The sequence below is a fragment of the Excalfactoria chinensis genome, chromosome 10 (genome assembly GCF_039878825.1).
Source record: "Excalfactoria chinensis isolate bCotChi1 chromosome 10, bCotChi1.hap2, whole genome shotgun sequence".
NCBI classification, from domain to species: Eukaryota; Metazoa; Chordata; class Aves; order Galliformes; family Phasianidae; genus Excalfactoria; species Excalfactoria chinensis.
Genome location: NC_092834.1, coordinates 9,117,287 through 9,387,246, shown reverse-complemented (window position 1 = coordinate 9,387,246; position 269,960 = coordinate 9,117,287). Strand labels below are relative to the sequence as shown.

The 269,960-nt window shown below is 40.3% G+C and overlaps 11 protein-coding genes across 25 annotated transcripts; 8 read left to right on the top strand and 3 right to left on the bottom strand.

Annotated features, from left to right (window-relative positions):
- The first annotated feature begins 61,462 nt into the window (after positions 1-61,462).
- Positions 61,463-67,633, top strand: AFG2B (AFG2 AAA ATPase homolog B). Its single transcript, XM_072345454.1, has 8 exons — positions 61,463-62,584; positions 63,051-63,236; positions 63,894-64,052; positions 64,561-64,770; positions 65,165-65,392; positions 65,857-65,991; positions 66,644-66,769; positions 67,345-67,633. Exons 1-8 carry the CDS (start codon positions 61,520-61,522, stop codon positions 67,495-67,497), a joined length of 2,262 nt encoding a protein of 753 aa, XP_072201555.1. The 5' UTR covers positions 61,463-61,519; the 3' UTR covers positions 67,498-67,633.
- A 505-nt stretch (positions 67,634-68,138) lies between these two features.
- On the top strand, positions 68,139-72,061 carry C10H15orf48 (chromosome 10 C15orf48 homolog). The gene is made up of 5 exons (XM_072345686.1): positions 68,139-68,261; positions 68,337-68,391; positions 68,523-68,611; positions 69,336-69,396; positions 70,018-72,061. Exons 2-5 carry the CDS (start codon positions 68,350-68,352, stop codon positions 70,084-70,086), a joined length of 261 nt encoding a protein of 86 aa, XP_072201787.1. The 5' UTR covers positions 68,139-68,261; positions 68,337-68,349; the 3' UTR covers positions 70,087-72,061.
- An 8,250-nt stretch (positions 72,062-80,311) lies between these two features.
- SLC30A4 (solute carrier family 30 member 4) lies at positions 80,312-94,601 on the bottom strand. Its single transcript, XM_072345956.1, has 7 exons — positions 94,086-94,601; positions 89,630-89,776; positions 85,952-86,105; positions 85,512-85,725; positions 85,123-85,228; positions 83,239-83,373; positions 80,312-82,607 (listed from the first exon to the last, which is right to left on the bottom strand). Exons 1-7 carry the CDS (start codon positions 94,462-94,464, stop codon positions 82,453-82,455), a joined length of 1,290 nt encoding a protein of 429 aa, XP_072202057.1. The 5' UTR covers positions 94,465-94,601; the 3' UTR covers positions 80,312-82,452.
- Positions 94,602-95,523: 922 nt separating this feature from the next.
- On the top strand, positions 95,524-101,664 carry BLOC1S6 (biogenesis of lysosomal organelles complex 1 subunit 6). The gene is made up of 5 exons (XM_072345958.1): positions 95,524-96,256; positions 96,643-96,787; positions 98,237-98,324; positions 99,231-99,317; positions 100,079-101,664. Exons 1-5 carry the CDS (start codon positions 96,211-96,213, stop codon positions 100,196-100,198), a joined length of 486 nt encoding a protein of 161 aa, XP_072202059.1. The 5' UTR covers positions 95,524-96,210; the 3' UTR covers positions 100,199-101,664.
- A 1,795-nt stretch (positions 101,665-103,459) lies between these two features.
- On the top strand, positions 103,460-116,457 carry SQOR (sulfide quinone oxidoreductase). Of its 3 annotated transcripts, XM_072345954.1 has the most exons (11): positions 103,460-103,587; positions 104,792-104,894; positions 108,701-108,956; positions 109,265-109,435; positions 109,911-109,964; positions 111,562-111,756; positions 112,662-112,871; positions 113,375-113,558; positions 114,489-114,556; positions 115,475-115,653; positions 116,002-116,457. In XM_072345954.1, the coding sequence occupies exons 3-11, from the start codon at positions 108,720-108,722 to the stop codon at positions 116,057-116,059; spliced, it is 1,356 nt and encodes a 451-aa protein (XP_072202055.1). In that variant the 5' UTR covers positions 103,460-103,587; positions 104,792-104,894; positions 108,701-108,719; the 3' UTR covers positions 116,060-116,457. The 3 variants fall into 3 exon arrangements, with proteins under 3 accessions (XP_072202055.1, XP_072202054.1, XP_072202053.1); XM_072345953.1 differs by lacking the exon at positions 103,460-103,587 and having other exon boundaries at positions 104,462-104,894; XM_072345952.1 differs by lacking the exons at positions 103,460-103,587; positions 104,792-104,894 and adding an exon at positions 105,101-105,225.
- Positions 116,458-116,910: 453 nt separating this feature from the next.
- Positions 116,911-119,430, bottom strand: LOC140256997 (nicotinamide riboside kinase 2-like). The gene is made up of 8 exons (XM_072345957.1): positions 119,105-119,430; positions 118,859-118,949; positions 118,638-118,683; positions 118,335-118,521; positions 118,081-118,152; positions 117,511-117,617; positions 117,186-117,277; positions 116,911-117,085 (listed from the first exon to the last, which is right to left on the bottom strand). The coding sequence occupies exons 1-8, from the start codon at positions 119,131-119,133 to the stop codon at positions 117,080-117,082; spliced, it is 630 nt and encodes a 209-aa protein (XP_072202058.1). The 5' UTR covers positions 119,134-119,430; the 3' UTR covers positions 116,911-117,079.
- Positions 119,431-119,591: 161 nt separating this feature from the next.
- LOC140256810 (CDC42 small effector protein 2-B-like) lies at positions 119,592-132,296 on the top strand. Of its 4 annotated transcripts, XM_072345621.1 has the most exons (5): positions 119,592-120,367; positions 120,728-121,240; positions 122,657-122,831; positions 123,241-123,360; positions 123,923-132,296. In XM_072345621.1, exons 3-5 carry the CDS (start codon positions 122,778-122,780, stop codon positions 123,995-123,997), a joined length of 249 nt encoding a protein of 82 aa, XP_072201722.1. In that variant the 5' UTR covers positions 119,592-120,367; positions 120,728-121,240; positions 122,657-122,777; the 3' UTR covers positions 123,998-132,296. The 4 variants fall into 4 exon arrangements, with proteins under 4 accessions (XP_072201722.1, XP_072201725.1, XP_072201723.1 ...); XM_072345624.1 differs by lacking the exon at positions 119,592-120,367 and having other exon boundaries at positions 120,378-121,233; positions 123,241-123,342; XM_072345622.1 differs by lacking the exon at positions 119,592-120,367 and having other exon boundaries at positions 120,378-121,233.
- A 940-nt stretch (positions 132,297-133,236) lies between these two features.
- SPPL2A (signal peptide peptidase like 2A) lies at positions 133,237-160,100 on the top strand. Of its 4 annotated transcripts, XM_072345396.1 has the most exons (17): positions 133,237-133,701; positions 136,319-136,438; positions 137,603-137,785; positions 138,461-138,550; positions 141,048-141,181; positions 143,373-143,524; positions 146,704-146,800; positions 147,042-147,143; positions 147,801-147,882; positions 148,197-148,271; positions 148,976-149,032; positions 149,190-149,243; positions 149,654-149,753; positions 150,640-150,717; positions 151,037-151,197; positions 153,231-153,264; positions 157,248-160,100. In XM_072345396.1, the coding sequence occupies exons 1-17, from the start codon at positions 133,252-133,254 to the stop codon at positions 157,277-157,279; spliced, it is 2,001 nt and encodes a 666-aa protein (XP_072201497.1). In that variant the 5' UTR covers positions 133,237-133,251; the 3' UTR covers positions 157,280-160,100. The 4 variants fall into 4 exon arrangements, with proteins under 4 accessions (XP_072201497.1, XP_072201499.1, XP_072201495.1 ...); XM_072345398.1 differs by lacking the exon at positions 149,190-149,243; XM_072345394.1 differs by lacking the exon at positions 153,231-153,264.
- Positions 160,101-169,569: 9,469 nt separating this feature from the next.
- TRPM7 (transient receptor potential cation channel subfamily M member 7) lies at positions 169,570-223,067 on the top strand. The gene is made up of 40 exons (XM_072345313.1): positions 169,570-169,881; positions 189,575-189,654; positions 191,925-191,963; positions 192,487-192,685; positions 194,336-194,549; positions 195,030-195,154; positions 195,716-195,887; positions 196,473-196,647; positions 197,850-197,973; positions 198,814-198,886; positions 199,141-199,241; positions 199,911-200,045; positions 200,176-200,229; positions 200,770-200,910; positions 201,446-201,580; positions 202,152-202,432; positions 202,889-203,117; positions 204,278-204,433; positions 204,574-204,717; positions 205,221-205,349; positions 206,135-206,422; positions 207,803-207,977; positions 208,533-208,665; positions 209,496-209,680; positions 210,414-210,546; positions 211,008-211,723; positions 213,736-213,812; positions 214,664-214,723; positions 215,531-215,612; positions 215,920-215,990; positions 216,525-216,562; positions 217,260-217,285; positions 217,568-217,618; positions 217,708-217,773; positions 218,444-218,727; positions 218,992-219,074; positions 219,394-219,599; positions 220,249-220,300; positions 220,397-220,503; positions 221,546-223,067. The coding sequence occupies exons 1-40, from the start codon at positions 169,879-169,881 to the stop codon at positions 221,674-221,676; spliced, it is 5,673 nt and encodes a 1,890-aa protein (XP_072201414.1). The 5' UTR covers positions 169,570-169,878; the 3' UTR covers positions 221,677-223,067.
- Positions 223,068-225,643: 2,576 nt separating this feature from the next.
- Positions 225,644-249,548, bottom strand: USP8 (ubiquitin specific peptidase 8). Of its 4 annotated transcripts, none has more exons than XM_072345863.1 (20): positions 249,425-249,548; positions 241,740-241,910; positions 241,206-241,350; positions 240,520-240,605; positions 238,746-238,890; positions 238,345-238,402; positions 237,507-237,651; positions 237,032-237,194; positions 236,097-236,241; positions 235,730-235,947; positions 234,057-234,635; positions 233,151-233,240; positions 232,456-232,536; positions 231,814-232,076; positions 231,188-231,400; positions 230,604-230,814; positions 229,793-230,029; positions 229,013-229,155; positions 228,507-228,639; positions 225,644-228,311 (listed from the first exon to the last, which is right to left on the bottom strand). In XM_072345863.1, exons 2-20 carry the CDS (start codon positions 241,841-241,843, stop codon positions 228,126-228,128), a joined length of 3,345 nt encoding a protein of 1,114 aa, XP_072201964.1. In that variant the 5' UTR covers positions 241,844-241,910; positions 249,425-249,548; the 3' UTR covers positions 225,644-228,125. The 4 variants fall into 4 exon arrangements, with proteins under 4 accessions (XP_072201964.1, XP_072201961.1, XP_072201962.1 ...); XM_072345860.1 differs by lacking the exon at positions 249,425-249,548 and adding an exon at positions 246,453-246,692; XM_072345861.1 differs by lacking the exon at positions 249,425-249,548 and adding an exon at positions 246,453-246,586 and having other exon boundaries at positions 237,507-237,648.
- On the top strand, positions 248,969-268,675 carry GABPB1 (GA binding protein transcription factor subunit beta 1). Of its 4 annotated transcripts, none has more exons than XM_072345866.1 (9): positions 248,969-249,096; positions 254,851-254,958; positions 255,855-256,022; positions 256,638-256,832; positions 257,937-258,048; positions 258,419-258,532; positions 260,935-261,120; positions 261,898-262,013; positions 266,875-268,669. In XM_072345866.1, the coding sequence occupies exons 2-9, from the start codon at positions 254,851-254,853 to the stop codon at positions 267,025-267,027; spliced, it is 1,152 nt and encodes a 383-aa protein (XP_072201967.1). In that variant the 5' UTR covers positions 248,969-249,096; the 3' UTR covers positions 267,028-268,669. The 4 variants fall into 4 exon arrangements, with proteins under 4 accessions (XP_072201967.1, XP_072201966.1, XP_072201969.1 ...); XM_072345865.1 differs by lacking the exon at positions 248,969-249,096 and adding an exon at positions 249,205-249,328 and having other exon boundaries at positions 266,875-268,675; XM_072345868.1 differs by lacking the exons at positions 248,969-249,096; positions 266,875-268,669 and adding exons at positions 249,205-249,328; positions 262,771-262,823.
- Positions 268,676-269,960: the final 1,285 nt, after the last annotated feature.

Genomic DNA, 269,960 nt, shown 5'->3' with positions numbered 1-269,960 from the left:
ATAGGCACAGCCTAACAGTGACTTTGCTCGTTATAAAAAGAGAGCACCAAAAAAATATATATTAGAGTAAGAAATAAGATAATCTTGAATCTTTTCAAGTCCATGAAAACTTAACGCAGTAGATTCAAGGAAAGTGGGCAATACACAGTACTGCAGCTCTGCGATCTACGGATAGTCCTATGGAAATGGATGGGATTTCTTAGGATCCTGCAGTATTCTGCTTTCTCTTCATAGAATGGACATTTTCAGTTAAACTTGTGCTTATGTATATTCATGCATGTGAGGTGTCCATTCAGAAAAGACATTTCTTGTTTATCATTCTATGTGTTGGCACTTTTCTTGTGAGCAAGAAACATCATGTAACCAATGCTGTATGAGTTCTGCTGCTATTTTCTAGCACCCTTTTCACTTTCCGGAGTTCTAGTACTGGCTTGTCTGTAGTAATAGAACTGGGAACTTCCAGTGCTGCTGAGTTTGCCAGACCACTTGAACCAATGAACGAAGCCAAATATGCATCTGAGACAAAAATAAGTGCATTAAAAATGTATCACTTATGAAAGAAAAAGCCACTGTTTCAAGTTATCAAGACAACATTGAAGTACACTAATCAAGCATACAATAAACATGGCAGTTTGTTGTTTCATCTAAATAAAAAAAATTACATCCATGTGTTGCTATTCAAATCTAGAATCACATCATGGCAGTTACATATGCTAACGTTACATTTTTTTTGTACCTTCTCTGTGTAAGGTATGAAAATAAATACTCTTAAGATTTAAGAGGCAGTCTAACACAAGGCCCTTGTAAGGCTAAATAGAGCACATATGTGGAATCTGAGGATGACATCCATTATGTTATAACACATAGTTTATTTCAATACTCACTTTTGCTCCAAATCTACAATCTCTATTTTGTTTAGTTCCTCAGTTCCATGGCTCTGCAAATGACAAGCACTGAATTCACACACAATCCATTGTAGGTCCAGGAATTAACATTTTCAGTAATCCAAGAGATTCCACAGCTTGGGTTCAAGTGGTAAAACAGAGCTCTGAAATTTGTTAGTAATTCCTAAAGCTTCTAGCCACAGTATTCATGTATAGCTAGTATGTTTCTGTACTAGCTCTACTAATAAAAAATGGGGCTTAGTTTGAAGGCACAACAGTGCCAGTATTATCAACTAGATTACCCTTATGCTCACTGAATCCATCAAAAACTCTTACTGGGTTTTTGAAAACTGACATTTGCAAAAGCAACGATTCTCTGCCAAACATCCCCACACGCCTGCCAATTCCTTTTCTTTGTTTTTTAAATAGTCCTACACATTTGCCCAGTAAAGTCAAGCTGCATGGTCTGTAGTTCTGTTCATTCCCCTGGAGCCCTTATTAAATCAGCATCGCATTCTAGTTCCTATTCTTCTAAACCTTTTCAACCACCAGATCACATCATCAGTAACAGTTCAGCAATTTCGTATTTGAGTACATGTAGAACATCCGGGCAAATACTGTTCGCTCCTAGCACCTTGTTGCTTGTTCATTTAACAAATTTGATCTACAGTTTATAAAAACCTACCAGTGTAGATGCATACTTGTGTACCAGCAAAGGGGGAACTTAACACTATTAGAAGTACATCTTGAACAGTGCCTAATAGATATTCTTACAACGAGACAGAGACACAGAGAGAAGAAAGGTTGAAATATTTTACCCTATCCTCATCCTTATTCCTCTACCTTATCTTTTAATAATTATCTCAGAAGTTACTTGAGGAAACTGTTCAGCACAGAGGCCCTACACAGATCACCCATGGAGACCATCAAACATATATTACAGAGCACAAAAAGCATTCATAGCAGAAGGCAAACAGAGTTTAAATCTATTGCAAAATAAGGATCGTCTTGAAATAGCTAAGTTATGGCTCAATCAATATCTGAAGGAGCCACTCTCCCTTTGCATACAAAGGGAACAGAAGAGGAGTAATTGTCTAGTTTACTCATCTGCTCAAGTAAGTGTCCTTATTGTTACTGCATCAATAACAACAGGGAAAAAACAACTCTGGAAAATGCATTGCTATTTTCACTTTGTTTTCTGTGTTTTATGAAGCAGCTATGTTCTCCTTCTTCAGTAAAAGTTTTTATCTTGTCAGCAGTGCCATATTTGACCCTGCCTGTCCATAGGCCCACCTAAACCATCACAATTACACAACAGCAGCCGCTCATTTCCCCAGAAACACCACATAGCTCCAGTAACAAACATATTCCACTGACTTAGCAACTAAAGAAAATCAACACGGTTCAGATGAGACAGGGCAAATGAGCAAACTAAATTGCAAAGAGGCAGTTTCATTCAAAACTTAAAATGCATATTGCGTCCATGATAGTTCTTTGTTAGTTTTTTATTATTGTTATTTTTGGTTTGGGTTTTTTTGTTAGTTTGTTTGCACAGAGTTGCTTGTTTATTACTTCTGGCTTTATTTTAAAAGAACTGAAAAAGTTACAGATACTGGCTTGAATCAGTTTCTCTGTAGGACCACATTTCATTCATTACCTCCACACATGGCTGGCTACAGTTCCCAGGAGCCTGGCAATTAGAGAGAGCAAGGATCTTCTGGCCACGCCATTTTTATACCTTCTGCAAGATCCCTCCAAGTGACTGAGAGGCATGAGCCAAAGGAATTTAGTGTACTGGTACACAGAGAACAGCCTTCAGTCATAAGACAACTGTAGGTCTGCTTTGATAAACTGGTGGCTGATAAAGTGATCTTAAACACAAATGTCTGTCCCTGGTGCTTCTAATAGATTCTAAAATGCAGGCAAATACAACAGCAAACTCACAGCATTGGATACAATTACACAAGCAGATTAACTTCATTTACAGCAGTGAAGCTATACGTATTTTATAAAACTTGATGAAACATAGATGCCTCATCTTGCATTTCCATACTAGGCGTATAGGATGGACAGTGAGTCAGAAAACTTAAAACTGCTAAAAAAAAAATTGACTTTGAACACTTGTGAACACTTGAACACTTTGAACACCCTCATTTATGAACTATCATCTCTGATTTTGCTTGGACCCAAAGCATTTATGAGTTTCAATCTCACCCACTAAGCTGGGTCCAGAAAAGAAGAGAGACCCTAAAACAATTGCAGTAGCAAACAGCTCTTACATGAAATAAATATGGCTTGCACAAGGTGGCTCAAAGGTGCTGCTGCTTATGTGGCCTCTGGAACCTCTGGTTTAGCAGCCAGCAGCCTCAGAGCCATTTTGTCTTTCTTTCTTCCTGATGATATAGATCACATGCATCTCCAGAGAAATGGCCTCCCTTCCTTGTGCATCATGGAATGTATTTAGAGAGATTAGCCATCTTTACAAACTCAAGATTTATGCAGGAAGATAAATAAATAAATGTAATCCAAAACAAACAACTAAGTGAATATTAAAACCACAAATCATTATCACCCTGAACATTGCTTTTTTGTTGTTGGATTATTTTAACTTTTTTTGTGCCCTCCATGGTTAACACTGCAGTGTTTTATTCAGAATTCACTATTTTATTGCACATAAATCCTTAGCCTTTTAAAATAATTTCTTTAATGTTTGGGAGAAGAGTATATAAGCACCTTGACTAATAACATTTCTCGTATTTAAATGTTTTCTGTTGGACTCATTAATTCCAGCTATTTGAAAACAGCAGCACTTAACATTACTCTCTACAGCATCCTGCTTTGCTGAAGGAGGCACTTTGGCAGTTCTCTTCTATTTTCTCCCTATCATCTCCTCTCCTTTCAGAGGCCCCTTGTCATGATGACCCATCCATTTGGCTAAGGGCTGCATGCAGCTGCATCTGAAAGAAGCCAACTGTATTCTTGGGTCAGCTGGGGAAATTTGCTCGGTTACAAATGTAGGTACATACCAAGCTTTTACCTCCTGTAACTTCAGTGAGAAAAGGCCTAGGCCTCAACTCAGGTTCCAGCTGAGGCACAAAACAGATCCACTGGCTACATTGCAAATGCTCAGCAGTTTCAGAAAATCCATTGCATAAAAACTGTTTTATTAAAGGATTTTCTCCAGCATATGTGGAACCGTAGACTTTTGTTCACTGAAGTCCTTGAAGTACTACAATGTTTTGTAGTTTATTACAGTGAAGGCAGAATGATTAACTGACATTTCAACACACCAGCTATGCTGTCCTATAGGTATGAGATGTGCAAAGACGGAGCTCGTTCAAGTTGAAGTTCCAACAATTTCTATAGGTCTATTTCCTGCAGCAGGTGCTGGGCCGTATCCCTTCCCCAAATGGCATTTGGCAAAGACATGCCGTAATTGTAAACTTATCAAATGAGCATATGGGTCAAAAACAATAGTTTTGACTCCATTAAAAGAAAACCAAAATAAATAGTTTTCATGTAGTTTGTTTGGGAAGGCAGACTGTATTATTCTTCAGCTCATTAAACTTTACTTTAACAAGCTGTGAAGCCAATACAGAGATGGTTCAACAGTTCAGTATTGCTTTTTATTTTATTTTATTTTATTTTTGCAAAGCTTGAGCATCTCACTTGGCATAAAAATCACATTTTGAAGCTTTTGAGAAAATCTTGTTTTTCTTCCATTAAAAAAATAATCTTCCTCCCAAAACTACCTTAATACTTTTCCCTGGCAAAACAAAGATGTTCTTTGTTTAAATAACATTTCCCTTCTCACTTGTTATGAAACAGCACATTTCTCATTTCCTCAAAGGTGGTTGCTGGGTGAGATCTTAAGTAAAGACCATTCTCTTTTTTATTATTATTTAATATTAAAATATATTGTTGGTTTTACCAGTCAATCATATAGCTATTATTTCTTCTAATTGTTTCTGAAGTTCAAGTGCAGTAGGAACAGTTTACATGCAGAATGGCTACAACTCCTGCAAAGCTACACAAGCTCTGATAGCACGAGACCTCTGCTATGATCTGACAGCATCAGCTCTCACAGGCAGTAGTTTAATCTCACTGCCCACATGTGAGTATCAGTCAATGCCCATTACGCCACGCCTGTAACCAGCAGGAAATGTTTGCAAGTTTACACAGTACAGTGAAGAGCCATGTGCAAGTACTTGAGCAAAGGAATTACTAAAAAGCAGGGTAAAAGAAGTTCAAGTGTTGCTCTGGTACACAGGTACTGCTTGCAGTCCTTATGTTGGCTAGACTCTCTGCACAGCTCCACACCCTGCACACCAGCCATCCAGTCTCCAGAAGCGTCTTATTTTTAAGTTTTCAAAGTCTATACTCTAGACTCTCACCAAACAAGGGTCCAAACCCATAGTACTTCCCTTTCTACACACGTTCTGTGACAGGAGCTCCCTCCAGAGGAACCAGTCAAAGTGTTTTTAGCTGCCAGCAGAAACTGGTTAACCAGCATCACTATTCACACATTTTGAGCTTGGTCTAAAAGCCTTTAGAAATCCTGCTGAAAGATTACGTAGACATTATAGAAGCTGAAATCATTTGTTGCTTCGCAGGATAAAACTTATAGTCTCTTATTTCTTTCCTAAACTGGCCCATAGTTACAGCAATGGCTAAGAATGCATATACATCTGACTAGTTAAACATCCACAGCTTATTTTACTGCAGTGCTGCTGGCTACAAAGTTTTGGATCTCTGCACTGTTGGTTTGTGGGACCCTTAAACCTGTGTTGCCCAGGTAGAAGCAATGTCAAATTCAGCAAACCTGGAAGCAAGTTTGGCTGCTGTACTGAGTTTAGCACTAAAGTATTTTTCATGTCAATGCACTCGAAAATAACACAAGCTACAGATACAGAATAAAAATACTAAAGATACTGGCCTCTGTGGAAATTAATTTAGCTGGAAGAAAAACATTTATAGCAGATAAAAGACAACTGTAGGATTTTTATGGTTTTAAGAAGTTCTCAGAAACAGAAGTGCTTCAGTTTCTGCCATACTTCACAATTCACAGAAAAGTTTGAAAGGGACATCTGGAAGTTATATGGTCCAACTCATCTGCTTAAATAGGGGCACCTGGAGCAAGCTGCCCAGGACCAGGTTCAGGCAGATTTTGAAGGTATCCAGGAAGGGAGACTTCACAGCCTCTCTATGGAATTTGAGTCTCAAATTCTCTCACCAATCCAGCAGAAGAAATACTTAGGACCAATATCAATATATTTCCCAATCAATGCTGAAGTCAAAATCACTATTTTCCTCTTCTTTGTTTTCCAGGGCACTCCCCTGTAGTGTTAATCTAAGAAACTTCATCCACAGTTTCATACAACAGAGTGAGTACCTACAAGGTTTTCATTAGTCACTACACAAGCACTGAAACATACATGCCAATGTGGTGCTCAGATTTTGAGAACACTGGCTGAAAGGTGTACATCAAGGTGTGGATACACAATCATGTACTCAACAGCACACTTAAGACCCACTGACAGACCAACCAGGCAGAAATGTAGCTACAGACTGAGGAAGATCAGACATTTAAATTTGTTTCACAGTGGTAAGACCTGCAAAATGAAATGATTTAGATCCAAGATAAAGCATTACGTCATGTTTCATACTCAAAGCATAAACAGACTGTTGAGCAAGAAAGGACTGTTTACTTTTTAATGTTGTTTTCCTTTCCTACAATGAAATAGAAATATAATAGTTATAGGAAATTTTAACCTAATTAAGTATTTTCCAAAAATGCATTGCTAGAACATTTTAAGATGACAGTTTGTACGAAAGTAAGCCAGAACTGAGCATTTGAAACAACAGCTTGTTCTTCATCTCAGTGTAGGGCAGAGTTTTGCGGATGCATCCATCTGAGTTTCCAAACACATGTTCCCTACAGGGAATCAAGCATGCAAAATGCCTCTAGAAGCATCAGAAAAGTGGCACAATTCTAAGGGACAAAGTGGCTAAAATAGAAGTGCCTTTCCCTTTTCTCTTTTACCAGATTTCAACCTCAATTTTTGAGGATTTCTATGGGCCCCCACAGCATCAGATACAAAATCCTCCTCAGAGAATCATCATTAAAGCTGAGTTTTTCAAATATTTATTTTCCTTTAAATTCAAGCTCACATCAACTGAAACAGTTTACTGCTATAGATAACTCTGCAAGCAATCATGGTGCTCCTGCTTGCACCTGACCCTCCAGCAATAACAGAAACACCAAAGGCAATTTTCAAGTCCAGAGCAGAAGTGCTGTGGCTGGATGACCCTGGCAGCACACATCTGAGCTGAAATACATCACCCCCCAAAAAAACCCACAACTATAAGCAGGTGAAGATAGCGTAGGTATGCTTCAAATTTATTCCCGGAAAAGGTATGTAAAGATCCTCAAAGACTTTAATAATCTCTAGGAAGACTAATAAATAATAGTTAATATTTTACATTTAAGAATAAGAAAGATTTCTTGCTTGTTAATGCAAATGAATGTCCTGCTTCGATTATAAGAATTCTGCACATTGCTTCTTTCAATATTTTCTGGTTTCTATATTTCTTTATGACACCAATAGAAGCCATGGAACTAATTAGCATCCCAGCAATTCAGTTCCAGGATCCAATGAAACACATTTGAATATGTTCTTAATTATCACAAACATTGATGTATTGTTTTCTAATATTAGTCTACAATGCCTCAATTACTGCCTTGTTCTTTATTGTTTTCATGCGTAGTTCCTCATATACTGTCTCAATAGAAAAATACCTGTCATATTACTTCAAGTTGAATAATATCGTACCTTTGGTAGATTTGTGCTGCTCTGAACAAACGTAGAACTATTTTATTAATAACCTTAATCAGCAGAAAAAGGGTTATTTAAGCCAAGCTAAATATAAACTTCCATTTTGTATTCTGAAATTTAAAATATTTTGCTACAAAACATCCTGAAATTCCTCTATGACCATATTTAGTGAACACGTGGCCTTTCTTCTGCTAGTACAAAAACACAAGATGACTTTATTTCAAATAATAAGTTGACTATTAAGCTACATTGCTGAATGAGTTGAAAGTATATTTACTATATTATTTTGAATCATATACATGTATGTATATATATACATGTATATATACAACTGATAGGTTTAGCCACTCAGCAATACCCTTCAAACATCCAGAAAGGCCAAAGATCATGCACTGGCTGATATCTTCAAGAAATACTTACAGGCTTTTCAGATGTCTAAGTCCAAAGACTTAGGTGTGACAAAAGGCAAACTATCACCTAAAGATACTAGCAACACTTGAGTTGAAGCAAATTGGTAGATACTGCATCCTGAGAAGATCTGGTATTAAACAATAACTGAATGATTGTATAGCTGTGGCTTACCCGTGGAAGAGCAGCAACATAAGGAAGCAAGAACCAGCAATCTTCCCAGAACACACCTCAGAAGTACTCAAGTACTTGTTTTTGCAAGTGGAAAAGAGATTAGCTGCAGCTACTTCACACTTCAGGGAGCAACAACACAGCATATTGTTTTGAACCAGTCTTCATCTAATTGCTAACCCAAGTCTCAAAGTTAATCAGGTAAAAGTCTAGGAATTAGTAAATCCTATATATGTGTGTAGAGCACAAATTGAAACTATATGTAACTGTTTTCAGAAAATTCAATTTTTGAGGCATTTATTGCATATAAGATTGAACTGGTCAGTTACTTCAGTGCATTACAGCACATAGGGAGATATTTTACTTAGTTGTTTGTGTTTTTTTTTAATATACATTACAAACTATGTCAACTATGTCAACGTAATCCCATTATAAAGAATGAAGAATTCATTAAAAAAAAAAAAAAGTAGAACAAGAGTTTAGGAGATAAGCTTTGTTATTATCAATACCAACTGCCATGTAACCTTCTTATAAGTCCCAGGGCATACATTAGATTTTTCTTCAGGGATGATTTTGTATTCTAATTAAAAATAAATAAATAAGAACAAATACTGAAGAATAAAGAAGCGCGACACCTCACTTTGTGCAGAGTTGGTACTGAATGGTTCAAGTGAATATAGGAAGCCTTAAAGACAGGTAAGAAAACCAGTTCAGTTCTGATTATTATCAGATTATTTTCTTTCCCAAATACTTCCTTTCTCTGTCTTTAGTAAAGATAATTGCCAATGAAGTTCTGCCTCTCATAAGAAATAGCTCAGTTTTAAGTAACTTTTGAGCAATGCATGCATCTAGAGGCAGATTTAAAAATAACCAGTAAAAGTAAACAGGGTGACTTCTCTGCTGATGTTCTTATGCTAGATACAGATTGGTACTTCTGCAAATTACTTAGATGTCACTTTGTAACTGACTGAATACCAGGGAACTGGAAATGCAAAACTGTTTTGTCTTGAATTAAGCACAGCAAAGTCACAAAGGAATGTGCTCTAATAAGGGCAGTAAAAGACAAAAAGCCTATAATATTGTCTCCCTGGCACTAGGGATAAGATATTCCATGATCTAATAAAAAGGGATGACAAATAGTTGCCCATATAAGTAAAGAATTTTCCTAGATGGTCCAATTCTGTATATGTCCTTTGTTCCTCACTGCTTAAAGCATTAATATCTCAGCCAGAATCATTTAATAATGATAATAATAACAATAATGATAACCTTTCAGATTACCCAGAACTAGAGAGGTTTTCAGCTGGAAACCCCCTCTGTGGAGAGGCAGTATTAGTGCAAATATGATCAAATTAACAAAACAATAATAAGTCAGTCCTAAAATACATGCCAAGACTATAAAAAAATAGAGACTGAGAAGAAATACTTTTCTTCGTTCACAATAAAATAAAACCAGGCATAGAATCCAAGCCATCCTTTGATTGAAGCTGTGTAACTGACACTCATGGCAGCAGAAGGCATTTCCTGCCCCTGCTTCTACATGCAGAATTTGTATACCTCACTGTTGCCAGAAAACTAATTTTGGAATAACAGAATCATTGTCAACCTGGGGATGAAGTGGGGACACCAGGGTCTAGCAAGTGCATATGGGACTACCAAACATTTCTTATAAATAAATAAATAAACTTTCTTGGGCAAATATGGAAAAACAGTTCATTAAAACAGAAACAAATTGAAATATGTCAAACTCCCCAGTGACTTCTCACAACCTTTACCGCATTAGTAGGAGTACAGACCACAGTGTAGCATCTGAACGCTATTAAAGGATGTAGACCACACAAACAGTTCAACAATGCTTCCTTGGGATAAAATATTATTGCTCCCAGTACTAGTCTTTCTGACCATATGTGTTGGGGGTTTAAGGAAATGTTTTTCCCACTTTAGGAAAAGACGAGATCATTTCATTAAGCCAAAAATAAATTAATAAATAAATTTTACTTGGAGACACATTTTGTCATCACTTGCGCAGTGTTTTGTTAAGATACCCGAGTAAGCACTGAGCAGATCAGTGTATCAATATGAATTTCTCTACTCAAGAGAAAACCTAAAGCAGAAAGAATATCAGAGTCTGGCTCCTAGAGCTCACAGGAGATTCATTTTCAGTTCTATTATCATTTTAGGAAGCTTTTATAAAAACTTTAAAACTTGCCCACAAATTGCCTAACAATAATCAAAGCAAACACCCAGTTATTAAAAGAACACTTTGAAACATTCCACATCAGTGACTGTAGGTGGAGGCAGTAAGGAAGGTCCTTTGGATCCTACACAAAATTTAGATATGGACTTGTTCCCGAACTGAAGCAGCCTTCTTTCTCCTCTTTATTACTTTAAGAACAACTTCTTGTGTTAAAGGGAAAAAAAAAAGTATATATTTCTTGAACTAATAGATGTTTCTGCTGTTACTTACTTTGTACAAAAGTTTCCAAGGTCATGAACACTTGAAAAGGTGAGCTGTCTGTATTCTTGCCCGTTTGTATTGCTCTTTTCCATTTCCATTCTATCAATGTTTTTAAAGGTAGTTAAATATGAAAAGCATAATCTTGTTTATGAGGAAAATGTTATTCAACATAATCAAAACCTTGCTATATGATTCATTTTCCATTTCAGACATATTTCAACACAGACAATGACATCTGGAGTTATGCAGTATGCACAGGCCCCAATCCAAAAGCTTTTCAGAACAGACTGTGTTAATTTCAATTGGCCCTGGATTGGATCCCTAATCTATATCATATTGGCTCTTTATTGCATGTATAATTAACATCAGAAGTTTCTTTTTAACGTAAGGTATACGGCGATTCACCAAGGATCTTAAAAAGCTGAATTTTAAGCCTTTCATTCAGTTGGTAAGCAACATGATATATTAGCAATCATGGCTTACCACTGCCTGCTACTTCTCAATGTAAAGCCATACTACCTTTCAGGAGCTTTTTTTTTATTTTTTAAGTATAATTATTCCTGACTAGCTGATTATCTAAATGCCATGTAGACTACAACATATAAAGGAATAATGAATTCCCTTGCACCTTCTATAAAAAGATACAGAAATGGTCATAGAACCATGTAAAATCCTGAGTTGGAAGAACACGTGGGGATTTGAGTCCAGTTCCTGGCTCTACACAGGACCCAAAATCCTAACCATATTTCTGAGAGTTGTCAAAATTCTTCTTGAAATCCAGCAGTCTTGGTGCTATGACTACTGCCCCAGAGAACATGTTCTGGTGCCTCATCATCCTTCTCAGTGAAGAACTGTTTCCTAAGACCCAGCCTAACACAGCTCCCTGTCATTCCCTTGGATCCTATTCCTGGTCACTAGAGAAAATATCTTCCTAGATCATAAGAAAGTGGTTATCATGATTCTTGATTTTTGTTTTGTTTTCCCCTAATGGGAACAGAAGGTAATGTTACTTGAGAAGTTTCTGGAAAAGATGAATTTCTAAAGTATTTTGTGTTTGTTTTTGTTATGACAGACTGATCCTTCAGACAAAGTAGTCATGACTGTTATAAGTTCTTCTGAAATTAGCAGGATTACTTAGGAGCAAATAAAATGGGATTTGACCCTTATTTGGGACTGATGATGCTAACCCCTTGTCTATAAAGTAGCACTGATCACTGAATTGAGTTGATTGTAACAATCATCTTGGTGTTCTTGTTGCACCAAATTTGGCCTAACAACCACCACTCCCACTCCTCAAGATTAAACTAAAAATCCAAAGTCCTTTACTAATGTAAGGATTCCTTACTAGCTGATCTATTAAGCTTTTCCTTACAAACACTTTCTTTGTCAAACAGTAATTCCAATCTGCTAATGTTTTTTTAGCAGGAATGTACTTTGGTTTAATAATACCTGTGGGCAGATATGGATTCAGTCTTAACTCAGTGTGGCAACAGAAGTTAAACCTTGCTCTCTACTACATCCAACATAAACATAACTCAACAAGGCACTCTTAAGAAATATCCTGCATAAAGGCACAGTCACTATATAAGCAATCTCAGTTTTCATGTATTTCAAGGCCACCTTGCAGTTTAACTGCATATCTGGTTCTTTCTCTCTTCCCCAGAATAAGCAGTCAAAGGGTAGAAGAAGGTTACAGCTACTGCAGAGACTATGCAGAATGTAGTCTAATGTTGTCATATTGGGGTTGAAATCCATTTCACTTTTAGAGGCTAAAAAAAATGTTTCAAAAGAAAGCCCCTGTTATAAGCAACAATGTTCTACCTCTCCTGACCACGGCTGAAAGACGCAGTAGTAGCACTGAGTCCTATATCTAGTACTTAAACTATTCAAAATCCTTGCAAGTCTCACATGCAGCTCACCTATTCCACTGCACTTTTGTTCAGCACATACTGATGAATCCATAAACAAGCCTGCAATTTCTTACAGCACAGTTCAGTAGCTCAGCAAATGGGCTGGTTCTCACTAATGTGTTCTTTAAAAAACACGATTTAAAAGTGCAACATTGATTTTACCCTACCAATATTTTTATAAGCCTATTTTAGTCCTATCAACGTCAGTGCTTGTCAGTGCTTGAAACACGTGAGAAACTCTGTTCACATTACCAGTGTAGATACTGAATGACAGGTTTTCATCAAATAGTGAAACTCACTAAGAAAACCTCTGCTTTCATACAATATTTTATTCATGAAAAATGTTTAACTGGTGTTGAAACTCACCTTCATCACCAAAATTCATCTAGTGACAAGATCAGTAGTTCCATAATCTAAATCACCCTTTTGTTCAAAGTGAAAATATTCTTTGTCAGGAGAAATAGCTTTAATAATTTCAAGATGTTATTGGAATAAATGCTACTGGCTTGAATAGCCATTCTACTTGGCAAGTCTGTGCAACCAGTGTTCACCACACCCTGATGAGAAAGAAAAATAAGTAGTTGTCAAAGCTTTCATGTATTATCTTGGAAACATTTCACATGTTCTTCACAGATTCGATGCCTGTTTTGTACATGCTAGTAAATCATATTTGCATATTACTGTAGACATGTGAGTTCGTAAAGCTTTGTTTCACAAGTTAAGGGTTCTGTTTAGAACTAATAGTTTACTGCAATGCACAACCAAAGAAAGTCAACAATTTCGTCAGGAAGCCAGAGACTAAATGAGCTGGGAGGCCAGTCAGGGAACCAGTTACAAAACCACATGGTGCTTATTTTTGAGAATAAGAAATCAACTACTACTTCGACTTTAAAAACACCTCATGACTGTCTGATAAGAATCACATTGTACAATGTGTTTCACAGATTAACTGTACTCTGGTCAATCCCAAAGTCGGAGATATAGATACCTTTAGACTTAAATTCTTTGCAAGTACGTCTGGAGGAAGATCAAGTTTCTTTAACATCCTTTCATATTATTATGAATGCAGACCATTAAAAAAAAAAAAAAAAAAAAAAAAAAGAAAGAAAAAAAAAGAAAAAAAAAAAGAAAAAAACCACCAGGGAGGATTCTAATGCTGTGCTCTGAAAACAAATTATATTGAATTCTGATCTTGAATACCGAGCCCTAAATGATCATTTCTTTTCATTGCATCATGCTATATGGACATTGCAGTTGACAGTTCATCCCATACACAGCCACATGTGTTGGCTTCAACACATACTAAAGGAAGTCATTACACAATAGTCAAGGATGGCAGCACCAGGAGTCAAAGCAAGGTAAAACTGGCATGCTTTTAGTTGGAAGGTTCTTTTCATATAGCTTTCCAGAACAGGACAGAGCAATGTGAAGCATGAAGTATAGGAAGAAAATCTAGCCAGGGCACATGGGGAAGACAAGTAAGCAATATCCAAGCTACTGATTATATATAATACTAGATAAGCTTTGGCAGATACAACCCAAATGAGAACAAAAAGTAAAAGGAATACTTGAGTTTGGAAAGAGATAAATGAAAATTAAGTATTTCAAAATTTTAACAGAAGAACAAACAGAAAGATTTCTTTCCCTTGGAAACAGGCAAAACTGTTCTTTTTTTTTTTTTTTTTTTTTTTTTTTTCATTAAATTAAAATAGTGATGGCAAAGTTCTCATTACTTCTGCAAAGTGTAGAGCTGGAAATTACACAAACTTTGCTATCTTTAATCAACATCCCAAATTCCTGCTTTCAAATAATTCTGACAATCAATTTAGCACAAAGCTCTAGAGATGCAAAGGCAGGGAACAAAAATCAAGGCTCATCAAGAAGAGCATCACTTTGAACTTGTAAGTTTATGAACAGTCTTGATTTCACCACTTATGTCTGTTTAAGACTGTCTCACACTTCAGACTGCATTGTTCTGAAGATAAGAAAAAATTGTAGGACGTGAATTATTTAGGTATTATTTATATTATTTCAATATATTTTCTGGCAGTAGCAAAAAATAAAAATAAATTGGATCTTTATATTACCATTATATAGTGCATGACTTTGTCAGATCACTTCTAAACTTCATCTAAAAATGATAATCATGAGTTTAAGTCTACCCCACCTATTGTAAAATAGTAACACAGGATGAGATCTTTTAAAAATATTGAAAACAAATCTCTAAATTGAATTCACTCTTCTTCTGTATTTGGATTTTGAGTACTCAAAAGTCTTGCTAATAAAGATCTATGGATGCATTTAAGGGCATGTTTGGTATTACTGTTAAAAAATTATGTTACCATGCTTGTAAAAGTCACAACACATAAAGTATTCAAGGATGAAATGGTGTCTGGATAACATTCAAATTTGTGGTTTCATTACTTAACAAAGAAAAGACTCTGCTTTAGGACTCCACAGCACATTGTTAACAATTCAATGACAGACATACAGTGTCTTCAAGGAAAAGGCCATCTTCATTATTATAACACAGGTAACTTTTCCTTTCTTACAGTAACACTGGTATTGTTTGTATTTCCCTTGCACCTAGAGAGATCAAACAGACAGTAAAGTGCATTCTTATGTGCATTCATCGCTCAGTCTGCGATGTGCCTTATCTATGAAAGCATTTGAGAGTATCAGCAGCTACAAGCTTCAGGGAGGCAAAAAATAAATAAATAAAAATCATTTCTCAAGAGTGTAACATAGTTTAAACAGATGATTTTAGGCAGTAAGAGCAGGTGGTCATCCATACAATGCACCACATGTAAATTAAACTAAAGTTAAATAAAGCAGCACTAGGGCCGCTTTCCCATTCCACAGCATATTGACTTCAACTCTGAAACTTCAATAACAAGAAATGCTAATCTTGATTTCATCAGCTACACAATGATTCTCCTTTAATACAGCTCTTCTCAGATAGGAATTCTGACAGGTGCACTGAAATGGGTACCAGCATGCAGAGTTCAGACTCAAAATGAAAAGAAAAACATACTGTTTGAAGATCCTTAATACATGTTTCCAGCACAAAAACCTACTGTGTAAACATAATCTGTAGCAACTATAGCTTCACAAGCAAAACTTGTCCCAGCAACATTATCTGAGCAGTAAAATACCTGCCAAAATAGTCAGCAGACCATACTACTGATTTCTATCTATAACCTTAAAACAGTAGATTGCAGGGAGTGACACTCATATAAGAGAAAACTCAAATGACTGCATCAAAATTGTGTGCACAAAATGTTACAAACTCTAGTGCTCAGATGTCAGAACAAATTACAGAAGCAGAGTCAAAACCTCGTGAGGTAAATGCATAAATCAAGTCAATTAGATAACTAATAGAAGCCTCTCGATCATTAATTATAAAGTACAGATTAAAGCAGTAAGTCTTGAAACAATGCAATGAAGCACCATTCCAATTTATACCAGTAGTTTGGAAATTAAACACTTGATGGAGAACAGCTGCTGGGAAAAGAACATTTATCAAAGGTGTTGGGACATAACATGGGTAAAGTGCTTCCCGAATCTGCAATATCTTAATTATTTTCTATTCTGTGGAACAGCTGATATGTCTATAGTTGACTGTCATCCCACTTACACAGAACATAGACAGTGCACAGAGCTGCTCCCAGCTATTCCAGGAATTCACAGAATAGATTCCATTGCTGAAGTAACCAGTTGATGATTATATGAACTTTACATGAACTAAGAATAAGGGTAAACCTTTCAATTACCTCCAAAAGGAAGCAAATGTTTGAAATGTGTAAGTTCCATCCATGGATACATGCATTTTAAGCACTCTTCTGTAACTTATTCCTCCCAATATTCTATTGCTGGAAAATATTTTCAATTTATTGGTTTTTGTTCAGAGAACAGGAGATAGCTCAAAAAATATTCATTAAATTTTTTCCCCATCTTTGTTTGCCATCACTATGAGGACCATACTAGAAAAAATGTAGAAAAAAACTAAGGAATATATATTTGTTACAGCAACAACATCTAATACTTGACTTGGCTTTTTGTTTGATTTTTTCTGACTTACTTGGGAATTAAGGGAAGAATCCTTGACTACTTTGCAGAGCTGCAATTAGAGAGGTTGGGGCTACTGTTTTCATAGAATAGCTTTGATTGGAAGGAACCTCAAGGATCACCAAGTTTCAACCCCCAGTGCCAAAGACAGCATTGATAACTGCTAGATCAGGTACTAGATCAGATTGCCTGGGACCCCATCCAACCCAGCCTTGAACACCTCCAAGGATGGGGGCATCCATAGTCTCTCTGGGCAGCCTGTGCCAGCACCTCAGCTCTCTCACTGTGAAGAACTTCCCCCTAACATCTAATCTAAATCTCTCCTCCTTTAGTTTAGTTCCTTCTTCATTCAACATTTAGAATAAATCTAAGATCAGGAATGGAGTAAAACTCTCAAACCAAAGAGTAACAGATATAAAACCAAAGTCATGTCATTGGACTAAATATTGTAGCTAAGCGCACTCAGTGCAACACTTGACAGTCCAGATACAGATGGCAGAGTTGCTGGCCAGTTGTCAAGTCTGCAGGACAAGATAGGCAGTCATTCTGGAAATTCCTACAAAACCATACCAAATAAACAAATGCAGGGTGATAATACATCCCCATTTAAGTTAGTGGCAAAATTTGTACTGACTTCACTGAAATGAACTTTTACCCAAAGGGGGAAAAAAAAGAGATTTGGAAAAATTAGTTATTCATAGCACATGTCTTGCCCTGAATCAACATGGATTTCTGTATTAGTAAAAAACTATTTTCCTTTTGTGGGTACCATTTGTTTCATAGTTGCAGACATACAGTTCTTAGATAATACTTTATTTTGGTCCACAGATGAAGAATAAATGTTAAAAACAAATATTTCAAGATAAGTTTATATAAAAATCAGCATTGTTTAGAGCCCTGTGTTAGAACCACTGGATGGAAATCAGAGAGCTTGACACTAGGTTAATTAGACTTGAATTGTCTCACAGGCGGAAAAAAAAGATAGAATGCATAACAGGAAAATACTATTCATCCCTGTAGCCAGATTGATGAAATTTACCAGGGTTGTCATCGAGAGCTTTTGGAGATTGCGTTCATGATTTTGTTTATGGTTCTGTAAAAAGAAACAATATTGACTGCTGACATTATCATGGCTTGCAAGCTTTTCCCCCTTAAGTTCACTGCAGCTGAATACATAAGAACTGATGCAAGTTCATCTCCTTCTGAAAGCAAAACAACAGCTGCTTTTAGTAAGGTAGGAAAATGCATCTCCAAGGCACATCTTAAGTCACGAGGTCCAATGTCCTCCAAAGGCAAACACCACACAATTTTTACCATGAACTAAATTTGTCTTTGGAGATATGTAAGCAGGAAAAGTTTCCTACTGTAGGCCTTCCACAGATACCAATGAAGGTACAAAACTACTGAACAAAATTTTAACGGTATGGAAGATCTTCCTTCATCGCATGTAAATCCATTTTTCATCATTTGATTTCATTTAAAAAAAAAAAAAAAAAAAAAGCCACCAAATGGAAAGAGGAAAAGCTGAGCACTTGCTTCTTTTTGAAAGTACAGAACAAAGTCCTGTTTCACAGCCATAGAGATATGGGAAGGACAGAGTAGCAAATGCAGTGTTGAAAAAGCAAGACAGAATGGCTACAGATCACTGTCATTCATATTACTTACGATTATGTTTACTTAGAGCTACACAAATATATATAGTAACCACAAGACAACTTGATATTTAGGTCATTTGCACACATATGCATCAGCCACTCACTAGCTCTCTAGAGTCTTTACTTAGTTCTACAGCCCAGATGCGATACAATTAAAGAATATATTTTCACCTCACAAATGCCATCAATTCTGATGGCACTGAACTAGCACCAATTTCCTCTGGAGAACTGTGCAAATACCCAGCTGCTGTTAGCTAACTCACAGCTTGTCTTCAAGCTACTACACTGCTTACCAACCTCCCTCTCCTTGTTTTTTTTCATTCTCAGATTTGGAGAGGAAAAGATTATATGATTCAGTTTATTCTGACTATCTCAGTTTGGATAGCCAAACACTAAACTCAGTCATAAAGAATTAACTGCTTACCTCTGCATGGTTTTGTTTTTTAACTACTTCTTTGTGTATCCTCTCAACAAAGAAAAAAGATAATTTTTGTGTTACAAAAAAGAATAATAATTAAAGTTCTAGGGAGAATATTGCACCCTTGGATGTCAGAGGCTGTAATTCTAAGAGCAGTAGCAAATTCTTTTACTCAGTTCACACTGTCCCTCAAAGTAAACATAGCAACTTCAAAGACAGCTTGGAGTGGAACCCATAATCCCAAAGATAATCCTGTCTGCATGTTGTGGGCAGTTCACACTTTCTTTTGCAAACAATCTTATGTTACACTTCTATTTATGTAAGATTATCATAGAAAAATAACAAAAAGTAATATGTTAAAGCTATGACAAACGTAACACATTTATCATGCCATCAATGGAATTTCCCTGGTAATTCCCACAACCAGATCTTCACAGCACACACATACAAAATAAAAGATATAAATAAATACAAAGACTTTTCCCTCTAATTCATAGTCACTTAGTTTTTATCAGGTCCAAGGGCACAGATAGAACTTTATCTTTCAATGGATTTCAATAGATACAAGAATATAGAATCATAGAATCATTTGAGTTGAATGGCAGCTTTAAAGGTCATCCCATCCAATTCCTCTGCAGTGCACAGGGAAACCTATAGCTCATTCTAGTTGGTCAAAGCCCTGTCCATCCTCGCCTTCATTGTTTCCAGGAATGGGGCATCTACAAGCTTTCTGAGCAAAATGTTCCAGTGCTTCATCACTCTTATTGTATAAAAATTGTTTTCTTTAATATAACCTAAATCTCTTGTCACTTAATTTGAGACCATATCCCCTCATCCTACCACAACAGACCATGATAAAAAGTCTGTCTCCTTTCTTGTAGCCCTCCTTTAGGTACTGAAAGTCCACTGTCAGATCTCTCCAGAGCCTTCTCTTCTCCAGGCTGAACAGCCCCAGTTATCTCAACACCTTACAGATTTTGAAACTCCATTCATGTATCAAATCCAGTAAAGTTTTATGTACATAAGTAATCCTTACAGAAATATAATCCCTGGCTGACCTTAGTGGGATTGTTAGCGTGAGAGAAGGTGGCAGGATTGTGCTCTATGTTTTCATAAGTAACATAGAACATCTCCAGATGAACGTTCCGCTGTTAGTTTTTATAGTGTCTTCCACAGCCAGCCCACATGGTCTCACAAACACATTTGTAGCTGCCAAAACAATAACAAAGTTTGTTTTATAAAAAGGCCTTGGCCCAGACACTGAATATACAAGTTCACATGCTGTTTACTCTGAAAAAGGTGTGGAACTGACCGCAATGAGGTGACAACCCCAATTCCACTCACACATGAGGTGGGAAAACCAATAATACAACTGCACAATGGGGAAAGGACACTTTGTTTTTCCTGGCTCATGCGTGAATAAGCTGTGTTGTGTTAATAAAAAAAAATGAGGTCATTTTGTAAAGCAGACTGTAGAACTGCTGCCTCCTCCCCATAGTTGATATCTACATGTAAATATATATTTATATATTTCTATGTAAATATGGGGTTTGATTGAAAAGTAATGCCTCCCATTTTATTATGTTGACCCACAAAGACAGAGGCAGATGTTGGTGGTATGACAATAGAGACTGAATCTTCCTACCAGTAGCGTTTCGTGCTCTTTGTATCCGTCCTGGTTTCCATGGAAGAAACTAGGAGACAATACTTTTGGAGTGACCTACATACATATGCATTTCCATGCTATGTTCCAAATTGTTCAATGCATGAATGACCACACATTTTAATTCATTCTGTTGACAGTTCATTAGTCAAGAAAACAGCCCTGTAGATCCGTGTTCCACAAATCATATGTGTGAACTCATAGCTATCAGGAAGGTTCATGATCTTACCTTATTCTCACCAGAATTTGTAACTGAGCATCTCTAGTTCTTTTTCTTAACAAATTTCATATTTTACATGTCTAGAGGTATGGCAGGTGTAACCTAAATACCAGGTAAAACTTAAATACCAGAGTATCCCATGTGTAGTTCTAAATTCTAAGTATTCTGCTACTTTGCTGATTACAGGATTATGCCTGTGTGTAGTAAATGAATACACTGTCAATTTTAATAATAACACTGCCAGATTAGAAAGAGTTTCATATTTATTCTTCAGAGGCATTGATGGTGCAGGGCTGAAGGAACCAGGTCAATTGTCAGCATTGCCAACTTGTGTAGGAGACAGGTTTTATTTGAATATCAATTCCTGAAAAAGTCTCAGTAAATTGGTGGAGAACTAAGAAAGTCTTACACAAGAAATATGGGCAGCATCTCAATACTGACACATTCAAAGAAGGCTACAGATGGTAAATGTACATATGGAAAAGTTTCCTAAAATATGAAACCTGTTGGGAATTGTTTTTTGTTTGTTTGTTTGTTTGTTTTTAAGACTATATTGAGAAACTCTGACCATTCAAATCTTTAGCATTTCTTCATATTAAAATAATCAGAAAAGATGAATAAAGGCACTTTTATACACGTTGGCTGGCCACCTATGTATAACTGATTTTTATTTTCTGTGAATTTAGGAGGTGCTGGCAAAGGAACTTCTGAGATTTTTATTTGTTTTGGTTGCTCAAATAGAAATTAAAATTCCTTATAGTATAACTTCCTCTATAAATCAAATACCTTACAGGCTTTCTAGAAACTGACGTCACTGTCAGAAAATTACAGTCAGAAGCACCCTACTAAAAAGGCAAATAGGTCAATCTTTATGTGCATCTCTAATGCATTCATGCTGTCTGTATCAAGTATATAAAGTAAGCTATCACAGAATTTGTTCAGAGATTCGCAAATTGGGATTTTTCATTTTCCTGGATAACTGCTTATCTTAATAAGATCTTTTGACAAAAGACAGACAGAATTAATTTGGGGTTCTTACCATTAGACTTTTATCTTTATCCTCACAGTTGTAACGTTATGTTCAAGGTAATCTAGGGATATAAGGTATGAAGTTTGTTGAGTGAGATTATTAGACCACCAGGTATAGCTGAAAAAATGAACACCCAGACATTAACAACCCATGTTTCAGTCTGAAATAGAAGCAGTCAAAGCCCGTGCAAGTGTCCGTGTATTAAAAAACAATCCCAAAGATTAATCCTAATGTGTAGTGATCACTTCCCATTATTCAGTTTTAAAAATTCTTCCATTGTTTCACATACAAGTTCTAACAAACAAAATGCGAGACTGAACCACATGAACATATATACAAATGCTGATGTGAAGTACTGTTTTGCTTTTAAATGCCAATAATTGCTGCTACATTTCTGTCATACAGAAATTGACCTTCAGATAGCATTTGAATTTATATATCATTGAATTTACATTCTGTTAAAAACCAAGACAAAATATTATTGCAATCTCTTTGTATTCATCGTTATATCAGACATAATGTATGTTTTCCTGTCTGTCATCTTCACAGGGTTTGGAAATCACATAGACTGCCATCCAGTTTCTGAGCGTAATATCTCAACGCTAGCACTGAAACAAGCACTGAGCAACTGATGAGGCAATGCAGTAAAAGTCACCCATCCTGTTTAGTGTAGCCAAAATAACACTCTTCAGTGCCCTATTGTTGATCCAGCTATCCTGTAAGTATAAAAATGTTAATAAAAAAGCTTCTTAGTTAATCTGGATCACATCTATTTTTTGACCAACAAACATATGCTACACGGAGAGTGGAAAGAAAGGAGAAAGCAATCAGCTATCCTTTGGAGGAATGAATGCCTTTGAAACAAGGAAGCACGCTGAAAATAATAAAAGAATGAGTACTCCATGAGCATTCTTGATCTGAAAGAGCAACATGAGGATAAAAAGCTTTGTTATAGTACAACATCCAAACACTGAAGATGTCACAGAGTAACTTCTTGAAATGTTAATTTAACACTCTTAATGCATCTTGCCTCTCTAAAAATCTATGACTACACCCACAGTAAAATTAACTTCTTTAGAGAATATTTCTTCCTAAGGATTAACAGAAAAAAACATGGACAATGATTCTGAATAGACATTTTAAGCATTTATCATGACATACAATAGATTACTCAGCCAACAGAAGACAGAACATTACTCAGCTACTTAAAAATAATATTAACTGAAATCAGACTGGTTTGTGGCAGGAATGGGGAACTCTTGACCTACAAAGTATGAGACTTGGTTGTGGTTGGGGTTTTTGTTTTGTTTTGTTTTCTAATTATTACATTGGAAAGTCTGAGAAAAGCCTTGACCAAAGAGAAATGAATAATACATTACTACAACATAACCACATCCTGTGTATTATTGCACAGTCTAACTTCTGAGATGCTGTGCATCTATTTTATGACAGTGAGTTATAGCAAGTTTTTTGTTTATTCTACAAATAACTCAGCCCTCCAAAATATTTTAAGTATACAGATATCATAACAAATGGTAAAGTTAATATTTCCTGTGGGTACTGTGATGATAAAAGTGCATTGAAACCAAAAATATTAACCTGCTTATCCACTATGAATTCACTGGAAATTTTTAATATAAATCAAAATGAAAAAACAGTGCAAAGATTAACTACATTATTCCATACAGTGTGCAAGTGATGTAGATTACATATTTATTTTAAAGGTAATTTACCCTGATTTATAAGTGACTTCTGGGTAAAGCTGTTATTTGGACATCCAGAAGCTGCTAAAGGTATAGCAAGGTTACAGGACTGAGAATGAAAACATTTTAAGAACCTGTACATCCTATCCATGTTTCTACAACTGACATCATCTTTTCCTCATTCTCAGGTTATTTTCTGCACTTCCAGTGATTGACATAAATATCTTACTTTCTGGAAGTAGTAAGCAAACTTTGACACAGTTCATCTTTATTTCATTTTAGCTGGCACCCCAGATTTTATCCCGGTGTATAGATATATCATACAGTTATGCATGTATATCACTACAACTCAAATGTACTTTTTTTGACCTGGTGAGCTAAGTTGCATATAAATCATCACTAAAGGTGTTTCTTGCCTTGAAATACATAAGAACCATCAAACATTTCCATACGAAAAAGCTTTGCTAAAAATCACACTTGCAAGATTGAAACCAAATGTTAACCAGTAAAAATAAGTAAGTAAATAAACCAGTTTTTCCATGGAATCTTAGGACTTGAAAGGATTAACAACTTCCTCTAGACCACCTTCTACCTCAAAATAGTATAAAGTCTACCTAAAAAAATTGCTGACAATGCCAAGAATGACTGTTCCACCATCTGAGAAAACATATTCAGTTCCCTATTATATATTCATTTACCAAGCATCTAATTTGATTCAGCTACAATTTCACACGCCCTATTCACAAATGACAAGAAAAATCAATTTTTGTTTTCAACAGCTTTTTACATATCCAAGAGCTGATATCAAAGTTTAACTTTCAGTGAAGAACATTCAGTTTCACCTCTCTTTCCTTTAAGTCATGCTTTCAAAACATTTTGTTGTTGTTCTCAGTATTCTCTTTTCAATTGAGGGTCTGCATGACCCTCAAATGTAACAAACAAAACTGATCATACTAAAGTTGAAGACACCTGGTCTATTAAGAACAGATAGATTACTTGATATTTGACTGTCTTTTTAAGCACCTTGAATGGTCTCCTTTTCCTTACAACTTCATTCACTTTTAATTCACATTAAAATTCAACTCACTATGGCACTAAGATCTTTTTCTACAGAACTGCGACCTTCTGAACTGTTTTCATCACTGTGTTTAGGCAAGAAATTTCTCCTAGACTCTGACAGCTTGCTGTCATCCCTGTTACACTTACAATACCTCCCCTCCTCCCCAACCCCAGTCAAAGTCCCTCCCAGCCTGCAAAGATGATTTCAATTCTAAACCCATCCAACATTAAAAACCCAGTGTTCTCCAGCACAGAGTGGTTATATTAGATGTATTAATTATATTATCATGAAAGAAAATGCAAAATTACATTATATGAATAAGATTCTGACAATGAGTTGCAAAGCGTAAAGCTGGGGATTTCAAACATTGCCAGAGAAGGTTAAAATTTAGATACTTTTGTAGTTCTCATATTGTAAAGCTCATCTAAATAAAAATATCCCAATTAATCAAGAAAATGGGTTATAGAAGATCAAAAGAATAGATATCATACAGTTAATGATTAATGATCTTTGGAAGAATAGAAGCGAAACTCAGATGTTAAATTTAGAAATACTTCAAGATAGAACAGAAGCACTACGTGCAAATTATTACACAAAGTTTCACTTAATTTCTTTGTGGGACATGTAATAGCAAAAAGCAACTGTTATAATGTAAATAAAGACTCACCTGACCATTTAATGTTTTATTTAAATTTATACTGAAAATTCAGTGTTGTAACAAGAATTGCATCCAAGAGAATGACAAGACAAATATTTATCCTTGACATTGAATCAAAACTCATTCATTTTCAAATGTCACACCTTTATAGGGCACACAAAGTATCACCTACTAAGAATACAAAAGATCAATTTATAAAAGACGAAGTCTTCAGATTTGATTAAAGACACAAGCAGGTCTTTAAATCTTCAAAGCTGAATCAAACCAAAAGTCTGAGAAAAAAAAAAAGAAAAAACAAAGCCAACACATTCATGTACTACATTTACTAAGGTGAGCCAAAACAGCAAAAATATCCATGTGAAGCACACTATTTTCTCTAGTGTTCACCAGAAGCTTTCCAGTACTATGTAATTCTAGAAATTGTAATCAAAGGTTTAATTGCCGCAATTACTGAAAAACATCCCCTTCTACAGACATGGAAAGGTTATTTCCCAAGGCTCAGAACACTAACATATTTTCACAATTATTCATGCTTTCACACAATCCTTGATTCTCTCTTTTCTGGAGCTGTGCCAGCAGCATTAGGAGCTGTTTCCTCTTCTAAAGTTACCACTTTGATATACACTGCAGCTGCAGTGCAGGGCTTTCCCCCAATTCCTCTACCTGGTTGCAGGAGTTATGTGTGGACAAAAAAAGCTTCAAGATATTCAGGGAAGACACCTCTTTGCCTTCCCCCTGCCTGCTACATCAAACCACCTTAGAAGCCAAAGCTATCTACCTCTTTCTCATTTACTTTTCAGCATGAGGAGACAGCAATCAACTTTTAATTCACCAACAGTAAGAAACAGAATACCACTTTTCAGCTGAACAAGAGGTGTGTGTAGAAGAAAGATAGCTGTGAAATCATGATGAATTCAATGACAAGACATAAAGGGCATTAAATGGAAGTAGCAGACAGCATGCATAACAGGGAAAGAAATCTTAAATTGTGAAACTCCTTGCTGCAGGATACTGTAAATATAGGAAGACAAGCCTTTGAAAAGTATTAAAGCACAACCTTTAGTTAAGAAATTCCTTCAGCTGTAAACTTTTGGAAGTGAGGAAAGTAACATGAGAAAGCAACATTACACACTTGCCCTAGCTTTATATTCTCTGTAGCTGTCTGTTGTTGGACACTTGGGACAAGGCTCTTGACAAGACAAGGTAATTTGTCTGGCTTGTATGGCCATTTTTAAGATCTAGTGAAAACTACCAAGCAGGATGTGGAAGATTTTGCCCAAAGAATTTACAGGAGACACAAATGAATCCTGCCTGTACGAAGAAGTTGTTAAGACAAAGATCGGAAAGCTGACTTTTTTCCTATAGAAATTTATTTTTCACTAAGAAATTTGGAAATGAAGAATCTTTAGGCTCATCAATAAGGTTGATGAAAAAGATTAGAGGTCACAGTTCTTTAAGTCGTCATTCTCAAAATATTTGAGGTACTCGATAGACAAAATTCAGGGTTTGTGCACTAAACAGCTCTAAGTATCATCTCCCCCACTAGTGTCCCTTAGCAACACAGTAACTTAAAACATGTTCAGCTTGCAAGGACTCTGCTCTTGGCCCTCTCCACTGCTTCTTAAATCACCAACCGGTTTCCTGAAGAAAAAAGCCCATCTATCAAGCATTACGAAAAGATAAGAAATCTAGATTGTGTCTTTAAAAAAAAAAAAAAAAAAAAAAAAAAAAAAAAAAAGCAGGAAATTCCAAGACAGATTTTGCCTTAGTATAAATGCCTATTGGATGTCCTTTTTGGTGAATATACTTTACTTAGGGGGCAGTCATGTTGTCAGTGCTTATCTACACACACCTTAAAACCACAGAGAGAAGCCCTGGGATTTAGCTTTAAATCAGAACACATGGTGCTCTTTTCCTTATAGGTATAAAGGAGAGGAGTATAAAATGATACTGCAGTGTGTCTCAACTGACTTCAAAAATGAAAAAGATCATTGAGTGTATTAACTAATCAATTTTCTTTTCTTTTTTTTTTTTCAAAGCAAACAAGCTTTAGTGGTTTTACTAAACTTCTCACCTACTCTCAAACATTCAGATTTCAAAGGTAATTTTTATTATGAATTGCAATAGTTTTTTGTTTTTGTTTTGTTTTAAGTAAATATTTTAATATTTAGGTATACTGTGTAAAAATCATTGCTTTCTTTATTTATAAACTTCGAAAATACAAACTAACCTGAGCAGAGGATTCATAAAAGATAAACTAGAAATTCACCGATGGGAACGCATAGATTACATAGAAGGAATAACACAAGTAATAGCACCTTTTTAATAAGAACGCCTGCTGTGAACAAGCTAGGGCTGCTGAAGCATTGAGCAAACAAAGCCATTGGCCAAAACTGCTTCTATTCCCTGCTGTCCACAGATGTCAAATCCTGTGTGCACACCTGAAACCAAAGAGTAAATGTACTTCTACTGAATAGCTGAAAAACAGCTGTCAGCTTATTCAGCTATCACACAGACAGCATCAGACAACAGAGATATTTCCTGACAATGAAAAATGTTATCCTAGACCAAAAGAAACATGAAATGGAAGAGGGATTGGTCTCATTAATGCTGGCTTTCAGTGTTTATACAATCCCTCCAGTATCAGTAGGTTAAAAAACTTCCTGTCCAAGCTAATTATTTTATAGTGGTTATTATATAATTAACAGTTTCTCTTCTTTATCCTTCCACATCCTCTTTAATGTTTCCTTTTCTACTGTTGTTCAGCAGTAGTGAGAGTAGTAACAACAATCAAGAAATCTTAAAATGGGAGCCAGTGACCGGAGGTGAGCTGCTGCTTCTCCCCTTCGCATCCCCACAGTTGGGATAGAGCCGCCACCCAAGGCAGGCTGACTTCTGCTCGCTGATGGCCACCTGGTGGTTGAATTGGCAACTCAAGACAACAGTGCATTCCAGTTCAAAACCATCTGAGCAAAGACACTGTGTAATAGGGGAAGCAAAAACTGACCTCTGCATATGAAGGTGAATGGTTAGATATGTCTTACCACCAAATGCAGCATTAAGGGTGTTAACTGAAGGAGGAAACTACTTGAAAAAATATTCACTTATTTGAACAGGCTTAAGAAAACACTGTCACAGTTCTTTGCATAATTTCACATCCAAGATGTGCATTCATTAATAATAAGTTTGAGATGGATAGTTTTGGGTTAGAACTGCCTTCTGGCAGCCACAAAGCAGTGGAAATAATTACAGAATTATGACCATTATTAAATGGTTCACACAGAACGAGGTGGGGAAGAGAATTAGAAACATTCAAGTCTGAAGTCTCTTGTCCATGAATGTTGAATATTAACATACATTTAAGGAAATTTCTGAATTAATGTCCCAAGTGTAAGCACTTCCACGGTTGGATGCCAAAAAGATTAATTCCCAATGGGATAGACAAAGCCATTCAAATATAATGGCACCTGCTCCTTTACAATAAAGCTTTATCTGACCATTCTGATTTGTAACTGAAAAAGACTAGAAAACTGTTCTTCCATTTGTTATTTTTATTTTTAAATATAATTTCATATCTAATTTCTGTTTTCTAGCCAAGGCTATCATATTCCATCTCCATAAAGCAGTTGACTATCAGAAATGGAAAACCAGAACTCAATTATATATGATTATATGAATATAATATATATGAATATATGATTTGGGGTTAATTTTCAAACTAAAGTGCACTTCAAAGAGGGAATAATTACTGCAACTAGAATCGAAAAGCACAACACAAGTAAAATTCAGCACCACGAATATACACACAAGCAGCTGATAAAACAGCCATTCTGATGAACTTTCATGTATTCTGACATTCATGAAGGTTTTATATATCACATCTTGAATAAGATACACTGCTTTGCCTGAGAATACGGTTCATTTGCCCTAACTGGTCATTGAGTGTTGCAGCTAGAAACTGAGCAGGCATTTCTTTTTTAGAGTAACATAATTTTATGATCCAAATTTATGAAGGAGCTGTGACAAATAGCTACCACGCTGAGAATAAACCACGCAAAACCACTTCAAAACACTAAAAAGTGTTTTGAAAAATGCCTGCATATGCAGTAAACTGGGCAACTGCTACTCTAGAAACTTACCATCTGCTCAGAGGTGCAGAACTGATAACTCATTGCTGTTACAAACTCAAAATGCAAAACATTCAACTGCTATGAATTTGCATAACTTCTTGTTCAGAGTTTCACATGGAAATTTACCTGAAATAATTAAACATAGACAAAAAAGTACTTACAACTAGCATCCAGTATAAACTGAATGCAAAAACCTTTTTTTTTAAAACAAATATTAGAATCTAGAATAGCATTCACCCCCACCAAACACAAAAGAAGCAGTTCTTTATTTATCATAAAAATTGAGTTATGCTAAAATGTATGAAGTGTCATTCTGTGGATATGTATATAATTATTAAAACTATTACAACAGTGATGGTGATGACAGACTTCATTGAAATCAGCCACAGCATGACAGGTGGTTTACACAGCCATGATGAAAAAAACAGCAACACAAATACACAAGTGAGAAGCAGGTAAAGATATATAAGAGCTGGAAGAAACTGCTGGATGTCATGGAGGTTCTGCCAGTATGAGCTACATTAAAACTTCAAATTGCTCATCATTAACACTGGTACTTCTTTCTCTGTTAATCTCACTTTGTGAACTTGCCATCCTGTAACAGAACTGATTTGGCAGTCGTCTTATTTCAGCTGCTAGGGGATCATAAACAGCTGTCAGTCTCTGTGCACAAGAGGAGAGAAACGGAAATAATCTCAACTTTAAGCACCTGAACACACAGATTCTCCAAGCTATAACTCGGTCAGTAGTGGAAAGTCTGCAAATAAGTGAGACTTCTCTGAATCATTTCCTAGAGGACGTTACACTTCCACTGACTTTGGGGGAAAACTTCACAGCTAATCACATCACCTGCCAAACTTGAGTCACGTGAACACCTCCAAAGCTGCTTACACAAGCTGGCTCAGAGAAACAAGACAGCCTATCACACTACAAATAAAAAGCTCTAATTAAATCCTTAGATAATAGGCTAAAACAGAAAACTAGCCAATAAGATCCCTATCTTGCCTTTAAACAAATATTGCACATAGGGAAGAACATGAGTCATTACACTTTAGAGCTAAGTTTCTAGATTCACCTGATAAGAATTGTTTTTCTTCCCCCAGCAAAAACTCAGTCTTAAGCTATCACGACAAACAAACAAACAAACAAAAAAACCTACTCTTAGAGTGAGAATCAAGCGTGCATCGTTAAAGAGTGAAATCATGTTACCTGTCCTTTGAAAAAATCATCCTTTATATTTCCTTTAAAAAAAAAATCACAGTGCACTATCTAGATTTTCAAGAAAACATTTAGGGAGGAGAGAAAAATTTGCATTTCTGGTCTTTTGCTTATGATAAAACTCCTTACTGCTGGCTGTGCCATAAGCTGTGCTGCATCTTCAGTGGCATTATGACAGAACACTCTTTACTTCTGTAAATGCTTTGGTAAAAATAGGAATGATCTTCTGATTAAATACTGCATGCTGCAGATAGAAAACTGTGGCTCAAGACAAGTGCAATGCATTTTTAACCACAAAACACTGCTTGTGTTTATTTAAGGAGTGTACTGGAATGCCAGTGATTCTTTTCAGCTGTCCCACTACTTTCCCCCCCCCCCTCCCCCCCCCCAAATTTTGTTTAGTTTTTTCCATGGGTGTAATTAAGCACTGCTCAAATTTGGAAAAACTAGCAAGCATACAGTACTGTACAGCAGATGACAAGATATTCTAAAGAGATTCCATTAACAGTGCCTTGGATGTCATATGATGCAAGACAAAAAGCAAACACTTGTAGCAGCCAATTAGAATTAATTCTTCTACAGTGACAACAGAGGTTGCAACCTACAGCTTGAAGAAACAGAAAGCTGAGAGTGAAATCAGCGGCCACCCACATATACAGAGGTGATATAAATCAAGCGTCCTAAGCTTGGTCACTGGTTCCAAATTAACAAAGCATCTGTCCTCAGTTCACATACCCTGAAGGTTAAGAGTGAAGCACAACATAAAATGTCAAAACTGAAGTGCACTGGTCAACATAAGATTACCCAACTCTGTAGCTTGCTGCAACATGCAGTAATTATCTGTTATGCGGTCTAAAGCACGTTTGGTTTCATCCAAATACACATTTTGCTTTGATAGAAGGAATGTTCCTTCAAATTATAACTTGTAATAGAAATATCATCTAAGATCCTGTCAGGCTGCAATATATCAGAAAAATGTTTCTCTTCCTTTCAGATTTTTGTTTTCACTTTGAGAAACCCCTCTAGCATGAGCTATATGTTTTGTGTTATACCACTGTGCCGATACTTAGAATAACAAATGTGTAATTCACATGAAATCTAATAAGTAAATATTTAAGAAAAAAATGACTGAGAACTTTTAGCTGGATTATTCGATTTATCTCTTGGAATGAAATCACAAGAACTCACAGAGTCATTTTAGTTGGAAGAGACCATTAAAGGCCATCTGGTTCAACCACCCTGCAGCAAACCACGGGACACCTACGAATCAGGTGCTCAGAGCCCCATGCAGCCTGACCTCAGCTTTCTCCAGGAGAGGGGCACCCACCACCTCTCTGATCCAGAACTGAATTCAGTTTGCTCTTTTCTCCATGACTTCAGGTGGCTCAAGTGAAAACAGCGAAAAAAAAAAGATCAGATCTTATGGCTTCCTGTTTTCATCTTGCACCATTTTGTATTCTCTTACAATTTGGTTTTAGACACATGCATCTTTTACAAGAAAAGATGGACAGGCCTAGAGAATGAGCACAGCTCCAAAAGTGATGCCTCCTATTTTATGTCAGCCCATGATGGCATAGGCAGACATCGGCAATATGGCAGTAGAGGTTGAGCCTTCCTACCAGTGCTCTGTTACACCTTGTTGCCTTCTGAGAGGTGGCAGTAGAGGGGCAGTCTGACAAAATGACTTCTGTCATGGAAGCGTATCTGAAGCAAAAGGATGGAACTGAATTTCTCCAGGCATCTACTGATATTCATAGATGCTTGCTGAATGTTTCTGGAGTCCAAAGAGTGAAATGTGAGCACAGTGAGGTGGTGGGTGGTGCATTTCAGCATTCTGTAGCTGAGAATTTGTCCTGTTCTAACATTGTTATTGTGCCTGTTGTAGTTTCCATGGAAATAAAGAGGAGACAACTTTCAGTAACATTGGTACATTCAAAGCCAGTTCTTAACTTGTATGCTCTAAATAGCCATTTGGAAGAGTCTCTTTTGTTTTTGAACATACAAGTAATCTGTGGAGCAAAAGCAACATATTCCAATGAACTTGTTTTGGCTGTCATATAGGTATTTACCTGTACTGTTCAACCTTGTAAGATATCACAATATTTCTCTTAGATATTACAATTTACAATGGATTATTACAGTAAAAGAAAACCAAAGGCTAAGAAATTGCAGAAGTGTTGGAAAGAAGTGGTTCACTCCTCAGTAATGCTGATTTTGGTTGCCTATTTTGTCACAATATAGAAGAATCTTAATTGTAAGCAACGGTCATTACATGTACAGAAACAAGTTTATCAGTGGCTCATTTTCATACAAGTGTAAAACAAAATGTTAAAATCCTCAATACCTGAAGATTCTATAGTATTATAATACATGTAATGGAGCCTGTTCATAGCTACTTCAAGCTTATTACCATCTAGAACTCCTACATTACAACTCAATTTCTCTTATGTAGAATAAGGCCAACCTAGTTTTTCTTTAACTGTATAATATTCATTTGTAAAATGTTTTTACTAATCCATATACTCGAAGACACTGAGCATTAAAAGCTAAGTCTTTTAAGATAGAAAAGCATAAGATAGAAAAGAACCAGCAATGAACTCTTGCAGGTTAGAGAACCCAACACCAACACAAAGTAGCATTTGTATATTTGCATATGTCATGAAATTGTGAAACACCACAGTGACTGATGATAACGGCCTAGGGATCATAATAGGCTGGTAGATTTGTGACTAAGTCCTTGCTAAACTTACACTTGAATTCAGCTGCCCTATGGTTTCATTTCTTTAAATAGGCTTTATATTTGAAGTCTGATTTCAGCTCTTCATTTCATTAGCCACTTTAAGATAAACATAAATACACTCCTAGTACTTCATGCTATCAAGAAAAGTACTAGAACATGTAAATGTTTCACTAAACAGATTTTATTTTTATCCTTTTTCATTTCCTGATAATCTGTCACAATGACCACAAGATACTGAATGCTTTCTTGTAAAGGACTCCTAAACCTCTTCCTAGTATAGAATTTAGTATTAACAGCCATGAAAAATATGTAAACTTGCCATAAGTTACATAAAACAGATCACAACAGCAGTCAAAAATCAGACTGCAAGGCAAGACTATTAAATGCAAAATGGCATATGTAGTCCTTTCATTCAGAAAAAAAAGACTAAAATATACTCAGCTTCTGATATTTTTAGACTATTCGGAAAAATTTTAATGCCTAAAAAGTTCTAGTAATACACTAAAGAAATGAATGCTGTCTCAATATAAACATTTGTTCCAGTGTTGGAAGTATTTGCATTAGTTTAACAACTGTGTAAGCTTTGCCTAAACTACTCTTTTGTTTAGGAGAGCAAAGAATGAGTTTCATTCAAAGCATCAAACTAATATTTTCACTTTAATAAGCTTTTAAAGGCACTATTACAAAAAGAGCCTCTATTCTACCCAGCATAGCCTCTGTACTTGGTAAGTCCTAAAAACTAAAGTTCAAAAACATACAGGGGCTTAAATTTAACATTCATCCCGCAAAACTCAATTGGTGAAGTCATGCATGAGTTCAGAAATAAATGCTATGTAATGTCTAAACAGAGCATGAAGAAATCCTCTTCCATATACCAAGAAAGGAAATAATTTTCTCTGAAATTCATCCCAGTCAATATCAAGTAATTTTGACAAAAGTATGGTAAGACAAATGTTTCATTCAAGCAACAAGCAACCCCAATTATAAAAGCAATTATAGTCTTTATATCTACTATTATGCATTTGTGATTTAATTTTTTCTAAATTTGACTCATCTGTATGAGAAGTCCATGTATTCATAATAATTGATACTCCAAATGCATAATGAATTATTGTAATGCTTTAAATGAAATATAAATTTCACCTAAGACAAGGTTCTGCCCCTACATCCATGATTGCTTATTAAATAACAATCTCCTGTTTATCAAAATACACAAGGGAATAAAAAGAAATGCAGATTAAATTGCATGCTGAAGCTTAATTGGCTTCTAGTTCATATGGCGTGACTCCAAACAGATTGCTTTAGGAGTGTTACATTCATTTGAATTGACTGAATAGAAATCATCCTTCTCCAGAGGAACCAGCATATCAAACCTTCCTGTGAAGGCTTGTAGAATCTTCTCCCATTGGTACAAGATCTGATAGAGAAAATCTTGTCAGCTTCAGCTCTAGAATTCTCACACTCTTTTCACAGAATCACGGAATCACAGAATCTCTTAGGTTGGAAAAGACTTTAAAAATCATTGAGTCCAACCACAACCTAACCATACTACTCTAACAAACAACCCTCCACTGAGTCACGACCCTGAGCACCACATCTAAATGGTTTTTAAACACATCCAGAGATGGTGAATCAACCACCTTCCTGGGGAACCTATTCCAGTGCTTAACAATCCTTTCTGTAATGAAGTTTTTCCTGATATCCAACCTAAACTTACCCTGGCACAACTTGAGGCCATTTCCCCTCATCCTGTCACCAGTGAGAAGAGACCAACCCCACTATCACTGTAAGCACCTTTCAGATACTGGAAGAGAGCAATAAGGTCTCTCCTCAGCCTCCCTTTCCCCAGACTAAACAACCCCAGTTCCTTCAGTATCTCCTCATAGGACATGTTCTCCAAGCCCTGCACATGCTTTGCTGCCCTTCTTTGGACCTGCTCCAGCTCCTCAGTGTCCTTTCTGTATTGAGGTGCCCAAAACTGAACACAGCACTCAAGGTGAGGCCTCACCAGTGCTGAGTATGGGGGCAAGATGACTTCCCTAGTCCTGCTCACCACACCATTCCTGATACAAGCCAGGATGCCATTGGCTTTCTTGACCACCTGGGCACACTGCTGGCTCATAATCAGCTGACTGTCCATCAGTACATCCAGGTCTCTTTCCATCAGGCAGCTTTCCAGACACTCTTCCCCAAGCCTGTAGGGTTGCCTGTGATTGTTGTGACCAAAATGCAGGACCTGACACTTGGCCCATACAGTTTGCCTTGGCCAATTGATCCAAGTCAATTCTGGTCAGTTCACTGGGCAGAACTCTTCTGTTTCTGAGAAAGGAAAATTAAAATGCAAATCCTTCCTTAGTCAAACTAAGTGATTTCACTGGCACCTTTATCTACCTAGAAACTCACTTGCAATTTCCTGCCCTTTTTCTTGGCAGCTTCCAGAAAAATGTTCTTCATTTGTCCACAACCAATGAGCAGAAGTATTTAGGAGTTATTTAATATTAATATTAAATATTATTAATAGTTATTTAAGAAGTATTTAAGAGTATTTAAGATCATATAAAATTGACTTGTAAATCTCTATTTTTAAATTTCTGTAACCTGGCTCCATCTAGAATAAGACAAAACTCTTCAGGAAGGTGTTGGAGTTACTTAAATAAGTTTTTTATTGTATCGGTAAAATTGAGATATAACCAAGGTTTTCAGGAAACTTAAAATGAATATTTGAAAGAGTCTCCATGGAAACTATCAAACAATGAAAGACCTACCTTTTCCATTTCACTTTTTGGGGAAAATGTGTTGGGAAATGGTAGGAGGGCCTAGAAAATATTTTTCAGGGACAGAGCAGTGTTGCAAAAGCTATAAAGGGAACTAGCAACATTGTTAACTTGGCGCCGATCAGTGAGAATTGTATCATGCCATTTTCTGGCTTTAGATGGTAAAATTCCAAGGTATTCAAGAAATTTAGAGAATATAAATATCCCAAACAACAGGGACTCAGCAATGTGGAAGATAGAGATAAAATGAAAATAGAAATTAAACAGCAGACTTCAAGAAACAATCTTCCTTGAACAATATTTCATATTGCCAGCATTTGCAACAATATTCTATACAGCATTAACTAAAAACAGAGGAAAAAGCTATGCTCATCAATAAATATTACTTTAACAACTCAAAGTAGAGGTCTATTAACATTTTTACCTAAAGGTATATTGGCTTTAAAAATTGCAGCTTTTAGGGGTTTCTAAACATCGAATAGAGCAGCATTTCACATCTTGTTTCCTGAAGCTATTAAGAGTTAATAGAGTGCTTCTCTATGACAGTAATACAGCAATTTTGAGCTACTGGAGTCAATTTCAGACGAAAAACACTTAAGAAAAACAGGTTTATTTGCTTTTAGCTAAGATTCTAACATACTTGTTTTATGGACCGGAAAGCAGTTTAGGTATTTGTGTAACTGTGAAATATGCCCTGCACTATCAATGTGCTAGGTCATCTGGCTTAGACAGTCACAATACTTCTCTTTAATACTGATCCAAGTACATGTTGTTCTGGAAAGAATTCAACAGCAGTATTTTCATCTAAAGCCAGAATGCGCTGGTTTTCCATTTCTATTGTCTTCTGTACTTTATCTTCAGTAGGGAAACATATATTAGTTGCAGCATATTTAACTTGATTTTATTTAGTTTTACAGGTGTGCTAATGCATTTGGATAATCTTTAAAGAACACAGTTGTAGGAAATGTAATTATCTGCAGTATTTCTCCAGATAATTTGTAGAACAAAGCTTAGGTCAAGATACTAGTTGATCAAAATGGAAGTCTTAATCTTTACTAGCAATCTAAATGGAATCTTAGATCCACAGTCCTCAGAATTTTACATCCCCAAACAAATGCTGTGTATCATAGTTCATTCTTACATCTGAATGATGCTGCCTAGACCATCTACTGTTTGTTTGAGAAGTATGAAAACAATAATTAAAGAGTATTAATACCAACAAGAGCTTGACTACTAAGTTGTGTTCAAAACAAAAATCAAGTATAAATAACCCTGTTCCAGCTAGTCAGTATGAAGACACATCGACTGCAAACTGCCTTCCTTAGAAGTAATGCAAGTCCCCATACTACAAAACAGACAACACTCAGAAGGTACCAGTAAGCAGTACTAAAATCCCAACTACTTTCTATCAACATGTAGCTGTGACAGATTTGGATAATTTGGAAGTTTGGTGGCCCTGCCAGGCAGGGGGGTTGGAACTTCATGATCCTTGAGGCCCCTTCCAACCCAGGTCATTCTGTGATTCTGTGTGATTCTGTGTAATTTAAAAGCAAAGTGTCTGAACTGGCATGAACTATTTGTAAACAGTAATATATCTGTTACGTATAAAGCCTTTTATTTGATTTCTGAGAACTGTAGCCTAAGATCTCAAAAAAGGTTTTTAAGGTGTATTTATATAATATTTCCCCCACATTTCTGTCTCAAATCCTATCTCTCATTAGCAAGTGAAAAACGTATTATTTTCCATGAAAAATGCTGAAGTTAGCAGCCCCTCTACCACCCATCATCCTCTACACACAAGCATGTAAAAAGGTCTGCAGTACTCCAGCCACTTTGCTTGTATTGGTTATGGCAGAAGGCCCACTGAACTGTACAGACATATTTTAGGTGACATTTCTCCCATAAGGATGGGAGTTGCAGTGTCACCGTAAGTTAAATTCCATAATAAGATGACCTTCCTGTTTCCTGGTGAGGTGACTATGCAGTTTCTTTGGACATCAACAGACTGCTCACTTTGACTGTGGGAAGAAGCAGCACAAACCTCAGGAGCAATCTAGAAGAACATGAAGTGGTATGAGCTGCTATAAATGGGCCAGTATCATGGGGCAGAAGTGTCTGACACACATCAGGTTTGGTTGAGACTGGACACCATTAGGAATTCAGATTCAAGCAACATCACCCACTCCTGCTAAGCCCCAGGGACCACCACTTTTCCCATGAGTATAGGATGGTTTGCATGGGTAGGCTGGGGGAGGACAAGAGGATTTTACAGTATAGTAACCTTATCTCTGTCTCTCAGATCAGAACAATGAATAGAATCTCATATCGTTTATGAAGAAGCAGCTGAACTCCAGGTACTCCCAGTCATTGTTCAAATACAGTCCTGCTTCTTTCCAAAACCCCTGATGTCAGTCACTAGAGCTATAAAGGATTAGTATGTAAAGGAGCCTGATACTACTTTCATAGAAATTGGAACAATGGCAGTTTATGCTACAGACATCCTAGAAACAGCAATATAAAGCTGAATCACAGTGTAACATTTAACCTCACTTTTCAGCTAGATAGCACATTTAAATACTACCATATGATTGTAACTGAACAGAGTAGCTCCGCTTCTCCCATCATCTCTATCTGATGAAGTCAAAGTAATACATTACCAAACAGTCCTAGAGTCAGTCTGCATGATCTAATGGTAGCAAAAGCAATGATCATTGTTTATGTGGACAGCTGGTACAAGATGTTTAAATTCATTTGTAAAAGACCATAGCAACAGAATAATGATGAACAGAATCACATTCACATATTACACTCCTGATGACAGCATAATATTGTTCTTTTCACTGCAAACCTCATTTTATCTCTATCAGAAAAATTGCTTGGGGCTTATCCATTGTTAAATATCTTAGGTTACAAATAATCCTTTACATGCTGAGTTTTAAGCTGCAATGCCAAAGCCTCTGGAAGTACACATGAAGCAGGACTTCTCTAAAAAGTATTTCACTTTAAATGGTTCTCATTTAAAAAACAAACAAACAAACAAAAAAACTCTAAAGTCAACCTTTCCTTACACAGTAAAGAACAGAGATCAATAGTTATGTGACTAGACAAGTCACCATCAGAAGAGCTATTCAGTTTTATCTAGTAGAGCTCCTCATTTGTATCTGACAAGGTCAAGAGACTGCAAGATATTTGTAGAATGTGAAAAATTAATGACCTTTTTCAAGGAATATAATGCCACATGTGACACAGGAAAAAACAGAACGGTGTTTATGGATTTCTCTAGCTGACAAAGCCAAGTAAAGTTATTAGAAATCTTTTCTTGAAGCAGTGAATTCTTATTTGGAAGTGAACAAGCCTAGCCTTGGGACTTAGCCACATGCAGAATAAGCAGTTGCCTGAACCACTAGTGTGCTCCTTTCCACCTACACACACATGCCTGAAGTCACCTCATTAATATTTTCCTGGAGTTTGGCACAGGTGGGGAGAATTGAAAGGTAGGCACTGAGCAAGCATTCAAACGTTAAAATTCAGGTACCTATAAATCTTTTTATGAAGATGTGGCTTCAGCATATATAGAATTCAAAGCATTAAATCCATTTCATAGCATCTTGTTTTCTCTTTAGAGCATAAGATTTCACAAAACAGTGTCCCTGGAAAGCACTGCATCCATGTTTACTGAAAACAGAGCCAGACCTGGACATAGAGATGAAGTAAACAGAAAATGAGTATTTACGCATGTGAAATCCAAATACTTTGAGTTTTTCCACACAGGAAATTAACAGGCTCTTGAATAAGACCTTCATAGTTCAGTATAAATCATCCATTACTTTTGGTAAGAGACAACACAACAGTGCCAAGTAGAGATACCTTAATTGGCTGCTAATGTGCTGACCCATATTTAGAAGCAGAAAAATTAAATTAAAATAATCCACCCAGGCTAGTTATCCTGTCTGTAGCACCATGCTGTGTACCTATACTGTTCCACAAAGTATTTAGAATTCCTCCTCTTATGGGTTGGCATGAAATATTCACAGCTTCAAAAGCTTATTTGCTCCCCCTGACTGTAAAAACTCTAAGAAAACTGGCTTTCAGTAAGTATTCTTTTAAACTACGTACCTTTAAATCATCAAGAAGTACACACAGAACAGAATAGTTCCTGTTGGCAAGGACTATCTGACTACTTCGAGGCTAGCCCGAAGTAAAAACGTATCAATAAGAGCATTACAAAATCACCTCTTAAACACGGACCGGCATAGGGCACCAACCTCTCTCCAGAATGCCTGTTCCAGTTTCTCACTACTCACTTGGAAAAGAGGTTTTTCCTCACATCTAGTCCAAACAGCCTTGCAACACAACTTGCAACTACTACCTGCCACAATCCCAAAGAGAAAAAAATGTAGGCACCTCCCCCTTCACTTCCCCTCCTAAGACGGAGGTAGAGATCAACAGTCAGGCCTTGACCACCTTCTTTTCTCCAAGTATACAAACACAGCAAACTCTACCTCTTCTTGCAGCTTTGCTGCCCTCCACTGGATGCCCTCAACTGTCTTAACCCTTTTTTGAAACTTTAGAGCCCAGACTGCACACAGTATTCAAGATAAGGACGTGCTAACACTAAATACAGCATGACAGTCACCTCTTCCAGCTGGCTGTCTATCCTGTGGTTAACACACCTCTCACAAGATGGTATGCCCTCTCAGCTGCCACAGCACACTGCTGGCTATCACAGCTTGTCAGCCAGGATCCCTAGATCCACCTCCACAGTGCTGCACTCCAGCCTCTCATCTGGCATTACTCTTACCCAACTGTGCAGTCATGGACACAGGAAATCTAAACAAGCCTTTAAAAGTCAGCTTAAGCACTGGGACCAGTGTCCACTAAAGACTTGTTCACATTAAAAGGAATATACATATATTTTTCTAAACGAGTTTAACAAACATTGTTAACCTTTGGTACCATACTTTGAGTGCTTTACAGTTAGAGTACTGTAATGCCAAGGGGCAGTAACTATATCCAAGAGTTTCTTAACTGTAATCTTACTCCATTTCTAAATGGAGTAGAATCAAAACTGACCATGAGGACTTCTGTCGTCTACTGTACTTGTAAATAACACTTAAAATTTTAACTTCCCCAAGAAACACATGGTAAGTTCCAGTATTTCTAGCTTTTAGCTAGATAGATAGATAGACCACTTCTGTAATTGTTCATCTGTTCATAGCAGCGACCTTCCTGAGATTCTACCAGGAAGTAGCAGTAACCTAAATAAAGTTTCACAAGTGCTCACAAAATGAAAAGTCCCTGTACCTAAACAGTCAGGAAATCATTAGGATGCAAAATGACTTTTTATTCCTTTTATGGTAAAAAAAGAAGGAGGCTTTGTGTACTTTATATGGGTCTATTTTCATTCACATTATGAATATAATTCCTCCTTTTCCTTTGAACAAAACTAATGCAGCAAGAGAACAGGATCCAAATTTTCAGGAGAAAGCACAACTTTCCTAAGAAGAACAACAACAGCCATCTAAGTTTCCAAGGCAGATTCTATTTTCTTTATTTCATTATTAATTCCCCAAAGATATCTAGGGCCCATCAACCTCCTACAAACTATTAAAGTAGGTCCTCTCTTCCAAAAGAAACAGCAAAAGCAGTAGGAGACAATACTAGTGATGTGCTCCGCGCATAATGAAGTTGTTCTTTTCATTCCCCTTATAGCATGATCAGGCAGTCAAAAGCTGTCAGGGAGTTCCAGCCCATGAATGAAAACATAACAGTTAATGTGAAAATGAAAAGTAATTGTTGGTGTCTCATGAGCTAAGAATTTGGATCAAAGAAAACCCAGAAGAATCAAAAGTTGTCTGTCTATCATTAAGATTCCTATGAGCAGATCCTCAGCTGGAGATCTACCCCCTACATTTCACTCTGCGTTCCAAGTAGATACATAGAGTGACTCTGTCTTTCCCAAAAAGATGATCTTTTCAAAGTCAGAGAAAACTAAGGCAATAAATCCTTAATCTATGCAAAAAGTCTCATGCCAAATCACGGTCCTTTCTATAAAAACAACAATCAAAACAAGACTGGTGTTGCAAGGCATTCAGGACCTGGTAACACAAGAGCAAGCATTTAGCATTTTACTTCAGTATTAAGAAGACACAAATACTGAAAAATTTGGATCTTTCAATATGAAACCAGACAAGTCAGGAAAATATTGACATCTGGAATTAGTAAAAGAGAATCTACCCAATGCACACTAAGAGTCAGCTGAAAAACCTGCAAATAGATCTCTTTTTCCATGACACAAAAATGACCAAGACAAATTACAAAATCCCAGTGGAATATAATATTTCAAAATGCAAACTAGGCTTTGCCAGTTCAGTAATCCATTCCAGATTGAATCCTCTCACCTTCCCTCATTTCTCTAATATGCGCTTCACAAGATTTTGCAGCCAGACCACGAGCAGGACATTACTTCAGATTTCCTTTTTTGGGAATAATATCATAGACAGAAGTTCTAGCTACATATTCAGAATATTTGCTTTAAGACAAAATAAACCTAAAATAGCATGCTAGGAGAGCTCTGAGAGATGATTACAGAAATGTTTCCAAAGCTGCCAATCTACTTATCTTTTGGAGAAAAGCTTTCAGAGTGAAATATGTCACAGTTAGAGATAACTTTTTATGTTGTGGTCATAAAAAAAATAAAAAATAAATAAAAAAAATGTAAGTCTAAAAAGAATAAGAAATTAAGCGTAAGTCATCATTACAATGACTGAATACAAGTACTGGGTGCTGTTCAGGAAAAATCCAAAGAAATTGGTGGCATGCATCTCTCACTAGGGGCATCCTTAGCAAAGAGGAAGTCCCTTAAATGAATAACCAGAAGGAAAGAAGTTAAGCCTCACCTCCTCGATAGTTGTAGTCAGTTGGTCTGTGCAACAGCTCTGTACAGAAAGTTTCAGATCTCTACATCGTATCACTTTTGCTGTACATTAAGCCCACTGGTAGCATCACTCTGTGATGTGGACATTTTTCATTGTAAAATAACTAATTTCTCCTGCAGTTTCCAACAGCTTTTAGAACAATAATAAAAATGACAATACTTTTTACAAGACCTGAAACAAATGAAATTAGAGTTCCGGCCTTGTATACGTAGCAACTGTGAATACAGAATTAAGAGAAGTAGTGAGAAATACCCTTGGACTGTTCACAACAGGATAGGTACCTTGTTCCAGGGAGCACAAGATTATTTTACAAAGTAAAGACTGACTCATCAGGTCCTTAACACTTCTGTGTTTGGAAGGAAGAGCTGAGGAGAAATCACCATGGCATCAGGTGTTAATTCAGTCAGAACAGGAAAGGAGAACTGAAAAGCATGACACAACTGAGACTTTACATAATCTGAGTTTGTACACCTACAATATTGCAGGAAAAGCAGCTTTTATTTTTAAATTTGAATAACGGAATAATCCGGCTGTACCAGACAACAGAAATAGAATGAGATAGTACCATCCTTTGTGCTTTGAAAGAATGACTGCAGTTATGAAGGAAACAAGTCATTCTGACTTAAATGCCTGGGCAAATGGATATGCATATGGACATATTCAAACACAGAACTGCTTTGAAGACTGACAGTTACCCACATGGTTTACTATAAAAGGGCAGTGGATCTAAGCTCTGTACTATTAAAATGCCAAACTATTTAATAACAAACTGTTATTAACAAAAAAGTGAATGTGTTATCAGGGTTGTCACATTTGTTAGGATAGATACTTGAGGAACATGAAAAAAAAAGAGTACATCCATGGAGGTTGTCTGTAATTCTGTAATTCCCTTCTCAGCAAGGATCTTGTTTATTCAGATTTCCTTTGTATAATACAAAGTACATAAGCGTAATTGTGACAGCATCCAAAACTTAGGACTGGACTGCTTTTCATTACTGCTCTGTGTGACTTACATGTGTCACTAATAGCAGCATGATTTTAACATGGTGTGCTATGCAAAGATATTTTGAGAGAAGAGTTGAAGAGCTCTTAGCATCTGGTTATTTAAAAAAAATAAAAAAAAATTAAAAAAGAGAAAAGCTGAAGATACCAAAAATCAGGAATTTTTATCTCACTTATTTGGTTATGACTAACTGCAATGATGGATGCTTTGGGGCATGTGGTGTACAAGTGGTGAAAGATTAAGGGCAAGACATCAGAGGGGATAAGAAAAAAAACTTACTGAGCATCATACAGTCCATCTGCGTTGGCCATACAACAGATACTATCAAGTAACCGACTGGCCAACTTTAAGTCTGCTTCAGCAATTGGGTAATCTAAAAAGCAGTTCCAAGTTAATTCACTAACGCACATTTAAGAATCCTGTGAATTGTCTTCAGATACGTTGTCTCACTTAGAACACAGCCACACAAGAGTGAGAGTTCATGGTTAAGCCTTCCTAAATACCACTTTAAGATGGGTTGTTTTATTTTGACACTTATGAAGTTATCTAACGTAAAGAATTTTGCTGACTATGAATCTAACAGTACATATTTAGGCCTGTAATCTTCCTTATTTTCATCTCCTTTATTTAAAATAGATAAATAATTATAGCATATATTGGCATCTAACATCTTATTTACTGGACCTCTTTAGGTCAGCATTAACATTTGTTATTACACATTATTGTCATCCTTTATCAGCTGTCTTTAATTCTTAGTGATATCTGTTACCTCCTTTGAGAAGCCTGCTAAGCAACTTCTGAAAGTTCCACTTCTCAGCACACAGAAATCCCACAGTTTAAGTACCAATATTGTATGGTAATGTTCTGAGATCTATCAGATGACCAAAAGCTCCATAAAAGTAAATTACTAAACATTATTAGAGTTATCTGTGGCATCTTTGCAATAATCACTAATAGTAGGGCTAGAGGCACAACAGTAGGAAAACAAGATATGATGGATTCTAGTGGAATCAACCAAAAAGAGGCGTGACTCCAATTATAAAATATGCAATAGTTTCATTATATAGAAATCAGTAAATATCTACTTGATTTCTTGGTGTTTTCATCTAAAACATGTATTAAGTGATAAAATAGAAGACTGAGAGGAGAATATAAAGCAGAAAAGTTGATGATCTAAAAAGGGTAAAAAAAGAGGCAAGCTGAGAAAAAAAATGATGTAAATTGAATTCCAAGTCAAAGGAAAAAAGATAAAACTCAGTTGCAGTATAGGAATCAAGTTCTTAGCATGGTAAGAGTTCTCAGTGTAGAAAAGATTCCTTCGTCCTAAATAAGAAACACTGATCTATTTAAGGCAGAAAAATACTAATGCAAAAGGAAATAAAATACAAAGTCTAGGAAAAAAAAACATATAGGATAAGCCACAGTAAGTAAAGATCCAGGTGCGTTGCATTTAATTCTTGCTCAAGAAACACAAATAAAACATCTGTCAGAAAATAAGTGATAATCGTGCATAAAGGAAAACAAAAAAAGAAAAAATCAGAATTTCAGGGGAAAAAAAAAAAGTACTTGAAAAAGGAACTAATCAGGAACTGATTATAAAATAGTGATTTTAAGTATCACTTAAGATATTCCAGGTGAGCACTGCAATTTGCTCAGATTTTCAACCAACATATTATAAAGCTAGGCATGGACTTTGAGGTTCCTTATCCAATTATCAGTATATTACCATCACCGCTTCAACTCTACAAAAATAAAACGTGATTTCTTATCTGTGTTTTCCCCACTTTTCAATTATTTTCAGTGTTTATATACCAAATGTAAAACCAGAAGGATAAATGTGTATTCGGAACATCCATCAGTATGACACAAGTTTAGCATTATGAATAGTAGTATTTTGTAGTTATTCCTTAGTACACCTCCATCTGTATATGTAGTGTTGATAAGACAAAAAGATAACCTCAAATGTAGAGTGCAATGAACTTTCATTCCAAACTGCTGTATTTACAATAAAGGCTTCCTGCTTCTCCCAGCAGATGTCACTGCAAGGCAGGTGCATTGAAGGCACAGAGGTTGAAATAACTGTAAAAATGCAGCAACAAGCCAAACAGGTTCACTTGCCCACACAAGAGCACTTCCTAGATCATTTAAATTTAGTGCAACTGCCTGCCTGATAGGAAAATACAACACAGGATAATTTTAGCTAAACTACTAGAAAAGCTGGACATTCTTGTACAGAAGGAAAAAAATCTGAAAATAAAGCTATTTCCTTAATGAAGTGTACATTCTGTATCTTACTATTCTACTACACACTACCCTCACTACTGTGAATTTTCTCTCTATTTGTCCTTTCAAGTTTTTAACAAGACCATAAAAAAAAACCAAAAATGTTAGAAACAAAAATCTGATCACATTCACTCTTCCAATTCTTGCAAAGCTGTGACTGTTACAACATACAAAACACCAGCTAAGTTATTGTCATGAAAAGGAAATGAGACACAGGAGCTCAAGACAAGTTAAGCTTTCTTGGTGAGGCACCCACATACATCTGAGGATAACACGGCATCCTTTGTATTCTTGGCTCAAAAGAAGCAAACAGTGACTCTGAGCTGATACCTAACTATAGTATCCTGTCAACTTTTATTCTGGATGACTTCCCTCTGACAGAATCCTTAGGCCTTAAAACATTTTCCTATTCCACTTTTGTTGCACAAAGGATTTTATGCATGCAAACCCATCACAGCATTTCATTTTCCGTCCCCAAACTGATGCTACACATTACAGGGGGCAGAGGCAGGGGAAGCACAGAAATGTTCCCCCTGGAGCCAGCTGGCAAGAGAAGCGATGGGAGTTCCCAAACAACCACCTCCCTCCAGCATTTTCTCCAGTGCAGCAGGACATAGTGACAATGACAGCTTTCACCATGCCTTTCCCTATTGCTAGAGCACCCTCTCAGGCTCTCTACTGCATGTTCTTGTTTATTACTGTTAACAAAGATTGGAGAATACTTCATTAAAGTGAAAGGTCTGCACATTGTCTGCTTGCTAAACATCATCATGTATATTATTGAGTAATACTTACTGGAAATTTAAATGACTTACTTGAAATATTATTCCAGCAGATTACTAAGGCTAAAAGAAGGGGAAAAAATAAAATAAAATCAGACCAAGTACAAGAAAAAAGGTTTCCTTGCAAGGATAGTGAAACAAACCTGACAGAAGAACACTTTACTACAGCAGCTGATGGAAGTCAGAATATGGGTGAAGGGTACAGCACTTCTACAGCTGCACAGCACCCCCCCTGTGGAGACATTTTTCCAGAAGTCAACTGTAGGTGGCTCTTTTTGTTTTTTAATACTGCCTTCTAATTTCCATTTAAAGTTAATTTTTCTGAAATATGACTTCAGAAAGGTCTGTTTTAAATTAGTCTCAAATAATGCAATGCACCACAGAGGCAGAAGTATGTAAATTACTCTGAAGTGTGTAATTTTATGTAGCACAGATACATTTTTCAGTAAAACGTTGAGAGACACAGGAGAATCTGAACCTGGAAGACTCTGCACCTACCCTGTACCAAACCTGAGTTTTAGTAAGAACAGACACTCTCTGGGTAGGTGTTCTTACAACGTTTGTACCAGTTTGCTAATTACTCTCCCTCTCTCCATTCAGTCACTTCCTTCCATTAACCACATAATTAATGAAGCAGATCCTCAGCTCCTTTTGAAAAGCAAGTACATGGAAACACTTCCATCACTTCATCTCCCTGTTAATAACTCTCTCAAAAGAGTTTCTTCTTTGGAAGGCAGTATCATTTTGGACCAAAAAAAAAATTAAACCAGCCAATAGAGGACAATACATTTAGAGGAATAGAAAAATAAAATCTTGACTGCTAGCTATGTTCGCAAACATCAAGTATTCTAGCTAGACAATCAAACCTCAAAGTCTAGAGCAAACTTTTTACCAGAGCATGTACTTAAAACAGTGCACTTAGTCTGAAAAAATACTTTGATCAGCAGACAACGATTTGAGAACTAAACACAGCCACTTGCGCAGGGACTTCACAAGCCTCATGCAAATATGAGTGGTTATGTACTACTCTGTACAGAGTAGGTGTTGTTCCCGGATTGGCTGTCAGGGTTCTGCCCAGCTTTCACTGAAGTCAGCAAGATTTCCCACACAAATTCTCTAAGAGTTTATCACCAACTGAGCTGCTATTTCTACCATACAAAAAGTTGTAACTAGGCAGTGGAGCAAATAGAATGCCAGAGAGTCTGACCTTACATCTCAACTTCCTGCTGGGTTTGGTAAAGTTGGTATAAACCTTGAACTCAATCAGACAGTCTGATTCTTTGTTTTCTTAAGGGAAAATATGAATAACATAACCTCTAGCAGCTTTGAAAGGCTAAAAAAAGCTTCAAAAGTGAAGAATCAAGTGGATAAAACACATCTTACATATGAGGGAAAAAGTGTTTCTACAGAGATCTTCCCATTTGTAAAAATCGGAAAGAAGTGAAACTACGTTTTTGACTGTTGTCTCAATAGCCGAATCTACTTAGGTCATCCAAACTAAAAGAACTGACCTTCAAGTTCTTTCAACAATCACCTTCAGTACTCTGGATCTATGGGAGAGCATTGTCACTTGTCTCAGAAGTATGAACTCCTGAGTCACAATTTATGCAGGTTGATACACTTTAAGGATACTTTCTAGACATTTTCACTAGAAATGACTTCACAGTAAGCGCACTGAGCTACACGTGTCTTGCTCCACTGGATTACAAAACCAGACTCTGAACTGTAGTGCAGCTAAAAACTAAATGTAACTTGCAAGCTATTTGTCTGAAAAGTTCTGGTTCTGGAGGACTCCCCGCAGAAGAGGCTTCCTTTGAGATGCCATACAGTTTTTCTTTCTTTGAAGTGCACAAACTTTGCCAAGAACTTCCTGAAGTAAAGAACCTGTCTTATTCAAACGAACAGAGAAAGATGGCAATGATAACAAGCTGGTATTAATGTGTCAATAATTTTAGTATCGATGCACCAACAACTTTGTTTGTACTACTTTTAAGGCTACATCTTTATGCAATAAGAACTATACATTTTAACCAATTTATTTCAGAGATCAGTATATTCTTATTTTGCTGTCATATACAAGGACATCTGAAGTCAAATTGGGATCTGCCGTGGCTGGATGCAGCTCCACCAAGTTCAGCAGGTAAATTTCCCTAACATTGCTTCAGAGACCATAGTTCAGCACAATGGTAACAAACAGCTGCTTACCACTAGCAAGACTCTATTTGACAAGTGACTTTATTACTTTTTTAACCATACACTTTAATCTTTCACAAACTTTAAGTACTATATTCAATTACAGTTGAAGCTACTCTCAACAGGAACCTCCTTTGGGAACGATTCTGGAAATAAAACAGTGCCTTCAGGCTAGCAAAGTTCAAGACATTTTTCAAGTTGCCAGAGCAATTTGAGTGATGTAGCAGATTACCCATCAGCTAATGTGGTTAGCTTGATAGATGGGAAAAAAGAAAAAAAAATAAAAGAAAGAAAAAAGAAAAAAAAAATCAGTCCCCATTTCTTTTCTGCTTTTGTTTACTTTGGTATTATGACAAAAATACAGGATGTACATATTTACACTGTTGGTGACTGGTAAAGTAGTCATCCCCAAATGAGTTTGGAAGAATATTCCTACACTTCTGACTTTCCAATTCAAAGTAATTACTCATGACACAAATTAAACGGATGCTTTAAACTTTGAAGGAGAAGTATTTCTCTCTCAAACACTTCCAGCCTCCATAGCTCCTCAAAAGAGATTCTTACTTGAATACATGGTTAAGAAGGGAACCAAATAATTTTTTGCATAGGTTTAGTTAGCTAACTCCCTGAAGCACTTTTAAAGCACCACATAAGATCGCAAAGCAGACCCAGCAGAACGTTGTGCAGTCCCTTCAGTGAAAAGGTTAATTAAGATCAAAGTCAGATTATGACATCTGCAGCACTGCAGTAAGTTTATCTCATACACAGGATGAAGTCAGGATTCAGAAAAAGTTAAAGAACAATATTTCCTACTGGGAAAAAAAAAAAAATCCTCACCATAATTATTTCTAAAAATAAGGTATGTCCACAATACTTGCAAAAGAACAGAGGTCACCTGAATCTGAAAGCTGACATAAATGAGGCACTTGCATTCTTGGTCACTTGCAGTAGTCAAAACCTCTAAGTTATTAGAGCAGGTAATAGCAGGAGAATCACCTCATTTGACTGGCTGGATATACTGGGTTTAACAGTCCCCAAAATATGGCTTGCCCTCTTGCCTGCCAGGAGGCAGTCAGCTCATACCAAACTTGTCAGCCAAGACCTCTTGCTTTTGTGCAGCTAGGCTCACGTATACTAGCTGACATTTGCTAGGTGTTTGAAAAATTCAGCTGTCATTCTCAAGAATTATAAAGGAGGAAAAGCAGACTGTAGCAAGCAACAGATGCTTTCATCAGAACAGCAAAACATTTGTGACAGTACTACAGTCTGAGAACCCAAACATGCCCAGTTTTCATCAAGAGACTGACAATTTAAACCAGCTTTTAGATGTGAGTTTATACACATGACTTATCTTACCTACTTCATCATTTTCCCTGCAATGCCCTGCCCTAGCAAAGCAACAGAAACAGTAACAAAATTTCACAAAATGTTTTCTGAAATATCAGCCAACGAGATATGTTGGACATCCCTACAGTTCTACACTAAACAGTAGGAAAGTTGTAAAACATAATTTTCAATTTTCCATTTAATAACTTGTTGTTTAGATAAATCCCGGCCAAAGATTCAGTCCCTTGGAGCCCATACAAAGGATTTTTAGAACAATAAAAACCAAACAAAGTTAACTATTGAGACCGCTGATTTATTTTTCAATAGAAGGAATTCTGTTACACAAGAAAGTGATGTTATAACTTCATTAGAGTACTCAAATCCCAATTTTGAACACCCAAAGTTGAATTTCTCAAGTGATCTCTTCCTTTGGAAGAAGTTAAAACTAGAAGTGTTGTTTTCAGTTAGTTTGGCCTCAGATTCAAAGTAATTTCTGATGCTTGGACAGAGTAACAGATCTCTGACAGATGGACTACCTGAAAAATCACTGTGATAATGAACCAATACACACAACTTATTAGTTGAGCCAGGAGGATTATTTTGGTAACTGCAATACTCATTGTTCTGAACTTCTTTAACAACTGAACTTTATAACAGGACAGGAATAATACCCATGTGAAACAGTAGGGAAACAGCCGATGCACACATTACACTAATTTCATTAACAGAAACAGATGACATTCAAATTACTGCTACTTGGTATCTGAATTTAAATTAAAGAAAAACTAAACTAGCAACAGATCAAGGAGAATTCCATTATTTACCTGTCTACAGAGCTTAATGAAAGTTCTAAAAGCACAAATAGAAACAAAGCCAAAGATGGTGCAGTATGAGCAGTAACACATCCACATTCCACTCTTGCCCTGTCTACTGGGCTTAACATCCAGAAGCGCAGCAACACAACTTAGTCATTGAATTTGGACGGCCCTTCAACAATGACTTCTGTATAGAAAAAAGTCTCACTTCCATAGTCAGGCCTACCACAAGCTAAGGAAGTAACCCACTGAAATTTCCTACTATGACCTTCTTTCATTACTATTCATTTGAGCACTTGGGATGCATTACTTAACTGCTAGCACTTAAAAGTCAGTATGTTTTAAAAGAGCATTTAATTCTCTGAGAATATTCTGTGCTGTAACATTGTATGGGAGATTGGTAATCACAGCCTGAACCTCTGATTAATCAGCTGAGGCAAGTATGGGGTCAGCTGGGGGAGCACAGGTGAGAGTGATGTAGCTGTGCTCCCGGAAGGGGTGGAGCTTGACTCCATCCCCTCTGAGACCTCATTTAAGGGCTGACTCCCACTGGAGCAGTATCTCTTGGAGATCGCTCACCAGGGAGGACTGCCTCAGCTGCTTCAGTCAAGGCACCACCGTTGGTGAGTTTTCCCTTTACTCATTCACTTATATACCTTCTGTACATTTTGTTTCCATCTGTACATTTAAAACCAATACATTTGGCGAGCCAGGCAGGAGCCTGCAAATATCGGAAAAAAAAAAATGTCTTTCCTATGGAATGTGTTTAGTTGGTTCAAGGGGGAGAAGATCACCCCCTTAGGGAAAATTCTCCCTGGACAAATACCAGGGTTTGAGGCGTCCCCATATTTTCAATTAGCGACGATTATCGAACAATGGGGGCCCTTACGGGTAACGGGCAATATGTCCCCTTACCATCTAACTGAATACTTTCAGGGGTTGCAAAAAGATATTTTGACAACCAAAGAAAGGCAAATGGCTGCATCCATGGCTGCTTGGCCTTTATTGAATGCTTTAAATCAGGCAGAGGTTAAATCAGATAAGATTGAACATGAAAATCAATTATTAAAAGCCCGCATTGAAAAATTGGAGGGCGAAATTAATCTATTAACGGGGAAAAATTCATCATTTTTTTCAAACACCCCCCAAATTAGATATATTACAATGGATGATAGTAAGGATCCTGAAACATCGGATCAAACTAAGGTCACTAAATCTGACCTAGAAGAGCCACTTAAGACGGACTTATTAGAAGTCCGTCCTATGGTAACTCAAAAAACAAAAAAAGTCCAGGAGCGACCAGCAGGGGTGCCTCCTGATCAATGGACCCCTGCTGACTCCTATTTACACGTAACAGCACGTCCATATACACCCACCGAACTTATGGATCTAGTACAGCGCTTCAGGCAAAGACCAAGGGAAAGTGTCCCAGCCTGGCTACTACGATTATGGGACTCGGGAGCAGAAAGTGTAATAGTTAACGGCTCCGAGGTATCTAAGCTAGCAACAATAACAGTCCATCCTGCCCTGAGGCAGAGACTGTACTCAGGGTCCCAGTTCCCTGAAGAGAATCATTCAATCGTAGATTGGATAATGGCTGCCTGCCGTATGGTATGGTCAAATAAAACAGACATGCCAATTCATACAGGAATGTGGTCTTCTATGGAAGACCTACAAAATTATATCCGGGAACTAGGCATGCGAGAGGCTGTCTATGAAGATGTATCTGTTAGTCCGGACATGGTGAAGTTTTCCGCGGGAATGAGGGACCTAATCTTACAACAGGCTCCCTCACATATGTATGGAACATTGGTTTCTATATTGAATCCTTTAGTGGCCGCAGAGGCAGCAGTCCAGCATGCTGCCCAATTGGTAGCGGACCTAGGGGAAACGGAGCGCCTGAGAACCAAGCGCAATATTAGAGTAATTGAAGATTCTGAAGTTTTTCCAATAGCCCGAGCCAGGAGATCGGCTCCACGAACCCCTCGGGCGGGACCCATTAGGGTGTCCCGAAAACAAATGTTTAATGATCTACTCCGAGCAGGTGTTCAATTTGCCAAAATTGATGGGCAGCCCAATCACGTTCTGCTTCAGTTGTGGAAACAGCTGAAGGATGAACAAAAATTTCAAAACCGCCCCAAAAGACCGGGGATAAGGCTTATAGAACGACGACCAACAACAGTTTGGAATCTAGAAGACTTTATCGTGCCAAATAGGAAAAAGAGGCCACCTCAGGTGCCTCGGGTCACAGTACCAGAGGCATCAGAGGTAAAAGACCTGAATCTGGCCCAGTTTATGGCGTGATGAGGGACGTCAGTCACCCTAGGGCCTCTAGACGGGACCGGAGGCCCTATGTGGAATTGACAATATATTGGTCCCGAGAAAATGTGCAGAAGGTTATGGCCCTCGTTGATACTGGGGCGGAAACATCTATAATATATGGAGACCCAACAAAATTCAGAGGGAACAAAGTAATGATTGGAGGCTTTGGGGGACAGACCGTTCCAGTCACCCAAACTTGGGTAAAATTGGGGGTCGGGCGCCTCCCACCACGGGAGTACAAGGTATCTATTGCTCCAATTCCGGAGTACATATTGGGAATTGATATCTTGTGGGGTCTGGCTCTCCACACAACAGTGGGAGAGTTCCGGTTGCGGCAGAGATGCATTAGTATCCGGGCAATTCAGACAATATTGAGAGGCCATGCAAAACATGAGCCTATTTGTCTGCCCAAGCCACGTCGGATTACTAATGTAAAACAGTATAGACTCCCAGGTGGGCAGGATGAAATAACAAAAACAGTGCAGGAATTAGAAAGAGTGGGTATTATAAGACCTGCACATAGCCCGTACAACTCCCCAATATGGCCAGTGCGAAAATCGGATGGAACATGGAGGATGACAGTGGATTACAGGGAATTAAACAAGGTCACGCCGCCCGTTCATGCAGCCGTACCCAATATTGCCTCCCTAATGGACACACTAAGTAGAGAAATTAAAACGTATCACTGTGTCCTAGACTTAGCGAATGCATTCTTCAGTATTCCAATTAGTGAAGAATCACAAGACCAGTTTGCATTCACATGGGAAGGCAGGCAGTGGACTTTTCAGGTTCTGCCGCAGGGGTACGTGCATTCACCTACTTTTTGTCATAATTTGGTGGCGCGTGATCTGGCTAAGTGGCAGAAGCCACATAATGTAAATTTATATCATTATATTGATGACCTCCTGTTAACATCCGATTCATTAGAGGCGGTGAGACAAGCAGCAGATTTATTGATAGCTTATCTGCAAAAGAGAGGGTGGGCTATAAACCCACAGAAGGTGCAAGGTCCGGGGCTATCTGTAAAATTCCTGGGAGTAATTTGGTCCGGAAAAACCAAAGTACTACCCAGTGCAGTAGTGGATAAAGTCCAAGCGTTTCCAGTCCCTACAACATCAAAACAGCTACAAGAGTTCTTAGGTATATTGGGGTATTGGCGCTCCTTTATACCTCACTTAGCTCAGTTGTTGAGGCCATTGTATAAGCTTACCAAGAAGGGTCAATCGTGGAACTGGGGGAAGGTAGAACAAGATGCTTTTCAACAGGCAAAGCTGGCAGTTAAACAAGCCCAGGCATTGGGTATATTTGATCCGACCCTCCCAGCTGAACTAGACGTTCATGTTACCCAGGATGGTTTTGGCTGGGGCCTGTGGCAACGCCAGAGTTCTGTTCGAACCCCCATTGGATTCTGGTCTCAGGTTTGGCACGGAGCAGAAGAAAGATACAGCATGATTGAAAAACAGTTATTGGCTGCCTATTCAGCGTTACAAGCGGTAGAGCCAATAACGCAAACAGCAGAGGTTATAGTTAAAACTACATTACCGATCCAGGGGTGGGTAAGAGATCTAACTCACCTTCCTAAGACAGGGGTGGCCCAAGCACAGACGGTAGCACGATGGGTCGCCTATCTAAGTCAAAGAAGCAGCCTGTCTTCGTCTCCACTCAAGGAGGAATTACAGAAGATCCTAGGCCCAGTGACATATCGCAGTGATACGCCGAAAGAACCAATGGTCGCTCCACCAGAGAAGAGCCCTGTTCAGGAAGGAAGATATCCTATTCCTGAAGATGCCTGGTATACGGATGGGTCCAGCAGAGGCAACCCGAGCAAGTGGCGAGCTATAGCATACCATCCCTCTACTGAGACAATCTGGTTTGATGAGGGGGATGGTCAGAGCAGCCAATGGGCAGAATTACGAGCCGTGTGGATGGTTATAACTAAAGAACCTGGTGATGGCATCCTGAACATCTGTACGGATAGTTGGGCCGTGTACCGGGGGCTTACTCTGTGGATTACGCAGTGGGCTACCCAGGAATGGACTATCCACGCCCGACCGATCTGGGGGAAAGACATGTGGGTAGACATTTGGAATACAGTCAAACACAGGACGGTATGTGTCTACCATGTCTCTGGTCATCAACCCCTGCAGTCACCAGGAAACGATGAAGCGGACACACTGGCCCGAGTTCGATGGATTGGGAATTCACAATCCGAAAATATTGCCCGATGGTTACATCAGAAGCTACGGCATGCTGGACAAAAGATAATGTGGGCAGCTGCTAAAGCATGGGGGCTGCCTGTACAGCTATCTGATATCGTCCAAGCATGTCAGGACTGTGACGCTTGCTCGAAGATGAGACCAAGACCGTTGCCTGAAACAACATCCCACATTGCTAGAGGATATAGTCCTCTTCAGAGATGGCAGGTTGATTACATTGGGCCCCTCCCTCGGTCTGAGGGGGCGAGATATGCCCTGACCTGCGTTGATACTGTAAGTGGACTGCTGCAAGCCTATCCCGTACCAAAGGCAAATCAAGCATATACAATTAAGGCACTCACTAAACTGATGTCTGCATATGGGACACCTCAAGTCATCAAGAGCGACCAAGGGACTCACTTTACTGGAGCGATGATACAGCGCTGGGCAGAAGAGAACAACATTGAATGGCGATTCCATCTGCCATATAATCCAACAGGGGCAGGCCTTATTGAACGCTACAATGGTATTCTTAAGGCTGCCCTGAAGACAGACTCCCAGTCCCTGCAGGGGTGGACAAAAAGATTATACGAAACCCTGCGGGACTTGAACGAAAGACCTCGGGATGGCAGACCCAGTGCTCTGAAAATGTTACACACTATATGGGCCTCCCCTCTTAGGATTCAAATTACAGGTGCTGATAATGAGGTAAAACCGCAGGTTGGTAATGACAATAATCTTCTGCTCCCTGCCCCTGAGAATCTAAAACCAGGAATCCATAAGATAAATTGGCCCTGGAAGGTGCAAGTAGGACCCAAGTGGTGTGGCCTACTTGCACCTTGGGGGAGACTATTGGAGGTGGGAGGTTCAGTTACCCCCTCGGTGATAGGTACATGGCCTACTGACATCGTGGTCAATACTCCGGTCTTTATTGCTAAAGGGACACCCATCATGTCCCTATGGCAGATCAGGACTCCTCCTCTGGTGCCAGATATAGTTATACAGCCACAGATATCTGGCCAGAGGGTATGGTATCGGAGGCCGGGACATAATCCGGTGCGAGCAGAAGTATTGACCCAAGACAAGAATACGGCCTGTATCTTGCCCTGGAGGGCAGACCTTCCTCTCCTGGTACCCTTGAAACATCTGTATTACTCTCCCTAAGATTCTAAGCCTCTAGGACCATCAGAGAACAATTTGTGTGGACTGATGAAACGCAAATGGACCTGCACCTCGAGATGGCTTGTCTCCAGTAACATCTATCAAGCACTGGCCCACGGAAGATCGTGAATACCCATCCAATCATCATTTGAATAACATCAGCATTCGGTGCGACGGGAAATTGTATCAGCGTCGCGTTGGGTCTCTGTGATAGGGGAAAACTCACCTAATCATTGGTTCACGCTGTGAAGGGGTGGAGTGTATGGGAGATTGGTAATCACAGCCTGAACCTCTGATTAATCAGCTGAGGCAAGTATGGGGTCAGCTGGGGGAGCACAGGTGAGAGTGATGTAGCTGTGCTCCCGGAAGGGGTGGAGCTTGACTCCATCCCCTCTGAGACCTCATTTAAGGGCTGACTCCCACTGGAGCAGTATCTCTTGGAGATCGCTCACCAGGGAGGACTGCCTCAGCTGCTTCAGTCAAGGCACCACCGTTGGTGAGTTTTCCCTTTACTCATTCACTTATATACCTTCTGTACATTTTGTTTCCATCTGTACATTTAAAACCAATACAAACATGAAGACATGGAACTCTTCTGGCCATGTCGCAACCATTCCCACTTCCCCTGTAAATCATAACCATCTCACTTCAGTAAGCTCAGTAATCAAAGGTTGGGGTGGTAATTAGCAGGAAACAGCAAGAAGTGAAAACAAGGCACCTTGAAATAGAAAAGCAAGAACACAGACAAGTGACAATTCATACAAGCCGAGAATAATTTATCTAATTTTAAGCAATGATGACAAGGGAAAAAATGTTGATATTTGGGCACGATTGTGTTCCAAGATCTTTGTTTTAGGAAAGAAGAATGCTGAAGGCATAAGACTCCTCCCAAAGGCAGAAGGAAAAACTAATACCGCTAAAAGACAACCACTCCTACCAGCAGTCAGATGGACTGTCTCTCCAAGGATTTTCAGAAGCTTCTCTTGAGCTTAAGTAAAAACTTAGCAGAAACATGAAGAAAATATGTAGCAGTTCTGACATTTCGTACTCCAATAAAATCTGTAGAAGCATTCATACCCCTTCCCATAAGAAACAGATTTCTGTCCAAAAGACTACTAGATTTCTCTTCAGACTGCCTTTCCTATTCTATACTACACTTCATAAAAACTTTGTCCCAGATTTCTGATCTTTCTTTGCTGTCTTGGTCCCTTTCTACTTAGGCTGCTATTTGTTCTTCTTAAGGAACACAGATGACTTCTATTAATACTGTAGTATACTTGATGCCTGAAAGACAATTGGTACAGCAGAAAAACCAAATACATTGTACTTTGTTCACAACACAATAGCCTAACAGAAATCAAGATTCACCACTGTATGTGGTATATCTGTATCAAATTACTGGTAATAAACTGAAGTCAGATTTGCCAACATAACTGGCATTCCCTCAGTAGTGTCAAGCCCTCAGTGGCCTAGGGAAGTTGAAGGTGCTTGTCCATCTCTGACAGTTAGGCTACTTGCATTTGTTTTTATGTTTGTTTTCTATTTCTGTCTGAACAGTATGCTTAATTCTCTTCCTGCAGTGAGCATGTATCCTTATGGAAGTGAGGCTACAATGCCAGCTTTATAAATTTTCATTTCCAACCCTCTCAACAAAAGGCTACTGAGAGCTGGGAATTAACATAACTATCTCCAATCAAGTATACTGAGTATAATTAGTATGATGAATATAAATATATATATAACTAAATCCTACTATTACCTCTCCTAGAGTTCTCATCCTCTTTACAAGAGAAAACAAGGAAAGCATGTGAAGGAATTTGCTTAATCTCATGCAGTTTAGAAGTATTCTAACATTTTAATATGTTTTCATGTGAATCACCAAAACAAGAATGAGGGAAGTAACTTATAACTAACTGAATTTCCAAGCAGTGACAGAATAGTTTTCCCAGCAGTACATTTCTGTGATACAATGATCATTAAACTGAACAAGCTACATTAGCATTTTCAGCCAGCCTATTGTTTTATAAAAGAAACCAGCTTATCCAGTTCATTGCAAATACATAACAGCAATAAAGTTAACTGCCTACCATCCACTTATTTAAACATAAGACAGCATTTGTTTACTCTATGCACAATATACTCATGTGAAAGAACTCAATTTTTTTTTTCCTTTAAGGCATTGATGCATCAGGTTAATCTTCAGAGAAGCAGGCCTGACAACCTCCATAATCAACAAGCAAAGCTCTCTGAAAATGTATTAAGTAACTGATTATAGTGTCACTCTTCTGCATCAGAACTTCAGATGGTGGAATACACTTTTAAAGGCACTTTGGAGATTAGGAGATAGAAATTAAGTTGTCCTATGGCATTTAGAAGCAATTATTTTAATACCATTAATCAGATGTTCTAACCTTGCTAAAGTTTATGACGTTCTCTGATAATTCAAAGAGAAGTAGAAATAAATCTGTAGAATTCCACATGTAATCAGAGTCAAAAGGTAAAGAACAACATTTATACAAGAGCAAGTCCTGTGGTGAAGTTGCAGAAGTTGTAGTGGCTGTACATATAAAGTGCTTCAGCAGAATAAGCTATCCAAATCCCATCTGGGGTTTATTTAAAATAATAATCAATGTAAAACTTCTGATTACACGCTCTGCCTTCGCACGGTGCCCTAGTCTGCAAGTACAGCATGTGATTCTTCATTTCAAATGGCCTCACAATAGCTGTCTGACAGCAGTCAGAGATTTTCCACACCCTTCATTGAAAAATACAGGGCCTAACCTCACATGGCTTGCACGTCCAGAATTCCTGCTAACTGCAAAGGGAATCTCTTCCATATAAAGATACAACACTGGATTCTCAATGGAAAATTAAGTAAACACATTGAGGGTGGCCCTCCCATAAAAACATGCAAACATGAAAGAGCTCATTCCCATCCTTCTTTAGGAATATCTTTACAATTTATCTATGAAGTTTTATTATAATGGATCATGGTGTTTTAAATGTGCAATATCTGGCATAGGTACAATATGGCATTTACATTTTGCCAGAGAAGCTCCACTAGATGCTGTCCTGAAGTATAAAGATGCTATGTACACACTATGAGCATCTTTTAGTTTACAGATACTACTGTGCATTTGCCTTTGAGGAAAAATTAAATACATTGACAGTTTTAGTTCAAAAACAAAGTCTGTTTGACAAAATATAACCAAAGTTACCAAAAGCATATTCAGCTTAATAGCTTATTTTAAAATACAAATAATTATTAAAACAAGCATCCCTTCTCTTTAGAATATCACTGCAGTACTGCAGGCACTCTTTCAAAGAAGTATAGCTGGCCCATGAAGTATGAAAGCAAACAATAAGGGAACATTCCTCCCCATAAATTAGCAGCAAGAAACTGAACATTAAAAAAAAAAAAAAAAAAAAAAAAAAAAAAAAAAAAAAAAAAAGCAGAGAAATGAAGATGAAAATGATCTGAACACTCACTGCGCTGCATTTTCAGTTTGATGTTTGAAACACAGCAAAGACAATGATGGGCAGCATTCAGTTTCTCTAATTGCTGATGACTGCTCCCTTGGATGTGTTGGATCTGCAAGGAGAAACGAGTCATTCTTGAAGATCAGCTGCCATCTAGTGAATATCGTGAAAACTGTGTTGGGTTTGTTTTGCTTTTGGTTTTCTTGTTGATTTTGGGGGTGGTTGACAGTTTAAACTAGACTCTTGGTGGTAGATCTGTTTGTCGGTATTGAATGTGGGGTCTGTAAAAGTTCTGGGCACAATGCCTACTAAAGGTACTCATTCCAACCCAGGGCAGCCACTCAGCAGTGCTTCCCATAAAAATTCTTAAATAAGGTTTTCATCCTACCAAAACAAAACAAGGCGATTTTTCACACTTTCAAAAAGGTGTATTGATGATTTTGGGGGCTCTGCTTCATTGTAACAAGTTCCTATGAAGTATTTAGAACTAGCTGAGCTAACGACATTGATTGCCTCTTTTTGTTCGTACTGGTTACAGTTCTGCGTACAGCCCTTGGCTCCCACAGGACCGTGATAAAGCAGGACACCGTCAGAAGGATTTCCTTATGTTTTTCTGCAGGAGCCTTCGGAACAGCCGCCGGACAGTCCCGGTCCCGCAGGCCATCCCTCCCTGCCCCGTGTGATCCCAGTTCTCCTGTGTGTGGGGTCTCAAATGGAGTCTGTGCGTATTACTTTACTCACAATTAAGCTACTCGCGGGACAGAAATCATGCACACTGCAGATTTCACAGACGATGCTTTTTTCTCGCATCCCAGCAGGTTTGTGCGGTATTGTGAAGGTAACCCCCGGCAGGGCGCTCGGGAAGAAGGCGGCTCACGGCTCCTCCGAGGAGGCGGGGACGTGTGAGGGGAGGCGGAGCCCCACCGCGCTCTCCGCTGTGGCGCATGCGCGGGAAGCGCTGCGGCTGCGCCTTTCGCGGGTGTTGGCGGCGCGTGGCTGAGCGAGGAGCGGCCCGACATGGAGCCGGCCGCCCTCAAGCTGCTCCCTCCGGACCCGAGGGATGAGGGCACGCAGCGGTGCAGGCTGGGCCCTGCCGCCTTCTCCTCCCTAGGGGTCGGGCTGGGCGCTCCGCTGCTGATCTCCCTGCCGTCCGGGTGCTGTCTGTGCACGGCGTGGCCGCGGCCGGACCTGGCGGACGGGTACGTGCAGGCGGACGCGGCCTGTAGCACCGGGCTGACGGCGGCGCCGCCGCGCGGGCTGACGCTGAGCCTGGGCTGCCTGCGGCCGCTGTCCTCCCGCCGCCTGCGGGGCGCGGCCGTGCGCGCGGTGCTGCGGGGCGGTGCTCTCAGGCGGGCTGCGGGGCTGCAGGAGGCGGTCCGGGACCTGCTGACCAACGTCTACGTTTCCCCTCGCTACGTGGTCACCGTCGGCCCTCATGTCCGCGCTCCCGTGGTGCACGTAGAAATCCTGTCCGTAGACCCCGTGACCGAGGAAGCCGGGCTGATAACCCCCCAGACAAGAGTAACGATTAAAGAGGTGATGGCGTTAGAGCGGTACAGGCTCTTAACGGAAGACGCGGCAAAAATTCCTGTGGCGGGGCTGGACGATGTGAGAGAGTCTCTGAAAGAAACGGTGGAGCTGCCGTTCCGTTTCCCAAGGACGTTTAAGAAGTTGGGGCTTTCCGTCCCCAACGGGCTGCTGCTGGTCGGCCCTCCGGGGGTGGGGAAAACGCTCCTGGTGAAGGCAGTGGCAAGAGAGCTGGGTGCGTATCTGCTGAGCGTCAGCGGCCCTGAGCTGTACGGCTCCAGGCCAGGGGAAAGCGAAGAGAATTTGCGATGTGCCTTTGAGAAGGGCAGGGAGATGTCCTGGGAAGGCCCGACCCTTCTCTTTATTGATGAGATCGACGCTTTGTGCCCAAAACGAGGGAGCTCCAACAGCGCTCCTGAGGATCGCCTGGTGGCTCAGTTGCTAACGCTGCTGGACGGTGTCGGTCGTAAGGATAGGATGGTCGTTGTGGCAGCGACAAACAGGCCTGACGCCTTGGATCCTGCACTGAGAAGACCAGGCAGGTTTGACAGAGAAGTAAGCAGACATTGCTATCCATGCTCAGTCCTCGTCCTGTTTAAGGGAGGTGTCACGGGGATGGTTAATAAAGACAAGCCTGCAGTTCACATAGTCTACCTTGAAGGTGCTTTTGCTTTTGGCTTGTGTTTTACATAATGTGTTCAAATAAATAGACCTGTTATCTAACTTAGAGAACAATGAAATTATAACCTTAAAATCTTAAAACAGGATTTGACAGTAACTCATAGTGTCTTATGAACAACTGATTACACAACTACTCGTTAGGAAAGTAGGTGTAAATTAAAGATGCTTTAAATATCGAATCTATTATTAAGTTTCTCCTAAATTCTTTGGTTGTAATGTAAGTATGTGTAAATCTTTAGAAGTTGGTTTAAAGTGGAGCCAAATTTGTGTGGCCAGGTCTGACGAAGTGACAGGAATACACTGAAGTAACTACTTGAAATTTTTATCTTCTTTGGATCAGGTTATTATTGGGACACCGACGCTTACACAGAGGAGATCCATCCTGCAGATGCTCACCTGCAGCATGCCCATTTCTGAGGACATCGATTTGGTTAAACTGGCAGAAATGACAACTGGGTATGTTGGAGCTGACCTTACCGCGCTCTGCAGAGAAGCTGCTATGCAGGCTGTGTTCCACAGCTCCTTGGTATGGTTGCAAATCAATCAAGAGGAAAGTCATGGTTATTATCTAACACCCTTTCTCCATTAGCACATAGTTTTACTTGAAAATCTGAACAAGATGAGGAATTCAGAAGTTAGTGTTATAAATGCAATTGAAAATAATGAAATAATTTGAGCCTGGTATCCTAGTAAGACAGAGATGGGCAAATGAAAATAATCAACAAGTAGATGAGCTGTTTGCCATATGAACTGCAAGCTCCTTGGTAAAGAATATCACAGTACTTCTGTTATTGCATCTGTCATTTAAGATTGGAACTTGCAGTCTGCTTGAGAGTTATAAATGTTAGACCTTTTTGAATAAGAGAATAGAGGAATCTGTGTGTAGTAGCCCTGAATTAGCATCTGTTTGACTTAGTTGGAGCTGTGATTTAGGGAGAAAAGTCGTTTTCTGTAGAATGCTCATGTCTGATAAAGTTGTTCTTTACTTATAAGATCTTGCCACAAAGAGAGTATATTCTACCTTGTTACATCTTTGTGTATGCACTGCTGGAGCTTGTTAGGGTAGGAAGTTAAGTGATTATGGCTGTCTTTGGCCTTTTTGTGAAGTGTTTTATGTGCTAATAAAGCATTATAAATTATGATGTGAAAATATGGCTAATACACTGTGTTTGTTTTCCTTCAGGACTCAGCTGAAGTGCTGATTAACATGTCACATTTCCAAGAAGCTTTTAAAAAAATCCAGCCATCCTCTTTCCGAAGTGCAATTGGACTCAAAGAGTGTAAACCCATCACTTGGGAGCAGATTGGTGGTCTTGAAGATGTGAAGTTGAAGTTAAAACAGGTAAGATGTAAATGCGTTTAGGTCAAGAGAGTTTCTGATGACCTGTTCTCCAAGCTGTTCTGTGTGTTATGTTGCAGAAGTGCTTTATCATGCAAATTACATCGTTCTAGATTTTATTTTGAGTATTATTTTCTGCTACATTAAATAACAAGCACTGTAATAATTTAGCATCGCAAGATAGGAGCAGTAAGCATAACACAATGGAGTAATTATTCTGCTTCCCAGAAGGTGGTAAACTCTTCAGCAGTCCATTTCTGAATGTATAGCTAGAGGTGGCTCTTGCATATCATTCAACAATTGCCTTTTATTCTGTTTGAGACTGAGAGAGAAGCTCCAGAAGGGTGGCTTTGTGTGTTTCCTACCAAGGAAGACCAAATTAGCATTCTCTGTTGCTTTCAAATTAATGTATGCACTAAAGAGTGGAGTATTGTGCTCCGCTGTTTTGTTGGTTGTCTTTGATCTTCAGTTCTGTCACCGAGAATTTCATCCCTTGTTTATGTGTTGACAGAGTGTGGAGTGGCCCATGAAATTTCCTCAGGCATTTGTGAGGATGGGCCTGACTCGTCCAAAGGGTGTTCTTCTCTACGGGCCATCGGGCTGTGCCAAAACCACGCTGGTGAAGGCTGTGGCCACAAGTTGTCACTGTTCCTTTCTCTCTGTAAGTGGTGCTGAACTGTTCTCACCTTATGTTGGAGATTCAGAGAAGATTTTATCTCAGGTACAGTTTCCAATTTGTATAAGGTCTAAAGATTGTTTTTGCTTGATTTTTTTGTAAGTTTGGTCTACATTTTGCTCTTGAAAAAACTCTTATCAAATTAGGATTGATAACTGACTTGTGGTTGCCTGTATGTGTGAACAGGAAGTCAAGCCCTAACATGATGCCTCTCTTCAGCTTTGAAAATATTTCTACCCTCTTGTTTTCACTTCAGAATTTAATTCAGAGGCAGAATTTGCCTATAGTGAATGGAAGCTGGAGTGGCTTTTTGAATGAACGTGTCTTTTTTGAGTGTGAATAAATTTAAGTCTTCATCACTAAACAAGTCTATGTGTAAACAGGTGGATTCACCTTATCTGAAAGAACGTGTGCATGAAAATTTTATTTTAAAAATCAGGTTTTCCGCCAAGCAAGAGCGAATTCTCCAGCAATAATATTCCTGGATGAAATTGATTCTATCCTGGGATCTCGGTCGCACAATAAAACTGGCCATGGTGTCTCAGAGCGGGTGCTGTCTGTTCTTCTCAATGAGTTGGATGGTGTTGGACTGAAAGTCATGGAAAGAAGAGGAAATAAACTACAGCTTGAGGGGAGATGTGAGGAACCAAGTGAAGAGGAAAGACAGGTGTTTATGTTCCCTTTTCTCTATGGTACATATGATACATATGAGAAGCGCAGCCCAGGTGTTCAAAGATAAGAAGATGCTATTCTACTTCATCATCGTTTCTGATTTTTATTAAATACTGTTTGAAGGCTGCTCACTGTTTTTATAAGTCTGTTACTCAGTGAAACTGTTTGAACAAAATACCCACACAGGCTCGTGAACAGAAATAGCTGGTGCACATTTTGTGTCACAAAAATCTTGCTTGACATAAATTATTCTTTTAGACTGCATCATTCTTGCTGTTATGTACATTCGTTTTTCATCTCAAGAAAACAAAGTTCTGATACTGAAAGGAAAATAATTACATACAGAGATGCATTTTCTGTTCTCCCTCCCCCTTTTGTCACTAGTAGTTAACAAATGTCTTAATCCATCTCTATTTTAACTGTGTTGCACTAATGCCTTCATACCATCTTTTTACTCAGCTGGAGTTTCAGGAAACTTTGAGCAGAGATTTCATGGTAGTTGCTGCAACAAATAGACCAGACGTGTTGGATGATGCCTTGCTGCGTCCTGGAAGATTAGACAGAGTGATCTATATTCCACCTCCGGATCTAAAGGTGCTGTATGACAAATCCATACCTGGTGTTAAATGGAGAGGGAAAAACTGCCAACATGCAAAAGGAACAATCTAATAGCGTGTTTTAGGACTGAGGGACAGCTCACTGGAGATGAGTTACCAAACTCAAGGTACTCAAAAAAGGGAATGATTACCTTTGTAGTTTAAGTACCACAAAGATTTGAACTGATTATGTAGATACGCTGCTCATAGAAAACACAACAACCTGAAGTAGTTCTCTATTCATGAAAACAAGCTGTAGGAAGTATCGGGTGAAGTTGGCTGTCCTTTCTTCAGACCCTTATTGTTCCCTGTAAATATTCAGTGGTGTCAGTGCTTGTCCTGAGCTTCCCTCCCCACCCTAAACCATAAGAGATGATCCAAGGCAGACTGCGTATGGAATCATATATCTCAAATAGTTCATTTTTATGAAGTAATGAGTAACTGTGAATACTAGGTGTGAATATGAGCTAACTGTAAGAGTAAATATGATCTCCATTAATAATACTTCATTTATTCTTTTACCAAAAACCTGGTCATTCTGTTTTTGTATTTTTCTGTTTTTCTTCATTCTAACATGAAATTTAGAACTGTTTTGGAGTGGGACTAATTGTTTGCTTTGCTTTTGCTCATTGATACGTGTCACCTCACAGGGAAGGCTTTCCATTCTGAAAGTCTGCACAGAAAAAATTCCATTAGATACTGACGTGTCGCTGCAAGATATAGCAGCCCTAACAGAACTCTTCTCTGGAGCTGATATTGAAAATCTATGCAAGGAGGTAAGAAATATTTGTGGTTATTCTGTGAAATTAAGTATAAATGCAGCCTTTTAGTGGAAAAAAAACCTAATTCATACATATTACTAAGTCATCTGTAGTATGGCTTATTCTGTAGTTGAAAATGGGAAGAGAATGAATAAAACAGAAGGAGTGAGCCAAAATTAATTTGTAAGATAAAAAGTCAAACCAGTATAAAGGCGCTCTCTGATTTCCAGGCCGAAGTAAATTATGCCACTGGTAGAAGTAGTTATGCTGCCTTTTCTATCACATGGCCTTTCTAGTTCAGGCTCAGGTCCAGAGTTGTACTCCATGTAAAAGCATACTCCATGCAAAGCAACAGTGGCATTTTTAGCTGAAAGCAGCACCTGTTATCAAGGAATAGAATCTAAAATGATCAGGGATACACTGTCTAATCCAGACAGCAGAACTGCATGTGGGGCGTACATGGGTCTCACCAGTGATAAATACCAGGAGTCCTACAGTGCTTTGTCTGATTTTGTGTAACACCTTTCGATTACTTCTGTGCAACTTAAAACCAGGAAGCACTTGTTAATATTCCCTTTCTTTTTTTAAAGGCTGCTCTGCTGGCACTGCAGGAGAACGGACTTGAAGTGACTGCTGTAAAACACCAACACTTTGTAAAATCACTACAGACTGTAAAGCCATCTTTAAGCAGGAAAGACTTGGAATTCTATGAACAAATGTATAGTCGGGAATTAACTTGTTGAATCATGAAGGGATTATGTGGCCTGAGTGTTATTAAATAGATCACGGGGACAGCTTTGCAGTCTCTCTTCTGCTTTGTCATGCTGTATTTATTGCCATTTTCAGTTTGTATGAAATACAGTCAAATTTCACTTTTGGAAAGTCTGTGGTGTCAGTGATGAATGAAACTGGTTGCTGGGGTTGGGTCACCAGAGGCTGGGGGAGGTAACTGAGATACAGTAAGTACTACACAACAGCACTGTTTGACTACAGATTCCCTCATTCTGATTACAACTGCTGGCACAACAGCAATGTTTAACTTAAAATGTGAAGTCCAGAATGCACAGTGAGAACTAGAAAGATAGAAAAGCTTTCCCCCCAGGGAGGTGGGGATGGGTTCCCTTGCAGTGCAGGGCCAAGCTGCTTTAGATGGGAGTGCTTACAAGCTGGCTTCCTCAAAAGCACGTTCCAAAATTCAGCACCAGGATGAGGGTGAGGCTTTTTGTCGTTGCAGCTGAGGCTGAGGGTCAGCTCTGCTGCCTGGCCCATAGACGTTCAGTTTCAGGCCGGAGGGGAGCACTGCCGCGGCCCTCTGTGTTTCGCCAGCGTCGCCCGCCAGGGGGCGCCCGCACCGTTGGACCCGCGCCGCCGGCGGGTGCGGGCTGTGGGCTGCGGGGCGCTGTGCGTGTGGGCGGCACCGCGCGTCCCCATCGTATATATAAGGGCGCAAAGCGCGCTGCCCGCACGCTGCCCCGCGGAGTGCTGCCCGGCTTGTCCCATCCGCCAGGTAACGGGGGAACGTGCCCATTCGGGAGCCCGGCGGTGCCGAGGAGCGGTGCTCTAACGGGACCATCTGTTGCAGGTCCGCAGGCAGGATGAGCGCGAGTTTCTTCCAGATGCTGAGAAAGAAGAAAGAGGTAAGTGTGCCCGGCGGCACCGCTCGGGGCTGCTGCTGTGCGTGGCATCGCAGCGCGGGGGCAGCGGGTGTCGCTTCTGCATTCCTGCTAAGCGCCCCGCGCGGCTCACCTCTCCCCTTGGTGTCTTTCAGCTCATCCCCCTGATTGGAGTCTTGTCCAGCGCTGCCGTTGGGGCTGCTGCTTTTTCAGTCTATTCCCTTGTCAGCAAATCCGACGTGATGTAAGCGAACGCTGCTGCCGGAGCAGCCCGGCGCTGCCCCGATCCCTGCTTTGCGGGAAGAGTCAAAAGTCCGAGCCAAGTTCCAGAGCACCGGGAACGATAAAGTTACCTGCACGTTTTAAATGCTGCAGAAGTTGGTTTGTTTAGACTAAAGCAAATGGTTTCTCAGTTTTGAATAGGTTTTTTGTATGCTTTAGGTGTAGTTGGCTTTAGGTGTTCCCAGGGAGGGGCTCAGGGATGCAGGCAGGCTGGTGCACCTGCACAGCATGGGACTGTGTGTCCTTCCTTTAAGTCAGTGCAGCCGATGGCTCGGCCACGCACTGCAGCCAAGCACTGTGCTCTTACAGCTTGTGGGGAAATGGCTGCTTACTTCAAAGTGACACAATCGAACACCTTGAGCCACCAGGATTAAATTAATTAATTAATCCCGTTGTTATTTGAGCCTTTATTCGCTTTTGAATCTCAGCTTTCTTGCCTTAGGATGGCACGTTATACTTGAACCAGATTGGCTGTATTTGGTGCTCTGGAAGCCACAAGGAAAGCAAGCATAATTGATTCCTACCCAACACTGAAAAGAGAAATTCCCAAAGCTGTATAGATGTGTTTCAGGGAACTGCTTACCTACAGGAATAGCTGTGCTGATCATAGATTGTTCATACAGGAAAAACGTATGTAAGCTCACAGCCTAAAACACAGTTCCTCTTTACTTTATCTTCTCTTAAAGCATTAACAAGAGTGGCAATCCTGAGCCATGGGAAACCATTGATCCTACCCGGCCTCAGAAGGTAATTAACACAAATAATAGTGCCAGTGGTGTGTATTTCCAACACAAGGAATGCGCTTAAATAATTGTAGGAACCAGGAAAATATTGATAAGAGTAAAAAAAAGAAGCTGTCACTAATTTAAAAGTGGAGTTAATTGTGTAATGAATCTCATTGCGTTATTTAAAGAGGGGAATTCAGGTATTTCATTCCAGGCCTGCTTGGTGCTGTTGGCACACAGCTGCTTCTTACCCCGTTCCATTGCTAACAGTGGAAATGCTGGTTACACTCACTTGGTTCCTGAATTACAGAATTGACTAAGGATGTTTCTGAGTACTGCAGCCATAAGGAAAAACATCTTAGTTCAGTGGAGCACCTGGGGTGATGAGGAAAATGAGGTCATTTGGGGGTAATAGTTGAGTTATTTGTTTCATATCAGCCTGATTCAGTACAACAAATGATTGATATCACATCCCTCGTTACCTTTGATTGCTTTTAATAGGCTAACGTAAAGCTATTAGAAATCATTCACTGGTAAATTCATCTGTGATATTGCAGGAGGGAAGAATAACATTCTATTGGGAGAGAACTGAATACCGGGGTTTTACTGACTTCTTTCATGTTTCCCTTTTAATTTCTTCCAGCTATTAACAATCCATCAGAAATGGAAACCTATAGAAGAGTTGGAAAGTGTCAAAAAGCTTACAAAGTGATGAGTTTCTGTTGCCCCTAACGGTACTCTATGAATCTAGTGGAATCACTTCTGCACAAACTTGACTACTGAAATCAGTGTGCGGAAATGCTTCTGCTACATTTCTAGGGTCTCCCTCCATTTTTTGGGCTCTGGTTGAGGAGTTTCATGTTTTGGCATACAGCATCCACCTAGTCCAAAAAAACCTGTGTCAAAGCTCCTTTCCAGCAGGCGTTTGCTGCCAGATGTTGAACATTTCAGGTTTTATTGAATATGGAAAAAGTTTTCGTGCTTTTTAAAATAGAATTTTGTAGTTTGTTTCCTCAGAATTAATACTGCGTTTTTATCATAATAAAATCTGTTCAGCATTTTGCAACATTCTTTGTAAATTCCATAAATGGAGACTACCCATAAGCTCTTCTGAATTAGTATTCCTCATTTGCTCCCTCTTTATCCTATACCTTTATGTTGTATGTGTGCTGTATACAGACCAAAGAGTCACTGTAACCAGAAGATGTCTATGTATGGCAGCATATGTTGCCAGAAAATACACTTGCATTTATTTCCTTCATTAGACGCAGCGACAATTTAAATCAAGGTTAAGGTTCTGCTGCTGATATTAGAACTTACATCTGCACTGAGATTAGGCTACCAAGGAGTCTAATAGATGAGTTAAGGCTGTATTTAGGAATGCAGGGTGAAAACATAACTTCAGCACGGCTAAAAAGGAATTAAAAATGAGAAAGTTTGGCCCATTTAAATATTGTTCCTGTTTAAACTTGTAAAAAGTTACTAGAATTGGAAAATTTACGTTACCCGAAACTACTTCAATTTCTTTATCTCCTGCTAGGTAGTTCACATCTGAACTTAATTTTACTGCATAGCTTTTTTAACATTTTAAATGAGGGATAAAGAGAAAATGAAAGAGATTCGAAGTAGGAATGACTCTTTAGAGAGATGCTTCCTCTTTAAACAACTGTTTTCTGATAGATTGGCCAGGGAAATGATGCAACAGGCAGATCCTCACCAAGCTGGTGAGGGCATAGCTGCATCGAATGGTAGGACGATCCTTTCCTGAGTGCTTTCCATAGGCGTTCCATGCTGCACAGGTTCACACGCGTTACAAAGTTTCTTCTACTCTGGATGGTAAGGATGCGTGTTCGGGGCTGAGAGGGAGGAAGAAAACTGAAACAAATTAATCTGAGGAAGTCCCTCCTCAAGTGAGTAATAGTGAACTTCCTGCTGGAGGTTATTCTGCTGCAGCAAATACCTAACGAGTCAGCAGCGCGGCTTCAGGGGATTTATGTTTTCTTGGAGGTGTGTTTGATGCTGAGAATAAAACATTAAAATGTTGTTTATCACACTTGTCCTAAGTTGCAGCATAAAAAATGAACAAGTAAGTATGACTCAGCAGCATTTAGGAGTGATAGGAATTACAGGACTTCAGAGTGCAAGCTTGGCTTTCATTTTAAGGAATGATGCTACGAGATAAATTGGGTGGTATGTAACCACAGAAACCCAGTTCTGTGTACTTCTGTAAAGTACTTCTGTACTTCTGTACTTTAAACAGAAGTATTGTAAACTACTTTCTGTAAGTTAGTGTGTATTTCTGTGTTTTGCTTGTCTGTATCAATCCAAAAACATACTGTGCTGTGCTGTGAGTTGATACGTGAATTAAATCATCCTTCAGTAAATCTGGTATGGGCTCTGACTACCATTGCTTATTTTGACCCAAGTATCTTCACCCACCCTCTCTAATACATTTCCATCTTTCGCATGTTTTACGGAGTTTCATTATAATATTCACTGGCTTGTCAGATTTTTCAGTTTTGTATTAACAGCCATTTGAAATCATGGTAATGTATATGGTTGTGCTTTTCTAGCTGCAGCTGGCTGACAGTTGTTAAAGCCTGTTTGTAAATAGTTCTCTGGAAGAACAGGACGTTGCTTTCTGTAGTTTACATGCAAACTGAATAAATATTCCCACTGAAAGTGTGAGTCCTTTTAAAATCCCTGATTTGTATCTTTCTTACTCTGTCCCAGCCTGTCACAGACATATCTACTTTTTTCTGAGTTAATAAGAGAGTCAGGGCCTGATGAAGATAAAACATATTTGCCAACCTCCTTTTAGCATCTCCCCTTTCTCCAACTTATCTGATGCACCAGTGTACATATATATCCTCAGAGAAGCCATGACATGGAACAGGCTGCATGTCCTGGATGTCAGGACCATCATTTTGTGTATGAACTCTGTAAGTTCACAAGATCTTTAAGCAAAACTTCAAATTCTCTTAAATCGAATTCATTTTTGCTTTCAAAAAGGAAGGTGAAGCTTGTCAATAAAAAGCAATAACTTTATATTCCTTTTGATGTGCACCTTTATTTTAACTACAAGTCTTTGTTATAGTAGTACTTACTCAGTAGTACTGAGATTTGCAGGATGCAAGGACTGTGCTGAGCTCCTTGTTTGGTTTTCTTTGCATGTCATAGCCCATGTCAGCATTGCTCTGCCTGATGCTCTGCCTTTTTTTCTGCCATATTTTACTACCTAGCTACTTCATTCGTACATGTGTCTTCTGTAGTAAGTGGTAGTAACAGAGTGCAATCAGTAAAGGAAATTGTTCATCCTCCTGTTGTCACCTGTCTCAGCACAGAGGGCTGTTGCCCCCAGGACTAGCTGTAGAAAACAGTCAGGAGCAATGGGGACAATTATCTGACTCTGTGCAGTAGCTTTCAGATTAAACAAACATGGCCTCACTACTCGAAGCAGTTTTAATTCGTTGTCCAAAGTCTTCAATGTATTGCACATCTCTATCACACAAGCAGCAGCATGAGATAACAAGATCACATAAAAGCCTAACAGGAATGAAAATCAAAAAGCATTACTGAGGAAATGGACAGAGGGAGTTGCAATTGTGCTCAGCAGTTGTTTACCTTCAGGTGCTGATTTCAATAGAGAGCAGGCAGAATTATTTGCTGAAAGCATTTTCCCCTCATAAACCAGCCATTGCTACCAAATAAACTCTTCAGAGGAAGCCCAATGTGAATAGGCACCAATAGGCCTCACCCGGTTCAAAGATCAGACACCTCTGCAGGGCACTTCATGGAGGCTGTATGAGCCCTACCCACGCTGTACCTTGGCCTAAGGATCAAAGGATTTTAGTTTAATAATCTGTTATTTTCAGATAACGCTATCACATCATCATAAAATGGCTTGGGTTAAAAAGGACTTCAAGATTGCACAGCCCTGGTTTCTGCTGTGGGCTGTGTGTCCCCCAGCTCAGCTGCACAGGGCCCACCCAGCCTGGCCTTGTGCACCTCCAGGGATGGCACCCACAGCTCTGTCAGCACATGCCTGAGCATCACTGCCCTCTCAGTGAAGTATTTCCCCAACAGCTAACTCTAGATCGTGTTGAGGGCAGGATGCACGGCCTCTCTCTGTCCCTGTGCCCTTTGCTCCATGTGTGGCAGAGATCTGTGCTGCTGGAGCTACATCCTGTAACATGGCATGTGTTGCTGTAACCCCTGCCTTGTGTGCCTTGTGTGCGTTGTGTTCTTCGTGCTACCATGCGAGGTGGCCGTGCTGCATGGCAGCCATGTTGCACAGCAGCTGGTGATGGCCTGGCCTGGCTGAAGGCAGCAGCCCGCTTCTTGGAAAGCTTTCTGTGTGGACAGGTTAGACTTTGCAGTGTAAGGTTTTAAGGTAAAGCTGGGCATCTTTGTGACACTCAGAAAGCGTCTGTGCTGGTCTGTTACAGCTCAGATAAATATGTTTCCAGCCTTAGGAGCTGTCAAGCAGCAGAAAAGCAGTCACTTCCACTTCAAAGGTTTAATCCTGTCTGTAGCACAACCTGGTTATACCTGTGTTATTATACCTGTGTTCTGCCCCTCACACACTCCTCTTTTCCTCTCTCCTTCCTTCTTGCTGCATCCCTTTATTGAAGGGAAACCTACTGAAACAAATACATGAGAGCACCTTGGTCTAACCTATTCACATGATTAGTACTATTTACTAATACACCAAAATCTGACTGATCTCACTGTTTCCTGACAAGAAAATGGCAAAGTAATTTGTTGATGTTCTGTGACTCCGAACTTGAAGTGGTCAGGTCTTATTCCCAAAAACTGTGAATCATCTGGATTCCTGCAGCCTTGTAGGACATGGTACTGGCAGTCCAAGCAAGGGCTGTGAAACAGCTTTCTTTCTTCTTGTGTTTTCTTTTCTGTTACTTTATTGAAATAAATTGGGAGGTGTTATTTCTTTACGTTCTAATTCATTCAAACAGACTCTGGGGGGCTTTGCTGACTTCTTCTTCCAAGTGTTGCTGAAGCTGAAGCAGGGGGTCTTAGACCTGAGACTTTGTAACAGCAGTTTCTTCTTTATTTATTTATTAGTTTGCTTATGTTTTAAAAGCGGTGTTCTCTGCTGTAGGGAATGGAAGTTCTGTACAGACACTGATGATACCAGATGGTGTCAGACTGAGCATCTACAGACTCAGAGTGAAATGTCAGTAGCACCGAAGACAGACTGTGGTGAGCAGAGCGTTGCCTAAAGGAACATCTGAGAAGTGATGCGGTCACAAGGCAGTGCTGCCGGCTGCCCCACTTCACAGTTAGAGCTGCAAGCCGCTTCCTGCCATGTCACTGCTTCGTATGGCACTCGGTATGTGCCTTTTCTGGTAGGTTACCAGCAGCTGAGTGCTTGTCTGGTTCCTTGGGCAGAGCTGCACTTTGCCTTCTGAAAGGACCGATGCACGTTGTAAGGTGCAATGAGCACCTGCCTTGTCCCACTGGATTGTTATGTGGATTAACAGCCTGTGGTTCTGATAAGCCGGAGTTCCTTGTATTCCCATTTCAATGTTTTATAACGTATGGGTTTTTAATTGCAGATTTAATGTAGGATCAATACAATGCAGTTTGTTTAAATACATTTATAGCACAGTGTGATGTGTAGCGAGCAAAAAAGGCACCTACAGGTGCAAACAGATTAGCTGAGAGGTCAGAAAACCACACCAGTTCAAAAACCTATTAACTATAAATAATGTGTTTAAGCCTTCATCTTCAGCAGGGCTCTTTCATTCCTGGTTGCTTGGTGGTTTTTTTAATTATTATTATTTTATTCAAAGCGTATTTGCAGTAAGTAAATGCCATCCCAGATCAGACTTGATGCTGCTGCAGCACAGACAAGGAAGTAAGGGCTGAAAAAACATTTCTTGTAATCCCTATTACAGGAAAATAGTGCCGAAAGAGCGAGGAAAAGCAAAGTCATGTTCTTGTTGTGAATCACTGCTCGGCTGCATTAGAACAGCCTTCCTTTTTTCACATTAAAGCTGCTCACATTTCAAGTAGCGATGCATCTCTCTTACTTGTAGGAAGACTTTACAGTTCAGCAAAGCCTGGAATGTTTTTTGTCCTTTTTGAGTCATGTTGCAGATTTTTAGAAGAGTCGTGTAGAACTTGAGTGAGCCCTTAGTTCTGTGCCTGGTGACACACGTTCACTTTATGCTGCCTTTACTGCGCTTGTTTTTCCTCTTGTGAAATGCTTTGAGTGAAACACATTCAGTCAGAATAGGGCATTTGGCTGCCAGACCCACCTTACTCCCAGAAGATGTACTTACCAAAATCCCGGTCATAATGACTTGCAGTTCTGTTCATTGCCTCATTGCCAGGCTCTGAGCCATAGATTGCATGTTACAATATCAGGCCATGTAAAGTAGTTCTAACACAGTTTGAAGTTATGGATGTCAGGGAAGCGTGGAATTATTAGGCCTTGCAGTGGTTGTGTATGTATGAAAGGAAGTGTCTGTTCATTAAATTGCCTTCTTAAAAGAAGCACATTTAAGGATTGGGCGCCTCATGTTCCTTTGGGTTCATTAGTTCAAAGAGGAAGCTTTTGTTGTATGCAAAGCAGGGAGGTGTGTGCATGTTTCTGTTTGAGCTACGTGCTGAGTGTATCACTTCTTGATACACATAAAGAACACGGAGTATACGCCCTTATGGGGCAGCACATCAGAAAAGCAAATTCCCACCTAAGTTATAGATGTACTTATGGAAGAAAAGCTGTGTTTGACTCCTCAGTCCATTCCTCACAGTTGTGTTCTTGGCACTGACACAGTATATGCCCCTCAGTAAGAAATACTGAAGCACAAGGGTATCCTGATACCATCGATAGAGATGAGCATTTTGTTGGAGCAATGTGTAATCACTTACTGAAATCATGAGCCAAGGGAACTTCTTTACCTATTGTGGTGTTTTTTATTCTACACTAAACAGGTGAAAAGATGCATGGAACACAACAGAGAACAGAGACACAGGCAACAGTTCTCTTTATTATTATATTATACTCTCTTTGTTGGTCCATGGTTGGTTCTGCAGTGATGTAAAGGAGTTCAAAGTGTTTGGGCTGCAGTCTGGAGCACCATGCTCTGGTTTTATCTCTTTTGTTTGGCTTTTAGTTGCTGACTCCCTTTTGTACACAAACACACCTGGTATCACCAACAAAGTATGAACTACTTGAAAAAAGACGCTGCTGCAGTATGAGTATCCCTACTGAGCCATGGCAGTCAGTGGGCTGAGCAGTAAGATCTCATCTCTCATCTTGATGTGGGACCCTTGCCCCATGGGCTGCTTCTTTCTAGCCAACTCTGTAAGAGGTAGAGGGACTTCCTTATAGGAGAGGTGCAACCACTCCCCTTCCTCCAGAGAAATCTCAAGTGTAATAAATCTGAGGGGAACACTGACATTCAGGTGTCGCTGCTCATTTACAAAGACAGCTAATTAATCTAATGTAGTAAGGTATATCGTATGGCTACCAACACGTGGGTCTATCTAAAACCTGTCTTCAATTACAGCTTGCTGTACGCACCCTTTAACATTTGATACACAAGGAGCTGCTTGCTTTTATATTTTCTATGCTATGCCTTGACCTTTGCTCCATGGCAAGTCCAAGCAGCAAGGATACCATAAAACCATCAGAATTTGTTCCATCAAAGTTAAACTTAAAGCAAATATCGAAGCACTGAGAAACCACTCTGTGCAACCAGTTGGGCAGTTTCAGTTTCTGACTGATGTTGTGTTCTCTGCAGAAGCTTGGAAAATACAGAATTGCTTAACAGGGTGAAGAAATGAAAGAAGACTTTACAGGAAGGAAGATGTGGTTCCGAGTTGTTCAACCTCTGCATGAAGCTTGCTGGGCTAGATCAAACAACAGTGGCAATTGTAGCAGTGTAAGCACTGCAAGTGGTGCCCCGTATTTATCTCTGTTTCCCCTTATTTGAAGAAAAATTACTACTCTGTGTATGGCTTTGATTCAGAGTGTCATCGGATCACTTATTTTAATAATAAAGATTTAAAACCATAACCATGACCATAGCCATAACCATGGTCCCTTTCCAGTCATAGAACAGTTTTATTGCACACCTGAGGCTGGAGGGAGGCAATGCTTCTCTGTATTCTATGGATATTATTCGTATAGAACTTTAAAGAAGTATCTTAAATCTTTCCCAGTAATCAAACAGCAAGTCGGCACTGTGCTTCTGCTTTCCTTATTACACCCCTGATCAAGTGACATCCCATTGTACAGCTCTCCTGCCCTGCTGGCTGCAGGCAGGGCACCATCTACTGGGCAGATGGGGAAAGGCCTCGAAGACCTGCCTGTGCTGTTTGGTGTTCGATGTGTTCTTATGCAGGGCTTGGAGAGAGGGCCACAAGGAATCTGTGAAAATAATGAGTACCTGTGATCTAGGTTCAAATATTCACCGGTATCTCGGCTGTGAAAATGTTTAATTATGGTATTTTTCCTCAAAAACTCGATTTGAATTTAAAAGGCCATTTACTATAATCAAGTATCTATTTTTTTTTTGCACCTCATCAATTCGCTTGAGGACTTTTTAGCTAAGTCCTGTGTGTGTTGTAGGAAAAGGAAAGGAGCTGGGGTCCTTCCATGCACATGAGACAAAAGAAGTGTTGCTGTGTGCTTGCTCTGGTGCTGCTGCACCCAAATCCCTGCATCTATCAGTACTGCCCGGAGTGTGAAACATCCTCTGGATGGGCAGGCAGCCCCACCTGCCTTCTCATACCCTCGTGTTTTGGCGGCTCACATCCCTGAAACTTATCTTCCCAGCAGCCATCGCAGTGAGGAAGTTAGAAAGCTGATACATGGACCAGAATGTGCTTGTGTTCATGAAGTGGCTCACTGTGTCAACAGAAATGGTTGCTGTAAAAGGTGGGCATGCTTCACAGCTTTGACAAAGCATTTAGCATTGATGGACAGGTACTTGACAGAAGGAAAGGGAACACATCATCCTTCCTGGAGCAGAGTGAAGGGGGTTTCCCAAAGCACAGAGGCATTTAGCATCCAGTATGTCCTCTTCAAAGAGGAAGGAGGAGAAGATGGGAGGTGGGTTTAGGGAGATAGGAGGGATGGGGAGGATCTACTTTGTTTTTGGTGTACAAGGAAATCAAGAGGCTTCAGAGCAACTCTTGTCAGTTTGACAGACCAGGTTCAGGTATGACAACGTAAGTGGTAATTCTGCTGGTACAGAAGGAAACGTGTCGCTATTGAAAGGTTTACACACCAGCACAATTTAGAAAAGAAAATCAGGATTAAGCAAGGAAAACAAATGAGTTTCTGTACATTTTTTTTCTCCGTGTAAGAACATTTCAGGATATAAGAGTGAGATGTGAGGGCTTGCAGCCTGCTGCTTGGCTTTTACGAGTAGCTGTAGAGGAAATGCTAAGTCACAGCTTGAAGCACTGATTGAGCACCTGGTGGGAAGGCAGGGCCAACCCAGTGGGCTCAGGTGCATGTAATGCATTGCAATGCATCTGAGTGATTGGAAGGGCTGCAGCTGGGATCCACCCCTTCCCAAACCTCATTTAAGGGTTATTAGTGGAGGTAAGAAGTTCGTGCTGGACTTTCTTGCCTACCTGAGGATTTCTGGAGGTAAGCAGACTTTTTCCTTTATTTTTTGTGGCTTTTGCAGTTGAGCAAATTCTCACTTGCTGCAGCATGGGGCCTTGCTGCTCTGCTGCCATTGCTGTGCTTTCTATTGTGTTACAGCTGTAATTCAAGCTATACCCATGGTTCAGGATAGGATATGTGAAAAACCACAGCTCAGCATAAATTTCTTCCACATGGATTGCAATAGGTGGCAGAATTCTCACAGCATTTCAGCTGATTGGTCCCCTATAACAATCTGCCATAGCTCTGGAAAGCAGAGGAGCTTGCTCTGGAGATCTCTAATCTTAGGCAACTATTGGTTAGAGACTAATCATAAAGAGTAAATGTGCTCTTATTTCCCAGAGGAGGGTTTCCTGTGGAGGTAGAGAAATACAGAATCATGCAAATAATCTTGTGATGGTCAGCAGAAATAAACTGGGTGTGCTACAGAGCTGGTTGGAAAGGCACCAGACCTGATTCTTATCCCTACTAGTGCTTTGCTTCTCTAAGGTGGTACTCAAAATGACCCTTCAATATCTGTAAAGATAACTTGACTTCTTTCATAGGTGCTTCATGCTTCCCACAGTACAGATGTTAATGCATATTTAACCAAACATTCACTGCAGCTACTTTACTGCAGATATTTCTGTTCCACATAAGTGTACTAATTACTCTTAGTTAGAGTCATAGTTCTGTTGTGTGATCACCAGGAGCATTACAAATTAAGTGTTCCTTTAGGAAGTTGATTGATAGATTCATTGCTGGGTTCTTATGTGAAATACAGCAATTCCAGACAACTTTTGTCTTGACTAATTTATGGAGACCAAGAAAAGAAACTGGAGGTGGAGCGCACAGATGTAAATATCCGTGTGAGTTCAGTTAGGCCTTAAAGTAGGCAGTCCGCATATCAGGATCCCCCCCAGTAGCTGCATTGATTCTTGTCTCCTAGATTCAGACTTCACACCGTTGCTTTTCCTCTGAAGTCCTTCCAGTCAGTCCACAGGCCATGATAACAAGGACCCCCCCAAGTGTGACTGAAGGGCCTCAGTTACGCTTTACCAGCTGCAACGTAACTGCTCCTTCACCTCAATTTATCAGCTCACATTTTCTGAAGTTCTGTTACTTCATGGGAAACAAGACCTGCGCTTTTCTGACTGAAGAGGGAGCTGTAGTTCATTCTAAACGGCATCACCGGGCTGAGCGAAGCTTGTGCGTTCATAGGCACTATGAGAAAGAACTGCCGTAAGACTCACCAAGAAAAGGGCAAGAGACCTCAATACAGATAAACATTTCATAAGACAGAATGCGAAGTTTAATAACTGATTTAATAAAACCCACAATAAAGCAACACATCTCTGCTTTTTCTTCAATTAAACAAAAGTGTAGTAAATATTACAATAAAAAAACTCCAAATACATTACATGTCTACCGTACTCCAACTTCTAATTACATCAACTGTAAATCCCAAGTTAATTAAAACCTGCTTGAGCACAAGTATGTGCAAAATACCTGTTGTGGTGGGAGGTTTTTGCTTGTTTTTAGGGGATTTCTAAGAACGGGATGTATGTTTTTCATGAGCTGTGATATGGCTTAATCGGTGCTAATGTTTGTACTGAAGCGTTAACTTTCAAGTAGGGTGTTCCTTTGTGTCTGAGCTGTGCGTACTCCGGTGCTGTACTCAGCTGTTCCCACTTCTTGCAGAACAAACCCAAACGTAGTCTAGTGTTATTAATACTGTGTTGCGAGTTCTCACCTCTGCAAATTCATCATGAGCTCCCTAACTTAATGAGAAAACAAGCCAAGGCTGTTGCTACAAATTGCAGATCTAAATCGCCCAGATGAATATGTGAAACCCTATCAAGTTTCAAGACAACATCTGAAGTATTCACAGCTGAGTATCACTATATCCGTTACTGGTCCAAAACTTTCCTTTCTGCTCCGCATGCAGAAATACTTTTGATGTCAGCTGAAGCTTTGTGTAAAGATCAAAGCGCAGAATAAGCGAAACGTACTCGAAGCAAAGTTCTGTCTGTCTACTGAACACTGCAGGTCACTCTTGTTGCCCTTGGTTTCAATGCAGTTAACACCGGCAACAGGCATAAACGTCAGCCTAGATGTGTGGAAGGCTGGTGGCAGGTAGAAGCTTGTGTTTTATTATCCTGCATACATTCAAAGTTCAAGGATTAAGCTACGAGGCAGAGCAATTCAGTTTAGTGGACTTTGAAGTGTCAGGATGCGAAAAATCTTCTCAAATTGCTCTGATTCTCAATAAGAAAAGAGCTGTCTGTCTCTGTAGGTTGCTGTGATTGCATTGTCCAGCGTGCGTGAGGTCGCGGAGCTTGCTCGGATTTCGTTTTACTCATAGAGCTCAGTAGTGAGGGACTGCTGTTGTATTGGCTGTCCTGTGAGGATACCGCCTTCCTGCCCTCACAGCAGGGATGAACAGGTCAGAGATCCAAGAGGGAGGGAACACTCCACCTGAACCCTCTGCTCTCCCTTTGCCTTCTAGAACATTTAAGTATTTTGCATGTCTGTAGATTGTATCTGAGAGTACCTTCAGGTCAAGCATAGTTCCTGTCATCTTATTTTTATAACAAAGCAATCATGGAAAATGTTCCTTTATAGTACATGTATTAATTCGAATGCATGCTAATTAACTGGCCTTCTAATGTGAATCAAATGCTGGTTTAGACATTCAAAATTATTATTAATAAATTTCATCTTACAAGTCCAAGAATTGTAAAATAAATAACCTCCTTCTAAAGTATAAACCCTATTCTAAAATACATTACAGCTAACCAGCCACTGAGAACACTCTGGGTCCAGTGCTGGGTCTCCAGTTAAACTCCAGAAGTTTGGGCAAGGATCTTCCTGTCTGGATCTCTGAACATCCAGATTAAAGCTAAGTTTCTGCTCTGGTTACAGTAAATCCTGTGTTTTGCAATGTCTCCAACAAGACAATTTAGAAAAGAATTGAGCTATCACTGCATGCATCGTAATTTAAAACACTGTATGAAAATGACTGCTGTAAAAATACTGTCTGATGAATTTAATGTATGGAACCCTGGCATGATCAATAACAGTACAGATGTTAATTGAAATACTGAGTACTCGATGCTCCATTTGGAGTGCAGGTACTTTGTGGTACACAAAAGACAATCTCAAACTGTAATTTGTGAGGTATCTGCAGAACCATGTTGCAGTTTGTAAACAATCTGAAAACAACTTTGTCTCAAAACCATAGTAAGTTTAATAAACCAGCACAAGGGAGAGAATGAAATGCTCTGTAGGGCAACCACTGCGCTTCTTGCAGCACCAGTTCTCCCTGCTGCGTGTTAAATGGTACAAATCCACATGTTGATTATTTTTATCATTCACTTTGAATTTATTGCTCTCAGTCTTTGACAACAAGATAAAGAATAAGGCAGCAGTTCCCAAAACATGAGATTAGGCACTGGAACTCTGACAACTTGCACAGGTCTTGTTGGATTCCTGTTTGTAACTCTGAAGCTGGACAGAGCACTTGTACATTCCAAACGTGTTCAGCAGCAGTTGTCTGGCCTTGAACTGAACTTCCTCCCATTGAGATGAGCTACCAGGAACTGGAAAAACCAGGAAAAGATTTCAGGATATTCAGTCCTTGATAAAACTGGACAATCCAACTTTCTTTGTGTTTACCACATGATCTCACCAACTCAGATGTCTTTATTCAAACTCCCTTATCAATTTTCTATTGTTCTGTGACTGTCATACACTATATATATATTATTTTACATCTTTATCTTTTATCTAGAACTGTATCTTGGTAAAACTGTCCCCATTAAATAGGGGTGCAGAGAAAGCTTTCCTCTAATACACCTGATGCTGTGTTAGATGTCAATATCAGCATGTTTTATCCATGAATCAGATCCATCCATAAGGGAACTTCTGAAGAGAAGTACTTAACCCCATCAAATAGGAAAGTTCTGTACTGGATCAGTATGGGACCAATATGCCTCAGGACAAATGTGTTTTCTTTCTTTGCCTATCTTTCATTGACGCTTTGTCCTTATGGGTTAATGGTTTCTATATCTCTGTACAAGAGCATAAACAATAGATTATTTTTTTCCCCCAGGATGGTATTTCCTGGATGTGAGTATGAATATAAGGATGAGAGATAAAGTGGTTTGAGTTTTGTCATCTTCTCCACCCCTGGCTGGACTGAACCTAAAATGATGCCATGTAGCAGCTTACCTAATTGCAAGTGGACTATGGCAGCCGTTTTTCCTGCAGTGAGAGACCAAATGTTTAAATCTTCTATAGAATAAACATCTTCAATTTTCATCAAGTCTTCTTTAATACGATCCACATTTAAATGCCTCGGAACTCCTGTGATACCAAATGTAAGATAAAATTAACTGCCTTTTGCAAAGTCTGTAGTCTTCCAAATAAAATGTCACAACAACTTTCAAAACATTAAAGGGGTTCATTGTCTGCACTGTTGGAAGCGTTGAGTAACTTTAAGTTACCATTAGAGAAGAACGTGTAGATTGAGATATTGATTCCAGTATGGATACTGAAATAGAACAGGAATTAAACTGCTGTCTCAAATATAGTGTGTCCATTCCAGAATCCAGCAATGTACTTCTATAGATACAACTATGTTATAGCTCCTATATATAGCTCCTAGTCCCTAATACAACTATATTATAGCTCCTATTATAGCTCCTAGTCCCTAATAACTGCTTAGCTCAAATGCTTCAAGAAAAGTATAAATCATCATGTGCATATTTACTTTTTCAGACTGAAAATCTTTGTTGTGTTACCAGAACTTGACAAAAATAAAAACAGGTTTTCTCCTTCTGAATTGGTTACATTTCTGAATCAGAACTGAAAGACAAATTGTTGAAGGTTTTCACTGAAATAAGCATTTGAATAACCTTCAGATGAGATACATCACAGTTGGTTTTGTTTCTGTGTGTTCTTTTTGCTGCTGCTTTTATAGTCTTCAAGAAGCTGAGATTTTGCTTGTTTACAGTGGGGAAACTGAAATGTTACCTCAGAAAGGATGCATTAAGAATGTTTTATATATTTTTATATATAAATATATATATATTTCTTGCAAGTCCATTCTCTGGAGCTCCTGAGTATTAGTTGGAAGAATTCCCTAACACATGCTAAGACCACCTTTCATCATGTTAATAACATCATTAATTCAGACATCTTCATAACAGCTGGGATACCTGATACCTATGCAAACAGGTACAACTCAAACAACTGGAATTCAGCACACCATTAGTTCACCTTATCTGTTCAGCTAAATATCAGCTGTTGCCTTGGAGCTAAATGAGATTTCTTAAGTGTATTTTACCACTTTTTGCCTTTGCAGTGAAATTCCATTGTCTCTTTTTCTTTCCCTAAATGACAGCATTTGGCATTGAAGGTTTTGAGATCTTTGACTGCAGAAGTCAGCAATGATTCATATGGAGCAGATGAGATGGTGCAGGTAAGAACCGGGATTTTTTTTCTCACCCCTACATGAAAGTACCGGATTAAGCAGTAACATGGGCAGATTAGTTACAGTAATGCAAATAATGTTGCTGATGTTTTCCCCTTTAAGTCACCACAAGAGGACAAATGATAAGCTTATCTATGTTCTACTGCTTCTTTTCTTTGCCTCCTTCCTTTTCAAACTGCTTTTGCTTTCCAGTTTCAGCTGACATGTAGCAATACTATCACACTTGTGGAAAAGGGAAAAACAGGTCAAACATGAACCACGTGTCCAGATGTTTTGCCTGAATTTGTCTTTTCCTCTTACTTGTGTTCACATTAACCTTACGAGTAATCAAACAAAGTGTGTAGCTGAGTCTGGGCTGATACTTATTTTAGCTGAAAGTTTTATAGATTCTATTTCTACCATCTCATGATGTAAAATGTGAGCAGTGCTAAGGCCTGTGTCATGCTGGTAAAGGTCAAAGACTCTTGAAGACTCTTAGATGAGCCAGCAAGAACTGAAATCCTAAAGCAAGATCAACAGAATTCCAGACACAACCCATATTGCTGGAGATGGTGGTTGTGATGTCCAAGTGCCAGTGCTTCATCTGACACGTGAAGCATTGCACGCTGTGCAGATCTTACCTTCCAAAATTATAACTCCTGTATCACACAGAATTCGGACTGTTGTCAAAACCACCAGTATGGAAAATATGTATGTACAAATAGGATCAGCAATCTTGTATTCTGGCTGGAAAGGAAGGTCCAAAGTGTTAAAAGATGCATGAAAGTAAGTTTGTTTATAAAAACATAACTCAGAAATACAGTTACTCGGAGCTACAATTTCTGTGAATATTTCATTGTTTGAATAATTACATACTACAAAATAGTCTCTGCTTATTTTCCATGACAATATGAAGCTTAGAACATAAAGTGTATCACTTCCATTGCTTAGAAAAATAAGTCCATTTTTAATGCATTAACTACAGTCGAAATGAAAAATCACCTTGCCTCCAAGATCAGCCATTGCTTACCTTGAAACGTATGATGTATGCAGCTACAAGCACACCAATGCTTTGTACCAGGTCCCCAAGGGCGTGTACAAATGCTGCTCTCACTGCAAGGCTGCTGTGCCCATGGCCACTGCTGCGGGCTGCACTAGGAGAGTTCGACTGAGGTACGTGGGAATGAGGGTGGGAATGGGAGTGGGAATGAAGGTGTCCAGATTGATTCAGCAAAAAGCCCATTCTGAAATTGGAAAAAGAAAAGTGCTCCAAGAAACAGCTTTGAGAGTTGGGTGGGTGTTTTTTGTGATTTTAATTTCTTTAATTCAGAACATTTCCTGTCTTATTTTACAAGGAGGAAGAGGTCCAGCAAAATGACATCCTGTGAGAAAGTTACAGGCCATTAATGAATTAACAGCTTTTTCAGAAATATATTTGTGAGTGTCAATAGAGAGAAAGGGAGATCTTACATTAAGTTAACTGCAACACCAACAGCTGCTGTGATCAGCATGATATCGCCATTAATTTCATAGTCCATATGGATGGTTCTTTGAACAGCTTCATACAACAGGAATGCCATAAGGATATAGACCAGCAGCACACTGATGATGGCTGACAATACTTCTGCAAACAGAAAGGTAAGAATATCATCAAAGTGATCAACATTTACAAATAAGATTAATCATAAAACCACAGTATTAAGCTAGATTTAAAGATGACACATATCTCCTTTTGTTTACTGTCACTCACCAGATGGATCACTGGGATCTTAACCTTTCTATGTGAATTCAAAGATCAGGGTTGGAATTTATTTGCACTGAATTCTAGCTCTTGATCTCCCCTCTCTGGTCCCAGGCATTTTGCCCTAATACATTCCCCAGGAATCAGCTATTAGTTACCCCATAGCAGAAAGAATATTGATCTAAGAAGGGTCTTTTCCCCTCTGCTTTGAATCTGTCAGTGTGCAGCACAACTCTGAGTACTGAAGGTGTCATGTCTAACACAGAATTGCCTCTGTACTCATCAAATAAAGGCATTATTGCAATATAGAACACACGTTCCACAGCATTGGAATCATTTGATCCATACACTGAATTGGTGACATCATTATGGGAGAAGAAACTCACACCAATGCAGTCAGCTGCTCAGCCATGTGTCAGTGCCTGGATGAGTAGGCAGTAACAAGGCTTTGAAAGGCAACTATCATAATCCCTGATTTCAGAGCAATGTGGAATCCTGGAAACATCCACACAAGTGGAAGCTTTCTTTACAAAGCGGGCAGATTATTCAGGGTAACAGCTGTTACTTATTTATGTATTTTAAGGCATTTCTTCTGTTAGGACAACATTTGGTGGTGGTGGTTGAATTTGCCAAACTGTAGTACGTTGTTATTTACCTGAGTAACAACATACTGTAGTTGAACAATCTAAAAGCATATATTCTGCAGTGGAACACAGTGTGTTCTTTGCAGTAGCTTTTACAGAGTCATTATCACAGTGACATTATAGATTTGTGCAAAGATCTTTCACTTGTGAAATGAAGTGTGCACCGTATCAGTGTTCTGATGGATCTGTCGTTACTGACGCTGTCTCTGCAGCAGTGGAAGGCTGCCAAGATCCATATCTGTGTTTAGATCTGCTCAGTGTCTTTCTGAGAAGGAGCTATCTCCGCTCAGTGAAACAGAACTATTTTTGGCTTAAAGAATATAATTCTTCTCAGAGAAGACTGCAACTCTCATTTTCTTCATCTCCACTTCTCCAGCTCATTCCTGGATCTGTCAGCTTCCCTTTCACCATGGGAAATGGAAGAAACAAAAGATGGAGGGTACGTATTATATATTCCAAGAGAATTCAAAAAGATGAAAAATGGTGCTTTCTGCTGGAATTTGAATAGGCAACCAATAGGTCTGTCTTTACAAAGCGACATTTATGGCTACTAGTAGAACAATTCATGGTTCTGCAAACAGAAGTGAAAATGAGCCCTGGAAACAATGCACTGGAACATTTTAGTGCTTAGTGCATGTATGGATTATCTTAAAATGCAATGCAAAGCAGGTTGGCTATGAGGTAGTTCTTGTACACCAAGAGCTCCCAGCTTTAAGCAAATGCACTTCTTTTTCTGTGACAGATGCTCTATCTCTACCCTATTTTTAACATTCTGTCATGTTTTAACATCTCATGAAATTCAGGCTATTGATGAGTTCACGTTATTTTGCTGACAAGCTTCTTACTGTATACAATATTTAGAAAAACGTATTACAGCAAGGATGTAGCCTGGACTCAGCATCGTTCCATTGCCAGTGTTCACTGAGGTGTGAAACTGTGTGCTCAGGCCACAGCATTCAGAAAGGGTGCATAAAATCAGGCAAGTAAGCTTCACAAAAAAACAGTGAACTGGTGTTCACAGGGCCTAGATCAAGGTTTTGAGGGTTTCTTGCAGGATCCTTATCAACCCCTCCTTCCCCACTGCAGCTACAGAAGCTCTCTTCCTCCTCTCACAGGCTCTAGTCCTTTTCTTCCTACACAGATCACTATGCTGTTGCTGCTAATGCAGAATGAATGAGTAGAAAGGGGTCTCTGGAGATGGCCTTGTCCAGTGCCCAGCCGAAAGCAGGATCAACAAGAGCAGGCTGCTCCGGGCTGTTGGGTTAGAAGTTTTTCCAGCAAGGGAGACTCCATGACCTGTCTGGGCAGCCTCGTCTGCTGTCTGACAACTTCATCTGCTGTCTGACAACCTCCTGACCCTGGGCAGCAGAAAGAGAGGAGGAATTGCTGCAGAGTGAGAAGTCACTCCCTCTGTTCTCCAGGGAGAAAATGATGGGTGATAACAAATATGGCCCACCACTGGAGCAATCTGGTCAGTACTTTCTTTGGCAGTAAAATGAGGTAAAAAGTTGTGGATTTTGTTGCTTGTTTGTTTTTTAAAGTGAGGTGGCAGAAATCCAAAGGGATTCCTGTTTGCAGAGTACTTATGGAGATCCTGAATTGATAAGTAAAAATTCATAAAACTCAGTAATATGTGATAAAACTTTTTCCTGAAGAACCATTTCCATCATAAGGCTACGTCATGATCCTTCTTTGTACTTCTTGGTTTTTGAAGAGTTACAAATACAAAAACAGCTCAAACTGTTTTAAAATGAGGTTAAGGTACGTCTACATGCCAGCAAATATCCTTGTGGAAAGCATGAACAAATGCCAGGGGCATACCTGCAAGGTCAGGTTTCAGTATTAGGGGGAACTCTCATTGCGGAATTAAAACTTCTTGAAAGAAAAGTTTGTAATGGGAAGTGCTGGCACTGTTAGTGCTTTCTTGCTAAAGCCCAAAGATCTTTGCTGGTGTACAGTTCTGCATTCATGCATTAGTGACTACCTGATGACAAATGCTTAGGAGTGATGGAGCTGTTGAATTCCACTGCTGTTCTGGCAGCCATCATAAGAATTTAAAGTAACGGCAGTACAAGAGCTTGAGATTCCATGAAAAAATACATCCTATAGAAGCATAGAGGTAGCAAGACGTAACATCCAGAAGGATCTATTTCATGAGGCATACATTCAAATTTTTGGGAAAATGCCCACAAGTCAGATCTTCATCTGTACCTTGTAAATTATTAATACTCAGTACAGATGGCAAACACATGAAAGCACCCTTTATCATCATTACGCTTCCAAATGTGAAGTAATGAGTCCTGAAATTACACTTCCAACACTCAGTACATATTTCTGCTAATACTTCTTTTTACAAAAACCCAAAATGGGTACAAGTAAAGTAACCTTCTGTACTGGACATGAAGGGACATCTTCATTTCTTCTTTGTGCAAGAACAGTGATTTATGAGACTTCCTGCAGAGCTATCTGATCCTGTGCTATGTAGAGCTTCTTACTTTGGGGAGTTAGCACAGGATTAATCATTAATCACATTTTGTAGGACTTTGTTTCCAGATGTAGCATTTGTACTGTTCTGATCAGAGGGTCGATTCCCCTGTGGCAATACATCCCATATAGTGAATACACAAAAGGCAGACTGTTAAACCTAAAGTTACTTTTAGGTTTATTACTGATTTCCTTCCAGATACCTCTTCTTCTAGAATTACATACTTTTAGCATTATTGTTTAAAATATTGTTACTAGCAAAAGCTGAAATCTACGTACCTAGGCGATGAAATCCGAAAGTGAACCTCTTTGTGGGAGACTTTGCAGACAGCCAGAGAGCAAGTAGGGTCAAAATAATACCACTAAGGTCAGTTAACATGTGCAGTGCATCTGTCATAATTGCTAGGCTGTTAGCAACATATCCACCTGAAAACAAAGTTGGAACAGTCAAGAGAAAAGAGCGATTCTGGATCCTATCCTCTTGGCACAATTTTCAGTTATTTATTTTCAGAACACTGCACTAAGTGCATGAGAGTACCTCTTATCACTGAGCAGGGCTGGTTTTTTGCCATTATTATCAACGTGCCATGCTGTAATTTAAGGCTACCATTATTAGAAGTGCAGTGAGGCGTGCTCTCTGTGACAGCAGCATAGAAAGGAGTTAGTCTCACTGAGACTACTAGTATCTTTTCTGTGTATGTTATTGCACGTGCTTAATTGGCTAATGCTTTTTAACTACAGTTGTTAAATACTTTTGCATTATGGAATAAGGACAGAAATCCAGTGACTCACTGGCAAAGTAATTCACCCCACCCTCTTTTTATTTTTACTGCATCTTCTTTTAACCTTCATCATCTCCTGTCCTGGCAGAGATGTACAAATTCTGCTAATGTATATTGCCGACAATAACTTTCACAGCATTTTCCTTTCTTATTTATTAACATATTTTTTTTTTCATAATTATGAGCTGTACGGAGACAAACAACCTCAGCCTGAAGGTCAATATCTTTGTTCTGATTCAATTGCTAAATGCTACCAGTAGGTAGATGGGTGAGAGACATTTAAACAATGCGCCTCGCTCTCAAGCATCCTTTATCCAGATGGGGAATCAAGGACAGCCAGCATCGTCTTCCATCTGCATGAAGATAAGCCCATTTTCTGAGAAAAGATCACATCTTCAGTGTCAGCTCAGCTATTATTTCATTTCTCATTTTACCTTGAGATCATTCAAACTGTAGATTCTAGCAAGCAGAGCAAGCAGCTGGCGTGACATTTGGCAGGCTTCGAGCTCCAGCCAACGTATCTCTAGTAAAGGTATCTCTGTACACAATTAAAAGCCTCTTAGTGAAGAGGCTGACCACGAGGAAAGAGCAAAGGGGAATTCACAACAGGCTGACTGCTTTCAAGATGGGTGAAAAACAAGCGTGCATCCATCTGTGAGTGCCGACCTGCAGGCAGAGCTACACCCTTCTTCACACACGCACAAGCAGCAGGGCTGACACTGCAGAAGTTGCTTGTTCTGCCCATAACTACTGACTAACCTCTGTTCCACCTGTTCCTGCCTGCCAGCCCCTTTATTTAGATGTCTGTAAGTCTCAGAGTGAAATTCCTTAGCAGTTGGAATTCTCCACAGGCCATCACAGCTCAAAGATAATTTGCTTTCTCACATAATTTCAGAAAATATGTCCTAGGAATGTGCAGCTCGGCCTGTTTTATTGTCAGCACAGAGGAAAACGATTTATGCCTAACGACATTCACTTCAATGCTTTCTGTACATGATCATTTACAGTACATACATTAATCCGTGAGTATTAAGAAGTGCTTCAGCCCAAGAGAAGCCAACTTTATTTCAGCTAGTCTCCCCAGAGACTACATAAACAGAATCTGGATATTGAAAGCAGTCTTAATGTAGCATGTGGATTGAGAAAATATCATTGAGAAGAATGAAATTCTGAATTTGAAGGCCCTGTTTCCAACTCTATTGGTTCCTTGCTTGGTGAAGCACTGCCCAGGGGCTGCTGAAACGCAATCAGCAACTCGATAAAACAGGAAAACAGACATCTACAACCTTTGTGAATAGAAGGCCTGAAGGCTCACCCACTGTTTTCACCATGTGAAGGACAGCAATCCTCTGTGAATGATCAATTAGAGCTCTGTGAACATAACTGAGTGCATCAAAAAGCTGTCAGGAAAGGTGACTGGATTTGCATTGTTTTCCATTTCTTCATGCTAAACGGTTCCCACAAAGTGATCTGACTTCTACAATGACTGTTGATCAAATTAAGCAACCAACACCGATGTGGGCTGGATTAATGAGCTTGGCAGTAATTGGAACAAAACATATGCAGCTGCTGGAACAGTTTTCTTCATCTTGACATCGGTACCAGACAGCAGAAAGTTTTCTACCAAGCAAACTAATTGTCCAACAGGCTCTTCTGCCTTTCCTGCAGAGATTCGAATCTGGCAAAGCTGACAGAGAGAGGTCTGTTAATATCCCACACAGCCAAAGTCTCCCAAACTCTTTGGCGATAGGTTTGTCCAAAAAGTGCCAAAATTTCAAACCAAAGGAGACAGAACTCAACGCTGGGCCAGAATGAAATACATTGAGCATACATACAGTGTGCTGACCCAGGGCTTGCAGGCTTCTTCTTCACTTATTCTGCTGCTGATTGCCTGCCCTATGACAAGGTATTCACATCAAGGCCCACAGAAGTGCACAGATACTCAAGTCCTACTTGTTCTCTATAGAAGTTGGATGCCTGAATATTTTATGGGTCTGGGCCTTAGCACTGTCTGCCGCAGTGCCCAAATACTGCATCACTACTGGAAACCGCATACAGGAACCTGAGAAAGACGAGTCCACGCTACAGTAGCAATGCTTCATAAGGAGAAATCAGTCACTGACCTGAGCCTGCAAAAGTCCTGGTTGTGAGGGAGAAATGGTGGATAAAGTGACAATGATAAGAGTATTTTTCCTCTCAACACCTATAATTCCTGGAGCCAACCACGCATTAGATATGGAGATGTCTACAACAGTGTGAACACACAGACTCTCTGTGACTTCAGCATCAAGCTGCCAACATGCCCTTCGGATGGACTAAATTCAGTATCAGAATGCCAATAAGAGTAGAATCAAATGAATAATAAGTCATGCTTACCACCAATGATGTCCACAGCCAAGATGCAACTCTGCACTAACATTAACCCCTCATCAAATTTACCTGAGCTCACACTGCACCACAATGTCAGCCAGAGAAAAAACAGAGCCAGAGGGCAAATGAAGGCATTCAACCAGATCCCTGCAAGCTGAGTGCTGACCTGTGATGAGCTGATGTATTGTGGCAGTGCTACTAATGACTAACTGCACACTGAAAGCGAGGTCTTGAGAGACAAAGCCACTGTTTTCTCTTAACCCACATTCCCAAACAAAACTATGGTGCAGACACAGTCGGTTATTTGCTCTCTCTGAAAAAAAAAAAGCCCATTTTTCCTATGGCTTTTTATTTTGTTCTATGAATGTGGGACGAATGGAATCATTCTGTGCTACTGTACCCGAGCTGCTAAATTCACTCAATTTTCTATTATCTGGACCTGTATGTTAAATGCAAGCAATTAAAATGAAATTAGTTGTCAGTCATTGTCTGCTGCTAGAAAGAGTTCCAGCATTCTGCAGGTGGCTGAGCAGCCCCAAGCGCTTACACTGAACATCATGGGCACATCCAAAACCAGGCGGTAACGGGGCACCGATATTGCATTGGTAAGTGATCAAAACATAAATGGTACGCCTTGTAGAAACGGTTAGAGAATGGCAAAGGCATAGCATTTAAGGGCTTAGTTACACAGCCAGAGGACTTCCAGCTTTAAATTTTATGTCAAGCCCACACTGCTGAAGCCACTAAATACAGTCGTGCTTTGTACAGACTGCTCTATTATGCACAGGTTCTACTCAACCTTCATAGCAAATGACAGTTTGCCTTTATGAGAGAGTAATAAAAGCTCAACTTGAGCACCAGACTCATTCTTCTAGGTAAAACCAGCAGATCTTTTCCAAGTACTAACAAACAAAAACCACAAAGAACGTGATTTAACCAAGGAACTTGCACTGTGAACTGCTGTACTAGGAAGTGTTCAAAAGCTGCTTGTTTTCATTCTTATATGCTTTCCGTCTGGCTGGAGCATGCACTGGTCCAGTTCCATGACTGGTCCTGGCGGGACGTCAGGAAGTTGTCAAGAAAGCAGTCTGCACTGCACTGCTGGGCAGGTCACCTTCTTGGGTGCAACAACCAGCGTGTACTGCTGGATCTGATGGCTAAAGATAAAGACTTCCCAATATTGGTTTTGTTGTTATGTCAGTGTCACCCTTGGAAACTCTATTTGCCTTCTATCCTTGCAAACACAGCAAGACTGCATGTCAGTAATTAAAAAACACTGGAGATGAAATTACCCATCCTTCTTGTATAACCGCGTGACACCATGCAGACCACCCTTGCCAATCACACCTTAGAAACTTATAGAACAGGAGCAATAAAAAGCTGCGAGCCAACCAGATGCCCACTCCGTGCCACTTTGGGGTGGCGATGAGCCTCAGGTAAGGAAGCCTCAAGTTCCCCTTTCTTTCCTTGCACGGCTGGACTTCGCTCCCGCTCCCCCCGGGGCTCGTCACTAATCGCTCCGATCTCCGACAGCCTCTCAATGCAAACACGGCACGCCGAGGCCAGAGCAGCGCCCGACTCACCTACGAGCTCCCCCGTCATGAAGAGCAGATAGAGGACGGCGGCGGCCGTCAGCCGCTTCTTGACGCGCCGCAGCTTGCACAGCTCCCTCCGGCTGCGGCAGCGGCCGCAGGGCTCGGGCCCGCCGCGCAGCGCGATGTCCCGCTCGGCCGCGGACTCGTCGTCGGACGGCGGCGCGGGGTGCAGCCCGTTGGCCGGAGCCTCGGGAGCCGCCTCCGCCGCGTCGTCCGCCACCACCACCCGCAGCTTGTTGAAGCGGGGGAAGTCCTCGTCCCCCGCCTCGTCCGAGAAGTCGAAGGCACTGGAGTCGTTCAGGAACAGGGGCGGCTCGCTCCTCCGCAGCGCGGACTTGATGCTGCTCCAGAGGCCGGACCCGGCCATAGCGGCGGCGGGCACCCCGCGGCGCGCGGCCGATCGTGGCGCGGCTCCCCGCGTCCCTCAGGGCATGACCCCCAACCCGCGCCGCCGGGCCCTACCGCGGCCGCCCGGCCCAGTCCCACGCGGCGCGGCTCCCCCGGCGCGGCCCGGTCACGGCGCGGCCGGGCAGGCGGCGCCGGGCGCGGGGCCGCCTCCCCGCCGGCGCAGGGGGAGCGCCGCCGCCGCCATGCGCGTCACCTCGCTCAGCGCCGCGCTCCGGGCATCGCGGCCGCGCGGACCGCGACTCGACACCACGAGCCCGGGAAAGCCGCGCGGAGGACGGCGGCGGAGGGACGGGCAGGGACGGACGCCGGCATCGCCCGCCGGTCGCCGCCGCGGCAATGCGCCTGCGCCGACCAGGAGAAGGACGCGGGTTCGAGCCCCGCCGCCGTCCCGCACCGTGGGACGAGGAGGTCGCGCTCAAAAAGCCGCACGGCTCGGGCGCGGTCTGTCGGCACACGGACGGCTGTTGTGTGCGCTGAACGCCCGGACCGTGTCACAGGTTGCAGCCTACAGACTCCTCCTTTCCCCGTAGAAGCCCCGCTCCTCGCACTGCTCCCAGCAGCTGCAGGTGGTGGTGTGTCCCAGGAGGCCGCATCTCTTCACGTTCCTTCAGGGATGTAGGGAGAAACAAGCCTTGAGGCCCAGCACCATCTGAGCCATCCTTATCTGGCTTAAAAGGGATTACAAGGGATGCGAGTTCTGCTTCTATCAATTCTGACAAAACAGTATTTACGTGCTCCCATGGCCCACTGGCTAACTGCCAGCCTACACGTATCCACGGCCAAACGTCACTGCTATGTTCATAACTGATAAACCTTCCTGGAAAAACACAGCACTGTGAGGGAAAGCACACGCTCTATTTTATTGACCTGGCCAAAGAAGTTACCAAGTAATGATGAGAACAAAAGCAGACTTGAAGCTCTGATTAGATAACAGAGGCAATGCTAGTAATGCTTTTTCACAGCTCCTTGACATTAAATATCGAGCAGCAGATGAGCATGCCTCTTAACCAAGCACGATCCTTACTGCAGGTTCCATTTGACTCCCTTTGCAAACACCTCCACCTGTCAGACGAAATCCTCACTCAACCCCCTGCAGGTCCATGAACTCAGCGGTGCCGGAGCAGCCCCATCCCAGCCCCAGACCTCCCACTGCAACAGAGCTCCCTGTGCGGGTGATGCAGGATCGCTGCATGCAGGAAAGGGAGAAAGGCAGACTTCTATTAACCTCATCTTTGGAGCGTCGGGTTCGATACATAGTAAAGTTTTAACCACTGTGGAGAAACAGGCACCTAACGTAAGCTCACATCCAGTCTATTCCTGCAGGGCGTGGGAGGCCCGGAACAGGCAGAGCGCAAATCCGAATCGCCCACGGCTCCAGCAGGGCGATTTCAGAAGGATCATCTCACGTTTCTGCCTGGAACCCCACCTGCGAGCTGCGCACCCGCACTCACAAAGCCTGAAGTTTCCCGCCAGCCCCCTAGGGCGGCCTTTACGTGCAGGCCGAGCCCTGCGGCACTTGAGCCGCTCCCGTCGGCAGCCCCGAGCCCCGCAGCGCTGCGCTCCCACCCACACCGCCCGCGCGTCGCTTCCGCATCCGGAGCGGCGGGCGCGGCCTGCGGAGCCGTACGGTCACGGCCGGCCGGGGCGTCGCGCCGCCGCGCTTCGAGAGGACGGCCGGGACTCCGCGCCTGTGGGAGCGGCGGCCATGAGCGGCGCGGAGGAGGAGGAGAAGACGGCCGGGCGCGTGTTGGGTACGTGAGGGGCGGCCGGGCGCGGGGAGGCCGAGTGGCAGCACTGGGCAGACGGCTGTGTCACGGTTTAGAGAGCTGTCGATACGTCGTCGGATGACTGATGACGTTCTTCTCCCCCCGCTTTGTGTGCTGCGGTACTTGGCGGTGGTTTCACCGGCTGTCGCTGGAATGGCCCGTCTGCCGCCTCCCGTTCTGTCACGGTCCGGCTGTGAGGTAACCGCGCCGAGCGGAGCTCGCAGAGGGTTAAGGGAGGGAAGAAGAGCGGTGTGAAGAGCTGCAAATGCGGTGCTGAAATGGCTTTTATTTGTAAGCAGGAAAGTCCCGCTGCTGTCGGTGAGACAGTGTAAGTGCTGCCCGACCTCGCTCACCTTGCTCCTCTCTCACAGGTGCCAGTGACACCTCCCCGGATGAAGGAGTGGAAGCAGATCTGCCCATTATAGATGACAGAGCAGTGGAGCAGCTGACTGAAGGGCTGATTTCTCACTATTTGCCTGATCTTCAGAGATCCAAATCAGCTCTGCAGGAACTTACGTAAGCAGGTTTTTAAATGCAGCTCCCTTTATGTGCATGCTGTTTTTCCACGTGATGTTCTAGCTTAACTGGAAGGCAGTTTGTTGTAGCATTTCTATATTCTGAATGAACCGTTCTTGCCTGTTGGAATTATGTCTGAAGAGCTCCCAGCATAGAGCATTAAATTCCCATAAGCCAGGCACAGCAGATGGGCAAAATTCGTATGAACTTGTTCCATAATGCAAAGTTTGCTGAAAACATTAAGTGTACTTTGTAGCAGTAACCTTCATGTTCAAAGCTGCCTGTATATTGTAATATAGTGCAGTATATTATTGCTGTGCAGTTTGTAAACTGCGTTGCATTGCTAAGTAGATATAAATTTTTTATATGCTGGTATCTTACTGATAAATGAGAATAGTTTGTTTCAAATGTAGGCTGGGTCTACCATATGAAGTAACTGGAGGGGGCTTTACACTGAGCCACCTCAGCTTTGTAGGCTTTGAGTTTCATTATGCGTAATGTGGTTACACTGCTGCCAAGGACAGCTCGTGTCTGGCAGGAATTTAGCTGATCTGTGTGGGCTGGAAGATTCTTGTTAAGCCCTGTGGATGCATACAAGTTCTATGCAGAAATAACTTAGTGCTGCAACGTGATTCAGAGACAACTGAGTAGAAAGACAAGAAGAAATTGCTTTCCCTTCATTCAACCTGTCCCTGCACAGAGGTGTTTAATTGCTGAAACTTGCCTAGTGCCTCTATTACTGAAGGTTTTCAGGTTGTCATCCTGGTTTTCTTATCATCCTGTATAATACTGGGCAGCAGTAACTGAATTTGTGTGTCTCAGTTGGGATTTTTCAAAAACCATTTACTTGCATCTTTACTGAGATCAGCTAGCAATCCATAAGAAGAACTCAATGCTGGGAAGCACATATTTATGCCATTGTGATCAAAGACAGTATTACAGGGTGTATGGGAAATTGGTAATCACAGCCTGAAGCTCTGATTAATCAGCTGAGGCAAGTGTCAGGTCAGCTGTGGGAGCACAGGTGAGAGTAATTTAGCTGTGCTCCCGGAAGTGGTGGAGCTTGACTCCACCTCCTCTAGACCTCATTTAAGGGCTGACCACCACTGAGGCAGCATCTCTTGGAGATTGCTCCCTGCTGGAGATTGTCTCAGCATTTCCCAGTGAAGGTATCCATATTGGTGAGTTTTTCCTTATAAATAACCTTTTGAATATCTGTTACCATCTTTGTATCATTCCACCTGACACAGGACCAGTTTAAAAAAGAATGCAAAATTTTCTCCCCAAACTTTCTAAGTATAATGTTATAAGAACTTGCCAATAAGGAAGCTCCTGATCTAATGAGTGAGAAATATCTGCTCTGCATTCCTGGCTTTTGCAGTATATCCTTAAACTCCTTCGTGTTGCTTTACTGATGTTTGACGTTTTATGGATCTTTTCTTGTTTCAGACAGAACCAAGTGGTATTACTAGAAACTTTAGAACAAGAAATTACGAAGTTCAAGGAGTGTAACTCCATTCTTGATATCAATGCCTTGGTAAGTACTATTCATGCTTTTATAAATCCCTACAAGCATGGATTCTCCTGCCAAAGTATCAGTAGCAGGATGGTTAGCAACCAGTTAAGATATATGGGACAAATTCCTCCTGGAGAGGATGCAGAACCAGCAGATTTCCTGTAAATAGAAAGGGCACTAGGGGAAAGAACAGACTCTAGTTTTCTAAACCAGTAGCCAAAGCAAATGTATGCATTTGTTGAGCAAGACTAAGGTTCCAAGGTGAGCTCTGTGCACACGTCCACTCTAGCAGGAAAGATGCTTGAAAGATGTGGTGCATCAGTTGGCAATATCTGTATTCCATTTTGGTGAATCTCAACTCAGTAGACTGCTGGGTGTACCTGCTGAGATATGATAGTGTAGCAGAAATATTAAGTTGTGGCCTGAACCAGTGATTGAGCACCTGGTGGGAAGGCAGGGCCAACCCAGTGGAGCTCAGGTGCATGCATTGTAATGCATCTGAGTGACTGGAAGGGGTGCAGCCAGGATCCACTCCTTCCCAGACCTCCTTTAAGGGTTAGCAATGTAGACAAGTGGATCTTGCTGGAGTTCCCTGCCTACCTGAGGCCTTCCAAGGGTAAGCAGATCTTTTTCTTTGGTTCTGTGTCCGTGGCTGCTACACTTGGGCTAATCCTCACCTGCTATAGTGTAGGATTTGCCACCCCACTGTTCACTGCTGTGTCTTCCATCAGACTATAGCATTACAGATAGCTGTCTGTATTTATGTCATATGTAAGCTTTAAACATAAACTTGAATGGGTTAATCTATTATCAAACTGCTCTGGCAATGCTGTGTTTGCACTTACTGTTTTGATGTGTAACTATGGAAAAACTGGGTTTTTATTTTTAAACTTGACAGTCATTGCCTTAATTGTTATGTTTTTAAAGTTTTCAGAAGCTAAACACTATCACAGCAAGTTAGTGAATATTAGGAATGACATGATGATGCTCCATGAGAAGACGTCTAAGTTAAAAGTGAGTTGAGTAACTTTTCTTACTTTCTAACATAGCGATTTAGTTATGTATTACTGTCTTTACTTTTATTTTGGATGTATGCTGAACATTCTGGTGAAAATAGAATCTCTGTTAAATACCATCCATGAATGTTTTTTCCATGTTTAGCAGCATTTAAACACCTGTTTTCGAACTTCTGCTTACTGCTTTGTGTTTAAACAACTGAAGTATCTTAACTATTAGTAAGTCTCAGAGTTGTTGTCATGGTTAAGCAGTGCATTACAAGAGTTGTATTTCATTCTGTCTCTTAATCTGCTCCATTCCAACTAGTTCTCCAGATTGTTTCAGTTTCTGTGCTTCTTACAATGAGAACTAGACTGTCATAAATGTAAGGCTTTCTCCTGTTTAATGTACTGTTAAGTGGCACAGGTTCACTGACTTCGTGCTATGTAAGCAGTTGCTAGTTCTGGCAAAATTAGTCTTTCAGTATGTTCAGTTAAAAGAACATGTTACACAGTACACACCTTGTCTGATACATGAAAACATAAACTGTTTTCCCTTCAACATTGCTAACTATCCTTTACATTGTGTAGGTTAGAGTTTCTGCTTGTAAGAAGAAAGGAAGTAAAAGAGAAGAAGAACACAGAAGTAGTTTACAGAACATCCAGTCGTAACTGCTGTGAATTGGAGAAGAGAGTGTTAAAAGAATGGGAAGGATTTTGTATTAGTTCCAAATCCCACTGCAAAACTTATTGTTTTTTTTTTTTTTCTTTTCTGTTTAGAAAAGAGCTCTTAAACTACAACAAAAGAGGCAGAAAGAAGAACTGGAAAGAGAGCAGCAACGTGAGAAGGAACTAGAGAGAGAGAAGCAGCTAACAGCGAAACCTGCAAGGAGGACATGAAAGCAGAGCATGCAACAACTTGTCCAAATAAATCACTGCATTCTCTGGAATTAAGGCAAAGTTTGATTAAGCCAGACTGTAGTTATTACTAGCAACAGTCTACTCTCATGCTGTAATTTCCAGAACGTTAATAATCAGTGGGTAGCGTTCAAGTTTTTCACTTTGATCATTCAGGTTGCCTTCTTTTGTAATGCTATGCAGTTTGATACTACTACAGTATAAGTTAATTTTTATATATAAATATATATATGTATATTGGAGAACCTAGGCATCATGGGTATTTAAATACCTGTAACTTTTTAGTGTGTTTCTGGTTCTTAGAATTCTGAGAGCTGTTTGGTTATTGGCATATATGTTTTCCAGACAAAATATGGGGTTGTAGTTGTTAAAGTTCAGTTGTGGTCCCTGGACTTCAGAGCCTGTCTGTTATACTGAATCTGCATGGATTCTGGCCATTGTAATTTCTTTTCAGTGCCATGAGTCATAAATATAGATTGATTTTTCTTTGTGTTTTGTTGTTTTTGTTTTTTTTTTTTTTCAACCTTGATTTAGTTGTTATTTTCCTTTTGTTTGACTGAGACGTAATCAGAGCTGAGCAATGTCATCTTCACATGGAATTCAGTTATCTGTAGGAAGTTACTGCATTTTCTTTTTTTCCGTTTATTCATGTGCATTCAGGGACTATGTGAGCTAGTGTTGTAGGCTGTCCTTACTTAAAGTGATTATTATTAATGAATGTAATGATAAATATTGTATGGGTGTTGATATCTGTTTCTCTGAATTGAATTACCTGCAGCACTTGGTGTGAACTCCCATTCAAATGACATGTTGTCTAGACTGGTAAAAGAGCTCTGAGCTGTTTGTACCTACAGTCTAACACATCAGCATGTTGTCCTTATTATTTAAGTCGTATAGGTGGCATGTATTGAAGTAAAATGAAGGGCAAGCTTTGTGAAGCTTTCCATACAACATGTATGGTAAGATATCCAGGGGACACAGTCAACATTGCTTTCACTTTTAGGTGGTTTAAACATCGTACACCTGCCTGGACTCTGCTGTGCTATATCTTTCTGAAGTCCTAATTTCCACTTGTAAGATATATATCTTTTTCTTTGAAAGGTCTGCTGTTATGAGTAGTCATCAGAACACTGTTGCAGTTTACTTTGTGTGTTTGGAGCAAGGAGTGCAAATGACTGGAGTAGCCTAAAATGCCTTTTCTGAAGTAGTAATAGGCTAAAACTGTTGCCTTTTGTTCTGTCTTAATTGCCAGTGGATTGTTGACCTGTGCTGTGGTTTATGTGTATTTCGAAAAGAAATGTTGAAGAATTTCTACAGTCCATTTTTGGAGCAAAATGTACATTACTGAATATTAAGGTTTTTATTTTAAATTTTATTTTATAATGTAACTTCAAAATTAGTTTTTAGGAATTTAAACAGTTCTTATTAAAGCATAACATGAAACCAGATGCCTTGGTGAAGTATCCTAATCAGGATTAATTTCCTTTGATATTTCTTGTTTGATGTTATCTCATCTGGTGTCCAAATCAGTGTTTCATGTTGAGCTCTGTTGTGTGTTGGTTGGTTCTTTGTCTGCTTGTTTTGGGGGGAAGCTTGTGAGTCATTTTGCTTTTTCCTTGTTTCCCCCCCAATGCCATGGTCACTTCTACTGAAAATACAGAATTCTAAGCATAAGAATTGATGCTTTTTGCTAAACTAAGTAACTTTATTCCTGTATACATTTTCTTACTGATCGTACCAACTTGGTTTTGAACCATAAGGTCCTTGCAGTGGAATTAATTGACTCAAATATGCAATACCATCTTGAATTTTGATTTTCTAAGATTATACAAATGTATGGATTATAAGTGCTGACTGAGGAATCTTGGTTTCCTGTACTTTTATCACTAGATTTAACCTGTATGCTTAATCTGGGTACCCACTCCCACCACTGTTCAGGTGCACATTAGCCAATCTTCTAATTCAGTGAAATTTGACCTCTTTGCTGGCAGTGGTAACTTTGCTTTACGAGCATAGTAAATGTTTGTCTTGTATTTTCCTTTTGGAAAGTAATCATAGAATATGCTACCTGGTTTTAGTCTGTGTGCCATGACTTAAGTGACAGTAGGCACAAATAGTACTGTAATGTGCCATGACTTCAGTGACAATAGGCATAAATAACACTGCAGGTTGCTTATGCGGCTGTTCAGTTGGGACTCTTTGGGAGTCCTCTGGCTGATAGATTCCCAGTTATGCTTCAGTAGACGCTTTCTGCCACCTACCGTTTGCTTTGCAACACTGCTGGTTCTTTTAATTCTGTGCTTGGATTTTCAATGCTCTGAACCCAGTGGAGTAATTTATTATTTTTTTTAATCTAAGTGGTTTAATTACTGATTGGCTGATTCTTTTTTTGATTTATTATTTTTATTCCCCCTTGGATTAGTTGTGCAAATGCATGATGTAATGTGGTTTATATAAAGAACATCTGGGCTGACTAGAACTGTTGAGAAGAGCTGTACAGTTGGGACCTAAGTAGTACTTCCATTTCTCGTTGTCTCTGCTCCCATCCATCCATTTCTGTCTATGATGTCAAGTCATGGGGTTTAAGAAAACAAATCAAACATCCTACCTAGCAGATGTGAATGAAAATAGGAGGGGAAAAAATGCTGTAGAACTGTTGCAACAGGCGGATTGCAACTTAATGAAGCAACTCAATTAAAGCTTGATGTAGAATAATTTCCAAATCTACACACTGGAAGGCATTAATCTCTAAAACAGTAACAGTAATTAGTTTGGCACTGTCACTAACACTGATGTGTGAGATTATAGGCTGAGCTACTTTGTCTAATGTACTGTAATAAATATATGCCCCAGAACTGCTGTGAAAACAAGACCGTCTGTTCATATGTCAGTCAGGCAAACACTAGACCTGTAAATTAACAGTCTGGCTTATTGCCTTGATGAACAAGATCTGTGGGGTTTGATTTGTTTTATTTATTTTTTCCTGTCGTCTGGGACTCAGAGAGTCCTGGGTAACGAGTAATTTCCTGTGCTATACAGTCTGCAATAGTAATTACAGGACAGTTACTTGGAACCTGTTGCTGTCCCACCACCTGAAAGCAGCGTTCCAGCCCTTCAGCAGCTCAAGAGAAGCTGATTCTTAAAACTGGGTAGCAGTCATGCAGGTATACTATGTATGAGAATGTATTTTTATTTCTGCTTTGCTTTTACTACTGCTGCTCTTTTTCTGGCCTTACAGATGCTCTGACTTAGAGGTATGCCAGAGGAATATCTCAAAAAGAACATGTCAAAGATGATGTGAAGGGATTACTGCTTTTCTTCTACATCATCTGGAGTTACCAGCGTTCATTTGAGATCCTACTTGCTGTCAGGTAGGCACTTTCCAATGGAAAATAATAACTGCTTTGGAGAGCTCGTTGTTGAAGTCTAGACAAAAAGTATGTAAATTGCAGTTAGAAAAGCAAAAGGAGGTACAGTTCTCTTTGACGAGGAGAGCTGATAAGTAACTTGTTGCTGTAGGCAGATATTGAAACATACTTGGCTGGGCAGATTCAGTACCGTGCTGACTAGATATGGGTTCCATTGCCCACAAAGACAGCAGCTGCCTTAGGCACCTCAGCTGAACTAAAGCAGATGGCTGCTTGTGGAAGGTCATTGCTTTTAGATAAGATTTCACCAAGTTGTCCTGCGGAGCATCAGTATAATGAACAGACCAAGTGATACCTTTAGGCTGCATGCACCAGGCCTCTCAGCTGCCTGCTGAGCAGAGAGCCTTGCCTGTCGCTCCATGGGGTGCAGCAGCCCCAATTGCACAGCCAGGCAGTGTGCATTCCCTCACAAACCTCCTTCATCCTGCTTGGACCTGGCCATTATGGGAGCCAGGCAGGCTCCCCCACAGCCACAGGGTGGCTCTGTGCTCAAGGCACTTACCTCGTGTTTGGTCTGTACATTACAAGTTGTTTAAGGCATATGTTTAGGTTATTTCTTTATTAATATTGCAAAACTCTGTAAGAACTCTGTGGGAAAACATAGTGAAAATATTTAAAAACAATTCTAAAAATATATTCTGTGGGGAAAGAAGTTTCTCAGAGCTGAGCATCAACCTCTTAGAAGATAAATGTGCAAGAGGCCGTGCTTGGAGTACAGCCGTGCTTGGAGTACAGCCAGGCAGCTGCAGTTGGGAAGCAGGGAAGCAGCCTGCAGGTGGCCCATTCCCATCTCCTGGTTCTTGCACGAGGACTGTGGAAAAGCTTCATGGTATTTTCCAGTTTAAGTCCTCAGCACCCTTGCCCTGTTCTTTACAGCTTCCTACAAGTGCTATTATCAGCTCAGCTGTTCCGCCTATGCAGAAAATGTGCCAGGAAGGGAAGGCCGAAGCCCAAGAAGGAAATGTTTGACACATGGTTTGGATCACTGCTTTTTTTTTTTTTTGCTTTTTTTTTTTATTCCTACAATGATTTGGCATAAGCAGTTCTGTCTTTGCACGCTTCTCTCAGCTCTGATCTTTGCATGACTTTTCTTGGCTCAACAAACATGGCTCAGTGGATTAACAACTGTTACTACTTCACCTGTCAGCATGCCATAAATCAAAGGCCCTATAAAGACTTTGGGGAACACGCAGTGAGGCTGAGCTCAGCAGCTTGCAGCGGGCTGGAGGATCCTCCACTCGTGTATTGAGGTGAGTTGCAGCCTAGTTTTGCCCTGAGTCTCCGATGGCTTATTTTCTGATTTTGGTGCGGGGAAAAAGAAGTTATCGCGCAGCAGCAGCCGAAGCGGGTAGATAACGAAATCTATTCAAGAGCTGGTGGTACGAGGCAGGCTTGGAGCCAGCAGCAGCCCGCTGGGTCTCACTGCCTGCTCGGCCTTTGCCCTCCCGCAGCCGGACAGCACCTGGCTGCGCACAGCTCCGCCCCGCCGCGCCCCCGCGGGCAGCACCCGGCGCTCGTCGCGTGAGGGGCGGCGGCGCGGTCCGGCAGCGCTCGGGGCCCCGCCGGCGGAGGAGCAGGCAGGCGAGTGCGGGGCGGAGCGGGGTCGAGCGGAGCTCGTGGGCTGCGGTGTGAAGGGGACGGGGGCTCACCCTTCGGGGGTGGGGGGGTGGGCGGTGTGTGTGGGGTGGACCCGTGCCCTGGCGGCGGTGAGGTGCGCGGCGAGAACCCGCGGGCTGCCATGTTAGCGCGGCGCGCCGAGCGTGGTCGGAGCATTGGAAGCTAACGTTAAACGCCGCCGGCTGCTCGGGGCTGGCTGCGCGGTGTTTACCCGGCTCCGCTCGGCTCCCGGCGTTAGACGGCTCCCGAGCTGACTGCCCGCTGCCACTGGCTGCTCTCCTCGTGCGTTCTGGCTGAGGTTTGGGCTGCTGCAGCCGGGAGAAGGCTCCGGGGAGAGCAGCCTTCCAGTGCCCGAAGGGTGCTTAATAAGCAGGAGAGGGAGTGACTTTTTGCACGGTCTGGTAGTGGTGGGACAAGGGGGACTGGGGTTAGATGTGAGGGAGCAGCTCTTTACTCAGAGAGTGGTGAGGCCAGGGTGTGGGCTGCCAGAGCTGTGGGTGCCCCATCCCTGGAGGTGCACAAGGCCAGCTGAGTGGGCCCTGGGCAGCTGAGCTGAGGGACACACAGCCCTGTAGGGTCCCCTCCAACCCAAGCTGTTCTGTGATAGGACTCTAGGAACTGTTTCTGTTCTTCTGAGTTTGCTGTTTTATTGGGTGAGGGTTGGAACTGGTTAAAATGCATGAAAACGTTGTAATGAGTTGCCTAATAAGCTCATTTTCAGCCAGGTTTTCTTTGAAGCAAAATTTAATAGAAAGTTGGCAGAGATTTCCTCTATTATGCTTTTAGAAGTGTGGTTTGCTTGTTCTTTCAAGGGCGGCTGAACGAGGCTAGTTCTTGGTTTGTTTTCTCAGCCCCTTAATGTCTGTAAGCTCCTAATTCCAGAAAAATGTTTCCGCTATTTGTTTTTGACAGGAAAGTTACTATTCTTATGCTGATATCATCTTCATCTATTTAATGGCATTCGGGCACTAAAGAACACTGAGCTCTCCTGGTCATTTTAGCTGTGGTTTTTAAATGTGTTTTCTTTAGTATTAGGCAGTTATTCTAGAAGTGTGCAGTACACAATCTTAATTGTCGCATCAACACATTTTGTTCCTTTTCTGAACCTCCTTTTCCTACAAATAACCTTACAGTAAAAGAGACAAGAGTTACGGTGGAATCAGAGATAATCTTCAAGCTAAAACTGTTTTTAAAAGGCTTTTAAACGCTGTCCCTCCTCACGGAAACACCATTTTTGGTGAACTTGCTCTGAGTCACATTGTGACCTGATTCTTATGTGGTGCTATAGGAGTTGTGCTGCATTAGCATTACGCAAGCTTCTGTCACTGTAACAAACCACATCCTGAAAGTATTCAGAGTAAGTTTACCTCTCATGGTGACAGAACTAGTATTACGCAGATCTGCACTGAGCAAAGAGGAGCCATCACTGAGTGGAGGAGTGCTACGATAGGCTTTGCCTTTCCAGGCAGTGCTCTGAAGCACATCAACGTGCGAGTTCATGCAACATAAGGGATGTTTTGTTGTGTGTAGTTCAAAGGACGCTTGGTAGGAATGCTGTATGTTACAGTGGTCTTCTGAAAGCTTAAGACTTTAGCTTAATTCAATAGACTAATTAGTGATTTTTCTATTTCTTTCAGTTCTGTCTCTTTCTCTCCAGTGCCCAAATCATTGGACTGCTGTGTTGATGGAGTGCAGCTGTTAGTTTGAGAGTTTAATACTAAGGATTTTCCTGTTTGTTTTTGAACATCTGCCTACAAATGATGTTTCAGATTGTTGTTTGTGCATGCTCTAAACCAGGTTCAAAGCAAAGAAATGCTGCGTTCTGTTCCGTTAGATGGTTGTTAGTTAAGGCACATCTCATGTGTTTATAAGCATGCTTAATTCAGAACTATTCAGTCAGAAAAGATAATTATTCCTTACTTAGCATTACAAAAACAAAGTTCTGTTCCCCTGGTCTGGGCGTGCTGTGCACTTCAGAACAGCTGTTCTTTGTGCTTGTTTCGCTTGCTTAATACAACCCAAACCTCGGGTTCGTGAACTTCCAGAAATAGGCTGCCCTTAAAACTGTCACGGACGGAAGTTGCAGAAATTACTTATCATTAAAATTCTTCTTTCTTAGTTGGAGAGCGCATGAAACATCTGCACTAGGGGCCTAGACCAGCTTCCTCCCCATGGCCGAGCGAGGCTGTTAGCTACAAACAGCAGCCTGCACTGGGTAAACAGAAAGCAGCCTTCTAAAGCGAAACTAACTTACCCAGAGTTGGTGTTCTTTGGTGGAGAAGAGGATGAAAATAATGTCTGTATCTTGGGAACTTCCTTTAAAACAAAGCAGGTAAAATAACTTATACTGAGGATACTTCCCACATTTCCTCTTCTCCTTCCCAAGCTGTTTATGCTTTGGGGATAATAACAGCACTTCTAAGGAAATTGGGATACTCAAGTGAAGGAGTTTTAGACGGCACATGAAGGTGCAGAACGAGTTGCTCAACTACAGCTCCAGTTTTGTAGAGAATTCTTGAAATTGGCCTTTGGAACTTTCTGGAAAATATTTGTATTCTCTGATTTAGTTTTCAAACTCCACTCTGTAAGTGCTGTAAATAAGTTCTACCCTTCTAAAGTGAATAAGCTGGAGTTCCTGCACGATGATTCAAGGAACTAAACAAGAGGATGTGGATAAAAATCCTGTCATAAGTTCCTTTTCAAGTTATAACACCTTATTGACAATGTTGCAATGAGGAAATGAATTGAAATGAGTTTATACCTGTTCTATTGCTGAGAAGCTTCAAAGTGCTATTCATCATGTGCATTTGTAAGAAGGAAAGATTTTGTTCATTGTAGCAGAGGGAGGGAAACATTCATGGAGATCAACTTTGACTGACTTCAGGTAACACAGTTGCCCTACCCAGTGCTACTCTTTACAGTTTTAACTCTTGTTTGTCAAGTGAAAAGTGTAGTTGTAAGCAAGGATAAATACGGATTTCTGACCTTTTGTTTGCAACTGTTTTGCTGTTTGTAATATTTGGGTGTTCTCAAATATCTAAAATCCAGGAAGGTGGAAAGTGTTGTTTCAGCGAACTTTATTTTGCTGTCAAGTCTAGGGCTAAATACCTCTACTGCAAAATTAGACTAGCCCATGTGTCCTTGCTCAAAGCATTGTAAAACTGTCTTGCTTACCATCATGTCTTGTAGCCCAGAGACCCAGGAGAAGGGGTCATTTGCTAGAATTCATTTGTTTGTATGAAATTTTAGTTTTCTGGTGTAGTCCATGACTTTTTTTTTTTTAACCCTCTCCAGATTGCTTGCAATCAGTTTGGAAGTTTAGTGTTTTAGCTGCAATAAAAGTTCAATGTTAGAATTCTTGCCTTGAAGACATATCTGGCCATATAAATACATAAAAACTGCCTTGCATCATTAACTGGTACTTTTCCTTATCTTGCAGCTTCCCCACTTACTGAAAGATGTCACCAGTTGGAGCAGTGTTGTCCTGTTCCTGTCTCCGTCCCGGTGTATGGCTGCTGCTGAAGCCAGGCATACAGAAGAAGAGCTCCCTTGGTTTGCATACAGCTGCCAGGTGTGCTGCCAAGGATTATTATGAAGTACTTGTGCTGGGTGGAGGCTCTGGTGGGATTGCCATGAGTGCTCGGATGAAGAGGAAAGTGGGGGCAGGGAATGTGGCTGTTGTTGAGCCAAGTAAGGTAAGTCTTCCTTATGCTGAAAGAATAAGCATTTGATGTATGTGATCAGTTTGATCTGATTCTTATCCCTTTACAGCCATGCTTACTGTGGAGAGGAAGCCAATTAAGTTGAATTTAGTAAGCTTGGCATGATTTATTTATTTTTTCCTCCCATCACAGAGATGCATCCATCCATCCAACTTTGTTATTTGTATACATTCTTTTGTTAAGAATAGAGCATTAATAGATATTGCCTCCTATTTGGAGTGATGTGCCTTCACAATCAAGTGCAATTAAATTATTCTTAAATGTAAAAACATTTATTACAGACTCATTACTATCAGCCTCTGTGGACCCTGGTTGGTGCTGGTGCAAAGCAGCTGTCAGCTTCTGCACGTCCAACAGAAAGTGTGATGCCTGAAGGTGTTGAGTGGATTAAATCTCGAGTTACAGCATTGGATCCAGATAAGAACTGTGTCAGGCTGGAGAATGATGTCAAGGTAATAATGTTAGTAGAAAGTTATTCTGTGTCACGAGTTGTCTGTTCACCTCTTCAGATCCCTTGGAACTGCCAAAGGAGTAAGGCCTTCCCCAGCATCTGGGAAGTTAGGTAATTTGCTTGGGTCTTATAAGAAGTACTTGATTCTAAAATCTATTTCTAGTAATTTTTGCAGATAACTGTGTGAGAAAGACTACAGCTTAAGACATCACCGTTGTTATAGGTATTTTTCCTCTTCATAGAGAACTGAACAGAAAAGATGGAATACCTTGCTTGAAGCTTGAAATATCTGGTTTTGTGCATAGCAAAGTCTGTGTGTTTAATGTTTTAATAGTAAATTATTACTCAAGCTTGATGCCTACTTTACTAATGCCTGCCCATATGGAACTATTCTGTCAGATGATTTAAATTTGCTTTGATATAATATCTTGTTGTGTTCAATCTTTTTATCTAATTTTTTTCCACTTACTCAACAGATATCTTACAAATACTTGATAATTGCCCTTGGGATTAGTCTGCATTATGAAAAGGTATTTATTTTACAGTAATCGTGTTCTTACTAGTTTTAATGGCATCACATGCCCTCATGATTCACTAAAGTAAATGGTTTTTCAGTGTACTTTCTTATTTCAGGATACTGAACACTAATATGAAATAAAGAACCAGAAAGTAGCCTAATGACTTAAGTATGTCTCTCCATAAACCTATATGCAAAAAAACAAATTACCCTTAGGAAGCTCTTTTAAGATAGCTTTGTGCTGATGGGGCAGCAAGTTAAATCTGGACATAAGCACAGTCTAACAATGAGAGTGAAATATTCTGATAGTAGAGTGAAGCATCTCTAACATAAACAGAAACATACATCAATTAGTAAAATGTGTCTTGCAGAATCAATTTGATCCACTCTCTACCACCTCTCTTAAGGGGTGCACTTTAAAAGGAACAAGAGTTGCATTGGTTCCTAAATGGGCTCTGGGACCCTTTGCCTATCTGTTAGTTTTCCAGTACGTTTTTTTACAATGGCACTTGAAGAAAGATATTAGTGCTGCTGGTGCTAGGATGATTGTAGCATGGCACAGGAAGAGGAAAAATACAAAGGCAGGATGTTTGTGGAGTTTGATTACTGGCTTTAACATAACCAGCATGTGATGTAGTAATATATTTTGAGTTTCTTTTTTAATAGCTCCCACTGCACACACAAAGCAAGACTTAATTAACCAAAGTCATGCCAGATGAAGTTCAGCTGATGATCTCGGCAGAATGAGGGAACTGCATTGTGTTTTAGTAGTTTTTCTTGGTCTCTGTGTAAATCTCTACAGTACAGCTTGGAAAAAATAAACTCAGTATCTGGAAATTCAGAATTTGGCAGTGGAAGCCATGTGATACAATCAGTCACTATTACTGCATAGTGAACTTGGTGAATAAAATTCACAGTAATAGATTAGCATGACATTAAACCCAAAGTGGCCAATTTAAAGAAGTTTATTTATCTTATTTGTGTTCACTAACAGCATAGTTCCTGGTGTAGGCTGCAATGTCTCAAACACATTGCAATGTATGTTACATGACTCAGTTTCCTCTTAGAAGTTCTGCAAAGCATTACTTCAAAACAGAAACAACTGCCTTTCTCAAAAACAGATTGCTCGAGCACAGTGGAAGTAGTGAGAAAATAATTATTGGAGACGGAACCAAAGCAGAATATCTTTAAGAAATACTTCAGATATCTGAAAGTGAGCACTGAAAATCTTTGTTCACCTTACGAATTTTTGTAACACTTTTAATGTGAGGTTTTTACTTGTGCTGATGTGGCACTGACTTTTCCTGTTCTTACTCCAAATTTCCTGCTTAGCTGTATACTGAACACTTACAGTATAGATGTTGCAGAATTGTCATTTTAGTAAATATTGCATCTATTAAGTCATCTACTAAGCTCTGGTAGAGCTTAGAGCTCTAGAAATACCTATTTGATTAGTAAATGTATATTCAAAAATACCAACTAGCATATGGACTGTTCTAACTGTGGGCCTCCTAAGTAGTTTTGAGAGATCTCAAGTCTCCATTTAACACTTAATGATGAAGACAAAATTCCTGCTGTGTATATGTTAAACCTTAATTTTGTTTCCTTAGATCAAAGGCTTGCCTGAGGGTTTTCATCACCCTAAAATAGGTTCCAATTATTCAGTTCATACAGTAGAGAAAACTTGGAAAGCTTTGCAAGATTTCAAGGAAGGAAATGCAATCTTCACTTTTCCAAACACTCCGGTGAAATGTGCAGGGGCTCCTCAGAAAATCATGTATTTATCTGAGGCCTACTGGAGGAAAGTAAGTATTCTGTTCACTCTTACAGTTGTAAGGAAGGTTTGTTCTAAGGGGTTTGTTGTATTTCTTTTATGACAAATAAAAACTGCATGAGATATAAATATGACTCAGAATTATTAAATGAAAATGACTGACTATCTTTTTCTGTTATTAATGTGTACAAAATGAAGCTAACTGAATTGTGCATAAGCATCTCAGAAATTTCTGGAGTAACTTGCAGAATTCAGAATTTATAAGGGATGATCTGCTTAACCTGCCTAGAGAAAGCTACCAACACAAGTGTTCTCAGCCTAATTTACAGCTTCAGGTGGAACACTAAAATCACATTGTCTGGGTTTTTTTCTTGTTGCTCTAAGTAGTTAATATTTGATGCGGATTGTCTTTCTGCTCATCTGAGAAGTGATTATCCTCACTCATCCTGGCACACAGTCTCAGTGACAGGAGAGGTTTTTGCTGGGCTGGGAAAGCAGATTTAGTGGAAACAGAAGACAGCTTCAAGTGAAAGTGTCAGACTTCATGCATGCTTTAAATTTCATGAGCTGTCTACTGAGTAAATATCTGAATAATGCATCGGACTGATGGTTTCAGAGTGCTATGTAGTGGTAAGCTATTATGTGTAACCTTTATACAGCATTGTTGTTCAGCATATTGCAGCCACCTCTTTTCAGCAGCAATCTGTGTGAAGCATCTTCAGTATCTCACTCTGAACGGGTGAGGCATCATAAATGTCAAAGTACAGGGATGTATCTTGTCTAATGTGCTGTGAAATAGCTGTTTCTGATGAGTTCTAGTGTAATACTGCACTAAGCACTGAAATGTGCCAATAGTTCTGTCAGCTCCAGTAGTGTGGCACAATTCTCTTGCTTCTGCTAGCTTATCAGACTTAGTAATTTGATCTTTCCATGCAGACAGGAAAACGACCCAAAGCAAACATAATGTTCAACACTTCACTTGGTGTCATTTTTGGTGTTAAAAAATATGCTGATGCATTGCTTGAAATAATAAAGGAGAGGAATATTACTGTTAACTATAAGTGCAACCTTGTTGAAGTTCGAGCAGACAAGCAGGAAGCTGTGTTTGAAAACCTGGACAAACCTGGACACACTGAAGTTCATCAGGTTAGGAGATTTCAGGTCTCTTTGGTCCTTTCTCTTTGTATACAGTAATGTAACTGGTGCATTATAATAACATAATATCTGTTGCTCCATTGTAAAACTGCCATTTCATCCTTTTAGTAACATCCTCAATTTTCAAAGATTCAGAAACTCAAAGCTAAGGTGGTGAGAAGGGGTGGGGAAAGTTGGGTGGAAGTAACAAACCACACCTGGAGCTCTGTGTTCCTTGTGAATATAACTTGGGAATGTCTCAGGCATAGACAGAGGAAAGCAAATTGCCGTTATGGCAGCTTACATGGTTTATATGTGACAGCTTACAGACTAATGAGGTTCCTGTTAATAAAGAATTTGGAACAGATGCACCTCAAATTTGAGAGCTGATTTTCACTCTATATACTTGTTTTTAAAACCTTTTTTTTTTTTCCATATGTTCTTGTGTCCTAACATCAATATAGGATGTTCTGTTCTTATTAGCTAGCTATTTAGTACTTTTTCTTTCTGTCTAGTATGAAATGCTTCATGTCACACCCCCAATGGGGCCACCTGATGTACTTATCAACAGCCCTGTCTCTGATGAAATCGGCTGGGTAGATGTAAATAAGGAAACTCTACAACATAAAAAGTATCCTAATGTTTTTGGTATTGGAGATTGCACCAACCTTCCAACATCAAGAACTGCTGCGGCTGTAGGTAAAGGTGTATGTGTGTCTGTTCATGTAGTGAAAAGTGTAGCAGTGCCAGTAAGCTTCTAAACCAGACATTGTTTAATTTGTTGCTCTTAAGGCCTTAACTCCATTTTATTTCCCATCTTTCAAAAAGGCTTCAGTCCCTTGGACTAACTGGCTAGTGATTATCCTGATGCCATCAGTTCTCCATTTTCTTATTCCACATATTTCAGTTGGACTAGTTCTATTCTCTGTGTTTTCAGAATGGTGTAAAATGCAGTTGTTACTGAATTCTGGAAGAATGCAAGAGTAGCGAGTCTTTCTGCTCTATCTTAGAAGCTCACATGTATGTGTCAGCTGATAAGTTACAGCTGAAGACTCATGTTTCTGTACTTGTAGCCACAGGGTACAATATGGAAACACCTTAGGTATATGATGTCATAACTAAAAATAAAAAAGATAAATCCGAGGGTGAAAAAAAGGCTATATAGTGTATTATTAGTCTAACAAGAAAAATGATATAGGCAACTATTGTAGCATTAGTCTGGAACTTCCCTTGCAGCATTAAAAATGAAAGAGAGCAAGCAGAGCTTATGTGCTGCAGTCTTAGGTTTGGGAAGACCAAATAAGTGTAATTTAGCATAGGAGAGTAGACATAGGCTAAAAACATATATTTCAAGTTTTGTAAGCCTTTGCATGTTGGAAGCAATGAGGCCAAAGCATTATTTCAAATATGATTTCCCTCCCCAGTCTTAGACTTGAAAGTTGAAAGGCTGATTTGACACGAGTTGAGTTACAGCTGAATTATCCAACATACACTGTTACTACTGTTTACTCCAGTAATGACAGTAATTGCTGTCTAAAGCAAAGTCTTACTATATTTAGATATATATTTATAGATGTATTTTAAAAATATTAAGTATTTTTATATGTTTTTCTATGTATTCTTGTGTAGCTGCCCAATCTGGAGTGCTTGATAAAACTATTTCCCTGGTAATGAAGAACCAGTCACCAACTAAAAAGGTACCTACAGATCATGTCTTAGAGACAGTGTTATACACAGGAAGTGATGCCAAGACAAGCAGTTAAACTACGTGAACTGAAGATAGACAGGGCTTCGTGTCAGCAATGGAGGTGCTAAATAGCTTCTTACTGTGTATCATCATCATAATAGTACAATTACTTATTAAGTAGTAATTAAAATAGCATAATTATCCACAATTTCTTCAAAAACTTCCATTTAAATCTTTCTGAGTTAAAAGATGTTGAAAGGCTAATTAGGTTAGGTTCTTCAAGATGGATTTAGCGTATGCTACTGTAACCCCCGCTCCAAGAAAACCCTCACAAACTTTACATGTCTATGCTAGGTGCAGCTTTTCTCTCCTGTACAGAAAGCTACCTTCTAAGAAGGAGTTAATTTAAGTTTTAGTACTACAGAAGCTCTTTAGCCTGTAACTTTGTTCAAACTTCTTTTTGAGACCTAGCTCTCATTTTATGCATGTCTTCTCAATTAATATTCCTGGAGTACTCACCTGAATATCAGTCTGTGCTGCTGTGATCCCCTGCGAGTTCTTACATTTGTAGTTGAGATAGTTTATCTTCTGTCTGTTAACAGACAGCACTAGCTCTCATTCTCTGCTGTTGCCACCTGTTCTGTTGGTTATGATAATAGCCAGCAATTAATGATACAAAGCCCTTTAGGCAGTTGTTTAGGTTGACTCTAATTCAAGGTCTCTTACAATGCCAATCTACTATCCCCAACTGAAAGATTAGTTATGATCACTGACCCAAACTGGCACCTTTTAAGCTTAATATCATTAGCACTATAAATTCAGAAACCTAGAAACTTATTTTGAAATAAAAATGTTAATCACATAGCTTGCAATGCTTGAACATTAGCCCTTAATCAGATTAATGAGAAGGGTGTATTCTTTGTTGTAGTATGATGGATATACCTCCTGCCCACTAGTAACAAGCTATAACAAGGTGATTCTAGCAGAATTTGACTACAATGCTCAGCCTTTGGAGACCTTTCCCATTGACCAAAGTAAGCAGAGGACAACAATGTACCATATGAAAGCTGACATGATGCCATTTCTCTATTGGAATTTGTTACTCAAGTAAGTATTTTAAGTCAGGGCAGGCAGAGCTGCTGTGATTTTGTTTGTTTTTCAGGGCAAAGCCAGGTATCTGTTCTGGCTTACAATTCCTTGTAAGAACAGAAGTTGTTAAACTTATCCTGAAATCTAGCAACTGAAGTGTATGCTTAGTCATCACTAAGACCTCAGCTTGTTGAGCAGTCTGGGCACTTTGCTACTAATGGTTTTGTGCAAGAATATTTCACTTCATACCTCTAGCGCTCATCTTAGTAAATAAAAGTATCATATGAAAGAAAAAACCTTCCTCACGTTGTGAGAACATGTACTGATAAATGTATTTGACATGTTGAAACAACTCTTCCTTTCCAGGGGATACTGGGGAGGACCAGCTCCTATCAGAAAGCTGATGCATCTAGGCTTGAAGTAAATGCTGGTTCTCAGCTGAAGTTCTTGAAGAAATAAGACTGGCCTTGTGCTGGATGAGTATGTATACTTCCTTTTGGACATCTCTTCAATTGATAGACTTCTTTAATCATCAAGTTTTTGTCCTAGACTTTAACTTTCTACCTCCTAGGGATTAAGCCTTACTACTTTCTTGTATGTGATCCAAGGCCTTAAATTAATTCTGTATGCTAATAGCAGTTTCAACTCAAGTGGCAGCTTGCCCTCAGCTGCAAGCCACTACTGAAACTTCCTACAGTAATCAATGTCCTGAAATCAGTTTTGTATGTAAGGGATTTTCTGTGACTGTAGCCTGACTTCCTTGCTTCCACAATCTAAATGTGCACTTAATAAAATAATGCTAGTAAAACATTCTGACCACCTCTTGTTTTCTGATTTTTGAAAAGCCTACTCCCCTTATTTCTTTAGGGGGGAAAAAAAAGCATGTAGATAGATTATAGACATCAGAACAGGTTAGTAAGGGGCAACAGCTGGCAGCTTTGCCATAGCTATCAATGTCAGCTGAAGCTCTAACGTTTTCTGTCAGACATGACTTGAAAGCAGCATTTGCATTATTCAGCTTTTCTCACACCTGTATTTTTCATAAAAAACAGACAAGGCTTTTAAGTGTAAAGTTGTTTGATGTATAGTCATAGTGAACCATGATGTAGTGTATGCGTATTAGCAGAGCTGTGCCACCTACCATCAGTTCTGTTATGGTACTTTACTATTATAATTTAAGTGCATGCAAATAGAATTTACAGTAGACTAGATGGTAACAAGACTTAAGTCACACGAGGCCAGCTACTAGGCTCAAGCACAAATTAAGATGACAGCTGAGGGGAAAATGCTTTTTAATGACCATATGTAACTCAGTTTTAGGAGAAAACTCAATGAAGCCGAATTCAGGAGTTGAGTCTTCACAGAAGCTGGAACTTCAGTGGCAGTCAGGTAGACAGTGCAGAGCAAACAGGAGTCATCTTCAGCCACAAGAATCAGTGGAAGCTTATTTCTAAACAGAAAGACATAAATACTTTTCAAGTTACAGCTTCATGCTTTTTCAACGTAGCTTTTAAAAGGGTTGCCCTGGAGTTAGAAGCATGAAAACATACCTGCGTGTTAAGTAACTCTTCGATCTTATTTTGGATTTGTCCATATACCTCATTAAACAGTTCTTCCTTGGATTTTGTTCCATTCAAGTGCACTTAAAATAAGAATACATAACGAGAGCTATAAAAGAATTATGCTTCTCTAACCCTGTCAGATTCTAATTTGAAGAGCATGCATTTGCCTTACTTGGAAAAAACAAACTCCACCCAACAGTTTAGATTTTATATATATATATATATATATATATATATATATATATGTATTTTCCCAGGCTTAAAGAAAGAGCTTTTTAACAGCCTTAAAGTGCTTCTGTTATTAAAGACTTACCCACATCAACACCAAGATCTTCCATTATCTTCCTGTGCTTTACATACATAGGCCAAACGTGGCCATCGAACAACCCAGGTGGATCGGGTACAGTGTAATTCCTTGAACTATAAATTAACACAGTGTTATTCAAGAGCAGTCTAATTACAGCTCAGGCAAATTACATCATGTGCACTCAGTTTTTCTGCACCCTATTTTGAATGCATTTCAGCATAGTTTTAACCTTAACAACAGTGCTACCACCAGCAAGCACAGAGGTGTTAAAAGAAGTTGAAATGTGAAGGTTTGAAGTGTGCAAGATGCAGAAATGATTCCTAGCTGATTGATGTTGGTGTTCATGAATAGCCTCCTCCTAAAGCTGCAGAAGTTTGGGTGAAATAGTTGTCTGTCCACAATAGCCTGATTAAAAACCCATGGGGTTTGGTTGCTGGGAGGAAATATGGTTTTTCAACATAGTAACTACATTTAACTGTCTACCCTGTCAAAGAAAAAAAAGCTTTAAGGAGAAATCAAGTCTTGAGCTGCTGAAGATGTTACTGGGCTACCAGAGGAATTTACAAAGAAACTCACCTTCTTCTCCTTTTACACTCTTCATACGGGATGGAAAGAAAGTACCGATGGTGGAATACATCAATCAGGGGCCTGAAAGAGATGTGTGCTGGGTTATGGCTTGTCTGTACCAATGAACAGAAAGGGAAAACTACACCTGTCTCTTCTGTCTGGTGCATGCTTCAGGCCTGTGACACCTGAACTCACATCAGTCCATACTGGCACCTTTGATAAAGTCATAGGAATCAAAATACACGAAGTCATACTGTGTGTACCTGTAGGTGTAAAGCAAGAAGCCCTCGATAATAAGGATGTGGATCGCTTCATCTCCTCCCTGTCTGTCTGGTGAGATCTGGGCATCCAGTGTGTTGTTGATCCCATGGGAGCGTTCGAACTTGACCGGGTTCTTTATCCAAGCGCTTATGGTACTCATCATCGCCTCCATATCTAATGCACTGATCACTGAGACAAAACACTACTGTTAGAGCACCAGCTCTGTCGGTCAGCACCAAGACCAAGAAGGATCAAAGTATTAAAGCGGAGTTACACTGTTCAATAATGCTGGAGAGAGGCCTTACCATCGTACTGCTTAAAGCCATCTTCAACTTCTATTTCATCTTGAGGCTGAAACAGCGGTAAGAAAAAGCCGTTTGGTTGGGGCAGCGGCTGGGATGGGCACGGTCACACAGCGGGATTTGGAGCGCGCCCCAGCCCTGCTGCGGTCTCTCCGCGCAGATAACGGGCGCTGGGAACGAGGAGCGATAACGCAGCCGCCGCTCCCGGCCGCGCACACACTCACCTTGAAGAAGTCGTCCTGGTGCACCACGCTGCAGTTGGGCAGGGCCTGCATCAGCCTGCGGGTCAGGGTGGTCTTGCCCCCGTTGGTGACCCTGGGAAGGAGCGCGGGCCGTCACTGCCGGGCAGCGCCCCTCGGGCCACGTGCGCGCGGCCGCCCGCATTGCCAGGCGGCGCCTTCCCCCCCCCCCCCCCCCGCGCCGCACCCCGCGCACTGCGGCACGAGGAGCGCCCCGCCCGCCGCGCTCACCCGCCGATGCCGATGATGATGATGTTCATGGCGCGGCCGACAGCCGCCCGGCCCGACTCCTACAGCCTGTTCCGGGGGGGGGGGAGGGGAAAGGAAGGGAGGACGGGGTCGGGGACTCGGGGTCGCCGGTAGCGGCCGCCTACGTGCCTGAGCCGGGACCCGGGGAAGAGAGGGAAGGGAGAGAGAGAGAGGAGATGGAAGGGGAGAAGCCCAACGTCAACTGCCGGGCAGCGCCATGGCAGAGGAGCAGGAGCTGCAGGGCCGGTGCGCGCCGCGCCGGAGCGCTCCGCAAAGGGAGGCCGGCACCCGCTGCATGGGGCTTCCCTGAGCTGCTGCGCCCCTATTGGGCGGCTGCCGCCCGGCCGCGACCAATGGTGAGCCCGAGACGCCGTGCGCCTGGCGCCCATTGGGTAGGGCGGGCTCGCCTCGCTCCCGATAGGGCTGCAGCTCGGCCGCTGGGTGGCGCTTATTGGCCGTCTCGCTGAGGGCGGGTGTCGCCACAGCGGCGGCGCTACGAGCCGGGGAGGCCGCGGGGGGGACGCGCAGTGGTGCGGGCGCGCGCTCCCCTCGGGCTGCGGTGGTTCCGTCCCGCCGCGCTAACGGCCGGGGCTCGGACAACGAGCGGCCGTGCGGCATCGCTGTAGGCCTCGGCGGGACGGGGCGGGGGGCAAAGCACGGCAGACCGGAGCTGCGCCGTGAGGCCGCTGCCATGCGGGCCCCGCTGTCCTCCGCGGGAGCCGCGCCGCCGCCGTCAAGGTCACGGCCCGCCCTCGGGGCCCGAGCTGAGCTTCGGCGGGAGCGTGTCGGAGCGCCGGGCCGGGCCGGGTGGCGGTACCGGTACCGGTGCTGGTTCGGTGATACAGTTGGTTTCCGCTTTGCCACGAGCTGAGGGCCTCGGCCCGGCGGTACCGGCGGCGCTGCGGGAGCCTCGGGCGGAGTCTGTGCCCGCTCTGTGGGCGTTGGTTGCGGAAGGCCCGTGTGGCAGCAGGCCGGGCGGCGCTGTCACGTAGTCGGGCACTGATCTCAAACCACGTCTGAAATCCACGTCTGTTGGGCTCTGAGGTTCTTCCACTACGTAGTTTCTTGCTGTTACCTTGTTCTAAATCTTCCTTTCACCAAGCAGAATAATTTTGCTGCGTTCTTCAAGTTTCACATTGTGTCCAAAAGCCCGTTTTTTGTATAGAAGCACAAGGAGCGCTGCCTCTTGCCATACCTCTCCACTCAGACACCGAGCACGCAGCCATTGGGGGACGATAACGCCTTGTGAGTAATAACTGAGCACTAATTGCAGAGCAACGATAGGGCAATCCCAATGTTACGCTCAGTAAAGGGTATGTAGAATTCAGGCACTGTGGGCTCAGCACAGCCATGCCCTGCCCCTCGCATTCAGCATCTGTGTCTGCGCGTGCTAGCCGTTCCCCCGGCCCTTTGTCTCTCTCTTCTTGACGATACTGCTGCTGTGGGGAAAAATAGAGAGAAAGAACAACAGGATATTGTCCGCTTCTGGTCCCTGTGCCAGCGGTGACAAAATGTTGTTTTCTCTTTGGTTTCGGGATTCTGGCTGGCTTTTATCACTCATGGCTGCGCCTGAACGCGTGGACATTTGTTTTTAAATTCTTGCAGTTATTGTGGAAACCTTGAGTCCCTGGGAGGAAAGTGGTGCCCCGTGTCTGCACACGGCCGTTCCTGCTCTGGAGGATGACACCCTGACCCGTGCAGAGGAAAAGAGGAGCTCAGCTGTCAGGCACAACAGGAAGGCGTGCGGTGCTGCGGTTCACTGGGGTGACACCTGCAGAGCTGCCGCAGGCGTGGAAGTGAGCCACGGGCTGTACAGTAGTGCTGCCGAGGGAGCTGCGCTGCTGCACGAATCTTGTGCCAAACCACAGTACTGTTCTGGCTCCCATTCTCCTTTTCTGACACCTGTAGTGAGGCTGAAGCACGCTGCAACACAGACTTCTGCGGCAAGTTCTGAAGTGAAGAGGGCATGGACCTGCACTGAATAAGCCCTTTTAACCGTCAGCATTGCAGGCCAGGGACACGAGCTGCAAATGTGCCAGGGCTGCCAAGCTGGGAGCTGGCTGAACACCAGCACTTGAAGGACGAGCAGTGGGACGCCTGTGGAGGCACAGGTACACGGTGAGCACTGATGGCAGGGGTATGCTGCAACTGCAGGGGGGGCTGGGGAGGTGTCCCTATATGATTTGATGCTGATAAGCTCTCAGTAAGCTTGCTTTCATAGTAGGTTATTGGTGTACAAACATGCTGTATGATTTTTAAGAAGACTGTAAATTTGATGGCCTCCTTAACATGAAATAAACCCAAACAGCCTGTGACTAATGTGAAGTGTAGGCACCAGCTTTGATTTCTGCATGTTCCTGTGGGGCTACAGTGCCTTTACGGTGCTCACACGGCAGTGATAATGGTCTGAGTAAGAGGACGAAGTGACTGGAAAATGGTAATTTAGTCAGAGAATGAGTTGTATTAAAACCATCTAGTATTAAATAGAAGCTTTGCATTCTGCAATAATGCATCATACTGGGCACCTACAGCTGAGAGGCAAATGGAACAAAAGCTCTGACAGATAAATTGCAGAAATTTAAAAGATCTGCTTGAAGTGTGAGAAGTGTGGAGGTGAGGGGAAGCTCCAGGGGTGGAAGAAATAGAAGTGCAAATCACACCACTGCGGGGCTGTACAAGAGATACCTGCAAAGGGGGAGTTCACACCCTGTGAGGAGACTTCAGTGCTAATTCAGAATGTCTGCATTTATAATGTTGCAAATTCTGTTAAGCTGTAAGCCTTTTAAAAAGCTTTTAAATAGATTAACCTGTTAGTATCTTGCTTTAATAATCTGGGATATGAAGAGGTTGTTATGAGAGGCTCCTCCAGAGCTCTGAATTTTATTTGAAGGAGCTTATGAATCCCTAAACCTGGAAAGCTGGGTTTTATCACAGCTTTAGGGTGCTGCAGCCAGGGAGATTTCCTGTTTGTGCCTCTGGCTTAGGACTGCTGTGTTAACAGTTCTGCGTTCTGGGAAGCTCTAGGCTTTGTCTGATTAACAGCTTCTGTTGCTGATATAAATTTTTTTTGTGGTCTAAGGGCTTTTTGTGTTTGTAGAGTTCTCTTTATTACAGAAGATGAAAGAAGACTTTCTCTTGCAACTGTTTATAAAGCTTAAGCATTCCGTCTGTTGTCTCTTCAAGCTATTATCTCTGGAAACACTAAAAGAGTTGAGAAGCTTTGGCAAGCTCTACCTGCAGCAGGGCTATCTACTGTTAAAGAGGGCTTAATGTAATTCCTGTGTTGCTGTAATTTCACTTCTGTAAAGAAACCAGAATATATTCTACTGTCTGTCTGGGAATAAACGTGCACCTCCGAGGGCTGATTTCTGATAGGAACACACTGATCTTTAAATTGACCCCACTCTTCTGTGCGGATATGTTTAAACCAGTTATTTTATGCTCTTGCTTTAGTCTTGTTGCAATGCCTGTGGCTCAATAACTGCTACAAAACTTCTGCATTTTCATATAAATTAAACAATAAACTTTTTCCAGGTGTACCTGTCAGATACCGTCTGTGATCTTTACCTGTGAATCTACAGAAGCGATTCCTTCCTAAACTCACTTCAGAGAAATAATTCAATAAGGAGACCTTACGACCTACTGAAAAGATACAATGACTGAGTTCCTGGTTTGCTTTAACTGGTGCAATGGTGAGCAGCCCCAGCCGGTAGGTGGATGCACAGCTGTCATCTCTTTTCTGATTTCCTGATTCATAATGTTGTCTTTTGTTTATATGGAAAACGCCGTCATTGTCATGTTCTCTTGATTAAATGAGATAATGTGTTTGAACTGCATGTATTTTAGCCAGAAGCTTTGTCTGTGTGACTGCTTGTAGTCTCAGCCCCTGCTTGAAGGGGAATGACTTTCCCAACCTTTTGCTGAATATCAAATAGCAGTAATAAAGGTGAGTTTGAGCCTCCCCTACTGTGAGCAGCCAGAAACTTCAGCTGTGTTGCCATTAGTCACTTAAGGGTGGCAGCACTGACTTTGTTGTTTTTTAACTGGCTGCTTGTTTCTGCCTGAAAGCTAACTCCTAATTTTCTGAGTAGAAACATGAGAGATCTTCTTTCTCGTAGAAGAGGCGTCAGCGATTGGACCGGAACATGATAGGAGAACCGATGAACTTTGTTCACAATGCACATGTGGGGATAAGAGAGATGAGTGGTGACTTCTCATCAGTAAGTGCGCATTCTTGGGTAAGCAGAGATCTCACTTCAGCAGCCTGTAGAGCTGGTAGATCTTAAAATAGTAGATAAAAGTATGAGAGGAAAAAACAGAATTGTCCCTTGGTTTGTACACGTTCAGCAAGAGAATCTGTATTCCCCAGTGTCATTGTATCCGATAGGAACCTGCTGGGATAATGATTCTGTGGAAGCTCTTGACAGGTCCAGATTTCATATCACCAGTTAAAGCTGTGCCAGAGCGAGGGATGTGAGAGTAGTTGAATTTGGGACTGTGAGACCCATTTCGTGCACTGACTTAAAATATTTAAAAGTTCTGAGTTTAGTTGCTACTTTTCCCCATTACTGTTGGAACCCAGCACTGTAAACAAATGGCTCATCTTCTTCGTTACCATAGAGTGGCCTGGGTTGAAAAGGACCATAATGATCCATGGGCAGGGTTGCCAACCACTAGACCAGGCTGCCCAGAGTAAAATTAATTAAATAAATCAATACTTGTAAAGCCTGGTTGTCAGAGCAGTTTTTAAAAGATGAATGTTTTAATTCTAAACGTTCTTTTCTTTTTCTTTTTTCTTAGTCTGTATCAATTCAGGACCACATGAAATCTAAAGGTGGCTACACAAATGGCACTTCTACAGCTGCTGAGCTATAGGACATTGAAAGAAGGCTGACATCTGCTCTGTCTTACAGAAATCTCCTGGACTGTGCTTTCAGATTCACTAAAACCTCTTTATCGTGGAGTATAGAGAGTACTTAAATTCTAATAGGTCAGTGCAAGCTTTTGCATTCTTTGCACAATAGCTTCTGAAGGAGTTACTGGAAATTACCCTGAAAGTGGTCTTGGCAGTGCTGTAGTAGCAATTGTAGTTGGTCACTGTAGTTGGCTTCCTAGGTGTGTCCCAAAAACCTCACAGTTGTCTTGTAGGATGGGATAGGAAGGCAGTTTGAATTGCCTGGGGTTTTGGTTTGTCTTCTCTTCAAAAATGCAGAGATTGATTTTATTTGAAAGACAATATGTTTGCACTTCTTACATGGGATAGATTGAGTTTCTAGGTAGTATCTCAGTCTACAATACAAATTTTGACCTAATTCTTGGACGGCTTACAACCTGAGACATAATTCTACTGAGCAGTGATTTGGGGTTTTTTCTTGTTTGATTGTGTTATTTCTCCAAGGCTTTGATAGTGAACAAACTCTAGTTTAGTCTGCAAGAACCAGTGGAACTTCTGCCTTCTGTGATAAAGATTTTGTAGCGAAAAATGCAAGCTTTGCAGACCAACCCACTCAGGAAAACAAGCATTTCTCTCAACTACTCCCCTCCTCAAAGTGTAACTGATGGGTGTTAATGCAACATTGCTAATAACAATATGCTCCCCACTGTATGCTAATTTTGCACAACTGCTATTGTATTTTAAACAAAACCTACCTTAATATCACTCAATTATAACCTATCTATAGCAATAGCTTTACAGAATTTGAAGGGATATCTCCAGATTCTGCCTTCTTAATTTCAACACTCTTCTCTCAGATAAAGTTTTTCTTATATGTGGCTTTTACTTGAAGTATGGTTTGAGTGACAGAGACAGGTGAGTAGTAAACGGAAACTGCCTATTATAGACTTTCAGTACTTCATAGATACAGATATTTAGGCATACCCACACTACAGGTTTTCACTTAATTCTAATTCATATTTCTTTTAAGTGATATGCTAAAACTAGTGAAATAGAGCTAGATTTCTCTCTTATCCAATCATTGACAACTGCTCTCTGACAAAATGATGGGTATTGGTGTAGAGACTTTGGAAATTTGCTTGCTGTCATAGGATTGACTAAATACAAGTGTTTAAATCACTGCAAAATCTGTACCAGTTATATTGTAAGTTACTGGAGCTCTTCCCTTCTTGCTCTAGGCATAAGGTCAGCCATCAACCTTTTTTCATTAAAAAGAAGATATTTGCCAGCTAGGTTTTCTTGTGAGGGAGATTTTTAACTAATGTGATTCTGTTTATGGCTTATGAGGCTTATGATACTTCTTCAATCTGAACGCTTGGCTTTGCTGAAGTTTTGTGCTGCAAAGCATGTAATACAGTGTATTAGGGAGGTCAGAACATGAAAGGTAGTTCTGTGTTTCTGTGTGTGTTCCCAAAAGAAACTTTTTCCCCATGCTTCCTTCCCATATTTCATCTTTAAGGACTAAAGAGGAAGAGAATGTTACTTTCCTTAATAGTCAACAGATGATGGTCACATTCAGCAACCACATCAAATAGAATTTTAATACCCGTGTCTTGCTACATCCTTACTTTTGAACTAGAATACATGTGATATTTTAATACCATTTAAAATCTGCATGTTAACCATGAATGTAGCTTTTTAAACACTTTCATATTTCTGTCTTCTAACCTCAGACTTATTCCAACAACCTACTTAGGATGCAGAGTTCAAAGAAGCTAAATTCTATATACTGTTGAGAAAGCTCAAGTTATCATTAAAGATAAATTCTAACTAATCTGCTATTAAATTGAATTTGTGTGTTCTTTAGTCTGTACTTACCCGGAAAGAGCAGTGAGAGAAGAGCTGTGATGAAGAAAATGGGTTGTATTTTCTTAATGTTATAAGAAAACAAGCCGGAGAAGAATTAGTACATCCTGAAGACCCATTCTGCGTATTTTTAAGATAAGGGTGTGGTGTATGCATAACTAGAAGTAAGTAAGTTGGGGATCATGTCAGTTCTCATGGCTAAAAATACACAGACAGATAATCTTGTTATCAAACTTGTAGGAGAATCCCGGTCTTCATTCTATAAACCAGGCAGTGCTACCTGGTACAAAACTCACCTTCATCACACTGTACGGTATTAACAAGGACCACATATAAGCAAACTTAGTAGTCCTGTTATTAAAGGAAATGTTTTGCTGTTGCATTAAAGGTGCCATTATTTTTTAAATGTAAACAAGCATAAAAGCATGTCTCAGGCATTTTCTTTGTTGTATAATTAGAAGCCTTATTTAGCTGTAGTCTCTCATGTAACGCAGTATAAACCAAACTAGGTCATAATAAATCTGTTGACAGAGGCGCTGCACTCTGTTCATACAGTGAAATTCTTGGGTTTTTTTTTCTGCACTGAAAATCTGCTGGTCAGGTAGATGAATTAGCTTGGCTTGCAACTTTACTGCGCAGAATCACATTTCTCCACTAGAGAGCACAGTTTGCCATCGAGTCTGTTCTGTCACTGCTCTATACAAGTTGTTACGCCAGCACGGAGTGTTCTCTTGTTGTTTATTTTATTTCAGCCAAGTTAAAATGAAAAAGAAAAAAGAGCAAATGACACCAAAGGATCAAACTTGTCGATCTGTCTTGTAGGCTGTGATTAAGTTACACCAACAATGCAGAGTGGCTCTGAAAAGTTGCTGCTGTGACTGAATGGCATTTTTATCATTTCTTTTTCATACTCAGAAATAAAGTAACTTCTGAGCAGAGCAGGATTAAATCTTTCATATGGAGTCTGTCAGAGTCTCAGTGCTGTCTCTGCATATCATCTGAGTGGAGGAGAACAGCTGTGATTTCAAATACGTGACGTCCCTGCTGGACTTTACTGACAATTCCATGCTGTTGACTAAGCTTGCAGTCAACTTTTAGAAAAGGTATTTTGCTTTTCCACAACCTCACATGTCCTCTCATCTCTTGCTGTGACCTTATAGAAATTGCATGGCATTACTCTACATTTCAGGTTATCCCGTAATATGGTAGCTTGTAACCCATGCAGTAGGGCTATTGCTTTGTATGGCTTTGCCATATTGGACTGCCAGGTGGTCTGGTAGCTTCCAGTCTGCATAGACAAGAATTGCTCACTGTGCCAGCAAAAATAAGCAAAATTTAACAATATGAATTTCAATGCAGTCATGGTTGCGAAATTTATTACCTGTTACTAAATACAGTAACATTACAAGAAATCACATCTGCCACTTGCGTGGCTGCTTGATTGTCTTTGGATGTACTTTGTTATCAGCACTGTGACACTGCCATAAAAACTTAACAGTGAAAGATAAGAATGCTTTGTCTGCCTCTTTAAACTGCTGTGGAGAGATGAGGTGAACAAGGGGAAAAAATAGTGTTGTGTTACAGGTGTGTCAGTAAGATGTCCTCTGGTGAATGGGCTCCTGTGAGGCTTCCAGACGGTTTGTGGTTCTTAAGGCACTATGCTGTAAAATCGTTCAGATACAGTTAGACAGTTATATAGGCTATTACTTTTATATTTTAGGATACTATGAGGTAGAAGCTAGATCTTCCCTCCTTATGTTTCTTTGTATTTTCTCAAGAGAGCAAACCCTTCAGTGGGACTGGTTAAAAGGAATACTGGCTATATACTGACTTGCACGGTTTAGTGGAGTGTGCTTCTAGTTGGAGTCGTGATGGTTGGCTTTCAATTCTAAAATCTGTAAGGCAGATAAGGAAGAGTTAACGTCAAAGGTGTGGAGTCCTGAAATAAAAATTGTTCTGGTTGATCATTGCAGGTTGGCAGCAAGGCAGAAAATGAAGACAAACCATAAATAGAACAATGTTTTTAGAAAAGCAAGGCTACTTGGAATAAATCATTTATAGGTATAATCCACATTTTAAAAAAGGGGAGACTTTACATTTTAACTCCTTGCAATTGTAGAACTGCTCTTACTATGTATCTTTTTGCATTAATGTATGGGCTAACTCAGTAGATTTTAGACCCAGAGTGGCATTTAATGATTGAAATTCACAATTATAAATGCTTTTGTCTATAATCAAAGTCCCTGAGCACCTAAAGAAGTACTCTGCGTCTATAGGCAAACTACAGCAATGGCATGTAAGGTTAGGCACAGCCTGGCATGTAAGGCCCAGGCTGCTTCTATCAGTGGCTTCCCTGTTGATATTCATGTGGTTACAGTGTGTATATATAAGAAGTTTCCCAGTACTGTGCAGAATGTGATCTTTCTAAGAACTGGCCTGTTGAAGAGTTGTATCTTCAACTGAGCCTTAAGGTATGGATTTTGACTTATCGCCACATGCAGCTGTGAGCCAAGGTTGTGTTTTGCTACATGAAAGAATGAAGTCTCTTTGTTTATTGCTTAGTTCCTTATACTCTAGAGAAGGAAGTGGGAGAGGCAAGTACAGGAACCATAGAAAAAATGAGATAGACAAGGGAAGCAGATCTAGAAGCCATGGAGAAATACTGTGGTATATGTATATGAGGAATGAGCAGAGAGCAGACCATGTGCAAGTTAATGTTCATTTCCTATCACGCACAGGACAGCTTTCTTAATATCAATGTGGAAAATTGGTAAGGTGTGTGCAATTAGTATATGGAGGAAATTGGGCACTTAAATGCATGACTAAGCTGGGACTTTATACCCTTCTACTTGCACTGTTTAATGTGATGCTGACTGCCAATGCCATGTCAATGGCCACTGGTATGCCTTTTGTGCAGTGTCTTCAGCTCATATGGAGAAAACCCAAATGCTCTCTCTATGTGCAGCAGTTGCTGACTGATGGTACGTATGAGTTTGGAAGAGAAGACGGTGGGTTTTTTTCTGACACGTGTGAGCTGTTGTAATAGCTGAGGCAGAATGCTGAGGCCTGCTGCACCCACCACAGCCTGCATGAATACCAAGCAAAGAAAACTTAGAGTTCAAATAGTGGTGCTAAAGGGTATTTGACTTCAGTTCACAGTGCTGCCAGAACCTCAAGGAAATTAACTGGATCAATCTGGTGCTCAGTTTCCAGGCATTGAAAAAGTGTGGACAGGTTGGAGCTGAAAGGTGATGGAGACTTCCTCCTGTCTGAGGGGGTCTGAGTGATGTTCTGCACTCACTGTGGGCTGAGAAACCAGGAGGTAACCTACAACAGCTTTCAGCCAGACCTTTGCTCCTGATGCTGTGCAAAGAAAGGAAGCATGAAAGAAACCGGTGAGAGCACTTCTGAGTGGGGAGGGCATTACCACTGTGTGTTCTTGTGCCAAAAGAGCACGCAGCGTGAGGTGCTTGGTACTGGGCTAGGACTGCTGTCTTCTCCTGGAAGCTCACAACTGAGCAAAATCATGTTAGAATTAAGAATTGTGCCCTTTCAGGGAGCCTGGGGTGTGCTGGCACTCTCAGGGTTCTGTAGCACTTCAACTCAGTGCTAATGAACATATTAAACATTGCAGTATGGCTACTGAACAGCTTGTTCTGGTTTTGTACACCCTGTCACAGAAATGTAGCTGAAATGGGAAGTTTTCTTAATCTAGTTTTAATGCTGTTTAGGAGAGAATTGTCACAGATAGACAAGAACACCAATTTTCAGCTCCAGGCACAATTCAGTTCATCATCTGAAGTGTGAGTTCAGGGCAACAAAGCTGCTCTGAAACAAACTCTGCTCAAACAGCCTGTTCCTATTAAATCAAGGTAAATGGGAATAAGATTCTCATGATACCAATTTATGTGTTTCCTCAGATACTTCCATGTAAATCCAATGTGGACAAAACCAAGTTTTTTTATTTCCAGATGTCCACCTTTATTCAGGAAAAAGAAATTCAAGATGAATTCTATCTTTTATTGTTAATTTTCTCAGATTTTGAAAAATCCATCCAATACTGGATGGAATATTTAATTGCATATATAATACGTGGTTAAATGTGTATGTAGACAGACCTTGTGTCTTAAGTAACGTGGAAGAAAATAATCCATTCTTTTACACTGAAACTAGTTTGTCTGGCTTAGTGAAGGGTAGGAACTGAACTCAAGACTACTTCTACACTTTCTGGGTGCACTGACAGAGCTGACATTGGCCCATACAATAATATTAGATACTTCATCAAATAATTAGAAAAAGTGTTTGATTATAGGATTTTTTGTGATGGTTTATTTACATGCATCTGATTTTGCTGGTCCTTAAGAAGGATGTGGACCTTTCACATAACTTGCTTGAGCAGAGTCTAAAGGTGAAAGGAGAATATACAGATAATGAGAACTTAACCTCTTCATAGTGAGCTGTCTGAAACTAAGGATTTGTAGATCAATCAGAGCAATCCCACTTTCTGTAGATATAAATCTATTAAAAATAATATCTGTAAGCTTGTAGGTTGAGCCTCAACAAGTGCTAAAGCTGCAAATTAATAGAGAAAGTAGTATGCTTTTAAATGCAGTTATCCGTGTTTACCCACACAGTCTCTACCATCAGGGAATATTAAAACCTGACTCAATACCTTTGAGGGTATGACACAAACTCGAAAATATAATGCACAAGTAAGGCTTACAGTGCTTCCTTAATGCATGCTAATGTGACCTTGCTGCATAATGGCATGTGAGGAAGGCTTTCCCTAGTTGTTCTTAACTACTTTAAACATTACCTTTGAAAACACCATTTGAATCGTGTTTTCTCTGCTGTATAATGTCCAGCAAATTAAGGCACCTCTTGATTGTGTAGATTAACATTAACTGATGCTCAGATAAGGCTGTTAGCACATGGGGAGGAAGTTGCTAGATGCATGTTTGTATGAGTAAATAATGCTTAACTGCCAGCATTACTGTGCTTTGGATCATTTTCTTGAGAGGAGATAGAGGACTGTCAGGCTGTTGCATGTGTCCTCCTTTTTGCTGTGTGGGTACATCTCTCAGAGATAGCATCTCCCAAAAACAATGTTCCCTGTGTCACTTTAATCAAGAGGTTTCACTGTGAAGGAGACAAGAGTTTCTAGGGTGGTAGAATTTGCTTTGGTTGAACCACTTCCTTTTTCATGCCACCTGCTTTATTTTGCCCTATTACTCTGCCCTCTGCTTAGTTTTCCTATGAATATATTTACATTGAGTGTTTGAGTCACTGTTCTCTCTTAGTTCTTAGAAATTAACACATTAAAAATTCCTCAGTCCCTTTGAAGCTTGTGTGTTAATTAACCCCAAATCCCCGCGTTACCGATTTTTAATGAAATAACTGTTCAGTGTGAAAAGTCTAGTCTCTTAATTGCAATGTGAGCCCTTTAAAGATCATGCAGTGTATTTTCTTTTGAGTGTTTAATGCTGATAGCCACCCTTGTAAGTTGCCTACCTAACGAGGCAACAATCTTCTGTTTACAGTATTTCACTCAAAATTAGTGGATAGTAACTCGAAATTAACAGCAGAACAGACTGAAATGGACGGAGAGGTATAGGAAAAGGAGCAGAAAATACAAGATGGTTGGGATAAGCTTATTTAAAAGCTAAGCTGATATGCGTGGAAAAGAATACCCCATAGAGCAGTTCCCAGTGCAACTGGAGAATCAGGAGAATGGCATTGGAATGGAAAATGTTTCAGATGCATTTCCTAACGTGCAAAATGATCTGCGTTCAGAAGTGTGTGCATGTTGTGGAAAACAGGCAGGTGGAAGGAAGGGATAATTTCAGATCTCTTCAAAAAGGATTACAATGTATGTATATTATTATTCAAACAATTTCTTTTCTGTGCTAATGGCTATTTAGCTTAGTTTCTGCTTTCAAACGAATGTGCTCAAAACCTGCTTTAGACGTGTCTGTTCCTAAAGCTTTGAAATGCTTTAGGAATGCCTGAGTCATTACAGGTTTTATTTCATGTTGATGTTTGGCTTAGGGAAGGGATTTTTCTGAGAGAGTTGTTTCTGTTATTTTCTTTGATGGATGTAATTATGGCAGTTCCGGAAGGATGCAGTTCTTGGGGTGGTTTGTTGGTATCTGATGCTGCTTAGGTAGAAGCTATGGGTAGGAGTTTCCCTCCCTGTTATATCCAAAATAAGGAATTTCATATTAAAAACTGGGGGGGTGGGAAGGGGGAAGGAATCTTTTAGGCCTTGAAGTCATTCTCCAGCTTTAGAAGGTCTTTGCAGCCTAATTTTCTACTGTTTGGTGTTAGAAATAACAATCATTTTTTTTCTCATACTGCTGAACTTTGGCACTATGTTACCTGTTGTTATTTCTGGTTAAATGTTAAAGCTAACATTAAATTTAGCGACTGTTTATTGGCAATTTAAAGATTTCCAAGGAGGATATATGGACGCCCAGGTCGTGAACTAGCATTAGGGCTCTTCCCTGCACGTGTTTCTAACCTGCACAGTCCTGCTGGGCTACAGGGAACATGTTTAACATTTGAGATGTTGGCGCAGCATCCTTCAACATCTGTTGGATCACAGAATCTCTAAGGTTGGAAGAAACCTGAGATCATTTAGTCCAGCTGTCCACTAAACCATGTGCCTCACATCTAAACATCTCTCCCAGCACTGCTGCGAGCAGCCTGTTCCAATGCCTCACCACTCTTTCTGAGAATACATTTTTCCTAACATCCAACCTGAACAACCTGGCACAACTTGAAGGCATTCCCTCTCATCACCAGTTACCTGGGAAAAGAGGCCAACCCCCAGCTCACTACAGCCTCCTTTCTGGTGGTCAAACAGAGCAATGAGGTCACTCCTGAGCCTCCTGTTCCCATCTCTGGACACTCTCCAGGGTCTCAGTGACTTTCTTGTAGAGAGGGGCCCAGAACTGAACATAATACTTATGTTGTGGTCACACCAGTGCCACTCTTTCCCAAGCCTGTAGTGACGCATAGGGTTGTTGTGACCAATGTGCAGGGTCCATGCCCTTCGTGAAGGGCCTAAAGCTCCTAAAAACCTTCACTGAAAGATGTTGCATAACTTCCTCGGTGGTAAATCACTGTGCTGCTTTGCTGTGCCTCCTTCCTGTGTGTCACACCGGTTCTCACAGTGTGCACATCGCAGTCCAAAAAAAACCCACCTTCTGCAAAACACTCTTTATTCAGAGCCCGTTCCCTCAGGCATTTGCCGCAGGACTTTGTGCTGCTCTCTCATGGCTTCGCGTTTCCACATCATCCAGAAAGAGTGCAACGAGACGAAACACTGCGGTGACATGGGGCGAGTGGTCGTTCCCTTTCATTTGCTATGGCAGCATCAGGTAGCAGCAGCCCAACGCCTTGGAGCTGTCAGGTGGAAAACTCGCCGCTGCCTGCACAGTCACAGCGAAGGCACGGGACGGGAGGAAGCGCTGCTGGAAAGGCGGGCAGCCCGGCTACACGGAGCGCTCGCATTTCCTTCGCGCCGCCGGCCGCCAACAGCCCCGCAGCGGGCAGCCAGACCCCGCGCAGCGCAGCGCCGCCCTCAGGCCGAGCCCGGGGCCGCCCGTCCCCGCCGCGCCGAGGGAAGGGGCCGCGCTGTCCCGGCCGGCGGCGGCAGCCCCCGGCGGAAGAGGAAGTGGAGCCTCCCCGGGAGCCGGCGGCCGAGGCTCAGTGTTGGGCGCGGGGCGGCCCGTATCCGAGCGGGTGGCGGCGGCCGAGGAAGATGAGGGCCGCCGTGCTGCTGTGGGCCGCGCTGTGCGGATCGCTGCTCCCGCCGGTAAGGGAGGAGGCCCCGGAGCCGGGCGCTGCGCCGGGCCGCACCGAGCGATCGCGGGCGGTGGCGAGGCCGGGCCGGGTGCGGGCAGCCCCGTGGGGCTCCGCGTGTCCTCCCCGCGGGGCCGGGGCCCGTAGCTCTCGCCGCCTCCAGACGCGGCGGAGACTTGTTCTTCTTACGGCCCGGCCGCGGGCACGGGGCTCGCAGCGCTCCGGGGCCGGCTCGGTACGCTCCGAGGTGTCCTAGGCCTCCCCAGAGGCCTTGCCCTGGGCCGGGCCCCGCCGCTCCCCTGTCGGTCTCCGTTGCGGGGCTCCGGGCCCAGAGCTGCTCCGGGTGCGCACGCAGATACGGGCCGCGCTGCCGCTCCCGGCGCTGGGCGCTTGCGGCCTGTTGTTTTGCCATTGTGTAAATGACACTAAGGTTCCTTTATGGGGCATCGCGTCACGTCTGGATGTACAGTGCGCTGGGAATGCTGCGGGTAACCTGCTGCCTAGTGGAGCCGGGAAACACGGAAACGAAAGGTGACATCACCTGTTGAGGCTGTATGGAGGGCACTCCTGCATCAAGTACTGCTCTGCCGAGGGGTTTTTCCTTACTTCTTTTTTTTTAAACACTTTTTTTTTTAACTTGCTTTGGTAGGTCAGGACCCAGAGTAACCTGCTTGATAGTCTGAAGAGTACGCGCAGTTTATCACTGTGAGTGTGGCTTTGGGTGAAGCAGCTCACGTCCCTGCAGAGTGCTGCCTTGCTATCTGCGAGCCCCCTAAAGCTGCTGTCAGTTGCATTGCTGTTTTCTGATGTTACTCCTGGCCTTAAACCTATGGTTTGCTGCCACTGACATAGGCAAGTGTTTCCTTGGCAGCCCGTACAACTCCAGGCCGTGTCCTGCCTCTTCCCATGCTCCACCTGTGCCTCAGCAGGCTGGTTCTAGTTGAGCTATTAGATCAGCTCACCAGTCCCAAGAGCAGTGCCCCGGGACTGGCAGCACGAGGAGCTGGGGCTGCTCAGGCAGCAGACACAAAGGGAAGGACCACTGCTGCTCTCCAGGCACAAGGAGCTGTTCCTCTGCTCACAGTGCCCAGAGGGAGGGAGTGTTTGTATCACAGTGCCAGTGGAGAGCTATGAATGTTGCTTGTTCTCTTCATGCCAAGCCTTTCCTGCCTTCTTACATTCTGTGAGGTTCATGTTGTTACTTGCTGCCTGTAAAATACCTTTCTCATGTTCTACGCATTTCAGTTTCCTTTATGTTTTATCTGGATGCTAACAACGGTGGACCGTATAAACACAGGCTTGGCTTGATCTCTGTGCCCACTGAATCCCATCAGTACAGGTGTTCTACATGGAGGGGTTGCTGGTGCTCTCGGAAGCAGAACATTGAGCCCACGGTTATATTCCTGCTGCACCTGGGGTGCATAGTAGGAAAAATAAGGATTGAAAGATTGCTTACTCTCTATGAAAGATGAGGAATTATACGTGGAAGGCCTAAAGATGGTAAAAGGAGGTATGAGGAGGGAACCACTGGTCAGAAACTGGCAACAAATTGAGGGCCATTGAGAATTGTCTTCATTGAGAAGTGCCTTCAGCCAGGGGCAGCAGCTGGGCCCTCGCCTCAGGTGGGAACATTTTTCTGAGGCCTTCAGTCCCAACTCATGGCCTTTGTCTGTTGTGAAAGAGGAAAACTGAAGTAATTGCAAAACAATAAAAATGCAGTTGGATGCAGGATTCCTTCAGCCGGGATGTTCCAGGTGAGGTACAGCATGCCATGGTTCTCTTCGTTTTTTACTTCTAGATTAGAGCTCAGCAATGAATACATCAGGGTAAGCATCCAGCTCTGGGTCCCTCTCCTGCCTTGTGAGCAGGAATTGTGTTCCCTGATTCATCCCTGGAGCAGGAAGCTTGCCAAACACAACATGCGTATCAAATCAGCAAGGAATCACTCCTTTTAGGCAGGCTTGTGCTAGTGTAGCATTAACACTTGATTTTCTGGAGCACAGAAAGTACTTCTTATTCTCTTTCAGGGAGCAGAAAGAGCTTTAATGGATGGAGATGTCAGGGTTTTGCACCTATTGAAGTCCCTTATGCTTTTAATTTGCCATTAATTTGTACTTTCAGGTGGCTGCATTTAAGAAGAAATCTTGGTGGTTCTGTACTAGTGATAAATCAAGGATCAGTGTGTCTCACCAACAGCTGAGGAACTGCTCTGTGCTAAACGGTTAATGTGCTTGGGCCCTTTGACACAGTTCTCCCAGCAGATGTTCGGGCTCTGTGGTCGATAGAATGGATTCCTCTGAAGAAGGTTTTTGCTATTCAAGCTAGGCAGGCATAAACCTCTGAAACAATGTTGTCACATGGCTTTCTTTTCTCAATAGGTCTTGTTGTAGAATAGTGATAGCCAGCCTGAGGAGGGAGACTTCAGTAGCACTCCTATTGATTAGTACCACGCATCTGCCAGATATCTGGGGTTCTGTCCTGTTACCCAGCTTCCCATCTCTGATAGAATCAGTCTGTTCACGTATTTCTGAAAAGTTCTGGAGGCACTTTCTGTTCCTGACAGATTTGTAGGGGGGCATCACTACAGTGATAGTCTGAAGTTTAATTCAGAACACCTTGGTTTATTGCAGGTAGATGCAGATGAGGGAATCCTGCACGCTTCTGGAAATGGTGTAACTCCCTTAACAAAGGATTACTGCATAGCTTACAATTCTAACTGGATATCTCTCCCAGGCAGCCTGGACAATGCTGTAAGTAGCTTTTAAACATACTTTGTAAGAAAATTAGAACACAAGATGAATTTGGATCAGCTGTAACTGATCTTCATTTCTTTGAGTTAAATCGGTGCTATACTGAAAACAATGGATTTCTGCATTGAACATTGGTATGCTTGAAGTCTTTTCTCAAGTTGATACAGGCGGTACTCTCTCTGTTTAAAGCCAGTTTTAAATCCATTATCTTTTATCTTCAGTGCCATCCCTGTGTCTGAGTTTTAGGTTGGCAGGTGACATTTTCTTTTATATGTTTTTAGAATGTTGTAGACCTGTGAAATGTTTTCTTTAATTTGTTTGTCAGTTTGATCTCCTGTTTAATTGTCTTGAAACTGTGTGGTGGGAGAGGAGACAGCCTGGAACATTCATCCTGCCACGTTTTTGAGAGTTTTTCAATCCAGGGTGTAAGGCAAAAACATGTTTTCTTCATCCAGCGTTACTCCTATAAACAGGAAATGCTTTGTGTTTGGAAGTGGTGAAGGCAGTATTATTCGTCTCATTTCTCTCCTTCCCCTTCTGTCATTCATTAGCAGGTTAACTCTGTGTAAGACAGGAAAAATCACCTGTCTTCCCAAACATCCTTGCTGTGCTACTTCGGCCACTAGGATGCCTTGACTAAGTAAATCCTGACAACAGTTTTAAAATCATCGTCAATCTTGAGTCCAACTTTAAGAACAGAAATATTTTTTGTGGCACTGACTGTTTTTGAGCACTTGTTGTGCCTCAGAGCTCTGGTTCTGTTGCACTGGTTGAGTTGGGTTTTGTTCTTGGTTTTGACCCACAAAGGTTGGAAATGCTACAAAATGTACACTGGATTCTCCAGAACCACAGGCAGTGATTTTCCTATGTAATATGATATTCCAATGGAATTTATATGAATATAAAGTTTCCTATGTCATATGTTTAAATTACAGCTACAACTGCTGTGAAACTTGTTACCAGCAGCCAGGTGTTTCAGCTACACGCTGTTCTAAACCTCCCTTAGTATTGTGGGTTGGAGAAACCGTTGCCCCGATGTTATGTTGCTAAATGCGTGACTCCTTTCTGTTATGCCTTTCTGTGGCAAAGCTCAGATTAGGCAGCGTATTAATCAGTCTTCCAGGTAAGAGTGAGTTATCAAACTGCCTTCTCTTCTCTCTGCAGACTTTCAGGTCTCTGGAAAACCTGACTTCTACTGTACTCTGCGATTCTTCTGAAGTTCCTGCTGTTGTAATGAAGGACAAAGCAGTTGTTGTGATGAGAGGGAACTGCACTTTTCTGGAAAAAGCAAGAATTGCTCAAAGTTTGGGTGCTAAAATGCTGTTGATTGCCAGTAAAGCTAGGCTGGTAAGTTACAACATGTGATTTTCTTCTGTACCAAAGTAACGTCTTGTCTGTTTGGTCTGAAGTCTGAGGTAGTGTTGCTCAGAGGTAGCTCAGAGGAGTCACAGAAGCAGAGGATCACGGGGATGTGTGGGATTCCAGAGTGAGTTGTTAACCATCCCTGCTGAGTGCAGTGCTAGTGCTACTGCTCATGGGACTAGAGGGCCATGCTCCCTGTCATCATAAGTAACGTTTTGTTTTAAATACACCATGAGAATAAATGAGGAAGACTTCATCCAAAACTGGAAACACAGAGGGCACGGGCACATCTCTGCAGATACTTCTGTTACTATTTTGTTCTCTACTGCAGCTGCAAAATATAAGTATAAATATTTGCAGTTTCAGAATTCGTGTCATCACAGAGAGCTGATCTTTGCTTTGAAAACATAGGACATTAAAAACATGTTTTGTTTATTCCTTATAATACTGCAAAAGCACAAGAGCTTCTTGAATCCAGATGTGTTGGTTGTAGCTCCCATTTTTTAAGTACATCTGCCTTTGTTAACCTTTTGCCAAAGGTGAAGAACTAGCTCTGTTTTCTTCTGTACAAATATGATGAAATTTAAATGATGTCCTGCTTATAGAAACCTGCTTAGCAAATAGACACAACGTATGTACTGCTGACTCTTTCTCTTCTAGTCTCCTCCTTCAGATAACAAGACTGATTTTGAAAATTTATCTCTGCCAGTTGCTCTTATAAGATACGACGACATAGTGGATATGCAGCTGGTAAGTAATAGAATTTCAGCATGTAATGGTACGTATAGTGTAAGGTTTTTGAACAAATAAAGATAATCTCAAATCAGATAGGAATGTCTCCCTGATTTGAATGTGCCTAGGTACTCTTTGACTGGATGGATATTAAGTCATGAGTAGGCTTCCTTCTTCAAGTTAGTTTGAGAAAACATTTAATTAGAATACTAAGAATGGGAAACAAAACTGGAGGGAGGGTAATAAAATCTTCATCTTGAACAAGATAAGTATTCTTCCAGTAGATTCAGACAGAATTGTGGCTGCCTGACAAACATCAGGAGCTGTACAGAAGCAAAAACAGCTGAGCTCACATCTAGCAGCGTGGTATCTTGCAGGCAAGCAGTCCCTTGTCAAGGTGGATCTTAAGCCAAGTGTGATGATTATTTTTTTAATTACTAATATTATTTTACTTTTTTTCTTAATCTTTGCAAGATGATATGTTCTGTTTCTGTAGCATGACAGCATCTGTTGCAGAGAAGTTAGTTGGTATAATTTAACTTTCTGTGGATGAGTTCATGGTGAGATGCCAAAAGGGAAACATTGAATCTGGCAGTTTGGTATCTCCTACACTTATATTCAGGAGGATTCGTTTTTGTTTGATTTGCTCGCTTTATTTAGTGTCGAGTAGCTTTGCTAGGCAGAAGTTGCACTCCACGTTTTCCAGTAAATAGCAGAGGCTTGCAGCAACCTGTGTAGTCGTAACTCCTTGGATTGTATTTGCAAGTTCATTTCACCATTTCTGCTCTTAACCTTCAGAGCTGCCATGGGAAGTTGTCCTAGGTAAGTATGTGAACTGAAACTGTGCCTGGATGTCTAGGATTATGGTTATTTTCTCTGTTTTCCCATTTAGGATTGGTTCTTGCTGTAGTCACGGATGAGTAGTTTTGGTTTAGGCTGTCCTTTGTCTTGAAATGTCTTCATTTAAGCAAGAGAAGGTGATGTTTTTTTGCTTAATTGAGTGGCTGTAATAGATGTCTTACTAACCTGGAGAGAAAGTAGGGCAAGGTAAAATCCCTGATTGATGCAGACAAGACTCGGAACAACTTGATTGCCTAGTGTTGTTCCGTGTTGTTTCTATGCAGCTATAACAATTCACCAAGTAACTTTGCTAGTAGATTAGCTGTTGAGCAACTTCACAGGTTCTTAGTGAAGAGCAGAACAACAGTAACAAAAAGAAATGAAGAACTGGCTTTAGACATAGAATCATAACATGAAGGTCAGAAAAGATCATCCAGGGCAGCTCCCCACCTCCTTCCAATGCTGCCTGCTAATTTGTAGTTCACTACTGTAGATGTGTAAGTCGTTAGTTTTTTGTTTGTTTTTATGTACAGGTTGCAGTAATGAGAGTAAGACTTCTTGCCTTTACCTAATTTGCTTCACTTCCTACAACTGTAACGTTTCAACAGTTTTTCTTCTGTATTTTCTAAAAGTGTGATAATCTCTTCTTCCATAACTTGAGGCAAAGGAATGATTCTGACTTCTGTAGGCTGCAAAAAGGTGCTGAGATGAACCTACTTCCCTTACAAGTGGCTGGTGTTTTCCACTGCACTGTCCAGTTTCCCATTCAGTCTCTCCACTGCCAGTTTGATCTTCCTGTAGCCAAACTTGCCTGACATGTTCATGTCTTCTGCTTTTATCCCACATGCAGGCTGTTAGCAAGTCTGTTCTTCTACCACATCTCTGAAGTCTTTCTCAGTGTGGGGTTGCTTTAGGTTCCCTGGCTTACTTCAGTGACAACAGCAAACTTTGCCCATCACCTGTCAAATTACCATCCTTTCTTTGAGTCTCACCTTTCAGTCTATTTAAAGCACGTTGGTTTTGCTGTTGAGGCTTCTGTACAAACTGGTCCTGGTTATGTCTCTGCTCCCTCTCACCTTTTTCAGTATTATGTTTTTTAAGTTACTTGAAATTGCTTTCTTTTCTTTTTGAATCCATCTCAAATCATGTTTGTGAAAACTTTAAAAACTTTCTGTTGCTGTGAGTTTTCACCATGTCCTGTCTGAAGCATCTTGCCTGTATCTGAGCTGTGAGCTTTGTGGTTTCAGTAGTGAGAGGCAGGCCTCTGCTCAAAGCTCAGTGTTGTTCAAGGTAGTGCACTTTGGAGATGCTTTCCTGCAGAGATGAGGTCTTTGCTAGCACTTGGTATATTCTGGGGATGAAAAGGATTTGGGATACAGGTATAACTTCCAGAAGTGTTGTAAGATGGCAAGGAAGTACCTTTTTGCCTTGTTCTGTCTATATGTTGTCACAGCAATAGTAATAAGGCTGTTTTCAAATCTGACCATCCTGAAAGGTGGCATGAAGGGCATTGGTGCTCTACAGCAATAAAAATGTGGACTATGTTATACAGTAAGTTTAAAAATGTGATTGCTGCCCTTGTGAAGGGTAAGAGCAGGAAATCGTATTGTGTTGGAAAATAAGTAACACAGTTTCCTTCTAGTCCTTGTGAACCAACTTGTATGTTGTTTTTCAGACCCTTGGAAATGAAATTAACGTGACTCTCTATTCACCACCTTTGCCGGAGTTTGATTGCAGTATGGTTGTCATCTTTGTAATTGCTGTGTTCACTGTGGCACTCGGGGCCTATTGGAGCGGAGTAGCAGAACTGTAAGTCTGTACAGCAGAACTGATTAAATGACATGGGCTGCAAATTCTATGAAATCTATAAATGTGATTATTAAGAAAAAATGTTCTTTTAGGGTACTAGTTGAAGAGTTAGAAGATCCAGGTGCAATTAGATGCTTTCCCTTGAGCTTCTTCTGTATATATGTAACACAGTTGTTGTGACCTAAGCTGCTTAGAGTTTTCTGCTTAAAATAATTAATCTTTGATTAATTTGACAACATTTTGGAATAAGAAGAGTCTGAAGGCAGGTTTGACAGGCATGCAAAAAGGCATAATATAATGTACAGTTTCCTGGTCTCCTTCTCTGCTGTATCCTCAGTAGGTCTTTGAGGAACCCTAAGCATTAAATTGCACAAGTCCCTGAGGGGTAATGCAGCTCTTGGCAGGATGAGTGAGACTTAATGTTTTGATAAGTTACCAAATACTCTATAACTAACATCATAACACTCCCGTATCTGTGGCAGAAAGTATCATGAATTTCAGTGATACCTTCAACATCCAGTGATGCAGGAGGTATGTATACATATGGTCTGCACAGAGACCTGTACAACTTCTGTTCCCAGCTGGCTGGGTGGCACCTTCTGATATGTCTGCACTACAATTCTGTCACTGGGAGCACTCAGGAACACAATTCATTTGTGTCTGGGTGGCTCCAGCCAAAGTCCATCCAGGATAACTACCTCAGCTCTGTGCGTTATCTGGTGGATGGCAGCAGAGCCAGGGGGCAGAGCAGCTCTGGGACAAAGCAGGGGAAATTAGATGTGTGTAAAAAGTATGGTGTGTAGCCACAGCAAGGGAACAAGTGGTTAAGAGAGATTTCCACATGATGCTGGAGAGCCATGCAGCTTTACTGAGTGAAATGAAGCATGCTATGTGCACAGAACTTGTTTTAGTCTTGGGTTAAATTGGATGTAGCTGGTCTTGGCTATCTGTGCACACTGCAGGGGCCAGCGTGCTTTACTGCTTACAGCTTCATGCTCTCTGTTCTAGTACTTTGTTCCCCAGAACTCAAAGTGGATTGCATGTGATAACTACGGCTTCCTCTTTCCCACTGGTTGTTATGCAAATAGTAGTGATTTTTTGTTTTCTAAAGAGATTAAAGAAATAGAAGGGGGGATTCTTTCTTAAAGGTTGGATGTGATTATACTTCTTTTTTGCCCCACAGTGCTTTAGGGTGTGGCTGTACTGAATGCTAAAATAACAAAATGTGGTGCTGTCTCCCATATTGGAGGGAAAAAAACCTAGATGTAATTATATTAAACTTGTTAGACGTGCACTTTCATAAGTCTAGGCTGAGCTTTTTTTTTCATTTATTCAAAGCATGTTCTCTAAGAAGGTGATTCATCTTGCTCCTATGGGCTTTTATCTTTTGAAGGCAGTTGTTTCAGTGCTGAATTCAGCATTTTGTTGTAGGTAGGCACTGGGATCTGTCATGAGCATGCTATCTGATGGGCAAGTTTCACTAGTGTCTGTACAAAGAGTAGTGGGGCTATCTGTTCAAAGAACAGAGAAGAACACAGCAGTTTGTCTCCTTATTTTGGATGGTGAGCTATAAATACAGAGTATGTGAGCATAGAAACTTGACTTCTGGTGAAAACGTGTTCTTTATGTCCTCCCCCTTCATTTACTCTGTGTTCTAAAGGTAAAAGAATTAGTTGCTATCTGGCTTTGTTACTCTTAAGTTTGGGGGTTTTGCAGAAGCTTACTGTCTGTAATTGAGGTTTTAGATGCTGTGCAATATGCATGGTTTTAATTTATCATAGAGATTGACTGTTTAGCCCAAGATATTCTGTAGTCAGAGGTGATGTGCTAATAAAGCTGAGAGCACACATCCTGAAAAGAAGGTTAAAAGTTTTGATATTCGACAGCTTTTCCTCATACTGATCAGGAAAGTTGTTTGGGAATTCTCGATAAAGTTGACAGTTCCCTTATTGCTGGAAAGGAGGGCAGTTAAGAAACCTTTTTCTTGTAAACTGTGCTAAGTTAGAAGCACATATCATCATCAACAAAGCGGAGAGAAACTCAATCAACACACATACAGCTTAGATAGAAATAAGGTTTAGGTCTAAATGCTTTCAGTGTGATTGCTTTATAACAAACAATTCTGATCGTCGTAAAACTTTTTCATAATCTCTTATCTGACATGAATATGTTTGTCATTTTCCTAATATAGTGAGAATTTGAAAGCAACAGCAAGTCCTGGGGACAGAGAAACAAGACGGAAGAAGGAGGAAAATGTTACTTTCACCACTCTAACAGTTGTCTTGTTTGTTGTCATCTGTTGTGTCATGCTGATTTTACTTTACTTCTTCTACAAGTGGCTAGGTAAGAAACAATGGATAACCTCATTTGATGTATTTTTATGTATGGTATGATCTTATTAGGTGTCTAAGTCTGAAAAGCTGGATTTCTAACTGAAAAGAAGACTAAGACAGGGAAGACTTAGGTTGGATATTAGGAGGAAGTTTTTCACTCAGAGGGTGGTGATGCACTGGAACAGGTTGCCTAAGGAGGTTATGGATGCCCCATCCCTGCAGGCATTCAAGGCCAGGATGGATGTGGCTCTGGGCAGCCTGGTCTGCTGGTTGGTGACCCTGCACACAGCAGGGGGGTTGAAAAGAGATGATCATTGTGGTCCTTTTCAACCCAGGCCATTCTGTGATTCTGAGATATGATTATTATTTTTTAATTGTGCGCTCTGTCATTGAGGAGAAAATTGAAAAAATGTAGTTACTAATTAAGAAAGAAGGAAGCTTTCTTCTGCTGTCTTAGAGTCTGCCTGTGCAGTGCTCATCCTGAGTGGAGTACTGTGGAGGAGAGGTGACTGGTGAGGAATTTTAAGAAAGAAACCCTCCTTGATAAATACTGACAGTCCTGAGAGGACGACAATGAGAACTTTTCTTTGGAGTCAAAGATTTGTTTTGAGTGTCACACACAGTTGACCTTGAGTTTGTGGTTGCAGTGCCCTCATTAAAGTATCGAGCTAAATGGCACTACCCTGATAGAAAACACTGAGGCACAGTAGCAATAAGGTTGTTTCTTGAATGATGCAATTAGATTATAGTCTTGTTTCCGACTTGTTGATTTCTTTTTCCTTCTGCCCTCAGATCATGCAACCAGAAAACATGCACTGTTTTAAATGGCACTTTCTTGTTCAAATACTTTCATTCTGAAATCAAATTCCTTCTAAATTCAATCTTATAATTTATTCTGGTTCACCCTTGTGTTTCTGCAGAAGAATTTTCATAATGCTCATGTCTGACTCTGTTTAGCTTTGGTTGTCTTGAGCATACGGACAGTGCCACGCTGGCTAAACTTATCTAAATAGAAGACTGATGGATCTTTTAATTTGATCAATAGTTTTAGCTTAAAAATTTTACCTGTTTACTCAATTTCAGGTGAGTTTTAGGAAGAAGTGAAGGAAGAGACCTCTTAAAGGAGAAAGGGACAGGAGGATGAAGTGAAGAGTGAGGCCCTTTAAAGGCGGAGAAACGGAAGGGAGTAATAAATTAGACAGGGAGAAAAGAAAATGTGAGCAGTTCAAAGAAAATATGTAACATCTTTTTCGAAGAAGCCTTAGTTCTGTGCACTTTGGATCAGACACGAACTGTTACCATGGTATGATATGCTGTTCTAGGGAAAATTCTGTATTTAATTAAAAACAAACAACCAAATAAAACCCCATCATGCTGATGTGATTATTATAGCATGTGAATGTAAATCCTAACATCAGTACTTGACTTTAGGATCAAGTAACCGGTAAAGCTATACAATTTCCCTTAGCCAGCCTTTCTATGTAGACTAAATTCCAGATGTTTATAGATTTCTAAGTTCCTTGTATATTTGTTACCTAAACTTAAATAATGACTCAAGTTTTGGGTTATGGAGTTTTCTCTGTTGTTGCTGGTGTGATGCCTCTCTGGTAGCTGGAATTAATTCTGAGCAGGTCTGCATTAATACGAAATTAGAAAGGTGAGGGTACTGCTCATACTGAACTAAAGGGTGTGGAGGAAAGTAAATACTTTAGGAAAAAAAAAATCCAGACACTCCCTCAAGTTTTCTGGCTTTTATTGGTTCTATTGCTTTCTTTGGTTCACTTATAAAAGTTTAAGCATACTTGCAACTTCACAAAGAATTAAAAGGGGGATGATCTTTAAAAGACTCATACTGGCATAGTACATCAACAACTTAGTGTTACAACATTACTATCTTGAATATACAGAACAGAATTGCACAAAGTATGCATAATCTTGTGTTAGAAACATGCTATAATCATTGTCTTTAAAGCAGAACAATGCTGATGTGTGCGTTTTTTGTTGCCTTTCTAGAGGTGCTAAAAGCAATTGCTTATTTAAATTTACTTCTCAGACTGTGGCATAATTGTGTAACTGAAGTGCTACAGGGAGTGTTTCCAGCACAAAGCTGCTTGTCTGATCCCCTGCAGCAGTGTGGGGGAGCAAAAGTGAGAAAACTTGTGGGATGAGATGGGGTTTAAAAGTAAAGGAAAGGCTGTGAGCACAAGTAGAGCGGAAGGAGGAATTCAGTCACCCCTTCCCATTAGAAAGGCAGGTGTTCAGCTACTTCCAGGCCTTCATCCTGTATAATGATTACTTGTAAACACAGATGCCTCACATGTCTTGGGACTTCTTGTAGTCCTCCAGCCTACTTGCAGATGGACAGAAGTGCATTATCCAAGCTGCTTTGGTCACACATGCAATGAAGAAAATTAACTATAGTCCAGCCCAAACCTGCACATCTGTCTCCTTACAGATGTTAGTATAACTTTCTAACCAGACCTGTGTTGCAGTCAAAAAAAAAAACAACAACCCTAAGCAAACAACAGTTTCTATTGTCTGTCTGTATCTCCAGGAGCTTACTGGAAGTTAGGATTTGCAGTATGTCACAAGTTGGAACTCAGAATATAAAGACTCTTCCCAACCAGGTAGTTCACAGCTGAATGGAAATTTTGGAAGGAGTAGAATGTTTAGAATCCTGAAGCGCCACTTAAATCATCTGTTTGATCGTGGAGTTGCTGAAATTTTTATGGATGAACAGACAAAATGACTGCAGGGAAATTTGGTGGGAGGAGTATTAACAGAAATGGAGAAAGCTTGTAGTTGTAAAAAATACATCAATTGTGGCTACAACCAAAGAAATGTATCTGAAAGCAGTATCAGATGTCACATTTCTTCTCAAAGAAAGGAGAAGAAAAAGGTTGGGTTTTGGTCTTTGGTTGTGGGTGTTTCTTTGTTGATTTCCAGTTGTTTGTTTTGTTTTTTATTGCTATTTGGAGATGTCACGAGGAGAACAAACCATGGCAGACACATCTCAGAATTTGGCAATTTTTTTTTTTGGTAACCTGTTGACTGTGATCTCCAACCATGGTGCACTGAGTAGTGCTACGACTGTAAACAGCTTGTACCACATGTACATTCCTGCCTGCCATGTGTTTTTTCCCTACTGTATTTTGTCACTGACTCCCATCTCTCACTCTTTTTATCTAGTGTATGTTATAATACTGGTCTTCTGCTTGGCATCTGCAATGAGCCTGTACAACTGTCTTGCGGCGTTAATAGGAGAAATCCCGTTTGGGCAGTGCAGGTACTGTATGCCACTCTATTCTTATGAGGTATCTCCTGGTTTCTATTCCATGTAGTGTGAAAATGTGAATGCAGCTTGATAAAGTCTGCAGTTGCAGAAACTCCTGAGTGTTGGCGAAACAAAGGAACAGAAAAGGGGGTGTGAGGATGAGAACGCTTTGTGAGCCTAAGGCACTGCAACAGCACAGGCATGTGTTTTGTCTGTTGTGGGCTTTCCTTTCACTTGATTACTTTTCTTTCAGGATTGCGTGTGGCAACAGAAATATTGAAGTGAGGCTTATTTTTCTTGCTGCATTCTGCATAGCAGCAGCTGCTGTTTGGGCTGTGTTCCGAAATGAAGATAGGTAAGTGACGCATTCGGACTTGAAAGGGAAATATGAATAATTGTGCTCAACAAATTTCCTATTGTGCAACTCATTCTGGCACATGGTGTCCTTCTACACTGCAGCGCCGATTTCAAAGAAATAATAAAAGTATTTATGAAACTTACCAAGTATGGGAATAATAGAGAACAAAGCTACACAAATGAACTGTGTGGTATTTTGGAGTTGCAAAAAAAATTATGAAGGTGAGGACCAACTAGCTCGGTTGTTACTGATCACCGTGGAGTACAAAGGTGCTGAAACAGGAATGTAAGCATGAGAACATAAATAAATTCTGTAGTAAAATCCTCAGTAGCATCTAAAGCCATACTGCAAACAGGGCTTCTGGTCCACTTGTTCCCTGAGCAAGTCAGCAGCCATACAAGTGAACAACAGGAGCATGTAGTGTCCTCTGCTGAGCTCATTCTCTGTGTATGATGCTGACATGATTATGATTAGGGAACAGCATTAAAGCTACTGTATTTTTGCAGTTCTTTTAGCAGTGTACATAAAAAATATCTTCTCGCTTTCTTTTCCCTTTTGCAATCTTGGTATGTCCAGCAAAATCTAAATATCAATGTTATATGTGGATTCCACGAGTAACATGGACAAGCTGTAAAGGTGTGTTCTTATGTTTAGGTGGGCTTGGATGCTGCAAGACATTTTGGGAATTGCTTTCTGCCTGAACTTCATTAAGACACTGAAAATGCCCAACTTTAAGGTACTGTAAGTTACAGGTTTTTTTTAATTAAAAATAGGTGTTCTAATGCCATGTATCCATAAGTTTAACATCAGGAGATAAGCTTTTCTGTACTCAGGAAGGATTGGAAAACAATAATTGTTTGCTGCTTTTAACAATGAATAATAAAAAACGTTGGTATGATGTGGTTTTCACCCTTTTTTTTTTCCTGCTTCCTTCTCTCTCTCTATATATATTTTTAACATCATGGTACAGTAATTTTAACAGAAAGCAATCGTATAGTCATCGAAAATTTATAGTAACAGTTCTTTTGTTTTGCTTTTTCTTTCTGCCAGTCCTGTGTGATACTCCTAGGCCTTCTTCTTCTCTACGATGTGTTTTTTGTCTTCATAACGCCGTTTATCACAAAGGTATGTCTGTGAATTTCTCTTCAAAATAAAAATAACATCTGGCCATTGGGTCAGTATTTTTGTCAGCCAGATTAGTATTTTGGTATTCTTGAGGCAGAAATGCAGACTTCCTTTTCTTTCTTCCCATTTAAGACAGCAGTGGTTTAAATTCCTGTCTTATATGGGCCACAGATGACAGTGCTTGTTCAGGTGCCATGAATTTCTTAAATGAGTTAAGTCTTCTGCAGTCTTAGACCCAGAAATACTCTGGCCCCAATTGTGTGACAGGGTGATGATGAGAAATGACTGTTCTCCAGTTTTCTTCCTTCTTTTGCTTTCCCTTTTATCTTTTATGGAACACGCTCTCGTACTTTCCACAGTGCTTGTTTGCAGTATGCTATGAACTGTATGCAAATATACTTTCTCTTCTTTGAAGCAGAAAGGTCACGGCAGAAAAAGCTGTCACCTCTTTATCTAAACGTCAGCTGTATCTGAATTGTGGATTTGTGGGTTTGATGGTTTTCTTTTTTCTTTTTTTTTAAGTCATTTTATGCTGAACGACATATTTTCATACTGAAACCAGTACCGTGTAGCACTGCTTTCCTTTTGATGTTCAGGATTTTTCCTGAAATTTTCTGGAAGTCCGAGCACTTCTTTGTAGATGCAGTCTAAGAATGCCTTGGTGTAATAAAGTGCTAACTTTGGAAAACTAACCTTAATTTCAGAATGGGGCAAGTATAATGGTTGAAGTCGCAGCAGGTCCTTTTGGAAACAGTGAAAAGGTATGAATTTTTGTTTTAATATTCACAACGTACAAATACTGACATTTTGTAGCTAATTCATAGTGTGCTTTTCGGCATAACTTTCTCACAAAATATAGCCAGCTTTTGCTATTTTCTTGTAAGTATTAAATACCTGTTGACTTGGGTTTGATCCTAGAATGATGGAAACTTGGTGGAAGTCCCTACTGAACGCTCAGCTCCCCATGAGAAAGTAAGGATTGTATTTCAGATACTGGATTTTTAAATCATTCCCTCTGAAAAGACTATTCTTTTGGGGAAAACCTGACTATCCAAATTTCTCTTCAGGGCCTGGAAATCATTGATCAATACTGTACAGTTAGGATAATAATCCAAACTTGCTATTCTCATTATATGATTGAATTCTGTCTTAAGTTGGTTTTGGTGCGTGCATATTATTTGTAAATCTTAAATCCCAGTTTACCTATTGCCTTAGGCGTTATCCACTCTCTGTTGGTTCCTGGTTTTTACTTTAGGTTCTGCCTATTTTGAAGTCCTGCATTAGTGATACGTTAATGATACTAAAACTACTCGTTCATTTAAAAAAAAAAAAGAGATGCTTTAAATTAGATTTATGTGGGCTTCTAAAATACTGTTTTACAGTTACCTGTGGTTATTAGAGTGCCTAGACTTGAATACTCAGCAGCAACACTGTGTGACATGCCCTTTTCATTGCTGGGTTTTGGAGACATTATTGTCCCAGGTGAGCAGACATTTTTGGCAATTGTAACTTACTTTGGTTTGATTCTCAACTGACTTGCATTAGGATTTATTCTACAAAGTAATTATTAAACCAAATGCAACAGTTTGTGTCGCTGTTAGTATGGAATACAACCAAAGCCAGAGTAGAAGAGAGCTCGTTGTGTTACAGTGTATTTAAATAGAGAACAGGTTTTGTTTTTTTTTTCCCACTTTTCTTTAGCACTGCATTTTTTGACCATGCGAGTCCCATAGATAAATCCAGTTGTCAGTATTAATGAAATCTCACTGAAATCTGGCAGAAAGCAAGGATTCTGTGACTTCATAGCATTTTTGTGTCATAGACTGCATAATTAGAGTTGAGGTAATGGAAAATGTATCATCAAATTTTTCTGTCTTTCTCAGAAGATCTGAATTTGGCCATAGCTTGACTTGGAGTCCTGGGCAAATTACTTAGGCACAAAGCACCATCTCGTGATGACTCTCCCTTTTCCCATGATCTGCACTGGGGCAAAATGGCCGATTGCTAGGAGCATTAAAATTCTATTGAAGAAAAGTGTTAAAACTGGGTTGTTACTTTTCTGTCTTGGTGCCTTTGAAGTAGCACTGAAATAACACAAAGTACTTAGCTTGCTTGAAAGTAAGAAAACCTCTGAGTACCCCCCAGTACCATATTTGTGCTATGGTTTAGATTTTTCAGTACTTACTGTAGGATTTCTGAAACCGGTTCTTGGCTTCTAGAAAAGAACTGGGAAGAAGATAACACACATTAATGGGAACTCTTCCTGTAATTCCTTTCTGTGCTGCTTTGATTTGGAGAACTGAGGAGAAAGGAATTCAAGGCTAAATATCTCATTAAACTATTAAACTGTTTTTCCTCTCTGTTCAAGGCCTTCTGGTTGCCTATTGTCGAAGATTTGACGTTCAGACAAGTTCTTCTTCTGTATACTATGTTTCCTGTACAATAGGTAAATTGCGATTTATTTTTTTCCCAGCAGTAGTAATCTCCATGCTGTTTGTTTTAATGGCAGAACCACGTAGTTTTCTCCAAGTAAAGGTTCAACGTTGTCAAATCTTTTCATAAATTTTATAGTGTGGCTGCCCATACTTTAGGTGAGTATTTTTGTATCTGCTTTGAGAAAGCATGCAAATACGTAACAATCTATTGTCCCTCTTCCATTATATTAGCAAGGTAGATACTAATTAAAGAAAAAAAAAAAGTATTCCTGGCTTACTACACTAGTGGCTTTGTTTAAAAATATACTTGCTCTTGATTGTGTTTTATAGCTTACGCCATTGGTATGGTGCTGACTTTTGTTGTTCTGGCGTTAATGAAGATGGGACAACCTGCCCTTCTCTATCTTGTACCATGTACACTCATTACCAGCTCTCTTGTTGCTTGGAGACGCAAAGAGATGAAGAAGTTTTGGAAAGGAAGCAGTTATCAGGTAGGGTGGATGCACTGAATGTTTTGGTTCTGTTAATTCCTTTGTATGTGTGCTTCTCTAAGTACTTGGTAATACCAGCAATCCATTTATTTTTTCTAGTCTTAACGGTTAATCTTGTATAAAGAAAAGCAGGAAGCTTTGATTCTGTGAAAATCTTAGCCTTGTATGCGGTATGATGGAATGAAACTTGAGGAAAACAAAATAGCTGGCTCAGTACTCATAGAAGGTCACTTCTGCCGATTTATTTTTTTAACAGTTCCTATCTATCATCTTGATGAGGTATAATATTAGTCACTGAGATGAGCCTGCAGATTCCAATCTGCAACAGTAGTCCTGTATTAAGAGGTGGTTCAAAGGAGTTGGTGATGAACAAGAATTTTAGAACTGGATGGTTATCTGTTTCCTATCCCAGTGCACACTTACACATCTGTGGGATTCTCTATTTCCCCTGAGGTAGCCTATGCCACTATCCAGGCATTGCAGTACCTCAGTACCACCAGCCATCTGCCACTGCCCGTGGACGTGCACACCTTGCCCTGATCATGCTGCAGCTGTGGTAACTGTATGTGTCAGGAGCCCCTGCCAGCTGGCGTTTATTCTAAGATGGACTGATCTCAGTATTGCTCTAAATGTAATGCTAGAGACCTGAAGTGCAATGTTGTTTGAGTTTGAAAACTATCTGCTGTATCTGGGCTGTGCTGAACTCAGCTCAGAGAATGGAGAGTTGATTGTGAAAGCTGATGATGCAAAGGAGCCGCTTCTGCTTACTCAGCTTCTGGACTGCAAAGTTGAAGTGGAGCAATGGAAGCCAGGTGATGGCAATTCCTCTAAAAGTAAACTGGTGGTCATGCAGCCCCTGGGGTATTGTCAGTTAAGCATTGCCTTCTGTTGATGCAGTTAATGTTTTGTACCTGTGCCTGCTGAAGGCTGACTGACATTACAGTTGATCAGGGAAAGATCATCACTTTAACTAGGTACCATGTATCTTTGTCTACAAAAAGTCTTCTCTTCTGTGGGTCTAGCAAATAGAAATGTATCTCTGTAGGTCCTAATGAGTTTGCTTTACCGTGCATTTGAATATAAATTGGTGGCTGTTTGCTATTCTGAAATATGCGTTACATATCAAATGCCAGTTATTCTGGCTCTGTTGGGAAAAGAGCTTCACTATTTATTTTCCTCACTTGAATTCTGAGTAAGGTCAGCCTGTCGGCCTAAGCAAACCTGGCAAATCTCTTTAGCAACAAAAATTTCTTGCACTTCTAATAGCAAATCTCATACTTGGGAGAATTATGTTGCCATAGTAGTTACTTCACATCCTTTAAACTGGTTCCTTGAAGGATTAAAACTGCTCTGAACTTTAGCATGTTTTGAGGTCAGATGATCTCATTTCTGGCACGGTTTAAACTTGATTTCCACCCCCACTACTCCACCCCCACTTAGACTAGTCTCTGACTGAACGCTTTTGTTTAACGTTTAGTAAAACTCTTCCTTTTCTATCATTTTCCAAAGATCATTTCTATGCTGTTCTCTTTTCCTGAGGATGTTATTCAAGTTATGCTCACAGAACGCTCTCATGTTGATCTTTCTTATACGTTGTCGTCCCAACAGAAGGCTGTAATTTGAACTGCCCTTATTGATACAAACAGACAAAAAATCCATGCAACCACAATGTCCGAATCTTCAGCTTTCAGTGCTTGTTCTGAGGAGGAAAGATACAGGAAGGTGACAGGATTACCTTTAGCTGAAACAGTGGTAATTTGGGCTTGACTAGAAGTGCTCCATGGATAAGGGGTGACCAGACGTCTGGGGAGCTTTGCTTTGTCCTTATGGGAACAGTGAAACCTTGCAGACTTGCCAGGGCAAAGCATGCAAAGATAGGGGCACAGCAGGATGTACAGGGTATCAGGTGACTGAGCTTCATGAACGCTGCTATTTCCTGTAATCCACTAGTTAGCTTTTTTTTTTTTTTCCTAATTTAAAAATAAGTTGTCATTGTTGTATATGATTTTAATAATTGGATGAATTTCATTTAGGTATCGGACTCCCCCAGGACGCCTTTGCTACAAGGTGTGCTTATAGCCTTCTTTTAATGCAATTTGATTAATCATATTATGGGTTTTTTTTGCTTTTTGTCCCCCTCTGCTTCCTCTTTTCGTTCTTCTCATCTGTTTTCCTTTCCGTTTTTCAGAGTAATTCATTAGAAAGGAGTTAGCGGTGAAGTCAAGCTGTAAATCTGCTTTTATTCTCAGTTGTTGTTTTTTCCTTTAAAGGAGCACAAAAAACTTTATGGAGTGTGAACAGAGCCGTGATTCCCAAGACTGAAGGGAGGCTCTGTGTTCTTTTTTTAATTCTTTGACTTCCCAAATCCCTAGGAGTAAGTTCAGGTGTTTAAAAGTGGTGGTATCTGTGCTGTTATTGAATACATGCAAGATCCCCAGCTGATTGTTCTGTGCTGCTGCACCTTCCTAGAGCTAAACAACAATTTCATTGTCTTCTGTCTGTTACAACGCTGTGTTTTAATTTGTCTTTAGTAACTGCTTCTGCAGTCTCTCTATGATCTTGCTGCTCAGCAATTTACTTCATCCTTTACTGTCTGCGGTGCTTGCAGTGGGGCGGGGGGCAAGGATTCAGACTAGATTTTGAGGTCTTGCTGCTGCACGGATTCTAGACTATAGCAAGGTTTCACCTTGGTAGGCTGAAGCTCATGACTGCTGACACAGACGTGGTTTTTATTTTCACTGTCCATTGTCTCGAGCACAGAATGTAGAGAGCAAGGCAAGTTTTCAAATTTCATCTTTTTGCAGAATTTAAGCATCCAAATATAAGCTTGAATTACAGTCAGCAGACTAGTTGTGTGCATATGTTTAAAGAGCAGAACTTGTCTGCTCGCTCTTTAATTTTAGATAAAGGAATATTTTAGATAGTGAACTTTGGCCGAGTGTATCTTAAATTCTGAACCGAAAAGTACTTTTCTCACTGGCTTCTCTCTTCTAATACAGTTTACTTTAACAAGTTAGGTTTGATTAAAAAGCCTTTGTAATAGAAAAACTAGATACTAACCCAGGAGGAAGCTAAGAAGTGGGAGAAGTTGGTTACATGTTAAAATCAGATGGCCAGACTGTATCGCTGCTGTGAAGTTTATAGTAAGGATTTTTCTGGGTCTTTTAGATTGCTTATACTCCTCACCTACTTTTGTGCAGTGATGTTTGGTGCTTATTTCCTAGTTGTCAACTTGAGAATACTACTCATTTCTGATCCGTACAATCTATGAAATCATTTCAGTAACACCGTGGAAAATCCAGCAGTCACAGAATTTTCTGGTCTTCTAGTTATGCAAATAGTCGTGCCAGCTTTTTACAGCTGGTCAGTGGGAAGTGCTTAGAAATGTTTCTTACCTTTCTCTGAAACAATAAATCAACAGATTGGCATGTTACACAGCAAGCATCCGCTGCTTTGTACTGTCAGTTTAAATTATGCTTTCAAGATGCTTGTGAATTAATCACAGGTGTGGTTTAAGAATTATGTGAGTGCAACTTTATTGGAGTGAATCTTATTTTCTAGTGTGCATAAGTGTTACATACCCTTTTTGTCATGTTGCAGCCCCCCAGAAATGTCAAGAATTTGGATGTAGGAAAAAGGCAGATGAATTTCTTTGAACACTGAGAAATGTTTGGCAGCTCTCCACAATGGACAGTCTTACTCCTGTGGCTCTTCTAAGGCTTGAAATACCACTTTTACCCAGAGTTTTAGCACTGTGCCTTCATCTTGCTGCTGGTTGTCATAAAGATTCCTGCTGCTTCAGCAGCGGCTTTGAGGATGCAGTTATCCTGAGAGAACCTACAGCTGAGATGAACTTATGGAAGAAGCTACATGAGAGAAGCCTTCATGTTTAGAAAAGCATCTGTTGTGCTTGACTTCCAAGCTGTGGGCTATCCTTGCCATATATTGTGGAGAGATTGGAAATAGCAGGTTTTTTGGTCTTGTGAAATTTATGTATATCAGAAAGCCCCAAATACCTTTAAATTTACAATCACTATAGAATGGCCTGTGTTGTAAAGGAGACCACAATGATCATCTCTTTTCAACCTCCCTGCTATGTGCAGGGTCGCCAACCAGCAGACGGAGGCTGCCCAGAGCCACATCCAGCCTGGCCTTGAATGCCTGCAGGGATGGGACATCCACAGCCTCCTTGGGAAACCTGTTCCAGTCACCACCCTCTGTGTGAAAAACTTCATCCTAATATCTAACCTACACCTCCCCTGTCTCAGTTTAAGACCATTCCTCCTTGTCCCATCATTATCCATCCTTGTGAACAGCTGTTCCCCCTTCTGTCTATACGCTCCCTTCAAGTACTGGAAGGCCACAATGATGTCTCCCTGGAGCCTTCTCCAAGCTAAACAAGCCCTGTTTCCTCAACCTTTCCTCACAGTAGAGATGCTCCAGTTCTATGAGCCATTCTGGTTCTAAAGGGACCTCAAATTTACATTAAGCAGAGACCGTAAATACATACGGTGTCATAACCGCATTTTGTGCTGCTTATCTGATTCAGAGAAGAATCTTTCATGTTGGGATGCAGTGCGTTGTTGTGAATAATGGTAACTCTTCCTTCCGGAAGCAGTTTGTCACTTTAATGTGGGAAACATTTTACAAAAGATACTTTCCAACACTGTCCTTTCTATGGGAGCTGTTGGACGATACTCCCTAGGGTAAAGGGGAAGCCCTGTTCACCATACTTGGTGTAATGTGGTACTGGTTGGTTTTCTTTTTTAATTCTTTATTTGTTGTGTTTTGTTTTTCCTGGAAACAGATAATTGGATCCTCGTTTAAAATGACTGTTTGGTTTCTGTAATTGTAGGGAGTGTTTTGCTTTGGTTGACTTTTGATGTGGGTTTTTGGTCATAGTACAGGGCCAATGTTCTAGATATACTGAAGTGAATGTAAGGCTGTCATTGGCACAAGAGTTTGGTATTCGCTGCTGGACTGTGTGTGTGCTATTGCTATTCTTAGGTGTATCAGCAAGCCTTAATTATCCTGAATTCTGATGCACGAAGATATGAGGTGTGAAAAGACCTCTTTTAGTTACCTTGATATTGTGCCCACCAGACTCTCCTGATCCTTACTCTCAATCCCAGTACCTTGTTTCTGCCTTGGGCGTGTTGTCTCAGCTTGCTGTATGATACGCTGGTGCACCTGGATTTAAAACAGCTTAGTTAAAATAACCTAATTTTAGTAAGATATGTTTGCATACCTTGCAGTGACCCTGCTGCATTGGTATAAAAGGATGTGGCACAGATGTGGGTCATAGGTAGAGGAGAGATTAACAGAAGTACTCTTTTTTGCCCTGTATGGAGAGTCTTACCGTGCTTAAATGCTTGTGATACAGCAGTGGATAGAGAGACAAGCTGCTTTTTAGTCAGGGAAGAACAAAATTGTGTTACTCAGGTGGCTTCTAATCAATTACATTAATCTGAAGTTAAAATGGGTTGTGTAATATTCTGCCTCGTGTCATCTTCTGCAGCACGTCTTTACAGTTCCACTTTTTTTATTCTTTGTAAGATAAAAGGGAAGTCTACAAAGAACACATTTGCAGTACAGCGAGCTTGTGCTGTTATGAAAAAAGAAAGCCAGTCTTTTCTATTCAAGCTATTGCTTGCTAACTTTAAATGTTAAGCAGGATCATAGGCTTTATTTCCAGTTCTCCAAAGTGTGTCTTTGAAGTTTTCTCTTAACCTCAATCTCTTTTATTGTTTTCCATTTCAATAATTGAGACACTTAAGATGTGTACACTTAATTTCTGGAAGAACACTTGAATCTTTGGACAGCAAAAGCTTTTATAGTGGAAAGCATTAACTAAGAGAGCTTTGATTACTTGGCTTGAATACTTTTCTGATCTATATAGAGGACTTCCTGTCTGTATGCTGCTAAAATGCACTCCTAACATACGTTTAATTATATTTCTCTTAGCTAACAAGTGCTTGTACCAGTGGGGGGGGAAAGCAGTATTTCTATATAAAGAACTGTCCTCTTTTTTTATTACTTTTTGCACCTAGATGATGGAACATCTGGATTACCCAGGAAATGAAGAAGGCGCAGCACCAGCCAGTGAACAGCCTGGAGGACAATAACGTGTAGGATTCTGGTTTAAAATAGTATTGAGATTTTTTTACAGATGAGTTGCAGTAAATCTGGTGAAATTTTCTGGAGTATTTCCTACTCTGTAGAAGGGTTTTTACTCATGCACCTATATTTTTATGAAAAATATTGTTAATAACATAAGAGTAATCAAAATAGATCTGCATTTTTACAGCCAAAACGTATCTAATAAAACCGTGCCTTATTTTGATTTAAATAAATGGATATTTTCTATGCAACTTTCCAAATGTTCTTCTATACAGTGTATTTTTATAACATTTTCTTGCCCGTATCACTTTGTGTTTTGTTAATTTTGAGTAAGGCTGGTCAAATTCAATTTAAAAAATAAAGAATAATAGCAGAATTCTTCACAGGATTTCTTTCCAGATTCCGAATGTGAAGACAGATGGAGTAATGTTACCACAGTAACTGCAGAATGAAACTGTGGTTCCGTTACTGCGAGTAACTGGAGGAACTGTGTGTGTCAATCTCTGTAGATCGTAAGCCATACAACAGATAACAGGGCAGATCTTAATTTGTACTTGTGAGCTTTCTTTTTTTGTTTTATTTTTCTTGGTGGGGTTTTTTGTTTGCTTTTTCTCTGTAGCTTCACAGGTTTATGCCTTGATCATGAAAATTGTTAAGCTTTGATGCACGTCTTTGGATTATATGCATTGTCAACCATCAAAAACACTAAAAGTGTGTGTGGGAGGTACTCACAGGGTGGCACTGGAAACTTAGATGCAGCTCCTGGAATAGCTGGCAAACAAGATGGTGCTAAAGGCCAGAAGTTTTTGTTCAACAAGCGTGATGTAAATCTTTAAGAAGGGAAAAAACCGAGAATTTTATGTCTGGGCTGGTTCTTCGCTCACCTGTCGGGACTTGGTCTATATATGTGGTCTTCGTTTGGCTTTGCATCAGTTCAAAGAGGTGGGGGATGAGACGGCAGATCTTTCCAGCTTTTGTATCTCTACTGTAGCTTTTTTTTTTCTTTTCTACATGAAAGAAAGAACTGTTTTTGGAAATTCTATGTGGTTGGTAGGCAAACAACAGGTTTGAATAGCATTAGCACTGCTTGTGTTAGTTAAGGCCACTCAGTGCCTTTGTTTAACTTGATTAATCCTAACTTGTTTTAGCTTTTTAATACTCTGAAGTTAAATACTCTTAAAGACTTGGAAAAGGAAAATTAGTTTGAATCATTGATTTGCTTTTAGAAGAGTTTGAGTGCTTGTTTGATGCTTCTCTTTCTTTTTTTTTTAGTTCATTTTAGGGGGGAACTGCAAATTGAGGGGGATTAGGCATAGAAAATTGGTAAAACTGTAATGCTAACAATTTACACCAAAGAAAATTGGAGAAGTCAACAAGGAACCACTGAGTTCACTTACCGCTACCATCAGGTAGCCATGACAACATTTTTCCTGTTTTTAATTGAATGTAATTCCTATAGTCGGTACAAGTCCAAGAACCGTACAGAAAACAACCAAATAAGCACATGCTGGGCAATGGCAGTGCAGCCCTTCCTGCGGTGCCTCACGTAAGTGCCTCAGTGCTGGTCTGAAGGTCACCTCTAGACACGAATAGTTAGGGGCATGTTGGCTCAGGAGAACTCACACTGGTTAAATCTAGTTTAGCTAGATTTGCTTTGGAAGTATGCTTATTAAGACAACTGTAAAACTATATTGTCAGCTAAAAAAGACTTACTGCAAATGTACTGCTTGATGTGACTTATATAAAGTTTAAAATGCTTTGTTCTCGAGAGTCCTGATATAAACAAACTTAAAGTCTCAGCATCAGTTCTTGCTGTTCACACAAGTTGACCATGGTGCCAGTTGATACGGGTAAGATAACCACCTTGTTTGTTGCTTTGCAATTTCTCTAAGAAAACGGGAAGGGTTTTCAGGTTACAAGTTGCCTGTCGTACCTTTCTTGATCAAAGCCTGAGCTGACGGCCTCACAATGAAACGATCTCGCGCATATCTGTCTTTAATTTTGATTTAAGTCAGGCAGCCGGGCTAGCTGACACTTAATCAATTACGGTATTCCTTGGAGTTCTGACAGCAGACAGAAAACTGTGCTGGTCTGTTGTCATGGTCCTTGACAAGCCCAGTGTCTGCCAAAGCCAAGTGGTTGTGTAGAAGTGTTTGGAAATTCCTGGAAGACGTGGCATTGCTACTCACCGCAAGTCAGAGCACTCAGAGCTCTCAGAGCCTTTGCAAACCGACGTGAAACAATTTCTTTCTCTGTGAAATTTCTGCGTAGAGGATTTATGTAATTTTTGCCTGTAACTGATAATGGTACTGATAACAGACTAGTATAAATGAAGGTGATTGTTGTCAACAGAAGTGTGCATTCAGCAGCTGGCTGTGAAAACTCTGTCGTGTTCTGTGCCTAATTATGCTCCATGCCTGGTAATGCCTGAGGTTTCACACGCGTGCTGCAGTTTGATGGGATGTAAACTAACCTTTTCCTTTTAAATGCTTAGGAGCTTTGTTTACAAAAATGATGGAATTTTAAATTTTATATAAATAACTGGTTAGTTCTGACTACTGAAATTAGGTTTTTATAAGCTTAATAGAATTAATTGCAAGACTTCTAGTGGTTTTCAGCGTTTCTAATGTTAAATTTGGTCGGGCTAAACACTATGTTAAAGTCATTTTTAATAATATAAAAACCTTGCTACTTTACTTTGTATGTTTACTGACAACAACCCCCTTTCTTGTGACTCTTAAGTTATCACTTTAAGATTGTTATTAATAAATGTTATGTGTGTTAAAAAACAACACAGTTGAGCAGTTGCTTTGATTCATCTTTTTCTTATTGTGAAAAAATGGGAAAATGGTTACAACTCTTAATACCAAGTGAATTAAAATGCATTTTATTAACCCTGTAAGCAACATAAATGCGGTTCTTATCCATCCTGCCTTAGGTATAGAAGTTATGATTCTATTTGTGAATACCTGTCTGGTGGCTTGCTGTGTTTGGTTTGGGTTTTTTTCCTTTTTCTTTCTTTTTTTTTTTCCCTTCTCTCCTCCTTTTTTGTTCATTTTAGGGTTGATCTGAATAGGGGGTGAGTACCGATGTCTGTGAGTTAAGCAGCAGTTTTACTGGGCTATCTCAGCGAATGCTTGTTGCTGTTAATCGTGGGCTCTGTGGAAGTAACCTGACAAACAGTGGCGAGTTAAAAATTTAACACATGCAAGCTTCTTGATGGCAACAAGCTTATTTGAAAGCAGCCTATGAAACAGTGCTGGAACAGTGTCATTCAATGGAGTGCACTTAGTCTGAAATATGAAGGCCAAGAAAAAGCCAAGCTTCAGTATTAAATACCAGGATGGGTAAGAAATCACTGAACATGGATATTTGATATGTGATCCTTTGGACACCCTTAGAACTCTGTGATTCTGTTTGTACTAGAAGTTGAATGGGTTTTTAAATATTTTGCCCTCTTCTGCTCATGTGCTGGAGCCTCTGGTAACAGTGATTCACAGCAGTTGAGCATTTACATAGGAGAAAACTCTCCCAGACTTTGTCTTCCTTTAAAGTCCAAGAGAGGGTGGTTGCCTTGTGGTACTTTCATTTGCATTGGAGGCTGTCTTGCATAAGTTGTGCAGGAAATCTCTCTTCCCACTCAACCAAGTCTGCAGGGTGGAGGAGAAACTCAGCTGTTGTATTTCAGTCATGATTAACAGCATCTTAACTTGTTCTTCCGCAACTCTTTTTCTCCACTAGAGCTTGAACTGTGAGATGACTGAAGTGTTCACTGAGTTAGGTGGAGAGGAAACAGACTTCTGAAGAGTTTGTTCACGTGTGAGTAATTTCAGAATAACTCCCGAGCTCAGATCGTGTCAGTCAGGAATAAGAGTTGAATTAGTTGAATGTTAGAGCAATTGTTGCAGTTCCTATTATTATTTGTTTAGGATAATGTGAATATGTGGGTAAATCCTTGAACAGCTCTCCTGTTTTAAAGGTCAGCCACAACATAGACTGCTCTAAAGAAAAGCAGCTTCTAGCTTTGATTGTCCTTCCTGTTGCGGAGTTCAGTCTCAACTGCTGTGTAAAGTCCTGCACTTGCATACGTTGTGTGTGTTGGCTCAGATTCTAGGAACTATGAAAACAAATTACATGATAAGTGAAATGAAATATTGATTATTATATTGAGGTATCTTCGACTAGAATTTCACCTCCTTGCACATCAGCCCAAGCCATAGGTGACTTTTAAGATTTGTTTAATATGAATTGCAGCCTATTGGCTCTTGGTGCCCAACCTTAGTCAGCCCTGCCTGTTCTGGAAGTGCTCTGCTTGCCAGCAGAGAATACAGATGATAATGAAGTGCTAAAATATATATTGCTTTTTTAAATCTTATCATGTAGAAACCTATTGTCGAGTTCTGTTGTACCTGTCCAAAGGTTTGGCTTGAAGTCAGGAGGAAGATGTAAATGCAGTAAGCAAACTGTTTTTGTCCTGTTTCTGGTGCATTCTGCTGTTAGGATTGACATGTTTGACATTTCTGTAAAACCACACACAAAAAAAGCTGGAGGAGTAAATTTTCTTCTAAGAAAGTGAGTTACTGTGACTAGTTAATGGGTGTTCACCTGTATTGACACTTCTCAGTGTCGTTCAGTACCAGGACAAGAAGCAGTGGGCACACAGATAAAATTCCATAATAAAATCATAGAACTTTTTTTTTTACTGTGGTGTTGGTCAGACACCTGGGAAAAGGTCCGGAGAGGTTGAGGAGTCTGTCCTCGGATATATTCAAACCCCAGCTGGATGCAGGCCTGGCAGCTCTGGACACAGCAGTTGAGCCAGGCAATCCATAAAGGAATGTTCCAGCCTGGCTTAGTAAGGTATTTTTCTGCTCATTTTCCTACCTGCGTTATCTGTGACTAGTCTTTTTCCCTTTATAAGAACAGACAAATTTTATCATTGCAACTTGAGTCTGACTTTCAACTTTTTAACTTCTTATGAGTCTTGGATTTAAGTGTATTTAAAAGTTGTCTTTGGATTTGCAATGCTTTCAGAAATTAGAAAGCTGTTTTATTTTCAATTGGGTGATAAGTACATCTACATAACTTTTGTCAGAAGTGATTGATGAAAGTTCAAGGTGTTGCATTCTTGAGAAAGGTTGATGATGGAGACTCAGGTATCTCTGGAATTCCTCTAATTTATAAAGAATGCAAGATCCTGTTCCCTGAACACAGAGGGCATCAAATAGCTGAGAAGAGTCTTTTACTTGCAGCTGAAAGACCTTTTAACCAAGACTGTATTTAGATCAAAGAGCTCCCTTTCAGCTTTTTCTTAGGAGTGTACTCACAGGTATTCTGCTGTCTGGTTTAACTGCTCCCTCTCCTTGCCCGTGCACATACTCATCTCCTTTCTTTCCTCTCCTTTTCTATTCAGGGCAAATAGCAGCATATTTTGAAGTGTTTTTGCATATTACTTTGCTTTGGATAATAACATGTGCCTCTGTTCCAGTGTGGAGCCTAGTGTTTATGAGGAAGCTTAACCTTTTGGACTCTCTTAAAACAAATGCAGCAGTCATGCACACCAGCTTATTCCACCCTGTAACAGTAAATTAAAATAGCTTCTTTTCTGTACATCCTTATCTATGTTCTTGTCCCACTGACTCCCAGGGTTGTGTTAACATTGCTGCAATAGCCTGACTTAGATTTGAAAAACAAAAGATGAAGCTTTCTTCAGTTTTATCAGAAGCTGAAGTGAACTTTATGCTGGCTCCATGATTTCTGTGGAGAGATTACAGAGTACATCAACTTCTGTATCGTAATACCCAAGAGTACAAGGAAATACAGCAGGTATTGGTACACTTAAAAGTTCTGCAGTATCTCAAAGAAATTCAATATCGAGTTTTGTTGTGATGTGTTCTCATCGTGGCTTCAAGAAAAGTGGGATATTTATATATTAGAAACAGGCAATTTTCTCTGATAGCTGATTTTAAAAATAAGTGTTAGCAATAAATTTAAACTATAGTAACAAGGGAAAAAAGGAAATGCCTATTTCTACTTCTTCCTCTAACAAATAGGACAGCAAGACTCTGCAGACAAAAGCACAGGAGTGAGTTTTGCTCTAGAGAAACAGGTTTGGCTGTATTAAATAAATCAATTTATTTTTATTATATTTTATGGAAGCCGGCTTAAACACTGTAAAGCATAATATGTACATTTTGCTATTAGCCAGTTGCTGATTCCTGCTTTCCAAAGTAGATCGGTGCAGGCTGAGCTCTACTTCATTTTTCTGTTCATGTGTTAAGAAACTGTTTGATGGAAGAGGGGAAACAGGTTTAAAAATCTCCAGAATTCAATGATAATTCACTCACTTGGTGTGGAAAAGCTTTTCATTGTTCTTTGTGTGATTTAATGCCCTTAGAAAAATGTATTTGGCTTCTTTGGGACCCCATGTTTTCAGGAACTCCACCTGCAGAATTCCTTTTTGCAGATGGGTGCAATGGGTGGATGGAAGGGTCTTCATGACCTGTCTACAGAAGGGCTAAGTTTAGGTCAGTAAATTCTGACAGCTGGCGCGAGAGCTGAAAACAGTTTTTATTGAATACAATAACAATTGTATAATAATAATAATATATATTATATTTATATATATATATAATATTTTATTTATTATAATCATATTATAATTGTATGTATTGCAATACAACAGGAAGGAATCTAGCTGGTCATATTTAAATATCCTTCAGATAAGTATTTTTCTTAAAATCAGCCACACTTTGTGGCCTTAGCTTGTAGTACTTACGATTTTCTAATGTTCTTTGACATGTCAAATGGGGCTTGCTTAAAAACAGTAGGGAGGTTTATGACATGTTTATAGAACTGCTGAAGGGAGCCCACCTAACTTTTAAACAGACCTGCATGTGCAGGTTTTGTAGAATAAGGATGTAAGCTCGGGGTGTTGGAAGTGTGTTGAGCAACTCTGAACTCTGGAGTCTGCTTTTGGCACTACAAGAAGATCACTGTCAAATAAGAGTTCAAAGTTGGATGATTAATACTAGACTTGTGTTGGGTCTGGCAAGTCAGACAGCAGAGGTGTGGAAGGAAATGCTCCAGCTGTGCAAGAAATGGAAGTGCAGCATCTCTGTGCACTACATATCCACTGTGCACCAGCTCAGCTGCTAGCAAGTTAAAACAAGAGCTTGTAAGTCTGAAGATCGCAGCAGAAACATTTTCATAGAGAAGTTTTGCAAATCCCGTAGAAGATACAGGGAGATGAAGTTCAGAAGGAGCAAAACTGACAAACTTGCTGTAGCTTTCTTTCTTTCTTTTTTTTTTTTAAAGTCAGGCACTGATGAAATTTTGCCAAGGTCAGTCATTATAGTGCAATTGTCCCTATACTGCTCCTGGCAGCTACCGATTTTACACATGTAAGTAGAGACATTCAGAGGCACACCCTTGGCTGTTTTGTGCAAGACTTTGGCCTGGGTTTGTTAAACTATGTGTTCTGAGCAATAAGTAATATATCATATTCCCAAATGCAGGCTTTGCTTATATTATACTTCAGATGATAGGTTGGGAAATACATCTTTCTGTATACTTCTGGAACTTGTATAATGAAAAACCGCTTGCTCAGAACTACTGTGTGTATTCAACCTTAATTCGCTCATCAGCGTGAACATCCCTGCCTTCTCTTGGAATATCTTTAATGCTGATTTCTAAACTGGATAACCCACCCCCTCATTTGCCTAATTTGGATGTGACAAGCCATACCACATAGCTGAACTTGAGTTACTGGTTCTGCACTCCGAGCTTGGAGTGTTAGGTCATGGGGCACTTTGCATTGCCATCAGAAAACCCACTCTACGGTCCTTTCCAAGTGTTGTAAATAATCTGCCTGTCCCAGAAAAATGGGTAAGCACTGAAAAACTAAATAGCCTCACATAGCTTTGCTTGCGTGTGCATTGCAAAGAGCTGTCTGACTTTGTAAGTGAAATAATGCTCTAGCCCCAAGTTAACGCACTAAATACATGAAAAACACCCTCATGCTTTTGTGATGGTATTCCTTCTCTTAAAATGGTAACTGAATGCACATCAGCACTCCTTATTCTCAACAGATACTCTATGTCTATGTACAAATTACTCCATTTGCACAGAACTTAGTGCTGCTTTATCAGTTTTAATACATGAGCAGTTCTGTCACTGTGAGTTAAATCATACGTGCACTGCTTGGGATACTGGAATCTGAATCAGTTGTTAAAGGGGATAATTTGTTTTATGACTTTATGAATTTGGGCACTCATCATTTTTTCCTGATATATTCTGAAACTTCTGTAGATTCTATGACCTATTTCTTGAATGTATAAGGGCAAAATTCTTGTTCTTTTGAGGGAATGTCTTCTCGGATGTGAAAGCTAACACACTGTTCAACTAATTGTCTTTAAAATACGGAGTTTTAAGAACCTTGGTACACTGCAAAAGTATGACTAAACCTTTGGGACCTCTTGAAAAGATGATGTGTAACTCTGGAGTGGAACATACAGACAAGTTCCAAACCATTTTAAAACTATGCAGGTGCACATTTCTTGAGTTTTATTTCCCCTGTCTTTAACAGGAACAGGCCTTCCTCCTTCTGTTATATTTCCTAAGTTTTGTAGTTCACAGCAATAAGCTATTTCTCCTTTACCTTCTTTTGAAATAACATTTTGAATCCTTGAGAAGTTGAGTGTTGGCAGTGTTATGTTATTTGGTGCATTATCTGAGAGATAGCGGGCAAAATGTTTCCACAGAAATGTCAGCGACTCTGGCATTAGAAAACCCCTTCACAAATAATGGGGAGGGCTTGTGAAGTCCCCTTATCTTGTGTCATCATACGCTTCTTTGGGGGAGTTTTCGGTTTGGGAAATTCACTTTTAAAAGAAAAGTGAATCAATAATCTCTCTTTTCTGCCATAGATTAATTCAGTAGGAGGGCAAAAAAATGAGAGAATCTGTTTGACCTCAAGTAGGATATTAACTAGATCTCCCTATCCGTTGGCACTTGCGTCTGATTTAACTATATGAATTCTAGCATGCATTTTGAGAGCTTATTTAAAAGAGAACCTGCAGAGTAATAGATCTCATCTCTGGGAAACTTCATGATGGAGTCAGGAAGAGTCAAAACCAATTACTTTTATTTAATGGTTACTCATATTATTTCTCATAGAAATGAATGAATCTTTCTATATATGACTCAGTAGCTTATCTGCGTGAGAGTGAGTGAGCAAACAGCTTCTTCGTGGCTACTTGACTTGCAGTATTGAGATAAGGGTTTCCTTAAAGTGGTATCTTTATCCCTTAGCACTTACTGCGGTAAGATCAAGTTACAGCTGGTTTAATTCAGTGTAAAACTTAGTAGGTTTGACACTGCAAATTTTACTAGTTCTGATGATGGTTACATAATAAATGATTACCCAAAATAAAGTGCCAGTGACAGATTAATACTTTGCTTCGAAGATATAAAAATGAGATACAAGAACCACATAGCAAGAGTTCAGTTTAAAGCAGTTATGTTCTATTTTAGATAACAGAAACTTGCTTCAGGTTAAAGACCTTCAAATAGAATTAATTGTAAATAATGCTTTTATTGTTATAACTCACAGCTGACAGTTATTTGTTTAGAAGAGATATTAGAGGAATTTTGAGCTGACCATCAGTGTGGTTGGAAGGTAAAACAAGTAGGATGGATGTGGTTCTGGGCTGCCTGAATGGCTCACAACTCTGCCTGTGATGGGAGGGTTGAAACTGCATGATCATTGAGGTCGTTTTCAACCCAGGACATTCTGTGATTATCCAATATCTATTCTGCTGCTTTGGCCTTTACTGTTGAAGTTCAGTGATGGGAACAAGATTTAACATCTGAGTGTATCGTAATTCACTCTTTTTGGATGACTAACACTGCTAGCCTAGGGTCTAATCATGTCATTTTTGTATGACTGAACAATGTAATAAAAGGATATAAGGTGACTTCCTTATGCCATGTGCCATCAGTTCCAGGTCACGGGGATTTATTTCACTGTGGTGCTCTGTCCTGCCCCCTTTCACAGTGCTCTTTCTGAAGGCTGACCTCCTCCCCCCCACTCAGACAGAGTGAGGCGGAGAGGATGTTGATGACTCATTTTCCCTGTGTTTTCTTCACAAGCTGTTCCAGTGAAACAATGTGCTGTCTCTCCATCTGAGCTTATCGCAGTTTAACTCTCAAACAATTTGATGTCAATCTTTTTACGGTTTTGCAGGGATCAACAGGAAAAAGGGCGTGGAAAATTCCTCACCTGAAGCACATTCTCCTAAAACAATAGAGAAAAGTCTCCCATCGTGTCCAGGCTGGCCTCCAGCTACTTCTTCTGAGTTCCCTTGCTCCTAGCTCTTGAATTTACAAATGTAAAGCCAATGAGAAGCAAATTACTATAGTCCAAATATTGCTGTGAGATGAAAGGAAGGTCCTAATCATTTAAGAACTTGCTCATAAACTTCATTGGAGATGTGAAGAGGCTTGATTAATTGACTAGGAATGGAGGAATCTGGATTGTGGTGCTTTATATTGTTAACAGAAGAATTTCAGAAATCCCCCATTTTCTCTGGTTTCCCTTTGGAAAGTTCTTGAACCATCTCCAGCAAATCTTAGTAGGCTTCCACTGCTCCTTCTGTTCCTGCTCAGTAAGCCAAGAGTGAGCACCAGCACAAGGGAATCTGGGCAGGAGCAAGTAGCTGTGGATCAGTAAGCTTAGGTTTTCTTCTACACCAAGAGTGAATTTAACTTGTTGTGAAATGTACTCAGAACTAATTGAAGAGTCCTGAATTGTCTGTCCTCTGGAAACACCTGATCCTAGGAGCCTTATTTTCATACCTGTGTAAGATACCACAAATTCCACTGAAGTTAGCTGAAAGCAAGCATTAGGAAGTCCCTTGCAGCAACACAGTAAGGTGGAGCTGAATGCCCCAGGGTTGTATGGATTTTATCAGATTTGCACCTATTGTCTATGGCAAATGGGTGTTTCTGCCCAACTTTACTGCTCAGCTCTACCCTGATACATCCCTATTAATGCAAGGACACTTTGTCTCTTAATATCTTCAATGTAGTTTAATTCTGTTGTATATTAAATCTTGCGTAGTACTCAGTTAACGCCAGGTTGAAATGTTAGTTTCATGTACGTATGCTTAAACCTTTTTGTTGCAGTTGCTCCGCTGTTGGTGCTGAATTGCACTGGTGGAATGTGGTGTATCCATCCAGTAGGCCACGTGTAAAGCTGATGGTGGTTAGCATTCAGCTGCCAATTCTGCTGCTTTTATTAATGCTTGATTTAATGATCTCATTTTGATTATCGATGTAGTAAATCTGCAGTGTGCTGAACCCCAGGCTGTCAGTGACAGATGCATCACAAACTTAGAACAGGGCAGACAAATGATGAGGCCTGATGAGGAACATCCACGTACCGTGATACTTAAAATGAACTTGAACTATATGAAATGAACACCCTTGTAAGGCTGTGGTGTTTTATAAACAGTGCCAGGGCCTTTGAGCCAGATTTATCTCGCTTTTGAACCATGCTGTGTTTGCAAGGGAAACAGGGAATTAACTGAGTGCCTTAAATAGAAGTTAGCAGCCTAACGGTGATGTTGGACATCCAGTTCAGAGGAGAGATTTTTTTCTTGGAAGTCTTTATTTTCCATGTTTAGCATACACAAGTAATTTGAACCAAACGCAAATAGTCACTTGTCTTCCTTTAGCAGTTCTGACTGTTGGTTTGCTTTAGTACACAGTTGGATGTACAAGTGATGAAGTGAGCAGTGGGAGATGAAGTACAAGACGTGTTGCTTAGGGGGAGCTGATCCAGGGCTGGTCACGGTCAGACACGGCCCCGTCTGGGCTTCAGTAGAGGTGGAATAGATACCGCCCGCTCTAATTTTGCTCATGCTGAGCTTAGAAATGCGTTTGGTCCCGTTGAAGTTTTACAGCTGGTTGCTAAAGCTCACGTGTTTGCATTAAAAAAGGATCAAAAAGGCGTCGAGCTCTCTGGATGGGGGGGCGGGCCGCGCGGGGCCCCTGACGGCCATTTAGCGGGCAGGGCGCTTCGGGCCGCCGTCCGAGCTGCGGAGCTGAGCGGGAAGGCCGAGCCCCGGCCCTCGTCCCGCCCCCGCCCTGAGGGCGGCCGTGAGGAGCCACGCGGCGGGCGGGAAGCGGCGGGCAGGGCAGGGCGGCGCGGGCGGCCCCCTCCTCTCGGGGGCGGTGCGCGCTGACGCGGCAGCGCCGCAGCTCTCCGCCGGCCGAGTCGCACAATTATGAGAAAGAGCTGCCGGGCCGAGGCCGCCGCCAGCGCTGGGTCCCGGTGCGGAGTCGAGTTAACGCCGTCCTCCTCGCCCCGCTCTTCCCTCCGCCCCGGGAGCGTCGTCCTCGCCCGGCTTCTCCCCACCCGGCCTTCCGCAGCCGCCGAGCTCAGCCCCGATAGATGGAGACAGGCCCCGCCACCGCCGACGCCGAACCACGAGCAGGAGCTGCCCGGCGCGAGGAGAGCCAGAGTCGGCGCCGAGACCCAGCCCGGCCCTGAGGAGAATGGTGAGGGGGGCGGCGGGGACGGAGAGAGGAGCGGGACCCATCCCGGCCGCTCCGGCGGGGCGGGGGATCCCGGGCTGTCAGCTCCGTGCCGGAAGGGGAGGCCCGGCCGCTATCAGCCGGCACCGCGCCCCGGCCTCGTTCCCACTCAGCGCCCGCCGGGGGCCCGGCCCGGCCCGGCCCTGCTCCCCGCGTCGTCTCGATCCGCCGGGTGAGGCGCCCGCCGTTCCCGCAGCCGCTCCGCGCGGTGCCCGCGGGTCCGGCAGCGCCGCCCTGCTGCCCTCAGCGCCGGGGCTGCGCGGCTCGGAAGCGCGGCCTCTGCGCGGGGCTCGGAGAGCGGCCGCCATCCGTCATAATGGCTTTTGCTGCCAGAGTTCACGTGCTTCGTTCTCGGGGCTGCGGCGCTTCTTTCGTCTTTCATTTTTAAAGTTTTTTAAGCTTTATCGCGTGTCCTGGGGAGCGCACGCCCTTACAAAGAGCTGCAAGAACCTCTGCAGAGAAAGCGGCTTTAGTTCCGTTGCTACTTCTGGCACTGGAATTAAATTCAATCCTTCATGTTTATTAGCTTGTTTCACAATCGATATCTACTGAATTCGGAGTGAGCCATCGTGCGGAGAGCGCTCACACGTTACGGGAATCCGAGTGTGGGGAGGGATCGTGTATTTTGACACTGCTGGAACTTCTCATCAGATGCTTTAGTTGATTTTAAATGAGTAGTGCTTTATTTTGCAGTATGTTGCTCAAAACCACACGGACTTACAAGTCTGACTGTACCTGTCAGCTACGTGGAAATGGGGGCTTTTCTAGAATCTGAAAAGCTGAAGCTGCTTCAGAAGGAAGCTGAAGTGCAGCCTTCCGTCCTTAAGAGGAGGGCTCTGTGCCTTCCACCTGAGCAGTACCTCTGCTCTGCTCGCTGCGGGGTGTTGGCTTTTTAGGTTTAGTTCTGGCTTTCTGCTGGGGCTCTCTTGACCTAGAAACATACTGATGGGTCTTAGCCGTAACAGATTTGTAAACCGATCCTTTGTAACCTATTAGCAGTGTGTTTATGCTTCCCTGGCGGTTATCGCCTATTACATGATATTTTGTAACTACTCTTCAGTCAGCCCAGATAAACAACCTGTTAGAGGACATCCCATACAAGTTTATTTTACTAAAGGTTTCTCTGCTGCTCCGTCACTTTGTAGCAGCTTTTAAGAACTTCTGGACCTTGTCCAGCCTTAAATCAGGGCCTGGTCTGAAAAGGCTCTTGGGAGCTGAGCTTTTTTTTTTTTCTTTTTAGAGAGTGTGTGTGTGAGATAAGTGTGTGCTGTATCATCCCTCGTACCTTCTGGTACGATGCTACTCTTGACTTTGCTATTTAAAGTGGGGAGGAAATAAAACCTCTTGTGCGTGTGGAAGTATTTAGGCGGTTCTTGTGCTATTTCTATTTCAGTTTCCTGATATTTTACTTTGATTTTTCTTTTTTTTTAGCTTGCTTGGAAGAGTAACTTACACTCATTGTACAAATAGAAGCATCCGAAGGTACCTTGAATTGTGACCTAGCCTTCAACAGATACCTCACTTAGATTTAAAAACTGTGTCAGATCATCCCCCTCTTACCTCTTGGATTGAGATGCTCGATTGCATCTTAAACTTGTGTTTTTCTTATTCCTTGATGTTCTTTGTAGCTCCAGCTCTTGCCTCATTCACCTTTTTGTCTTATCACCTCCCCCTTGCTTGCTCTGCTGTGCTGGTGATAGACTTCAGCATCCCAACCCCTCTCCTGGTTATCTTTACCCCTTGCTGTGTTTCCTTTCCTGGAAGTTTTGCACTAAGGCTAGAAAATTTCCTGCTTCTCTTTGATGTCCCTCCATGAGATGCATTCTGTGAATGGTTTTACTTCTCCTGGACCATTGTGACAGCTGAGTTATTTTCTAAACAAGCCAACATAACTCATGCTGACATGGTTGGGTTCGACATTGCCCATTTTACACCTGTACTCTCTAAGCAGATGTGTCAAAAAGCGTGTGTGAAAAGAAGGGAGATGCTTTTATAGTCTGTGATTTATATGCTTGGCAGAATTTTGCATGGTAAGTTGGATTTTCTTTCTCAGAAAGACCCCAATTAGTCTAATTAAGAGTTTAAAACCTGCTGGTATAAAACTGTAAGTGGCACTTTTATTAAACTGGTAACGTCAGCATCTTGTCTGATATAGGCCCAGATTTGAAGATCCAGACTTTAAAGACTTAGTGGCTTCTCCACTGCAAAATCAAAAGAATGATATTATATACTTAACCTGAAAAATCTATCTCTATTTCTTTTTTCTTTTTTTCTTCTTTCTCTTTTTTTTTCAAGAGAGAATTTTATTTCTTTTGGAATCTCTCTTCCTTTAACTGTGTCTATTTTGGCTTCAGTAGTTGTGTGCCATACTAATTTGCTGAAAGAAGTAACATTGGTTCTATTTTTTGTTCCGCTTCTTTAAAGGCAAACAGGCAGTAAGAGAACGTGTGTGTTTTCCAGAGCTGAAGTTTTACCTTTCAGGTCATATTTCTTGTTTCTAATCTGAATAATTCTGTCTCACAGGGAGACACTCAGCAGGAGAGGTGAACTCCTTAATGTTAGGTGGAAAGCTGTGTCTTCTTTGGAAAGTTGTCATTAAACCTATTCTGCATTAATAGGTATCAAACTCTGGTAGTCGTTGTTTGGAATGGCATTTTCATTAATTACTCTCCATAGTTCTCTCATAAGCTGAGGCTCAACCACTGTCAGCTGATTCAGCCCCTGATTTTCATGTTTGGATTATTACAAGCAGCTTTGTCTTTCTTGCCTTTTTTCTCTTTTCCTTAAGCATTCACAGCATGCTTCCCTGGTTGAAATCATGTCAGCTGGCTTTTCATTAGATAGACTACTGAATAATGTCACTGTATGTATGTGGATAAGACAGTTTTACGGCTGTTAAAGGTAACGTCCCTTTCGCCCTCTGATATTCCTGAGTAGTGGTGGCCTTTAACAAAGGAGAATATGCTCCACAGTTTCCATAAGGAATAGTGGGTAGCACTGACTGACCTGGGGACCAGCTCTGAAGAGGTTTGTTGCTTTCCTCACTGGCCCCAAATGTTCCTTCTTCACCACTGTGTTCCCCACAGTCATGTTACTGTGTTTTACTTCCTAATAAGAGTTCTTTTGCAGTCTTTAAAGGAATGTGATTTTTTTACACAGAGCTTACAACTTGCACTGTGCTATTCAGTTGCATTTCTGAAACATTTTTGAGCTCTTTCAATTGATTTAGGGATGGAGCAATAATAGCAAATCCTGCTTACTTAGCATCATCCCCCAGCTAACGTGATTGGTTGGGTTAAGGTGGATTTGTTTTATTATTTTTGCTAAAGATATTGGAGTGTAGAGAAAGATAGATAGTAATTGTTCACTACGGGATTCAGAAAGTTGTCTTCTTTACTGGCATGTAAATTTGAAGCCTATCAGAGGAAGCACTCAGTGTTCTATCTTGGGTTTGCTTCTTCAGTTAAGCCTGTCTCCGTTTGGAGGCAGCTGCTGTAGCATTGATCTTTCTTTTTTTTTTAATGTGTGTGTTTAAGTAAATGCATGCTTTTTTAAGTAGCTTCATTGATCACCAGAAAGTAATAACAAAGTCAGAATAGATGTTGCTCTCTTGATTAAAGATCATTTTCCCTCTTTCCCTCTAATGAAAGTTAAAAGGGACGACAGGTTTCATCACTTAGCAAAAAAGATGGGATCGCACCTCAATGCTTAGAACGTACAGGTCGAGGTGTCATGTCAGTGGACTGTCTTCAGCCTCTCCTGAAAATGATCTAACCTCCCCAACCTCCTTTATTTTTTCCTCCAGTCTCCTTTACACCTATATTTTTGGTAACACATAGAAGTGGAGGCAAGCTGTTGGAAAGCACGGGTGTGAACTGCTTGCTTTAATTCCCAGCTTTGTTAAAGCCATGGTGCAGCTCAGCTGAAGTTTGTGGTTTTATTTTGCTTTCTTTCTTTCTCCCCAGCTGCTGTAGTTCTTGCACGGAAGTAGGGAGGATGCAGATTGTGTCATTGCTGTAGGCAAGCAGAGGAAGTTCCTTGCCCATCTGTTCTTTCCAGTGAGCGGGCAGCGTACTCTTGAGGGGATAATGACATAAAAAATCAAGAGGAAAACTCAGCAGTAAATACTGTTCAGTTATCCTTTCTTTTCCTTAACAACTGAAGGAAAAGCATTTCAAATGTATGAGAGATACAGGTTGAAAGAGAACTGTGGTGCTGATTGTGGTGCTGAGAGTTTTGAAAAGCTGCCTCACCAGAGGGCTGGGATGCTTACACATGAGAAATGATTTGACACCTTACGATGAGAGGATGTTGCAGGAATAGTCTGTGAGATAAATGTAGCCATTAATCACTAAGGAGAGTGGCAAGCACGATAGCAACTTGACAGTATCTTAGAGCTGATTTAACTTATAAACCAAGTTATGCCTTTCTTTCGCCTTAACTAATACAAAATTCATGTTACTGAGGTGGTAGGTCTGGATTAAACTTCTATTTTGTTCGTAATTTTCCAACTTTTAAAAATCCTGAGATAAGGTTACCTACTGAATTTCTGCAATAAATTGTTCTGGTGAAGTCAGATCAGTATCGTGGATTACTGAACTTTTACATTAAGAGCAATATATATTTTTTTTCCTATTGCCTCTTATGAAATAACTTGAAGGAGCATTTTCTGATATATCTGAACTCTGCATGCAGAAGTGTGAGTGCTGAGTTAGTGCATCCCAGACCATCTTTATTTCGGTCGAAGGAGGGTGGTAGGTGATGTGTGCTAGCGCAGATTAGTTCAATGTCTTAGTCTGGCTTCTATAGCTGCAAAGTCATAAATAATGTGGGTAACCGTGTGCATAGACTTTGCCTATGTGTGAAAATCATTAGATGTGAATCGTATCAATGCCTGGACTTACAGCTAATAATTACAAAAGCAGCTTAGGCTTTCACATTTCAAAGCAAAGTATAGAATAACAGACCCAGAAAGAGTATGTATTCAGTGGCAGGTTTGGTTTAGAGGGGGGAACTGAGAAATCATTTTTGAAGCTTTTCCCCGAGCCATTGTTACCTCTAAGCCAGCAGTGCTGCCTGCCTTCTTTTGAAGTCGTCTCCCTTTTAAGAGCGGTGTGAAAATGCCCAGATGCAGGACTAACAGTTCTTAACATGCACTGGATGTATTTTTTTTCTGAAACGCGTGAATTGGATTAAAACATTTTGGGCAATGGAAGAAGAATGGACTGTTCTCAAATTATAACACTGGAAATGGTGAAACATCTCCCACTTTCTGTGCAGCCGTTGAGTGACACTGGATTTCCTTTTAATCTCTTCCAACAGCTGGAACAGTTCCCAGATACACAACTTTGATGCGTCCTCCATCATATGGATTGCCACCTCCTCTTTTCTATCTTCTTTTTTTTTTTTCTTCTTTATCCTCAGGCTGACTTAATACTTCACAGTGCTTTGCAGCTGAGCTTTTGTTATGTTGGGGTGACTGTTCTGATGTGAGGCTTTGTCGTGGCCTGACAGGTACTGGAGCTGCAGACCCTGGAGCTGCGAGCGTTCCTGTTAATGGCGCAATGCCGGTGCTGCGGGCTGCGGAAGCTCCGGGTGTTCAGAAACCCCTTGATGTGGTGGCACATGTGAATGCAAGAGTGAGTGTGCAGCCTGCTTCTGGATTGAGCATGGAGCATGGGAGCTATTTCAGGGGCTGTGGCAGCCTGGTCCTTTGTTACTGCTTGTATATATTTTTTTCTTGTGCACCAGTACATTCCAAGAACACTTTTGCATTTACAACTATGAATTAATCTAGTTGAATCTTTCACCATGATATAACTCTGTAATTTTTCAAGCCTTGGGAAAGTGTCAGTTTCAGCTTAGTCAGTTTTAACACAATAGTTACTGCAACTGAATACTGGCCTTTGTTTCATGCATTGTTCCCACATCTCTCTCTGCCAGCAGGTACTTGTTTTCTTAATCTTGTCTGCTTGATTCTTGCTACCTTAGCTAAGAGGTGAACAGAAACTGTTCTTGCTTTATAGTTCGCTGTCTTGGATGTCCATGTTTGACAGTTTTTATCTGCAAAGTTTTCCTCCTCCTAATATTAATACTATGAAGTGTTAATTAGTTTTTGTGGAATGCAGTCTTGACAAACTTGACTTTTAAAACTTAAGCTTATAGCTCTGTAAATGAATTTTTAGTTGCTCTGTTGGGAGAGCTGTATTTCAAAAGCGCTTACTGCCTAAAAATATCAAGGCTCGGGGCACTCTTAGAGCTAGTGTTAATTAACAGTCCACATCTTCCAATAATCCCTCACTACTTTGACGGTTTAATTCCCAAGACTGTCCTGGAGTGCCTGAGGTGTGAGTACATGTATGACAGAGTAATAATCTCAGGTAAGGGTTGAGGTTGATGTTCTATAACATAACATCTTTAGTAGCCTCTCCTAGATCTGCTAGAACGCTTAGGTGTGGTTGTAGGTCAGTCTTTTTTTTTTGGTACATTTCTAACTCTGTTGTTAGTTAAAATAAATACATTATCTGAATGTTTTTGAATGGAATGTATAGTGTGGCAGTCGGACGTCCAGCTCAAAGGGGAAATTGACCATGTCTCTACTAGACTTTTATGGGAGACCTCTCTTAGTACACAACTCCCTCACTTCCCAGTAGCGCCTTATTGATGCCATTGCTTTTTGGTGGTATATTTGTGAACAACAGTTTTCAAAGATGAAGCACAGGAAGGGTAAAATTTCATCAAAAATCTCTGAAAAACACCTTGAGAATTGCAACCACTTCCACTGAACCAGACTTAGTTTCACAAAACCAAGGTCAATTATCCCATTAGTTTTGTTGTTGTTGTAACGTTTTAATTAAAAAATAATAATAATTAAAAAAAAAAGGAAATAAGTGTTGTTAGTTATATACATTAACTGTAATGCGTATTTTATATTCAGCCCAATACAATTTCTCTTCCCTCGTTGTGGGCCAGGAAGCCCAAAGGCTGGACATCCGTAGTGCAAACCAAACACTTCTAAGTCCTGTCGCCCTTCCACTCCTCCCTTCATGCATTGCACTGCTCAGTCACTCAGCTGTTGCCAAGATCTGAATTGCATTAAAATTGTGTCACTTTTCTTTCTTTTGTTTTTTTTTGAGGATTAATCATTTTGTCGGTCATTTCCCTGAATCTGCTCTCCACGTGACTGTGTCAGTGCTGGCGCTGGTATGAGATATGGTGGGATCATGTGCAGAGCCTTAGGAAAATGGGATTATTTCACCCCAATCTTGACATCAGCTGTGAATTTGCTGTGGAAGCTCGTTCTGAGATGCCTGAGAGTTGATCTGTGCCATCGCGTTGGTAACTGTTCTCATTGCTCTGCGTATCACCTTCTCTTCAGGATTGTTTTCTCAATCTTACAGCTTTGTGTGCTGACATGGATGGCGCCATGCCAACGCGAATCAGGTTCTGTAGCCTCATCAAGATATAAACCAAACTGTGTTGCAGACTTTGTCTAATTGTGCTGCAGGCAGGCAGTAGCTATGCTTGAATAATTATGGTTCCGAGAGGATGTTTTCCTTGACCTTTTTTGAATATTCTCTACTAAGTATAGGTTAGCTAACATTTTTTTCCCAAATATGTTGTGCTGCAGTCTGTCTTTGTGAACTGAGCCTGCACGAAGGTGGGTTTGAATCCCTCCCATCAAGCTATTTATAATGGCAAATGATGCACTGCTGGTAACTGAACAAAGTATTTGCTCTCACAGAACAAAATGTTTCTGTTTTTTTTCTTTTCCTCCATGATGCTAACGTGCTTATTTGCTTTTTCATGCTATTCCCATCCTTGTTTAAATTTCTGAAGAAGCTGAACCAGTTCATTTGGGGTAGGAGAGAGCGAAGCTGTGTTCTGCTAATGAGTTTAATAAAGCTCAGCACTGTAACCATGTGACCAAGTTCAAAGACAGTCATGTTGATGTACCACATCATTAAAATTGCATGTCTAATTAGCTCTGTGTAGTAAGCTCAATCCAGCATACTAGTTTGTGGCTAGAGCCAGTCTGAATAAGCTCAGCTTCCTTTCAAAGCCTGGCCCGGTGGTGGCTGTGATCATGCAAATACTTTTGGGCATAACTTCAATCACCTAAATAGGTTAAGTTATGTGCCTAAGTGACATGTAATTGGAACCTAAAAATACCAGTTGTGTAATTGCAGAACTGTTAATCAACTTTCTCTTCAATTATAAAAATTAGTTAACCTACAGAAGTGGCTGCAGCTGATGATATTTTAAATTACAAAGTATTGCCAGTTTTTCTTCTGTTTCCTGACTGCAGTGTTGTCCAAACAGTAGATTTCAGAATTCTGTTAAATAGCAAGAGCGAAAAACTGAACGGAAAGCATTCGGAGACTGCATGGCTGAGGGTGAGCTTCAGACCAGGAGGTTTGAGAGTTGTTTATCTTGAAGGAATTCTTGCTCATAGAAGTAATCTTTTTCTAGGGAAAGAGTAATGAATTGCTGATACCAAAGCTGACAAATATTCTAGGCAACTTTCTAGGAATTTAGGATGGTCTCGCGTTGCAATACCTGTGGATGCAGAGCTCACTTGCTTGTTCTTCCCGATTTCACAAGCTATTGTTTGCTGACTTCTCAACTGTGCTGCTGAAATTTGTGGGGTTGTGCTGCAAACTAGTCCATGGGGCAGCCCTCTGGGCACTTACCTTGGCCTGGAAGAGAGGCACTAAACAAAGATGTAGAGATTGGGGTGGACATTAACCTCCAAAATTGGCACTGTAGCCAGAGGCATTGAAAAGTGGAATATCCCCTTAACTAACCTTTGTCCTTTAGTTTGTTCCAGCTTCAGAAATGCTTTTGATGAGGATTTATGTCTTTGCCTCACTGAGCAATTGACCTTACTTTTTCTTTCTTTTATAAAAAACTTATGCAGAAAAATCCTTTGCAAGTTTTTAAGCCATAAGAAAATCAGCTTGTATGCATGCAGTTTTATTCTTAAATTCTTCCTTTTTGTGTAGAACTCGGGGATTCTTCACTTCGAAATCCTATGTATTTGTTTCAAATGCATTAATAGAACAGTGTGGTGGTGTTAGGTTGGTTATGTAGGGAAAAGACAGAAAACACTGATCATGCGTGTCCTGGTTTCAGCTCCAAGCTAGTGTTACAGATGACTGTCCTGCTAACAAACAAATCATTGTTTGAATGCATCAGTCTGCTTGTATTGGCCATTTCATACACCATGAGAAGTATTTGCTGTGAAAATAATTACAGTCACTTGCTAGACAATATAATACATTAAACTTTGGGCTGTGCTTTCTTGCTGGTGTAGAAAATGCAGAAGACTTGAACTTCTATGTTTTCAAGTAGATGAGGTAATGGGGGGAGAGCAGTAGATGTCATGTAGCTTGACACTGTAGGCTTTTGACACTGTCTCCTGTAACATCCTGGTAGGTAAGCTTAGAATGTGTGGGGTAGGTGAATGGACAGTGAGGCAGGTTGAGAACTGGCTGACTGGCAGAGCTTGGAGGGTTGTGATCAGTTGTGCAGAGCCTGGTTGTAGGCCTGTATCCAGTGGTGCTCCCTGGCGGTCAGTCTGGACTTGTTCATCAATGACCTGGATGAAGGAATGGAGCGCATCCTCAGCAAGTTTGTTTTAGACATGAAGCTGGGAGGAGTGGCTGACGCATCAGGAGGCTGAGATGTGAGATTCAGTGAGATGTGGACAGACTGGAGAGTTGGGTGGAGGCAGGAAGGTCAAGTGCAGAGTCTGCACTGGGGAGAAATAACCACATGCATCTGTACAGGTTAGGGGCTAATCTGCCCTGTGGTGTCCTGGTGGGCAACGGGATGGTTGTGAGCCATCAATGTGGGTGTATTGCTTAGTGCCAAGAAGGCAATATAGAAATGAGGAAAAACTTTACTTTCAGGATGTCAGGGCAGTGCCAGCTAGAGAGGCTGTGGAGTCTCCTATGGAGATATTCAAAACCCACTAGGAAACTTCCCTGTGTGACCTGCTGTTCAGAACCTGCTTTAGTGGTGGTTTGATCTGTGTGATCTCCAGAGGTCCCTTCCAACCCCTATGATTCTGTGATTGTGTGAATGTTATTCTTACACCCAGGGCATCTGCTCACCTAATATGTGACCTTAGGCAATATGTTCTTGCTTTGTTGGCAGCTCTCCGAGAAAAAGGCAGCATCAGCTTAGCTTCCCTTCCTTCCTGAACATCAGGAGGCTAGCCTGGTAGCTTTCTGCTGGCAGTGGGGTTGTCTTAATTCCCTTGTTCCCACTCTCATCGTGACCATGTGGTTCTTTCCGCTGCCTTAGTTTTTGCATCTGAATCACTTAATTCTGACGTCAAAGCTACTTGCTATCTGCTTTCCTGGAAATAATGTTATGCAGGCTTGGGGAGCTGGGTGACCTCCAGAGGGCTGGTGTGGGACTTCTGGTGGGAGGAAGAGGCAGGAGCACGTCTGAGGAGAGGGTGGGAGGGCACAGTGGTGACTTGCTCAGCTTGTTTTCTCTGACGGTGCCCTCACTGTATGATTTTAAGGCTCGCATCTGTTAAAACAAGTATTTCTCATGTATCTTTGTTTTGCTATTGCCAGAACACCTCCTCAGTATTCTAGAATTCTTGTCTGCCTTCACTCCTTTCCCTCAGTGAGCTGCTGAGGAGCTCAAGGCAGTTCAGTCCAGCTTAGGCGGGGCTCTGTGCCACGTGTCACTCAGTGGTGGTGGATTTAACTGGAAATGAGTAGCTGGAAAAAAATGAAAATAAACAGCAAATTTTCCTGAAGTAGCACAGTGGTCTTACGGTATCATCTGGGTTTGTCTTCCCTACGCCCTGCAAAAAAGAAAAGAAAAGTTGTTTGCTCCTCAGAGTATACTCAAAAATCGTACATTTAAAGTCTTTAGGCTTGTGGTATTTAAAAACATATGTGTTGCAGGTAGTTTGTTTTTATGGGTAACCTGCAATTCTGCATTAACATTGGGTAGAAGAACTGGAAAATCTGTGGCATTTTCCGTCTCCTTCAGCAGAGGATAACTGGATCAGCGTGCATTTAACAAAAGCCAAGGGAGAAGATTGAGTCTGTAAATTGTACATCCTATGGAATTACCAGCCTTGCTTCTCCCTTCTTTCAGTTAGGGAGCAGCCCTTTGGACTGGATCTGTAGATTAGCCTTGTGGGAAACCAACAAAATAAGATTAAGTAGCTCAAACAACTGATTGTTCATCCCAGAAACAGGATGGAAATCATTAGAAGTATGCCTATAAATGAGGATTATATATCATTTCTGGTAAAAATTAGCTGCTTTTACATTTGCCTAAATAAACACAGATAACTTTTTTCTTTGCACTTTTCTGGAATAAACAGAAACTGCCCGCATATTTTTTGTGACGAACTTTATCTCCTGATAGGAGTTTAGGTCAGTGGGTGTCTATAGAATGCTGTTGCGTTACTTTGCCTGGAGATTAGGTTTGAAGTCAGTGTACACTCTTGAGCAAGCACAGGCTTAGCTAGCTCTGTTATGAGAGCTGGTTCTCTGTGCTGACAGGCAATGAAAGCCTAACTGAGTCTAGCAGCAATTTGTTAATGAGCTGAATGTCAGAATACTGACGTTTTCATAATTCTATATCAGGTAAGCTGTACCATAGCAAATTCTTGTTTTCTCCTAATTTGCTTCCCTCTCATTCTACTTTCTTCATCCTATTTTCATCTCTAACAACTCTGCTGTAGAGAGTTGACCAGAATGTTTGCTTCCCCTACTGTAGCTAGCAAGTAATGTCTTGCTTGTGTGCACAGATATACAGGCTGGGAGAATGAAGAGAACAGAAGTGAAGACAGTATGCCCTACCACAGCTCCACGATCTTGCCCATGAGTAGTTCCTCTTACCGAGGAAATAAAAGCACTTCAGAGATTGTATGACTAATTCCTGTCTCAGACCACAAGTCTCGTACTTTAAAACTAGCCTAATATTAATAATTTCTCTGATCTGAATTGATGTGTGTTGACTACGTAAAATGAGTTTTTAATAGTGCTCACTGTAAAAGTGAACAAAATTCCAGATCTGTTTCAAACAGCTCTTTGTGTGTTTGCTGATGGGCCTTGTTCCTGATGCTGGTAATTCCGGTTGTAATCATAAATTAGTTCTTGTTATTGTGTCTAAAGACAAATGATATGAAACTTCATCATCCTTAACAGTGATCTGGTGCTGTCATCTATTTTGCATGTGTGCTGCTACGTTCTTTTGCTCTTCCTCTCACCTGTGCTACTCAGAAGCATTATAGATATGTAATAATTTAAACATGGGTACAAGCCTTTCTTGTTTGTTTGTTTTTAATTTTAAGGCATTTTTAATTTAAAGGTAATGGCAGGGTTGTCTGAGGCCAACTATGTCAAACATCCCTTGGTGATAACAAAATTCCTTTGCTCTAAGTGAGTTAATAATAGCCTACTTGAGTCAGTGGGCACCAAAATCCAAGCTGTGATGATAGAGAAGTCCCTTCATATGACATTAAAAATAAGTCAGATATGCCAACAAAACAGTAATAGGTGTTAGAGCAAGACCAACAACATATGCCATTGCAGTTTGATTTTGTCATTCACATGTGCTTTAGCATATAACTCTATAATAATCAAATGTTCTTGCACTTCATGAACAAGAAAGGGAGGGACCTTCTTTAAGTCTGAAGCTCAAATAGAACAGAAATGTGTCTTTTCTGCATCACGTGAGGTTAACTTGCAGCCTGTATGCTGCTTATGAATAATGGCAGCCAGAGCTGAGCTTATGATTTGAAAGAAAATTTGAGGGTAGGAATAATTATCTGGGTGGTGGCAGGAGCCCTTCCTCACCACTGTGTTTCCTGAGCTAACTCGTTTGTCACATCTGTGATTGTACTCACTGTGTGATGGGGAAGGGACAGTCAGTGGATCCAGGCTCTGCGGATTGTTTTACCTCTGATAACTTGCTCCAAACATCATTCCTTCCAAAAATAAACCAGGAGTTAATGGGATGCCTGTTCATACACCCTGCATGGCATACATGAGGTGAGCCTTGTATTTGCAAGAAATGGGAAGTATGAGCTGAACTAATTCTCTCCTGCAGTAAATCTGGTGAGGCAGAAAGTGCAGGGCTTGTAGCAGATATGCACAGAATGGCCCGCTGTGCCCTACAGGAGGGACCAGGGAGAAGGGCCATCCTTGATACTCATAGTAAGTGACCTAATTAAAAAAAAAAGGCTTGGCATCGTTTCTTTAGTGTGTTGGTAAGTGTGCTGACTTAACTTTACCTTCCTGCTGGTGTGTAGGCTTGTGATGTGCAGACGACTAGAAGATAAGAATGGCTGTAGACTGCAGATATATCAGTGCTGAGAGAGGTGAAAATGATGCAATTTTATCACTGTTGTTGAGGAAGGAAAAGTAGATTGTGTATTTAAAAATGTAAGCTGTTTGGGATTGGCTTATTTTGGTGCCTGGACATCCTGAAAAATTGAGTTTTGAATGAGGGACTCTGGAAGAACTAAGTAGGGAGTATATGATATGGGCTTGAAAACATTTCTATTCTGTCTTTGTTTTTTATATAGAGTCACTCATTTGAACAAAGAAAAGTGGGTATTAAAGTTAAAAGTGCAGGCTGAAAAGCTGTAGCTGTATTCTTCCTGTGGCTTCCTGTGTGCTCCTTTTCTGTCCTTTTGTTTCACCTGTCCCATCTGAAATAAAGGCTTCAAATCTGGGGGTTGAAGAATTCTTTTCCTTTCCTTTGAAAACTCAGTGGATTAATTTCTGGTTTGTTACTTCTAGATCATGGCTTTGGTGTATGAGCTATTTTGCGTAATGCACTGAGATCTGTTTGATCTCGGAGCTCACAGAAAACCATTTTGGTTCTTCAGAAGAGCTAAATTCTTTTTTGCTTGTTATTTCATTGGTCTGCAGAATTGTGAATGTTGAAATCAATTTACCTTCCCTGATTGACAGCAGCGAAACTGGTTCATCTTCTTCAGTTTTCTTAATAAAATTCCCGATTCTGTAGTTCAGAGCTGGGAAATGAAGCACAGAATGCAGTGTCTGCCGTTCCCTCCCCCGCTCTGTTCTCCCACATCGGGTTTGTTCTGAGCTTCTCCTTGAATGAACTATCTTGCAGTTAGGGAACAGCTTCCTTCGTAATGGAGGAAGTGGATTGTGTGTGAACATAAGAAAGATGTTGCTACATTATGAGATACGTGGGTTTTGTTCTGGTTTATGTGGATGAAAAATGAAGGCTTTGGAATATTAAGTTTGGTATACGAACTTGTGGTCTTCAGACTTAAGTCTGCAAAAGAAAACCAACTCTGTTTTGTTCTTTGCACTTGTTTGATGGAGAAATTCCCGCAGGAGCTGCCCAGGATCTGAATAGCACGTTGGAATCATTTTTGTCAAGTTTGAGAGAGCACTGTAAAAATCGCCTTTGACGAATCCCAAGTATTCTTTGCATCCAAAACTGCAGACAGATTTGGTGAGTTAAGTGGTGGCTGTGTTACGTCAGAGAAGAACTTGACAAAACAATGGCTGCTCTGTTAGAGACCTGGGCTGCTGTGAAAACTGTTCAGAGCAAATCTCCTGAACTGTTCCATAAAGAACAGGATTGTTGAAGATTTGTTTTCGGCACTAAGGGAGCCATTGATACAGAGATGTGTATCTGTGCTTGCTGACTCAGTTGAGATGTGTTTCTGAATGTGCCGCACAGTAGAATTGATAGAAGATACTCTTTGACTACTCTTTTTTCACTCCCTGCTTCCTCAACAGTTCTTATTTGAAGTAAAAAATAGTACTTTTTGGCTGATGAGGCCAGTGTTTTCAGGTCTGTAGTAGTGCTTTCATTGGTGAAACATTTCAACCCAAAGAACTAGAGCTGCTTGGTTTCCTATGAGTGGAGTTTAAACCAGGTGAACTCTTCTGCTCAGAACAGGATCTTCAACATAGCGAAGGCACCTGGTGCAATGGGACCTGCCTGTGTCTGGGCTGTGCAGGTTCTGTGACAGGAGGTGCTGTGCTGCATGTGAGGAAAACACAACTGAAACCACCTCCTCCTGCAGATGAGACTTGTGGTTGTTTCAGAATAATAATAAAATAACCCAGATGTGGACTGAAGGTAAAATAGCCCTTCCAGTAAATAAATATTAAACAAGGATTACAAGTCAATGCAGTAATGCAGTATCCTTCATTGTTGAGCGTGACATTTCATGTTCTGTTTTCTGTTGGGACAGATGAAAACACGCTTCATAAACATGTTTTGGCATTATAATGTTTAGGCATGTGATTTTTACAGCATTGCACATAACGACAGACGTTACTTATAAGGTGTTCAGGTTCACTGATACCTTAATTGATTCAAGGACAGATTTTGTGGCTGTTCTGTGTGTGTTATGTATTCGGTGGCCAACCAGTGCTACTTTTCTTCAGCCATCTTCTAAATACAGTTTATAATGCTGTCTGACTAAATGCTTTGTTTTCTTCCTCTCTCCTTTAAGAAAAAAACCAAACTAATAAACAGGTAGCCAACAAGCAAACAGTAATTACAGAGGAATGTAATTTTAAATTGGAAGGAAAATAGATGAGTTACAAGTCTGGAGGTTGCTGGAGCCAAGAGTTTAAAATGAACATGAGGTGGTTTGGTGCCATGTATCTGCTACCTTTCCCATTTCTCCTCCCATCTGCTTATGTACTTGATGTTAGTAAAGAAGTCCCGAGGACTTTCTGCAAGTCTCCAGGTGTTTTCTTGAGGAAATGGGCTGTGCTCTCAGGATTTTTCAATACAAAACTTTTCTTTGTGATATGTATGCGTAGCTGCTGCCTCTCAGGTAACTCCACCCCATGCACAAAGGCTTGGTTCCCTCACTTAACTTGGACTGCACGTTTTCAACATTGCTCGGTTAGATGGTAGTGAGAACAAGTTTAGCGCCACGCCTGCTTGAAACTGCTGGAAATATTTGCAGTGAAATCCAGCACGTATCTTATTTATGTCACCTCTTGACACAAGAAGTTTTGTGAATTCCCAGCTACTTGATAGGGATTCCCTTAATTTGATCCCATATTCACACAGAATCACAGAATTGTAGGGGTTGGAATTATTCATCCTAGTTTGGGTTTATTTGGTTTTATTCAACGTGACTACGGAAGCAGTAAGGTAAAAGTTGGTCTGGAATTTCTGCCTTTCAGCTGTATCTGCAGGAGCCCGGTGCTCGGCTGTGTGTTAGCTGAACAGAGATCACAGTTCAGTCCCATGATACAGCACATGTTTGACCAGCGGAGTGAGTTTCTTAGATAAGAGTGTGTGTGTGCTTACATAAGAAGTAGTAACTTATTAGCGGACAGTTCCTTGAATAGACAAGCTAAAGGACGTTCTTGAGTATAGAAAGTCTTTCTACAAATGTTTTGAAGTTTATTTTGTTGGTTGTTGGAGGCCTAAGCAGGTAGGGCTGCTCTGTGGCAGTGTTAACATGCCATGGTTTCCACTGTATCTGCCTGTTTTCAGGCTTGCTCAGCCTGTCTGTGACTGTTCTTTACCCAGAGAGAAACCTCAGCTTTTTGGAAAACTGGAGGCAGTGGAGAAAGAATATACAGCCTACTTAGATCTAAATGAAGGACAAATAAGATTGCAAGATCTTTTTCTTTAAAAACTATTGCCTGTATTGAACTACAGTTGTGGTATAAGCAAAGATTTGAAAGCTGGAATATGAGATAGCATAGAAGGTGATATCACTTCTAAATTTGAAACTGAGGTCTATGAAATCTGTGTTATCGGACTTCCACTGAAGTCATGGTATGAAATATTCTGTTTGTTTATTTATTTCTAATCCAGATCAGTTTCCTGATTCAGCTGTTTAATTCAATAAAAATGGCTATCAGAAGAGCTGTTGCGTCGGTATGCGACATTCGAGTGTTACGTATTTGGGATAAGTTTAAACTTAGTTTTGTAACACATATTCTATAACTTAGAATCCTTCAGCAGTATGGAGTCCCATAAATCAGTAGAAAGAATAAACTGATTTTTTTTTTTTGAATGTGAAGTTTGTGATTATCAGCCATAGTAGTATATTTACTACTGCTGTATTTGTGTTCCTCGAAAGCCTCGTGAGGTTTTGCTAAGTAATCTTACCAAACACGAAACTACTATGCGGAAAGTAATTTAGACCAAATTCAGATAAACAAAGCGAATTTCAGAATAGCTTGGTGAGTTGTTACAGTAGTTCTGCTACTGCTTAGCTGTCGTCTTGCTGTAGTACGTTGGGTAAGGAACTCTTACAAAGCACTTAATGTCAGATGAAGGGGGAGGGTGGTAAGCTCTTTTTTTGGGGGGGAGAGGGAGGGGGGTAAGAATAAGCAATTCTTTATAGCAGATTGATAATGTTCACAATTATATATATATATATATATACATACATATATATTTATAATGCATATATATATGCACAAACATGACCTCTTATTTTAACTTAATCTTAGCTGACAAATTAATTACAGTCATTACCTCTAAGCAGTACTTCCTTAAGTGTCCTCACATCATCTTCCTTCTTCGTCTGGCCATCTCAGCAATGTTATGTAATAGATCATTTACAGGGAGTGTAATACTGTGTGTCACTTCTCCCTGTGTTTTTTAACATGATCCTCACCCAGCTATGGGAAATGTCTCTTGCTTTCTGTTCTTTTTGTTTCTTTCCTTCCCTTGCCCTACTCGTTGATTGGTAACAAGACTGAAATCAGCAGGTTCTTTATAAAATCTGTTGTGATAAGTATTCATTTGAGCATAGGAATGCTACTGAAGAAGGACTGTTTTAATAACACTATAGATCCCCCTTTCTGTCAGTAGTACAGGTGTACCCATGTGCTGCTGAGAATCCTTTAAACTGCTGAAGAATAAAAAGAAATACTTGTAGAATGGTTCTTTATAGAAAAAAAGACCAAATCTAACTGGTATTTTACTTTAAATTTTCACGTCCACTTATTATGAGAACCACTGTTGTGTCATGACTGTGTTCCTTGTCCCCAGCTTTGATGACTTCTTATTAACAATAAACAATATTGCTTTGGAGTGGTTGACGCAATTACACGTGGTTTCTGTACTTATGATTTCAATAGCTGGCATCTTACGTCTCTGAAAGCTTGCTTCAAGGTATGGTTTTAGCCAGCTGACTAAAACATTTCCATATTCTCTCTCCTACTGTGTGCAAGCTGTCTGTCTTCCACAATTGTTTCCCAGAGATGTACCTCTACCCTTTCCCTGCCCTTCTCCTTCCTCTGCTGGGAAGCACTGGTAGCATTGCAGCTTCCAGTCCTCTTGCAAGTAACTGGTGCCCGTCCTGGTGTGAGGCCAAGAGTTGGGACAGCAGTTTGTTGCTGCCTTGACAAATCCATAGTCTAAGTTCGTTGAAGAAAAAATATTGGAGGTTGGTCACGATGAGCAATGTGGGAAAGCTCTGCTGAATTTGGGAGAGGTTTCGAAAGAGGGCAGGCAGTTGAAGAGCAATTTTCCATGGGCCAAACTAGCTGGTACAGTCCTACTTCAAAAATTTGTCTGCATTATCTTAAATTGATCTCGTAATTGCAGTGGGTTGAAAAATATGTATTTACAGAAACCTGTTAGTAAAAAATGAAAAAGAAATCTTGGTTTCTTCATAGCTCCCACAGAGCTCTAACAGGTACCTGAGAATGGCACATACCTGTCTTCCCCTGGATAGAATAGAGCAAGTATGAAGTTTCTCTAAAGTTTTCTAAAGGTAAAATATAAATGTAAAACAGAGCAAGCTGTCAACAATGAAGAAATCTTAATGTAATCTTAATAAGGGTTTAAGGTAATATTGCATAAGGTGCAAACTGCCATCCCAAAGCTTTATCTTGTTTTGAATTGCTAAAAATCCGTCTGAGTTCCTTTCTCAATGCACTGCTGGAGCCTGACGCAGGCATCATATAATCTGGCTTATTGTGGAACACAGTTGTAACATACACAGTGTAAAGTGGTTTCTTAAACAAGCTGAATTGCAACTGTGACCAGCTATTAGGACAGCTAAGCATTTGAGGAAGACAATATCCTTAATTTTATGTTTTGGAACACATTTCAAGTTTAAGATTAAAGCTCCACTTAGAGATGTTAGTTTTCTATTGAAATGAAAAGCTTCTTGATGAAGATAAAGGTTATGAGCTGATTACTATCCAGACTATCAGGAAAGTCAATTAGAAAAATTCCTCACCTGCAATTTCAAGATGAAAAAAATTACCCTATTAGAAGAAGCAAATAAATGAAACCACTGTTATCTCAATTATCCTTTCATTTTTTTAATGAGTTTTTTTTTTTCTTGGCAACCTGGGTGAACTAGGTATATTTTGAACAACTGTTTGTAGTGTTTTACATCTTTATTTGCAGACTGCAAATCTCTGTTATTAAGATCTAAATAACAATTTCAAAGCTAACATTTAGAAAGGTTTATATATAGAATGAGTTAGTGTTACTTTGTGGTTCTGCTCATCTCAAGTTGTAGGCACTGTGAGATGCTGTTAGAGCTGTTATAGGGTCATACATATTTGTTAGATGTGACATGGCTTCCTCTTAAATTAAAGGAGTTCTAATTCTTGTTTCTTCAAAAAGCACTTTTTCAGTGTAAGGTTTAATTCTCTGTTACCATTTTTTTGTTTTTCAGTCACAGAAATCCTGGATAGAAAATACTTTCACCAAGAGGGAGTGTGTGTATATTATACCAAGTTCAAAAGACCCCCACAGGTAGGAAGAATGCTTAATGTTATTAGTCAGTCTCTACTAAGTACCGTTCTTTTACTTCACTGCTTTTGTCTGGGCCTTGTCACTCTGTGTACCTATTATTTTTTTCTTCAATCTATTTTGCTTTGCAAAAATCTCTAATCAGTGCTCCCCTGTTCTCTGTGCTGCTTTTTACCGGTCCTTCTAGTGATGTCTGTAGTGTCTGCACTGTGGGCTGATGGCTTGGTTTGTTGGTGTGTTTTTTTTTTAGTTGTTGTTCCTTTTTTTGGTGGCACAGTTCTGAAAAGTGAGAAAGTCTCTGAGAAACAACAACAGTGTGACTGTATGGTAAAATGTAAAATCAGACCTGACAGCGAAATAAGAAGGGATGAAGAATTTGTAGAAAAAAATAAAGAAAAATGAAGATTGTGATAAGGATGAAGGTGGGAGTAGCTCCTTCCAAATCAGACTTCGGAGGTAGCTCCAATTTCTGAGAATATAAATGAAAGAAAAATAGTTCAGGTATCAAAAGATTCTGTATCACATCTAGTTGGTTTTCATCCTTTAGGATCTGTAAGGAAAAAATGAATTTGAAAAATGGGGAAATACCTTTCCAGAGGGGAAGCTGAGATTAATGAAGGACATCTTCCGTGTCTCTGGTTCTGTTTTATTGTATACTAATTCAGAGATAAGAAATTAAGCAACAGAAACGTAACGTTTACTTTCACCAATTGTTATAAAGATGATTTCTTTACTCCTACAATACATGAACTTGATGTGCATAGTCACAACATCTGTGTTGCAGATGAAAGTCAAGTAGAATCTGAATTGGTATTTTAAGTAGTTTTGTCTATTTGAAATATGAACTATTGCCCTTAATTTCACATCAGCATTTTCTTTTTAACAGTTGAGAAATGATAGAAAACCCTATTTCAGTCTTTTCTGTGGAAAAAAATTATAAAGCAGCTTTGTTCTTTTGGGAGCAAGGTATTATTTTATGTCTAAGAATTTGTTTTTAGGAAGAAAAATAACAAAGTAAAAGCTTTAGAATTTTGAAGTTAAAGTAAATAATTTGCTGTGTTCCTTGAAACCATGTGATGTGTGAGAAGCATTTAGAATTTATAGCCATGATTGTAGCACGGAAAATTTACAAATGCAAACAAAGTAATTAGGAAGCTGTTAAAATTCCCAGAGCATTTCCCAAAGAACAAAGTGATCTCCTACGCTTGCCCTTTTAGGTTAACTCGTTTACAGTATAGGGACTTTACAACTTTCCTATCATGATGTCCTTCAGACTCAACTGTTGTTTTGCTGCTGCTCCTGAGTTGGGTGTAAAAGAACGAGATGCAGATGGGAGAATTCTGTAGCTATCCCTGAGCCATACCTGTTAGCAGAGATATTTATACTTTCAGAACTGCTAGAGAAAGTCTGAAGCTAAAGGTGCAGTATGAAAATGTAGATGATGAGTAGCTGAGTGTAACTTCTAAAGAGCACAAAATTAAAACAAATTATTTCTCCTGAGAGTGTGAACGTTATTTAAGGTTCTTATATAAAATATATAGCTGTATGCTCTTGCATACCAGCTCTTAACTGTGGTTGTGGTTGAATAAAAATTGTGGAAAAAGTGATAGAATTTTATATCAGCTACGCTACTGTTAAATATTAATAAAACAATTCTCAGGAAAACAAAAGTAATATTTAAGATGAAAGAGGGTAAAAATAAAGATTTGTTTTTATTTAATAAACTTATTGTGTAAAGACACTTCTGAGATTTGTTCAAACACGTCTTTTTCTGCAGACGCAGCAGGAAAACGATGGAATAGCCTTCCCACATAGGTAGCTCAGCTTGAATGTGTGTTAGTAGTGCAGAGGCAATGATGTGTTGTTAGAATTTGTCAAAGTAAATGCCAGTCTAAGTAACTTCTTGGCGCCTGGCAAACTGTTTCCATTTGAGTGTTTCATAATCCAGGTTGAAATGTTCTTGGACTTCAGATACCAATGGTCCAAAGACTACAAAACAATTTGAAAGCTCAGAGTTGAAGGTTTCACATTTATGCATTTTTACTTGGAAAGTCAACAGCAGTCACAAAAATTAGAGAAGTTACCATGTTTAATGTAGGCAAACTTCTGCAGCTTGTTTTCCTCTTACTGTAGTGCAGTAATCTTTTTGTAAGCAGGTGAAGTAGTACGAGTGGCATTTGATCAATCTTTGTTTGTTTGTTTCTCCACCCATTCCCACTCATCCCTTAAAATTTAAGCTGATGTTTACTCATGTATTTAAATACTTCTTATAGATGCCTTCCAGGATGTCAGATTTGTCAGCAACTTGTCAGGTAAGCGTCCTTTTCATGAAGGTATTTATCACTAGTTTGTTTTTTTTTTCCATTAAATAATCACTTTTATAGTAGCAGTTATAAAAGTCTTGATCAGTAATCACAAGGCACTGTAAGGTTAGATATAAAACAAATGTAACTAATGGATGAAGAACTGTCTGTATAATGTAGATCATCTATTTATGTAACTTTAATAAAGTACTTAGGTCGAAGAATCATTTTCAGTTTTTAGTGTCCTGGCTATATAAGTAACTATATACTATAAGTATATAGTTACTTCTGGTTTCCTACTTTCTGTTGCAGTGATCTTCAACATTTTGCATAGCAATTGTGTATATTATTGTCATTAATTATTATCTCAAATACATACAGTAACAAGGCTTGCTCTAGAAGAGAGACTTACATAATATTTAGCATCTTTCTAAATCTAACTAATCTCTGTTATGGATAAAAGATTTATTCTCTCATCTTGTAGTGACATATTTATTCAAGTATTCTAAACGATAGATATGGTTGGGTGCAGGTGCTGTTGTGGCCGCTTGGTCAGACAACATGCTTGTTTTACTGCAAGTCTCGCTATGAAATACTCCGATGTGAAGCTAGGTGAGAACTGTAATCAGGAAACAGAAGAGTGGTCAGTGGAAAAACATACAGAACAAACATCTACTGATGCTTATGGTGTCATCAACTTTCAAGGTGGCTCTCATTCTTACAGGGCTAAGGTATGTATGGCGATTAATTCTAAACTAGGACTTCTTACTTTAAATAACTTGATACAGATGGTGGATGTTTAGTTTAATTTTTGGCAGTGGAGGCTGAAGGATGAAAATGATGTTTATTGAGGCAAAACAGTGACCTCTGTTATCATAGCATTTCTATTGTGATCTGAAGTCTAATTTCCTTTATTTTAATAACAAAAATCACTCAAATCTATCAGAATTAGTTGAATTCACATATGAGTTTGCCTTCATGTTGCAAATGGTGGCAATTCATATTCCTTTCATCAAAATCTTACATTAATAATTCAGTGTCATTTTATCAGACCTCATTAAAATAAAAAGCTTACTCATCAGTGCTGCTGCCTACACATTGCTTTTAAATGTTTATAGAATCTGCTAAATAGCACCTGCTATCTGAGCCCTCCTGAAAAATCATTTACAATTATGGACAGGTGAAATATTTGATTAATCTAGTAGATTTGGTCAAAATTATTGCAGCATAATCAAACCTATCAGAACAGCCAAGTTTTTTGGGCGAAGGGTTATTTAAAAACAGGGATGCTTGTAATTCAGAATTCTGGTAAATGGCCCTTAATTCACAGGTGCATGTTTAACAGAAAGGCTGGAGAACTGGAAATTCTGGCATATGCTCCACAGCCTTTTTGTGAAAGGTTTCTAGTTGTGATGGAAATTAGTTAATGCTCATGCAATTTTATCCTTGCTAGTGATACAGTGTAGCTCCGGTAGTCCAACTGAAGCCTTTGTTGAGGAAGCTGCGTTCTTTATGCAGCCAGCAGAGCCCCCAGGGGCAACCTGGTGCTCTAAATCTGATCATCTCTGAAGAGAAAGGGCTCTTTGCAGAATTATTTTGTGTTGGTAATAGCTGCATATTTGTTTCTTCATACCTACAGTATACCTTAAAATTGGTACAAATCCTTTTCTGGGAGCACAGAAATAGCAAGTTGCCTGTGGCTATTTCTGATGGCTGCTAATGGGGTTGCTAAAATGAAGTTATTGGGATAGCGATCTTTTTAGTTAGAACATTATCCAGATTGGGCTTAATTTGTATGTCTTCCCCCTCCTCTCTTATACAATATATATCAAAGATGCAGAAGTATTTTTAACTGACTGATAATCTACCTAATCTTACGCTGATAAGCACAGCAAGATACAAAGCTCCTGTTAGTGCAATTTCCTGTTAAAGAATTTAGATTTCCTTCCCATCAGGAATAGGGATGGAAAAGCTAGCAAATATCTTTCTGTAAAACTTTTCACAAGAAAATTCAAGCCTCTCCCTATTAGGTAGCAGAACTATTAATATTTCTGAATTTCTTCAAATCTAGAGATGATCCAGTACTTTCTTTTTTTTCTAGAAGGCTGTGCCAATGAGATGGAATAATGTGAGCTTTCTGTAGTTATTACCTTTCTAGAACTTGCCTTCAAAACTATCCATCGTTTTGTCCTTAATTTTGAAAGGTGTGAAGTAAGAGTGCTCATTCATTGCATCTGCCATGGTTTGGGAAAGTAAATTACATTTTTCATACCCATGAATAGGGAAGTATGTCTTGAAATACATCCTGGTTCTTCTCTTTACTAATTGATTCTGTGATCGTTTCCTTTAAGAACGTTTCAAATCTCTTCTTGTGTCTGCAGTATGTGCGATTATCATATGACACTAAACCTGAAGCTATTCTGCAACTTATGCTTAAAGAATGGCAGATGGAGTTGCCAAAGCTTGTTATCTCTGTACATGGGGGCATGCAGAAATTTGAACTTCACCCACGCATCAAACAGTTGCTTGGCAAGGGTCTTATTAAAGCTGCAGTAACAACAGGAGCCTGGATTATAACTGGAGGAGTGAACACAGGTAAAGTACCAATGAATGTGCGCAGCTAAGAAGATTATAGTTTATAAAAGCCAGAAGTCTAAATGAATGAATAGCTCTGTCTTGAAGTAAATCTGGAATTTGATCAAGAGAAACTAAAATAATACATTTTGAATGTGTGTAGCAGGAAAAGCAACATGAAGGGTGGTGGTGGGGTGGGACGTTGGGTGGGTTGGTTGGTTTTAGTTTTAGAAACTGCAAGAAAAACTTGATGCAATTTCAGCAAGTAGGTTAAGGTGCTGGAGACTCCGTATTTCTTCCTGTGCTTACGCTTGCTGTGTTGACTTACTAGTACACGGTACTTTGCCCTATACTTATGGGTGTACTGTGGGTACTTTTTCTGTTGCATACAATAGATTCCCAGATCCTTACAGGCCCAATTAGCGAATGAAATAGTTGTATTTCTTAACAAGTTGTGATATTTGATACATTGAAATCTTTTTTGTGTACAAACACAAACAGGTGTTGCAAAACATGTTGGTGATGCTCTAAGAGAACATGCTTCCAGATCATCTCGAAAGATTTGCACTATTGGGATTGCTCCATGGGGAGTGATTGAAAACAGAAATGACCTTGTTGGAAGAGATGTAAGGATAAATTACCTAATTGAAATGATGATTTACCTGCTTTATTTTTTTTGACAAATCTGCTCAAGAAGTTTTTTTTATTGCTTTGTATCTTTGAGGTGTTTGCTTTATTGTTGAAGTGCATTGACGTATGTGACTTATTGCAAGTTCATTAGTGTAAACTAGTTGCAGAGTGCTAATGTGCTAGAGGAGGAGCTTGTTCTTAAGCACTGGATCTTATTTTTTTCCCCTTACTGATAATACTGGATAAAATAACAAGAATGCTGAGGTATTACAGAGAGCTCATGTTTATAGAAGGGGATAAATTTTGATGTCTTTAAGGCTAATGTTTGTGAGAGCAATTTTTCCAAAGATGCCTTTTCAAGGTATTTTTTCTGTGCACTTTCAGAATAGAGCTCTTTTGTGATCTTGCATGAAACGATGCTGCTGCAGCTCTTGGTGAATCCTGACCCACAGCAAGCTTATGTTTGTCATTTCTTGCTGTGTCTAGAAATATTGTTGAGTTTTACTGAGGCAAACGTGAATCTCTACAAGTAAAACATATTGTGTGCTTGTGTTTAGGTGGTTGCTCCATATCAAACCTTGTTAAACCCATTAAGTAAACTAAATGTGTTAAATAATCTCCATTCCCATTTCATTCTGGTGGATGATGGAACAGTTGGGAAATACGGAGCAGAAGTTAAATTGCGGAGAGAACTGGAAAAAACTATAAATTTGCAGCGGATCCATGCAAGTAAGTAATTCTGGTCTGAGTGGTGCTGTGCTTTAATGAGTAAGGTGCTTTCATCAAGCATTTGAGTGGAAAAAAAAAACAAAACAAACCACAAAGATCAGTCTGTTTTGTATGTTTTAAGTCTGAATGATTTTTCTGCAAATTTCAACTGCTGCTTTGGTCAGAGCTGAAAAAGCAGTCAGTGCAGGTGATGAGCAGAAGTTGTCCTGTAGCTGGTCAGTGTGTTTAAATCTGTTTCCTTTTGTTTCAAAGCATGGGAATGGTACTTAGAAAGTAATTACTTTTCTCATCGATGTGTGATGCAGTGCAGACATATTATCTACCATTGTTACTGCTTTTATGTAAATAAAAGTGACAACTTGTTAACATCTATGTGAATATATAACAATCTCTGTTAGTGTCTCTCCTGTAACTCTGGCACTGAAACTTCTTTTGCTAGACCTGGTAAAATGCTTTCAAGTCTTATGCTTAGTTTTTTGTTGATGCTGACAGTGGTGAAAAAATGTGACTTAAATATTAAAACACCTTTTTTTTTTTTTTTTTTTTTTTTTTTTTTTTTTTTTTTTTTAATGTACAACTTTATAGGAATTGGCCAAGGTGTACCTGTGGTAGCACTTGTGTTCGAAGGGGGCCCCAATGTCATACTTACAGTTTTAGACTTCCTTCATGAAAGTCCTCCTGTGCCGGTGGTGGTATGTGAAGGAACAGGCAGAGCTGCAGACATACTGGCATATGTTCACAAGCAAACAGAGGAGGGAGGGTAAGCCCTAGTACTGCCAGCCAAACTGGCAGTTATATGTCAATGGGTTTCAAGTGCATTCCTTTATGAATTGGTGCAAGAGCTTTATCCATGGAAAGGCAAAAGCTGAAAGAGTAGAATGTAACCTTGCACGTGATGTAGCTTTCCAGATTTGTTGCAGTAACAGCTTTGGCTGAAGATAAAAGTCTTTGCTAGTTCTAGGTTCCTTCTATATGCTCTGTACCAGATGCACTACGTACCTGAGTGTACTTGCAATTAGTAATACTTATTAAAGGTTAGGAAAAGCATATGCACCTACATCCTAAACGAGAGGGAAATGTCTCGTGTAACTGAGGTGTGGCAATTTTGTTACACTGCTTGACTAGAAAGTCCCACTCTCTGTTTTAATGATCTATTTCCGCTGGATTTTAATTAAGGCACAGTAGCTCAAGTGAGAAAAATAAGACAATTATGAAGTGTGCACAATAGACTTGTTAAACAAAATTCAGAGCTGCCCAGGCCTTCCAGAGTTATGAGAATAACACAGAATAATGTCAACCAAACTGCTTGAAAGTACCTCTTGACTACACTGAATGGAAATATTTTAATCCAGTTAGCTGTTGTTTAGTAGTAACTTTTCAGAAAAGAAATTTGTTTCTGTACTGTTTCTTCTGACTAGTCTTAAAATGGAGCTTTTTACAGATTTATGTTTAGTGTAGAAAACACTTAAATGTTTAAGTATAAGTTCAACAAGTGAAAGGAATATACTTGTGTTCCACAATACCTAGTGGTTTCTAGTCGGTTGTCAGACTTGCATTAGCCCTTAAATGTAATTGGATCTTACTTGCAGAGACTGCCTCAGAACCAAGAATGTAGGGCTGAAATGTAGCACTAAACCAAAGAGTTTTATCCATAATGAGTAAAGTCAAAAGCAGATCTTATTCAGAGGGATGAGTGCACAGTATTTTGTGTCAAAATATTTTAGACAATAGTGTCTCAGATTTGGCTATGGGAAAGAAAGGGAGAGAGCTCAGTTACTTTTAGGAAACAAATTACAGTCATAGGCTAGGCAGCCTATGCTTCTAAAGGTTAGCCAAGGTTTAGACACAGGAACGATAATAAGCTTATAGGTTACACAACTTTGAATGGACATCTTGAAATGAATTAATATGTTGTCATTCCTACTGTTCATGTGTAACAACATGTTTTCATGTTAATCTCAGGAATGTTCCTGAGGGTGCAGAGCCTGAAATCATTTCAACTATCAAAAAGACATTTAACTTTGGTCAAAGTGAAGCAGTTCATCTGTTTCAGACACTGCTGGAGTGCATGAAAAAAAAAGAACTTGTAAGTAGATCTTGTTATAGGAAAATGTTATGCAAAATGTATGGCATTTGTGGATATAATATTTAGTTCTATCTCAGTGTTGTGTATGATCAAGTGTTATTTAAAATCATTTTTTGTGGATCTCACCAATTATAGAAGATAAATTACCCACAAAAAAATGACTATCTCATGATCAAGGGAGACTTTAATCTTTTAATTATTTCTGGTAATTCAAGTTTTTTATTGTTTCCAAGCCTGTTTGTTTTCTGCATACTGGATTCTGTTTTGTTCATAGAATGTATGTATTTTGTATGTAGGATATGGGATGTTTTATCTTGATTTTTGAGAGCCTGTGATATTTTTTCTCTTTTAATTATTACAATACTAAAAGAGGACTCCTATCATTTTATCATTAGAGCAAGAGCACCTCATAGAACTACATATGCAGCTCAAATTCAGATATGATATCCAAATGATACACCAATAACATGCTGTTCTAAGGGTTAAAATTGGCATAATCATCTAAACACATTTGTTGACAGGTTAATCTCATAATATAGGGTGAACTGAAGGAGTAAATAGAACCTAGGTGATCACAGAATGTTTGTAGCCAGTGGAGTACTGTAATCATATTGGGAAAAGAGGTTCTGATTGGTTGAAAAGTGTAAGGGATTTCTGCTTTGTTTTTTCTTGGCTGGTTGTCTTGTATTGTCCTGTATTACAGAGTGCAAAGTAAAGGTGAAATTAAATGGAGTGAGAGACTTAAATTGCATTGAAGATAAGTCATAAAAACTTGGAGCTAATCACTTTTGTCTGAAAATAAATTTTTAAATTTTTAATCCATTTTACTGTTTTTAACAGATTACTGTCTTTCATATCGGGTCAGATGAGCATCAGGACATAGATGTTGCAATACTTACAGCACTGTTAAAAGGTGAGACTCATAAGTGCTCTTGGAATCTCCAGCTGTTGTTTCTTAGTGGTTGCATGATTATAAAAATCTGAAGTAATCTTTACTTTTGGAGAAATTAATTATCCACTGTTTTCTTATTTTTCACTACCATAAACTTTTCATAGCTGATGAAATAAACTATGTACAAATTTTAACAGATGTACAACTTATTTTACAGGAAGAATGAATGTTTGTTACATTTCAATTAATCTTTTTCATTGTTTTTGCTTCTTAAGGCACAAATGCATCTGCATTTGACCAACTTGTTCTGACACTCGCGTGGGATAGAGTTGACATTGCCAAAAATCATGTTTTTGTTTATGGGCAACAATGGCTGGTATGTAAATGGCCTGGATTGAGCGGAATGGTATTTTGTAAGGGAGAAACTTAACTTGCTGTAAAGAAAGACTCTTTTGACTTCTGTAGAGAGATGCTGTGGAATATGGGCAGAGTTATTTTTAGGACAGTATTTTTTTTCATACTTCATAGTCTTATAGCTGTATTGTCTTAGAGCTATTATTGTAGTTGAAAAAAGCCCAAAAATTTTAGAAATGTGTTAAGTATTCTGATCTAGAGAAGAAATGGTGCTGCCAAAGTTGGAAGCTGAACTAATGTTAGTGATATGCAATGATAGTTCTGACCATTTGTCCTTCAAAGCAAACAGTGATGTAAATATTTGATGTCTTCATGTGTTTCATCCAATATCAACATGTGAGAAAAGCTTAACTACATTAAACCAAATATCTTCTTAGGCCAGTGTACTACTACTGAGTGTGTCAGTAAGAGATACCTATGGAAGAATACACAATCAGAGAAAACACTCAGATCCTCATAATATTCTCTTGTTTTTTAATTGTGTGAAGCTCAGGGGATTTTCTGAACTGTATGTGAACTTTGGCTTTTTAGACTATAGTGTTTCCCTGTTCCAACTCTGGGGATGAATGAGGTTGATTTGTAATCTAAATATACTTACTTCTGTGGTATTTCTTTGGTTCTGTGCTTATAGGTTGGCTCTTTGGAACAGGCTATGTTAGATGCCCTTGTGATGGATAGAGTTGCATTCGTGAAACTTCTGATTGAAAATGGAGTAAGCATGCATAAGTTTCTTACAATTCCCAGGCTGGAAGAACTTTACAACACAGTAAGTGAATTGTTGGTCATTCTTTTTATATTTTTATTTATTTTAGATAACATTCAAAAATATCGGACGTTTACTGTGGTCACTGCACTCTAATTTCTTTTTTTCCCTCTTCCTTTTTTTTTTTATAAAGAAACAGGGCCCAACCAACCCAACACTCTTCCATCTTGTTCGGGATGTCAAACAGGTATGCTGTAATTGTAAACATCTGTCAAACTAGAACCGAATTTATTATTATTATTATTTATTATGTTTGACTGTCTATTTAATCTTGGCTTTACTAATAAGGTTTTGCTGAAGCAACAAACTGTGTCTACAGTCATTCTTTTATTTCCAGTATTTGTAGTTGTGTGGAGTAGGCGGTGCCTTGCTGCCACACGGATGTGTGTTATATATTATATGAATTGTCTTTTTCATCTTAGTTGTGATTGCTTAGCTTTGTGAGAGTTTGGAAGCTGATAACAGACAAAAAAACCCAATACATGATGACCCCTGCCTTCTAGCATCTAACCTCATAGGGGAGATTGTACAGAAGAAAAGCTATAGGCTTGTCTTTTCTGAAATTGATAAATATTGAACCACACAGATACTTTGTGTCTTTTAAATATATATAAATTATGTTGTTTTTATTTGTTTATATTTAAAGCTTAGAATGTTCCAAATCATCAAAACAAGTTTAAATTGAGATTATAATTTGCAAAACTGAAAATACCTTTTGTATTCTTAGGGAAATCTTCCTCCAGGATATAAAATCAACCTGATTGATGTGGGGCTGGTTATTGAATATTTGATGGGAGGAACCTACAGATGCACCTACACAAGAAAACGCTTTAGAGCTATATACAATAGTCTCAGTGGGAACAATCGGGTATGTGGCAGCTGGGTAACAAGACATGCTGATTTGTTTGTACATAATTAAAATAAAACTGGATGTTCTTGTGAAAAATTGGAGCTATATTATTTTGTTCTTTATGTCAAGGGACTGTTCTCTTATAGGCTGTGATACGACATATGAGGGCAGCTGCTAGCTATTTGCGATTGAGAACAAAAAAGAAGTTTTATCATTTTCTTTCTTACTCCAGCATATCCAAATTTCTTCTGGTATTTTCTCTCTTCCTAGAGGGGAAGAATGGGTGCCAAACACGCAGATTCCCTTGGGCGTAGGATGCAGATACTGTAACTTCTTGGCAGTTACACTAATTGCTTTACTATTTTGTGAGTTTAAAATAAATAAATAATAATCCTTCTTATGTAACCAATGAGAACACTAATTGTTGCTGTTACATAAATTCATCACTGTTTAATTGCTCAACTTAGTATCTAGCTGTAAACAACTTGTTACATACTGTTTAGTAAGTAGATGTGAAGAAAACAAGCCAAACCTCTTACTGTCTTTGCTACAGCGATCTGGGCGAAATCCTTCAAACACTACTCCTCAGCTGTGTAAAAGCCATGAGCCTTTTGGCAACAGGGCAGACAAAAAGGAAAAAATGAGACATAACCACTTCATCAAAACAGCACAGCCATACAAACCAAAGGTACGGATGTTTAAGGGGAAAGTATTAGATTTATTTTTAAGCAGTTAAGAGTAGAAAATCTGGTTGAAATCCAAGTGAAACTGAAGTGAGTAGCAGCAGATTTGCTGACTTTAGTTAAGCTGGAATTTCAGCCTTTCATAATTGCTTAGAAACACTCATAGGATTCTATAAGTAATGTTTGTGTTAGTCCTACAGATAATCTCTGGTGTGCTAGTTAGTAAAAAGCTAGTCTTTGGAACAGTTCTGTCACTGGGGGGAACCTACATGGTTTTGTAGATGAAGCATGATTTGGCGAGGGTATTTTAGAGGAATTTTCATGAATTTCTTCCTTTCTATGTAGGTATGATAAATTACTGCATTTCGTTTGATCTATGAAATCAAGGTAGTCCGTTCTCACTGTTATTAAAAATGAATTGTATTTAACTGAAGTTTGAAGCTGAGGAACAAAAATTCTATCTGCTTCTGAATTGCTCAGAACACTTGACATTAGAGCACTCAGTATTTTAATTCAGATTACATAATGATCAAATTTAGTGATATAAAAATCTAACTTTCTGATTTTATTTTAAAGATTGACACCGGTGCAGAAGAGGGAAAAAAGAAAAGAACCAAAGATGAAATAGTAGACATTGATGATCCTGAAACAAGACGTTTTCCTTATCCTCTCAATGAGCTGTTACTTTGGGCAGTGTTAATGAAGAGGCAGAAGATGGCCCTTTTCTTCTGGCAGCATGGGGAGGAGTCCATGGCGAAAGCCCTAGTTGCATGCAAAGTTTATCGTTCAATGGCATATGAAGCAAAACAAAGTGACCTTGTTGATGACACTTCAGAAGAACTGAAACAATATTCCAAGTAAATTACGTTTATATAATTAAAACTCTGTTCTTGGAATTTCCAGTAAAAACAATGGGCTGTATTACTAACTGATTAAAACTATTCCATTAGCACGCTCAAAGGAAGTTCCTTTTTGCAAAAAGGATTCAGTGTTAGTCTAGTGAAAGTTGACTATTAGATATTGCTTGCTTAGAGAGATGTTAAAATCTGGTTTTATATTTAAATTAAAATGGACTGAATGTGCCACTTGGAACAGTTTGACATTCTCATATACTGTTTTAGCAGCTATTTGTAGTCCATGCATGTTTCTTAATAGAAGTCACAAATTTATGTTATAAATGCATCTACCAGGAAGGGCAGACAATAGCTCCAGTCAAACTATGTTCCTGGGAACTTGATTACACAAGAAAATTTGATTCAAAATCTATACATACTAAGTGGTGCTTGTTTTGATGCTTTTTCTTTGCATTCTAGTGAGTTTGGTCAACTGGCAGTTGAACTGTTAGAACAGTCCTTTCGGCAAGATGAAACTATGGCAATGAAGTTACTAACATATGAGCTTAAAAACTGGAGCAATTCAACTTGTCTGAAGCTGGCAGTATCGTCAAGGCTTCGTCCATTTGTTGCCCATACTTGTACACAAATGTTGTTATCAGATATGTGGATGGGAAGGCTGAATATGAGGAAGAATTCATGGTATAAGGTAAGCGTCATCACTGTTTATCATTGGCATAAAAAAGGTCAACAGAATGTATATCTAGATGGAAGGGAAAATATGTGCTTAAATGCTTTCAGTATAAAGCTTTCACCACTGTAGCTTGTGTTAATAAATCCTGTGAAACTGTCTCCTAAAACATAATCAAAACTGGAATTATTTATTGTTAACTCTTCTTTTGACACTCTGTTGTCTTTTCAAATAAGGTACAGAAATACAAAAGGCAAAGAACAGGCAAGTAGTCTTTGATCGTAGGCTTAAAGAGATCTTGTGAATACTAATCCCTTACTAAAAATATAGTGGTTAAAAAATAACAAGACAGAAAACCCACTGTAAGAACGTAGTTTCGTGCATTTTGGATTTTTACAGGCAACACAGACTTGATGTAGAAAAGCTTTCTATATGTTCTATTTTGGAGGAAGAAGCTGAGCAAAGAAGGGCACAGAGTGAAACAAGGGTAGGCAAATGGGGATAGGATTTCTGACAGTGCCTTTTGATACAGATCAATTGAACCAACATGAGAGTTGCATATATATTTGAAGTGCTGTACCAAAAACTTACTGCTGCTAGGAGTGTAGTGAAGTACATTTTTCCTACAAATTACCTACGAGCGTAACTTAACTTGTGACCTACTAAAATCCTCGTTGATAACTGATTAACAGTTTGCTTGCTTTGTAACCAGCTAATGGCAATAAATAGCTTTTATGTAATCCCATCATACATACTGTAGCTTTCATTTTTCTACCACAAGTTGAATTACGAGTTCCACTCACATCCTTTTAAAATATGCCTTGATAGTTCGTGGCTCTAGAGTTTCTGGGAGTGGGTTAAAGAAGAAGTTGAAATCAAATTTCTCTGGATCTCCAGGCTCAGAGTACGTTCTTTCTAGCTGCTTTTAGCTCTGGAATTTAATTGATTCTTTTCCTTTCCTGTTTCTAAAAGTGAAGGAATACTCTGTGTATGTCATCTTAGCCTCCTAAGTTTGTATGTAAGTAATAATAGCTAATTAGTTCCTACACCTTTATCCTCACTAACAGGCAAGGGCAATCTGGCTAGTATATTTTCACCAAGAATATTTTATGTATTGCTGTATTCTGATATTTTAACTTAACTGTGAACCACTTGAACTTAATCTTCATCTTTTTCAGGTGATACTGAGTATTTTACTCCCTCCTGCTATACTTCTGTTGGAATATAAGACTAAGGCTGAAATGTCACATATTCCTCAGTCTCAAGATGCACATCAAATGGCAATGGATGACAGTGAAAACAACTTCCAGAATGTAGCAGATGAAATACCAATGGTAATGGTGATGGATAATAATAATAATAATAATAATAATAATAATAATAAAACTAATTTGAAGTAAATAATTGTAATTTTCAATTAAATCTCCAAATGCATACCTTTCTGTACGTGAAGCTAACAATCCTTTCTATTTAGGAGGTGTTTAAAGAAGTGAGGATCCTGGACAGTACCACAGAGAAACATGATATGGAGACCCCAGCAAAACCTAAAAGGCTTCCAATTACACAGAAGTTCTATGCATTTTATCATGCACCAATTGTGAAGTTTTGGTTTAATACTGTGAGTTTTCTACTGTGTAATATGCGGGTATTTGGGTTCTTTCTGTAACATAGCTCTGTGACTTGCATCAGTTTGTGCTTTGTATAAAACTGGAATTGAGAAGTACTTGATTCTGATAAAAATACACATGCAGTGCTTAGTGTTTTTAATGTTCATGAGGTTAGCTTTGAAAAATACTAATTTTTTATGCTAAGATTAATTAGTGTGAAAATTTATATTCTGGCCTCAGTAATTAAGTTCATCATACATTTGAAGGAATTCAGTATTTATTTATAGGATAAAAAGTCTTAATGCCCTAACTTTAAAATTTATTCTGCAAACTTCTGTTCTAAGGAAGTACAGTTCCCATATCAGTAACAACTTTTCTGATCAAAGAGTTAAAATCATAGTTATGTAACTCTTCTAGAAGCTGTTATTTTATACATTAAAAAAAACAAACAAACACATATTTATAAGGAATTATCTTCTGTAATTGTATGTATAATTTTCCTTGCTGTTTTTAGTTGGCATACTTAGGATTCCTCATGCTCTACACATTTGTGGTTCTTGTAAAAATGGAAGAAGTGCCATCTGTCCAGGAGTGGATTGTTATAGCTTACATTTTCACGTCAGCAATTGAGAAAATTCGTGAGGTATGTTTCTAACAGTCTGTGATTTTATTTTTGTGTCAATTACAACAGGATGCTTCAAACTATGGTAATAAATAAGACAGTCTGAAAAACTGTAAGAATCTGAGTATATGGTGCTTAATACCTTTGCCCTATCGTGGTCATATTTTGGAGAACAAAAAAATATATTGGTGGGCTGACAAACAAAAAACAAAAATGTCTATATGTACTTACTTATTGCCCCTGTGACTGTCTAATCATGTTCTAACAAAGAGCCTTAATTTTCTGGGGGATTAAATGTAGACGTGTCTTTTAGCATAAATCAAGCTTTGCTATTAAGACCAAGATGAAACAAAAGCAGAAAAGGCTTAATCAAGATAGACAGCTGCCACAGCTACAGTGCTGCTGACCAGCAAGGGTCTTTTGAGAAGTTCTGTAAGAATTTTTAAATGGGAGAGGGAAAGCTAGTTTGCTAGCTGTGCATTTCAGGTGCAACTGAGAGACAGGAAGTAAGGCTTGTTTTTACCACATTAATTTCCTGGAGGAAAAACAAAAAAATAAACATCAACAACAAATAAAACAATTCCTTCGTAAGTTGTTCAGACATAAGGAAGCACTGTTTCCTTCTCATAGTTATGAAGCTGGCACAGTTAAACGCTGTTCTTTGGATTCCTCAGTGCCAAACAGTTGTCCACTCAAATAGGTATTTTATTTTTGCAAGTACAAAATTTTCCAAACGTGATTCATCAGTTCCGGTGTTGTTTTATTTGGACTGAATGTGAGCAGACCTGTTTATTTTTTCATTGCAGATTTTTTTTATGTCAGAAGCTGGGAAAATTAATCAGAAGATTAAAGTGTGGTTCAGCGATTACTTCAATATTAGTGACACAGTTGCTATTGTCACTTTCTTCATTGGATTTGTTTTAAGATTTGGAGCAAAGGGGAATTTTGGTGAAAACACCTATAGAGAAAATTACGTATTTGTTGCTGGAAGAATAACATACTGTCTCAATATAATTTTTTGGTACGTGCGATTACTGGATTTTTTAGCTGTTAACCAACAGGCTGGCCCTTACGTTATGATGATTGGAAAAATGGTAAGGAAATTCTACTTTTGTCTTTTTGACTGAAATACCTTTTTCTTAATGCGTTTGTTTATAACTTCTCGGTTTTATTTCAAAACATGTTGCTTATCCTGTTGTAATACATCAACAATTCAGTGTGTAGAAGTAGCTAACTGGAATCTAACTTAATGTGTTTCAAAACAAACACTGTTAGAAGTCATCTTTATTATGGAACTTTCTCTGTCATGGATCTATAAAAAGAGGATGATCTTCCTTTTGAACTCTGTTAAATGTCTGAGACTTGAAAGAATATCACAGTAGTCCTTACTTGGTTAATCTAGCATTGCTTCCCTTTTGGCTTTGAAATCTATTTATACTCCTCAGGGTTTCCTTGACTTTGTGCTATCTACTACAAGATTTAACTTTATCTTAACTTCCCTGTAAGTGAGCTGTTCTAAATGTTTTTGGGTAGCTTTCCACAGTTGCTCTTAAAATTAGATACTCTCTACAGGCTGTCTTCCCTTACAGTTGTGTATACTCACACTCTGCTAAATGTGACAATGTAGCCTTCAAATTTTCTTTCTTCCATCCTGGTAGAATGTTATTTCATATGTTAGCTGGTGTCCAACACTGAGGTCTACTCCAACTGTGTTCATTACCAGTCATGTAGCGTAGTTGTGTTTTGTTGTGTGAGAGCATATTTTCAGGCAAGCAGTTGATGAGTGGTGGCTACCAAACCAGAATTAACACAGCTGGAGTGGAGGTAGAATTCTACAATGAGATTGAGAAAAGTGATCAATTAAAGTCATAAGAGGAGAAATGAAGAGCAAGTGACAACATTTTAAGCCCATATATATGAGGGGGTGTTCCCACTCCCACTAAAATGGTTCCTACAAAGTTAAATGCTGTCATTCTTTAAAATGCATCAAGCTGCTCGTTTTCTCAATTTGATTTCTTGGTAGTAGCATTGGTTCTGTTTTTTCAGTCTTTTCTTAGTCCTTCAGAAGCTACAGATACCTTTTGTACTGCTCTTCACTGAATTCAGGAACTAATGCTTCTTCATCAGCTGCTGCTCTTCCACATAATGAGTATTTGAGTTAAAAAGAAAAAAAATAGCTTTTGGCTAAGAGCAGTAAACATGTTATAAGAAAATAGAGGAAATAAAAATGAAATTTTGTACAGGGTTTGTTATTTAGCAAAATTTTCTGACTGAAATGCAAGCATCTTAGACTTTTCCTTAAACAACACAAAGAATTCATCAAACTTATGCTGTTAGTGTAACAATGTTTAAAGTTGTGAATCCCTAATTTTGACCTTGTGCTTTAACTGACTTGTGTGTGTGTATATGTATATGTGTTTGTGTATTTATATATATATATATTATAATAATATAATATTATTATTTTTGTATAGGTGGCCAACATGTTTTACATTGTGGTGATTATGGCACTCGTACTGCTTAGTTTTGGTGTTCCCAGGAAGGCAATATTGTACCCTAATGAGGCGCCGTCTTGGACTCTTGCTAGAGATATTGTATTTCATCCATACTGGATGATTTTTGGTGAAGTGTATGCCTACGAAATTGATGGTAAGACTCTGAAGAAAGTAAGAAGGCTTATTCTGATAATATCTTATTAAGATTTTATTTTATGACGTGAAGTGTCCAGTGCTGTTGATGTAGATTCCATTCATTGGCTTATCTTCTCTTTGTCACTTGCAGCTATGTAACTTCTTGACTCTTCCATTATACTTTATAAAGCTTAAATAGCTGAGAATGAAAATTCTACTTAAGTGGGGTTTCTAAAAGGCTATTCCTAACAGTATTTTGGAATTTTTCCACACAGATACCTTTTCATAATTTTTGGCTGTTTTGATATTATGTTATTTCTTTTTCTTCTTCTTTTGTATGTGTATTTCTTCTTATATATGTGTATTTATTTTAAAAGCAATAATGTAAGCATACCATGGTAATAACTAAGAACTGTCTCCTGTATCTTACTTCTATATTTCTAAATACACAGGGGTATTTTGAATTGCAGAACAGTGCATGTTGGTTATTGTGCAGTCTTTGATCATTTCTCCTGTCTGTATCTGCTGTGAGTTCTAAAAGTTGTACCTATTGTGCTTTTTTCCCCCAACTCAGTTTGTGCAAATAATTCTGAGTCGCAAGTTGCTCATCTCTGCGGGCCAGGAACATGGTTGACCCCATTTCTTCAAGCTGTCTACCTCTTTGTACAGTACATAATTATGGTTAATCTCCTTATTGCATTTTTCAAGTAAGTATATGGGGTAATTACTTATTTTTGCTAATCCTTTGATATACTAATTTCACTTTAATGATGGTAAGATAAGAACTATTACCAGTTTGAGGCAATTCAGTTTGGTGTAAGCATTTGCACGTTCAAAAGCTAATCTTCCTCAATGCAAACGACATGACAAGGAAGGGAAATTTGTGATGTGACTAATGTGTCGTATCTGTGAGACTGAAGGGAATGAGATTTTTATACTAACTTGGAAAGTATTTTATAATTTCTTTTCTTTGAAAGGAAGCAGGGTTGTTTCTGGATCAGTATATTGACTGGTGTTCCTAAATTCATTTAAATCTCCCTTCAATTGAGTTCAGTTGTAGGGTAGTTTAAGTCTATTGGGATTATCTGCAAGTATTTTATGTGTGGGAATAAGCAGCTTGCTAACATCGAGGAATGGTAGGCTGCAGAAATAATGTGGACTGATTTAAAATAAATAAATAAATTCAAAACTGTTGAGTGGCAAATACTTTTTGACAAATTTTCAATTGATCTCAATGCCTTCAATTTTTGAGGAGAGGTACTGAGATGATGCCAGATGAGAGATTTCTAATTTTCTTCCTCCTTTGGAGCACGATCTTTTCTAGAATGTTTACAGCCTCCACTGCTGTTACTTGTGCAGTGAAAGGCAAGTTTGTGTTTTCCTTTCTCAACTAAGTAGCCTTAGGACTCAAGATTGTTGGAGGATTTTTATTTTATTGTTTAATTGTTTTGTTTAGTTTTTTAAACACCTTGACAGCAAGCACTAAAAAGGAACAAAACTTGAATTGCTAAATGCTTTCTTTTTTTCTTCCTTTCAGCAATGTGTATTTACAAGTAAAGGCAATTTCAAACATTGTATGGAAGTACCAACGCTACCATTTCATTATGGCCTACCATGAAAAACCTGTTCTGCCTCCACCACTTATTATTCTTAGCCATATGGCTTCCCTGTTGTGTTGTATATGTAAAAGAAGAAAGACAGACAAGACTTCAGATGGGCCAAGTATGAGCAGTTACTATTTAAAAAAAAAAGTTATTATTATTATTATTTTTTAATATGTTTAAAGCAAGAAAGTGCGGTCTTGGTTAAAATGTGTATTCTCAACAAAATGGAGAAGATTCACTTTGGTAATCCTAGTGGGTCCTTTCTAACTCAGAATATTCTATGATTCTAAGTATATATATATATATTTATTGTCAGTTGTTGAGTAAGACTGATTCTGTTCAAAGTTTCGGTGTCTTTACAAAGTATAATATGCAGCCCCAAGAAAATCCGCAGTTAGACTAAATTATAACAAAAACAAACAAGCCACCAAGATATTGCATTTTCTTTTTGCGTTAATGGGAAAAGATGTATTTATAGATATTTTGTGTGTGTGTGTGTGTGTGTGTGTGTATTTTTTCCTGAAAACTGATCTTATTTCCTTTTGAAAATTAAATAATTAAATAAATAAATAAAAATCATAATTATAAAATCCAACTAAGAAATCTAAGGAACATAGCCCCCGCCTTAAAGAAAGAAGGTGTGTGGGTATGAGGTGTGTAAATATCATTGCTCTTATTTTAGGCAAAGTCCTTGACTTTCTCTGCCTTTTTCTCTAGCAAGGAAAGGAAGGGTCCTAGATTTCACTTCTTTTTCTTCTAACACCATTTGTAAGGTTGTGGCTATTAATCTCCATTGCCTTATACTGCTTTACTTTGTATTCATCTTCTGAACTGTTTAATCTCTTTTTTAGAACTCTTCCTGACAGAAGAAGATCAAAAGAAACTTCATGATTTTGAAGAGTTGTGTGTTGAAATGTATTTCAATGAGAAGGATGACAAATTTCATTCTGGAAGTGAGGAGAGGATTCGAGTCACTTTTGAGAGGTAACATTTTTACAAATAAAACTCTGAATAGAGAGACTTAGAACTTCTGTGATTCTTAACTGCTTTGAGGAGACTAAATGCAATTCAATAAAACAGTCAAAGTATTTGTGCAAACTTTTTGTTGCTGTAAGAAGCTAATAATGTGATTTGTTTCCTGATATGCAGAATAGCACTGCCAGCACTTGGTAAGCTGAGGCAGCTGTAAGACAAAGCATTTGAAAGCTTGCTGTAGGCCCTTTGTAGATGTGTACACTAACTCTGATTGAAAAATATGTACGAATGTTGTATTACGAAGAAGTCCAATGCCCTTGTTTATTGAATCCTGAAATCTTAGGTGTTTTTTTTTTTGGTTTGTTTGTTTTGTTTTTTTTTTCCTTAGGCAGAAAAAGTTACAAAGATGTTCTGTTTGCTTGTTGAAAAAAATACCTTTCATAGCTCCTTCATAATTTGATTTTTCTTAGGGTGGAACAGATGTGCATTCAGATAAAGGAAGTTGGTGATCGTGTCAACTACATAAAACGGTCACTGCAGTCTTTAGATTCACAGATTGGCCACCTACAGGATCTCTCTGCTCTAACAGTGGATACTCTGAAGACACTGACTGCACAGAAAGCTTCAGAAGCTAGCAAGGTTCACAATGAAATTACGCGGGAATTGAGCATTTCAAAACACTTGGCACAAAACCTCATCGATGATGGCTCTCTAAGATCTTCTGTGTGGAAAAAGCACAGCATTGGAAATGTCTTCGGTTCTTTTCCGCAAGGAGGCCTTGAGAATAACAACGCTTTACTCTGTAACATTTTGATACGTGATGACAAAGAAGTCCAGCATAAGACAATTGGTCAGGAGTTGGCTCAAGTTGCCCGAAGAGAAGAAATAAACTTTCAAGAGGCAGGTTCCTCAGGCAGTGCCTTATTTTCCAACGTTGTTTCCCCTACAGAACTTCGCCAGCGAACACAGGCTTCAGAGATCTCAAAATCCTCTAGTAGAAGTAAAAAATTAGGCAATTCATCCAACAGCATGCCACATGTAACATCCCCAACAGCTAAATTTTTTGTTAGCACTCCATCTCGCCCCAGTTGCAAAAGTCAGATGGATTCTTCAACAAAGCATGAAGAGACTGTTTGTTCTAAGGCTACAGAAGGAGATAATAATGTAGAATTTGGTGCTTTTGTGGGTAAGTATAACAAAGTAGATTCTGAATGTCCTGAAGTCATAATTAGCTGCTCTTATCCTCTTGCTTCTGGCTCTGCTTGCCTTGCTTTCACTCAACCTTGTGTTGAAAATGGAGGATACATTAATTGTGGTTTTATTCATGATGAGAGTGACACTAATGATAACTACAGCTGCAGAGTTGACAAATGTGATCACCAGTCCTCTGTCAACTTATCGAAGAACAAACCCCAAACGAAGTTGTCTTTGTCAACTGGCGACTTGACGTCAACAGTCAACGACTCACATGGAAAAGTGAATGTTAAAGATGAACTTTCCAAAAGTCAGCATGTCCATGCAATGGAACTACAAAACCAAGATTTATGTTCTAACATCCTTATGGGACTGCTTCATAAACTGTGGACCAAATCTAAACCACAAGGTTTGACTTATCAAGAATTGTATGGTATTTTGGGTGTATTCCGGTTGCAGGTGACTTTATTCTACCATTTTGCTCTGCTTTTTTTGCTTTTAACATCTCTAATTTCCCTATGTTGCTTGAACTTTTTTTTTTACTTAAAAATTATCATTTCTTTATAATTCTGTCACATAGACAATATTTTTCTGGACAACCTTAGCCAGTTGTTGAGTATAGCAGTTTTATGCAATCAGCTGCTCTGCAACTTGGTGCGGCCGTTGTAGATAAACTTTGCAACTTATTATAAAGCTCATTTCATTTCATAAATTTAAAAATATTGTCTATTCCTTGGCTTAATTACAGAAGACTTCTTAGGCTGATGGAATCCTGGATGAATATCTTTGTGGTATCTATGTCAAACTGAGGGATCCTCCTATACTGTGTTTCTAAACACTGTTGTAATTGGGATCTTCCACTGTTGCTATGTATTTTTTTTAGCAGTCCTTTCAGGAAGCTTCCAAAATCCTTTCATTGAATAACAGCGTTATGCCTCCCCTTAAATTTTGCTTACCACTAAAAAGTCACATCTTCATATTTGAATGGTAAAACAGTGGCAGATTCATTGCAAAATACAGGTGTGGGTTTACTAACCGATTTCTGTGAAACATACAAAGCTTTAAGCAGGTTCAGTGTATCTGGAATTGTTAAGTTGCCTATTGAAGTGTTGTCTTGCCCCAGCGCAGGGATGTCTCCTAATTCAAAGATGTGCTGAGGATGTAAAGTTTCAGTTTTTAGACAAGAGTTTACTACTGTGAAACTGAGAGTTCTAAGATGATACCTACATAAATCATTTATAGATCTGTTACTGTAGGAAGAGTGTCTCTGCATTTGTGCATACTAACTGTTTATAATTTCCTCCTAATTTAAAGGAAGAATGCCACCTCCTTTTTTCTAATTCAGAAAGCAAGACTAAACAGAAGTACTGGATTCAGCGATCGTATAAATCTATCTAATCTGTGAATGTACTAATAACTTTAAATACTAACTATACTTATTTTACTGGAGCCAAATTTTTACTGTATGGTTTTTTGATGTCTAGCATTTTGAACACACTCTTCATTCTTACCATCCAGATTTTACAAAACTTCTGGTGCAGAGCAGCTTTCCATTATCAATCCAAGTTGGCTTTCATTCATTACAAGGCCACGTGCTTGGTAAAGTCGTGGAGAGTATTTCTTACAACTGGGAGGATGAAGGGTATGTTTTAAAAGCTACCTCATAAAACTGTCTGCTTTTCCTTCATTTATCATGGCTGCATAAAAGCACTGAGTGCACACTCTCTGGTTCCTTTCATGTGAGGAACGTACATTTAGGTAAAATCTGAAAAGGTTAATTCCACATTTTCAATTGTAGTCCATGCAATGTGGGAAAAGCAGCAGTTTTGTATTGATATTTTGACAGATTGATTTTACTGTGTTTGGAAAATGTTCTCTGGTGCATTCAGGCACGCAGAAATTAGATGGCTTGCAGCCCTTTGTTATGATACAGACTATTGCCATAGTCAGGACGCGGCCAATTGCCATTGATTTTAAATACTTTTTCAATTCACTGTGTCAAAGGTCACAGAGACAGCATGGAATTGCAGCGGTTCAAGGAGGCAGCAAGCAAAATTAAAGAAAGAAGTGCTGATATCGAGGTAAGCTTAGAAGTTTATATTGATTTATGTTTTTTTATTTTAACTTCACTTAAACGTCTTAAGAACAAATACAGTGAAAGAGCTTTGCAAAATGCAACCTGGAAGGAATGCATCTCTTATTATAAGCAATTGAGTGAAAGCTCATGCAGCCTTAAGTGTGCATCAGGTACTGTTGCTTCATAATCTGAAGAGCTTACAAAGCTGAAGTGAAACAACTGTAGATTAAAGTTAAGATCAAATTTTCTGTCCCATAGTTAGTGGATGATGTTTTCAAATGAAACATTTGACGCATGAAAATTTCAACATCAGCATTTAGGAAGATTTAAGTGATTTATAGTGATATTGTATAGTGCAAGATGATAGTGTACACGACTAAAGTAGTGACTGCAATTAGCACAAAAATTCTTATGATTTGAAGAAGAAAAACCCTTTCTGGTAAACTTATCTTCAAATAAATGATATGTAATTATAGTTTGCTTAAATAAAAGTACAAATAACTACTGTGAATTTATTAGATGAATTCGTATTCCAGATGCTTATAGTGTACATGCACACACGTGCATATATATAAAGACAAGGGTTTTTTACTGTAGTGTTAAATTAATAAATCAATGGATCAGCCATAGAACAGCTTGGTTACAAGTTAACTATTTGCAGTTACCCCTCGTTTGGGGAAGTCTGACTTAAGAATTGCCTAGTGACAGTTTGCAATGCCAGTATTGCCAAGTTGCTCTTTCTATGCTTTCTGATAAGTGTAGCATGTGACCAAAAGGCTTTGTGTGTGTGTGAATTCTGGTGCTTCTATTAATAATGTTAACAATTTGATGTTAACAATCTGTCTTTTTGTAAAGGAGCAACAGGAAGACTTCAAGAAAGCCATACTGGAGGGCATAGAGACTACCAGGCTGCAAGTAAGTAAAAAAGGTTTCCATTTATTAGAGTCAATATTTAACAGAGAATGAATGTATTCTTTACAGTGAGGATGGGGAACTCTGTTTTTGTAGGTCATGTATCTGTAAAGGAAAGATATAATGAATTCTGATGATTACTTAAACAACAAAATAATGAAAAAGCAAAACTTGGGGAAGTTTGTCTGAGCCTTAATTTCTCTTTGGGAACTGTCATTTTTTCTGAAAGCTTTACTGTCATTCATGATTTGGAAAACTGTGGTTGAGCCAGATACAGCAAGTAGATATTCAGAAAGCTGGTAACTAAGAAATGTGTCTGTGAGGAGATTCAGTTCATAAAATGTAGATTTCTGTGGCAAAATTTACTTAAATATTATTTTTATTTTCAGTGGCTTATTTAAACTGAACTTTAGTTTCAGTCTTAGCCAAGTTCTCAAATGAGAATAGGAAATTAATGAAGACATGACAGAACAGCTGAACGTGATACTTGTAGAGATCCAGCATAATGTACATTTCTGCAATCATACCTTAACATTGTCTTTAATAACATTCCTTCAGAATAGATCAGTAGTCTTAATAAGTACCTGGAAGCGTTAGGAGTTGATATTTACTGTGAAGAGTGCTAGCTGAAATGAGAGTGACTTGAGCATTTTTGTACAGAAAGGTGTTTGAGGTACATCCGGAAGTTTACAAGGCATATGTACTTTTATTGTAGTTATAGGTAGTCCTAAAAAAGAAAAGTAGGCACATTGCATGCTGAAGGAGCAGTAGCTCTAAACTGATATCAATGTGTGTATATTTCTTTTGTAGGGTCTTCAAACTGACTGTGGTCTCAGACAGTCTAGTTCTTGTGGAGGGTTTACCGACCCTTTGGCAGCCCATTCAGAACAACGTAAGTGTGTCATCTTTTCAGGTGACCTATTTTTCTTTTCATTCAGTTGTATTGACAGTGCATATTCCAGGAGGGTACAAAGAAGACACAAAAAGTTAAACGTGTCTGATTTTATGATTGGTGCCATTTGTTTCCTTGTGATAGATGTAGCTATGCCAGCTTAATTCCTGTTACCTTGAGATTGCCACAACAAATAGCCAAATAGTTGTAAAAAGGTAAGGAATTTAGTCAGTGTTGGAAATTTGTAATGGTCACATAGGCAAGTAAATGCAAATCTGTATTCAATTATGAATCTTTTCATTTGTAGTACCCAGCAAGAGTAGAAGAGCATCGAATGAAGACACTCAGCAGGTGGACTCTAAAGCAGCTTTGCTTACGGTTTGTATTCTCTTCCTCCTTCATTGTTGCTGTTGCTGCTGTTGTTGTTGCTAATGTTGTCAAATAGAACTAGAACTGAAGGAGTAAAAGGAAAAGAAACAAAAGAATAAAACTGATTTGTAGTCTTATTTGTTCAAGGAGATAACAGGAGGAAAACTGTTTTGGCCGAGGGTAGTTGTTTCACATATTCTCCATTATTTACTGTGAATATTTTTATTATGAAAATACGTGTTCCTTCCTGTTTAAATGAGCCTTTTTGTTTAAGAATAAAAATGTTTCAAAGGAAAAAAAAAAAAAAAAAAAGAATATAGGCTTTTATTTTATTTTTTTTTGTTTTTGCCATTCCTTACATGTATTTGAATATTTCCACCCAACTGCAGTATGGCCTAATGGGATCTTTCCAATAAATAGACTGCACTGCAAGATCTTAAAATGTGTAACTCTCTCACGCTCACAATTAAATATAATAGGTTCTCCTTACAAAACTGAATTTTTTCTTTTAATTATTATTTTTTTTTCCCCTTTGATTTAAAGGATTGGTTGCAAGGTAGACCTTCAAGTAGCAGTCAAATGTAAGTAACTTTTCTAGTAGTGGAGAAATTCCATTACTCTTTCTCTCTCTATGTATTCTTTTTCTTTTTGGTTATTGTCTTTGTCCATAGTGGTACTTGGTTGTGCTTAATGAAAAAACAAGGTTTAAGGATTTTTGTAATAAATAACTGAATGTGTTCACTGGAATGCTGTGACAGGTTCTATTTAAATTAATGGGGTCACATCAGAGGGCAAAACATGTTCTCACATGAAAATGTTTATATTGACACTTGTTTGGGAGCTGACTTCTTGGTGAAGGTCTTTACCCAACCTTTCCAACTTGTAAACCTCTGAAATGGTGCAGTAATTGCTGTTGTTAACAATTATCCCTTGAGTTAATTGTTAAAACCATTACCTTGTTAATCTGATAACAGAAGTGATAGCTGTTGTGAACACAATGTAATTAAAGCACTTCTGTGAGAATGAGCTCTTGTGATGCAAACTTTGCATAATGTTGTACGTGACTGGGTAGTATTTAAAGTATTGCTCTAAAGCTGTGAGATTACTTAACAGCCTTCTATTAGCATTTTGTAATTAAGCAGTAGCGCTGCCCTTGAAAAATAGGGTAAAGGCATTACTGTCAGCTTAACAAGGTGACCTGGGATGAAGTGTTAGAATTGCTGAATGTAAAGCAAGTTTTTAACAAACAGTGACAGCTGCTTTTTTGGCATTTCACAGGGCTTCTGAAGAAGATGCACTGAATGGTACGTTGATAGTTTCTTCTGTAAATAAGCTGGGAGCTTTTCCATATCAGCAAGCCTATCAGAGTATTTTTTGGAGCAATGGGACAGATAGCTGTGATCACTTTAAGTAACAGTCTACTGCCAGGTTCTACAGTCTCTTCTGATGTACTGAGATGCTTAATTTTCTGCATAGTGTCTTTTTCAAAACTCTAACCGCTTGAAAAGGTGGTCTTTGTGCATGGTTGTTTCAATACACAACTCAGATATCGGGCAGTTTCTCTCATAGTTTCTGATCTCTCTCAGGCATTGCTTCTCCTTTCAAGCCAATCATGGATATCAACTATTACTACTCAGGTCAGTGCCTCTTATTCATAAGCATTCCTGTTTTTACTGACACTTGTTAGGTCCTTAAAATCTGATGAATGCTTTTATTCTTTTTCTAGCTGTAGAAAGAAATAACTTGATGAGGTTATCACAGAGCATTCCTTTCACTCCTGTGCCTCCAAGGGGTAAGAACTGTAATTCTTGCTAGTGGGTGGAGGGAAGAGGGTCAGAGTTGAAACAGCTGGATTAATGTACAGTTTTGGAGAGGAAGACAGAAAACAAACCCTGTCCAGATTTCTTATAATGTAGAACGATCAAGCCAAATTTCACACTTAGTTGTAGCAACTTGAATGTAGATAGTGAACTGAAATAGTGTCTGTCTTGCAACACTCAAAAAATAAATGAGTGTGACATTCTCTACAGAAGCTCATTTGCTTGTGAAGCCTAGATCTAACTGTGCTTGTCTTTAGAAATGGTGATACATTTTGATGAAAAGGCATTCTGGAAGGACTCCTTTAGGTTAAGAATTGTATTGACTTGTTTAAAGTATGTGTAAGCAGTTATTCAGTGTTCTAAATGTAGTTTAAACAGAATGCTGTTTTAGTAGGGATGTTAGTAGTTTCAATCGGGGGGATCAAAACTTTGTGCTTCTGTGTTGCTGATATGAAAGAAATTGGAAAGAAATTCTGGCCAGCTTGCCTAAATTATTATTATTATTATTATTATTATTTTTAAGTAATTTAGAGTGTTAGTAACAATTTCACGTGTTGCAATCTAATAACCCAGAGATATTCAATGCTTCGGTTTTATACCTCAAAATTAAAGGTGCTGATTGCTTTTTGTATTGTATCATAGGTGAGCCAGTCACTGTGTATCGCCTCGAAGAAAGTTCTCCCAGCATCTTGAACAACAGCATGTCTTCCTGGTCACAACTAGGGCTCTGTGCGAAGATTGAGTTTTTAAGTAAAGAGGAGATGGGAGGAGGTTTACGTCGAGCTCTTAAAGTTGTGTGCACATGGTCAGAATATGACATCCTGAAATCAGGGCATCTTTATATCATCAAGTCTTTCCTTCCTGAAGTTGTGAACACTTGGTCAAGCATTTATAAAGAAGATACTGTGTTACACTTGTGCTTGAGAGTAAGTTTTATTCTTGTCATTTACTGAGCATAGACAAGCATTGTGCTTAAGTTAGTTTGCTGTTCTCTGTGGTCTAAAGGGCCAAACAGACACAAAAAAAACCCTGCTTCATTATGGTTGAGTTAATCAAAAAGCTAAAAATCTTAAAGTGTAGACGTAATCTAAAAAGCAAGCAATTTGGCAGTTGCTGTTCTCTCTGCCTTTTCAACTGTGTAATGTTTCCTGTTATATAATGCAGCAATAAAATATGGCTTTGAATTCTAGGAAATTCAGCAGCAGAGGGCAGCACAGAAGCTCACCTTTGCTTTCAATCAAATGAAGCCCAAATCCATCCCATACTCTCCACGGTGAGTATCCTTGAACTTCTGTTGTATTGCATGTTTTTGATATAGAACAATGCCTACAGGGTTGTGAAGATGTCGATCAAGTATATTAAGGTGTTGATTTATACGTTTCAGAATGCTATTAAGAATGTAATAAGTATACTTGGCAATGTTTTTATTGGTATTTTCTTTCAGTAATTCTAGGTTTGTGTGATAATATACGTGATTTGATAAAATAATTTCAAATGTTTTAAATAAGTAAATGAAATGATTATTCATTAGCTCTGGTATACTTGTCATTTATTTTGGAAACATGTTCATTAATTATGCTTTTTACTACTAGGTTCCTGGAGGTTTTCCTGTTATATTGCCACTCTGCTGGGCAGTGGTTTGCAGTTGAAGAGTGCATGACAGGAGAGTTTAGAAAATATAACAACAACAATGGTGATGAAATAATTCCAGCCAACATGCTAGAGGAGGTTATGCTGGCTTTCAGCCATTGGACATATGAGTATACAAGAGGGGAATTGCTTGTACTAGATCTGCAAGGTAATGTCCCTGTTTTGAAACTGGGGTCAAGGATCAAGGAAAGATGTATATGGGTCTTTCTCACAGAATCATAGTATATCCTGGGTAGGAAGGAACTGATAAAGACCATTGAGTCCAAGTCCTGGACTCACTTGTAATCGTGTTTTATTAAGACTTCTTATGCTGGTAGTAAATAATGAGCAGTATTTAGTGTGTTTTGATCTAGTTAATCTGAATTGGTGGTGAGCTTATTGAGTGTGGCACTGAATGCTACAGCACTAAAGAGAATATAGGTGTATACAAGATTTACTACTGATAAGCACCGTAACAATAATATGTCTGTAGGCACATTTGAGTAGTAGTAATATAGCAGGCTGTGCTTATGCTGAACTGTGTGCCATGTATTCTGTCTGTGAGAAGTTCTATGTAAGAAATTTCTCTCAGGTGAAAACTGGTTAAGAATTGCAGACACAAAAGTAGTGAAGGAAACCTGAGAGGTACAAACTACTTAAGAGCAATTCGTGTAAGAATAAACGCCGTCCTATACTGCCTGATTCCTTCTGCCTTCGTTCTTGGGAAAGCTGAGAAGTCATAGCTGACAGTGCCAAGGCTTTTCAATATTAATGCGCTGATGTAATATATTAATCTGTTTCCTCCTGTGCATCTGAAGGTGTTGGTGAAAATTTGACAGATCCGTCTGTGATAAAAGCTGGAGAAAAAAGGTGAGATTGAAGAAAAGTGTAAAGAACAATGTACTTGTTTGTTGTTGTTGTTTCCTGGAGAGCACGGCCTGTGTTTATGTGCCCTTTATTTCTAAGGTCATATGATATGGTGTTTGGTCCGGCCAATCTGGGAGAGGATGCAATAAAAAACTTCAGAGCGAAGCATCACTGTAATTCCTGCTGCAGGAAACTGAAACTGCCTGGTAAGGGTGGCTACTGTGTTTTTTTCTGAGACACTCACATATCATGGCATGCGGCATGATGTATAATTTAGCAGTTGTGTCATGCCGTGAGAGTAGGTGAAGTGATAAACATCAGTTTTGTGTTTTTACTTTTAAAAAGATGTTCTATTTTAAGAAAAAAAAAGTCTGAAATTAAGGATTTAACAGTGTGTGTGTATTCTGTATTTGTATGCACAATATTTGAGGCAGGTAGGCTAGACTGATCTGGAATTCAGAAGGTAAAATAGAAAAGGTCATTTAAAAGCAAAATCCATAGAATCGTAGAACCATTTTTCTTGAAAGGGACTTTTAATTGTCATTTAGTCCAACTCCTTGTATTGAACTGGGTCGTCTGCAGCTGGATCAGGTTGCTCAGATCCTGGTGCAGCCTGACCTTGAGTTTCTCCAAGGGAGAGGCGCTCACCACCTCTTTGGACAACCTGTGCCAGTGCCTGACCACTGTTACTGTAAAATCTTCTTCCTTCTAACCAGTCTACATCTCCCTTTCTTTAGTTTGAAACCATTTCCTCTTGTCCTGTCACAACAAACCTTGATAAGAGTCTGTTCTTTTCTTACAGCCTCCCTTTAGATAGTGAAAGGATGCTCTTGGGTCTCCCTGGAGCCTTCTATTCTCCAGGCTGGACAGCCCCAGCTCTCTCAGCCTGTCCTTGTGGGAGAGGTGTTCCATCCCTTGGATCATTTTTGTGGCCCTCTCCTGGACATTATTTGAGCTATTGCTCCTGGTAAACTTGAAACAGATAATAGAAGAATCCATTTTCCCTTAAAAGTCGACTTATAGATACATAGCAAGTATTAAATAGGTCCCATCACTTTTTAAAGCAAAGCTTTAGGCTTCCCATTGCATGTATGTTAAAAAGCATCCATTTTTAGCACTGAATGCGGATTGAGGAATTCTTACTTACAAATACATACGTTTATTCAGTTATTTGAAAGACTTTTATGCTTCATTGATTCTGCTCTACAAAGAGATAGTAACCAATATGACTTCGTTTTGTTTGTACAGATCTGAAGAGGAATGATTACACACCCGACAAGGTTATATTTCCTCAGGATGATTCCCCTGAACTAACAATTCAGCCTGGAAGCTGCACCAAAGAATCAGATTCAGCTAATTCTCTTCGTTTGATGCTCTAATGATGTGATCAAATCGGTGGCTTCATCCAAACATCACGGAATGTCACAAAGCTGTCACTTATCTCTCGTTCACCATAATTAAAAGAAAGATGCATCAAAACAAGGATTACTGTGTTATAAGTGAAATTTTGGCTGGTCCGTATTCTAAGGACATAACTACTTGTGATAACCATCTTCAGAGAACAGATTGGCAGCCGGTTGTTTTAGAGGTTGAATTATGATGAGTATTTATGGTATGTTTTTAAAAGGGGCTTTTTAGCAGAAGGTTTATTTTTTATTTTGTATTGGTTTAGTGGAGGATTTTCTCCCCGTAGTCCTGTGGTGTGCAATATGCCTTCAACCAAAAGGATTCTGGTAGCTGATGTTTTAAGGTAAAGCGTTTGTGTGTTTGGCAGCTATCTTACTGTCATTTGGGAAAAGATTGGAGAAAGCACCTACCTCTGTGATGCCAGAGCATTCTTGGAGCGTGTTTGGAAGTGTTCCACTGTTGTTTTCTCACCAGATGACTTGCAATCTGGCCTTTTGGAGAGGGCAGAGCCAAATGAGGGTGTGTATGTGACGCCAGTAGGCTGAGGTTGAAGGTAGGAACTTGATCTGTTCCAATAGAGAGAGTCTTCTGGATCAAGATTCAGCTTCGTAGCTGTAAAACTGTTTATTTTTTGTGGAGTAGAGCCCTAATTGTGCATAATGAGATTCCTTGTTTTATACATTTCAGTTTTTTCACGTCACCATTGAATAGTAACAAACAAAGCCATGATAGACTGGTATAATCATCTTTAATAGAAGAAATAGTACGTACTGGTCCGAATAAGTTGCCTTGTGAGAACACAAGTTGGAAGTGCTTTTTGTTGTACATAGTGACTGCTTCAGAAGTTACGCCTTCCAAAGATCTCGTCAAACCAGTGTATCAGAGCCGAATGTACACATAACTTTTAAATGTATTTAAAATTGTGTAGAAGACATCTTTAATGTTATGTTATTTGTGGTACTTATTTAAGAGAGACTAGGGTTGGATTAGCATTATGTAAAGTACGGGAGATTGCAATGCACCTTCATGCAAATAAAATATAATTTAAATGTCCCAAATATTGTTGAGCATTCAGCAAGAAGAAAATCTGTTGTCCAACTGAAGTTTCATGCTGCGATTTTTTTGTTACATAGGTACTAATTTGTAATTTTTAATTAAAGGGCAGTATATAGCTCTATAAATTTTTTTATTCTGTAGTGTATCTTATAGATACAGACTTAAGGCACGAACACAATAGCTGTTTAAATGGTGTTTTATGTTTGACGGGGAAAGGTAAAATGTTATAAGGATATGATACTGTATACATTTTGTATATCATTAAATCTTCAAAGAATCTAAAATAAATCTATTCTTGTTTACAGACTTCTGCTGTCTTGGTCTGAAAGGTTATTTGGGTGAATCTGACGGCTCTGTATGTGGAAATGTATCTGCTGTGCTGGGACACAGCAGTTGGTTGTCTTTGAGGCATCTGAGCTTTGGCTGACAGCAGAAACTAGGGGAGAAGTGTATTGCACAAACATGTGATGGGATTAATGAGTAAATGAGACAGAAAGTCTTGAAGTTGTTTATAGTGTTTGTTTAAAATTTGGAGCTCCTCGCCGGGTGGCTGCTTGCATTCCCTTCCACTGATGTGAGGTGGTAGGCAGCTGTCTGACGCAGTAATTACACCTTTTGTTGCCAGACTGTTAGCCAAGTAGAAGCAGCACACTGTGCATTAGTGGGGATAGCTCTTAAAATTGAGAAGGATTGCTGGAGGAGACCAAAGGGGTGAATAAGGCTGGGGAATGGATGGATGACTTGGAGTGGTTAACGATGGTGAACTGTACATGGTTTTGTACATCCTGCTGCCATGAGGTGCTAGCTTGGTTACAGCTAAAACTGCGTGAGATACCTCTGTGTAAACCGAGGAGAAAACAATGGCAACTTTTACATACAGTCTTCTCTTTCGTGCTAACAGGAAACAATGGTAAATGTAAGGAAGGCATTGGAAAGATGAGGTGGCAAAGAAGTGTTTTAGAGGCATCCTGACCCTCAGGAAAATGTCGTCACATTCATGTTGCATTTTCCAAAGGTAGGCTGCAGGGACACGTGGGATGGCTGAGAACATCGAGTGTCTTGAAATCTGAGCAACCTTGACGTGCATTTTCATGTTACGCTGTTTAAACAATGTCTCCCATAAATGGAAATCAGTAAGCTACGTTCTTCTCCTAGTTAGATATCTTAGATTCCCTACCACAAACCATGTGTGTTTACATGCTGAGCTTTGGGGGGTTGTGACTTGTTTTTCTGTATTTGCCTTTTTAGAGCAGAGGATGAGAATGTTGGTATGACAACAGGAGCTTGCCAAGAAAATCAAGAAGTTCCTGACGTGGAGGCCGCTGCTGACACAGGCAGGGCAGGTAAGCTGTGCAGGCAGTTAGGGCTGATTGCTTTTTCATTACTAAATTCGAGATCTATCTCATCATTACTTAACCGAGTAGAAGTGTAAGCGCATACCTGTGTGTGTAGTTATGCTACAACCATAGCTACTGCTAATGCCAAAAAAACCCACCTCTGGACAGTGCTTTTCCATGTTAGCCTGGATATTAGGAAGATACCAGGAATACATTCTTTACTGTGGGGGTGGCAACACACTGGAACAGGTTGCCCAGCAAGGTCATGGATGCCCCCTCCCTGGAAGCATCCAAGGCCAGGCTGGGTGGGTCTAGAGGGAGGTGTTCCTGCCTTCAGCAGGGGGTTGGAACTATGTGACCTTAAAGGTCTCTTCCAACCCAAACCATTCTATGATTCTTGGATGACTTCTAATGTATTCCCAACCTCCTGGTTTCTTTTCATGGCTGATGTTAATACATGTTATTAAAAAGAGGCAGGATTTTAGTTACTTTGGTTCCCTGGGCCTGAATGAATATTCTTTTAAATGGGTTCTGGTGCTGAAGTGGTTTGTGGAATAGAGATGCTGGTAAGATGGGAGCAGATCTCTTGAGGTGTCATGGGATGATGGTCACTAAGGTTGTTCAATACCAGCTGTGAGGGCTTCTTTCACTTACCGCAATACTTCTGAGGCTGGAGGTGGGGAGGAAGCCATTGCTGGCTGTTTCGTTTCAAATATATTCATAATGTCAGCGTTGCTGTCAGTTTGATGAGTAAACCCAACTGCTCAGAAGAGAGCTCTTAATGATGGTAAACCTTTCAGGTTGATTAAACCTGTTTTTCCTTGGACAGGACTGTCTCCCTTGCTTCTCTCAGCAAGACCCACTGACTTGGAACAACCAGCTCCACGGCTCCTGCTGTGGAACAAAGCAAGGTGCTGCAGTCAAGGCTACCACAGCTGAGGTGCCAGAGGTAGGTTGTACCTCTTTAAGTGAGAAATAACTACACGGGGTGAACTAGGGCTGTTTCCTGGGATTTATGAGATGTGAAGGATATTGTCAGCTGCTCACCTATGGAAAGAAACGAAACAATTGCTCTGCAGTAGTTGGGCTTCACAGAACTGTTATATAAACTAGCATTTGATTTCCTGTTCAGCATTTGCTTTCCCTGCCATGCTAAACCAACCTTCTGGTCTCAGCTGTAGCTTTTGGCCACATTATGAAAGTTGGGAAATATGGTGTGTACTGAAAGTTAGAGGAAAAGAGGGATGGAGTCTGGCAAGAAAGGAGAGCTGACAATACGGTCTGAAACATTTAAGGGCTGGTGTCAATGACACAGAGGTTTGACTGCTGTTGCTTTTAATACCTGCGCCCTTTTCTAATAGGTGGAGGGCTCAGGCAGCAAGATCTTTGCTTTTCTTGCTGGACATTGTTTGCAGGCACAGTGTGTCTGTCAGCTGATGGTGGTAACCAACATTAACACAGAGCCATTTCAAAACCCGGGGCAGCCATCAGGCGTTCTCCTCCTCCCCCAAAGAAGCCAGTTGAAGAAAACACAATAGAAAAAGGTTGAATGTTACTTAAAATAGTTCAAGATTTTATTTCAGGTTTGAATGGCAAGGCAACTACAAAAGGAAACTTCACTACGTCTGCTGTCCGCTCAGCAATACGGATCTCCTCTGTATGGTTACCCATTTTTCTGCAAGAACTCAGAGTGCAGCTTGTGTGCTCTAATGCTGAGCTTTGCCTTTCCTACTTCTATGTGTAACACCCTGCCCAGAGTAACAGATAAAGCCTGGGTTTGGCGGGACTTAAAGCTGCTTCTGATCCAGGCACTTAAACATCCAGCGGTTTGAAAAGCACACAAACATACAGAAGCCCCAGCAGAACAACCAGCACCTCCCCACCCCCCCCAACTCAGACTACAAATATATCCAGTAAACCAAAGTGTTTCCTGAACAAAACCATCGCTACCTGAACAGCTTTTCAGCAGGAGGTGGTACACACCCTAATAAAGAGCACGTGAAATGGTCCCTCTTTGCTTGACTAATCATCTACCAGTAGCGTGGTTACACACACACAGCTCCCTCTATACAGTTGATTCTGGAATTACATTACTGACCACTGTCAAGCTGAATTAAGCCTATCGTGCATCCACTGAGAGAAATGCACATCAGCAGAATCCATGTGAGTTCAATCTCCAGACAGAGATACAGGAGTCGCAGTATGTAACCAGAGGGAGGTTAGTCAGCATATCTACACCCTTCTCTCTTGCCACGTCCCTGTGTGGATCCTGCCCATAAATAAGGACCGAGTGGGCTCTTCTTCTGTCACTCTCTGCTCATAGTGACCTGTACCAGGGGCTAACAGCTGGGTTTCACATTTAATGCTGCAAAATAGATGAGCATGATAAGTAACCTACGAAAGTGTTTCTTTGCTCTGTTTAAAGGCATTTCTTAGAATTAATATTTCTCTCTGCAGCCCCAGAGGAGAATCTTCTCCCGCCTCTTCCAAGTGCAAACAAGAAACAATTGCCAAATCTCAGCTTTGCCTGTAAGGAGTTTTAACAGACTGTGCTGCTGGTTACAGAACCACTCTGGCGTTCTGCAGGCGCTGTCACCAACAATCACACAGCTTCCATCTGCAGATTGCCAAGATCCAGAACTCCTCAGTGCAGCCTGACAGAACCGATCGCCTCTTATACACCTGTCGGGCCTTTTCTGCGCCCACAGCCATGAAAAGCCAACCGTGAGTACAGAGGTCTGCCATTACAGCTCCCACAGTATCAGCTACCTTCTGCTCCATCATTAAATCGGAGCATTCATATTACCTGCTGTGGTCTCCCAGGAAATAACTCCTTGAGAGAAGTCTGGAAGCTGCCAAGCGTGCTAAGGAACGCACATCCACTCCATGTGTGCAAAACCCAATTGTGGTTTTTCACCACAACTTCACAGCCCCTCAAAAGAGCAGAACTGCTGACATGCCGATGTGCTCACCTGAAGGTTCCAGTTTCTGTCGGTTACGTGGGCAGACAGAAGTTCAGATTGTAGGATTTAAGATTTTCAAATGCCAATCTAATCAGAGAAGGAAAACCAACCCAAACCCAGACCAGGACGATGCACAACATTCAACTCCAACAGTTTCTAAACGAACCAGTTCTACACAAAGGAGCATCTGTTGGTCTGAAGAGCCTTTCAACTGCCTGAATGACTCGGACTGTCCTTAGGTAGAATCCTGACCATTACAAAACCAGCAGAGAATGAAAACAAACCCAAACATACGTTTAACAGGATATATTTTTAAATAATTTCTTAAGGTTTTTAATGCGTGTATACATGAAAATTTCTATTAAAAAATTAAAAAGGAAAGTCTTGTTTGTTTAGAGTAACTCTGGAGTGCACAAATATTGACAAAAGCTATAACAAAAAATACAGCTCTGCTTTTTGTTCCTTTTAAATAAGTAGTGTTGCAGTTACTTAAGAGCTGGCAAATTAAAGCAATCCTCTGAGTTTTAGAGTTTCTCACAAAAAGGACGACGTTTTATTATATACATAGTTCTGATGTGCAAGTATGCAATCAATATGTACACTTACATTCCTAACTGTTTACATCGTTCTGGAGTATTCACAGTAGAATCAAGCTTAAGGTTAGAAATGTGAAAGGCCATAACAGTGAAAGGATGAAGATAAAAATCAAGATATGCCTTGGGAATTGTAGACATTTCCAACTACGTGTTAATAGATTCCAGATGACTAAACTAGAATTTAATTTTGGAGCAGACTCAAAATATAGTTGTTTTTCTTTTAATGAATGGTAATGCAAAGGATGCGTTTAAATGCTTTCACAGCTGGCAGTATTACCACAAGCGTTATTAATCACTCTGATTTAAGCAGTACTGACCAGAAAGACCTTGCTTGCAGAGAAGCTGCTGCAACCATCCCCATAACTTTAATGTCTGCATCTGCCATAGTTCTGCATGTTTATTTGCCCTCCCATAACTACTTTGTTCTTATAAAAAGAAAACCAGTTTTCTTAACCCATACTACTTTACTTTATGTGGCCACATCCACTGCTCGTTGTTCGTAGGAGGTGTAGAAGAGAATATACGCAGCTGAGGATTTCACAGACGATGCTGAGATCTCAGATACTTCATGGTCATCAAACTTAAACCAGCGCTGTCTGGAGGCGTTTTTGCAGTAGGCGGTGTAGTGCCCTCCGTCCAACCCACCGTAATGATTCTGTATGTGGAAAAAGAAAAAATGGATGGCTTTGAAAGCTTCCATTTCTTACCTGGTCAAGTCAAATGGAGCAGAATATGAGATTCTGAACTAGATGCTGATGGTTCATTTTAGAACGTAACTTCTTTTGGTCTCTGTGGTTGCAAGAACAGCCTTAGCACAAAAATCACGTAACTTGAAATGTGAATTACTTACTGATACTGAAAACAGATTGTATCTCTTCAGGTTATTCTTTGGACCAATAACGTACTGTGAAAGGTCAAGAGTTTCCAATGGGAAATCTACAGAGGTCTGAAGCTTTTGCTTCCATCTTCCATCATAGGAAAATCTAGAGAATTAAAAAGCATCGTTACAAGTCATTGAGAAGCTATTTAAGAATGTTAAGCCACGTGCAAGTTTTCCCTGTTTTGAACCCAGGTGTGATATCAACTGAAGATTAAACTGTTTCACAAGCAGTTCATGCTCACACCTGTGCTTCTGAGCACAAATGAGAAGCAGCTGCCTGTACAAGTGCTTTGTGAACCACAGCCCAGTAAATGAGACATCCATTGTAAATACAGTTCTTGTATCAGTGCGACTGGAAATACGACTGGAACTTTCTCTAATTAAAAACAGTGTTTGACTGCACCAGAGCAACCGATCTTCATCAAACCCTGGACACTTCATCCTAATCCACCTCTGCTGCTTGTTATTTCACTTACCGTTTCAGGTGCACGAGAAGCACGGGTGGCAATTTCCAGATCTCTATTTTTTTCAAGGAATCCCTTCGAGTTTTGCAATGGCTACAGTAAAATCTGTTGTTATCGGTGAGCTTTTCCTCTTTGGAGAACAATCTAAGGCATTCCTTAAAACAAGAGAACACACAGGTACAGATTGTGAAGGACGGGTGTTAAAGATGATGGAGTCAAAATGCTCATTTCCTATTTGCTTGTTAACCTGCAGCACCTTGCTTGTTATCTGCAAGTCATGTTTCACAATGGTGAAGAAAACAGAGTTAAATCCACCTGTGAAAGTTTTACTGCCTGTATTAATTGTCTGCCAGATCTTCATTGTATGCCCACAGCATTTAAAGAGGAAACACACAAAACATTTATCCTGTGACCGACAAGAGCAGTTATTAGATGTCTTCTCTGACACCGTGGTTTCAGCATTTCCATCCCGCCTGTGTTTTAAAATCCTTAAGATATGATCTATTTTTGTTAATTTAGAAGAATTAAACAGCAACAGACTCAGATCTGTTCGCATTTCAGGCTGGTGTAAATTAAGCAGGAACACTGAAAACTCCTTTGACAAGAAGCTGAGCACAGAATCACAGAATGGCTGAAGCTGACAGGGACATCTGGAGGCCAACTGGGCCACCTCCTACTGGTTGTCCCGGACCACATCCCTGTCCAACAAGGGACAACCACAACCCCTCTGGGCAGCGTCATAACAAAGCCAAAGGGAAATGTCTGTAATGTCTGTCTCTAGTGTCACCTTACCTGCAGTGTGCATTTACTGGTGGATGCAAGTGGTAAAGACAAATACATGAAAGCCTCAAAGGTCCGGGACTTCTTGTGACACGTGAGACACTGCACTGTCGATTTGAACTGGCCTTGGAAGAGTGCCACAATAATGGATTCGTTGAGCTGTTTGTGCTTCTGCCAGGCTAGTTCTGCTGCTCGCAGGTCATCGAGATGATCGTTGTTTTCTTCCTTGTATCTTTTCCTGTTGTCAGCCTGCATAACAGATGTTGGAATACCTTAGCCGTATATTAACGTACTTTAAAAAAAAGGAAGGACATTTAAATGATATTCAAACATGTCAGAACAGCCTTCTTGCCTGAGCTCTCTTCCACTGTTCCCATCAATATCTTATGCGTTACAGAACTGAATTCTATAATCCCAAATACTTGCATTTTCTTCTATACGACATTGCAATAGCAGAAGCAGCAATATCTATCTGCTGCAAACTAATGCAGATTTTAAACTTCTGCTTTGAGATTGATCCCGTTTTCTTCCCAAAGTCACCTGCTACACACCCATAACAGCAAGCCATGTTGTAATGTAAGACTTGCCAGCCCAGAGGGACGTCACAGAAATGGGACTTTGTCTCCAAAGACCCATTTCTGTGCCATTAAAGCTCCGTGGGGAGCTTAACATGCATTTGTGCTGGCTGTTTCAACCATACCCAAAAGGCAACTCCATTTGTACAGGAGGATTTAAGCTGTGTGCTAGTGCTTCGTAAGGCATTTTACCGTTTATTTCTCACGCTCATTTAGCAGATGTACAACTTGTAATGTATTTGGCTTACTTTATTGAGGTCTTCGTGCAAGCCGTCCATTAGAAAGAGAAGCAGCTCCTGGGAGTCTTGCTGGCTGTATCCTGCAAACTGGTCATTAATCTTCCCAATGGTAATTTTGAAGTCTTTTGGACTGATATATTTATACTGTCCTGTCCACAAGGCTTTCATTATTACTCCAAACTCTTCAGCCACTTCACCTTTATGCCCCAAGAAATTGGACCTATGCAATGAAACAGATCCGATAAAAACAAAAAAAGCTGTTAGTCTGGATTGAAATTTCTGCCTACTTTTATGCTATAATTTAAATATTCAACATTGATCTGATAGAAGGCATCGCTATTCCCAGCTTGCTATGCCAACTGCTGTGGAAGTGCATTACAATCAACTAAACACAACCAATGCTTATGAATGAATGCACTCAGCACAATTAGGTTCAGGCTGCCCAGGAAAGTCTCTTCTGACCCACCACTGAATTCTGAGAAATCCCTGGAAAAAATCTGCCGCCCTACTGATCTGACTTTACAATTGTTAATTGGCAAAACACTTTTTATCCTTCAATTGCAAATAAAAGGATGAGTAGATGAGACTGTTACCTGTTAATATCATCTTGATACAAGTTTCTGTTAAAGTACTCAGCCAGGTGAGGTGCGTTGCACAGACACTGTAATATGGAGTTCATGTAGCAAGTGTTCCCTAGATTACGAAGTCCTGTAAGAGCTGGTCCCGATCCCCCAAACACGGGATTAAGGTTCCTAATCTGTGATGCAGAGAGTCTTGAAATTTCTGTTTTAGGGTAATAGACTGGTCTGAAAAGAAGGATTTATTTATTTTTTAGCAGTCTGAGAGTTGACAAAACCACGCACACAACCCACCACAACCACCTTCCCTCACAGGCGGAGAAACATCTGAGCACAACAAGCCACCCCAATGACATCACTCAGTTTACTGAAGACCAGTTAATGAAACAGTGACAAATCCAGATACACTGGCCTACAACCAGGCTGAGGTATGGACTAAACCAGTATTTATTTATTTATTTTAATTAATTATATAATTAACAGCTAATTCTTCCCATTTTAACATTAAAAACGCTGTATTTCACAGACTGAAAATGCCAGGAGACTGGTATTTCACACATTAACACAAATACCTAAAGAGCAATTGTCATCCAACAATGTGCTATAATTGCCTAAGTTGGGATGTAAGTTATCAGACATACTTATTTTCACGATTGACCGCAGGAGTTACAGGAATCCTTTTCTTCTCCTCCTCCTGAATGGCTTGGGTTATATCTGGGGATGAGTACGAGCGCTTCAATTTCGAGTGTTCTCGTTCCCGCTCGGCAGCCACCTGCGGTTTGGGTTTGTGGGTTGGCGGGGTGGCTGGAGGGGTGGATGAAGGAGCCATTTCTGGTGGATACATCTGAACGGTATTCGTTGGTGAGTGATAGTAACGGAAGGTTCCAGTGATTGGATCCAGAAACTTTGGGGGGGAAGAAAGGAGGTTTAAAACAAGGTCAAGATCTATTACAAACCCTACCCATTTATGAAGCACTGCAGGAACAACGCATGAGTTTCTTAAACGCTGAAGCCTTAACAGTAGGTTCTGTCCTCAATGCTTAGTGTGGATTAAATTTAGCGGAAGGTGCCACTTTCACCAATGTGCATTTAAACAGCAGCTCCTCAGTGCTATGATCAGCAGATGAGCTTCCCTGATTTCATTACAGGAAATTAGAAAAAAAGTCAGAAAAATGTGGAAATCAAAGAGACAACAATAAAGATGAGACTTAAAAATGTGGCAGCTGAAAGGCGCTGGGAAATTGCACAAGGAGCTTGATTATGACATCAGAATAGAAAGTTACCTTTGCCCAACCTTCAGGCAGTCCTGGTATTATCCTCCCCATTTCTTCACTTCGCGCTCTGATCAATGGCTCCCGCTGGGACTAATAAATACAACAGAAATGTAAGGCACGTACAGATACCTGCACAGAGCAGCAGGCTGCCTGTGACTTCTCTACATCGCTGCACGACTGGATGCAGAGCGGCTCAATGAGGAATCCTTCATGATAGCTGAAAACGTAACTCATGGTAGGACATGAAAATGGCAACATGGTATCACTATTTGGTACCACGCAAGGTAGACAAAAGCCGTATGCTGACACCTCCAGGAAGAAGATAATTCAGCTCTGCAGTAGCCTGACTACTCCACTCCTCCCCTAGTTAAGCCACTCTGTTAGAAATATGCTTTTGTTAAACACACAGCAAACATCTTTTCTTCCCAACTAGTATGCGACAGAGTGCACGTGAGATGAGAAATGAGTGTGAAACAATCATTAATGCCATCAGAAGCACGCGGAATTTCTAGTGAAAGTCTCACAATCTTTTTGCAGATGAATATGGCAAAATAAAAGAAAGCCAAACAGCTACGAGCACAGCATGGTCGTTTCTTACGATAATGACTTTGAAAATTAAAGTGAGGTAGAATTTAACATGAAATAATAATCACAAAGCATCTGCGCTTGATTGTTTTTGGCTACATGAAACACAGTGTATTTACTTTTAGTCTTTCAGTATCTTGTTCAGAATCCTCTCTAAGGGCTCCTGGCTTTTGAGCTCCACTGTCTGGTTGTCCTTTAACCTCAGTTTGCTGTAAAAGATTTTGAGAGAAGGCTTTCAATTTTCACCTATGCTGTCAGTAAAGAAAGCTGATCAAGTAAAATAGGGAAGAAGCAAAATTCAATTTTCTCATTGCTGTTAAATGAAGTCCTTACAGCAGCTATCTGCACATCACTGTATTGCTGGCCTATACAGTGACTTTTTAGAATAGCCTTTGTCACTGCACGTTGTGTTATGTAAGACTCACTACTTACAAGAGCTCAGAAATTAAGTGTAGTGGCTCCGCGTGCACCGTTTTCCCCATTAAAAGCTTTGGGGTTGAGACTGCAAATATTTCATGAGTTGGAGAGAAGAAGAAAACGTAACCCCCAGAGAGCTGGAACTGGGCTATTCTCAGCAAAGTAATAGATGGGTGCTTACTTCACTTCCAATGCTAGCCAACAGAATCCTGTTACATCACTGTTCATGCAGCTGGGGGCACTACAGTTTGTTATGGTAATGTGATTCTGTCCTAAGAATTGGTAACTACAGTACAATAGTGCACGGTACTGGAGCGGTGTGAGAGACAATGCTGCCATGGCATCCACTCTACCTTCACGATGTAATTGTTATGAGCTTATGGGGGCTCCACGCTGCGCAAGTACAAGGAAGAACTGAGCCAGTTTAAGTTCTCCTGTGCAACTATTTGATTTTTGGTTCCAACTTTCTCCTACATGGTTATATAAAAACAGCAGACCTAAGTAAGATTCCAACACTGTATACATTTAAAATTCACATAGCTGCTATCGTCTCACTTCCGAAGGCCCTGAAATCACCCCAAACATCCCACGCTCTGCTTTTCACTGACCTTGCTTGGAGATGCGTCACCCACTGCCCGTCTCTGCGTATCTGGTGTTCGAGTTCCCTTTTCTCTTTTTTCTGTAGATATTTTGTCAGCCTCAACCTTTTTTGCATCCATGCTTTCCGGCTCATTTTTATTTTGCTTTTTTGCTTCTATCGCTTCTTTGCGTGCTTTTTCTTTTTCCTTTTCCTCCTGTTCTCTTTTTATCTGCTCGTCTCTCTCCTTCTGTTCCCTCTCCTCCTTGGATTGCTGTAGCTTTTCTTTGTGTTCTTTTTCTCTCTGTTCTTCCTTCGCCTTTTGCTCTTGTTCTTCCTTTTCTCGCCTCAGTCTCTCTTTTTGTTCTTCCTTCTGCCTCTCCCGCAGTTCTTTTTCTCTTCTGTTTTTCTCCATCAGGGCCGCAGTTTCCGCATGGACACGGCTTTTTTCTTCTTCTGTCAGAACACTCTTAGCATCAAATGATGGCTTTGTGGACCGGTCCGGAACCATGCGGCCATTCTCAACAGGTTGGCTGTCACTGAGCGTACTTTCAGGTTTTGGTTTATTGTCATCGGGTATTTTTATTGAAGGCTTTTTAGAACGATCAACCTATAACAGAGAGCACAGGAGAACAATTCACTACAGCTACTGGTGCTCTCTTGGCTGGACTTCTAAGTCAAATGTATAAAAGAATAAAGACAATATAAAGTTGATTTCTACCAGATAGAAAATCACCCTTCAATTTCAGTAATCTGGTAATTCAGATGCTTGTTAGTAAAATCAGGTATTCACTTAACTTCCAGATGTGAGGTAAGAGTCAACAAACCCTAAAGAACCATAAACACAGCATTAAACATGTTACTGCAACACAGGTCTTTCTTTGTTCTTGAGCTTTTTAACATTTTAGGGCAATCGGGCAGCCCAATCTGGGCATGGCTCTCTCAATCACATGCTCTGTCACCTAATTAGGGCAGGTGTGCCTGATGGGAAGAGGTATTTAAGACTGACTTCTGCTCAGCCCTAGGAGAGCAGGCTGTCTTAGTGCCAGGAGTTTTAAAAAAGCAAAGACTGCTCCAGTTCAAGGAAGAAAATTCACAAGGTTTTTGTTATCTGAAATCTATGTTAAAGGAATTATCTAAGAAGGCAAAGAGTTTGGTGTTTGTAGCCTTATCTTCCAAAGAAAACTAATTATTTTAGAGCAAGGATTCTGCAAAAGCGTCTTTAGAGTTTCATGCCTCTGAAAGGACGAAACAAGTCCCTGCGTTTTCAGCACTACACAAGGAGTAACAAACCACCCACATGTTTTGCTGTTTGAAGGACAATACTGGGCATGGAAAGGAGAGCTTTGGAGTAGCCAAGGTAAGACATGTTTAACTGCCCTTCCTGTTTCATCATCTGTATGTTCTGATTAGAAAAGCTTGCTTATGGACTTCCTGAATTAATGAGTAACTGCTTACCTTTACTTTCTGCTGTGCTTGTACAGAAATTCTCAGCAAAAACTCTGCAATTGCATCAAGTATATTCAGCTCGATAAAGTTCTGTGGGTTATTTACTATGGCTTCACAGCCTTCTAATAGCCTCTACACCCACGTTCTTGTTTACAAGGCTTAAACAAATACCAAGAAAATCTCTCTGCGGATTTAGGCTTCTGCACATGATAGATTAACCTTGTACTAAATGTAAAAGAAAGAAGCACAGCTTACCTCAGGGATGCTTCTTGTAATTGATGCTGGATTAACTACAAAAGAGCTGTCGGGTTTTGGAACAGCAGCACCTTCTACACTTGGTCTGTTCAGTGATTTTAGTCTCTCTTCCAAATTAGCTCCTGATTCTTCATTTTCAACCACCTCTGCTGGAGGCTTTATAGGGGCAACAGGTGGAGCAGGAGCTGGCTCTTCCAGAGATGGATACGTAAAATCCACTGGGATAGAAAAGATATGAGATAGGATTACTTTGTTGTTGTAAGAGCTCAAGTTTCACCAGACCCTCAAATTTAGATTAAGAGATGTAGCCCAAGACAAGGCCATCTCAAACACAACTGAATGGTGTTACAGACATCTTCATACTTACAAGACACAGTTACTGCTTCATTCCTGCCGTGCTGGGGTGGAGTTACTTTAGCATTTGTTGTGTACTGGGGAAAGCAAAGGAGCCAGTTTTCATAGCCCCCTTCTAGAACCAAAGGTTCATTCTGCAGTACTGTTTTGCTTTCCCACTGTAAGGAGAAAAAAAAAAAAAGCTTGAAATTAAATGATTTAAACAGAGTGTGGAAGTTTCTCAGTCTTAACCATGTTACTGAAATTTCTAGTCATTAAATTAAGAAGTTACTTTGGAGATCTTTAGATAAGAATTAAGCTGGCTGCAAAACCACTTTGGGGAACAGAGTCTGGAGAACTCCCAGCACTGAAGTTTCTCTCTCTACCTATAACAGGGCCCACGTACTTCCAACACAGACTCACTTAACGGCTTATTCAAGTGACAATCCTCTGTGCAGAAAAAATATATTTATAACATTTACTTCAGCATTTTATCTAACCAGCTTGCTCTGTGATTAGGGGCACTGGTAAACATCACGTTCACTTTCTGAAAAGCCCTTCAAGCTCAGGCTCCAGCATGGCCTCCTCCTGAGGTCCTTAATACTAGAATGAGAACAAGGCAAGGCACAGAGGCTTGGGATCTCTTCTGTAAAGCAGTAAGCAGGGAGAACTTAACAATGTTGTTCAGGCCCGAACAGTATTTGTACTTAAAGTTTACCAACTAACTGTTGGGGAGTTGAATCATTCTGCTCTTTGTCTGTTTAATGAATCCTTTCTACTACTACAGCAGAAGCAGGGGGAAGTAAAGCCTCAGTCTATACTTCTGCTATCAAAATAAGCAGCCTTTGAAAACTGAACCAAGATGTTTACCTAGAATGTCATTGTCATCCATGTACTTGGTAATTATAGGTGATTTAAGACCGCCTTATTTATTGAGATGAAGTAATACAAAATATGAAACTTGCCAACCTTGAAAAGTGCATCTTTCAGACTCCGAAGAGTTGTTCCTAGCTCTAAGTCTTCTGCAGAACTAAACCAGTCCAGCAGTACAACATAATCAAAGTGTCCTCTCTTCTTCCATGGATCTTTAGAATCCTCTGGGAGTCTAGCTTCAATCCAACTAGCAGTAACTCTGAAACACAGATTACTATGCATTGAAATGGCAGATGTACAAGCAACACTTCATCCAACAATACATAGAACCATATACATTTGTGTTTGGATAAGTTACTTGCTCTCTGGATTTAAGTTGGTACATGCAAGAACAGTCTGGATATGTTTCAACAATTTGTATGTATCAGGGACCCTGAAACTTAAGTGTAGGAGCTGTAAAAGCCTTTGATCTTTCTAATGCAGAGTTAAGTTTTTTTGTTTTTAAGAGAAAGCAAGAAACACCAGTTCAGAGAAATTAGATGCTTCATTATCATTTAACATTATTCCATACCCAGCACTGATAGCTTCTTCTGGGACACTGACAGATCTTGGAATACAGGACTCCTGGTAGTCCTTCAAGCTCCGAGCATCCATTATAATCAATTCGATGCTTTTGTCTGTCATCATCGCAAACAGTTTCTCAGCTGTGACTGCTCCTTGAAATACAAAAGCTGTTAGACACTAAAAACTACAAAAAAGCAACATTGATTCTGGAGTAATCAAGGCTGCAAACCGATGACATAGAACAGAAAAGCACACAATACTTTAATATACGTTCTTCCCACAAAGCTGAGACTGCAGAGCAGATTGATTCTTTTGCTCCCGCTACTGCAGTGATCAACAGCTAACCTGCTGAATTTGACAATACTGGATGCTTGGTGATAAATGAGTTTAATTTGTCATGGACTCTTTTAACATAAGCTATATAGGCAAGCACTCATGAGCTACATACTGCAGATGTTCTCTAGAGTTCTTCGCTGAGAAGGAACACTCACATTTATTACAGGACTGGGGTGGGCAGGGGGAATTTCTTACTTAACTGAAAAAGCTGACGCTCTTCAGCCTTGCATAGATTTTTTTTCTTATCAGTTGAAAAGACAATTTTTGTTATTTATAAATTTATTATTAAATTAAAAACAAACAAAAACAACAAAACAAACTTCAGGTCCACTTTCTAAGTTCACAAAAAGTAATGAGGATGTAAATACAGAGCTTTGTCACTAAGCTGTTATTACTGAAATACAGGATAGCAGAATTTTATCCAAATGTGTGACAGTGAAAGAACTGCAGCAGCAGAAGCAATAGGCACATAGGTGTGCAGAGACTGTGTAGATGTTATTATTTCTTACCACTAAAACTCTCAGCCTGATCCTTTCTTTCCAGTGAATGCTTCGTCTCACCATTAATCTGTGTTGTAAAGAAGGGAAAAAACAGTAAGTTAAATCAAGAACTAATACTGAGAACCAAGGTGGCCAGCAGACACTGACTCTCATACAAATGGAGGGAAACTGGCCAAACTATGCCACAGGAAGCAGGCTAGGAAAAGAAAGCTTCTTTACAAGTCTGTCTTAAAGACTTTGAGGTTGGCAGGACTTTTTTTTTTCTTTGGAAAGGTAGTAGGGAGCATAAATTAATTAAACAAAAACAACCCACAATTCAGTACAATTCTGAGCTGGAGATGGCTAATAAATATCAAATGGTAGATTAAAACTATAACTGAAATAGAGAGTTTGCAGATATCTTCAATTACCCTTTGGCTTTTTCCTTTGCAGTCTACTGTACTTTCTGATGAGGTTTTGGCTGAACTCTTCCCGTCGTCTTTTGGTTCTTGCTTTTTCTGCAGCTCCTGTCTGTCCCTCTCTTCAAGTTTTTTCCGTACTTCAGCTTCCTCATATCTGTGGAAACAGAAATGTTGTGTGTTTTCTTTTTCCCCCCTCTCCAGTATCACATAATAAGCTGGCCGTAGTTAATTACTACCAGCAATAGCAAGTCCAATCACAGAACTGTAAACCACTGGCCTCTGTACTACAGCTTTTACAGTCAGCTTTTAGATCAACTTACAGTCACAATGCTGTTAAAGGGCATTATATTATATTTAGTGCAATTGAAATGATGAAGGTTAACAGTGCTCTACAAAGCAAAAAGTGTTTGGAACTAACAGTGTTGATAACTGAGCCAAACAGTAGGGCTTGAAAACTGAACTGTATCAGTAACTGCTCATTCTAATTAGATGATGACTAATAAGGATTCAAATGATAACTACTATGCAGCTTTATTTCATATTAAGCACTGCGTTAACAAACTAGATCATGACATCAAATTCTGCCTCAAACCCTGCTCTGCTAATTGGCCACTAATAGGAAGCAGGCTGCAAGCCTAATTTTATTTCTTAAACAGACTTTGAATTTACAGTGACTTTGCCAAATCAAGAGCAGAGCTTGTTGGTCTGGGAAGTTAATGGAAGTAAAGAATATTTCAAGCTTTTGCTGAGTTCAGTCAATATGGTATATTTACCAATCAGCTTCCCATGTACCCCGAGATGTCCCTGAAGTACACAGCAGCTCCTTCATAGAAGTAATTCTAAGACTATACAGTGTGTCAGCAGCTCCCTTTGTGTTCACAACTAACAGTTAAATTATTTGCTGTCCTATGGCCTAGAAGAGAAATTATTCAAATAATTCCTACAGTTCTGTGTAGCTGCAGAGTGGTTTCCTGTTTCACCTATCCTCCCTTTAAACAAACAGGTTTTAGTTACAGTAATTGGAAGTTATTCATTGTGTCAACTTTCAAAATTCAATTTCATAAAAAAGCTACAAATTACAATGCAGAGATTTATTGTGTGGGTTTTTATAACTTTTATCAGAGTCAGTGCTTTCAGTGAATTGCAAGGCCTAATGAAAAATAGGGAATAGTTGAAGTCTGTTTCAAATATAATATCAGACATCTTTGGAAAGTCTTTTTTATGTCCATGTAGCCATACTCTTATTTCATTGTTCTTTTTCAACTGACCTTTTAGATTAAGCCCTTCAAAAGGCACAGGGTGGGTAAGCTTCCACAATGATGTGGGGAAACGGTAGCTTATGGGGAGAGTTTAAGAGGTGGAGAAGGGGCAAAGACAGCCAGCAGCCGAGGATGTGAACAGCAAATACAGCTGGAAGCACAACGAACTGTACTATCACATAGGATTGAGTCCATGTTACAACATACTGTCAGAATTTCATGGCTTACAGCACAAAGGCTTAGAACACACATAGTGGCAAACATGTGTTTCTGTAGATATGTATGCAAGTGGTAAAGGAAAGGTGTAGCAACTAGCTGCAGAATTGTGGGGAAAAAAAGTCACTAGAAATGTGTTCTGTTGGTACAAACCAAGCCATACTAGGAGGGCTTTAAGCATATGTAAATACCAGTAACATCAGTTCTTGGTCCCAGGTGACTGTAATGAAAAGGGGGAGGAGGACAAGGAAAACTGCATGCACAGGTTTCAGGTTTATCAAACAATATCGTCTGCTGAATTCACATACCTGAGTTTAAGGCTTTCTGAGAGTCTTTCAGCTTCTTCAATAGCTTTTTTTAAATTTGTAGGCCCGAGAATGGAATGGAAATAATCCTAGAATGACAAGTGTCAGCCCACATATTAACAGCACAGCTTAATGGTGCCCACTTCTGTGTGTACCAAGAACAGCTGCTCTATAGAAATACTGTATTATCAGGATGATAATGCCAACAAAAAGTACTGTTTTGAGTCAAATGTTTTCCTCTCAAACATGAGTTTGTAATTAAAATTCTATAGCACTAATGCCAACAAGGCAGTTCTGCTCAGTAAAAGCAGGCTCTAGTTGCAGAAGTAAAAGCAAAAATGCACACTCATGCATTTTCAGTGAATGAGGCTTGAAATGAATAAAAGAAACACTCCACAATCCCCAAACTCCTTAGTACTGTCCCAAGGGATGTTGGAATGAAAAAGATGAGGATTAGCTTTCCATGAAAAGTATTCACACATCTATTTATGCATCTTAGGTGTAACTGGTAAGAGCAAACTGTAAAAGTAATTAAGAAGAAACTTGTCAAAGATAGGAAGGAGAAATGTCAGTGTATGTGAAGCAATTTATGTAATATCAGTGTAGTCCTTTGAATGTGCATTAGTGTGATTTTCTGTACTTCCAGCACTTTCACTAATGCAGAAAGGTTAGTCAGAAGGCTTTTATACCTGTTGCTGCTTAAAATCAGGTCTCTTTTTAATAAAATTATAAACTGCCACATATTTCATGTACAGGATGTAAGCTCTTTCTTCATCCCGGTCCAATCTGCTTTCTTCTGCAGCTTTGAAAATCTTAAGGGCGCTCTGCACATAACTGAAATCAAAGAAGAGGTGTAAAGCATGTGATCGTTGGCTTGTCCCCAAACACCTTTTAATTGCAAGATAGCATTTTAAGTGTTCACAGCCTCTGCCCACATATTGTTTGGTTTTTACCATCACAATACAAAGCCTTCGCTAACCATGAATTAGAATCGCGCTCCTCCAAATGATGTTTCTCTTTGCTAGTTTGTTCACACGCTTCACTTAAAGTCTTCTGTACTGAAAGCGCATGTTGTGATGCAGGAAGAGGTACTTTTAAAAAGTATTTTGTTGAATACACAAGGAAACAATCTAACTCACACCGGTATCAAAATTCTATTCACTATGTGCTCCTGAGAGATGTATTTTGTATAGTTAGTTCCAAATCACTTAAAATGTAGATACCTCTTTGTACTGGTCTTTTCAGGTTTTATTTCTGTCTTCTTGTTGAGATCTTTCAGTGAAGTACAGAGATACAGCTCCTTAGGTACAGATGCCACAGCAGGCATGTTAATGTTGTTATTTATCTCCCTTCTAGGATGGTACAACTTCTTACAAGCTTCTACCAGTAGTTTTCTAGGGGAAAAAAAGAAAGCCCAATTATACTTCAGTATTTTAATACAGTTACTACAGTGACCTGTATGTGGTTATTGCCTAATCTAGCTCGTGTTACATGAATCAACAGGAATATAAAACAAACTGGAACTCGCACAGTTAAAGTGTAAATGATAATTAATGACTCTAAATGTAAATTATGTGCAGGTAATCACTTGCAGCTCCAGTGGTTGGTCTGGTCCACTACAACCTGGTGACGCGTTACTCTAATACTATAGTGTTGGCACCTATGTCTTTGGCATTTAACCTACATTACTGCTTTAAAACCAGAATTTCTTATAGAAATATACTGCTATTTAAACAAACAAAATCTGATGCTTACTCTGGGTAATCATTTGTAGCACAAAGCATGAGTGAAAAATGATTCCCAGAGTAAAAATAAATAAATCACTAGGAATCACAGAATCACCGAACACCAACCCCTGTGCACAGACAAGGTGACTAGGTATGTCTCCTCACAGGGAGATGCTCCAGGCCCTCAGTCATCTTTGTGTCCCTCTGTTGGACTCCTTGTAGGAGATCCCTGTCTTTTTTTGAACTGGGGAGCCCAGAACTGGACACAATCCATTAGGTGTCATGCAGACAGACTAACTACAGTCTTTGTATATGCTATACGGTAAGTTATTTTAGCCCTTGGGTACGGCAGGGGAAGGCGATGGGCCCTCCCATGGCACACCATGCTAGGTAACACAGTGTTTAGACACAGATGTTGCCTATGCTAAATTTCCAATTACACAGCATTTGTCCAAACTTAGAGCATTTGACAGAAATCCTTCATTAGGAGATTGCATTCCACATAATTCTAGGAATAAACCATAAAACCCTCCAATAATAATTTTAGCACATAAAATTAGGAATTCATCCTACACCCCACGCATCTTCCCTACCCCTTATGACGTGCCTTATGCATAGCTTTAACTTTCAGGAGGTATTCAATTGCTGAAAACAAAGCAGAAAACTAATTGGAAGTTCTACATACAGTAGAAATGGAACAAAACACGTCCAACTGCTATCTACAGGGCCTTCCCAATCTAGACACGTGTTTTGTCTAAAGCAAAGACGTACTTGTTTTTTAAATAATCTAGCAGACTTACAAGGAAAGGCTTCGCTTGTGCTAAGATCTTAGTGCTGCATGTCTAATCCTACCTTCAAAACAAATATTTAACTGCCAACCTTGAACTGCAAATAGACTTTTTCTTTGAAGCTCTAAGTCCTTTCTAAATATATCTTCAATGTTTGCTGTTATGCAATTGGTATTTTCTTAATCTTAAGTGGCAAAATTTGGCTGAGTTCTGTCAGAACACAACTAAATAAATCTTCTGAAAAAGATGTGAGCCGAACATTACTGTGTATGAGGAAAAAACAAGACTATGCGGAAGATGAGAGCCACTTAATGAAAAGCAGAAGATGCCTGCAAAATTTCCAGCATTGCTGACACACCTTGATAATGCAGCTCTTCTGGAACCTCATTTCTACCAACGTAGAACAAACTGATAGAAGATAAACCTGAGCTCTGGCAGAGAACAAAAACTGACTTTCCATATTTTCCCCACTCTTATTAACTAGAGTTAAAACTAAAGCTTTTTAAATTGCCGAACACAATGCTGAATATACTTTTATTTCCTTATCTGGAGAAACTTCTACACCTTTTTCAGAAGATGAGCAGCTCCCCATGGCAGCTGATGAACGAGGTATTACTCTTTGACCTCCTAAAGCACTGTAACTCATACATCATGCTGCAGTAAAATGAGTTTAGGATGGATTAGAAATAATACTTTCGAGGAGGGTGGGGGAGGAGGGAATCAAGTTCTCAGCAGCCTACTTAATGGAATTACACGCAGCACGTATCAGATGTTAATATAAGTTTTTTATTACAGCTTCTAATTCATTTTTGTATGTGGAAGAAAAGTTAGTTCCTTAACTGACCGCTATCAGGGCTGGCTGTTCAGGAGGACCCATAAAACTCCTCAGGCTTCTCTTGCAGTTCAAGGTGTGCTTCTACCTTCATGTTCTCTTTATATTATTTTTCCAAGCAGCTACCAGGCTGTGAGCTGATGAGATTCACAAAGATAAACTCAATCAATTCTGCTCAAGTTGCTGAGGACCTGAACAATAGAACCTGAATGAACACATCTCTGAGACGGACAGAGCTAGTGACCAACAAAGGCCACCCGCTTACAGTGACACTGATCCAAACCAAAGCTGGTGTTATTCTTAAGAAAAAAGTAGCAATTGGAAAATAATAACCAGCTGTTTTGGGGAGCATATCTGGGTCTCTTCTCCATTATTCAACACTGGGAAAAACAAGGAACACAAGCAGTGGAACAGCATTCTTGATTACTGTAGGCCTCCTTTCAATCGCAACATCTACTGAAATCGTGACATACGGTAACAACCAGGCAGTATCTCCCTGTGAGCTAAGGAAAGTAGGAGACGAGCTCTTAACAGCTTTTTAGCAGAAACTATCTGCTGTTTTACCACTGCATTTTGGGTACAGTGCTGCTAGAACACAACGAGTAAAACTTGGAGATAATGCTGGGTATTCAGCTGATCCTTGGCATGATTCCATTCCAGTGGGGGCCTGAGGCATCGCTACCCGCCTGGATGGAAACTGATCTGCGGTCAGGCATTTACAAATACATGGATTAGTGCACAGGTATGCAGACAAGGAGTAACACACTTTTGCCAGTCATCTTCTCTTCCACAACAGGAGCAAAGAGGAAACAAAAGTGGCAATTCTTTCACATGGACATGAGTGCACTTTTATTGCGTTGTATAGGATATCATATAGGATTCTATAGCAAACCAGCCCAAACTGCGCCCACTAGTCATACCTTCCAGAAGTTTTCCCAACTATTCCTTTTACCCACTGAGGTTCTCATCTTTTTATCATTCTATCATCAATTCCCCTATAAGAACTATTGTCCTGAAGTCAAATGCTGCTGCTTTTTACCAATGATCCACTTCCATTTAACAACTCTTCACTGACCTGCTATTTTATGTTTACAAAGAATTTAGGATTTCAGAATTCTAATCAGCTCCTTTATGCAAAAACACAACCACCATCTGAACTGCATTAATTTTATCAGAGTACACTCTTGCTGAGCTAGTACATATTGACTAGTCTCGCTTTTGCCTTCCATTGCCCTCCACACTTACAGTAACTGCATCAATACAACAGCAATGCTGAAGAATCAGTGAACCCTTCATATATTTACGTGAGAATATCTCCTTCCTCAACAAGAAAACAAAACTGGATGATAAAACTGTAAATACGACAAGGGACTGAAGAAACCATGACAGCTATGTTTACTATTAGTCAGCTCTGTGAGGAAGAGCAACTGACCTATTTCACATTTGCCAACTATTTTCCTTACAAATGAAAATTAGTCCAAAGCCTGATTCTGCTCCCAGCTGAAGCACTGCCTCGGGTCCCTTGTTCACTCTCAGGAAAGCTAAAATCAAGGCCAACATCCCAAAAACTTAATGGCAATCATGTTTGGGTATGTAGAGGAACACTTAGAATTTGTATTTTTACATGGACAGGGGAAGCGTACCTCTTGGTAACAGGTTTTTCTGCCTCTAATTACCATGCCTGCTTTACCACGGATGTGAGTAAGCTTTAAGTGGAATGACAACAGCAAGAGTGACGCGCAGAAGCAGTTCCACTGAAGGCAGCGCACAGTGCTGTGAACTGAGAAGTGCTGGTGCTCTCTGTGAGGTCTTGAACTTTCATGTAGACTCCTGTGCTCCCACAGGAGCTCTGCAATGTGGTGTGCAGAGGTGGCACGGGACCCGGCACAGGGCCTGGTGCTCACGCAGCACCCCAACTGCTGTCCCTCGGCTGTGCCCACCTGCAGGGTGTTACAGGCGTGCTTGTGGCCTGGCGGCACAGCAGTGCGCAGGAACAGCTCCTCTGGGGAAATCGAAAGGGTTTTTCAGTATGTTCGGTGTTTAAGTGTCGGTAATGGACGGAGAAGGGGAGGAAGATGCTATGAAGTTAAGTCAAAAACAAAAAAAGTTTGGTTTTATATATTCAGCTTTAAAGGTCTTCAACCTGAATAAAAACGCATCTTTACTCCCTTAGATACAGAATTCCGGCCTACAAGAAGCCGGTGTCGGGGCGGTGACGGAGTCTCGGCCCCGGCGGCCGCAGCGGCTCATCCCGCACCGAGGCCCGGCCCGCAGCAATCCGTGACGCCGCACCGCCCTGACGGCGCCTCTCCGGCCGCCCCGTCCACCTGCCCCCGGCCCTTCACGCCTCGGCCGGGGGGCTGCGGCCGCCCAAGGTCACCGCGCGGCTGAGCGCCGCGGCCCCCGCCGCTCCCCGCCCGCTCCTCTCCGCTCGGCCCGGCCCCGCACCCCGCCGCTCCCCGAAGGCCGGCCCTCCCGTTCCGCACGGCTCGGCGGGCCTCTGGTCCCCTCCAAGGGCGTCCGTCCCTCCCGCCGCTGCCGGAGAAGGACGCGCAGCGGTGCCTGCGGCGGGCCCGGCCCCATACTCACCGCCGCGGGGACGCGCCGTGTCAGCCCGCCGGCCCGGGGCAGGCCCATGTCCGAACGCGGCTGCCGAGGAGACGCTACGCGTCCATGGCTGCTGAGGCGGAACTCGGCGGCGATCTTCCCTCCTCCTCTCCCTCCCTCCCTGTCGCGCCTCGCTCCTCCGCGGAGGCGGGGACTCTCCGCGGTCCTATCGGGGCTGTGAGGTGCGCGGTGGCCGCGGCCCTCCTCCCTGCCTGGCCCCGCGCTGCCAGTCCGGGCCGCCCAGAGGCGGCTGAGGTCGGAGGGGCGGGCGCGTCGCTGTGCGAGTGGAATAGGATCGGGGTGGGCCCAGTGCTGGAGTCCGTGCTTGTACGCAGGGGAAAAGCAGCAGCGGCCCTGGCACCATCCTGTGCTGCAGTGCTCTGCAGAATGAAGCTTGCAGAAGACAGATAATCTCTATAGGAAAGTCAGGTGAAACCACCGTGACGGTGGAGAGGATGGGGAAGGTGATGCTGAGTCCACACTGGCTGCTGTCATAGAATCACAGAATGGCTGGGGTTAGAAGGGACCCCAAGGATCATTATGTTCCACATCAACCTCTCCCACAGGCAGGGCCACACGTCTCCAGATCTGGTACCAGGCCAGGCTGCCCAGGGCTCCATCCTGCCTGGTACTGAACACCCCCAGGGATGAAGCATCCGCCTCTGTGGGCAGTGTGCTCAGCACCTCACCGCATGAAGAACTTCACCCTGACATCCAATCTAAACCTTCCCTCCCTGAGCTTAAAACCATTCCCCCTTGTCTATCAGTGTCCTTTGGGTTCAGGCCATTTTGTCCAAAGCGACCTTTTGTTGCTTCCTTTTTACAAAGAAACGGTGTTAGGAAATCCTTTAGTTCTGCATGCACGTAGGTCACTCCAAAACTAGTTCCTCATACTTATTGCCATAGAAACTGCAACAAAGAGCACAACAGCAGTTTCACAGAGCAAATCCTCAGCTGCAAAACACTATTTCAAGACAGCCACCACCACGAGGCACGTGTGCATTCTCACCAGCGCTGCACAAGAGCCTGCACGCCGCAATCTGCACAAGCTGAGATGATCCACTGTGACCACGGCTGGAAAGTACCACCCACTGCCTCACTGTGCCGATGTGCTCCTCGTCAGAACGCCCCTCTGCTGCCATCTGTCGAATGACAACAAAGTGTAATGGAATATTGGTGGGAAGGTTCATCCTACGCTGTCGTACCACCAACATCCACCTCTGCCATTGTGGGGCAACATCATAAAATAGGAGGCATGACTTTTGGAGCAGCCCTCTCTAACATGTAGGTATCTGGCCATGTAGAGCAGGGAGAGGACCTGCCTGTACAATTAGTGCACCCTATTGTGAAACACCTGCTAAAACATGCTGTTACCTCCATTGCATTATAACGAGCTGTGGAGCTTCCTGAGGTTAAAAGGCATTTTCCTACCAGCACATCTTTCTGTGTAAGCAACAGAGAATAAATAATAAAAATAGAATTTCAGCTGTAGGAATCAGTCTGCGTTTTAATAGAACGTATCAAACTATTTGGACAAATGCCTCACGTTACTCTCCCATACACCTGGGTGACATAAAGCAGAACAAACCATGCACCTTACAGATGTGAGCTGCGCTCTGAGCTGCCAGCGTCGGACATCTCTGCCTTAAATGTCATTTTGGTGAATTCTAATGAAAATATCACCTTGTTCTTCACTACTTCACTAAGTTGTGATCATGACAATGAAACTCATGTGGTGCTAAAGGAACCGTGGCTACTTTAAGAGTTGAATTCTTCCCCTCGAGACTTTCAGCAGCACAGAATGCTGCACTCATCCATAGCACTGCAACAAATGCCACCAGTGCATGCCTGTGAGGATGCAGAAATGCTCTGTGTGCTGCTGCGTGAGGATGCCCAGCAGTGTGGTGAGGAGCTGTGATGTGAACTACTCGTCCATGATGGCAAAGCTCAGTGAAGGCTGGCTTGCAGTGTCTGTGTGAATGAGAAACACAGCGGCCCAGCAGCGTCCAGGCGTGCTCCCCAGTGCACTCAGCTGCGTTCAGCGAGTCAGAAATAATGCTTTTGTGAAGGCTGGTAGAAATGGAATCAAATAACAAGGGGGGAGTTCACTGAGTGATACCAGTTTCTGGAGGACGCAGATGATGGGACTCATACTTCACTGCAGTGCTTGCCTTCTGCCTGTGCACTGCGCGCCTGTGTGGAGCCCAACTCACAGGTGTCTCAGGGCCCGAGGTACAGTCCCCAGCACAGCCCTGGGGCTCGGAGCTGTGCCTTCAGCGGAGCTGTCACGAACGTCGCACGTCCCCTCAGGGCAGGGAGCGGACCCCGCTGGTCGTACCGCGCCCCCAGACACGGCAGCCCCGAAGGCGCAGCAGAGAAGCGCCAAGCCCGCTCGTGGCCCCGCCTCCCCCCCCATCGCAGCGGGCCTCTCGGCGCGGCCACGGGCGGGCCCAGCCCCCGGCGGGCGGGAAGCGGCCGGAACATGGCGGCCCCTCCAGCCCGCGCTTCCCCCGCCTTTTCCCCGCGCCTCCGCGCATGCGCGGCAGGCGGCGGCGAGGCCGTATCCCTCCGCCGAGCCCCTCCGGCCGCGGATTTTTGTGTAATAAGATAAATCCCGCGCCCCACGGTAAGTGCCGCGCGTCCCTCCCAGCGCCGTCTCAGCCGCCCCGCTCCGCCTCAGGCCGGGGCGCGAGGCTCGCGTTGGCGGCGGGGCGGCCGGGCCGCGCCCCTCCCCTCCCTCCGCCGCCGTGTCCCTCCGCCGGGCGCAGCGGGGACTTTTGTGTGGGGCTTTTGGGCGCCGATGAGCGGCGGCTTCCCGCGCCCCTGCTCCTCGTCGCGGCGGCCGGGCCGGCGGCACGGTAAGGCCCCATCCCCGCGCCCCGTCTCTCCCCCACCCCCCCGGGCCGGCCAAGCTTTTCCAGGTCAGTCTGCGCCTTTGTATAGGGCCCTGTTACCGGATGTGGAAGTTGATCTCTTCGCTGGTAAAAAATAATTCCACTTCCCCCGGAACCCGGCGCCGCGGCTCCCTCCGCAGCGCCCAGCCCAGCCAGGATTTCCTGTTGGGGAGAGCGGGCGTGCTGGCCGGCCTTCCGGGGACCCCGCCGCGCGAGGGGCGCGGGCCGTGGCGGCGGGGCCTGGGCCGTGGCGGCGGGGCCTGGGCCGTGGCGGAGGCCCGGGCGGGCGGCGGGCGCGGCCTGCGGGGCCGGGGCAGCGCCGGGGTCGGGGGCCGCCGCGCGGCGGGAGGACGAGAGGGAGAACGGGGCGCCCGCGGCGGGGCCTCTCACGGGGGAGAGCCGAGAGGGGCCGGCCCGGCCCGCTGCCCCGCGTGGGGCCTCCGCGCGGGGCCGGGGCGCGGTTCTGTCAGCGCGGGGCCCCGCCGGGCCCGACTTGGCGCCAACGCGCCTTGAGGGGAAGCGGCCCCGGCGGGGGGGGGGGGGGAGCGGCTGTGCTCGGCGCTGCCCGCGGTCCGTCACCCCCGCTTTGTGCTTGTCACATCTGTGGTGGGAGCACAAACACGGAGGCTGCGTGTCAGCTCGGGACGCGGTGCCGCTTTTCCCAACTTGCAGCCAGGGCGGTTTGTGAGGCCGATCGGGTGTTGCTGAAATCTTCCAGAGGAGTTCTTCCGCGTTTGGAGTTAGTAACTCGTATCGATTGCAGCGCCCTGTGGGATCCCTAGCGCAGTGCCTTTGAGCTGTCTGAGTTTTGTAAACACTGGTGAGACTGAAGCCCTTTGGGTGAGGCGCATATACTGTGAGGACGCAGAAACGTGCGGTGCGTAGGGCTCAGAGCACACATGGCAGAATGTAACAGTCAGCGTGTGCTATGGCATGCTTCCTCCTGACCAAAGTTCGTTCCTGAAAGCAGTGTTTTCTGGGGCTTTTCTGAGCTCGTGTGCAAGAAATTGTTGAAATACCTCATAATAAAATGCTGCTTTAATTAAAGAGGCTGGTGACTCATTTCCAGGGTATATTTCCAGTTTCATTTAATCTGAGAGAGGTTCTCAGGTTGTGTTTGTGTTATTGTTCCAAGGCTGCACACAAACCCTGGGGTTTCTCATGTCAGTCAGCTCTGCTGCGTGCTACCTTCTTTTACTTGGTGCCAAACCTGTGTGAGAGCTCTGCAGTGCCAACCTGATCTGTGTGCCAGTGGTTCGCCCTTGTTGCATAATATTACTTCTTAGATGTTGCATTTGCAGACAAATCTGCTCTCCTTTTTTAATGGCAAGGCTTCTTTACTATTGATGCTATTTTGTGGAGTTATGTTGACGATTGGTGCTGCTTTCAGTTAATGCACAAACCTAACGGAATACAGACCTGTGTAAAGGCAGGTGTGATTGCCTCACCCATCAGCTATGCAGCCCAGTGTTAGCTTTCCTGATGGGCTCTCTGTTTGTTTTCTCCCTCTGGTGCTTATGTCGTCCTACATAAAAGTGATAATTCTGTTTAAGTAAACGAGTGAGAATTTGGTTCTGAGCTCAGCACAATCCAGAGAAAAGCCAAAGGTGCCGAAATTAAAACAGTTTGCTCTTAGCATATCAGTATAGCTTTCATTATCTATAAGTGTGGGCACTTGAAGCCTGTGGTATTTCTATTGAGATCTGGGCTTTGACGTGGAGTCTTTGCCCAAATGCATTTGGAGGGGTATGATTCTGTTAGGAACCACTACAAAACCATTTGGGTTTATCCCACATGGGTCATCAGAACCACTGTTAAGTGATGTTACACAAGGTAGAATCCTGCTGACCAGAGGGTCAGAGAAAAAACATCACCGTATGGAGATGAGTGTAGGTTTAGTGCAGGCCTTTCAGTTCCTGTAGGAGTTACAAAACTGCAATTGAAAGAAGAAGTGTTTGAAGAGTTGTTCAGAGTTCAAGTGTTCCGCTCAGATGTAAAGGAAAAAAAAATCAGTCCTGTTAACTCTATTAGTGATCAAAACGGAGTTCTTGATGAAGGATTTAAACAGTTCGTAGTGACTGTTTAAACTCTGTACTCATAAGAAGTGTATTGCTGTGGTAGGGTAGGTGTAGTAAATACACTAGAAATTGCTGTTCTGAACTTGGTGTGATACCGTGCTTTGTTGAAATCTGTGTGCTATCAGCACTTCTGAAGGCTGGGCCTGGGGAAGTGGTGTGACTATCCTTTTTTTCCACCCCTACCGTTTCAAAAGAGCCGTGCTGAAAGGGGGTGGTATTTTTGGGACGTTTGGACTGACTTCCCGTGCAGTTCTGCTGTGTGTCACTGAAGCAGGGGAACCTCTTTCCTCGTGTATTCTAGGACTTTGTTTGTTCTGGGGTTCTTGGAAACGGTTACAGATCGTTATCACGCCTTCAGTTCACACTGCTGCAGTTTATGCTGTTCTGGCACACCTGCGTCTCCTGTAGGAACATGCTTTGGTAGCACTGTGCTGGAAGCTGCGCAGTCCCCCTGTGCACAGCTGTTCTGCAGCAGCTCTGGTTTGTGCCTGCTGGCTTTGACAAACGTGGGTGTGCTGCTGCAGTGGTAGAAGGGGAGTAAGGGCCAGATGTGGTGTCCTGGGCGTACCAGGCCCAAAGATGCTGTGGTGTTTTAAGTCAAATTTAAAACCAATCCCTCTGCCTGCAGATTGGTGCTGTACCTGCAGGCGATGCTGCGTACCCCTCTGAGAGGGCATTCCCTTTCAGATAACATACAACTTGAATCTAAAACGGTACAAAAATGTGGTGGCACCTGTTTAATGGCACTGCACAACCCGTTTAATATTGAGATGTGGAAGTTCTGAATGTAGTGTATTTTAATGCCCTGTATAGAGAAGTTTGCTTTTGATAGTGTCACATTGCTATTGCTTTTGTGATAACAAAATGATCTTGGGGGAAGGGCAGCAGTCTGGCAGCTGAAGGATTTTTCTGGCAAAAAAGAATTCTGCATTCTGAATTCTGATTCTGCAAATCCTTTTTGGTAAGCAACGATGCCAGTGGTGAGAACTGGGGAAAGAGTGGGGTGTGTTAACCTGAAGGTTTGCTGCCCTTGAAGTGCTGATCCCTGGGGGTCTGCCGGGTAGAAGTCAGCTTTGGGCTGAATGCTCCTATATGTTGTTAGGAAGTGTCTGAATACATGCAAGTGTTGTGTTGGAAAAGCAGCAGCATTCCCTGTTGTAGTGCAGTGTTGGCACAAAGGTGATTTGTACCGAGTTCAGCAGTGCAGTGCTGCTGGCTCTGTAGCTCATCCACCAGGTGGCCCACACGTGCTTCCAAGGGCCCTGCAAGATGTGAAGCTTCACTGCTAAATGTGCTTGTGTCCTTTTAACTGAAGTTAAAGCTCTGTATCTTGGAAAATGCAGGAGCTTGTGTGATGCTTTGTGCTTGTTTGAGATACAAACACTTTACAGCGACCAAAGAGCATACTGGTTAATGGATGGGGCCTGAGTGCTGGCTGGGGCTTGTCCTCCATGCTGAGCCCTGCGCTGCATGGGTGCTCTGCCTGCTGGGCTCAGGGGGGGGCCAAGTGCACAGTCTTATTCTCCACCTGTAATTCCTAAACTTCACTATTTCTTTCTTTCCTGCTGTTTTTTAAAAGTGAAATTAAGTTCAGGGAAAAGGTATAGTTTCTGAATTAGTTTCTAACTAAAGTGTTTTTGGTTATGCTCTAGCTAGCCTCGGCGTGGTATTAGATCACCAGAAAATGTGTGTGTGTGTGTGTTCTTTTCCCTTCTGAAATGCAGCCCCCATCCCTAAGAAGGGTGCTGGATAAAGGGAGGACTGTGCTCATTTAATTCACTGCTGCACTTGACAAATGCCTTCTGTGCTGTTGTTTCATACTGTTACCCCACTGCATCCCTGTGAAACGGGAACAGTAAATCTTTCTCTTATTCTTGTTTCTCTTTTGCTTTTTCTTTCCTTGGAGGAGAGTCAGCTGCTGTTTCTTCCTCTGCATCTGACCATGCTCCTTGCCTTCCTGCCCATTGTCAGAGTTTGTGCTGTCCTTGCTGCCCTCCTGCTCCTCTGCCCTTGTCTGACTGGACAGGATTCTGTGTGCGGGCACAGATGGGATGTTATCATGGTGGAGGGGACTGATGCCAGCAGCAACTTCTGCTCCTCTTTGTGTTGACGTGTTGAGGTTCTGCATTTGCATGTTTCCCCCCTTCCTACTTTCTAGTTTCTTTTAAGATCAGTAGCTTTCAGCGTTTTGAGCAACATACCACACAGGTTTTGCCAGTTGACCCAGGTGCAGAGGACTTTCTTAACACATTGGGTTTATGAAAGAAGCATCAGTTTAAGGAAAGAGATTAAAAAATGTCCCTATTGGGATTTCTTTCCGAACTGTGTACTGTTAGTTTGCATAGGAAATAGGCAGCACGGCTTTGCTGTTGTTAGTCACATGGGTTAACTCTTGCTTGGGACTGGGAAGTAATTGCTGTGTGTGGTGCTGTTTTTGCCATCCTGGCAGTGGAAAACATAGATACCAGGCCAAAAACTTAGTCATGTATTTTTGTTAGTAGCATGACTTAGGATTTAGTTCTAAATTTTATTACTGAACATATTTAATAGCAAGCATGAAACAGAGTGGATTTAAGTCTTCAGTGCAATAGGAACGTAGTTAGGTGTCTCTTGTCAATGCATACTTCTATATGCTCCGCATTATATAGAACTTTCACTTGAATGTTGTTAAAAAAGGTGACCTAAAGATGATGCAAAGGTTTTCTTGCTCATGTCTCAGAGCATGTTCAGAAACTGTTCTTGAATGTTTTTTCAGTACTGTAGACAGCTGATGAAGGCAGTAACACTGGTTTTCAGGCAGACGTTTCCGTCTGGTGCAGATAGAGCAGAAACATGTCTATGGCTTCGGGCTCTAGATAGGAATCTAGGCGTTATTTCATGGTGAACAAAATGAAGTGATAATGATGGACAAGATGTTAGAAAGGAGCTGTGTTTTGTATTTATATGAGGTGTCTTTGCATAGTGGTACTTCTAATGTATATACAGGTATTTCTGGATAAGTGATTGTAATGTCTTTGGACATGTGGCATGGCAGCTCTGACACTACCACTTGAAAGCTGGACAAAGCAGCAGAAGGCTGCGTTATCAGGTGAGAGCTTCCAAACCACTTCTTATTATAAGAAATGTGTTCCTAGTTCAGTTTAACTTTAGTTTGCTGTAACAAGGAAGGTGCTGCAGTTACGGCATTGTAATCCTGAAATCTTCCCCCCTGATGTCACTTACGTTTGACAGGAGTAACTCTAAAATCAGTCTGATTCTTGCAGTCAAGCAAGCTCGTTGTCAATATCTAAAATCTCAAGTTTTCTTAAAGAACTAGCCGTTAAAAACTACAGCAGTCCCTGCATACTTAAAATAGTCCTAATGCTAAGTATATTTTTTTTCTTTCTATTCCTTTATGTCCTTAACTAGATGTCACTAGTAGATTTGGGAAAGAAACTTCTAGAAGCTGCGCGAGCGGGACAAGATGATGAGGTTCGCATTCTGATGGCCAATGGAGCACCTTTTACCACAGATTGGGTAATGGAAACTTTTGCAGTGTTTCATCAGTTCTCTTACTTTTCTCCTCCCCCCAAACAACCCCAACAGCCGGATGATTACATTTAAACATTAACGCTGCCAGCCTTGGGAGTTCCTTTTGGAAATTTTGCAGTCACATCATCTGGTGTCTAATTCAAAGTTAAATTTCTTTCTGTGATTTAACCTACTAATTTTTGTAACAGTCTGTGAATGGGTTCCTTCTGATGCCTATTAAGGTGAACTTCAGAATGGTTAATGGAAGAAGGCAGCAATCATCCCCCCACTTACTGTGTTTATGCATTTAATGCAGTAAGAGTCCTGAATTAAGAGAGCAGTCCCAGCTACCTTGAACATGTACTCTGGGTTGTGTTTTGGAGGTGTGTATGCTTTGAATAGATTGTGTAGAGAGACTAAGTCAAGTACTTCAAATGTTAGGGTATTTGCAATCCCTTAGAAGCTTTTATCTATTTAGTCACCCAACTGTAAATTTGAGTCTATTTTGAGCAGGAGATTGGAGTTAAATGACTTCCAGAAGTCCCTCCTGGTGTTAGCTTGGTGTGGTATGATACGTTGACCAGCACTAAAAGTGGGGTTAGGTCTCTTGAAACATCAAAGCTGAAAAAAACAGGGAAATAAAAATATATCCATCATGTACCTCAAAAAGTTGCTTCCGGTGATCTGTTTTAAGTGTATTTTGATTATTGAAAACTATCTTAAACTTTTTTTTTTCCCTCTTTTTACTTTTTGAAAACCACAACAGCTTCCTTTCGTGATGTTAGGAAAGGAAGATAATTTGAAATGGTGGCCTAACACTTGAGTTTGCTAGCTCCAGAAAAATAAGTTCTTCATATTACCGTACGTTCAATGTCTACTTTTTTTTTCTCATTAAATTACAGTTGGGAACATCTCCACTTCATCTGGCAGCACAGTATGGACACTACTCCACGACAGAGGTGCTGCTGCGCGCAGGTGTAAGTCGAGATGCCAGAACAAAAGTGGACAGGACACCATTACATATGGCAGCTTCAGAAGGCCATGCCAGCATAGTAGAAGTCTTACTTAAGGTAAAGACTGCTGAAGCAAGGACTGCAATAGGGATTTTACAGTGGCTTATGATAAAATATCATAGTATCATAGTATTGTGCGAGTTGGAAGGGACCTTAGAGATCATCGAGTCCAACTCCCGGGATTCGAGCCCTCTGTGTAGCAGAGCGGCACTTCTACCCCTTGCGCCACAAGGGGGATTCGAACCCGGGCCCTCTGGTGTTGCAAGCGGCATATGTACAGTTTTCATTCAGTCATGAAACTAATATCTAAATGATGTGAATATTTATACTGTATGTGTTGGGTGTTTTGTTTTTCTACTCAGTTGTGATTTATTTTGGTAATATAATCAGCATGATTTCAGGCTCATTATTTATTGCTGTTCCAAAAAAGACACCTTCCTAATTTGGTTTTGAGTAAGTAAAAGCTTTTAGAACCAAGAGGTGTTATGTTTTAGGGATCCTTTGAGATAAATAATCTGTGGTAATTAGGTTGAAGTCCTTTTAAGAAATCTATTAGAATAAGGTAACAGGACATTACTAATGGAGAGATGGTTTGGGGCTTCATTCCACGAGTGGTGTTATTTAGTTCATGTACTTCTAATGATGCAGTTCATGCAATGTTCTTGTTTGTAGCATGGTGCTGATGTCAATGCTAAGGACATGCTCAAGATGACTGCACTTCACTGGGCTACTGAACATAACCACCAAGAAGTTGTAGAACTCTTAATAAAGTATGGAGCAGATGTTCACGCTCAGAGTAAATTTTGCAAAACTGCATTGGACATTGCAATAGACAATGGAAATGAAGACCTTGCAGAAATATTACAGGTAACTTTTGGTTCATGATGCTGAAGGAACTTAGAGCAAAGTACTTGTTCAGGTGTGTGATCAGCTAGGCTTCTATAGCAAGCGTGCATCAATTATATTAACTAATAATGCTGGACTTTGGTCTAGTTTTCAGTTGGAAATGAGATTGCAGTTGATAAACTGTTGGCTGAAGAGTATTTTACCACCTGTAAAGTCAAGAAGTTTACTTCACTTTCTTAGTGTGCGGAATCTTCACAGATGAAAAATTTAATGCATTGCCATAGCAGGAAGGTTTCACTGTACCTTATTATTTAGTTGGTTTCATGCGTAGATTACAACATTTCCTGGTGGAACTGGAAATGGAGAATGGAGAGAAGAGATGGCAATTTTTCCTGGATTAGGAAAATTGGGATTGAATTGCTGGCAAAATGATTGGGATTAGGATTGTGATAGGTAACTGCCTGGAATTATGAGCTGTAACTTTTCAGTACTGGTCATAAAGACAAATTAAGTGCTAAATTATTGAGAAAATATTAGAAAAGCAAAACAGGATATTATTAAGCTGCTATATAAATCTGTTGCTCCTCTGCATTTTGAACTGTTTACAAATACTTCTGGTCTGTCCCTTCAGCCTACTCTTTGTTGCAAAAGGGATATAATAAATAAAAGCCAAAATAATTCAAAGTAAGATGGAAAGATGATTTGCCATCTACAATTGCTGGCAATTTGAAGCTGCTGAGCCTTTTATTGTTGTTTTGTTTTGTTTTTTTGTAGCATATTGGTATTGCTGTAGTCTTAGTTCTTCTGGCCTATGTTTTAGATATTGACTTTATGCATCTTCAGAAAGCCTTTGTCTTTACATGGTCCTCTGTGTGTATGATAAATGAAAAGGAGAGATGGCAGTGTGCTGTTAGTCTTTCTCACTTCAACAGACTTTTTTAGCTTTAAGACAGAAAAACTTTCTTATTCACTTAACAGAGCACAAGGTGTGACACTGCGTGTATATTGAACAAATATAGCTAGGGAGATCTCCCTGCATGGGTGGCATGCGCAGTAGTTCTAGTTCTTGCAAAGTAAATAACTTATATCCACAGCTGGAATGATGTTATTACCCTTGTCTCCTAGATTGCAATGCAGAACCAAATCAATACAAATCCGGAGAGTCCAGATACTGTGACAATACATGCAGCAACGCCGCAATTCATCATTGGACCTGGAGGGGTGGTGAACTTAACAGGTCTAGTATCTACTGCAAATACATCAAGTGGAAAGGGTATTTAGTTGCCTATAGGATAGCTACATTTAGTGAAGGAATTTTACATTTAGTGAAAAGACTTGAGGAACAATAATGGTACAAATAGAGCACTTATATATTCTTTTTCAGTGTTTCTTATGTGTTTCTAAGCATACTGCAAATAAGTCTTCATACAGTAAATTATCAGAAGCTGTATTTGCTTGAGAAACTTGCTTACAGAATAGCACTTTGACTTAGCAGAATGTTACTAAGAGCCATGTGTATTAGTAACTTCAGCACAATACAGATATAAAAGGGGCTTTGTGGATTGTTGAAACAAATTATCAGCTAACTTTTGTTTTCCTCCTGCTAGATGAGACAGGAGTGTCTGCTGTCCAGTTTGGAAATTCATCGACATCAGTATTAGCCACATTAGCAGCTTTAGCAGAAGCGTCAGCTCCACTGTCAAATTCTTCAGAAACACCAGGTGAGAAAGCCATGTAATTTAACTTCATTTAATAGACAAAGCTGAAGTAAATAATTGGTGTCAATACAGTTCATGCAGAAATGAGAATATAATCTTATTTCTTTGTTCAGTGTGAACAAAAGCTTTTTTTTCCTTTCACTTGAAAGGTTGGTAGATACGTGCAAACAATTACTTTTTAGCGAGATTTCTGACTGTGCTGGGTGTTTTTGGGCCTTATGTTACTAGCATTCATTCTTACTGAAAGCAAGTGTGATTCAAAAGACTTAATTCACGTCTTTGTGAATGCAGCAGTCTAGTTGCATTTGATGTGAGAATGTTTTCTGTGAATGCTTTTTTCTGTTAAGTTATGAGAGATAGCCCCTGATGTTCTTTCTATGTACTTAATCAGCACTTCTCTTAACATTTCCTCTGATAGGGACAGGAATATTTAGTGACCTTAACGTGAAAAAAAATTAGCTGAGAGAATTATTGCTTGGCTTTCATTTAGCCTTTTATTTAGCCTCCTCTATATTAGATTGTATACGTTTGGATGAAGCGCTTGCGCTCTGCCTTTTGTGCTGTTTCTTTCTAGACTTTACTCCCCTTTTCAGGTTAACTTTACTCTGATCTCTTCCTCTAGTTCCTTGTGGCTTAAAAACACATTGGTTTTTATAAAATCAAAGAAAGAAGAATGCTTCTGACTGGAGCTGAGTAGAATGCTTGTTTTAACTTCTACTTGTGAAGTGCATATAGGGTTATGGATGTTACATGCTAATAAATGGTTCATTATATACAGATGGAAGGTTCATTATTTGAGATGGAAGGGGAATTCAGAGGAATCTCTTTTAACATGTGTATTTGGTGTTGGGATGAGGCGTGTGTTTCTGGCTGCATGCATTGGAGGTCCTGCCAGTGTCTTTCATCATATGAAAGTGTATCAAGTAGTGATTCTAGGCACGTTGATATAGAAAGAGAGCAAGGAAAACATTAGGACTGTATTTATGGGATTATTTTTCTTTTACATCAGTAACTACTTTTCAGACAAAATCTTGAAGGTTTTTTTCCAAAGTCTCCCACAGAAGTCCTAGTAATGTTTCCTTCTGTACTGAAAGCATGGTGTTGAATCTGAAGCTGAAAGATCAGGACTGTTTGCCCCAGCAGCTACTATTGGCACTTGCAACTTGGATTTTTTTTTTTAAACAGTAGTCTCTCTTACTGCTGCATCCTTACTTGGAAGCCAAATGAAGTTCAATACAATACCACTTATTCATGCAGGGCCTACTGTTTTGATTTACTGAATTCGCACTCTGTGAATATGTAAGCAGGGCTATAGGGCAGTAATCTCTGAACATAATGATCTTCCGAAGGCAATGACTGCAGTCATTTGGACTACACAGTGACTTCTGAGTGTGTTATATCGTAATCTAAAAGATGAAAGCTTCAGAATTTTATCTACCTTCTCTCATCTGGAGCATTGCAATATGGTCTGTAGGGTTTTAATTGGATCTCTGTAGATAGGAAGCCCTCTAATGTCTGTTATTTGAATCAAAGGCTTTGCTTTTACCCTCACAAATTGAAAGTGAATTACGGAGTTATGTGTTTGAAATTCTTTGATTGCAGTACCAGTCATCTTGCTCTTTGTTTTAGTATCTTGTTTTAAAAAATAGGAGTGCTAGTGTGGGGCCCTGGTTACAGTATGTGTAGTGTGTGCTGTAGTTCTGGATGCAGTCATTCTCTTAACTCAATTTGATTTATACATGCAACATTAAAGAGCAATGAGAATTAACTACTATATATTTGTTACTGAATCATGAGTATTCAGTTGAGCTGGGATTTTTTTCTTTTTACTTTTACCTATTAAGCTGTACACGTACAATATTTATTTTATTTTTTTAAGTGTTTTCCTTCTAAGGTGTAAAAGTGTCAGCTCTGCACAAAACACAACTAAATGCAAATTTCTGCGTTGTATTGTCATTAAAGTCATGTTTGTGGTTGAAGAATGTGTACAGTAACTTAGCTTGTTACTGTCTTGGAGATCACTGTGATAGGCACAGAAGTCAGGGCTGAGTCCTGAGTAAACTTGGCAAGGTACCTGTTGAGTAATGGTTGTGGTTTTCATCCTCTTGCTGCCATGCTAATACAGAACCCAAATAGTCAGTTTTGGGTGGAGTGAATCTATTAGGAACGTTCCAAATAAAAACTGGTTATAGAAGGTAAAACAGGACAAAATTGCATGTATATTGCAAAATATGAGTGCACTGTATGCACGTGGTGAAAGTTTTTCATTAACAACATGATATGTAGAATATGTAGTATTGCATTAAACTGGGGAAGATCAAATATAAAAAGATACAGAAGAATTCTTTCTTGGCTAAAATGCATTTGAAACAATGAAACTTAATTTCTTGTGATTTTGTTGATAGTTGTGGCAACAGAAGAAGTGGTGACTGCAGAATCCGTGGATGGTGCTATTCAGCAAGTTGTCAGTTCTGGAGGTCAGCAAGTTATTACTATAGTTACAGATGGCATTCAGCTTGGTAATCTGCATTCAATTCCAACCAGTGGAATAGGGCAGCCAATAATTGTGACCATGCCAGATGGGCAGCAAGGTGAGTGGAAGCTTGTGCCTTTTGAGCTTGAGAAACCATTTCAGTTACAGCTGTGAGTTGTTAAATGCAAGTAGCTTGGAAAATATTGCTACAGATTCAGATACATTTTTGAATTCTTGAACTGTAAAAGGCTCAGGCACACAAACTATATGGCAGTTCAGTGAGCCTGCTACAGGTCAGCTGAGACTCAGCATTAGGATAAAGGAGAAGAATTACTAAACTATGGGTGAGAAATGATGGATCTAAGGGAAAAGTGATAACTACTGGTTTCATCTTCAGAAAGTTTGATGTTTTGGAAGAGTAGTCTCAGAACCCTGAAACCAGAATTACACAGATTGTCTCTTCCTTTTGGACCACATGTACTTTGTAGAAGCTTCTAGTATGCTAAGTCATGTTCTGTGATGTGTGTCTTTTTGGTGGTTTCTTTTCAAGATGCTCTGTCAGTGCTCTTTAGATAAAAATACTTCCCTCTCTGGTTTATTCACGAAGATTCCCATTGTGGAGCATGAAAAGATGTACACTGAAAGACAAAAGTTTTGGTCCACTATCTTGATGAATAAATACAGCTACTTGTCAGATAGCATTATACAAATGGCTAAGGCTTTAATAAATTTTCCCTGTGCTGGCCTCTGCAACACCAGTTTTGTAGAGCCGCATTTTCTTAAGGGAAAGACTGCATTTTACTGCTGTTTATAAAATTATGTATCTATATGAGATTTATTTTGTGTAACTACTGCTTGAAGAAGAATGCATTTAAATATATAAATATGTTTTTAGTATTAACAGTTCCAGCAACAGATATTGCTGAAGAAACAGTGATAAGTGAAGAGCCACCAGTCAAGAGACAGTGCATTGAGATTGTTGAAAATCGTGTGGAGTCTGCAGAAATAGAAGTAAGGAGTCTATTACATGATGTATGTTAACCAGAGTGTTCAGCTCTGCATATGTGGTTGGCTTTCTGGTGTTGTTTTAGAGTTAAGTTTCTGTGTTAAAGCAGAATTGAGAGTGTGATACATTAACTTGTTCAGTTTCCTCTGTTACTGGAATTTATCTGTTACAAAGATGTTGTAAAAAGTATATAGGCATGCTGTTTGCTTCATCTGGTTGTGTGCATACAAATGTTATTTGTTTAAGTTTTTGTTAGTTTTATTCCCCTCCCTAAGATCACTAGCTAGTTTTTAAAACTAGATGCTGATAATGTTATCACATAACTCAGTTCTTTCCACTAGCAGTGAATGAGAATGGTGTCCCCTCATCTGTCTTTTATGACCATGTGTTTGTCCTGATTGTGAGATCACAGTCTTAGCAATGTTTCCTTTCCATTCAAGATAACTGTTAATGGAGATATGAAACAATGAGATTCTGTGTTTGCCAGTTTTTATCTTTTTTTTTTTTTTTTTTTTTTTTTTTTTTTTTTTTTTTTTTTTTTTTTTTTTTTTTTCTCCCCTCTTAATTCTGGAGCTGTTACTATTATATGTCTCTGCATTATAAAGATTTTTGAAAATACAACCCGGAAGACCAATTGATATTAAAAGAGCTTTTCTTATATGACAGATGAAGCTTTTCAATTTAAAGCTGTAGCTTTATTTTTATAAATATATACTAAGCCAAGTAAGTCAACCATCTCATTTCTTCTTCTGTTCCTTCTAGCTGTGCTGACTAGTTTTGCTCGAAAGATTAAGGACATTGCTGTCAGCCTTGATTAGGCTGTGAGTTCTCATTTTGTCAACTCCATGATATTTCCATTTATCAAAAGTTGTATTTTGACTTTGTTCATATTATTGAATAACACTTTGTGCCTAATTGAGTACTGTTTATTGTTCAGTATGCACTATGCCTTGTCCTTGTCTAATAACAGCAATTGCCTCTTTCCATCACTGAATTTGTCTGTCCCTAAGTTGTCATATCAAATACCTTTGGCTTTTGCAGCTTTGTGGTCATTACATATTATCACAACACTTAACATTTTCTTGCTGCATTTTTCTAAAAAATGTATGATTATTATAATAAAAACTTTTCTTTTGTTCACGTTTTTAAACATCCGCTTGAATTATTCTTTCAGGAAATTACAATTAGTAAATAATAATCAGTAGCTAAAGGAAATAAAATCCAGATTGATTAATAATCAATTGACCTGCTCCTAGATGAAGATAGATACTAAAACAATACAAATAATTCCCTAAGAGGACTCCAGCTTCAATTACATGTTTGGAAAAACATTTCTGGAATCTTAGAAGTAGTTGGTTAAAATGATGAACTTTATCTGTTACTTTTAAGAGCAAGTTTTGAATACTGATTTAATTCTCGATTGGACAATTGAATGCACGGGCAGACCTCTGTCTCTTGGTGGAGGCCAGCTGGTTTCAGGAGCCTCCGTGTGCTCCACACGTGTGGTGCTTCCTGTCTTCGATAACTGGGGTGTTAAAGGTGTGCACATCAAATCAGTTTGCTTGACAGGCTAACGTAAAAGTGTATACTTGAATTTAGACAGAGCGGAACTCTGTCCCATAAGAAAAAGATTTTTGATGTGAAAAACCTCTATTATTGAAGATTAGCTTCTTTGCCTTGTTGGTGATTCATTCCTCTTATTTCATTAAAAAGACTTGATTCAAGGCAAAGAGTGCTGTCTTCCAATGTTTTGCATTGATAATTTATGAACAGTTAATTGTAGTTTGACAGTCTTTTAAGTTGAACTTCCTCCCACTCATGCGAGGTGACAAACGTTCCATCCTGATAGTGATGATTTCTGACTCTCATTTGGGTCTGTTGAACTCAACCACTGCAGCTCATTTTCAAGAGGTATAGCAGTCTCTTGAAACTATGTAATGGTAGCAACAAATTATCCCTGTCATGCAGATACTGTTTTTCATTTTCACACATAATTCATTAACATACAGTGATTTTTTTTTTTCATTCTTGAATTTTACTGTCTGTCTTTTTGCACGTTGGAAAGGTGACATGCTTTAGTAACAGTCAGAACAATTAGACTAAAATAAGTCCTAATTGTAGATGAGTTGTATTAATGAATTCTTATCCCTTCGTTTTCCTACTTAGCGTGCTAGTATTTGTTATTTAAGTATTTGAATTACAGCTGCCCCCTCTTCAATATGAGGACTGCTAAGGAAAGTTGTACATAATAAAGAAAATTCCCATGTAAAACAGAAGATCCCTTAGGAGTACTCAGACTTCTCTGACTTTTTACCTGAACTGGTTTCTATATAGTTGTAATGGACTTCAGGGAATTAAAACATTTCTTAGGATGTCCTGAAGAGCACTCTGAGAACATTTTCTGGATTTGCTGAAGTTGAGTGCCCAATTATCGCCCCCGGTTTTAGATGTCAAAGTTGAGGAACTAATTTTCACTTCTCTGTCCGCAGCAGGTGTACATTGTTCATCCAGAAGTACTGGTTTCTTTCACTGCTCAGTCAGTAGTACATTTGGCCCCAGTTCCTCAGCTTATTCTATTTATATTAACACTAAACCTGTTTAAGAACTTCACCTATTAGTTCTTGGGCTAGCCAACATGCTGTGAGTTGCCGGTATGCCTGGAAGATACTGGTTTTACCTCTGCCACCAGTATTATTTATTTATTTCTATCCAGCCTTTGGTATGCTATCGTGCTTAGTGTGGCTGAACTCCTTGTGAGTACTTGGCTCTGTTTTTCTCTTATGTGGTGAAAACTCAGAAGACTTATTCTGGGTTTTGGTCTCCATCCCGAAGTGTTTTCAGTTTGTGTGTGCCCCATAGCAGTGGCAGAGCCTTTGTTTTGTAATGGATCACAGAGCCTTGGCAGGTGAACTGCTGCTAGTTCTCATTTTTCTGCTGCTTTGCTCCTTGACAGTAGGACATTTCATTGTGTGACATTTGTGAGGCAGATAAAGCTCAGGTTGACACATGGGTGCCCTGAAGTGGGAAAACCTGCTTCCCAAGCATAGTGGGATACCTGTTCTGGCTGCTCTTCTGAGAGCTGTCTGTACTCCTTTGCCCTCAGCTTGATACCTACGTGGCTGCTTTATGTAAGTCATATTGGTTCTGTTTCAATTACACAGTAAGTTATAGAAATAGCAGTATGTTCAGGCCAGACTGGTGTTGGAACATCTCTGGTGTATTTCAGATCCTTTGTGAGATGTGGATTCTACCACTAATTTTGCATTAATATTTGGCACAGGTCAGTCCAGCTGCTACAGTAGTTGCCCGTTCCCTAATGCTGATTAAAAAGCTGAATCCTGATTTGCAGAGGTTGAGACTGAAATTCCTTTTCAAATAAGCGACAAGATCGGATGAGCTGTCATTTTATTAGTGCATGCTCCCAGTGAAGCAAACCCATCAATGTTAGCTTCATTTAGTTCTTAAAGCCTTGTGTAGAATCAGATTTCATTTACAGTTTCATCTGTTCTGTATTGTAGCTAGTCTTTATCAACCTGTTAATAACATCTGTCCTTCACCTGTTGTTTTTGCTATACAGATGCTGCTGCTAGCAGTGATCAGATCACCTGTGTTATTGTATTTAAGCACACTCAGCACTGCATGTGACTGCTAAATGGCAATGACAAGTACTGAGAACAGTAGCAAGTAGAAGGGAGGCAGAGTATTTTCTGTTTTCAGGCTCTGATCATGAAAATACGTGAGTTCATCGAATACGTGAAGAATAGAGATGCTGTTCTGGGGGTGGAGGGGTAAAACTAAAACTATTCCAGGTATTCAGTGGGAATGTGATGCTATATTAAAAAAGCAACTTACTTTCACTTGGTCTCAGTTTTTTACAGCTTTGTTTTTCTGAGAGGGAGATTGATTTTTCTGTCAGCCTCCCTTCAGTGACTACTGAGAGCTGTAGTGGAAGGGAGGAAGGGAAATCAAGTACCACCTTACTCATAAAACATGATGCACATTAATGAAATAGTATGTGGTTGAAGATCAAAACAAAACTATTTTTCCAAGCAAATAGCTTTATTCAATTAGGCTCAGTACAGGATCAAACAAAATACATGTGTCATAGGAGATAGAAATATGTTCTCCTTAGTTTCTAAGGCAACCTCATAAGAAGTGATATTTTCTGTGTTTTGTTTGGAAACTATTTTGTAGCTATCCTTGAATAAGTTACTCTTTTTGTGTTGAAAAAGCTTATCTAGCTAAATGCCTCTTAATTTGCAATAATGTAGTGTCCTTGGGGTTGCTGTTATACCTCTGGTGTGTGGTATCAGTTACTTCAAATCACTTCATTTAGAAACCTGGTCTTCTTAAATTCCTGTTAGTGAGCAGCTGTTGCTTTCTGGCGCACACTGCTGTTAGGGAGCAGTTTTTTCTAACTATCTGATGAGAAAAACCTATGCAGAACAGAATGCTTAACAGGAAGAGGCATATTGGGTTGAATCTCAATCCTATTAGAAGTTAACTGAAAAAAAAAAAGTCCCAGGGAATTGAATGATGGGGAAAACATTAATAATGTTTGATTGCTATCGCTGTCCATCCAGCTCTGTACTTCATCATTTTTCTATGAAGGCTGGCTTGGTGTCTTTGCAGTGAAAGAGATTTGGGTTTGCTTTATTTAGACTTCAGACCTTATTGAGGGGAGTTATCTGCTGTCGTGATTCCTGTCTAATTTACTCAGAAGCATTAGTATAGATTTGCCCCGGTAAGAACCAGTTTCTACATGATGCCCTAACACTTGAGCTGCATGTAAAGAACAAGTATTTGCCATTTTAACCTGCATTCGATACATATTTGACAAAGTGTTGCTGGTTCTGTTTCTAATAGGAAAGAGAAACTCTTCAGAAGCAGCTGGATGAGGCAAACAGAGAAGCACAAAAATACCGTCAGCAGCTTCTGAAGAAAGAACAAGAAGCAGAGGCCTATCGGCAGAAGTTAGAGGCAATGAACCGCCTCCAGACTAATAAAGAAGCTGTTTAATAAAAAAGAACATACTGCATAGCCTGTTACTTTCAAAAACCTGCAGTACAATCTTGAACTGTTCTCTGTATAGGTGCAGACACAGGATTACATGATAGAGAAGATGCTACGAGTCGATAACTGGACTTAAGCCGTGAGCTCTGATGAGTTTCTTGTAACATAAAAACTCTGAATTTAGAAATTGTGAAAAGTATTTAAAATGAAATACTGTAAATAGTTGTTTTTTTTACAGTTTCAAAATGAGTTGATAAATCTTTTTGAAGGGATCCAGAAGCACGAAGCCAATGTTTTTGTGAAATTTTTGATTTTAATATGAATCTAACTTCTGAAAAACAGAACAGTTTTAAGGGTGATGTTGATTCATCTGACAACTTGAAAATGAATTATGTGACAAAAGGAATTAACAGTTATTTCTACGAGGTAACAACTTCTCTGAATAAGACATTTCCAGGTGGAAATCTTTGTACAGCTTTAAGAAGTTGTCTCAGATTCTCTGAAAACCATTTTTGGGTTTGTTTGTTTGGTTTTTTTTAGGCGGTGAAATTTTTATATTTAATTTCGGATATATCCAAGTAGATTTACATGTATATGAAGCTAATATTTTTTAAACGTTTTGGTTTGTACATATGCTGCATGTTTTTATAATTTCTACACGTACAACTCGCATAGGTATTTTTCAGCAGAGATGAGGGCAAATTATGAGAACAACGTTTAGCCTGTAGGTCATTGGAAGTAAGCTAGCAGCTGGTTTTATTGTGGAAGATACATTTCTTAAAGAATGTAATTTGTAATTAAAAAACAAAACCAAAATCTTAATTTTCATAAGAGATGATTTAAAGTTTGATGGTGGAGGCGTTGCAGCTTCACTTTGTGTGTCTTGCAGTTTTCTGAGACAAACGTTTTAAGGTTTGGAAATGAATAGAAAAGAATGTCTCCACTGGAACACAGCTAGTTATTTTAGAGTATTCTTATTCATCTGTTTTCCCCCGATAGCCTCGAAGTCATTTCAGTGATACCTTTTTTTTCTAGACAGACTTTTGCATTTTAATTATGCAATTGGACAAGTAATTTTTTATGTTTTAGTGATGCTGCTCCTTACCGGCATCATTGTTCTTCACTGTGATACTGTGTCTGTGTGTGTCTGTGCAGTGATATGTTACACTTAGGATTTATATAGCACATTACATCTTCAGAGCATCATAAAATCTTTTAAAGAGCCCTTACTGTACTGCCCGAGGCAGGTAAGTGAGTGTTATTGTCTCAGTTTTATAACTGGTATAAGCGCAACACAGGGAGTATTAAACAATTGGTCCAAGACCACAAGAATCTGTGGTAGACCTGGGGAGAGATCTCAGGAGTTCCTGGCTTCTGGTCCTGTGCTTAGACTGAGCTGCCTTAAGATTGTTCAGTGCTGTGTTACATTAAATTTTAAACTACTGTGCAGGTTCCTTTTTTTTGTTTTTTGTTTTTGTAAGATAAAACTCTTTGTGCTTTGCTTTGTTGTTCCATGTTCCACTGCTTTTATGGAATTGTTTATATAAAGTTAAGCAAAAAGTCTAGTTTACCTATACTGTATACAGGACGATTACCCTTAAAACTGTACTCTGGCCTACTTTTTCTATTTTACAATTAAATATCTTTTCCACATATGTGTAGTGGGGAATCAATTCTATTTCTGTTGTTTGGTATGTGTGCTGGAAGGTCCAAACCGGTATGTCGCATCCTGGTGTTAGTCTTAGAACATCCACCTTCAGAGATAGGAGGGGGAGAGTGGGAAAAGAATGGCTTTATAGAATACAAAGTGAATCTTCCTCCTTCACATGTGGGACTGAGTTTGTAGAATTGGCAGCTCTGAAAAAAAGCCCAACCCTAACATGGGTAAGAATCTGGAAAATTGGATCCAGTTTGGAAAATTTGATCTCAAAATAGTCAAGAGATCGTAGAGATTGAAAATTTGTGCTGGTAGTTTTTAGTAGGATTGCTTTCCAAGTATGTGATTGTGCTCAGTTTGGTGTTACGACTTGATGCAAGCAGTGACTAATTGGAAATTATTGTGTTTTAGGGTTTTCTCAAAAACTCACTCTGATGTCACTGGGGAATGCAGGGACAAGTTAATCAGGTTAAAAGTGCTGGTTAGGCGTTGCTCCAACTGAATTATTCCGTGATGAAAATAATGTTTGAGTCCTCACATCCCACAGATTTCACTGCAGTTTAATCTCTCTGAACTCTGAATAATGATAAGAATTTCTGGGTGGTGATAGTGGTAATGTTTGTGTCCGCGTGGAGAATTTCCCACGGTTTTGACGGCGCTGACCTTTGCAGCACACAATGAAATGAACCTTTTCTATTCGTTCTGCTTCCTGTGGGCAAATATTCTATTCCTCGTGGTCTGTAACAAAATCCTTCCAGGTGCAGGGTAGCTAAAACAAAACCAGATTTATCTCTAGTAATATTTACCCTACCTGTGATCCGTTATCGCCTGTCTTATTCTGGTTCCAAACAGGACCTGTTTATTCTCTTCCATACTGAATGAAAAGCCAACCTGGTCAAACTATCAGCTTGCGCAAAAGACGTAGGACATATGTCACATGGAGTATTTATTGTGTAGTTCAGCTCTGAAAACACTGTTCCAAGTATTGGTCCGTATTTGCTGTTCCAAATTGAAATCATAATTGTAATTAGCTGCCAGCTTTCTCTGATCAGACTTGCTTCCTGTTGAAAATAACATATTTGTTACTCATGATGACCTACAGTCTCAGTTTTTGATCACTGGGCTCTTTTGACTTGATCCTGCCAACCCTTTCTGACTGCCTTTGTTCCCCTTTATGAAAGCAGTTACAGTACGGGCAGGAGAGGTTCAGAAATTCATATGAAGTGTTGGGAGTGTCTTGTGATTTTTTTTTTTCCATGATGTTTCCTGAGGAATGGGAGAT

Coding starts and splice junctions, on each gene's coding strand:
- LOC140256997 (XM_072345957.1), bottom strand. CDS start 119,133: ATGAACATCATCATCATCGGCATCGGCGG. Junction 118,950..119,104: donor ATCATCATCGGCATCGGCGG/GTGAGCGCGGCG, acceptor GCTCCTTCCCAG/GGTCACCAACGGGGGCAAGA. Junction 117,618..118,080: donor GAGTGTAAAAGGAGAAGAAG/GTGAGTTTCTTT, acceptor GTTAATTTATAG/TTCAAGGAATTACACTGTAC.
- TRPM7 (XM_072345313.1), top strand. Junction 201,581..202,151: donor CACAGCCATACAAACCAAAG/GTACGGATGTTT, acceptor TTTATTTTAAAG/ATTGACACCGGTGCAGAAGA. Junction 218,728..218,991: donor TGTTACACTTGTGCTTGAGA/GTAAGTTTTATT, acceptor TTTGAATTCTAG/GAAATTCAGCAGCAGAGGGC.
- SQOR (XM_072345954.1), top strand. CDS start 108,720: ATGTCACCAGTTGGAGCAGTGTTGTCCTGTTCCTGTCTCCGTCCCGGT. Junction 113,559..114,488: donor AAGAACTGCTGCGGCTGTAG/GTAAAGGTGTAT, acceptor ATTCTTGTGTAG/CTGCCCAATCTGGAGTGCTT. Junction 114,557..115,474: donor ACCAGTCACCAACTAAAAAG/GTACCTACAGAT, acceptor TCTTTGTTGTAG/TATGATGGATATACCTCCTG.
- GABPB1 (XM_072345865.1), top strand. CDS start 254,851: ATGTCACTAGTAGATTTGGGAAAGAAACTTCTAGAAGCTGCGCGAGCG. Junction 256,023..256,637: donor TAGTAGAAGTCTTACTTAAG/GTAAAGACTGCT, acceptor TCTTGTTTGTAG/CATGGTGCTGATGTCAATGC. Junction 262,014..266,874: donor TGGAGTCTGCAGAAATAGAA/GTAAGGAGTCTA, acceptor TGTTTCTAATAG/GAAAGAGAAACTCTTCAGAA.
- SLC30A4 (XM_072345956.1), bottom strand. CDS start 94,464: ATGGCCGGGTCCGGCCTCTGGAGCAGCATCAAGTCCGCGCTGCGGAGG. Junction 85,229..85,511: donor CATACATCATACGTTTCAAG/GTAAGCAATGGC, acceptor CTTCCTTTCCAG/CCAGAATACAAGATTGCTGA. Junction 82,608..83,238: donor CATAGTCCACTTGCAATTAG/GTAAGCTGCTAC, acceptor TGGTTTTTCCAG/TTCCTGGTAGCTCATCTCAA.
- LOC140256810 (XM_072345621.1), top strand. CDS start 122,778: ATGACTGAGTTCCTGGTTTGCTTTAACTGGTGCAATGGTGAGCAGCCC. Junction 122,832..123,240: donor ATGGTGAGCAGCCCCAGCCG/GTAGGTGGATGC, acceptor TCTTTCTCGTAG/AAGAGGCGTCAGCGATTGGA. Junction 123,361..123,922: donor CAGTAAGTGCGCATTCTTGG/GTAAGCAGAGAT, acceptor CTTTTTTCTTAG/TCTGTATCAATTCAGGACCA.
- USP8 (XM_072345863.1), bottom strand. CDS start 241,843: ATGCCTGCTGTGGCATCTGTACCTAAGGAGCTGTATCTCTGTACTTCA. Junction 237,195..237,506: donor GAAGAAGCTATCAGTGCTGG/GTATGGAATAAT, acceptor TCTGTGTTTCAG/AGTTACTGCTAGTTGGATTG. Junction 234,636..235,729: donor TTACAAGAAGCATCCCTGAG/GTAAGCTGTGCT, acceptor TCTCTGTTATAG/GTTGATCGTTCTAAAAAGCC.
- SPPL2A (XM_072345394.1), top strand. CDS start 133,252: ATGGCAGCATCAGGTAGCAGCAGCCCAACGCCTTGGAGCTGTCAGGTG. Junction 133,702..136,318: donor GCGGATCGCTGCTCCCGCCG/GTAAGGGAGGAG, acceptor GGTTTATTGCAG/GTAGATGCAGATGAGGGAAT. Junction 151,198..157,247: donor GGAAAGGAAGCAGTTATCAG/GTAGGGTGGATG, acceptor TTTTGCACCTAG/ATGATGGAACATCTGGATTA.
- AFG2B (XM_072345454.1), top strand. CDS start 61,520: ATGGAGCCGGCCGCCCTCAAGCTGCTCCCTCCGGACCCGAGGGATGAG. Junction 62,585..63,050: donor CAGGCAGGTTTGACAGAGAA/GTAAGCAGACAT, acceptor TCTTTGGATCAG/GTTATTATTGGGACACCGAC. Junction 63,237..63,893: donor CTGTGTTCCACAGCTCCTTG/GTATGGTTGCAA, acceptor GTTTTCCTTCAG/GACTCAGCTGAAGTGCTGAT.
- C10H15orf48 (XM_072345686.1), top strand. CDS start 68,350: ATGAGCGCGAGTTTCTTCCAGATGCTGAGAAAGAAGAAAGAG. Junction 68,392..68,522: donor TGCTGAGAAAGAAGAAAGAG/GTAAGTGTGCCC, acceptor GGTGTCTTTCAG/CTCATCCCCCTGATTGGAGT. Junction 69,397..70,017: donor ATCCTACCCGGCCTCAGAAG/GTAATTAACACA, acceptor AATTTCTTCCAG/CTATTAACAATCCATCAGAA.
- BLOC1S6 (XM_072345958.1), top strand. CDS start 96,211: ATGAGCGGCGCGGAGGAGGAGGAGAAGACGGCCGGGCGCGTGTTGG. Junction 96,257..96,642: donor GACGGCCGGGCGCGTGTTGG/GTACGTGAGGGG, acceptor CCTCTCTCACAG/GTGCCAGTGACACCTCCCCG. Junction 96,788..98,236: donor TCAGCTCTGCAGGAACTTAC/GTAAGCAGGTTT, acceptor TTCTTGTTTCAG/ACAGAACCAAGTGGTATTAC.